Source organism: Coffea eugenioides, chromosome 7, assembly GCF_003713205.1.
Source record: "Coffea eugenioides isolate CCC68of chromosome 7, Ceug_1.0, whole genome shotgun sequence".
In the NCBI taxonomy this organism is placed as follows: Eukaryota; Viridiplantae; Streptophyta; class Magnoliopsida; order Gentianales; family Rubiaceae; genus Coffea; species Coffea eugenioides.
The window spans coordinates 7,757,238-8,021,136 of NC_040041.1; the positions used below are offsets into that span (position 1 = coordinate 7,757,238).

The following is a 263,899-nucleotide window of genomic DNA, read 5'->3' on the forward strand; positions in this document are numbered from 1 at the left end:
TGATAGTTGACTTTCACCAAACTTTGGCCCCAAGTTTTATCAAGCTTCCAAGAGAAGCTTTAGCCATCAGATTTTTCTCTCTCTCTCTTCACTCAAGGCTGGCCGAAACACTTAGCAAGGAAGAAGAAGGAAGCTTCACTCCATTTCACTTCTAATCTTCTCACCGTTTCACTCCAAATTTCTCACACAAACTCACAAACACTTGGAGATTCATCTTGGCTTGGAGGAGGAGGTCTTCTAGCTGAGTTTCTTGGAGCTTTTGGTGACCCAAAATTTCTGGCTTTTCATCATCTAAGAGGTAGTAATCATCCAACCCTTGAAACTTGGTTTTAGTGAGTTAAATTTGGCCTTGGAGCTTGTAGCTTCATGTGGGTGTTGTTATTTGGTTGAAAATGATTGGAGTGGGCTCTATGAAATCACACAATGGATATATTGGACTGATATGGTGATTATGTGTGTTTTTGGTGTTAATTATGTGTTAAACAAGTGGTATAAGTTGGAAAAGTGGAAGGAAAATCAAAGGGAAGTTGCATGGAGAGGGGCCGAATTCTGCCCTGTTTTTCTTGAAGCCATAACTTGAATTTTTTGTGATCAAATGACCTTGAATCTGATGTAAATATGTTATATAGGATGTGTGGAAGGTTTCCACCAAAAATCACTTGATTTGGTTGGGTAAAAGTTAGAATTTCGAAAATCTTCAAATCTGGAAAACGGGTAACAGGGGCTCTCTAGGAGTAAACTTTAAACGATCATAACTCTTTGCTCAGATGTCGAAATCAAGTACCGTTAGTGGAATTTGAAACTAGACATCTGTAGTTTTCTAACGGTATAAAATTCATCCCCTGATTCGAAGTGAGTGAGCCGTAGTAGTTCACCAAATTTACCTGTTCTGTTTTATTGCTTTGCTTGAGGGTCAGTGATGAGCTGAGGCTTGTTGCTTAAATTTGAGCTAGTTATGAATTGAATTTTAAAATGATTTCTTCTGATGAATTGTAGCCTGTTGTATGTAGTTTCCAACACCACCAACCATGCTCAATTTCAAGTTGAATTGAGTGAGATGTAGTCAAATTACCAAACTGCGCCAGTGATGGAAAACCGTAGTTTTGGCTAGCCAAATGGCCTAGCTTGACTTGGGACTTGTTGTTTTGAAAATTTTGACATCAATCACCTACCAAATGTATCTTAGATGTTTATTAGACCATTATTTCATAAATGAGCCAGATTTGAGTCGTTTTCACTGGGCAAAATGTTTGAAAAGGAAGAAGAAAGCAAAAGACAAATTGGTCTTGGGATTTTCTTGAACTTTGGTAGTTTAGTTAACTGCCTTCCCGTGTGAATTTTCAAATGAAATTTGATAGAGGAATATCCCTTATATTTAAGTTGAAGTGTACCAATTTTGGTGTCATTCCAAGACTGTTTTGATATACAAACAAGATACCAAAGTTGTTCTTCCAAATCTGGAAAATGTTCAATCAAACCTCATTTTTAGCTAACTTTGGACTGCTATATCTTGATGCTCGAAACTCCGATTTTAGTTCTGCTTGTTGTATTTTAAACCTTGATTGGAATTATAATTGAGATACAAATTTTATAGGCTAGTTCACTTTCTATGAATTTTTCCAAATTTCCATAATTTATCGAAAACTAAGGCTGAAACTGTCTTGGGAGTCCAAGTCAGTCCCTTTAAGCCAAAATTTGAGTATTTTTCATTTGGAATCTTAGGAAAGTGTCTTCTAGGAACTTTAACCACTTTGAAACTAGTTTCCAACGGTACCAATTTTTCCAATTTTGGACCTATGGAGTGTAAGATATGATTTTCCAAAGATTGCTCCTCGAAACTGAAATTTTTGAACTTGAAAGGGATTGAGTTTTTAGAAACTCTCCATTTTCCATCGATATTAAATGACCGTTTTAGACTTGATTTCTTGAGGGAAAAAAATTTTACCTTGCATGATTAAACCCCACTTTTGAGTCTCGATTTACGAGTAATTTAGGCTCTTTTCACGATATTTTCTTAAGTATTGTACAAGGGTACAATCTTCTCCGATAGTTAAGGGTTTTTAAGTGGTAGCGTGTAATCACCGATTAATTTTGCTCAGGCACTCAAGGGGACCTTCAAGAGGACCTCACAGTGGACGCTTAAATACTTGATTGTGCACCACTCTCTTATTTTGACTAGGTGAGTGTCAAGTGCATGTTTTGTTGAAAATATGTGAATTGCTGCTTCTGGACTGAAAATTTATGTGATCGAAATATTAATTGTACAAGTGTTATACATGATACGTAAACTTGCCGAGGCGAGGGTGTACTTTATCACCCCGTCCTCTCTCTCTCTCTTTTAACTACGTGGTACTTATTACATGAATACATATGATTGGTAATTGTACATGGATATGTTTAACTTGTGAGTTCGGAGCGGATGCATATACCACACCGATTCGGGTGGGAGGTGCCTCTCATACCGTCTCGGTGCTACAATTGGTTCACTGAGCGATAGTAAATACCACACCAATTTGTGTGGGAGGTACCTCTCATGTCATCTCAGAACCACAAACCATTCTAAGTCGATTGGAGCGATGTCTCATCGACCACTGAGCGATAGTAAGTACCACACCAATTTGGGTAGGAGGTACCTCTCATGTCGACTCAGAACCATAAACAAAGTATAAGTCGATTGGAGCGATGTCTCATCGACCACTGAGCGATAGTAAGTACCACACCGATTCGGCTGGGAGGTACCTCTCATGTCGACTCAGAACCACAAACATATAATCGATTCCCTGGGCGACAGCATGTACCACACCGATTCGGGTGGGAGGTACCTCTCATCAGAATCATAAATGGAATAAGTAAAGTTCTACGGACTTAATTACCCACTCGGGTGACGGAGTGTCATCACGAGGAGGTATTAGATTGAATTTTGGCAAAGCAAGTGGAAATGAGCTGTTTTGTGAATATTCATGAATTACTTAAATGTTATAGCTTTATTTCTCACACAAGTTTTATTGCTACTTGAATTACGTGCTTGCATGATTTTCTTGGCCTCACTGAGTGTCAGCTCATCCCATTAGTTTTGTTTTCCTTAACAGGAGCCGAAATGGAAGGAATTTTGGAGAAGCTTACTTGATGACTCATTAGATTAAAATTTTAATGTAATTGATTAGACGACTTTTGAGAGACTGTATTTTGGGGAAAGTGATGTACTTCTGAGAACTTGAGTTGTAACCCTTGAAAGTTTGTTTAAGGAAGTGACTTTCTTACTTTGACTGTCATTTCCTTAGTTGTTTATCTTAAGTTTGAATTGAAATTGTATCGAGTCCTGGCGAGAACTGGGCAGGCATTCCGCGGATACCCTTGGGTTCGCCCTTGGGAGAAATGGAGGTGTCACAGTAGCTTCCTAAAGGCATCATCAAGTCCGCTAGCTTAGAGTTAAAACAAGATAAAATGGGTTTCCTCAAGTCCTCTGCCTATTTCATGCTTTGGGTTGTCAAACCCATGAAATCTAAACTTGATTCTTGAAGAAAAATGGAGAGATTGCAAGAGTTGATGGTTACCTCTTACCACTTGAAGAAACCAGAAATTCTCACCACAAAACCTCCAAGAAATCCCACAAGTTGTTGTCTTTCCTCAAGCTAGAACCGAATTCCAAGTGGTGTGGAAGTTGAGTGAAGATTTTGGGCAAGATTGAAGCAAGATGGAAGCAAAATGAGAGGAGCTTTCTTCCTTCCCCTTTTCTTTCTTGTTTGGCCGACCAAAGAGAGGAAGAGAGAGAGTGTTTGTTGAGTGTGAAGCTTCCCTTGGAAGCTTGAAGAATTTGTGGCCAAAAGTTATGCAAACGTCAACTTCAAATAGTGTCGCGCGCGGGTTTCGTACCACCGCTTTCTCTCTTGTTTGTTGCACTTGTGCACTAAACCCCCAATGTAATTCCTTTAACACTATAATTATTCACTCTTACTAGTCTGATATAAATTTATTGAATCTCCAATTAGTCGCGTGGTACGAATTTCGAGAAGCTATCGACGCGCGCGCGATAAAGCGAAAATTTGAACGACCAAGCTAATTAAAAAAAGCAAAAACTTCGTCTGCCGGGGAGACATTAATAGCAGCGGAAAAGATTGAAATCTTTCCTCAAACACATTTGTCGCCAACCTTGAATTAACAACAAACGACCTTTCGCACAGTGGAAGAAGTTTCCAACGGTACCAAGTTTCCAATTTTCGACTTGTAGAGAGTGAGATACGATTTTTCAAAGATCGCTCGACAAATCTGAAATTTCCAAACTTAAAGAAAATTGAGGGTTTCGAACTCTCCATTTTTCTTCGATTTTGCTAGACCATTTTACACTTGATTTCGGAGATGCAAATCAGATTTCTCTTGTACTTTTAAAACCCCGCTTTTGAACCTCGATTTACGAGTAATCCAGACTCGTACTTGTGAAATTTTCTTAGATTGTACTAATGTGCAATCTTTCTTGATACTTAGGGACTTTAAGTGATATTGAGTGGTAATTCATTATTAATTGCTCAGGCACTCAAGAGGACCTCCAAGAGGATCTCACGGGAGACGCCTAAAAACAAACGCTTGTGCATTGTTACTTGAATCACTTGGTGAGTGTCAAGTGCATGAATAGTTGAAATTATGTGAACTTGATACGTGTTCAATTGTTATTAATGATTGGAGATTTTGAAAATGAAGTCGAGTGTGTACTTTATCGCACTCGTTCTCATTTAAACGAAATGTACTTGAATTACTTGACATGAAATGCTTGAATTGCTTGAAGTGACTTGTTAAGTGAATTAAATGAAGTGTTTAAATGACTAATTATGCTATGGCTGCATAAGTCAATTGGAGTGAATCTCCTCGACTCTTAATGGTAAGCATGGGGGACGCCCAATTCTCACTGGCCAACCTTGGACTCGAGCCGGCATGGGCTTGGTCGGGCTCCTTGGTGAACCATGAGAAAAAAAAATAAGCTTGACCTATTGAGAGGTCTTGCTTGGCATACTCGAGCAGTATCGCCTCAAACAAACGACAGGCGGGCCCGATACAGGGGTATGTAAGGTGAAAGGGGACATGATAAGTGAAGTTTTATGGACTAAACCTACCCGGTTGACGGAGTGTCAACTCGTGGAGGTTCTTGATCGTGTAATGGGAAAATAGCTCCAGAGAGCTCCTATATCCTTGAATTGTTTCTGTTTACTTTTCTAGCTCGAATCATTATTTACTTGAATATTATTGTTTTACTCGTCAATTGGGATTGTTATTTGGAGAACATGCTTGCATGTATGTTTCTTGGCCTCACGAGTAATTGCTCTCCCCGTAGATTTATTTTCCTTTACAGGCATGGACATGGAGTGAAACTCGGAGAAACCCCTTTTGTTGTATTTTTGTATTAGGGTTCCAAATGTAATCGACTAGACTTTTGGCAGTTGTATATTTTGGGAATTGATGTATCTTTTGGGATTCTAATGTAAAACTTGGATAGTCGGTTATGGAAGCGACTTTTCTTAGTAGACCTGTATTAATTGTTATATAATGTTAAGCTTGAAATTTTCTGCACTTTCTTACTTTGTCTTGTCAGAGTGACTAGTATTGCATTAAGATTGAACGGGTTTTGTACCGAGTTCTGGCGAGAGTTGGGCAGGCGTTCCGTGGATACCCTTTGGTTCGCCTTAGGGAGAAGTGGGCGCGTCACACATTTTATTCCCTCCAGGATGTACCGTGTACTTAGATCGGTGTGCTTCTTCCAAAATTTCCTTTTAAAATCCTTTATCCTTTGGCACTACTATCCGATTCTGGAACCTCAATACACCATTCACTCCCAAGTTAAAATCTGACTTTTCTCCCTTTTTGGCTTTTTCCAACCACTTTTGCACTTCAGGGTCCCTTCCCTGAGTCTCCTTGATACGTTCCACCAAAGTAGATTTCACGACGATATTCCCCAGAATTATTTTTCTCGGTTCAAGTCGGGGATTCCATTTACTAATCTCCTCCAACAAGTGCATCTCTTTAATCATCAATCCTGCCACTTGCACTTGACGACTTAAAGCATCGGCCACTACATTGGCTTTCCTTGGATGGTATTTTATCGTGCAATCATAATCTTCCAAGAATTTCATCCACCTTCGTTGTCTCAAGTTCAGCTCCTTTTGAGAAAACAAATACTTAAGGCTTTTGTAGTCTGTAAAAACCTCGAATGTCACTCCGTAAAGGTAATGTTTCCACTTCTTTAATGCAAACACTACAGCCGCTAACTCCAAATCATGAGTCGGGTAATTTTCTCGTACGGCTTTAATTTCCTAGAGGCATTCGCTATCACTTTTCCATTTTGCATTAATACACATCCCAAACCTTCCTTTGAAGCATCTGTGTAGACCACAAAATTATCCTTCCCATTCGGAAGAGCTAATACGGGTGCTCCGTTAAACGCCTCTTTAATTCTTGAAAACTTTCTTAACACTTAGGATTCCATATAAATTTTCCACTTTTCTTAGTTAGCTCAGTCATGGGTCCAACAATCTTAGAAAAATCCTTGATAAATCTCTGGTAATACCCTGCTAACCCTATAAAACTTTGAATTTCAGTAGAGTTTTCCGGTTGCTTCCATTTAGAGACTGCTTCAACTTTGGCTGGATCCACTTTAATCCCGTCCTTAGAAATTATATGACCTAAGAATGTCACTTCCTTCAATCAAAACTCACACTTGCTAAACTTAGCGTACAACTGATGTTTCTTTAAAGTTTGTAAAACAATTTTCAAATGTTTCTCATGATCCTTCAAGGTTTTAGAGTACACCAGTATATCATCGATAAACACCACTATAAACTGATCCAGATAAGGCTTAAAGACTCGATGCATTAAATCTATAAAAGCCGCAGGTGCATTGGTCAATCCAAACGGCATTACTGCGAATTTGAAATGACCATACCTCGAGTTAAAAGTAGTTTTAGGCATATCCTTGTCCAAAATCCTCAACTGGTAGTAACCCTGTTTAAGATCCAACTTCGACAATACTACCGCCCCTTGCAATTGGTCAAACAATTCATCAATGTGGGGCAAAGGGTACTTATTCTTAATGGTGACATCGTTCAAGTCTCAGTAATCTATACATAGCCTTAAAATCCCAACCTTCTTCTTAACAAACAAGACCGGGGCTCCCAATGGTGAATCACTTTCCTTTATAAAACCCCGCTCTAGTAAATCCTGTAACTGCAATTTCAACTCTTTCAATTCAGTTGGAGCCATCCTATACGGCGTTTTAGAGATAGGTGCTACTCCCGGAGTCACATCAATCTTAAAAGCCATCTCCCTTTCCGAGGGTAAAAACTCTAACTCTTCAGGGAAAACATCCGGATACTCCTTCACTATAGGCATATCTTCTAATCTTACTTTATCGCTAGGAGTGTTTATAAGAAAAGCCAAATATCCCTGAACTCCCTTACTTAACATTTTCCTAGCTCGAATTCCTGAGATAAGTGTAGATGAAGCTAATCTACCCCTTACATCCAATTTCAGGGTTGCCTCTCCTGGTATGCACAACTCTACCGTTTTTGTCTTACAGTTTAACTGAGCATTGTAACGGGTTAACCAGTTCATTCCTTAAGATCACATCATACCCCTTAATCGCTAAGTCCATCAGATCGGCCAGTAATTTCCGTTCAGCAACCCAGATCTCACAATCTTTGTATATCAAGTTAGCGATTAAACTTTGATCCCCAGAGGCGTTCTAACCTCTAAATCATAAGGTAATTTAATTTGCTTCAAATCTATTCCATTCATGAAGTTAGGGTTTACAAAAGAATGTGTTGCACCCGGATCAATTAAAACCTTAACTAAACGGTGAAAAATAGGGATCGTACCTTCGACCACCTCAGTAGCATCGAGAATTTATTGATGATCCAGTGCATAAACCCTAGCCGGTACTCTAGGTCAACTTTCCCCAGCACTAGTCTGCTTAGATGCTGATTTCTCTGGCCGTTGAGTACTACCTCCTACTTCTGACATCTTCAGACAACTCGCAAGTTGGTGGTCGGCACTACCACAGAACAAACACTTTCCCAACTTTCTCCAACAATCATTCTTCGAGTGATTTGATTTGCCACAGTAACCACAAGTAACTTGAGGAGTTACAGCCGAACCACTAGAGGGTACTTCTCTCGCTTCAACCGGCCCACGGTCCTGCGGTCCTTACTCCTCCCATTCCTCTTCCCATCTTGGAAGGTGGGGTACTTTTACTAGCCTGACCAGAGATATAACTAGAAATATTCCTTTTCTTAGAGTGAATGTCCCTAACTTGCATCCTTGTACTCTTAACTCTCTGTGCTTTCTCCAAAGCTTCAATAAATGTAGAGATTTGGGCTGCAGCCAAGCCCTCCTGAATCTCCACATTAAGCCCTTGTACAAAACATCTTATCCTTTTCCACTCATTAGTCACCAATTCGGGAGCGTACTTAGAAAACTTAGTGAACTTCCTTTCATACTTGGCTACACTAAGAGTTCCTTGTCTTAACTTGATGAACTCATCCTCCCACTTCTCTTGGATCATAGGCGGAAGAAATTTCTCATTAAACTCCCTCGTGAAGTTTTCCCAATTCCAAGGGGTTTGGGCTCTCTCCCACTTTCCCTTATCATGTCCCACCAGGCACGTGCTACTCCCTCAAATTGGAAATCAGAAAAGTTCACTCGCCTATTTTCACTATATTCTAAGGCAGCGAATATGTTGGTCATTCTCTCCAACTAGTTCTCCGTTACCTCAGGATCAGGTTCTCCAGTGAACTTAGGCGAGTTAAATTTCAGAAACCTCTCCAAGGCTCCATCTTCCCCTCTATCATGGGCCCCAAGTTGGTTAAGTGGCCCTGGACCCTGTCTCTCAGCTAACCGTTCAAGGATATTAGTCATCCTATTAATGGCAGTAACCACTTGGTTACCCTCTAGATTCTTTTGTCCCTGGGTCGGCCCAGTTGCTGATCCCTGATCATCCTCGTAAGGTTGGGTTTGCCTAGTCCCTCACCCACAACCTCGACCACTCTTTCGTCCGTCCATAATTCTGGGTATGCCTAGTGCAAGAAATAAAAGTAATTACGTGAGAAAATACTTAAAATAAGAACCACTCATGAAAACATTTAAAATAACAATAATTTACATATATTAGCACTTTAAAATTCATACAATTAGCAAGTCATGGGGTATTACAAAAATATAGCACACAAGTGCCACAAAAGTACTTTTAGTCATGTAGGACTAAAGTAGAGCCAAGTGCCTCAAAAGTAGGCCACACAGTCAAGCAAAATATAATGGCCTTAGCACTAGCATCACCCCAGCTATTTCTAACTACAAAAGTGAAAAAGTCTATCACTCTAGGTCTAGTCCACATTAGGGCTATCAGGTGGAATCTCCCCCTCATGGTCCTCCTCCGGATCCTCCTCTTGAACCGGACTCAGAACAACGACCATCACCTCGTCAATCAGCATAGTAGTATCTGCTAGGATCCCAGCGGCCTGATCCCGGACCTCCTCGCCTATCCTAATAAGTCGAGCTCTATCTCTCTGAAGCTCATAACGGGCGACCTCAACCCTAGCCACCTCGCCCACTACGATCCCCTCTAACTCATCAATCCTAACACTCTGAGCATTCACCATAATGCTCAACTCCTCCACCTCCTGAAGTAGAGCCATGTTGGTATTCACCAACTGGCGACGCTCATCATCAAGAACAAACACGAGTTTATTCAGATAAGCGTATGTCGCCCTACAGATACATCGAGAAAACCTAGAAGAAGGCGAGTAATGCACACGAGCTCCTCCACCCTGTGCTCTATAGTAAATAGACCAAAGGGGCTCCACGTGGCCATTAGCCTGACCATTACCATTAGCAGCAGGTTCCCCATTTCCATTCTCCATTCCTGCAAAACAACCACAATTTCTGGGTTAGAAACTTAGATTCACTAACTCGCTCAAATATTACTTAGGATATAACTAAGTTATCTCATTCCTATTCTTAGAAGTAAAGTCTCAGTATATCTCCCAAATAGATCTCCAACCTAGTGTTCTGGTACCAACTATGATGCCCCCACTTCTCCCTAAGGCGAACCAAAGGGTATCCGCGGGACGCCTGCCCAACTCTCGCCAGGACTCAGTACAAATCCAGTTCAAGCTTATTACATATATAAATATTCAATCTTACATCACAAGTTCAAAATACATCCACTTTCCAAAATATACGACTTCCCAAAAGATATCTAGACAAAACATTTCAAAATTCTAGCCAAAAGAGCCATCAAGTAGGCTTTTTTATAATCCCCTTCCAGTTCAACTCCTGTTAAGGAAAATAAATCTAACGGGGTGAGCGGATGCTCGTGAGGCCAAGAAAACATGCAAAACACATAGTTCAAGTAGCAACGGCATTTAAACAAGAATTAAAACTATAACATTCAAGCAATTAACAAATTTTCAATTAAACACATTCAATGAGGATACAGGAGCTCTCAGGAGTTAAGTTCCACTTGCTTCACCAAACCTCAATTGAATACCTTCCCGCGATGACACTCGATCAACCGGGTCGGCATTTAAGTCCGTAGAATTCCACTAAACGTCAATTCCGTCCACCATACACCGCACCGTCCCGAAAATCAATAAAAGGCTCTACTACATGAGTAGGCCAAGCAAGATCTCTCAATAGATCAAGCTTACAGTTATCTCACGGTTCACCAAGCTCCTCAACCAAGCCCTTGCTGGCTCGAGTCGCAAGGTCGGCTAATTGAGATTTGGGCGTCCCCACAGTTCAGTTATAAGTCGAGGAGATTCACTCCAACGATATGCAAGCAGTTCAGTTACAATTCAGTTACAAGCAGTTCAATTCAGTTGTTCAATCAGTTAAAAGAGAATAAGTGCGATAAAGTACACACTTGACTCAACAGTCATAAACCATTCAATCCATCAGAAGTAATTCACATAATTGCAACAAATCATGCACTTGACACTCACCAATCAAAATAGGGAGTAAGTGCTCAAACAACTTTTAGGTGTCCGCTTTGAGTTCCTCTTGAAAGTCCCCTTGAGCGTCTAAGCAAATAATAATTGACTATCACAAACTATTACTTATAAACCCCTTGTTAACAAGAAAGATTGTACACCTGTACAATACTAAGAAAATATCATAAAAGAGAGCCTTAATCACTCGTAAATCGAGACTCAAAAGTGGGGTTTAATAACACAAGAAAAATTGATTTCCTTCATGAAATCAAGTTTAAAACGGTCAATCAATCTTAAAGGATAGGGAAGATGTGAGAACCCGTAATTTTTTTCCCATTTTCTAGGTTTTATTCGGGTTACTGGCATGTTTTCTGCATTTTCTGTATTCAAAAAGTTTCTAGATAATTTTTATGAGTAAATATAGTTTTTGGGTGAGTTTTCTAGTATTGGTTAGTTTTTAAGAAATTAAGAGCGTATACCGGACGTGGGACCCCCTAGTGCGGAAAGTTCAGAAAAATTCGGCCAACTAGGTTAAGTTTTGGACACTGGGTTTAAATTATCGGGTGTTAAGAGATAATTAGAGGTTACCCAAGTGGATTGGTGTGAGAGGAAACAAAGAGATAGAGATGCATTAAATAGGGTGACAAGTGTCACCATATGATTCAATCTTGCAATATGACCACTATTCATTCTTTTACCATTTGACCAAATAAACCAACAAAACAAACATTAAATTCACCCTTATTTCCAAGCTCTTGAAGTCGGCTCTCTCCAAGGAAGAAAGAAAGGAAACCTCTCCAAATTCCTAGCTCTACTCTTGCTCAAATCCAACTCAACCATTTAATCTTACTTTTGTTCCATAGAAACTCTTAAGTGAGTGATTGTGAGGTGTTTAGTGGAGTTGTTTGGAAGGTTAAGGTGATTAGTTGCTCTCTCTCTTGTATTACTAAGGTGAGTAGTGAAGGACCCCTCTCCTCCATCTAATGATGTTTAATTCATGATTTGTGGTAGCCTAAGAGGGAATTTTGTGGATTATATATTGATTTTGGTTGAATTTGGTGAAGTTTTGTAATTATTGATGATTTTTCTGTTTTAATATGATTTTTATAGTGTGGCTATGTATGATGATTGGAAATGATCAAGAATGAAGCTGGAAGGTGTATATGGTGGTTAATTGCAAGAAATTTCTGTTTTGAAAAGAAATTTGGAAAGTTAGGGTTTCATGTCTTACATTCTGCCCGGTATAGTATCTCATAGTTAGAGGCCGAATTGGCCTTGGGTTAAAACATGAAAGTTTTAGGAAATGATATTTTAGAGATGCCTACAAAATTTCAGGTCAATCGGGAGCAACGTAGCTTGATAAAAGACTGAATTACCCCTGCTGCCCTGTTTTCACCCGAACTTGGGATTTGCTTCTGTAATGAGTTATTTTGGTTGAGAATGCTTCTGATTTGGTTGTTGAGGTCTTCTGATGAATTTTAGCCTTGTATCTTAGCTTTCGGATGGCTTTGGAATCACTTGATTTGGACTTAGGTAGCCTGACTTATGATGTTTGAACCAGAATGCAGTTTGTGAACCTATTTTTGCGGTTCTGGTTTAGTATCTTGCATTTTTGACCTGGTTACACTCGAAACCGGGCAGAGTAGTCTTCTTCAACATTGTAGCCCTATCTCTTAGCTTCGAAACGGTATATTTTACACCTCCATCCGATAATCGTAGTGCCAATGGTGCCAAAACCGCAAAATGATGTCAAAAACTATTTTTTTTCGGGTTAGAGTTAATTCCATTTCCGGATTTTTCTGGTTTACTCTAGTGCTTCTGTATTCTTATGGAACCCTATTTGGTGGTATTTGGAATTGGTTTATGACCGGTAATCGAGTCTTATTATACTTATTTGAATGTTTTAGGACGTGACGGTGGTCCAAGACGCTCATTGAGCGGAAGTTGATGAAATCTCATTTGCTTGCTTGGTGAGTGTACTACTCACTTGTTGTTTATAATGTGGCTTTGGTATATGTGAACTTGATGCCTTGAAGGCTTATTTGCTCCATTGAAATTGATTGAGTGAGGGTGTACTTGATCGCCCTCACCCATGTGGTATCTTATATGACTTTCCCATGTGGTATCTACTGTTTTACTGTATTGATTGAATGATACATGAAATACTGAATTGGTTCATGAACTTGGTGTTGCTTGGACGAGTATCCAACGACCATTACTGATACGACTGAGCTCAACCCCATTGGTAGTCGATTGGATCGAGCCGGCGAGGGCTTGGTCGTGAAAATTGACGAGCCATGGGGACTGTTATATGGAATCTTGTAGTAGTGAGACTCTTGATTCCTCTTGGCCGAACCTCTTCCTACAAGAAAAGAAAGAAAAGCTTCCAAGTTTCTTGCTCCAATCTTGCCCAATCTCACAAACTAACCGTTTCATCTTGAATTCCTTCCATAAAACCTCTTCAATTAGTGTTAGTGAGTTGATTTGTGGAGTTATTTGGAAAGTTAAGAGGACCTATTGCTCTCTCTCTCTTGTTTCTAAGGTGAGTTGTGAAGAACCACCCTCCTCCCTTAATTGATGCTTAAATCATGATTAGTGGTAGTATGAGATGCAATATTATGGATTATTTCTTGATTTGTGGTTGAAGTGATGAAGTTTTATTATTTTTGGGGATTGTTCTGTTTTAATATAAGCATGATTGTGTGGCTATCTATGATGATTGGAAATGGTATATAATGATTCTAGAAGGTGGAAAAAGTGATTAATTGCAACCAATTTCTGGTTTGGAAGAAATTTCAGAAAATTAGGGTTCTAGTGGGAGCATTTTGCCCGAATTTTTAGCTCCTAGTTAGAGGCCGAATTGGCCTTGTCTTAAAACATGAAAGTTGTAGGGAATGACATTTTAGAGGTACCTACAAAATTTCAGGTCAATCGGAGTAGTGTAGAATGAGAAAAGTCGAAATTACTATTACTGTTCTGGTTTTACCCGAATGTAAGAATTGCGCCTGTAATTGGTTGTTTTGGCTGGAATTGCTTCCGAATTGGTTGTTGAGGCCTTCTGATGAAATGTATCCCTGTTTCTTAGATTTTATCTGGTTTTGGAATTTCTGGATTTGGACTTGGAGAGCCTGAGTTATGATGTTTCCACTAGACTGCGTTCTGTGAATCTGTTTTACGGTTTTGGTGTAGTATCTTGCATTTTTGACCTAGTTGCACTCGAAACTGGGTTGAGTGACCTTCTGTAATGTTGTAGCCCTATTTCTTAGCTTCGAAACGGTGGGTCTTGTACCTTCATCCAATAATTGTAGTGCCTTTGGCATCATTATCGTAAAATGAGGACAAAAACTGTTTTTTTCAGGGCTAAAGCTAAATCATTTCCGGATTTTTCTGGTTTCCTCTATTGTTTGTGTATGCTTAGGGAACCCTGTTTTGGTAGTATGTAGAATTGGTTTATGACTTGTAATCGAGTCTTATTGTGTTTTATTTGAATAGTTTAGGGCTTGACTTTCATATCCGGTTATTTCTGTAACAGCCCCACTTTCCCCTAAGGCGAACCAAAGGGGTTAGCGGACTGCCTGCCCAGCTCTCGCCAGGACTACGGATCAGATTAGAGCTATCTATTGCGATCCGGAACTTACAAACGAGCGTAAACAGGTCAAAATGGTAAAATAACCCAAAATAAAAAAATGAAATCCGGAGTCGGTCATGAATAGTAACCGATCCGTAAAAACCCAACCGAAAGAGCACGCAAACATTCACATCTGAACTTTAGCGTTTACAAATCAAAATGACATATAAAAGTTTTCAAAAGTTAATATATACACACGATTTGCCAAATCAAAAGAGAAAACACCCCAAAAGTACACTTAGGGTTTTAATACATGAGCTATACAAAAGATATGTTCAACTAGCTCAATTTGGCAGCCATTTGTCAAATCCAGACCAAAAGGGTTTATTTTCCTGTAAGGAAAACAAAAGGAACGGAAAGGGGTGAGCTTGCGCTCAATGAGGTACCAAACAGATAGCATTAAAATCATGGCATTTCACATTTAACAAATCAGATACACATGTCAGATGTAAAGCAAAGGAACCAATGATTCAAATCAGAAGGATACGGGTGGCTCTCAGGAGCCAAATTTCCAGCGCAATACTTGATCCAAACCGGTTGACTCTCCGTCAACGTATATAGAACCAACGCGTCCGTAGACCCCTCTTATCACCGAATTCCGTCCACCAAACACCCCTTTACCGGGTCCGCTCACCTCAAACGAACAAAATGGTAATACTCGAGTATACCGGAATCAAGGGTCTCAATACCCAAAATCCCCGAACAGACTACCGTGGTTCGTTATCTAATCGTCCAGGCCCTTGCCGGCCCGACTCGAATAACTTAGCCACAGGATTGAGCTCATAGGTCATAGAAATCCGAACAGATGCAGACACAGATAACAGATTCAGATACAGATACAGAATAGCAGATTCAGATAGCAGATTCAGACGGCAGATTCAGATAGGCACTCAAAATTGGCATATGGACAGACAAGAGATCGAGTGTGATAAAGTACACCCTCGTCTCAAACAAATTAAACAAATTGCAGAGCAGAAATCAAGTTAAACAGCAATGGAGGGGAGTGGTACACTCACCGGCTCAACTTCAAAAGTTTTCACTTCAGATTGGCCTTAATCGCCAAGAAACCCTAAAATAACCAAAATAAACCAATTGAAGGTTTTACTTCCAGAATCGAGTAAACAGAATGCACATGTGAGGCTCGACTACACGTCGTACGCCTTGCCAAATAAATACTAGTGCAAGAATGCAAAAACACGATTCCCATGGAAACGAAAAGGTAGCATGAAGACCTAGGCGCAAACAACCCAAAAGCCCTTTCATTTCTACCAAAAGGCAAATCCAACTTAAAAGAACCAAACGGCCTAGAAAATCGGGCAGCACTTCCCCTAAATTTCTTACTTTTCCAGCCATTAAGGCTTCATTATTTCCTCAAATCAGCCCCAACATTTCACACCAAAGGTCATCTCATTTCCCAAAAGCCGTACAGGGCTCAAAGTGGTACAAGTACAAAAGTTAGCTAGGAAACAACCAAAATGAAAGCAAGCCCTAAGAGAGACTCGACGACGAGTCATAAAACAATGCTGAACACAACCCCAATAGGGTCTCATATGCATAAATAAGCATGATAGCAAACCAGAAATTAGAAATAGCATTAGTCTTGGCCCCAAATAGAAAAACTGTTTTGCCCTTATTTTGCGGTAATGGCGTCAAATTCACTACGATTATCGGATGGGGGTGTAAGACCCACCGTTTCGAAGCCAAAAAACAGAGCTACAACAATGTAGAAGGTCACTCAATCCAGTTCCTAACACAACTAGGTCAAATATGCAAAATACTTTACCAGAATTCCCAAAACAGGTTTGCAAATCACACAAAACTGTAATTACTATGATTCAGTCTATACAAGTCCAAATGCCGAAATTCCGAAGGCATATGATAGCTAAGACATCCAGTAACATTTCATCAGAAGACACCAACTTCAAAATCCAAACCAAATCCAGTCAAAATAGGCAATTACTATCGCAGTTCCGCACATTCTGTTCACCAAAAACAGCAACAGTAAAAACGGCATAACTCTCTCTATAATACTCCAAATGCCCTGAAATTTTTCAGGCACTTCATACTCACCAATACCTACAACTTTCATGTTTTGAGAAAAGTCCAATTCGGCTGCTAGCTATGACCTAAAATTTCGGACAGAATAGGGGTTCAAGAACCCTAACTTTTCACATTTCATTCCAAAGCCAAAATTGATTGCATTTACCAACAATTCACACCTACTAGAGTCATTAGAGTCCATTGCCCATCATCAAAGATGGCTACAACATCCATTTCATGTTAAACCAGAAAATTCATCATAAAATTAAAAACTCCACCAAATCAAGCCAAACCAAGAAATAAATCATATAATCCAACACTTTAGCCACTTCTAAGCATAAAATAACCATCATTAGGTGTAGTAGGGGGGTTCAAGCATCACTTACCAAGTAACAAGAGAAAGAGAGATGTTGACCACCTTAGAGCTTCAAACAAACTTCACTAATACACTTACTATCACTAGAAGAAAGGTTTTTATGGAATGAAATCAAACCTAAACTCTTGTTTGTGGAAGATTGAGTGAAATGGAAGCTTGAAAGTTGGGAAGTTTCCTTCTTCTTTGAGAGAGAGAGGGCCGGCCAACACAAGGAAGAAAAATGGTGAATTTTGTGAATTTTTTGGAGATATTAACTAATTTTGGTCAAAAGTCAAAAATGTGAATAGTAATTCTTAAAGTCCACCCAATGAGAAGGTGACACTTGTCACCTCATTAAATGCATTCCTATCCTTTCTTTTCTCTCTCTCATCAATCAAATCTCACTCTCTACTTATCTCTTAACACCCGATAAATTTTTCACAGTATCCGAAACTTAACCTTATTGGCCGAATTTTTCCGAACTTTTCGCACTAGTGGGTCCCACGTCCAATATATATTCTTAATTTTCTAAAAATTCTCCAATACTAGAAAAATCATCTAAAAACTATAACTGCTCATAAAATCTACCAGAAAAATATTCTAAGCCAGAAAATGCAAAAATTATGCAATTAAGGGGTAATAAACCCTAGGAAAAATATTAGGGTTTTACGGGTTCTCACACTCTCTCCCCCTTAAAGAAAATTTTGCCCTCGAAATTTTCTTATCAGCGGAATCCATCGAATCTAAGGTACCCAACGGATATACAAGCCGGTCAAAATTAGGCCGCACACATACATACAGCCAGTTAAGTCAAGTACAAACATAAACGATCCACCGAGGAATGGCCTTTCTAGTTCACCAAATCCTTTCTAACCTAGGCCCTCATATCTTTCGTATCCGGGCGCAAGAATCCCATCTAAGATAATTCACAACTCGAGCCGGCCGGTCCCAAGAGTAAACCATCCTTATTAAAGATTCCTACCCGACATACATACCTAGCTTCCTCGAGTCCTATGATAATGATTCGTACACTTATCACATGCCCGGTTCATAACTTACGCTCAAACGAGCACTTAGACATATTCATGAAATTAGGACCACAACACCACTTGGCCCAGTCTCACTCCGCGCAGAGACCACGCGAAGTGGCTCTGATACCAATTGTGACAGCCCCACTTTCCCCTAAGGCGAACCAAAGGGGTTAGCGGACTGCCTGCCCAGCTCTCGCCAGGACTACGGATCAGATTAGAGCTATCTATTGCGATCCGGAACTTACAAACGAGCGTAAACAGGTCAAAATGGTAAAATAACCCAAAATAAAAAAATGAAATCCGGAGTCGGTCATGAATAGTAACCGATCCGTAAAAACCCAACCGAAAGAGCACGCAAACATTCACATCTGAACTTTAGCGTTTACAAATCAAAATGACATATAAAAGTTTTCAAAAGTTAATATATACACACGGTTTGCCAAATCAAAAGAGAAAACGCCCCAAAAGTACACTTAGGGTTTTAATACATGAGCTATACAAAAGATATGTTCAACTAGCTCAATTTGGCAGCCATTTGTCAAATCCAGACCAAAAGGGTTTATTTTCCTGTAATGAAAACAAAAGGAACGGAAAGGGGTGAGCTTGCGCTCAATGAGGTACCAAACAGATAGCATTAAAATCATGGCATTTCACATTTAACAAATCAGATACACATGTCAGATGTAAAGCAAAGGAACCAATGATTCAAATTAGAAGGATACGGGTGGCTCTCAGAGTAAAGCAAAGCGAACCAATTGCATTCAAATAGAGAAGGATACATGGTGGGCCCTCTCAGGAGCCAAATTTCAGCGGCAATACTTGATCCAAAAACCTGGTTGACTCTCCGTCAACGTATATAGAACCCAATTGCGTCCGTAGACCCCTCTTATCACGAATTCAGTCCCCAAACCACCCTTTTACCGGGGCCCGCTCACCTCAACGAACAAAAATGGTAATTACTCGGAGGTATACCGGAATCAAGGCCGTCTCAATACCCAAAATACTCGAACAGACTACCGTGGTTCTTATCTAATCGTCCAGGCCCTTGCCGGCCCGACTCGAATTAACTAGCCCACAGATGAGCGTTCATAGGTCATAGAAATCCGAAAACAGATGCGAGACACAGATAACAGCATTTCAGCATACAGATACAGAATAGCAGATTCAGATAGCAGAGTCAGGACCGGCAGATTCAGTAGGCCACTCAAAATTGGGCATATGGACAACAAGAGAATCGCAGTCTGATAAAGTACCACCCCTCGTCTCAAACAAATTAAACAAATTGCCAGAGCAGAAATCAAAGTTAAACAGCAATGGAGGGGAGTGGTACACCTCACCGGCCAACTTCAAAAGTATTTCACTTCAGATTGGCCTTAATCGCCCAAGGAAACCCTAAAATAACCAAAATAAACCAATTGAAGGTTTACTTCCAGAATCGAGTAAAACAGGAATGCACATGTGAGAGCTCGACTAACACGTCGTACTGCCTTGCCAAATAAATACTAGTGCAAGAATGCAAAAACACGATTCCCATTGGAAAACGAAAAAGGTAGCAATTGAAGACCTAGGCGCAAACAACCCAAAAGCCCTTTCATTTCTACCAAAAGGCAAATCCAACTTAAAAAGAACCAAACGGCCTAGAAAAAATCGGGCAGCACTTCCCCTAATTTTTTACTTTCCAGCCATTAAGGCTTCATGATTTCCTTCCCAAATCAGCCCCAAACCATTTCACACCAAAGAGTCATCTCATTCCCAATAAGCCGTTACAGGGCCTCAAGTGTTACAAGCTACAAAAAGTTAGCTTTAGCGGAAACAACAAAATGAAGCAAGCCCTAAGACGAGACTTCGACGACGAGTCATAAAACAATGCTGAACACAACCCCAATAGGGTCTCATATGCATAAATAAGCATGATAGCAAACCAGAAATTAGAAATAGCATTAGTCTTGGCCCCAAATAGAAAAACTGTTTTGCCCTTATTTTGCGGTAATGGCGTCAAATTCACTACGATTATCGGATGGGGGTGTAAGACCCACCGTTTCGAAGCCAAAAAACAGAGCTACAACAATGTAGAAGGTCACTCAATCCAGTTCCTAACACAACTAGGTCAAATATGCAAAATACTTTACCAGAATTCCCAAAACAGGTTTGCAAATCACACAAAACTGTAATTACTATGATTCAGTCTATACAAGTCCAAATGCCGAAATTCCGAAGGCATATGATAGCTAAGACATCCAGTAACATTTCATCAGAAGACACCAACTTCAAAATCCAAACCAAATCCAGTCAAAATAGGCAATTACTATCGCAGTTCCGCACATTCTGTTCACCAAAAACAGCAACAGTAAAAACGGCATAACTCTCTCTATAATACTCCAAATGCCCTGAAATTTTTCAGGCACTTCATACTCACCAATACCTACAACTTTCATGTTTTGAGAAAAGTCCAATTCGGCTGCTAGCTATGACCTAAAATTTCGGACAGAATAGGGGTTCAAGAACCCTAACTTTTCACATTTCATTCCAAAGCCAAAATTGATTGCATTTACCAACAATTCACACCTACTAGAGTCATTAGAGTCCATTGCCCATCATCAAAGATGGCTACAACATCCATTTCATGTTAAACCAGAAAATTCATCATAAAATTAAAAACTCCACCAAATCAAGCCAAACCAAGAAATAAATCATATAATCCAACACTTTAGCCACTTCTAAGCATAAAATAACCATCATTAGGTGTAGTAGGGGGGTTCAAGCATCACTTACCAAGTAACAAGAGAAAGAGAGATGTTGACCACCTTAGAGCTTTAAACAAACTTCACTAATACACTTACTATCACTAGAAGAAAGGTTTTTATGGAATGAAATCAAACCTAAACTCTTGTTTGTGGAAGATTGAGTGAAATGGAAGCTTGAAAGTTGGGAAGTTTCCTTCTTCTTTGAGAGAGAGAGGGCCGGCCAACACAAGGAAGAAAAATGGTGAATTTTGTGAATTTTTTGGAGATATTAACTAATTTTGGTCAAAAGTCAAAAATGTGAATAGTAATTCTTAAAGTCCACCCAATGAGAAGGTGACACTTGTCACCTCATTAAATGCATTCCTATCCTTTCTTTTCTCTCTCTCATCAATCAAATCTCACTCTCTACTTATCTCTTAACACCCGATAAATTTTTCACAGTATCCGAAACTTAACCTTATTGGCCGAATTTTTCCGAACTTTTCGCACTAGTGGGTCCCACGTCCAATATATATTCTTAATTTTCTAAAAATTCTCCAATACTAGAAAAATCATCTAAAAACTATAACTGCTCATAAAATCTACCAGAAAAATATTCTAAGCCAGAAAATGCAAAAATTATGCAATTAAGGGGTAATAAACCCTAGGAAAAATATTAGGGTTTTACGGGTTCTCACACTCTCTCCCCCTTAAAGAAAATTTCGCCCTCGAAATTTTCTTATCAGCGGAATCCATCGAATCTAAGGTACCCAACGGATATACAAGCCGGTCAAAATTAGGCCGCACACATACATACAGCCAGTTAAGTCAAGTACAAACATAAACGATCCACCGAGGAATGGCCTTTCTAGTTCACCAAATCCTTTCTAACCTAGGCCCTCATATCTTTCGTATCCGGGCGCAAGAATCCCATCTAAGATAATTCACAACTTGTTATTCTTGGTTTTGATGATCACAAAGTAATTTGAAATGTTTATACTAACCAAGAAAGTGAACACTTTGATCAGGTCTGATGGAACAAAGAAAGCATATGTTCGTTTATCTCCTGACTACGTTGCTTTGGATGTGGCAAACAAGATTGGAATAAAATGAATGAATTTAGTCATTGTTTTGTTCCAATCAAAGATACTGTCCTTTAAGTATGACAATTTTGCTATTCTTGGTATTTTGAAATGTATCTAACCTTCTTCGATTATAAGTGTCTTTACATATCAAAGAATCAGGTATGAATAGGTCATGAAATGCATTTCAACCAAAAGAAGAAGCAAAAACAGGATACTCACGTCGGACGGCCGAAAGGAATCTGTCGGACGTCCGAAAGGATAAAGAGCATCAAGAAGGAAGCTCTGTCGGACGCTCGTGAGGAAGCATCGGACGTCCGGAAGGATCGGACGCTTGCCATCGGACGCTCATCAACCGCATCGGACGTCCGAAAAATTCCAAGCTGACTTGCCAACTCTCTGCCTACGATCGGACGCTGCGGTGTCGGACGATCAAGACGCATCGGACGTCCGAACGTCAACTTGGATGCCATCGGACGATTGGTTCGGACGATGATTTGATCGTCGGACGTCCGACAGCCCCAACGGCTAGTTGACTCTTCAGCTGCCTTCTATCCGTTGGAAGCATTGATGAAGCCCATTTCTGGTTCCCTTTAAAATCAAACTGGTCTGAACGAAGTAGGAACTTTTGGCACACTTTGTTTACAAGATCTAGTGAGATATTTTAGCCAGAAAATAGTCTCCAAAGCAGATTTGTTTTAAAGTGGTGTGAATTTCTGTTGAGCATTTCTTTTGTGGTTGAAAGGATCTTTAGTGTAGCTTTGTTGAGGGTTTTCTGAGTGATTGTAAAACTTCCTAGCTTGACTAAGTGAGGCTTAGGGCAAGGAGGAAGTGCTCCCTCCATTGTACATCTAGTTGATCTTCGTTCATCAAAGAGAAGTTGCTCTTCCTAGTGTTTGGTCTTCAAGTTTGGGTAAAGCTTGGTAGACACTTGGTTTGTCTCTCAATTTTACATTTCTGTTTAATAAAATATTCATTGCTTATCTATACTTGCTTCTCTGATCAATATTGCTATTGTCTTCTAATCTACTTGGTTGATCATTACTAAAAAGGAAGGTAAATTCTCATTAAAGAAAAAGTGCATAAACTTGGTTAAAATTTCAATCAACCAATTCACCCCCCCCTCTTGGTTGTCTGTGGGACTTACAGAGAGATCTTGCTCGGCATTACTCGTGCAGTATTGCCATGATATACTCGAGTATTATCAAAAAAAAAATTGATGAGCGGGCCCGGTAAAGGGGTGTAACGGTGATGGGATTCGAAGAAAAGTGGTGTATATACGGATTCGATACTTATGTGGTTCACGGAGTGTCAACGTGAGATGTGATCAAGACTTTGACTCGACTACGTGGAATTTAGCTCCTGAGAGCTACAGTATCCTTGAATTGTTTCTGTTTATTTTTCCTATTCGAAATGTGAATTATTCGAACTTTATAGCTTTACTTACTATGTAATTTACGGCTACTTGGATTATGTGTTTGCATGTGTGTTTCTTGGCCTCACTGAGTATTGACTCATCCCATTAGTTTGTTTTCCTTAACAGGAATGGAGGAAGTGAACTTCGGAGGAACCCCTTTTGATGTATTTTGGTATTAGGGTTTCAAATGTTTTGGCTGGACCTGTGATTGTTGTATAGTTTGGGGAACTGATGTATCTTTTGGGAACTTGATTTAAGGATTGGCTAACTGATGTATTTTGAACTCGTGGTGTGAGTCTTGGATGGTTGATTATGGAAGCGACTTTTTTTTTTGGCTCGTATTAATTGTTATGTATCGATAAGCTTGAAACGATTTGTCTTGAGTCCTGGCGAAAGCTGGGCAGGCGTCCCACGGATACCCTTGGGTTCGACCTTGGGAGAAGTGGGGACGTCACAGTTTCTCTCAAGAAGTGGTGCTCTTGCCACACATGTCCCGTCAAATTTATCATGTTTCACTCTCATCTCATGTCAGGTACATGGTACAACTAACTTAGCATTGGCTGACGAGATTACAATGGATTGAATAATTAATGCCATGCTATTTCATGTTTGTCTGAAATCATTACTGCCCACTATTTTTTATTCAAAAAAAAAAAAAGTTTGGCTGACGAGATTACAATGGATTGAATAATTAATGCCATGCTATTTCATGTTTGTCTGTGATAGGATTGTAATCCAAATCATGTTTGCCATGCTATTTCTAGTAGACTGTGATAGGATTGTAATCCAAATCATAACTGTTTCTCTCAAGAAGTGGTGCCTTGCCACACATGTCCCGTCAAATTTATCATGTTTCACTCTCATCTCATGTCAGGTACATGGTACAACTAACTTAGCATTGGCTGACGAGATTACAATGGATTGAATAATTAATGCCATGCTATTTCATGTTTGTCTGAAATCATTAATGCCCACTATTTTTTTTCAAAAAAAAAAAAGTTTGGCTGACGAGATTACAATGGATTGAATAATTAATGCCATGCTATTTCATGTTTGTCTGAAATCATTAATGCCCACCATTTTTTTTCAAAAAAAAAAGTTTATATCTCATGAGTGTTTTTTTTTTTTTTTTTTGAAAATAGTAACAATCTATCTTACTCCGGCGCTGTAAGGAAGGAAAAGTCTAAAGAGGCTTGGATCGAGGTTGAAGAGTGAATCATCAGATCAGACAAGTGCATTGCTACACTCTAGATTTTTTAAAGACAAGGAAGCACAATATATTCTTGTTATGGTTTAGGCGGGAATTAAACTCTGATCTAATGCACGGGAGAGTTTTAAAGTGACGTTCCCTATCATTGAACCAAGTTCCCATGATTTTATATTTCATGAGTACTCACTTGGACGTATTGTGATAGTGACAAAATGTGATAATCCATGTGCTTTGACTTAGTGGTCAACTAACCTTTACACAGTCTCTCTAGACAAAAAAAAAAAAGGACGGAATGTGATGAATGTGAGAAGTCATTATCATCCTCAAAAGATACCCAATTTTATCAACTCTTACTATTCCTTTCAAACATGTACACCTTAAAAAGATCAATTTCAAACGAATTCTGAAGTATTTAGTTATCTAATTTTAGCAAATATGGTTATTTATCTTTTTTCTTTTCACCCAAAAGAATTTCAAAATTAGTATTTCCAAGATTTCAGCGTCTGCTTGTCTTGATGGATATAGGAAAGAAGTGAAAACGAAAGAAAAGCAGGGGGAATCATACCCTCTACAAGGATAAATTTAAGCAGTAAGAATTTAATACATAAAAAAATTAATGTTATTAAGCAAAAACATAAATTGTTAAATATAAGCAACATTTTCCGGCTTATTTTCTCTTCACAACAAGGTTCTTCGTTGGTTTTAAACGATAGTTAACAAGCAATTAATTGGTAAAAAGTACTATCACAATTTGGAATATACCACTTCCACGTAGAGTATTTCAAAGCGTTATTCTTGAACCTGAAGACATGATAGTTCCCTTTTCTGCTTCCGGCCATTATTTGGTCTGCTATAACCAGTATTGGCGTAATAGCCCATCTCTGCAAGAATGTTGCTCATATACTATAATAAATTGTTGATTCTGGAAGCGGATGAAAATGAGTTAAAGGGTACTCAATCTAAACTTAAGCAAAGAAAAGGAATTAGCCAACAAGGGTTTCTTCAACTGGTAAAACAAAAGTTAAAGTTTTACTTCTCACTTTTGTGTTTTTTTAATCCTTTTAAATCTTTCCATTCTTCCCCACACCCTTCCACTCCCAGTTGCAAGACTCGAAATTCAAATCTTAAATTTGACAGGGAAGAGAATTCTAAGGATCTTTTCCTAACTATTGAAGTTGGCACGGTAGTTTCCTATTGTGCATTTGGTTTAGGGATATATTAAGAATTAATTCCATCATTTATGGAATTTTTACAATCTTGTTTGTTGTAATATGTTAGCCTTTTCCTAACTACTGAAGTTGGCCGAGTGATGATTTACTGTTGTGCATTTGGTTTAGGGATATGTTAGAGTTAATTCCATCATTTATGGAATTTTTACAGTCTTGTTTGTTGTAACCTGTTAGCATAGATCCTGCAATTTTAAGGGTATTATAACCTTATTAAAAAAAATAAACACGGGCAAAAGAACCAAACCGGCACTTATTGCGGTACTGTAAAACTTTCCAGTCTGTTGTTGTGGGGTCAATCCAGGTTTTGTCATACAAATGTGTGGCCTTCGCTGTCGAGTGGTTGCTTTCTTGATTTTATGACCATGTACCTTCACCGTACAACTCCTTGAATTGTTGCCGGCTAATTGAGAACTTCCTTATTATTTCGGGGGAGGAAGTAAAACTGTCTCTTTGGGAATTTACCTGAAACAAGAATAAAAAAGAAAACCTCATTTTTGGTCCTTGTTCAAACTTTTGCTATCACTTGAAGAAACCTTCAGTATGGAACTATTATTTGAAATACTGTAAGATGTGGTGTAGGTAAATAAAAAAGTGATTAAAAATAAAAAATTAATTTAAAATTATATTTATGAGATAAGTAAAATATTATTTGAAATAATTTTGCTATCCAAACACACTCCTTTTCTAGTAACCAAATTACAACAAATTAATCATAGAGTAACTCGTGGAGTAATAACATAGCTCAAATTCCAATGCTAGATTTCCATTTGGAATGTAATATTCAGGAAATGCTGGATAAATACCCTTTGCATCATGCATTTTTTTTTAGTATAAGCAGGAGAATTCGAACCCAAAACCTCTCATTTACAGTTTTTTCTCCCGAACCACCCAATCAATTACTCCCCCTTTCTATCATGTATATACACTTGACAATATTGTTTAATTTGGACGTTAAAACTTTAACCTGATTAACCGAGAAAGTTGAGTGATTTGATTTTGGTCTTAAAATTTCTACATATAAATAAATTACATGCTTTTATTGTTTATAATTTCCCTTTCTTTTGAGTTGAATTTCTTTCATTACTGGCATGGAGTTAAAGGTTAGTTCAAGTATTGGTTTTCTAGTTAAAAGGATTTATGATTCAGTAGTTAAATAGGTGCAAACTACAAATTAAATACTTTTTAGTATAGAACTTTGGGCACAAATTTAAGAGTAATTTTAAAATGATTCTGATAGTTTAATGAGAATACATATATATATGTTAGGATCCAAGTGTGTAACAAACAACTATTGTTATATTAAGTACACAATAATTTAATGACAAACAAGTCACAAGTATGAAAGATAAATGATATACAAAATTTAACGTGGTTCGACTCCATCATTGAACTTACGTCCACCGATTGAAATCCGTTTTTTTATTATTAGAGGAAAATACAATACAAGAATACAACTTGAATCCAAACCCAACTCTTGTATACTGTTTCTCATCTTTCAAGAACGCTCTCTCACACCCCATGTATAAGACTACATATCGTCCTTGTATGCTCTTGTGTGTCTTTTGTGATGTGAAACCCCGATCTAGACAACCAAAACACCATGGCTTAGGCAGCGGAAATTTGACCCAACTAATCCCTAGAAGTCACGAACAATTTTGATATTATCTCAACCCGTAACTACTCGAATTAACGAACCAAATTGGAGGTAGTAGAACGTCACAATCAAGGAGATACTCGATTGATAAGTTCGGGTGAATAACTTGAGAAGATTCTCAAGTATTCAAAGGCAACTCTCTTGCCAAAGAGAAAGTGAAAACTCACTAATTGTATTTAATAGCCAAAAACTGATCTCAAAACAAAGAGGAAGTGGGGCTATTTATAGCCCTTACAAGCATTAACCCTAATCCAAAAATTAACCAAACTACCCTACATACTTAACGAAGATTTTGGGCCTTACTTACTAACAAATAGGCCGCAATTAAACTATCTTAATTACCTAGACTTTTTAAAACGAGAAATAACCAAAATCAAATGGAAAATCAAATAATTCTACTAAACTCAAGCATTCGTGCAATCAACTAGTCTTCACTTGAATCTTCCAATTCCTCATGTGCTTGAATGGGCCTTGGTCTTTATATTCTCATCATTCCCCTCCTCTTAAAAGCAATTTGCCCACAAATTGAAGCACGAATGGTGACAAGACGAGTTACATGCCTTCGACTCAATCTTGTTATGATGGCTACAGATGGCATCCAATGCAAAGCCCATGTGCTAAGTTGGAAAATAACCCTCGTCGAACCTTGAATCTCACAAACCATCTTCAATGTATGCTCAACTTTATTGTTTGTGGTCATGAGGTAAGGGTCCTCAAAGTGGTATGAAGTGTATCCCGTGAAATCGAACTCCGGCTCGAACACACTTACAAGGCACCAAGGCGGATTTGGTGATGTTGGAGCTGCATGTGGACTAAGAGCAAGACGAAAATCATAATGGTCATTGAGGTACTTGTTCTTTAAACGAACCCTTGGTACACAACCATCCCTAAAATATGGAGTGTTCCCTTCAAGATGAGCTCGAATCAACTCCCATTTGGTGTGGACTGATTTGAGTTGACATTGTTCCATGAATGGATACCAAGGGGGTTTAACTCTTGGAGTACCAACTCCATGGAGGCTTGCAACGTCTACAATTGATTTGGAATGGAACACACCAAGATCAGCTCAACTTGCCTTTGCTTGATCTGTATAAAAGAAGAAACACTAAACAAAGCAAAGGTAAGTTTGTTAAGAAAATAATAGGCCTTCACCGGGTTGCTCAAGATCAGCCCACTTTCTCTTCTTTCTTCCTTTTTACCACCCATCTCATTAGATTTTTCCATCTCTTTTTCTAGTTCAACAGCTGACCCTTTTATCTCATTACTTTCAACTTCCTCGGGTTTTACCTCTGCAGGCACAATTCCCTCATCTAGCTTTTTCTCCATTCTATAACGCTCAAGCTCACTTTTCATGCATGCTAGATCAATACAAAGTTGGTCATAAGTAAGTGATACAAGTGCAAGACGACGACTATTAAATAAGAAGGAATACTTATTAGTATGTCCATCAATTTTAACTTCTCGCCTCGACATCCATGCTTTGCGCAACAACACATGTGTCACTTGAATTGGGACTACATCACACAACACCTCATCCACATATTTGCCAATTTGAATAGGTACAAGTGTGTGCTTAGTAACCCAAACATCCCCATGAGTGCTCGTCAACTTGTACGGTTGAAGATGATCAATGGTTGGAAGATTTAATTTCTCAACCATGATAGCACTTGCAAGATTGACTTCACAACTACCATCAATGGCCAAGCTACAAATTTTATCTTTGACACCGCAACGAGTATAAAACCAACCAAGCAACTGAGATTTGACGAGATCCAATTGCTCATCTACACCACTTAATGCCACTTCTTTGACTCCCTTAGGATCAGGAAGACAATGTTGTGGGCTAGCTTTTATGCGTCTTATACTCGCCATGACGTATGAGGGAACCTGCAAAAAGTTAGCAACGAAACCGAAGATATTGCCTTTCACGCTCCCTTACGTGTATCCACTCGCACTCGTGTATATGGATGTCACTCTAATGGACTTACCAAATACCTTTACCTGTTGGGTTAGGTAGTTGAGAAATGCTGCTCAAGTCCAACAACCGTTACCAACCTTTCCACAAGTGTAATCACAAGAATGTAGGAGAAAATGTAGGAAAGTGTTCCTAGAATCTAGGAGAAAATATAGGAGCAAATGTAGGAGAAAATGCAGGAAAGTTTCTTAAAATCTAGGAAGAGAATATAGGAGAGTTTCCTAAAGTGGATGAGAGAATATAGGAAAGATCCTAAAAATGGATGAGAGAATTTTAGGAGAGTTTCCTAAAAAATGAATGAGAGAGTTTAGGAAAGTTTCCTAAAAAATGGATGAGAGAGTTTGGGAAAGTTTCCTTAAAAGGTAGGAGAGAGAGTGTCCAAGGGAGTACAAAGAGTTATCCAAGTGCTTTACTTAGTTTCCTAATTGATTTTGGAAACAAGTTAGTTTTTGGAAACCTTTTGAAAATCCTCTTCCTCTTGAACAACTTTTGGTAACCTTCTTGAAACAACTTTTGGTAATCTTCTTCAAACAACTTTTGGTAACCTTCTTGAAACAACCTTTGGTAATCTTCTTGAAACAACTTTTGGTAACTTCCAAATTCTACTCCAAGAAAGATGGCACAAATCAGATTTGGTTCCCTATTCAAAACAATTCGGTTGCCCCTTTCTTTCCTTTCCTTTTTTTTTTCTCTTGCCAACCAATTCCTCTTTTCTTTCTTCTTTTTTTTTGTCTTTTTTTTTACTACAACTATCAATCACGACACAAAACAAGGAAGTCCACAAATAATAACAACCAAGAACTCCAAGATCTTTCAAGAACGTTCAAGGAAGTTGTCAGGAACTTCAGAAATTTCAAGATTGTGGTCAAGAATTCAAGAAGCTCAACATTATTGTAAGTTTTCTTCAAGATTCACAAAATTCCAACAAGTTTTGCCAAAATTCAGATTTGAAAATCAAGTAAACAAGTTGGATAACACAAACAACAAGGCTGGACAGATTTGTATTCGGATGAACAGTAACTATGAACAGTATCGGTGAACAGTATCGGTGAACAGTAATATTTATTTTTTTTTATTTTGTTCTAAACAAACGAACAGATTGGGATAAACATATATGACTCGAAATAAACGAAAGAAAAAAAAAAGATATAACCTGGTGGTTGTCGACTAGCTCTGATACCAACTGATGTGAAACCCCGATCTAGACAACCAAAACATCATGGCTTAGGCAGCGAAAATTTGACCCAACTAATCCCTAGAAGTCACGAACAATTTTGATATTATCTCAACCCGTAACTACTCAAATTAACGAACCAAATTGGAGGTAGTAGAACGCCACAATCAAGGAGATACTCGATTGATAAGTTCAGGTGAATAACTTGAGAAGATTCTCAAGTATTCAAAGGAAGCTCTCTTGCCAAAGAGAAAGTAAAAACTCACTAATCATATTTAATAGCCAAAAACTGATCCCAAACAAAGAGGAAGTGGGGCTATTTATAGCCCTTACAAGCATTAACCCTAATCCAAAGGTTGACCAAACTACCCTACATACTTAAGAAAGATTTGGGCCTTACTTACTAACAAATGGGCCGCAATTAAACTATCTTAATTACCTAGACTTTTTAAAACGAGAAATAACCAAAATCAACGAGGAAAATCAAATAATCCTACTAAACTCAAGCATTCGTGCAATCAACTAGTCTTCACTTGAATCTTCCAATTCCCCATGTGCTTGAATGGGCCTTGGTCTTTATATTCTCATCATTTTGTGTGTCTCTTTGTAGCATGTCAACCCACCTATTTATAGAGAATATTATTTGGTTAAAACCCAAATAACAGTAGGAAACTAGTGCTAATTCCTAGATTTATACAAAATAGGAAATTACTTCTAAATTCTAAGCAAAATAGAAAATTTCTTAACTACTATTTCAAGTAACTAAGGCCTTGTTTGGCAAGTAAGTTTTTGGCCCAATTTGTCTGCTACAAGTTTTTTAACAAGTTTAACTACAGTAATCTCAAAAAATTTCTCAAAATTTTTAAACTATACATTTCAAAATATCCAAAAATTTACACACTTCAAAATTTTTTTCTACAATTTCTATAATAAGTTACAGTAAAATTTTAGACAAACACTCAAAAAACTCACTTACCAAACGGGGCTTAAAACTAATTAGAAAACTAGTTATTTCCATACAAATTAAGAAACCTACATAAAAGAAATTAAAACAATTTTCTAACAAATCTCCACCTTGGTGAATATTTCTTTTAGCAATCATTTGTCTTTAACTACCAAATAATATGATACCGAACTACACATACAAATCAATACAGTTCTAACACCAAATTGATTCAATCAGCAAATGAACATGTGTAGTTATCCCGAGTCCAATCTCTAGTCGACTTGTGAGAAGGTGCCTCAATTTACTATCTCTCTTTACAGGATTTCTATGGCGACCCCACTTCCCCCTGAGGCGAACCAAAGGGTTGGGGGGCCGTCTGCCCAGCTCTCGCCAGGACTCACGCGAGCAATCTAACCCGAATCCTTTCGAAGAATAACCTAATATATTACAAAACAATTTTTCCCGAATAGGATCATCCTTAAAGCCACATTAACTTCAGAGATAGCAGTGATAAAATAACCAGTCGGTGCTCTTAAACGTCCTACGTGCTACGTACCAAAGTATAAAGTCGCACCAATGCGGATAGATACATACATAAATCCCAAATACAAACTTACAAACCAAGTAATCGAATTAGGGTTTACACATTTTCCAGCTTCAAGTGGCAATCCAAAAAGAAAAGTACATTATCCAAAAAAAAAAAACACATTACAGCCCACAGAATAAGTTATAGTAGTCAAATACAATCCATAAGGAAAACATAAGTAAGCATCCAGCTTTCAGTTTCCAGGACCTGTTAAGGAAAACAATAAACGTGGGGTGAGCTAAAGCTCAGTGGTGCCCCAAAACATGCAATCACATAAATCAAACAACGGATAACAATTTAAACAAATTTAATCAATTAAGAAAGCGTATAACCGCACAAGGTAGGATACAGGGCTCTCGGGAGCCATTCTCCTCGCTTGATCAGATACCCTCATAGTTGACCCTCCGTCAACTTTCACTACTTATAGTCCATGTAGATCCACTTATTTTAATCCTAACCCGTCACCGTTCATACCTCTGCTTCGGGCCCGAACTTCGTCTACCGACGCAGTATACTCGAGATATACCCATATAAAATTTGTCGAGGGATTCACCCAATGACGTGATTGCAATCAAACTCATGCGTCGAGGAATTCACCCAATGACGTTATTGCAATCAGATTCATGCGTCGAGGGATTCACCCAATGACTTATTGTAATTAGATTCAAGCGTCGAGGGATTCACCCAACGACGTAACTACATTTAGATTTATGGTAGTTAGATTCATGCGTCGAGGAATTCACCCAACGACGTAACTACATTTAGGTTCATAAAAAAAAATGATTCACACAAGCCACCACTCGAACGGCTAGTGCGATAAAGTACACATTGCTCACTTCGATGGATCAAAAACCATTTAACCCATTTTGACAGTTATCACATAGCAAGTTGATAAAGCACTTAACCACATAGGCATAAAACAAGCAGGGACACTCACCAAGAGTGGAGGTCAGATATCAAGTTGGAATCGAATTCCGCGTCCTCGCAATACCCTAGAAAACCAGGTTTTAAAACTATAAGTGTTGTTATACGGGTTCTTGGTTTATAAATACAAGGTTATCTGGTACATAACTAGTTTATCTACTCCAAATAAATCAACAATTTCCCTAGAGTTAAACTGATGAAAGTGATGAAATACTTCGTAGGATTTCTTTCTTTCTAGAGGTGCAAACCAGAACCAATTTGCTTTGAATAAGATTTCTTGCCAAACAAGTTTTCTGCGCCGTTTATTTAAAATTATTAAAATCAAGTTTGACCTTTAAAGTACAAATATAACACTTTCAATTTCTATTCAAGTTTCAGGTTTATAACTATAAAGGTTTATCGAGTATATAACTAGTTTATCGTTTCGAAGTAAATTCAAAGATTTACTTAGGTTGAAACTTGGCAAAAGTAGTAAAAATGTTTCTTGTAGTTTTCCCTATAAAAGGTAATTAGTATTATTTTCTTGAGATAAATCGACAAACCACTTAATATCAAAACTAGAAAGATACTTCGAATGATTTCTTTTAAGCTATGGTTCTTGTAAAAATTGTCACTAAAAACTATTTTATCTCAAATAAAGTTTCTTGCTGAGCAAGTTTCTACATTTTTAATTAAAGCTATTAAAACTCTTATTTTGGAACTTTTCCTACCGACAACTATCCAAGGCAAATCTTCAAGAAAGAAAAGGAATTAAAATAAGACTTGGGGTTTTCAAAAGCTAGAGAAATTATTTTCTATAACTATTAAGGCTAGTTTAAGCTAAAGGAAAATTTATCGAGTTGGAAAGTTTTAGGCAAAACACTAGATATTGCGTTTTATAATCTAATACTAGCTGGAAAAATATTTTTGATTAATTTGATCACAGTTACTCGAGTTCGCAAGGTCGAAACGACTTTCACAGTTTTGATTCCATTTCACAATCATATTATGGATCAAATATGGCAAAATCACATAGCAAATCACTAGGGCTTCGTCAATCATTAGCCCTAGATTTCAACAATTGCATTTCTGATAAAAATAAAATTGAACGACCAAGGCTTCATCAATCATTAGCACTTGGTTTCAGCAAGCCCATCATAAGCAAATAAAAATAAAAGTAAGGCCTCCAAGACATTCCAGAAATTAACTTTCATCATCCAGTAGTACTTATAAAGTCATTCAAATGGCCAAGGGCGTCATCAATCATTAGCTCTTGACAACCAATACACACTTTCAAATACCAATTCATTCAAAACAAGAACAAAAACTATAACCAACTCGAGATCCAAATGATTCCAAGAATCTAAAATATCCATTAAACTTTCCACTTTTATTTGCTAGAATCACTATACATATAGATTATAATCTGTCCAAACCAAGCTAAAGTAAATAATACACAAATCCAGCAAATAAACTCACCAAAAGTCCCAACCAGTTCGGTCATACTGGAAAAATATTTTCCTTCAAAAATTGCTTTAGTTCATGTTCCACAAATCAAACAGTTATGAAAATTATACTGTTGTAGAATAGATTTTTAATACTATCACATCCCAGAAGACACTTTTCAGAGATGCAAATCACAAATGGGCCAAATATTCTATCCAAGTCAAGAATTCAGTTTCCTGAGGAAACAGGACATTCAAACAGGACAGCCTACTTTGAGGAATCACGGACAGCAGTACACATGGAGGAAAAATATGAAATTTCTACAAAACAAAGGCCCATGACTCTAGTTTCAAATGCCACTGACGGCACCTCAATCGGATTTTCCTACACCAAGATATAAGCATTTTACTGAGACTGGTCAGAGAAATCCGAAAATCTGGAAACTCATTTTTCACTTGTGAAAAACTCCTTTTCCTCTTTTAAAACCATAATACTCTTATTCAAATCATCATACATTTAAGTATGATATTCATACCAGCATATACCAAAGCAAATAACGCTTAATTCCAATAAATTATTCCACCAAAAAGTCCCCATAAATCTGTCATCAGCTAAGATAAAATTTGCCAGCAATTGATAGTTTATTTATATAGCTTTTGTTCCTAGTTTTCTTCAATTCTTACCTCAGCTCAACATGCAACAGGTGATTAGCAAGCCTCAAGCAAATCTTAAACAGCCAATACGAAAATCTGAATTGAAATTCGAAAACAAAACTAATTAAATGCTCACTTCCTTCTCTCGACCAAGCTGGAATATTTTGCAGCAGAAAATTTCCCTCGGTTTCAATCCACAATTCAACTTTTCCTCAGATTTTCCTCCATTAAACTTCACTTAATACTTAAAGCTAATAATCTATATGCAATTTATAACAAAATTTTCCATTTGACAGCAATTACAAATGCAAACAAACATGAAGTCTCTCGGCTATTCCAGAAAATTTCCAGCAGCTAAGTTAGACGCAAATCTGGAGTTTCTTCAGCTAAAACCTTGTATTAGGTACTCAAAACCAACATGCATGACTAATTAGTGGAATTACTATCAGCTCTGGTTTAAATCAAGTTCGGACAGCAACTACTATCATCCACAATTCCAGAATTTTCCAACAAGTCTCGGATGAAACATGCATGTAGCAGATTCGGTTTCTTTTTATTTTATTTCTCTTGCTTAGCCGGTCTGATAATTTCATGCAAAGCTTAACCTTCTGATTTTAATTAGTCAAGCACCTACCCAAGTGAAAGTCAACCATTTTTTAGCAAATTTCCAGAAACAAGCTGCAATTCCAGCTTCAAACTTTCGACAGCTTTAATTCTTTTCCAAATCAGATTTCTTAAGTCACAAATCCTCATCTAACCTCACAAGCACCACATGCAAGTCCATAGCTGACCTCACTTGCCTATAACCAACTAATTTCAGCTCAGAAGTTACCTCAAATGGAGCTCACACACACGGTTAGCAGCAGAAATAATCCTCCTCCCTTCGGCAGCCCAGAAAATGCAGACCACTAGCTCTCTCTCTACCTTGCTCTGGGTGGCGGCTGGAATGGAGAAAGTTCAGCCCTCAGTCCCTTCACCAGCTCAAGGTTAGAAGGCAGAATGGATCGCAAGTTCCTCTCTTCCCTCTCTAGCTTACGGACAGAAAGAAAAGAAACAAGAAGCTCGGCTCTCCCTCACTCTCACTCTCGGCTTGCAGAGTGTAGCTCTCTCTCTCTCTCTCCTGGTCGATGATCACGGGGTGAGGAAGAATGGTGTGGAGTAGTTGTGGTAGAGGCTGGAATAATGAAGTGATTTGCGGTAGTGGAGGTTGAGTATATGTGTAGAGGGAAAAGATTGCACTTCGGCAGAAATGGAAATGTGGTTTGAGATGTGAATTGAAATGGTATTATGAAGTGTTGGAGTTGCCGGAATGAGAAGCTAAGCCGTGGATGAGGAATTGCAGTGGTTTCGGTGGAGTTGTGCAGAGGAAATGAGATTTGGTGAAGAGTGGTATCTCGGTATCAAGAAAGAAATGGTTTGCAGTTTGCTTGTGCCGAGAAGAAATTGGAATTGCGGTTTTAGATTGTGAAATAGCATATGAAATAGAGCAAATGGTATTGTGGTGCCGTGGTTTACGAGAAAGGATTGCGTATAAGAATTGGTTGCGTATCGAATTGGTAATAGCTGCAGTGATTGGACTTGCGGTCAGAAGTCTTGTTTGGTTTGCATGGAATTGTACGGGTATTTTAGTCTTTTCACTTTGCTCCCCAATCTCAACTTAATTTCTCAATTCCGACTTAATTCTAAAAATTATCCCCAAGTGCGATTTGAACGCCTAATAATACCCTAATATACCTAAACCATTTTTTTTATCGAATAATTATCGATTAAACTTGAATATTAAGGTTCCTAGTAATTCTTATATTATTTAGCGATTGAATTAGTTATTAGAATTTCCAATTATTATATCTCAAGCATTAGAGTTAATCTAACTCGAAATTTATCGTTTTAGTAATATAAAGTCAAGTGAAACAATAATTTAATCCAAGGGTGTCAGTTTGCACATAAAAGTATTTTTACGCACTTATTGCGAAAACAAAGAAAGATAAGGATATATTTATCGAATTTTCACGCATTAAGTATGTTTAGTATATTAGAATCATATTTATCTAAAATTCATTGGTTTTCATCTTAACGCGGAAATTCCTATTAACATTTAACATTATTAACGATTAAAACTAGTTATCGGAAATCAAAGAATTTATTTTAAAGTAATAGAATTAATCTAACTCAAGAAATATTAATTTAGTATAGCAAAACCGAATAATTTAATATTGGCACAATTATATTATTTATTACATAGAAATTATCTTTACACTTTTATTTCAAAACAATTAGTTACAATACTAGAATTCAAAGTAATTAATGATTAGATCAATGAAATAGTTTACCATCGAAATATGAAGTTAATGTAACAAAACTAAGAAGTTTAGTAGTTTAGCACAATTCTTTTATTTTGCACATAACGTTTAATTCTACATACTTATTTAAAAACAATTGGACTTCGTGCTAAAATTTATTAAAGAATTAAAATGCAAATAAAATATGCACTGATATTTATATGTCTATTTTCAGGGTTCTCACATCCTCCCCTCCTTAAAATGAATTTTGTCCTCAAAATTCTTACTTTCTCAAGAGATAGGTCGGGGTACTTTTTGCATCTCTTCTTCTAGTTCCCAAGATTAGTTCGGTCGTTTCGTTTTAGATCATTTATTTGCTACAAGGCCATATTCTTATTGTCTCACGCGTTGACTAAAAAATTTCGTTGGTTCTAATTTATGTGTACCTCGAAAAATTTTGCTTATATCAATTTAGTAGGTTTCCACCCGTTTGGCTTTAAGAAGATTTAATTAGTCATGTAATTTATTCAACTATATAATGTATTCAAATTGCTCAAATTACAATATACCTATCGTGTATATTCGATTCATATATATATATATATATATATATATATATATATATTGCACTATTCTAGAATATTTCTAAATTCTCAAATTTTTTTTTTATAATTTCAATTGGTCACTAATTTAACCATTTACTTGTTATAATATTTCTAATAGCAAAGTAACTAAAATAAAGGATATTCATAGTGTACATACAATTCGTAGCGTACATATAATTCATAGCGGAAGATCACAATCTCCAAAAGTGCTATTCTAGTTTAGGGTAACTATAATCTCTATTCCTCGAGTGAGGTCAAACCCTCTTGATTTGTGAAACATTCACTACTAGGACCCCGTTCATGGCCATTAGCACGAATTACTTTCATCTGGCACTTGGTCGATCTGTAGCGGACTTAGTTATCTGCTGAGTACTTCCTCTTTGTAAATACTCTAGGGCATTCCGAAATCTTGTGCTTGGTACTACCGCACCTCAAGCACTTTCCCTGTTTCCTCCAACATCCGTCCTCAGTGTGGCCAGTTCTTCTACAATACCCACAATTTGCATGAGAAGTGGTGGCCTGGCTATTTCGAGAGTTTTCTTTATTTTCTTTCTACAGTTCTACATTTTGGCGTAGTAGCTCAATTTTTTCTGCATATTCTTGTTTCCATCGTCCTTCCCAGTAATCAGCCAATTTCTTTTGAAATTCTACCTCATTTCGGAGAATGTCCATTTCCTTACGTATGTCTTCCAAAGTTGTCATCTTACTAGTTGGCTTAAATCAAATAGCTAGCCTGCCAGACAAATCATAGGATCGAAGTAAGCAACTATTCATATTGGAAGCTTGAGCCGTACTACTCTTTCATCCTTTTACTGATGGTTACTCCAAAATATAATCCTTAACTACTTTCTACTTAATCCAGCGAGTTCTTAAGTGTCACCGAGATTACCATCGTTAATCACTATCACGACAAAATAAGGTAGCCTTATCCCAAAGGAAAATTTCGTGTCTTAGTGCACTATTCAATACTTACCTTCAAAGTTGTTTGAAACCACAGTCATACTTCTTATTCTCACTAGAGCCTTGTTGTATTCCTTCGATTCAATCTTATTATTTTGAAGTCAGATTCCCCATGAAACCTAGATAGACGAATTTCAAGAGTCATTCCATTTTCGCAACTCTTTTGGTTCCTAGGTCAGTTGATTGGCCTAGAGCTTTGGTACTCCACTATCAGTCATATGGTCAATAGGGGTAGCTACGTGGGTGGGTTCCTTCTAAATTCCCATTGATAGCATCTTTGTCGAAGTCTGTCTACCATTAGCTCTTGCAACAATTATAACATCATTAAAGGCTCAACTTTCAAAATTTTACATACCTTTCGTGACTAATAACAGGATATTAAATACACATTTGGAAAAATTGTGGTCTATATACATATATAAATAAAATGGTTATTCGAATGGAGGACAAGAAGAAAAGAAATTGGTTCTGATCTTGATAGTCAAAATTTCACGCTTTTAATCGTAAAGATTTCCGGGTATCCTTTCCGTATTTTATCTTCCATTTCCACATCACTTCGTCTAATCCTTCATGTTTGCCACGAAACCTTAACTAAAGGAATTTGGTCTTAGTGTTTTCCCCGTAATTTAAGTGTCGAATCGACTGCTTCCCAAAGTATATAAAAGTTCAACTACTTGAATTTACAATTTATCTGCGCGTCATACTCAATTAAAAATTTTCACCCAAGATAGCATTATCAATCTGACATTATCGCTCCCTAAGCTCTATATTTCTCACAACGAGTTGATTTAAAATAAGTAATAACCAATTATGCATACATCCGATTGCGGTTAATTTCACTCCATATATATTATTAATACCAAGCAGATTCATGATCAATTTAATTACATCACAGAACAAAGTCAATTACAACATATATCAAGCTCAAGTACACTCTAATCAGAAATCAAACAAATCTCTTTTTAAGTGCATTTAATATCCAAACATGGCAAAGTTCCGACTCCAACATCCCATCCTATTGACTTCTATCCGTAATAGAGTTGGTAAATCCTTGAAATTCGTTCACAAAAGTTCAGTTTATTTCATTCTTTTTTTTATTTTTTTTTATTTTTTTTTATTTTTTTTTTTTCATAGTTCTATACACCACTTTGGTTACCAAAATTTCACTCAGGTTAGTAATTATTTAATTTCCGGGACTAATAATTATTACAGCGTTTACAAAAATTAAACACGTAATCATCAAATTATATACTCACAATATAAGTCACATTGCATACCAAATTCATACAACTTCAAAAGCTAGATAATTCACGAATACATTCAATATTTTCATACATAACTCAAATTTCAATCTTTATAAGCATGAAAGGAAACAATACAATAATACACAAATTATTATAACCACATAGCTAATGGCCTAACCCTTAGTTTAGATTCAACTTACCCTTCATTAGTTTAGTCTTGGACAATCCCACTGGATTCCCTTAGTAACACTAATCAAATTTCCTTAGTGAATTGTAGATCTACTACGTCTAATATCGAATCAAATAGTATGATCATTACTTAAGTACATCAGTGGCTCTTAAGTGTTCTAAATGATCTCAAACATTTCATACTTTGGCTTTTCTAATAACCTAACAACTAGTTTTCTTTATCCTTTCAAACATTTGCCCCAATAATCCTCCAATAAAACTTAAAGACCACAATGTCATCCAGAACTCACCTCTAGTTATTTGCAAATGGTAGCATACTAACCACATGATAAATTCATCAAACTTATCCCTTCCCCAGGTCTAAAGCCACTCACAACTGAATAGCTCTTACTTGAACTGCCATTTCACTCAGATTCTAGATCTAAAGCCACATTTTAGGATAAGGGATGGTAAAAAGTTCATTCACCATCAAAAAGGCTAGTAAGGCCACCAATAAAGCCTTTTCACTTTTAACTTCCAAAAACTAACCTTGGTCTCTTTAATTCCTTTCCAAACTTAATCATGGTTTCTAGTCACATCGTAATGCAGTATACTGGATTCTTTTCAATTGCAAATACTCCATTAAATGTAATATTTCGTACTCGGGTACAAGAATCCGAAAATAAAATGATTCACAACTCAAGCTGGCCAGTCCCAAGCATGAATCACCTACATTTGAGATTCCTACCCAACATACATATCTAATATCCCTAACTATAGACTTTTGTTCCACACTTAACAAGCCAATCCCCACAGTCCGAGAATCTTTTCCCGGTTTGAGCTCGATAAGAGCTCTGATACCACCTGTGGCGACCCCACTTCCCCCTGAGGCGAACCAAAGGGTTGGCGGGCCGTCTGCCCAGCTCTCGCCAGGACTCACGCGAGCAATCTAACCCGAATCCTTTCGAAGAATAACCTAATATATTACAAAACAATTTTTCCCGAATAGGATCATCCTTAAAGCCACATTAACTTCAGAGATAGCAGTGATAAAATAACCAGTCGGTGCTCTTAAACGTCCTACGTGCTACGTACCAAAGTATAAAGTCGCACCAATGCGGATAGATACATACATAAATCCCAAATACAAACTTACAAACCAAGTAATCGAATTAGGGTTTACACATTTTCCAGCTTCAAGTGGCAATCCAAAAAGAAAAGTACATTATCCAAAAAAAAAAAACACATTACAGCCCACAGAATAAGTTATAGTAGTCAAATACAATCCATAAGGAAAACATAAGTAAGCATCCAGCTTTCAGTTTCCAGGACCTGTTAAGGAAAACAATAAACGTGGGGTGAGCTAAAGCTCAGTGGTGCCCCAAAACATGCAATCACATAAATCAAACAACGGATAACAATTTAAACAAATTTAATCAATTAAGAAAGCGTATAACCGCACAAGGTAGGATACAGGGCTCTCGGGAGCCATTCTCCTCGCTTGATCAGATACCCTCATAGTTGACCCTCCGTCAACTTTCACTACTTATAGTCCATGTAGATCCACTTATTTTAATCCTAACCCGTCACCGTTCATACCTCTGCTTCGGGCCCGAACTTCGTCTACCGACGCAGTATACTCGAGATATACCCATATAAAATTTGTCGAGGGATTCACCCAATGACGTGATTGCAATCAAACTCATGCGTCGAGGAATTCACCCAATGACGTTATTGCAATCAGATTCATGCGTCGAGGGATTCACCCAATGACTTATTGTAATTAGATTCAAGCGTCGAGGGATTCACCCAACGACGTAACTACATTTAGATTTATGGTAGTTAGATTCATGCGTCGAGGAATTCACCCAACGACGTAACTACATTTAGGTTCATAAAAAAAAATGATTCACACAAGCCACCACTCGAACGGCTAGTGCGATAAAGTACACATTGCTCACTTCGATGGATCAAAAACCATTTAACCCATTTTGACAGTTATCACATAGCAAGTTGATAAAGCACTTAACCACATAGGCATAAAACAAGCAGGGACACTCACCAAGAGTGGAGGTCAGATATCAAGTTGGAATCGAATTCCGCGTCCTCGCAATACCCTAGAAAACCAGGTTTTAAAACTATAAGTGTTGTTATACGGGTTCTTGGTTTATAAATACAAGGTTATCTGGTACATAACTAGTTTATCTACTCCAAATAAATCAACAATTTCCCTAGAGTTAAATTGATGAAAGTGATGAAATACTTCGTAGGATTTCTTTCTTTCTAGAGGTGCAAACCAGAACCAATTTGCTTTGAATAAGATTTCTTGCCAAACAAGTTTTCTGCGCCGTTTATTTAAAATTATTAAAATCAAGTTTGACCTTTAAAGTACAAATATAACACTTTCAATTTCTATTCAAGTTTCAGGTTTATAACTATAAAGGTTTATCGAGTATATAACTAGTTTATCGTTTCGAAGTAAATTCAAAGATTTACTTAGGTTGAAACTTGGCAAAAGTAGTAAAAATGTTTCTTGTAGTTTTCCCTATAAAAGGTAATTAGTATTATTTTCTTGAGATAAATCGACAAACCACTTAATATCAAAACTAGAAAGATACTTCGAATGATTTCTTTTAAGCTATGGTTCTTGTAAAAATTGTCACTAAAAACTATTTTATCTCAAATAAAGTTTCTTGCTGAGCAAGTTTCTACATTTTTAATTAAAGCTATTAAAACTCTTATTTTGGAACTTTTCCTACCGACAACTATCCAAGGCAAATCTTCAAGAAAGAAAAGGAATTAAAATAAGACTTGGGGTTTTCAAAAGCTAGAGAAATTATTTTCTATAACTATTAAGGCTAGTTTAAGCTAAAGGAAAATTTATCGAGTTGGAAAGTTTTAGGCAAAACACTAGATATTGCGTTTTATAATCTAATACTAGCTGGAAAAATATTTTTGATTAATTTGATCACAGTTACTCGAGTTCGCAAGGTCGAAACGACTTTCACAGTTTTGATTCCATTTCACAATCATATTATGGATCAAATATGGCAAAATCACATAGCAAATCACTAGGGCTTCGTCAATCATTAGCCCTAGATTTCAACAATTGCATTTCTGATAAAAATAAAATTGAACGACCAAGGCTTCATCAATCATTAGCACTTGGTTTCAGCAAGCCCATCATAAGCAAATAAAAATAAAAGTAAGGCCTCCAAGACATTCCAACAATTAACTTTCATCATCCAGTAGTACTTATAAAGTCATTCAAATGGCCAAGGGCGTCATCAATCATTAGCTCTTGACAACCAATACACACTTTCAAATACCAATTCATTCAAAACAAGAACAAAAACTATAACCAACTCGAGATCCAAATGATTCCAAGAATCTAAAATATCCATTAAACTTTCCACTTTTATTTGCTAGAATCACTATACATATAGATTATAATCTGTCCAAACCAAGCTAAAGTAAATAATACACAAATCCAGCAAATAAACTCACCAAAAGTCCCAACCAGTTCGGTCATACTGGAAAAATATTTTCCTTCAAAAATTGCTTTAGTTCATGTTCCACAAATCAAACAGTTATGAAAATTATACTGTTGTAGAATAGATTTTTAATACTATCACATCCCAGAAGACACTTTTCAGAGATGCAAATCACAAATGGGCCAAATATTCTATCCAAGTCAAGAATTCAGTTTCCTGAGGAAACAGGACAGCCTACTTTGAGGAATCACGGACAGCAGTACACATGGAGGAAAAATATGAAATTTCTACAAAACAAAGGCCCATGACTCTAGTTTCAAATGCCACTGACGGCACCTCAATCGGATTTTCCTACACCAAGATATAAGCATTTTACTGAGACTGGTCAGAGAAATCCGAAAATCTGGAAACTCATTTTTCACTTGTGAAAAACTCCTTTTCCTCTTTTAAAACCATAATACTCTTATTCAAATCATCATACATTTAAGTATGATATTCATACCAGCATATACCAAAGCAAATAACGCTTAATTCCAATAAATTATTCCACCAAAAAGTCCCCATAAATCTGTCATCAGCTAAGATAAAATTTGCCAGCAATTGATAGTTTATTTATATAGCTTTTGTTCCTAGTTTTCTTCAATTCTTACCTCAGCTCAACATGCAACAGGTGATTAGCAAGCCTCAAGCAAATCTTAAACAGCCAATACGAAAATCTGAATTGAAATTCGAAAACAAAACTAATTAAATGCTCACCTCCTTCTCTCGACCAAGCTGGAATATTTTGCAGCAGAAAATTTCCCTCGGTTTCAATCCACAATTCAACTTTTCCTCAGATTTTCCTCCATTAAACTTCACTTAATACTTAAAGCTAATAATCTATATGCAATTTATAACAAAATTTTCCATTTGACAGCAATTACAAATGCAAACAAACATGAAGTCTCTCGGCTATTCCAGAAAATTTCCAGCAGCTAAGTTAGACGCAAATCTGGAGTTTCTTCAGCTAAAACCTTGTATTAGGTACTCAAAACCAACATGCATGACTAATTAGTGGAATTACTATCAGCTCTGGTTTAAATCAAGTTCGGACAGCAACTACTATCATCCACAATTCCAGAATTTCCCAACAAGTCTCGGATGAAACATGCATGTAGCAGATTCGGTTTCTTTTTATTTTATTTCTCTTGCTTAGCCGGTCTGATAATTTCATGCAAAGCTTAACCTTCTGATTTTAATTAGTCAAGCACCTACCCAAGTGAAAGTCAACCATTTTTTAGCAAATTTCCAGAAACAAGCTGCAATTCCAGCTTCAAACTTTCGACAGCTTTAATTCTTTTCCAAATCAGATTTCTTAAGTCACAAATCCTCATCTAACCTCACAAGCACCACATGCAAGTCCATAGCTGACCTCACTTGCCTATAACCAACTAATTTCAGCTCAGAAGTTACCTCAAATGGAGCTCACACACACGGTTAGCAGCAGAAATAATCCTCCTCCCTTCGGCAGCCCAGAAAATGCAGACCACTAGCTCTCTCTCTACCTTGCTCTGGGTGGCGGCTGGAATGGAGAAAGTTCAGCCCTCAGTCCCTTCACCAGCTCAAGGTTAGAAGGCAGAATGGATCGCAAGTTCCTCTCTTCCCTCTCTAGCTTACGGACAGAAAGAAAAGAAACAAGAAGCTCGGCTCTCCCTCACTCTCACTCTCGGCTTGCAGAGTGTAGCTCTCTCTCTCTCTCTCCTGGTCGATGATCACGGGGTGAGGAAGAATGGTGTGGAGTAGTTGTGGTAGAGGCTGGAATAATGAAGTGATTTGCGGTAGTGGAGGTTGAGTATATGTGTAGAGGGAAAAGATTGCACTTCGGCAGAAATGGAAATGTGGTTTGAGATGTGAATTGAAATGGTATTATGAAGTGTTGGAGTTGCCGGAATGAGAAGCTAAGCCGTGGATGAGGAATTGCAGTGGTTTCGGTGGAGTTGTGCAGAGGAAATGAGATTTGGTGAAGAGTGGTATCTCGGTATCAAGAAAGAAATGGTTTGCAGTTTGCTTGTGCCGAGAAGAAATTGGAATTGCGGTTTTAGATTGTGAAATAGCATATGAAATAGAGCAAATGGTATTGTGGTGCCGTGGTTTACGAGAAAGGATTGCATATAAGAATTGGTTGCGTATCGAATTGGTAATAGCTGCAGTGATTGGACTTGCGGTCAGAAGTCTTGTTTGGTTTGTATGGAATTGTACGGGTATTTTAGTCTTTTCACTTTGCTCCCCAATCTCAACTTAATTTCTCAATTCCGACTTAATTCTAAAAATTATCCCCAAGTGCGATTTGAACGCCTAATAATACCCTAATATACCTAAACCATTTTTTTATCGAATAATTATCGATTAAACTTGAATATTAAGGTTCCTAGTAATTCTTATATTATTTAGCGATTGAATTAGTTATTAGAATTTCCAATTATTATATCTCAAGCATTAGAGTTAATCTAACTCGAAATTTATCGTTTTAGTAATATAAAGTCAAGTGAAACAATAATTTAATCCAAGGGTGTCAGTTTGCACATAAAAGTATTTTTACGCACTTATTGCGAAAACAAAGAAAGATAAGGATATATTTATCGAATTTTCACGCATTAAGTATGTTTAGTATATTAGAATCATATTTATCTAAAATTCATTGGTTTTCATCTTAACGCGGAAATTCCTATTAACATTTAACATTATTAACGATTAAAACTAGTTATCGGAAATCAAAGAATTTATTTTAAAGTAATAGAATTAATCTAACTCAAGAAATATTAATTTAGTATAGCAAAACCGAATAATTTAATATTGGCACAATTATATTATTTATTACATAGAAATTATCTTTACACTTTTATTTCAAAACAATTAGTTACAATACTAGAATTCAAAGTAATTAATGATTAGATCAATGAAATAGTTTACCATCGAAATATGAAGTTAATGTAACAAAACTAAGAAGTTTAGTAGTTTAGCACAATTCTTTTATTTTGCACATAACGTTTAATTCTACATACTTATTTAAAAACAATTGGACTTCGTGCCAAAATTTATTAAAGAATTAAAATGCAAATAAAATATGCACTGATATTTATATGTCTATTTTCAGGGTTCTCACACCACCACTTGCAACTCAGGATTCGCTTCTGTGAGTTCTATTTCCTAACTATTGAGACAATTAAGCAATAAAATCATCATATTTCTTTCCATTTTCAGAACTGTTTCACCATGTGTGATTTTCAAAACTCCACCTGCAACATAAAACTCGTTGCCATCAGATTTTTCTAGCATTTGAAAATTAGATTCCTTTGTTTCTTTAGGACATATGTCATACCATCTAAAGAATATAATTGGAATCTAAAAATCACCAGAATGACATATCAACCGATGGAATTGCAAGAAAGTCTCCACCAATTCACATCCGAAATCAATATTGGACTCCACATTTCTCCTTAACTCTTGAATCACCTACCTAAATTCACCGTCAAGTATCTCCATACTTTTCGACTTTCCATCATCCACCTTCAATACTTCTTACCAAACTTTTGAAATAAGGATATTACCCATTAAATTGTTTAATTAGTAATAGCCAGCAATCCACTTGATCTCAATAGTTAACCAGGATCAACCATGAACTCCGCCTTGATATTAGTTTGTTGGAATTAAGTGTTTGTGAGTAGTTTAGTCTCGCAATCAAGCTCTGATACCACTTGTTAGGATTCAAGCACAAAACAAACAACTATTGACATATTAAATACACAACAATTTAATGACAAACAAATCATAAGCACGAAAGATAAATGACACACAAAATTTAATGTGGTTCGACTTTATCATTGAACTTATGTTCACTGAGAGAAACTTATTCTTTATTATGAGAAGAAAACCATATACAAGAATACAACTTGAATTTAAACCTAACTCTTGTATACCATCTCTTATCTCCCGAGAACTCTCTCATCTCCCAAGAACGCTCTCTTACACCTCATGTATAAAGCTATATGTCACTATTGTGTGCTCTTGTGTGTCCCTTGTGTGTCTCTTTGTAGTATGTCAACCCACCTATTTATAGGGAATATTATTTGGCCAAAACGTAAATAACAACAAAAAATCAGTGCTAATTCCTAGACTTATATAGAATATGAAATAACTTCTAAATCTTAAACAAAATAGAAGTTTCCTTAGTTGCTATTTCGAGTAACTAAAACTAATTAGAAAACTAGTTATTTCCACACAAATTAAGAAACTCGCCTAAAAGAAATTAAGCCAATTTTCTGACAATATATGTGTGTGTGTGTGTGTGTGTGTGTGAGATGTCCCAGGCAATTGGATAGAATTTTCTAACCTCATGAGAGACAATATATGATTTGACTTGTAAAAGTGTTACTCGAATAGTGTTGGATACTTTGTTGACCACAGTTCACTAAGTGAGATAATTGCCACCTCTAGCAGAAAACAAATCCAACTGTAGCAAAAACAAATCAAAACTACCGTTCAAACCTCCTTCCAATAATGGTGGCAACTTCATAAACATGTGAAGGAAAGCCAAGCCAATCAATCCAGCATAAAATCTTGTTGCTGATTGAATGATGGATTTGTTCTTTTGCTTGGTAAAAAAATATCTAATAATACTATTATTGGAATAAGAGAAAAGGAATAGTATATATGCGGGCCTATGAACTATTAGATAAATTGAATTAATTATTTTGAACTCATGATTTCACTTAAAAGTTATTTGGGCTAGTCTGTAGATTCGAGGAACCAATAGTCATTTGGGCTGTTGGCCACCACTAGAGACTTGCCACAATAAGTCATGGTGGGATGGGAGATCAAAGGTTTAATTCTCAGTATGTGGTTTCGTCAAATTTGCTTCCTAATCCAACTCATGTTTCCTAATCCAACTCTAAAACTAACAAAAACAATTAAAGTCTTCCAAATTCCACCAAAAATATCCATATTTGACTTGAACTAGGAAATCTCCATGCGCGATAAATTCCCGAGTCTTCTGGACTTGAATATAGGTTCCGAACATACCACCACCAAATTAGCAGAAAATTGCCCCCTTGAATCATGTTTTGGTTATTTTCCTACAATTAGCACCATTAACCAAATATAAGTAGAATCCATCAATTAAAACAATATTTGGTAAAGTAAAAGAGGAAAATAATCATAAAATTAATGATAAAAATGCAACCTATTACTATTATTGGAATAAGAGAAAAGGAATAGTACATATGCTTGGGCCTATGAACTATTAGATAATTTGAATTAATTATTTTGAACTCATGATTTCACTTAAAAGTTATTTGGGCTAGTCTATAGATTCGAGGAACCAACAGTCATTTGGGTTGTTGGCCACCACCAGAGACTTGCCACAATAAGTCTTGGTGGGATGGGAGGTCAAGGGTTTAGTTCTCTGTAGACACCAAATTTTTAAATAATTTGTATGTTGCATCTAATTCATGATTTTTGTTTTAGATTGTCTGCATTTTAGTTGTTACCTTTTTTATTTGTCTTTTATTTGCTAATTATTTGTCATATTAATTTTGTTCACGTTTTAGTTTTAGTTTTAGTTTTAAGTTTTAACGTAAAATTTGTGAAAAAAAAAAAAGAAAAAAGAGGAAATTGATGAAAAATGGAAAATTGTGCTTTGTTGATTTTAGTTTATTTAGTTTCTATCCAATGTTAATTAAATTATTTTTTTTTGTTGTTTTTGTTGTTATTATCAGTTTTATTTAATTAATTTCAAAAAAAAATCAAAAAATCAAAAAATCACAATTCCATTTCTGCCGGATCACATTTCCTTTCCCCTCTAAAACACTCAACCTCCTCCATCCGCGATTCATCTTCATTTCAGCCCCCAACTCCACTCACAATACAAAAACATATACATTCCACCAACCACACATTCCACTAGATACCATTTCCAATTCACCACAATATCAGACTTCCATTTTTCATTTTGCTGCCGTGAGCTGTGAGGGAGCGGCTTCCTTGGAGTTAACGACCGAGAGAGAGAGCCGAGCCTTTGGTTTCCTTTCTTTCTGTCCGTAAACTAGAGAGGGAAGAGAGAGACCTGCGGTTCATTCCTCCTTCCATCCGTGAGTTGGTGAAGGCTGAGAACCAAATTTCCTTAATCCAGCCGCAAGCCAGAGCAAGGGAGAGAGAGAGAGCTAGCGGTCTGCAATTTCTGGACAGCCGAGAGTGGAGGTTTGTTGCAGCTGCTAGTCGTGTGTATTAAGCTTCAAGCTGAGGTAATTTCTGGACTTAGATGAGTTGTTTATGGGTTGATGAAGCTGTTTATAAGCATGCATGTGGGGTTGTACGGTTGGATGATGAACTAAGTTACAAGAAAATCTGATTTTGAAGGAATTGGAACTGTCCGATTGCTTGAGCTGGAAATTTCAGCTTTAACTTACTAAGTTGTGATGATCTGAGCTTAATTGTATGTTTAGCTAATTAATAGCTGGATGATTGAGCCTTGCATGAGGTTAATCAACTTTGTTTAAGCAAGAAAATTGAAGGATTATAAAACCTGGTTGCATGCATGTCAACAGAGAGAAGTTTGGATGAATTTCTGGTTAAATGGTGATTTTTGATGACATTTGAACTTGATTTTGGACCCAATCTGATAGATAGCTCTTTATTTGGTGTTGCATGTGATCTTTATGGCTAGGAATTCGGTTGCATGGCTGGAAAATTTTATTGGAAGTTGCTGGATTGCTAAACCAATTTTCCAGCTTAGCCGATGGAGCTGTTTTGAAAATTGTATGGTATTTTAGTACGAAATCTACCGGAAAGCATTTGATCCTCACTTGGTTGTGTGTTTAGCTAACTAAATACTGGATGATTAATTAGCTGTGTGTAAACCAGAGATTTGAATGAAACCAAAAAGCTGCTGCATGCATGTCATCCATAACTAGTTGAACAAATTCTGGAATTTTGGATACATTTTGTTGGTGACCGACCCTGTTTTGAACTGGAATTGATAATGACTTCATTTATTAGTCTTGCATGTTAGTTTGGGTACATATTTTAGTGTTTCAGCCGAGAAAATTCGGTTTAAAGATGGACTAAAGCTGCTGGAATTTTTCCAGTGTAGCCGAGTGAAGAAGAAAAGAATTTTCCAGTTTGCTTTTGCGAATTCTGGGTTCTTATTCATGTTTGGATGTCGAATTCCTGCGTTTTGATTGCTAGAATAGAGTTTGATGCTTGCTTGGAGCTTGGTCCCCCCTGTTTGACATGAAACCCAGAAATCTGTAAAAGGTCATGAATGCTCTTTTGATTTCCTTTGTACATAATCTGGTTTGGAAATCCTGGAGGGGTGCATAAGGATGGTTTTAGATGATGAGATGTATAAAGTTTGTTTTGGCTTGAAAAGACTGCTGTTTGTTTGAATTTTGTTACCTGCTGCTATCTTGAAAATAAGTTGTAAAATTTCCAGCAGAAATCTAATCTTATGGCCCTTCTCTGCCCAGATTTTCCTTCCCCTTGCATGATATCTTGAGAATGAGTTTGAAACACTGAATGAGAGCTTGGAGATCAGACTTTGTTGCTAGCTATTTGTCATATAATGTTGCAGCAAATCATGGAAACAAAAACATAGCAAACTTCTCTTTTAGTTGTAGGAGCTCATTTTCTTTGTAAGCTCGCATGAAACTTTTCTAGCAATTGTATTATTTAGAGGTGTTCAGCCATGTTTTTGTTTGGAGTTGTTTCAAAGCTGTGATATGAATCTTGTGTGCTGAGATCACGTTAAGTTGCAGAGGCTTACGGATGAAAAATTTCAACACAAATGGTAGAAGGAAAATCACTTCAGTTTTGCCGAATCATGTTGTATGTTTTTTTTTTTTCAGATTTTTGCACTAGATCTTGCTAAGTTTCCTGTTTATTCGAATGGTGATAACTATGAAGTGGGTTAGTCTTAATTTGTGATGTTGGGATTAGGTGTTTGGGTCTAGAAACATTTGAGTTACGATTGAATGCTTGCTGGAAAAATAAATGATCAGGTTGTCGAATTGTTTTTGCATGCATTTTCCAGAATCTTGTATGATGTCTTCCCAAGTTTTTCTGGTCATTTGAATTGTGGTCACTAGGTAGTTTGTTGCTGGGTTTAGAGTCGTGATGCTGGGCTAAAAAATATTTGATCAAGGTTGTGCATTTGAATCAAAAATCTGGTTCGCATGAATAGAAAGCTGCGGCTGGAAATTGCAGCAAACTTGGAAAACAAAAGGAAGCATGTTTCGTTTTTTTTGTTGCAGAAGTCTAAGCTTTTACGTGGCTGCATGTTTTTGCATGAAAGTAATTTCTGAATTTAGCATTTTGCTCCCTCTAGTCTCTAGTAATGTTACAAAGGCCCAATTACATTCCATTCTCTTACAATTGAGTCATGGAGTAAGTGCAATTTGAACCATTTCTTGGTTCTTTCTTTACTTTTGGCCCCTTGAAGTTCCTAAAATGTTTAAATTGGGTTTGAGTGCTTTGTTAATATTTGCAATTTGGTCCTTGGAAACTTTATTTTTTCAATTTCATTGCTTGTTTGCTTCAATTAACCTCCATGCTTTGTTTAATTTGCACTTAAATCATGATTTTAAGGTCTTTATGACCAAGTGAGTTGTGTTTGCATATTTTGGTTTTTATGACCAAGTGAGTTTGTGTTTGCATATTTTTAATTTTTAATTATTTCTCAAATAAATTGGTCCCTTGACCTTTTCTTTTATTTTGGAGGATTAATAAGTGATTCCTTTCATTTGGACACCATTCCAAGGGGGCGGTATAATTTCTTTTATCCTCTTGCATCTCCTACGTGATCCAACGTGTTAAGTGAATTGCATGTCTACTTTGCTTTCTTAGCCTTTCCTTGATTCCTTTTATTTATGTCATTTACTTTTGCTTTTTACTTAAGTTATTCTTTATGGGGTATGTGTACACCTCTTGGCTTGTAATAGATAGGGCTTGGAGGAGCATTCAATGAAGACCTATCGAAGACGTGTGCCTAGCTAGCAAATGTAATAGTTAGGGCTTTAATTGTCTTATGTGTCTTGCATGCTTAGTTGTTACGTGTTAATTTGCTTTATTAGGGCCTTGCATCTAGTCGAGCATGCTAAGTGTTATGTGCTATGTGTTTACGAGTGTTTGGCATGTCTACTCGCTTTCCATGGCCATGAAAGAATGTGATGAATGAATGAACGTTTCCACTAGTCCAACGCTAGTCGGAATTCATAGAATGGGCTAGTCCAACGCTAGACTCTTAGGAATTTCCCCTCGTTAGTACATGTTTGCATGTTCATTACATGTCATGCATTTTTCTTAGTTTTATCATTTCGCATGCCCCTCTAATCCCTTCCCTCTCAATTTAGGTTTTGCATTTCATGCTAGTTTATAGGGGTTCATTTGCTTGAGAGTCCCCTTAAATATGGGATATAGACGAGTGTGGCTTTTTATAAGCCTTAGCACGCTTGTATTCCCTCTATAAAAGGGCAAATTGAGTCACGATTTAGGTCTCCCCGTACCCAATGTGCATGAATTCCCTAGGCTCATGCATTTTTAAATCCACTCTACCATTTTATACCCTCATCACACTTTCATTTTTCCTCCCATTTTGCACACGAGCACCTTTGTGTTTCTTCACTTGCACACGAACACTTTTATCATCACTTGCACACATGCACTTCATATTATCATTTCACATACCGTACCTTGCCCACTCACGTGCACATTTTCCTTTGCATTTTTATTGTTTATTATTACTTTTTCAAACTCATGTCCTCACATTGCATACATGCATTCCATTCATTTGCATCCCACTCGCATTATTCGTGACTTCTTCAAAGGATCGTTATTGAGCTTCACAATTAATGTGATTGGTACCACTCAACCTTTGAAGAGAAATTTTCCCCAATACCCCTAGGTCTAGGGTTAGCATTCATGTAGTGCATCCAAATGTAATAAATTCTTTGGTTAAAACAAGAAAATCTTTGATTAAATCATGCAACTAGCCTTGGCTAGGTCAAAGGGGTGCCTTGGATTTTATCCTTGCCTTCCCCTTTGTCAAAATGTGACTCCCGAACCTTTTTCTTTGGTTTACGTAGACTAGGAGTCGTTTAAAAAGGGTTTCTCACTACTTTTTCCTATTTTTTTAAAAAAAAATACATTTTTTAGGTGACTTGGTACACCTTAACTCATTACCAAGTGGCGACTCCGTATTTAGTTTTAAAAACCCTTTTTAAACTATAATTTTGGGTCAAATCGTCGCATTCTCAAACCCCCATTTAGACCCATTTTTCTTTTAAATCACAATTCATTTTCCAATCACAAATTGAATCGAAAAATACATTTTAAACCATTTATTCATTTTATCAAAAAATGGGGCGCGACAGTTGGCGACTCCACTGGGGACATTCGAGAGTCCGAGCAAATTTGATTTAATCAACCTTTTTCTTCTTTTAATCTTTTCATATATCACATTTGGGTGTTTAGGATTGCATTTTTTCTTTTATTAGGATTTTTGCATTTCACGCGTATCCAACTACTCCCTCGCTCGTGAATGTATGATTGGTTGATTGGATGTATGTTTACTTACTTACCTCGCGCTCGCATTGCATTTGGGGGGGGGTGTGTGTCACCTTAGAGCCTCACGTTGGTTCTTGATCCCTCCCCTCCAAACGAGCACTAGCATACGTGCATACGCTTTAATTTTTAACCCCTCATTTATTTTTCTTTTAGTGGCTTGTCACGCCACTCCACCCTATTAGGATTTTAGGCGACTCACTTGGACGTGTGACCGTGACACGACGTGTGCGTAGCACGATCCAAGGGGTCACTTAATCTTCCGCTTTAAGCTTTGGGTTAATAGCCTTTAGCTTTTAGTCGAAGATTAAGGATTTTTGATAGATTCACTCAGACATGTGGCCGTGACACGACGTGTGCGTAGCAATGTCTGGGGAATCGTTCGAGCCACCGACAAGGAACCTTGGGAGTGATGACCTTTGGTTTCCAAGTCTGAAGGCTCGGGGACCTATGACCTATCGAGTCTAGATGCATTAGTGAGCCCCAACCTCATGCATCCATTTTAGAATTGCCTAAGGTAGAGTCAACCTTGCCCTAAATTAGGAGACACTATTCACGAGGGGAGGGGTCCAACCCCTTTCTCCTTTTTATTGCTTTACTTCTTTGTGTTGATTTCGTTGCTACAATGTGTTATGTGTATATATCTGGCTGAACTAATTTTTCTTGGTTTTATGACCTCATTGCATTCACAAACCCTAGCAAATAAGAGGTCTGGCATGACCTTCTTTTAGGGCCTACCCGTGTAAACAGGATATTGCACGTTTAAAAGTTTTGGTATATTATGTTCATAAATTAATAATGTCATGCCATTTTAGGCCCACCCTGGCGAACAAAGGGCTCCTTAGGTCAAGTCTCATTTCAAATTGCATGTTTCCCTGCTTTGATAAGAATGACATCATGCATAAGTCTTAGAAAGGGAATGCCACTTAGGGAATCCCACATTAGGGACAAGCCAACCTAAATCCCATGGGTATTTAACCCAATTTTTTGGGATTTGCACGTTTAAATTCCTGTTAACCAGAGAAATGGGACCTGTAGGTAAGGTATCTGACCCCGGTTTTGGTTTCTAGATGGACAATCCTCGCCGAGTGTAACAGATGTTAGTAGTGCCGCCGGAGGTACAAAGATGGCCCACATTACTTTCACCCAATGAGATTAACCAAATAGCCGATCGATTAGGACGCATCGGGGATTTCAAGGACATTAAGTCCGATGGGTATTTGGTAGAGGCTTTGGTGCATCTCTGGGACCCCACTTGTTCTGCTTTTAGACTTGGGAAAAGGGAGATGACCATAACGATTGAGGAAGTTGCCGGATTTCTCAATTTGCCGATCCAAGGAACTGCCGTGATATTTCCGTTAGTATCTAACAAAGATGAATTTTGCCGTTTCACTGGGTTAAAGGAATCAGTACTGCAAGGGGCAGACCAAAATGTAGAGGCGAAGTTCTTATTTGATCGATTCGCATTAAGAGATGGTTTTGAGAGGCATCGAGGGGATTTTTCGTTTACGTCCGAGGAAATATGGGAACGAAAGAGAGTTTGGGTATATGGATTAGTCATGGCTGGAACCTACTTTTTCCCTAGGAAAGACAAAAAGATAGCCTTCAAGTTCACTAAAATCTTGTACGACTTGTTTCTAGGAATAAAAGATAAACAGTGTTCCATTGTTCCAACTATTTTGGCTGACATCTTCATAGCTTGCACTACCTGTCAGAGAGGGGAAAAGTTCTTTTGTGGGTCAAATTTGATTTTACATGTGTGGGGGATGGAGCACTTCATGAGACGACCGTCTATTCCCGAGAGTCTACCAATGGCCGGATATAATTGGGTAATCACACATCACAAGAGGATCAATAGTAGGAGTTCACCGTGTAATGCATCCGAGTTTGTGAACTTTTTAACGAATGTGACCAATCAAAAGGTAAGATGGGTATTGGATTGGACCAATTGTGTCAAGCCTGTCCTTCGCACCAAGGCATCCGAGTTTGTTCCTTTATTGGGTACTCAGGGTATCATGGCATACAATCCAAGAAGGTTCCTCCGACAATTAGGGCGAGTTCAAGATGTGCCGTCTGCAGTTGATCTGACTACATTTGCCATCATTTTCGACAAAGGGATATGTCCGAGAGAAATTCCGATGAAGATTCTTCTTGATGAGGCCTGGGAGACGTTGTCCGACGATGAACGCGTCAAGTACGTTCCAGAACTCAAACAAAGGGGATTGACCACTCCGCAATACGAAGACTGGGTAGGAGGATCCGTTGCGCAAGAAATTCAAGGTGAGCCATCTGAGGAGGTGAAAAAGTTGAAAGTCATTATCGAAGCAAAGGATAAGGAAATTCTGCAGTTAAGTAAGTCTGTCGAAGCATACAAAGGGATGGCCGAGCAAAGCAAGCAATTGTATGAAAAGGAACGAGGAAGGCATCAAGAGCTGAAAAGGAAATGTGCAGAATTATATGACCAAACTGAATGTGTTAGAATTCCATATGCTAGGGAAACAAAGGACTCTGTATTAGATAGGTTCAGAAGTTTTGGTAATCTTGTACGGAATCGTCTTCGTGATATGATGTAAATATTGGCAAGTTTATCAATGAAAATGATTTTTCTTTTGCCCTCATTAGGAATTATTGTCAAAAACAGGTTTGTGTTACGGGTCCCATTTCGAAGGTGTTTCATCATGCTAGGCCTACCCTTGGCACAAAAAGGGCCCCCAAAATAGGACATGCATCCGAATTGTTTGAATAATTACTAACTCATGTCTTTTTTTTATTTCTCTTTAAATTGCAGAAATTCAGTAATCATTGGTTTATCTAAAGAAGTCTTTTGCATTTTTAGGTAAATTTCAAAACAGCTTTTCGGAAAAGCCCCATTATTACGCGATCCCGAAGTAAAGCCCAAAGGAATCGTGTAGACATGAGTACTCAACCAGAATCATCCGATAAGGCCATTGCAACTACCCAGCCGGAAGCTGCAAGTCCTGGGGTTCAGTTGACAGAGTTACTCACAAAATTTGGGGAAATGGCATCGGAAATGGCCGCTCAGAAGAAGTTGATTGATGAGCTCGTTAGTAGTGGAGTGCAACCTGTGCCTGTGCCCACTACACAACCACAATCCGAACCATTTGTTATTCCTCCATTTCAAACTACATTTGAGGGAACTGTAAACCCGCAATATGCTTTTACTCAAAATCCTCCTTTCTACCCTCCTTATGGTCAAGGATTTCAGCCTCAAGGAGATCCAAATATACATCTGAACCCACCAGTTTTTTATCAGACTACCGCGGAGCCCGTTGTGCCGGAGCACACTTTTCAAAATAAGCTAGAAATGGGAGAGTCGTCTGCCCAGATTGATATGAAGTTACTTAAACGCTTGGATCGTTTTGATGAATTTATCCGGAAAAGCCAAGGTTTAAGTAAACAAGGGGTGTTGGATTATGATGATTTGTGCCTGTTTCCGAACGTGCAACTGCCGGTGGGGTTCAAGACTCCTAAATTCAACAAATATGATGGAACAAGCAACCCTAAAACGCACCTGCGTTTGTTTGCTAACAAGTTGGGCAAGCCAGTGGATGACGAGAATTTGCCGTTGAGATTATTTCCAGAAAGCTTAGAAGGGGATGCTCTCGATTGGTATTCCAACCTAAAGCCAGAGGAAGTGAAGACCTGGCTCGATCTGTCCAATGCCTTCATCAGACAATATGAGTATAACTGTGAGCTGGCACCAACCCGAACTACTCTGGAAGGAACGAAGAGGCGACCATCTGAAGATCATAAGACATATGCCAAGAGATGGAGAAAGATAGCTGCGAAAGTGGAGCCTCCGATGACTGAGGATGAAATTATTCGCACATTTATAAAGGCACATGACCCGCCATATTTCGAAGAAATTTTCCGTATGACTGGTTGTTCTTTTGCTGCAATTGTGAATAAACTGGAAGAATTTGATGACTTTGTGAGAGCCGGAAAAATTGTTAACGTCTCTGCTCTGAAATCCCAGTTGGATGCTTTACAAGGTCAAGGAAGCAATGTGAAAAAGCCGCCGTTCAAAAAGAAAGAGGGGGATGCAACCTTTATTTGGAACCAAAACCCTTCACCCAGACCCCGATATCAACACAATCCAACCTACCAACCGCCTTACTCTTATTATTCAAACTCACATCCTGTATATACTACCAACATCCACCCCCCTCGACCTCGCCCAAGCTATCCTAACCCACCTTCAGCCCCTTTTCAAATTTCCCAACCAAATCCACCCCAAAACCGACCTCACCCTCCATATAACCCAAGATTTCCTCCACCAAATAGACCTAGTTACAACCATCCTCAACCTCCTGAACCTTACAACCGATCACCTAGCCGTACATTCACCAATTTAGGCAGGCCTCTGGACCAATTGTATGACCAGTTGAAGGCCGCCGGGAAAATTGGTACAGTACCCCCTCCTACCTACCCATATGGCATGCCCGCGTGGTATAATCCACAAGCTGTCTGCGCTTATCATTCTGGGGCCCCCGGACATGCCACCTTTGATTGCAGGGCGCTTAAGCATAAAATCCAAGATATGGTTGAAGCCGGGGAGATTGTGATCCGAAAAAGGGAGACACAAGGGCCGAACGTAAATAGGAACCCTTTACCGGAACATGCCAATATCATTGGGGTTATTCTGGATGATACGGAGTATGTGGAACCAGTCAGAGAATTGGCAAGGGAAACTGAAGTGTTTGGGGTCACAGACCAACCCTTTGTCATAGAATTGCCACTTGAAGAGGACAAAAAGCCCTTTATTTTGGATCTCACGCCAGCCGAGAGTGAGGCTTTGGAGCCGGTGGTTATTGAATTCCCGCAGCAAGAGCCTGTTTTAAGCATGCAACAAGTGCCATGGAATTATGATGAACCTGACGTACAGATTGGGGAAAAGTCAATTGCTAAAAAGGAAGAAGTGTCAGCAGTCACCAGATCGGGGAAGGTTGCAAGTCCATTTGAAGCTACCATTCCGATTCAAGCAAATAACTCCGAGCCGCCCGTTAAACCAACAATCACCGAGAGAGAAGCCTTGGATTTCCTTAAGAGACTTCAGAGAAGTGAGTACAATGTAGTTGAAAAGCTGAGCAAGTCGCCTGCCCAGATATCCATGTTAGATTTACTCTTTTCTTCAGATAGGCATAGGGACGCGCTGATCGAGGTGTTGACCAAAGCTCAAATCCCTAAGGACATTTCAGTTGATAATTTCTCACATGTGGTTGGGAACGTATTATTCACCAAACAAATCACTTTCTCTGACGAGGAATTGCCGGCGGAAGGCATTGGACATAACAAGGCCCTGTACATAGTTGTGAGGTGCAACGGAAAAATGCTGCCGAAGGTATTGATTGACAATGGATCCGCTCTTAATATCTGTCCCTGGAGCACCTTGGAAAAGCTAGGATTGCAAGACGTCAAGCTGAGGCCTTCAGGGACCATAGTCCGAGGTTTTGATGGAGCGCAAAGAGAGCCAATAGGAGAAATTGATTTAGTAGTTGAAATGGGGCCCGCCCAGTTTCAAATAACCTGCCAAGTCATGCACTTTCCTAGTGTTTACAACGTTTTGCTTGGCAGGCCATGGATTCACAAGTCTGGGGCGGTGCCTTCTTCATTGCATCAATTGCTGAAATTTGTAGTAAATGACAAGCTGATAACTATATTTGCCGAAGAGGATTGCCTTGTAATCACCGATTCCGAGTCCAAAGAAGAGGGTAGCCGAAGCTCCACAGTGACCCCTCATAGCACATCTGATATTGTCTCCGTCAGTTGGATAACAAAGGAGGAGCAAGCTCTATCAAGGGCCAGTGTCATGATGGCTAAGGAGATGATCCGCGGAGGCTATGAATTTGACAAAGGGCTGGGACGAGATCTGCAAGGAATTTTAAAGCCAGTGGAGATTGTGGAGAAAAATGATTCGTTTGGTTTGGGTTTCCGACCAACTGCTAAGGACATTAGAGAGATGAAGGAGCGCAAGAAAGCGGAGAAGGAAGGAAGGCAAAGGGCTCTTGACATTCCACCCCTGCAATATACTTTCCCACGACCAGCCGAGGTGATCATGTCAGAAATCAACCCAGTTGACGAAATTGAAGCAAGTTTGGCCCAATTGTTCGTTGGGGCAACATTTGAAGATAGTGTTCCGAGCGAAGCTGAATTTCCTGACATCCTCGATGGATCAATTCCCAACTGGACAGCCGAGGCTCTGCCCATTCGAAAGGAGTTTCGGTAAACTGAAAGGGGTTTATCATTCATGTGAATTCATGAAAATACTTTTGCATCTGTAAATAGCCAATGAAAACAATTTTACTTTTGACTAACATTTGCACATGTAAATATGGTTAAGTTTTCATTTCCATTTGCTTTCAATCAAAGGCTTTATAGAAAGTGCACAAGTTTTTCTTGTCATGTTGTGTTGTTTATTCGCTTGTTTATATTTATATTGCTTGTTCATTTGTTTGTTGTATGCTTATCTGCTTATTATCCCACATTCGTTAATTCTTTCAGATGGCCAAAAATAAAATTATTTGACCCTTTGGATATCACAATTCTGGAATTCAATAACGGCAATCTCTATATCACTCATGACTTGGAGGTCTGTGAATCCGAACTCCAAAGCGAGAGTGATAATGAGGAGGTATTCGATTCTTTTGCAAAGGACCTTGAACAATATGAGGAAAAACCAAAACCGAACCTGGAAGAAACAGAAAAGGTTAACATTGGCACTGAGGATGAAGTTAAGGAGGTGCAAATTAGTATTCATTTGAGTGAAAGACAGAAAAATGAGATGCTTGAATTCTTGACCATGTTCCAGGATGTATTTGCGTGGTCCTATGATGATATGACTGGCATTTCAACTGACGTGGTAGTGCATAGGTTACCCACAGACCCTTCTTTTCCACCCGTAAAGCAAAAACCCAGAAAATTCAAACCAGATATGAGCCTCAAAATAAAAGAGCAAATTGAAAAACAACTCAAAACCAACATTATCATTGTTTCCCATTACCCAATTTGGCTTTCGAATCCAGTCCCTGTTCCAAAAAAGAATGGAGAGGTGCGAGTTTGCGTTGATTATAGAGACCTTAATAAAGCCAGTCCTAAAGATGATTTCCCTCTACCAAACATTCACATTCTCTTAGACAATACTGCCGGACATGAGATTGAATCCTTTTGCGATTGTTTTGCTGGCTACCACCAAATTTTGATGGCAGAAGAGGATAGGGAGAAAACTGCTTTCATTACCCCTTGGGGTACCTTTTGCTACCGAGTCATGCCTTTCGGTTTAAAGAATGCTGGAGCAACGTATCAGAGGACCATGACAACCCTATTTCATGATATGATCCACCGGGAGATGGAGGTCTATGTGGATGACATCATAATCAAGTCTAAGAGGGCAGAGGACCATTTGGTTGATTTGAAGAAGTTATTCGAAAGATTGCGGAAGTACAATTTGAAGTTAAATCCTGCGAAATGCGCCTTTGGAGCACCTGCGGGTAAGCTGTTGGGATTCATTGTTAGCAAGAAGGGCATAGAAATAGATCCGGCGAAAATCAAAGCAATTCGAGATATGCCAGTGCCGAAAACTCAGAAGGACGTGAAAAGCTTCTTAGGGAAGATCAATTTCATCGGGAGGTTCATCGGCCAATTAACTGCCACATGCGAGCCATTGTTCAAATTATTAAGAAAGAATGTACCGTTGTATTGGAATGAGGAGTGCCAGCAGGCTTTCGACAAGATTAAAGATTATTTGTTGCATCCACCAGTCTTAGTGCCGCCCAAACCAGGCCGACCTTTGATTATGTATTTATCTGTACTCGATGGAGCAGTAGGGTGTGTTCTAGGTCAGCACGATGACTTTGGAAGGAAAGAACAAGCCATTTACTATCTAAGCAAGAAGTTCACGCAGTATGAGGCTAATTATTCATTCATTGAGAAAAGCTGTTGTGCATTGGCCTGGGCATCCCAAAAATTGAGACACTACCTGTTGAGCCATACCATTTATCTTATTTCCCGATCTGATCCTTTGAAGTATCTTTTGGAGAAACCGATGTTAACCGGACGCCTGGCCAAATGGCAGATAATTCTCTCAGAGTTTGATATTGTTTTCACTTCACAAAAGGCGGTCAAGGGGCAAGCTATAGCGGATCATTTGGCGGAAAATCCAAGGGATGATGATTATCAGCCACTTCATACGTATTTCCCTGATGAGAAAGTTTTATTCGTAGGCGCTACAGATGATATAAGTGAACAAAGCCCTGAATGGAGGCTTTTCTTCGATGGAGCTTCGAATTCCCTCGGAGCTGGAATTGGAGCCGTTCTGGTTTCACCCGAAGGGAAGCACTATCCTGCCGCTGCCAAATTGCAATTTGCTTGCACAAACAACATGGCTGAGTATGAAGCTTGCATTTTTGGTCTCAAAATGGCTTTGGAAATGGAAATCAAAGAGTTGATAGCTTTCAGCGATTCAGATTTGCTTGTGCATCAAACCTTGAAACAGTGGATAACCAAAGATTCAAAAATTCTGCCCTACCATTGTAGTCTGCTCACTCTGGCCAAACAATTTCAAAACTTGGAGTTCAGACATCTCCCGCGAGCCCGAAACGCATTTGCTGACGCTTTGGCCACCTTGGCTTCTATGATCCAGTATCCAGATGAGTTGAAGATCGAACCGATCCAGATTCAATTTCAAGACAAGCCTGCCCACTGTTGGGTTGTAGACAAGTCCTCGGACAATATTCCTTGGTATAATGATATTAAGGAATTTCTTAAAACTGGATCTTACCCCCTGCATGCTAGTACCAAAGACAAGAGCTTTCTGCGTAGAATGGCTTCAAAATTTTTCTTGAGTGGAGAAGTGTTGTACAAAAGAACCTCGGATTTGAACCTTTTAAGGTGCATTGATGAAGATGAAGCTCAATATATGATGAAGGAAGTGCATAGTGGCGTTTGTGGACCTCACATGAATGGCCATTTGCTAGCGAAGAAAATCATGAGAACCGGATACTTCTGGCTTACTATGGAGCATGATTGTATAGACTTTGTCCGGAGATGTATAAAATGCCAAATGCACGGTGACATTATACGCGCTCCACCCACTGAGTTGCATAGCATGACCGCCCCGTGGCCTTGTTCAATGTGGGGTATGGACGTGATTGGTACAATCGATCCTCCCGCTTCAAATGGACATCGATTTATATTGGTGGCAATTGAGTACTTTACCAAATGGGTTGAAGCGGAGTCATTCAAACATGTCACGAAGAAGGTAGTGGCCAATTTCCTGAGAGATCACATCATCTGTCGCTTTGGAGTACCCGAAACGCTTATCACGGACAATGCCAAGAATCTGAACAATGACATGGTAGATGGACTATGTGAGCAGTTCAAAATCAAACACCGCAATTCTGCCATTTATAGGCCTCAGATGAATGGAGCTGTAGAAGCCGCAAATAAGAATCTGAAGAAAATTATCCGCAAAATGACAGAAAAGCATCGCGATTGGCATGAAAAGTTGCCTTATGCATTGATGGCGTACCGGACTTCTATTCGGACATCGACTGGGGCAACGCCATATTCACTTATGTATGGGATGGAAGCTGTATTACCAGCTGAGGTTGAAATTCCGTCGCTACGAATCCTTATGGAAGCTAAATTGGAGGAGGCCGATTGGATCAAGCAGCGCCATGAGCAATTGACTTTGATAGATGAGAAGCGATTCAATGCTATCTGTCATGGGCAATGCTATCAAAAACGTGTGGCCCGAGCTTACAACAAAAAAGTCCATCGGCGGGCATTTGAAGAAGGTGATAAGGTACTGAAGCGAATTTTGTCAATGCAAGATGAAGCTAAAGGCAAGTTCGCTCCAAATTGGCAAGGGCCGTTCATTATCCAAAAGGTATTACCTGGCGGAGCTCTTATTTTGGCGGAAATGGATGGACGGGTTTTCCCTCAACCCATCAACTCAGATATGTGCAAAAAGTTTTTCATTTGATCATGCAAATTTTCTTTAGAAATTCATGCAAATGGCGAAATGCAAGTCAGGCCATCTTCTTTTACACTAAAAAACATTTTATCTCTACTTGTCCCCTTTGAGCCATCAGAATTGACAAATCTCGTTTGATAACCCTTGAGAATTGCAAACCCCACACTGGGGCAAATTTGTTTCGAAAAAAAAAAAACCTACACTGGGGCAAATTTAGTTTTCAAAGAAAAATGCAAAAAGTGAGGAAAATACAATGAAAAATGCAAAGAGAGAAAATCTGATCAAACTGGGGCAAATTTTCCTCAGTTTCGGAGTTGTTCTCAAAAGGGTGCAATCTCAAGTTATTTCACCCCTCGTATCAAATCTGCTTTCAAGCCTCAACCTTTCTTGAAAAACACCCCACCTGACCTCATTACAAAAGCCCAAAGTCCTGGTTTTCGTCACTTGCTGCATTTCTATAAGAAAATTTGTTAATCAACTGGCAGGTGATGTCCGTAATGTCTTCGCCTAATTTTACAAGGGAAGTACATTTTACTGATGCCAGAAATCTTTAATTCATGTTTCTGAGTCGATCATGGTCGAGATATTTCATTCTTCTTTAGGTGAAAACCCGAAGGGGCACCTCGAAAGAAAAAGAAAAAGAAAAAGAAAAGAAAAAAAAGGAAAAAGGAAAAGAAAAAAGAAAGAAAAGAAAAAGGAAAAGAGAAAAGAAAAACAACAAAAGGGGTGGGGGCAACCTTGGTGAAAACCCGAAAGGGCGCCAAGGTAGGTTTTCTCAACAGACAAGCTCAAGAAGGAACAGCCGGTGACCTGGTTCATTTGGGGTTTTCCTCATATTTGTGATACTTCTGCCAATATCGGATTCCGAAAAGAAAATATCCAAAGTTTTGAATATGATATTCGTTGGTTAAATTTGTATTTGTTCTTTACAAATATTCTTTTGCAAAATGTATCTTTATAAACCTCTTGGTTATTCTCAAATTATTTGTGTATGAATGCTTATGATTGTCTACATTCTTTTGCATGCTCATCTTTGCCTAACATAGGAAATCATCTTGCATATACATTGATTTTTATATGACTAATTTTCATGCATCATTCTTTCACCATTAAATTCAAATGAATGATAAACCCTGAGGTTTGTGCAAAGATAAGGGATTCAATCATCAGTTATAGTGAGTGACATGCAACAAAGCTGCCACCTAGATTGGGTGAAGTGTTAAATCCGTATTTTATCAGTCTCAGAATTTGAAAGGTTTCAAGTTCGACTAAGGCAGATGCCGCCGAGCCGAAGTAAAAGCATCACAAGACTCATGTTTACACGACTCTCAAGGCAAATCGGATCAAATAATGGTGGCAAGCCTATTATTTCTTCTTTTCTTGCAGGAATGTTGCATTTACAAACAAAAGCAGCCACTCTCTTTTTGGCACCTAAACCGATGTCAGACAAAGCTTCCCAGTAAACAAGGATCGATGTTATTTGCAAGACTCGATCATAAGAAACAGCATCAGCTATCGTTTCAGTCATAGAAATCCAAATTTCCCTCTTGGTACAAAAGTTGAACTATTCTCAGGTAAAAAAAAAAAAAAAAAAAAAAAAACTTAATTCATTGTTTAAACTTCCCCAGTGAAGTTTCGTTTTTAAATTCCTGTTCGGGTCAGTCCCGTTTTAAATTCCTGTTCGGGCCAGTCCCGTTTTAAATTCCTGTTCGGGTCAGTCCCGTTTTAAATTCCTGTTCGGGCCAGTCCCGTTTTAAATTCCTGTTCGGGTCAGTCCCGTTTTAAATTCCTTGTTCGGGTCAGTCCCGTTTTTAAAATTCCTGTCCGTTCAAATCATTTTGCAGCCGAATAACACAGGTAAGTATTTGGTGTCTACTTCTTTGTCTCAAGTTTTTTCAAAACTCAAACAAAGAGGGGCAAACTGTAGACACCAAATTTTTAAATAATTTGTATGTTGCATCTAATTCATGATTTTTGTTTTAGATTGTCTGCATTTTAGTTGTTACCTTTTTTATTTGTCTTTTATTTGCTAATTATTTGTCATATTAATTTTGTTCACGTTTTAACGTTTGTAGGAAATTGATGAAAAATGGAAAATTGTGCTTTGTTGATTTTAGTTTATTTAGTTTCTATCCAATGTTAATTAAATTATTTTTTTTGTTGTTTTTGTTGTTATTATCAGTTTTATTTAATTAATTTAAAAAAAATCAAAAAATCAAAAAATCAAAAATCACAATTCCATTTCTGCCGGATCACATTTCCTTTCCCCTCTAAAACACTCAACCTCCTCCATCCGCGATTCATCTTCATATCAACCACTAAGCACCCAAACTCCACGACACATTTTTCAGTTTCTGCTTTGGACCGAGAGCAGGAGGGAGTGAGAGCTGTAGCCTCGGTTCCATCGACAAGAGTGAGCAAGAGGGAGCCGAGCTTCTTGTTTCTTTTCTTCCTATCCGTAACTTAGAGAGGGAAGAGAGTGACTTGCGACCCATTCTGCCTTCCATTCGTGAGCTGGTGAAGAGCTTGAGACCAAATTTCTTTCATCCAGCCGCAAGCCAGAGCAAGGGAAAGAGAGAGAGATAGCGGTCTGCAATTTCTGGGCTGTTGAAGGGAGAAAAACCATTTCTGCTGCCAGCCGTGTGTGTAAACTCCAGGTTGAGGTAATATATAGACTTGAACTAGTTGATTTTGGGTAGTTGAGGCTGTTGGAGGCATGCATGTGAGGGTTGTATGTTTGGATAAAGGATTAAGTTACCAGAAATTTGATTGAAAAAAAATTGGTACTGTCCGAGAGCTTGAGATGGTAATCTCAGTTTTAATTTGCTAAGTTGTGATGATCTGAGCTTAGTTGTATGATTAGCTAATTAGTAGATGGATGATTAAACTTGTATGGGATTTATTAGCTGTGTTTAAGCCAGAATTTGAAGGGAAAACAAAATCTGCTGCATGCAAGTTGTCCGAAAATTAGCTGAACAGGTTCTGGATTTTTTTTTATGAACGTTGCTGGTGTTTGACTCTGTTTTGGACTAGAATGGATAACAATTCCATTTATTAGGTATGCATGTTGGTTTTGAGTGCATAATCTAGTGATTTAGCCGAGTGAAAACTTGATGATTTGAAGAAAAAGAAATCTGTTATGCATAAGAATTTGGAACTGCCGAGAGCTTAACTTGAATAATGCAGCTTTAATTTTGTTTCCCTGAGGCAATCTGAGCTTATAAATGTGATTAACTAACTTAAGACAAGATGATTAAGCTTTGCATGCAGCTCATTAGCTCGGTTAAGCAAGAAATAAAAATGAACAAAAAAAAAATCTGCTGCATGCAAGATCATCCGAGAATAGCCGAATGAATTTCTGGATTTGTGGATGTTTATAGTTGCTGTCCGAACTTGATCTGAACTAGAAATGATAGTAATTTCATTAAGTAGCCTTGCATGTTAGTTTTGGGTACTTAACACAATGATTTAACCGAGGTAAATTCGGATTTAAGACCAACCAAGTACCTGCTGGAAAATGCATATTCATTTTGCTGCACCAGAAATTTACGGTTGTGTCTTGCTATTTTCTTCCATTGCGGTTCCAAACTTTGCTGTTTTTGTTAGATAGTAATTCCAGCCTTGACCGAAAGTTGTAGTTTGTATGCATGAGAAGCTTAACAGGATTTTGAGCATGGGTTTGTGATTCGAAATGCTTGAGTGCAGCTTCCATGCGAACTGCCTAAGCTCAAAAGATTTGTTTGCTGAAGTTTCAAACCTTTGATGTTTTGCTAATTTTTCTGTTTGAATGAAGTTGCTATTTTTTCTGTTTGTCTGAATAAAGTTGCTAAGTTTTCTGTTTGTTGGGTCTGAATGAAATTGGTTGGTTTGGAAAATTTGATCACGGTTGTGATTAAGAAGCTTGAGCTTGAGAAGAAAGTGCAGCAATCTTCGGTTGCTAGAGTATGTGAAGTAATTGCAGAAACTTGTTTCATGGCTATTGCATAGAACTTGCATGTTTTTTCCTTCTAAGTTTTCTGCCTGCTTGGATGATGGTAATGATGTGGTTTGTTGCTCAGTTCATACACCATATGCATGCCCAAGCCAAAATTCTGGTATTCAGCCTATGTTGATGAGATGATAAGAGAGTTTTTGTTTTCTCTTTTTCTGCATTCTTTTTCCAGAATTTGCGTATTATATCTTTCCAAGTTTCTGGTCATTTGATTGTGATCATCATGTAGTTTGTTACTCAGTAAAGTTGTGATATTGAAATGAGGAATATCTAATCAAAGCTGTGAGTTTGAATCAAAAATCTGGTTTGCATGGTAAAAATGAAAAGAAATGCCGTGGCTGGAATCTGCTGAATGCATGAGCTTCCTTGTGTCTTTGCATCAGTTTTCTTCTATATTTGGGTTTGTTTGAATTCTGAATTTGTGTGTTATGATGTTTAGATTAGCTTTGAATGTTTGGTTGAAAGATTTTTGATCAAAATTAGTGTTGGAAAGTGGAACAAAGTGCAGCAGTTTTGTTTGTTGGGTTTGTTGCAGAATGTTATCTCACGTGAGTTTGCATTCGTTGCATGCATGGATAATTGCTAAAAATTGCTCTTTAACCCCCCAAGTCCCCTCTTGACTCACTATGGCCCAAGTAATTGGAACACTTAATCAATTCGATCCCTCAAGTTTCTCCATGTTCCACAAAAGCCCAAGCATGTTCTAGTTTCTTGCAAATGGGTTTTAGAATAATTGCAATTTGAATTGTTACTTGCCTTTTCCTTTGCCCTTGGACCTTTGAAGTTCCTAAAAGTGTTTGATTAGGTTTGAGTGCTTGGTTAGTGTTCACAATTGAGTCCTTGGTAGCCTCAACTTTGCAACTCGATTGCTCATTTGCTTTCATTTGTTTAGGTGGTGCTTAATGCAAGAATTTAAGAACTTTGTGTTCGAATGAGCTTGTGTTCGCCTATTTTCTTGAATTTTCTGAAATAAATAGGCTTTGGCCTTTTTCTTGCTCTTTGACTTTCAAAGTTTCTAAAATGTTTCAATTGGCTTTGAATGGTTGATTAATGCTTGCAATTGGGTCTTTGGTGGATCCCTTTATTGGAAACTATGTATTATTTGATTTCATTTAAATTGCAATTAGGAGAGTTTTGGTGACTTTGTTATACTTTACTATTTGAGGTACCGTGACCTTTTTATTGTTTTGAAGCCATTTTTCTTTCATTTGGACACCCTTCAAAGGGGGCGGTATAATTTCTTTTATCCCTTTTGTGTCTCCTATGTGATCCAATGTGCTAAGTGAGATTTGCATGTCTACTTTGCTTTCCTAGCTTTTCTTTAATTCCTTTTCTTATGTCATTTACTTTTTGTTTTCATTAAGTTATTCTTTTAATGGGGTATGTGTACACCTCTTGGCTTGTAATAGATAGGGCTGTGGCGAGCAATTTGGTCTATTTTCCCTTTCCCCTTTTGTTTTAGTTAGTGAATGTAATAGGTTCATTAGCTTGGTTGCATGCCTACGTGTTAAGTGTTAATTTGCGTTGTTAGGGCCTTGCATCTAGTCGAGCATGCTAAATGTTATGTGCTATGTGTTCATGAGTGTTTGGCATGTCTACTCGCTTTTCATAGCCATGAATGAATGTGATGGATGAATGTACGTTTCCGCTAGTCCAACGCTAGTCGGAATTCATAGAATGGGCTAGTCCAACGCTGGACCCTTAGGGATTTCCTCTCGTTAGTACATGTTTGCATGTTTCACTTCATTTCATGCGTTTTTCTTAGTTTTATCATTTTGCATGCCCCTCGAACCCCTTTTCCCCCCATTTTAGGATTTTTGCATTTCATGCTAGTTATAGGGTTCATTTGCTTAAGAGTCCCCTTAAATATGGGATATAGACGAGTGTGGCTTTTTCTAAGCCTTAGCACGCTTGTATCCTCTCTATAAAAGGGCAAATTGAGTCACGATTTAGGTCCCCCCCTACCCAATGTGCATGAATTCCCTAGGCTCATGCATTTTTAAATCCACTCTACCATTTTTTACCCTCATCACACTTTCATTTTTTCCTCCCATTTTGCACACGAGCACCTTTGTGTTTCTTCACTTGCACACGAACACTTTTATCATCACTTGCACACATGCACTTCATATTATCATTTCACATACCGTACCTTGCCCACTCACGTGCACATTTTCCTTTACATTTTTATTGTTTATTATTACTTTTTCAAACTCATGTCCTCACATTGCATACATGCATTCCATTCATTTGCATCCCACTCGCATTATTCGTGACTTCTTCAAAGGATCGTTATTGGGCTTCACAATTAATGTGATTGGTACCACTCAACCTTTGAAGAGAAATTTCCCCCAATACCCCTAGGTCTAGGGTTTGCATTCATGTAGTGCATCCAAATGTAATAAATTCTTTGGTTAAAACAAGAAAATCTTTGATTAAATCATGCAACTAGCCTTGGCTAGGTCAAAGGGGTGCCTTGGATTTTATCCTTGCCTTCCCCTTTGTCAAATGTGACTCCCGAACCTTTTTCTTTGGTTTACGTAGACTAGGAGTCGTTTAAAAAGGGTTTCTCACTACTTTTTCCTATTTTTTTAAAAAAAATACATTTTTTAGGTGACTTGGTACACCTTAACTCATTACCAAGTGGCGACTCCGTATTTAGTTTTAAAAACCCTTTTTAAACTATAATTTTGGGTCAAATCGTCGCATTCTCAAACCCCCATTTAGACCCATTTTTCTTTTAAATCACAATTCATTTTCCAATCACAAATTGAATCGAAAAATACATTTTTTAAATCATTTATTCATTTTATCAAAAATGGGGCGCGACACTTGCCGCACTTATAGCAGACTCTATTCTTCTTCTTGTTCTTAGATGTTCTTGCTTCTGGAGACTTTCTTTTAGAACCAGAAAAATTCTGTGAATTCTTCTCATTTAAAGTATTCACTTTAATATCAGATTCTGTTTGCTTCTTTTGAAGATTTCTGGTATCTTCTTCAATACGCAAATGTTTCAAAATCTGATCTATAGTGAATGTTTCATAGTTTGGAGCAACGTTTTCTTATAGTCATTCCAACTGGTTGGAAGTTTTGCTATTATTGCTCCAACTTGCAAAGATTCAGATACCTCTACTTTCAGATCATGTAATTTAGACACAATCACTTGGAGATCATGAATCTGATCCATAAGAGAAGAATTCTCAGTGATACGAAAATCAAAATATTGCATAATCAGAAATTTGTCCGCACCTTGTTTCATCGTATTATACTTGTACTCCAGCACATTCCAGATTTCCTTTGGCGACTTGACTGTAGTATACATATCATACAAGCGATCAGAAAGAGTATTCATGATGTGTTCTCTGCACAGCAACTCGTCCTCTTCGCGTTTCTTGCATTGCACCTTGACTTCATTAGAATCATCATCTTTAGGCACTGGAATTTCAGGAAGTGAACGATCCAGAACATAAGCAATCTTCAAAGCTGTCAGGAAAAACATCATCTTATCCTTCCAACGGGAGTAGTTAGTGCCGTTGAATTTGTCCAACTTGACGAAGTCCTGATTCATCACTTTGAAAGAGGATTCAGAACTTGACTCCATTGTTGAGAATAACACCTTAAGATTGTTGGAAATATAGTAAATAACTAATCTAAACTAGACAAATGCAAAGACTTTGAGGTGTGAAAACACTTTCCTTAAGGTATTATTTGCCTCTGTATTAGATAATTTACCTCTAGAATATAACAAAGTCTAAGAACTATCAATGAAAAAGTGATTTAATTCTATCAAAGTCCTACTATTTTAAAGAATTGAATCACCTATCCAAGACACTATCAAATGATGCAATTCTTATTGAATAGGTATATAGGTAGTTAACCATTTAACAAGTATGTCTGTTAAATGTAACTGTCATTAACCACCTCTAATTAATTATCTAAAATAAATATTTTAGACAATTAATTAATATTCTACCCAAATAGAAAGCCCCAAGGTCCAAGGTGCCCTCTTTCAATGTGGGACAATGAATTTCAACTTTCTCATTACAAACTATTACCAACATCTGAAAATAAGCAAGAGATCCTCATTTGAGTGAAAAAACTAGTTTACATCAGTAAGACAACTACAAATGCTTCCGTTTGTCTTTGGTTCTAGTATTTTTCATTAAAAATTATTATAAGTAGACAGCAGAAAAGCTCATTCCATCTCCTTGAACAAAAATAATAAACTAAGAGGATAAAGCACACGATACAATAGGCAAATGATAAAACGATTAAGAAAATTTTTTAATGAACTAGAGCTACAACGAACATCGTTCACCTTGATAAACAATAGCCAAATGCCAAAACTGTCGACAATGATCTTACAAAATTAACAGCCGTTACTTGACAATTTGACTAGCTTCAGTTGGAAGAACAACTGGACCCAATGCTCTGGAGACAAAGTCAATATTTTCAGGATATTGCAGGTCACATGATTGTTTATTTCATCAAATGACAATTATCTTCCAAGTGAATATCTTAACCTGCAAACTAGTAATGCCCCTGTCCATAGCAGCAATGGTTGAAGATAAGAGGTCAAAACAGAATGTGTGCTACTCTTTTGCCGACTATTATCACTCTTCTGCAAGATCATGGAATTTATAATTAACAATAGCCTGGCACAAATAGAAGAAAGAATATTGTGAAACCGGAAGTAGAGATGAGTACATACGTCAAGAAATATATTTCTGCTTTGCTGCATAAGTGGCCCAAGACCTCATAATGCAAAAATGGCTAAACCAACTGCAGGAAATAACTTATTCACTAAATGACTACCCTGTAAGTTGTTCCATGATCTGCTTGTCAAGTTCAAACAAAAATAGTTTGTCAAGTTTAACAAAAATGAGAAAAAAAGCAGTAAAAGACGTTGGCAAACTAACAACCATTTATAAGTGTAATGACATTTGTCAAACTTTTTTCCAGTATGCAATATCCAACTTTTCAATTTCATCCAAATATACTTTGAACCAAACTGTAACTTATGAATCTTTGAGAACTTCAAAGCAATTTTTTAAAAACACACAACTATCCAGAGACACTAACCGTAAAAAGCAACAGTTCAAGTCAAAAATCAACACAATGGGATATGAGATAAACTAAGTCTAATAGACTGAAAGGAACATTTCTCTATCAATATTTATTCAATATGTTTCAAGAACAATTGTTGGTCACAGCTAACTATAGATCTGGTACCATAGCTAAAAATTTTACAATTGAGCCTGAAGTACTGCTAGCACTACAAACATACAAAGGAAAGGTGAGAATTTGCATCCGACTCTCTTTCTATTTGAATTTTACAAATTTCTTTGCTCTTTTACCGAACGGATGATGCCATATGGATGCAAAGAGTTATAAATTATCAGATAATTTCCTAAATAGATGATAGCATAAGCATGCCCCCAAGAGAAAAAACTAAACTACAACAAGTGCATAAATTTGGACTTTGAGGCAAAATGAAACAAAGCCCGAAACCAACAATTACATTGCTAGTGTTAAGGAGACATTCCTAACAGTAGAAGGAGTAGCCAGGATTTAGTGAAGAGAACACTCGAACTGATGGTATTTGTAAGGGAGAGAGTTAGTCTACCAACATAAACTAGTCAAAAGTTGAGGAGCCCAAGAATTCTGCTTCTACAAGGCAAAAAAGGTTAACTGTTAGGTTTGCTCATGGCACATAAAACTATCTCAATTTCATAATACAAATAAACAAAACCATGCAAGCCACAAAGATAGAATGCTGTACCAAAAATTAATTATAGCAGATCATAACCCCCAAAATTCAAATTGCATATAGCATAGGTTGCAATGAAATATCGAACAAAACCACCCCTCGAGTTATAAAGAATATATCCCCGCGAGAGGGAGGATACTACAAAGCAGAATTAGGGTTATGCCTCTAGTTGTTGGGCATTTATGACTGCCGATTTGATCGCAACAAAGTATTACTTGAAGAATGGAGGGACCAAAGAATTGGTCCTTCTCTCACGTCAACATTTAGTTGACAAGATGGTGGGTTTTGATCTCCCTTGGGAAGAGGATCACTATGGGGGTAGATCGCTCAGCTATGAAAATGCCTTTAAGTTTGTACAAAAACATGGATTGTAGGTACAATCTGTGTATCGTACAGGTTTAGGAAGGACCAAAATAGAGAGATAGTTGGTGTGGCTTCCGCTGTTTTGAGGGTCAAAACATCAAGATATAGAAGTCTTAACCTTGAGGAAGCATATGACATTGTAGGGCAGGAGCCGGTAGCTAGAGTATTGTGTTATGGGAGTGTTTGCGCACAGTGGGAGGGCGAGGTATTCCTGTCCTTTATAATTGTGCATATTTAAATTGTTAATTCAATTTATTATTTTTTTTGTAGGATATTATGAATGTACCCAGTGGGAAACGTAAGGAGAAATTGAGACATTCAAACATTCATCAAACGAATTATCACACTGTCCTTTTGGTAGCATCTGGGAAGTAAGACAGTATCAGATTTTTTGTGCCAAAGGGTTCCTGTAGGTCTAATGGGAGAGAGTTTCAGGGATTTTATCCAATTTCAGTTGCCTTGTTGGCTGGATTTCACCTAATCCATATGAGTGTAATGAAGTTGCAAAAGAAAAGCTGTGAGATTTTGAATTTGTAACTCTAAGTTAGCTTTTGACCTATCATCAGCTTTAATACTTTTTCCACGTGATTAGTATCTGACTGCGAATTCGTAATTCTTGAGTCATTTGTTCTTTATAGCTTTTTCCCAGGTTAGCTTTCTTTCTATGCCTGATCAATCTTACATCTTAAAGTTGGAGAAGGAATAAGAAAATCAAAGGCAAAGGGTATGCAATATGAAGAAATCTTTAAGTTTTTTCCTACTGCAAGCACCACCATATCAAACCAGTTCTAAAGATTCAGTTATAAAGATTCAGTTTGCATGCATCACCATATCACGTACCCTTTCCTTTGCAACTTCATTACACTCGTACGAACTAACGACAACCCAAAATCCGGCCAACAAGCTAATTGAAATTCGATAAAACCCCTGAAACCCCCATTAGGCCCATAGGAACTCTTTGCCACAAAAATCTGACACCATCTTGCTCCCCGGATGCTATCAAAAAGACAATGTGATAATCCATCTATGAAAGTTCGAACGCCTCAATTTCTTTTTACGCGTCCCAGTAGGAATTTTCATAATATCTTACCGAAAAAATTAACTAATGAATTAAGCTAACAATTTAAAAATGTAAAACTAAAACAAATGAATACCTCGCCCTCCCACCATGCAAAAATGCTCCCGTAACACAATACTCCAGCTACCAGCTCTTGCCCTACAATGTCATATGCTTTCTCGAGATTAAAACTTCTATTTTTTGATATTTTGACCTTCGAAACAACGAAAGCTGCACCACCTATCTCCCTATTCTGATTCTTCTTAAACCCGTACGGATACACAGATTGTGATACAATCCGTGTTTCTGTACAAACTAATGTCTTCATAGTTGAGCGATCTACCCCATAGCGATCCTCTTCTCAAGGGAAATTGGAACCCATTAACTTGTCAACTAAATGTTGATGCGAGAGAGGAATCAATTCTTTGGTCACTCTATTCTTCAAGTAATACTTTGCCGCAACCAAATCAACAATCACGAATACCCAACAACTAGAGGCTTAACCCTGGTTCCCAACCCGAGTAATACAATTTGGGAGGTGCCACAAAATGCCATTAACCATCTCAGTCTGATGATCATTTAAAGAATTATTAGAGGGAAAAAAAAAGTAAAAGGAGGAGAGTTAATATGGCCAACTATGTAGATTTTTTTTAAGTTCTCAGTTAATCAATACTATTGATGAGGCTTCCCAACACTAAAATCATTGACCTAGAAAAAGCTAAGAATCTGCCTAGGAGATTAAATGCAGAATATCAAGTTCCAAGAAGGTCAATAACATTATTTTGAGCTAAAAAATAAAAGAAAACTAAAAAATAACTGATGGTCTCAAAATACACCAATAAAACGAAAATGAAGCTTAGTCTTTACTAGTATAAATGCAAGGTGCCGTTTAATCCTCTCTTTTTCCCCTTTCTTCACCTTACACTTCCTTCAATGGATTGCTATAGAAACATTTGTTCTCCAGTTGCACATCAAAATTATTAGAAGTTTCTTTTTAACGGTTAGCATCTTCTTAATCCCAATACACACCAATCCTCAGTAAACCTTCAAATTAAGACATCCTTAAGTTTATTCAAGAATTACGCTTTAGCGAAGCTCAATTTGGCAAGCACAAACTGAAAAAAATTACATTACATTCAAGAATTTACCATTCAATGAATTTAAAAAAGAAAAGAAAAGGTTTCCATGTTGAAGATGGCTTTAACATAACTTGGAACATAGCTTAACATAAAAGGAGATAAACTAATACATCGTAATACTGAATCCAAAAGAAAGCATGGAGGGCGAGTAAGAGGGCCAAATTCATCCAAACTACGTAAATGTCACTTTATAGAATGATATTTACATAATAGTGATACAGATTCCCTTAAAAAAGATAGTGGATAATTGATTTCATTAAAATATCTAACCTCAAAAAATGGTACTGTGAAGTCTGGGAGTGGTGCACAAAAATCCACAGTTCATTTCCTACCACCTCGGGAGCTGGAGGATTTGCGGAACGCTGAAGCATTTTCAAAGATCATAAGATTCTATTGTTATTTGGATGGAAGCCAAAGAAAAACTTCCTCCCATGAGATAAGAAGAGATTATAAGATTTTGGATGGAAGGCAGGAAAACAAATACTATAAGATGAGAGTAGATGATGAACTGTTGGAATGAGAGGGCAGTAAAGCAACGTTAAGATGAGAGTAGATGACGAACTATCGGCATGGAAACCAAAGGTTGTGAATTAAAACATAGATATGTTGGAAAACCATCACAAGATTCGCAATATCTAAGAATCTCTTCTTTGGAAGAAAGCCAAATGGGTAGAGGAAAACTTGCAGAAGAGAATATTTTGACTCAAAAAAGGAAAAAAAAACAAAAAGAGAGAGGAAAAGAAAAGACGGGATTTATAGGAATGGCAACGGGCCCGCCTCCCCCACCCCGTCCCACTTTCTTCGCAGGAGCATTTGCGAGATTAATAAAAATTTGTCATATAATTTGATTGTAGTCAAATTTTAGCAAATAATTAAGTATTAAAATATCAACACATTATCAAATTATTATTCATTATAATTTCATAATTGAAATCACAAAAATAATCAAATAAAAATCATTTGAATACAATCCAACATGATGAAACAAATACAACTAAAGCAATCAAGTTTTCACTTTTGAAATAAATACAATCACTAAGTTATTATTGTATTTTTTTGAGAAAAAAAGTGTTATTGTGTTAAGTTTAATTAGAAATTTAATATAAATGTATTAGTAAATTTAGTATAACTAATTGAATTAAATATTATATATATACATATAAATATATATAAATATAACTATATACATATTTTAAAGGGTGCCCTAGCTCCGTTTCTTAACGGGAGAAAAAATTCCCCCCTCCCTCACCCCGTCCCAACTCCTACCCCATTAGTAGGCCTGTCAACGGGTCGGGTCCGGGTCGAAATTAATAAATTCGGATCCGGACCCGTCATACTGTATTAATTTCGAACCCGACCCAAATACCCGATAGGTCTCCTAATCTCTCTACCAGACCCGCACCTGACGGGTCCCAGATCCGGGTCGGGTCTACCCGAAAAAAGGCCCGTCAAAAACTTGTTATTACTGCAACTTCAGTACCTGAAAATGCAATCTGATTTTTATCACATTTTGCGGACTGCGCAAGCCTTTGCGAAATCAGGGAAGCTAGTTAATTTTCCGAAGAAGCTAGTTAACTTGCCAAAAATTACAAATGAAAGATGTTTTGAAGTAAATTACAAAGTTATTCAAAGCCAATCACAAACTTAAATCACAAATTACAAATCTAAATCACAAACCACTCACAATAACCATTCTAAAGCCAACCACAAATCAATTTACAAACTACAAAGTCATATATTAGCAACAAAGCCAATATGACATCCAACAAATTACAATTTCTAAAAAGTCCAATCAAACATTAAATATCAAATACATCAACCAACAAATGAAGTCCCACTGCCTTGTAGATTACAATAGTCTTCATGGCTCTCAAGTTTCACAATTTTTGCAACAAAAACAAGGATACAATATATTTGTAAACTAATTACTAAGTAATACAACAAAAAATCAGATAAGAAAAGAAATCAAATTGGCCTTATTCAAATACATCACCCTAACTTGAGAACTTTAGAAGAATCACCCAAATCTTCTCCAAATAACTCTAAGAAAACAAAGAGAAAGAAAGTAGATTAGTCTTACTAGAGTAACTCAACAAAACAAACTTGTAATAACAATGCCTTGGAGTTCATCAGATGAAGCCTGTCCATGAGATCTCTCAGCAGTCACTCTTGATATCGCTAGTCAATCAACCACAACTTATTAGTTGAGCAAGTGTTGCTATAGAAAATTGTTATTTTATTTTTCCAAGAGGATCATACCATAACTGACTCGGTCAGGCTCCTTAACATCTCCTGATACCATTATGCTAAATTTCAAGTCCATCTTCAAGGAGCAAATTACATCTTATAATAACACATTTCCATAGTGAGAGGATAGGAAAGAGGGAAGCTAATCTAAATCAGTTACCACGCAATATTGTTCAATGAAGGTTGTATGTCTTATGTATAATGCATTATGCTCCTTTAACCTTTAGGCAACCTAGCCAGACGACAATATCAAAGTCAAGATCTAGTGCTTAAACAAAGACAAAGTTCATAAAATACACCAGAGGTGAGAAAAAGAGGAGGACATTCAAATGGAGTAATTAAATGGGGAAACTCCGAGACTGTCCTAAACATACACTTGGCAATATGTTCTGCTGAATTTAATAACATACAATATGAATGGAAGAGAGAAAAATCACTCAACATTTATTGCGCCTTAACACTAGAATTGATCAACCGTGACATTTTCCCTCAATTCGTCCATTTGTTCCCAGGAATTTCACAATTCAGAAGGAGAATCAAAACCCATCACTGAAGTTTCAATATTTAGCTCAGTTTAGTAGACACAAATAACAAACTGCTACTCACATTCACGGTCCTTAAATTCACGGTCTTTGACAAAGACAAAATACCAGAATTCCGGCCTTCACCTCACCATGCTTTTTACAAACTCTTACGGTATTCAAAAATTAAAAAAAAATACCTGTGACTGTGAGAAAGAAAGCTGGGCTGCTAGAAGCTTGGAAGAGTTAGGCTTCTCTGGAGCTGCAACCGTCAGGCGTCAGAGATGGAGAGAGCTCGTCGGCTTCACGGCGGACTGGCGGAGGCAGAGTAAAAGAGAAGAGAGTGAGACTGGAACTGGAGGCAGGCAACGGGCTTCTCTGGAGCTGGGCTTCTTTGGAGCTGGAGATGGAGAGATCGTTGCCGGTTTCACGGCGGACTGGCCACTGGCGGAGGTGGGAGGCAGAGCAAAAGAGAAAATAGAGTAAGGGGAAAAAGGGATGTGCGGCGGTGGGTATTAGGGTTGGAAAAATTTGGGAATGAAAAAAGTAGAAATGTAGTATTGATATGAATAATTATGATAGATTGGTATATATTTTTTAAGTATTAATTAATTAAAACGGGTTCGGGTCAAATACGGGTCGGAATGGTATATTCCGTATCCGACTCGTAAATTTATTAAATAAAATGGGTCTAGGTCCGGATCCGGGTCGCGGATCTATATACCTACCCGTACTCAAAAAATATTGATGGGTCAGGTCCGGGTCCGGGTCTGGACCCGGACTATTGACAGCCCTACCCATTAGCCCTCCGCGGGAGTACCCGCCCTAATTGTCATCCCTAGACGGGAAAGCTGTTTACTGTAACGGGTCTAATCCAGGAACAGGATCCAAAAATAGTCGGATTTGGAAATTGTTCGAATTCGGGCTAAATTTGGTAATTGTGGACCTAGATTCGATTCCAGAAACTGACCGGTTCCAGGTTAGGATTGGTAATTGCAGACCCAAACTCGACATGCCATGAAACTGTCTAGATCTGAATCCAGATTTGGTCAGAATCCAAATTTGGTCAAGTCTCAATCAATCGAATCCAGATTTAGACCTAATCGAATTCGGGTACATCGATTTTTTAGAATTAATTAAATATGATAAAATTTTTAAATAGTTTAGAAGTTTTATTTGTACATAAACTTTATCAACACTACAATTAAATTATCTTTTTAAAATTAAAATTAAGTATATTATCAATAAATTTTAATGATATATACATTTTTATTAAAATATTTATGCTAATTAGATCCAAGTCCAAAATGGGTTAGAACATATAAATTCATATCCGACTCGTTTTATCTTATATAAAAAATGGATTCGAGTGAGCAGGTCTACTATTTATCCTAAATCCAGAAATAAAAAAAGAATCGGGTTCGAGTTAGGTTCGAGTCTGAAGCTGGTACATTGACAGTCCTACTGTCCGGAGACACATGGCTCACTTTTACTATGGCACTTGGCCACATATGATAAAATTTTGCGTTATTTTCTCCCTTCTTGCATGTTAGGAATAGGGGTGTGCATTCGGTGCAAATTCGGTAATTCGGTGCACTGAATTCGGTGAATTCGGTTATTCTACCTGTAAAAATTTAAACCGTTTTCAATTCCGAATTGGGCATAACCGAATTCATTCCGCAACCGATTTCAAATTCGAAAACGGTAATGAATTCGGTTAAACCGAATTCATCTATGATTTATAAATTATTACTGATTTGATCCCTAAATTTATTCATAATTGAACACATTACTTATGTTCTAATCATTTTGTGGTTTAATTGGCATTTATTTGATCACTTATACCTAGAATCCTTAGTCTATGATTTAAGAAACACATAAAAAGTGATTAATTTAAACTAAAATAAACCTTAGACTATACAATGATTGGTGATAATTTATGAATTTATAATTTACAATGATTAATTATAAGCAATATTAGTTAGTAGTTACAATGAATTTATAATTTACACTGATTAATAATAAGTAATATTAGTTACAAACTTACAAATTACAATGATTAGTGATAAGTTATATTAGTTACAAACTTATAATTTATTTCAAATCAAAATAAAAACTTATTTACTTACACATGTTATTGTGAAAGTCAATACACTAATACATTGATTTGCAATTCACATACATTCACTTACAGTCTTACACTGATTAGTTGTCTTGTCTATACTTAAAGTCTTAAGATTAGTAAATAGATAATATGAATTTTAACTTATTTGATAACTTATGCGTAAAATCATTAGTCTATGATTTAAGGAACACATAAAAAGTGATTAATTTAAACTAGAATAAACCTTAGACTGTACAACGATTAGTGATAATTTATGAATTTATAATTTACAATGATTACTAATAAGTAATATTAGTTACAAACTTACAAATTACAATGAGTAGTGATAAGTTATATTACTTACAAACTTATAATTTATTTCAAATCAAAATAAAACTTATTTACTTACATATATTATTGTGAAAGTCAATACACTAGTACATTGATTTGCAATTCATATGCATTCACTTACACTGCTAACTACTTAGTTGTCTTATCTATACTTAAAGTCTTAAGAATTAAGATTAGTGAATAGATAATATGAATTTTTATGTTAAATATGTAGAGTACACTAATACTTGCAAGTTAGAGATTATGCATTCAAATATTCAATAATTCAAACATGAATGATGTATCAAATTACCAATATCTAAATTTAATTACTAATTATGTTTATTGTTTAATATTTAGTATTATACATATATGTGTTAATTATTATCTAATTCTAGTCATGTTACTCATGTATAAAATAATAAGTATTATAGTTATCTTATATTGTTATGTATTACTATATATTGGTATTATTATAGTCATATAACAATTAACAAATACTAAAATAATATATTGTACATTATTATATATTATTATTATTATAAGTACATGATATGATGATAAATTGATAATACCATATACTAATTATTATTAATAGCATTTACCTATATAATATAATAAAGTATTAGTAGTATATACTAATACTAAATAGCATTTATCTATATATTATATAATTTTATATACCAATTTGGTAATTCGAATGCGGTAATGCGGTACCCGATTTCAATTACCGAATTTGAATGCGAAATCGGTTATTACCTAATTCATAATCTCATTACCTATTTCATATCATATTAGAATTCGGTGAATTTGGTACGTACCAAATTTGTACCAAATTACCAAATACCCGATTTCAAATTACCAAATTGAATTTGAAATCGGTTATGAATTCGGTAAGAACCGAATTTGCTCACCCCTAGTTAGGAATGAAACACTCATCAGCCAGTAATTAAAGAATTTAGTATAAAATTTCAAAAATTTGGAAATTAATTTTTCAAAACTAATATCTGATTACCGTTCAAACTTTAATTTGGTAAATTAAATATTGGTTTGTTTATTATATAGCTTTCGTGGATTTTAAATATTAAATATTTCGTTTATCAATTTGGATTTGTTGGAAAGCCATTGAATTGCTTGTCCTCAGGGTGCTGCAGTTTTTCATTTGATTTGCGGCTTTTATAAAACGGATCGGATTTGAGTTGGGCTTGGGTCTGAAGTCATACCGTTGACAGCCTGTAATCGGGAGCCTAAAATATTTTTCAAGGGATCCTTCTACCAAGTGGTATACTATATCTGTGGTATCTTATCTCATGAATTTTTTCTTTTTTTCCGACAATGTGATTTACCGCAATGTGGATGTGGTATACCGTGTTGTAGAATTTCCTATATTTTCAAGTGTTTTAGAACCACAAGAAATTTCTTTTCATTACTATTCTTTTTTTGGTGTAAATCAAGATAGCTTATGTAGCTAAGAATCAAAAGCAAATATGTTGATTGGTCATACACACGTAAAATCATATATGACAATGAACCTAGCATCGAGGCCCAGAATGACCGTTTCGAATTCTTTTTAAAAGAAGACAGACGAGTAATTATTACTCAGGAACATGATAAACGACACCGCATTTGTCATTATCTTTGAAGAAACGGCAATTTCCACCTCAGATGGAAATGGAAATCTTTGAATCATGTAAATTGGCCTGAGGTCTTTATTAAATTCTCATAAAAATTCATCTTAACATGATTTTTTTCTTTTTTTGGTTAATTTAGGGGCACAATTGCAATTTCGCTCCCAATCGTTTTTGTAAGCTGATTAATAAATGTACAATTAAGAATAGTAGTAACATAAGATCTTGGTTTACTAGGAAGGGCAAATTGTACATTTTATTTCAATAGTTTACTGGATAAATAAATATCAATATAACAAATATATTGCCATCTGTATACTATGCTGCTCTCCTCCTACTCTCTATCTCTCTTTCTCCTCTTTTTTTTTTTTTTTTTTTTGAAGCTACAAACAAAATGTATTATCCCTTGCCAATTACTATATTGCCCTTCCAAAACTTTTTGTCATCCACATTTGCTATTCTGTAGTAGTTGACAGCTCCTGATTAATTCACAGCTGGTGACTATTCTTTTCATGCTAAAAGGATGAAAGTTGGGACCTTTCTCTTCCCAACTCTTCCCTCATATTCTCTCTCTCTCTCTCTGGTATGGAAATCTTTTTCTTTTTTTTTTTGGGTTTTTTTATAAGACCCCACACACCAAAGCTTCCATTCAACCAAACTGATTGGACTGAAGGGACTTGGATGTGAAGCCAAAATTCACATTTCATGACTTTTTTTTCTTTCACTTTTGAGAGTTGTTGCCAAAAGGAGAAGTTTCTGTGTCCAATTTTATCCTATTAGCATCATCTGGAGTATTATTTGAAGAACTTGGACATGACCCAACTGTTCCTTCATCACTTCTAAAGTTCAAGGAAGCAGCTTCAAGTACCCCATTTGGGCTGTGGGGCACTAATGAAACAGAGGCATTAGCCATATTAATATCTGTAGACCCACTCATCATCATCATCAATGTCAAATCTTTCAGCAGTTTATGGCACTTGAGCACTCTTTCCTGCAAATTTTCACCAGCAAACAAATAATTAATAGTAAATATCAATGATGCAAAAATTTGAACTGAGTTGACAGGTGCAATATTATAAATTTATAAATTATAGCAGATTCTTGTTTTTTTTTTTTCTGGTGGGCACCACAAATAATACCTTCTCTATTAGGATCAAACCAGACATTGCCTTCTCAGTATCTATTGCTTGTATGTTTTCTTCTGCAACAAATATTGCCACTGCTGCAGCAATCTCAGAAGGCTTGAATTCCAAGAAGTCAATGCCTGCATTCAATTCCCCCACCAGAACTGAATCAAACCCTCTAAAGATTTTAGGACCAATGAAGGTACAAGAGAATCAATTCCACAGCAGAACAAAAGATAGACCTTTTATGGTGCTCAAGATGAGTTTGACTGCTTTTCCAATCAAAGCATCAAAGGCAAGCTCTTGATCATTACCATCGCCACCACCAACATTTATCTTCCTAAGAAAATAGTCTATGTATGCATAAGGAGTATAAGAATGCATCCTCCAGTTCAGAGTGGTCAACACAATAAGCTCCATTCTTTCTATAGTATTGGCTTCAAAAACATATTTGGGGTCTCCAACCTATATTTTTAGTTTTAACAAAAATTTTACAAGGTTTGGTTAACATCTAAATGAGAAACAACCAATGATTAACAAATGAATTAACATAACCAGTCTCCCCCCTTCCACCTGTAAATACTCAATTGGAGGGAGTCTGATTTCGGCCATTTTTGCTCCTATTGAGAAGCAAGCTACAGCTAACAACTGCGCTGCCCAAGTAGTGCCTTCCTGCATATCCAATGGCAAAAATGAGATCAGTTACAGAAATGTCATAACAACACTAGAAAAAAAAATGCTGATGCATATGAATATCACTTGGCCCCTGTAGTGGACTTACAGGCAAATCAAACAGGGAAAGGAAGCGATCCAAATAATTCATAGCCAGATAAATTGTAAGTTCTCCAAAACCATAATGGGAATGAGCCTGTTAATGACAAAAACAATGTATCAGAAATCAGCACAGCAGAAAAAGAAAAAAAAATAAAAACGAAGAAAAGAATGAAATTGATTAAGCTTCTATAAACGCATGATCGTTAAGGAATCATCATTAAAAGGGAATGGATGAAGACAAGCCAAAGAAGGAAATAAGATTCCGGTTAACCACTCCAGAAATGAGGCTTTGAATGACCAAAGACACCATCAATGCCTACTGATACCTTCAATTATGGCAACACAGTCGAAGTCATTAAAACTATTCAGACAAGAAAAAAGCTAATTTAAGAAGGTCAAATGAAGGAAAAACATTTAAGGAATTGATTACGACTCGATGCCGAAGACCAACATTTCCCAAAAAAGAGCAGGATAATTAAGAAAAACGATTTAAAATAAGAATGCTGATCAAAACAATATGAAATCTTAAAAGATATTACAATCATAGGAAAATCAGAGCAACTCTTTATCCTTTTTTCTGAAAATGAGGGAAAAAATTCTTTTTCCAACTATTTAAAAAGCAAAAACCCAAAAACACCATTTGAAGAAATTAATTCATAGACCTTCAAAATCCAATCAAGGGCCAGTCTTCTCACACTCATATCCAACTCCCCTGTCCTCAATCTCACGAGATAATCATCTTTTGGCAAATGGGATTTTTCTTCCTCAACCATCAAAACAAAGTTCTCTTCAGTCAGGCAAGGCAAATCAATAGGTACTGATCTGCGATAGCCAAAGCTTAAAGCTTCATCATTCCATGGATGGTCCATTTCCTCTGTAAGTACAGAGGCAATTTCAGGATCATCAATGGACAAGCCATTGCCCTCTGAAGAGTCAAAGCTGTTATCAGCCATTCTCAAAGCAACAAAGAACGTACTTTGGTTGATAAATGAGTCAAGACCTCATAAAGAATGGATTTTTATCTCAAAAAAATGGGATTTTTAGGCAAGAAAGCATTGCTGGTTGTTGATTGTATATAGTACCATCTAGATTTTTATTAAAAACCCTTTGTAGAAAAAGATTGACAGACTGTCTAGGGAGGGAGAGGACGAGGGGTTCTTGTGTTGGAGAAACTGTGCCCGAGAGAGGGGCTTTATGTAGGAAGGCTCCATCAGTGCCTAGGGTAAAAGGGAGAAAGAGGGAGGAGGCTGTGGCTGGCGGCCCTGTGGTCTATTAGCAAAAAAAAATTAAAAATTAAAAAAAAAAGAGACAAACAACAGAAAAAATTAATTCAGACCTTATCCTGGTATGAAACCGATGTGTTAGAGATTTTATTGTAATTTTTGGGAAGGAAATTAGTGATATTCTTCTGAGAAATCGCAAAGGAAGAAGCAAAGTGATGAGTGCACTCTGAATAGATTGGCACAAAATGTGTGGAAAAATAAAGATCATAACGCCAACATTAAACCCTTTCGTAATTTGGGAAGATTTTGGTCAATTTGTGGGACAGTCAAAGGTGATTATATGGAAAGGTATTGCCCACAGCACAGCGAGGACTGAGGACAGAGATGATGCAATAATGATTTAATCGATGGATTCTGTCTTCATATGTTTGCTTAAATTGCAGCCTTACCAAAAAGTTTGTTTGAGAAAATTACTGCACAATCTTATTTACTAAACACTAAAGTCAAGTAACTTTTATGACAATTAAGAGTTATTGTTTTGCAATAAATTTGCAAGTGTCCTAATAAGTTTACATTTGTATTTTGTATTTTCTATTATCAGGATTTATATTGATTATTGGATTGTACATTATAAAAATACTTCTACATTTTTTATTATATATTTTTGTTAATATTTGTTTTTTTAAAAAAAATTTTAGTCACGCTTTGATTGGATTTTAACATTATAGATGAAATTTTTTACATGAATAACAAGTAACTTTAAAGACTGTAAAAAATCTATTAAGAAAATATTTAATTGTTGATTCTCTATACCTGAAAAACCTATATTAGTTTAATTGTGAGTTTATTAAAAAAAATCTTCTTATTACGTGTCAAAATATAAATATAATACCATTATCGTTGAAGCATTAATTGTTGAGAAAACTTAGACTAATTATTGTGACTAATTAGTTATCAATCGTTTTATCCTTAACAATAGTGCGAGCATTTTCAAAAATAGTGAGGGAATATAATAAACTTTTTGTTGATTTATGGTCCAAATAGGGTTCAATAATGATTTTCTCTCAATAATGGTGCGACAATATTGAAAAGTAATCAGGCGAGTAATAAATTTCATGTGTCGATTTATTGGCTGAACAATCATAATTACCGATCACTTTTCCTAATAATAATTGTAGGAAAATTCCATATGAACTAGGAAACAGATTAATTTCATTTTATCAAGTTATGGACTAGACAAACTTAGTTATAAATTTTATTTGGGCGTATCAGGAAGTAATAAGAAAACCAAATGCTTAATTTGGTTAATTTTATATTCTTTTTTGTCGGTTTATAGTCCAATAAGACTTATTTACCCATTTTATTTGGGCATATTAACTACAATAACAAGGAACGGTCAAAATATTTAATTTTGTAAATTTACATTGTAGATACACTTATTAATGATCAATTTTCTTATTTATAGTGTTAGAAATATCTAAAAGCAACGAGAAAGATGAATAAATATTTTGTTGTCGTTTTATTGTCCGAACTACTTAATTGTTGATTACAATTAGACATTGTAGCAAAAATTATTAGGGGACTAATAAATTTAATTTTCTCTATTGATGGTACTCTAGATAGACTTAGTTAGCAATTTTCTTAATTACAACATAGATCATATCAAGAAATGTATCACAAAAAATAAAATAATATCTTCTTGCCGGTTTTTGTTCAAAAAAAGAATTGTATTTGTAGCAAAAAAGAAAGAAAAAAAGAGCAGAAGAACCACAATTATGGTATTTACATTATAGAAGAGATAAATTTTCCATAGAAAATAGTTTATTATCTAGACATCCAAAGACTAAGCTACTTGATTTCTAGACATAAAGCATAGTTTATCATCTAGACATCCAATGTTTAATCTACTTGAATTGAATCTATGTGATTAATGAGATTGTTGCATGTTGATACTAGAGGTGCGTTTGAGTCGAGTTGAGCTCAAGTAGTGAGGTAAAATAACTAAGCTCGAGATCGTCGAGCTTTTAGAATTTGAGCTCGGGTTCGAACTCGACGTCAATTTACGTTACTCGAGCTCAAACTCGAGCTCTAGTTTAATTAAACTAATCAATTCAAATCAAGTTCAATCGAGTTTATTTGAGTTCAATCAAGCCTAATCGACCTCATGTATTAAAAATTAATATTTTACATATAATTTTAAATAAAGGATATTATTGACATTTCACAATAATAAAAATTAAAATATGTATTATAAAAAGCTCGATTAAGCTCGTCGAGCCTTCGAGTGCAAAATATTGAAATCGAGCTCGACTCGCTGCTTCTATCAAGCTGCTCGAACTTGAGCTCGAGCTCGGTCAAAACGATCTCAAGCCAAACTACTTACTGAGTACCTTGCGAGTTCGAGTCAAACTATTCGATCCAGCATCAGCCCTAGTTGATACTACGTTTTCTAAATAAACATACAACTAGAAAAGCAAGCATATAAGCTTCTTTTGATAGATGGAAACCATGTGATGTAACTTTAGTTGCTACGATAAAAAAAAAAAAAAAAAAAAACTTTAGTTGCTCAATGTACTATTCTTTTCGGTAAATAAGCCAAAAACTGGCATTAATTCTAATGTTTCATCTTTAGAGATACTTATCATGTTATTTTGAAAATTTATCTAAAATATATGTAAATATGTCACATGCATATACAATGGTTCGCCCTCGCCAGGTAGCTCGTTCGGTCACGGCATCCTCTTCAGGGGTCGTTGTCCGTCGCCCACCCGGGTTCGAGTCTGCCTGGTGCCTACCGTGTCTGAGGAGTAGGGCCTCCTTCTCGGGCCGGAGTGGGATTAGTCGGGCCGAAGGCCCGGACACCCACTCCGTCAGAAAAAAAAAAAAAAAAATTATACAATGGTTCCATTTTCATAGAGTATGTCAATGTATCAAAATTAATTGTTAAGTTGACCACTATCAGAACGAATACTCACTAAAATAGGTTTTTATAAATATCAATTATTCTCATATTGAATCGCAAAACTAAAGTATCTTATTCTGTTATTCATAGATTCCATATCATTCGTTCCCTTTTAGCTCGTCAGATCTAAAATTAGAGCTGGCAAAATTGAGAAAAGCATACAGATTGAGTTAGAGGAAATTGACATCAATTTCTTACCTCCTAAATTGGGTGACATAACTAGTAAAAGTAAGCCATAAGGTACCTTTAAGCACCTCCAAATCCTAAGATTGAAAGATAAAACCAACCAATCAAAAAAAAAAAAAAGGGACGATGGTACATAGGAGTTCAATCTTCCATGTGGAAGAAAAGTTAAATTTCGTAAACAAGATTTAAAGGACTTATGCTTCTTCCTTCTCATAGATTTTGGCACCACAAATTTCGAACCCTTTTTAGTCTCCCATTGATAGATGCCATCTGCAAGCAGGATTACAACACCACAAGCAAATCTACATTCACCTTTCCACCACCAGCTTTTACATTCCAATTAAGGGTTAGCCCCAAAAATTCTGGTAAGACCAGAAAATAGAATATTAACATGTTTGATCACTTTTGCTACAAACATGGCATTACCAGTTTATCACGTGCAGATCAACCCAAAGAAAAAGGAAAAAAAAAAAAGAGCAAAGAATCAACAGCAGCCTTCTCTCAGCTTTGTGTTGTAGCAAATAAATGGTTTCTTGTCTTGGGTGCATACACAAAAGAAAAAAGCTCTGCATGGACGTGCATGCATTAACCTGAATTGCAGTGGTCCAAACCAACTCTTGCAATTTTTAATCAGAGACCAAACAAGAAGAAAATAAGACCATATTCTTTTATACGCATTTCTGGGTCGAGATTCGAGCTCTTGAAGGAAGCCCCTTTCTCTCCCTATCCGTTCCCAGTTCCCACCCAACAAATCAAATTTATTTTAGTGTCTATAAAACATTTATGTATCTCCATTCAACGCCGTGCCTCGGCATCAAAAGCATCCAGAACATCAGCCACGGTCTCTGCGACTCCACATTAAGCGCTGATATTTTTGCGTGTAGTAAATATATAGTACTTATATAATACTGAAATATGTCTCTTCCTGAGCTTTTCTGGCTCCATTTGTCTCCCTCACAATTCGGCATAGATACTCTTTGAGTCCAAAAATATTTTGTTATGACCATTGGTGTTTGTGCACGGTCAAGTACTCAGAAGTACAGATTTCTAGCAACTTTCCTTCATTCAAACACTCGATCTGTATATATATTTCTATTTCTTGCTAGTTGGGCTGTTGTTCTTTAAAAAAGAAAAGAAATTGGTTAGGAAGAGAAGTAATTTTTCGATGTCATTTAGAAGAAATTAGCTGTGGTACTTGAGCAAATTTAGTAATTAGAACATTAATTGTATTATTTTGATTTTTCGTTTTGTTTTCCTAGTCTCACATTACAAACTAGTTTGTATGGGAAAATATATTATTAATTTGGAGGCAAATGTTGCGATAACAAAAATGATGTAAACTATGAATTACCCAAAAATAAAAAGCGATTAAGAATAGGATTAATCTTTTCTACACTAACAGCGTATACACCATCATCATTGGATGTATGACAACTCATTTGAATTTAAAACTAAAATCTAAATTTTGCTCATATATCATACATTCAATCGTGATAATATATGCACTGTCGTTATATGTGATAATATATGCACTGTCGTTATATGTAAAATTTACTTTTAAAGATTGTACTTCAAAGCGTGCATGGAGGAATTGCACAAGTGTTGTCGGCTTTAGGACTTGGTTGATGGTCCTTGATGGGCAAACCTCAATGGCATCTATAGTCATGAGCTCATGGTCAAAACATGATTGCTTGTTAGTTGCTTGTTAGAGGAAATGTTGGACTTGGACCATGACAGGGCTTTGTAATGTTCAGTTACATTTGCCTTTTTAAGGAGTTTTGGCAATGCCTTTTTTTTTTTCTGAGTATTCATATTTTGTTAATTTCTTGGTACTTGGGCCAACTAAATTTAGGATCCAGATTTAAGGTCGACCTTCGCCATGATAACTTGGCAGAAGATTAGTGTTACAGCCAATTATTCCCCCCATCCCCATTGTTGCCTGAAAAATTCTACAAGCGCCTACTGTCACTTGGAAACATGGATTGGTGATTTTCACTATTTTCTTCATCAAACTGATGATAAAGTAAACAAACTCCATAGTATTCCCGGTTATAATTAGAAAATATGAAGAAGATTAACTCAAAAAGGGTATTAGGGTCTCAATCTTGGAAAACCTTTCTGCTTCTCTCTAATATATGTGTTTTAAGTTTTCAGAACTCTCAGGTTTGCATAAATTTAACTATTCTGCACAACCCGAAAGCTTAAGCATTTCTTTTCTTTTCTTTTTTGGGCTATCAAAAGTTCAACAAGTAACTCTGATCAACTCTACAATCGTATATACAATGTCCAGCAGCAAGATTAACAGAAACTTAATCCTACAAATTGGAATCTCTGCATCTGATATTTTTACATAAGGTAGAAGCCAAAATATCATAATAAAACACTTTGTTTTCTAGAAAGCAAAGTACGCCTGTTTTGTCTATACAGAAGTGTCTGGTATCCAGGCAATGATCACCCAAGAATTTATTTACTTTTTTAATTCTGGGTCCATGAATCAAGGTTGGTATTAGAATGTTAATGTCAGCTGATATTATACATCGGCACCACTGCTTTTTGTCATCGTTCTACCTATCATCACATCCCATTCCCTGTGGAATTCAAGATTCCTGCTTGTCCTCTGCAACAATTTCCCATCCCTAAGGTACAATGTACTCTTAGTTAAGCATTCCGTGACTTCTCAACCTCCTTGCTACGTGGCTGAAGTAAAGCAAATTATATGTACTTTGTAAGGACTCATGCAAAGCTGTAGAGAGAAGACCTTGCTAGGAGAGATCATATCCCATTCCCCTCCCTCCCTCTGTTGAGGCCATCTAATTTGGTAATCACAGACTGGCTACTGCTGATACGGTCGTGCTTTTCCCTCTGTTGAGGCCATCTAATTTAATAATCACAGACTGGCTACTGATACAGTCTGTGCTGCGTGTGGTTCAGTCCGATTATTTTGCGGGTTCAAATTTTTTATATACAATTACATTTTAATCTTGTGTTGAGTATATGTGAAATATTTTACTTATATACATTATTTTTTTTTACGAATGCAATAAAACAATGTAACTATATGTCTATCATGAACAATAATTGAATCGAGCCGCACAGATTCGTGATCGTATCAGCTCCATCCTGTAATCACTTTGATGAGGACCTCTCTAACCTATTGCTGTGCCATTGACTTGAATTCCTGTGATATGTTCGTCGTTAACTCCTTGGATAGTAGGGGTGTGTTAAAAAGCACTTTGAAATTCCCCAACCGCCAAAAGCCTGCATCCATACATAGATCAAATTGTCATATTTTGACAAGTCACTGCCATGAATACTAGGGTGACATTGTTTCAAATATAAAGTGACATTGGCAATTAAGATCTTTTGTCATCAAGATCAAGAGATGCGTCGACCTGAAATGTCATTGCACAGCCATTTTTGTAAAACTAGATCATGGAGCTTCCATCGACCACTCCATGATAGTCAGAATGGTAACCTTCTCTTTTATAGCCCACAATACTTGCTTAAATATTTTCTGTAGATTGCCAAAATCTAGTCTGTGGAATTTGTTCTCTTTGTTGGAGTTTCAAGCTTGTGTTTATCTGCTGCTGGTTTTATTCAATTTCCATCTGTCTATTGTACTTGTTTACTTAGTAGTGCTACAGAAATTGTTGGCGGAAACTTTTTTCATGCAAATATTGTTTGTTGTAACTTGTCATCCCTTCAAATACCAATTTATGCAATCTTGGCACGAAAATCATGCACAACAGAAGCAATTCCAACATATATAAAAATGTATGCAAAGAGAAGGAAAATAAACATACAAATAAATACTCAACAATTTTATTAATACAAAACTGAACGATAATAATATCAAATTGTAACCTTTCACATACGGTAACTCACAGCACTCAACTTAGAGGCTTTTCCTCAACTCAACAAGAATCGACTCAGCTTAACTCTCTAAAACTCGATTCAACTCTTTAAAACTCCACTCAACTCTTTCCAGAAATAATGTACTAGACTAATAGTATTTATAGATTACAAAACTTTCTAAATAGACACAATTGTAAATCGAAACTTTCTTGAAATTGATTTGAAATTTCCTAAACTAATATAGAAACTAAATAAACAAGACCAAAACAAGAAATTAAAAGAATTTGGAAACTAAATATTAAGATAGATTGGTTTAATTTCCTTTTTATCTCCTTTAAATCAAGATCGTTATTATGGTCACTTCCAATATCATATCAAGTTTGAATCTATCACAGTAAACACAATATTCAATATGAACTTATGATTGGTCTTCAACTTCATCTTCACACGTGGCAATAGACGAAACTTATAGTTCTCAAACAATTCTTGGATTGATCACTTCTGTCGAAAAATTCAAACATATCCACCCTTTCTTCATCCAATTCTCTATAATTCAATTGATCCATATCACTAATAAAATCTCCCAAAATCACAAAATCATAATTGCCACCACTAATATTTTTAAAATTCCCAAACTTGTTGACATGAACAATCCTATCACTTAAAGTAGTGTCACAATTTTCAATTGATTTATCCACTCTACAATTAATCTCAACCAACTCCAATGTTTGATTTGTCTTTTCAAACAAATTATCAATTCCAGTCAATATTTTTTTACCTTGCCACGATCTTCTCACAATTTCAATTTCACGAGTAAATTTGTTTCTTCCTCATTTACTTGCAAATTTTTTTTTGAACAAATTTCTCATCTTCATGTGCACCTACAATTTTTTATTTTTTTTCTTTCTTTGACTCATCAAAAAATTCATTTTCTTCTTCCTCATTACAAATTTCTTCCTATCATGACCACAATAATAATTTATCAAAAATTTTCAAGCCTTCTTTGCCGTCTTTGCATGCATGAATTTTTTTCATCATATGCAACTGGACTTGGGTGCTGAGATAGTGAAATGTTTTGTAATCCAACTGTCTATTCCTTTCAAAGTGCTTTCTACAGGTTCCATGAATCCCTTTTTGGATAATATCACAAAGTCCAATAGTTTGAAAAAACATCTTCATCATTCAACCCCAAACATCAAAATCATTTTATTATTAAAGATAAAAACGTCAGAACATTGTAAATAATGCGAACCCATACTTTAATTTCATGAACAAACATTAGGACCAAAGTCTAGAATATTGATATCACTTGTTGGCTCAAAAAAACATGCATAGTGAAAACAATTCTAACACATATAAAAATATGTGAGAAGAGGAGGAGAATAAACACACAAACAAGTACTTAATAATTTTATTAACTCAAAACTCAATAATAATAATATCAAGTCGTTACCTTTCGCTTAAGACAATTTCGTTTAAGACAATTCACAACTCTCAACTTAGAGACTTTTCTCTCAACTCAACTTAACAAGACTCAACTCAATTCTTGGAAACTCCACTCAACTCTTCAAAAAATAATGTACTAGACTCCTAATATTTATAGATTGCAAAACTTCCTAAATAGAAACAATTGTAAATCAAAACTTACTTGAAATTGATTTAAAATTTCTTAAATTAATATGGAAACTAAACAAAGAAGATACCAAAACAAGAAATTAAAAGAATTAGGAAACTAAATACTAAAATAACTTGGTTTAATTTCCTTCATGGCAGCATATACCATTGCTGAGAAATTCGTTACTGCAATTGAACTGCCTTGTCTCAAAAGGAAAAAATAAAGAAAAAAGTGTGAAAATGAAAGAAAAAAAGCTTTGTTGTTAACTCTTCCTATTAAAAAACTGAATAACAATAACTCACAATCCTCAATATCTAAGAAGAAGTTCAAGGCTCCTTCCAAAGATCGAGATTATCTTGGAGTTGTTGCATCATATGTGTGCTTTCCTGGTAGAGTTCTTCAGGCAATGAATTTATGTCTGCAAGAGCATCCCTTAAGGCCTGCATAAAAAGAGCGAACAAATTCAACTAGCTCATGTGAAGAAGCAAGTACGTTCAATATGTATAGAAGCCTAAAAAGAGCAAGTAAATGCATGTCACATTCTCAAAACTCAAGTGTGTATTATTGCATTTAAGAAGACACGGCTTATTTTCTACCAGTTACTTGTGCATATTTGATATTTTGCTATGTATGATTACCTGCAGGTAGAGTTATGATATTAGTTTGTTCAAGAAGAGATCAAATACAGATATCCAGCAATTTCATCGACTGCATATGGTTATAATCAAGACCTCTTGGACGCTTCCATCACAAACACTGAGATTAAACTGACCTTTATTTTTCAGAAATTTTTTTGAGCAACAATTTATAAACAGTAAATTTAAAAGATTGCAATGTTATATGTTTTTGGATCGGATTGCATATTTAGCTCTAAAAACTAAAGCAAACTTTTATCGAAAAAAAGGTCTTAAGTAACTCTTTTATGGTACTTCCAATGGCTGCATATTATTGGAACAGTGGGGAATAAACTTACCACACTGGCCGTGCCAAGAGCAGCTTGCGATGACTCCAGGACATCATAGTAGAAAACCGACAAGTTGATAGCCAGACCCAACCTTACAGGATGCGATGGACGAATGCCAGCCAACGCAGTTCTCTGTTCCAAAGAACGAAAAAAGTGAATAAAGCAATTCATCAACTTGAAAATATTATTATAAACAATAATTAGGCCCATAAAAATGATACATTAAATGCTTAAATCTTTTCATACAATTTGCCCTCTTTTACTACTCTAATTGAAAATAGTGCAGAACATAAACATAAGAAACATCCATATGAGCAACATTGTGCATGTCAGCCTCCACATTGTCTTGATCGATTGGGAGATAATTTACTTGTTTAAAACTTAAGCCCAGTAATTTGGACTCCGGCGAGCAATCAAGTCTGCCATGAAAAGGCATGCAACCCTAATAATCTTTTTTTTTTTTTCTCTAGCGAAAAAAAAATCTATATAGGGAAGGGATGCCAATTCTAATTCTCTTAATAATAAGAAAAAGTTACTAGGGGACACAAGTCAAACCCTAATAATCTCATTCCCTAAACAAAAACATCAAGAAAAAGGGACCTGCACTATTTAGCTTGCCTTTTAATATTACCAAAAAAGATATGTATGTATGAAAAATTAGACAACGTTGCGAGTTCTTAATTAATTCGGATATAAGTAATTTTTGCATGCATAAGTTTGTGAAAACCACCTCTGCAGCATTGTAAGATTCCATGGCTTTTTCAGAAGCCAAGTTAAAATCATCACCATCCTTAATTTCAGCCAAGTACCTCTCGTAATCTCCCTTCTTTGTGAGGTAAAAAACCTGCGACTCACTCGAGGAGGCTGAAGGAATCAAGGATTTATCCAACAACTCCAAAATCCCATCACAAAACTTCGAAATTTCGGCTTCAATGCTGACTCGATACTGTTCAACCAGTTCCTTCTCTTCTACGGAAGCCACAGATCGCCATGCAGAACGAAGGGAGCCAATCACCTTCGTGCAAGCCACGAAAAGTAGCCTTCGCTCCTCCAGGGTTAAATCGGAAGATGGAGAAACCTCTGTACATGCAAGATTTTTCATGTAATTCATCATATCATTGTAACGCTCGGATTCATGGGCTAGTTTTGCCATGTACAGGTTTTGCTTTCGAGTTAAAATTTGGGAATCAGCCATTTTTGTTGCAATTAAAGTAAGCTAAGCTCGTACACAAAAATTGTCTCGAGAGTTTCAGGTATGCAGGGTATAAATTAACAAGGTTTTTGAGGGTTGACAGTTGTCGTATTTGGATTGAAATTTGGAAGTTTGGAATTTGTTACGGAAGGAGGTCTATTGCAAAACTTTTGGGCTTTGAAATTTAGAAAAAGAATTCACAAAGTGATTAATTATTGGTTTTGGGCTTTTAGCCCGTGCATTAGTACATGATTTTTTTTTTTTTTTTTTCAAAATTTGGATTAGTTATAAGCCAGGGGATATATATATTCCAAGAAAGAAATATCAATATGACACTTTTACATATTTATTCATATTTAATTCAAAAAATTGTTGAGAATCCAAGTATCTATTGATCTATTCACTCTCTTCAATTAGAAGCCTCTACACATACACATATATATATATATATATATATATATATATATACACAAGGGGTTGAAGGGAGTTAGTGATTGAAATTTGAGAATCAATGAATTTTCAAAACCACAAAAATAGATATTTTCAATCTTTTTGAAGGACTCCCTTCCATGGTCCCTTTTTCCTTTTTTTTTTGTCCTCAGAATTATGGAAGAAAACATATAGTAATATCTTTCAAATCCAACTCATTTTCGTTTTTGTTTTCCTTTAACGACAAACTTACTTTTTAAAAAAAAAAAAAAAAAAACCCACACCATTTATTATTTTATTCTCCCCTCTTTATTATCTAGTAAACCAACAGTCCACCAATTAGGTAACACGTGTTGATATGTTCTTCCCCGCCGCTAAACCCTAGCGTTTCACATTTTCACTAACATTCCTCCATAAATTCCCTCAGTCTGAAATCCCTAGTCATTTCTAGGGCTTAATCGAGTTAAATTAGCTGAAAAAGGGAAAAAAATGGAGCTTTGCACAGCTCGATCAATCTCGAATCATCCATATTGTAGGCTCTTCACTGCCGGTGCTTCCCCAATAAGTCGATTTCAGAAACTTAATCCCAAATTCCCTGCTTCAAGAATCTCTCCGTCCCATTTCAACCCTTCAGGTAATTGTTTCAATCCCAAGTCTTATTTATTGTTAATCCGTGGATCATTTCTCGATGTTTATTGTGAATTTATCAGGCGTTTTTTGTGAGTGGAACAATGGGATTATTGGGATTAGCTTGGTGCAATGGGTTTCTCAGCAATGAGGAGATTTTGTTTGTTTTGTTGTTGTGCAATGGCATGGGGTTGGATTTAGAATAAGAAATGAGATTATAAACCATGTTATCAGGGGATTTGGGCAGGTTGAGTTCATTGTTTATGGGTTACTGATAATAAAATTATTAAACTTTTTCATAAAAAATACACAACATTGATGATTTAATGGGAATTTGAAAAATCGAGAAATTGAATCCTTAAAAAAAATAGGGAGGCGATTTGCAGCAGCAAAATTCATGGTAGGCCTGAAAGTACTGCCGCCATCACCTTATAAATATTAGTGACCACCTTCTCCCCACTGACTTGTGAGCGTGACCACTACAAGACTGGAGGAGAGAAGGGTACAGTAACTTTCATATGGAAGAACGTAGGAAGAGCAGGAACCTTGACAAGAGGCGAGAAAATAAAGAAGAAGTCAAGAAATTGATTTTCTATGCTTTGAATCCAAATTAAAGTATTAAAATTTATTTAATATCGTGAAAAAAACCTTCAATATTTATGTAAATAACCCCGTTGTTTTTTCTGGTTTGGTCAGTACGGATATGGTTTAGCTGAACTGTGATTGGTTGCTTTAAAGATTCAATAAGTTGATTAGAAATGGTGTTGAAAATAACACCTATGTGATGTCTGTTTACCCTTTTATTATAACGTGAATAGTTAAATGGAATGTGTTTTTGTAAACACTTCCTATAGTAGCATTAGGAAACTTATTTAGAAATTTTTTGTAAGGGTTAAAGAAAGAGAAAGAAAGAAATTCAGGAACAGTTGCGACTGATTTTTATATGTGTTCGCCTCAGGATTGCGATATTGCACCAACTTGTCTCTCAGATCATCACTCTCTGATGAAATTTCAACTGGGGCTAGTAAATATACCAAAGATGGACCAGATGGTGTGGTGACGTTGGAAGAGTCCAGGTCAGTTGAAAAGAATGTGTATGGAGAAAAATTTCCGAACGAAGCACCAAAAGAAGATTCTCCTGAAGAAAAACAAGTGCAGGCATTTGAGTATGGAGAAAAATTTCCAAACGAAGAACCAAAAGAAGATTCTCCTGAAGAAAATCAAGTGCTGGCATTTGAGTTTTTAGAGAAGCTCAACATAAAGGTTTGTGTCTAGTTCTTTGTATTTGCTTATTGTGTTTGAGCTGCTTTTGATCATCCTCATTTTCCTTTTAGGATGTTCTTGTAAACAATAATATTATGTGGTCTTTGTTGCACAAATAACTATCTTTAATGAACTCAATTGAAAGTGAAGAACTCCACTATGACTCCATAGATAGTTTTGCTCCTAGCAGCTTACATTTTTAGTGTTGCCCTCTCTTTTAGTCTTAATTCTTTTTCAGGACAAATTCTGCCAAACTGTTTATCTGTAGTTTAGAGGCTGAAGCCATGTCAGAAGGCTATTTACAAATTTTTTACTTGGTCAGTTTGAAAGATAGGATGCTGATTGCTTGGAGTGTCATCCTATTTTAAGCCATTTCCGTTTGGAGAATAAAGGACCCTTTTTGTTTAAATGAGGATTCACCTAATTTTGTCCATTCTTTTGATCTAATAACTCGTGGTCTGCGTGAATTGGAAATTTCTGTCCAAATGTTGACAAATTTCCACCTTTATTAGTTTGAATTTTTTTACCTTAGCATTTTTTATTCTTCTAGACCTGAATACAGAGGACTGAAACAGGTGGTTTCTTCTTCATGTGACACCAGCTGCAAACTTTTTCCTTTCCTTTATGGATGATCCATCTTCCTTGGTGCTCAGCCAAGTTTTATACGCATCAGCAGTATGAACTTGCTTTTTGTAATTATCTTACATCTTTTATTTTGCAAGAATAACTTGGTTGCTATGATGAAAATCAAAACTTATTGAAAGTTTCTTGATGAGACTTCGACAATTTGTGTCGATCCTGAGCGGTTACCTGAGCAGCCTTTCATCTTTTAAATCAATTTTGTCCAACACCCGTATTTTCCTGTTCTTAGTAAATGTTTTTGTGAATATTCTGTTTTCCAACTCTTCCTAATTTTTTCTGTGCATTTTTCTTTTTCATCAAGGAACAATCAATAACTAAGCAGGTTGCTATGATGACTTTTTTTTGTTATGATATTTGGAAAGTTATAGATGCTTGATGATACGTCGGCAATTACGTCGATCCTGAGCGGTTACCTGAGCAACCTCAATCTTGTAACTTTGATTTGCATTCTTCTACTTTCTCACTGTCTCTATCTTATGAATCCCATGGCATATTTTATGATGCTCCAATTGAAGTTCTCTTTGCTAATTTTCCTTTCTGTGGCCTTTCCGTGCCTTTGGTTTAAGTTTCAAGCTTTAATGTAGTCCAAGGTAGCTGGGTGTATGGGGGTAGTGATGCAGTTTTGAAAGAGGAGAGAGGTAGAATTGTTGTGTCAGTGGTTTTGACCGAGTCAGAAACTTTTGTTATCATGATAAAATAAAGTTTCTGCATTATTTTGGTTCCTTTTCCTTTTGCTCCGTCTTTTTGCTGTATTCGTTTTGAAGAACTTTCTCTGTTTACTTGTTTTTTTTCTCACTGAAGGTTTGTGTGCTGATGGTGATCTAATTTTTGTTCCTGATTTCTTGTTTCATGATTTGTTGACACTGGTAATTAAGTGGGGTGGCCTGTCAAAAAGTTACTTGTGTTCATCTGCGAGGAAGAAGAGTGAACTGATTAATATGTACTCTGTTTCTTTTGAACGTGGCGAGCACTTTTATCAGAAGACTTCTTCGCCCACCTGAAAAAAACAAAAAAGCTTAAATATGCTAAAAGAGGTCAATTCAAAAATAAAAAAGGGAACAAAGTCTCGTGAATGAAAAGTAACAAGAAATTAAGAATGAATTCTCCACATGTAGTTCTTTCTTATTGGAATTGTTTGTTGATTATTTTGCAGTTTGATTCGGACGATAAATACCCAATCCTCTTATCAGGCGGTGGTGCCCTGGTTGCTGTCTATATAGCAACTGCAGTGGTTGGCGCAATTGATTCGATTCCTTTGGTATGTACGAGCGTTAATTTTCTCAAACTCATTTAGTCATGTTTTGAGAATCGTTTGGGGCTTTATTACTGACACAAGGGACTCTCTATCATTTCAGGTTCCAAAGTTGATGCAAGTCGTGGGACTTTCCTACACAGTATGGTTCGGTACCCGCTATCTACTTTTCAAGGTAGTTTCCCTGTCAAATTGGCGCCCCATTCTTCATTACCTTCCTAGTTAGCAATCACAAATTATTTTTGTTTACCTTGGTTTCTGCAGAAAAGCAGGGAGGAGTTGGCTGCTAAAATTGAAGATATTAAGCAACAAGTCCTTGGTTCAGATGATGATTGATGTGGACTCAAGGATATCGCTATGATTTTGTTGCAATTAGATATATAAATTGAGTAAGGTTTGTCAGAAGAGATGGTCAAAGTTTAATGACTCAGTTTTGGTTGTCAATATGTGGATAGTAGGATCTTAGGTCGATGTATAATCTGAAATAGAAGATCAAAATCTTTATTTACTGATAATATTTTCCTACTTGCTAGTTTTTGGACTTTCATTTGTTTAAGCAGATGTGGCCTAGATGAATCTGCCCTTTTGAAACTTAACTAAAGAAAGCAATATAGAAGCTGTTGGCGCTCTTCCAACAGAATATTGAAGATACCCTTTAAGCCTGATTTGGTTTCTCGCACGGTTTTATATTCACAAAAGGATTCATTCCTGAAGAACTGTTTTGTGTCCGAAGACCAGCATGGTGCGTGCTGTTTGGCAGCCGTGTACAGCTGCTCCAGTGAAATGATTCCAATGAGAAAGGAGACTGTTTAACATCTTTTAGCATAATTCCCCCGAGATTTTTTTTGTCCTCTAATTGAAGGATGATGCGCCCAAGTATCTTTTTAACCAATATAGTTTACTATCATAAACTGTTAACCAAATCTTTTTGTAGTCCTCAATTGAATCAATTACCCTCATGATGATCCCTGTCTTTTTTTTTTGGGTTCACGCAAGGGATATCCTGAATTATGTCAGACTAATTTCTCTGCGGCGATGCAAAACTCGCCCCATAGGTGCACACGGTAGACAAGCTAATTGAATCAATTATCCTGTCTTCTTGTTCAAGTGGGAGTGGCCCACATTTGCTAATTGTGTTAAGCATTTGCCTGCTTGGATGGTGATAGATTACTGTTATTTATTATACTAATAATGATCTGTTTCTTGAATTATTTTCACATGCTCCTCTGTTTTGTTGTGTTTGCTTTTGCTTTTGCTTTGCTTCGAGTACCCTTCAACATGTTCATTTGGAAGATGGCGGTGGACAATTTTGTCAGCCAGTGGAAAGAGATGCTAGTTGTAAACAACTACCAGTCTACTACTTAACAGCTAACGCTTTAGAATTCTAGGGGTTCTACTTTAGACCCCCAAAGACAAGAAAATAAACCCTTTTTCAATGTTGTCAAAGTCATATGATATGGTGCACTTTTGGGAACTATCACGGTCAAAAAGTGTTAACTAGCACCTAGGAGACCGGCTGCTGGGCCAAAAGCAAAGCCGATTAGATTTTGACATCGTCATTTGACCAAAAACACTACTAAGTAATTATGAAAATTTTTAAGGAAGGCTTACATTTAATAGAAGTTCATGCACTTCATCAATTGTTTACTTTAAAAAGGCAATTTCATCCCAGGTATCAAAACTTTTACTCGGTATTGTTTAGAAGATTAGATTGTCAAGTGAGAAGAAATTCAAAGAATCTGCTTTGATCATTAACTTAGCCCTCAAGCTATAAATTGCTCATATACAGAAGTAAAATACAAAATCAAAATGAAGCAATTAAAGTACGAATAAATCTTATATATATTATTGTCAGTATATACACTATCATATCACGGTTGAATGAATGACATGCGACTCTGATATCAATATTCTCTGAGAAAGGCTTTTGCACACCAAAATCTTGTTTAACCAAATCAAGGATGGAAGTGAATATATATTATAGTACAATACCAAATCTTTCCATTTCAAGATTAACATATTTTTTGCCCCTTTTTTGCACCTTACACATCACTTTCTCAGTGATTAAGCAGTGCAATTAACAAAGAACACAGCAGGCTCCCACTTAGGTTAGATTTCCAAGATGGCACACAAACAATTTTCTCACTCACATACAAACGTGTCTAGTGTGTGTGTGTGAGAGAGAGAGAGGCTCCCTACAACTACAAGCAACGAAGCAAAGGCAGAAAGGAGGCAACAAAATGAGTGTGCACCAACTGGTAATCCAAAAAGAAACGCCCCAAAGACGCGCCACTAACGACCGGCCGTTATCAAAAGACAGAACATGCGGGTGCCACGTCATCCCCTCGCGTTAATTTACCCCCACGTCTCCGTTAATTTCTGCCATGCGAACATTTGATTTTTAACGTCTCCTTTTTAGTGCTAATCCATCCTTTGCTCATTAAACCTTAAAAAAAAAAAAAAAACCTCCAAACCCGAATTCAAGAACTCCATACTATATTAATTTCCCCAAAATGCTAAACCACATTTGTTAACTAGCATGTTTGGGACTATAATCCAGATTAAGGAAACTAAGGCTAGTTTAAGCCAAGTAACTGTGAAAACCCATTGAGAAGACTGCAGAAAAAGTGCAGCCTCTACAGCTTCTTCTCACACACTGGTAAGTGCATTTTTACATTTGGTAGCGTGTGTCACTACTGTTGCATAGCAAAAGTTGCCAAGAATTCCTTTTCTTTTTCCTTGTTTCATTTGTGGGTTCAATGTATATGGAAAGTGATCTTTTTTTGTTCTCTTTAACGAATTATTGGATCAAAATCGTATCTTTCTGGTTGCATTGAATTGGGATGGAAAAAAAAATGGAAGCTGATTACAATCTTTGATTTCTCAGATTCTTGAAAAAATACAATTTAGGAAAATATTGAAAGAAAATAAAAGTGGAATCCTTCTAATTTGATTTCCAAATTAATCCCAATAAGGAAAAGGGTGTTTCATTTGCTATCTTCCTGCTGCATTGTGTATTAATAGTGGGCCTTCTGCTATATTAATCTCTCACACCATTGAATTCAAGTAAGGTTCTTTTTTTTTTTCCCTTAATTTTTCTTGTTGGTTTTTAGGCAACTGATGTTCTGATTTTTTTTTTTTTTGATGGATTAGGATATTATACTGCAAGGAAGGGGAAGAGTTGATTTCATCAATGCCGACTCAGGCTGATCATGTTGTCGGTTTGAGGAACCAAAGCCGGGGAGGTCGAGGCTTTGGATTGCCTTCTGCAACTAGATTTCAAAGTGGACACCTGCCATCTGGGATTATCCCGGTGTCCAGAGGCATGCCTGTCAAAAATGGCGCTGGAATCGGTTCAGAGTCAGACATGGATACCAGCTCTGACTCGGATAGTGAGGCTTACGGTGGACGTTATTCGGTTGAAACATCGCCCCAAGATGATAAATTTGTGAACGGTGTGTTGTTTTCAAAAGCAGTGAATTCTTTTTACGGAGAAGATAATGTAACTGTTGGTGCTTTCATTCTGAATATTGTACATTTTGCAGGCAAACGTCAGAGTAATTTTCGAAGTTTAGGAGCACAAGGTATCAGAAGTATCGATGCTAGTGTGCCAGACCTCAGGAATGAAACTTCAGAGGTTTACTACTTCAATGGAAATCTACAACCAAATGCTAAGACACCAAGACAGGTTTTTCGTCTGAACTTACCTCTGTATGCTACATTAAAGCCGTTGGATGGCTGCTAAATTAAGTCCTAGCGCAGTCAGCTACCTACGTTGCCTTTTCCTCCTCCATGCTCAAGAGGCACCTGCAATAATTGATGTCTATCTAGTGGTAGTAGTGCACAAAACTGCTTTTAGTGCTGCTATGTGCTGCGATTGTTATTTTCCTTTTATGAATCAAATTTTATATGCTACTATTTTTCTCTTACAGGTTCTTCAAGGTGCAGGAGTCCAGAATTATAAGTTACCGGATGATGTTCCAAGTGCACCACCACTGGCTGGTTCTGTCTCAGAAACAAACCAAGTTTCGGGGCAACCTAGAGCAGATTTTTTCCCTCACTCTACAAAATTGGATGGTTCTGCAACCGCAGATATGCCAAATACTGGCAATGGAACCCCATTAAACTCTACTGCCAAGACAGCTTGTGATGCATCTCTTAGGTATATTATTTTGGCAAGTTTTGTTTTTGGTGAGCTGTTTGTGCAACTGCATGTGTTTTAAATTATCTCTATGTAAATTCATGGGAGAATTTCAAGTGTGATGGTTATATATGTAATTGATGACAGGGCTGCTGGTGTGTCTTTGCATTCCTTACCTGCAAAAATCCCTACTTTCCATGCAAGGTAGCTGAAATCTGCAAGTTTTTACATTTATTTTCCCTGATACATCTATGTTTATAACTCTTGTGGTGACAATAAAAATTGTAACACCATTGAACCTTTTCGGTCTGTTATCTGAAACAATACAGTGGTCTAGGCTCTTGGAATGCTTTCATTTCTTATGATGCATGTATTCGGCTATGCCTTCACGCTTGGGCCAGCGAATGCATGGAAGCTCCCATCTTCCTAGAGAATGAGTGTGCAGTTCTGAGAGATGCTTTTGGGTAAGATATTGTAAAACTCCTTTCCCTTTATGCATGTAGTTGTATCTCTGTTGTGTTAGTTCCATGCATTCTGATACATTTTACATCCAAAATTGAGGACTTTATGTGGACGTGTGTAATTTTTTTCTAATTCGTTGTTCACGAAAAACAAATGTATGAGGAGTAATTTAATTGATGCTAAAAGAGTGTATATTTTGTGGGCAACTACATATTTAGTCTCCACGTGGCGTGGTAATGATCAGAAACAAGTTTTTAATTAGATCAGCAAGCAAGAGAAGTTCATGGCTGTTTTAGTGAACTGAATTGTGTCCTGGTGGTTTTGCAGAAGCATTAACACACAATTCAATCAAAATTAGTGTAATAATGTGATTACTGTCCTTTTATTGTGAGTATGCCCAATGCAGTGACCTGTTGACTAATGATTTTTGTTTATTATGCAACAAACCACGTATGACATGACCACTGTTTTGTTGTAGATTGAAGCATGTGCTGTTACAATCGGAAGAAGAGCTCTTGAGGAAAAGGTCAGCAGAACTAATCAGCGAGGGAGCTTGTGTAAAACCTAAGAAAATTATTGGCAAGATGAAAGTGCAAGGTATTCTTCTTGATCCTTGTCCACAGTAGGTTCTCTATCTCAGAAATATGTTTGAATATTAAATCTACCTAGATTTTTCCAATTACAGTTCGTAAAGTAAAAATGGTTCTGGAGCCACCAACAGGCTGTAGCCTTTCATCTTTGAAACCACCCCTAAAGAAGCTGGAGCCTTTTCGAGTACGGTTGTCCAGCATAAAATCAGCTCTCTCGTCTGAGTGGGAAACTTACAAAAAAGTACGTGTGAGCCCACGTATGCCATCAAATGGATCTCTTTCACGCCAGAGCTTGGCTTATGTTAATGCTGGAACTCAGTATGTAAAAGAATTGCCTGAATTGGTAAAAATTGGCATTACTGCTTTGCGCAACCATTCGACATCCTATGAAATGGTGCAAGGTATGTATGCCCTCACAGTGTTTTAAAAAAAATGTTAAAATCAAAAGTTGTACATTTGGTTTACCTTCTTAATTTTGCATATTCTTTCCCTTAATTTACCAAAATCAGTTCCTCATTATAGTGTCATGCATACTACATGTCACTTATACTGTTCATCAAGATACTTGAACGGACACATATAAGAATGTTAAAGGTTGTTGAACCTTTTATTGTTAATTATTTGCTAGGAATCGTAAAAGAAACATGACACCACATTTACCAAATTGAATCCAGTACCTGAAACTCATTTTTAGCACACTGCAACTTCTTTCTGGTCCTCGTACTTATTTTGTCTTTTGTCACTAACCACATTATTAATCAGGTTGTTTTGTAACCTTTGTGCAAGAGGATACAACTTACCACAGGTGCTTGGCTAGGCATAACTAAGACACCCATAGGAAGCTTCTAGCACCTCAAGGTCTTAAAATGCTAATTGCTTAGTGTGTTCTGTTTTAGACTGTGATCCTATTCAAGGAATAAGTTAGTAGGAAATTCTCTTGGAAGTTTTTCTGAAGATGTTTGGTCTAAACTGAAATAGCAACTTTGATGGTTGTGAAATTCTCGGCTGTAAATACTTTTAGTGATAGCTAAAAAGTGGAGCTCCGAAACTTGAAAAACCACTTATAACTGAAAAGCAACCACATTACCCATCACTAAAATCTTTGAGAGATCTTAATGTTGCTATGTTCTCACTACATTTAGTTTTTCCATTAGATAGTGAAAATTAAGCTAGAAAAGTTGAACTCTAGCAAACATGGTACAATACCCTTTTGGATACTTTAGTTTCAGTGTTTATAAGTGTATTTAGTTTGCTTGCTAAGGTAAACTTTTTGTCAGTGATTGCATCCTCAGACTGCAGTAGATACATTGAAACATTCTGTTCAGACATATTACTGAAATGATTCATTATCCATCTACAGAAACATATTCTTGTTCATTGAGATTGAAAAATTCATCTGAAGAGGACACAGTTAAAATGCAGCCTGGATCTGGAGAGACTCATGTGTTGTAAGTTTTTGTGTTCTTCTTTTCTCAGTCTCCTATCGAATAGAAGAATAAACTGATTCTATTGCTTCTGGAGTATAGCTTGCCGGATGGGTTAGGAGATGATCTAATTATTGAAGTCCATGATTCAAAGGGGAAGTATTGTGGGAGGGCAATGGCTCAGGTGGCTGAAATTGCTGATAATCCGGTAGGATATTCAGATTACTACTTGTTTCTCAAATTCTAGATACAGATTTCTTTGCTAGATACATGAAGTATTGGTTGGATGCAGGCTGACAAGCTTCGCTGGTGGTCTATATATCAAGAGCCAGAGCATGAACTTGTGGGGAGAATACAATTGTATATCAATTATTCAAATCAAGAAGAGAATAGTCATCTTAAGGTCAGTAAGATCCTTGCAATAGATCTTTTCTAAATTTTTGTTATCTCACTGTTGATACACCAACATTCTGGTGCAGTCTTAGTCCGGCAAAAGATTTTTTTTATTTTAATTTTGACTGAAATGGTTGAACTCTGTTGTTTAGTTGTGACATGTCTTTTAATTTTTCATGTCCACAACTTAACTCTAAGTTGCAGGCGTGCATTGTCATAGTGTTAGAAATTACAATCTTAAGGTTCTATGTTCAAATGTGAGAGCAGCCAGTTTGCCATAACTGGTTTTTTGGCTGTTCACTAGCTTTCAATAGATGTTTAAGTGATACTATTTGAATCTTTTAATGTTTTATGATTTGAATTGTTATCGGTTCTTTCTTCTCCATTTTCTTCATTTTTTCCCCACATTAATTGTCCTTTGATGTAGAATCAGAAAAGGGATGAGTAGTTTTAGCTACATATTTAATGTCTCGCTTTCTTTCTAAAGATCATCTGATGGTATTTTCAGCTATCATGTAAGCTTAAGGAAAATGTTGTTCTTTGTGGTTCAGTAGATGTGCAATACAATAATGGTGAACAAAGGAAAAAAAGGGATTTTATATTATTTTGACTATCATATGAACTCTGCTATGCATTGTGAATTCAGACTTCATCGGTTTATTGAATGACTTTAGTTCTACTTTTCATTTCTATGTAACATTTATCCATTTAAATGTTAAAATGAGGTAGTTTCATGGTAAGGTGTATCCTTATTTTGTTCTTTATTTCAGTATGGTTCTGTTGCTGAGACTGTTGCATATGACTTCGTTTTGGAGACTGCAATGAAAGCTCAACAGTTTCAACAGAGAAAGCTTTTGCTGCATGGTTCATGGAAGTGGCTAGTGACTCAATTTGCTTCATACTATGGAGTTTCAGATGCATACACTAAGCTGAGGTATTCAAATTCGTTTAAATGCCTATTTACAGATAAATTGTTTCAAGATGTGGTGTGAAATTACTGTGTAGGTCTATAATGTTTGATTACTTTGCAGATATCTTTCCTATGTTATGGATGTTGCTACACCAACTGCAGATTGTCTAGATTTGGTGCATGATCTGCTCTTTCCTGTTGTGATGAAAGGCAAAAGTAAAGAGGCATTGAGTCACCAAGAGGTAGGAGGGATTTAACTTAAAAAAACGTGAACAGTTATTGTCCTGCTCAATTTTACACAGTATCTTATGCATAAAAATGAGACAGTAAAAGTATCCCACCTTTAACATGGAGAATCTTATTTGATTTATCTGCACTTGTCCTTCAGCAGTTATATTCAATGATACCATGTTTCATGGACTTTTTTTTGACTTTTTCAGTTATGCTGAGGTCGTGTTGTACACATCTTGCGCCTTTTCATCTAGCATCTTCCATTAGCTTCATATGCATTTAGTGCTTTCTTCTGTTACGATTCTTTGAAGTTTTTATACCAAATTTTCAACTAACATAATGTTCTTTCTTATGCATTCCCCACCAGAATCGTATGCTGGGAGATGTTTCTGATCAAATTGAGCAGACCATTGCGGTGGTTTTTGAGAATTACAAGTCACTTGATGAGTCATCTCCATCAGGGGTCGCTGATGTGTTTACACCAGCTACTGGATTTGCTGCTTCTGCTCTGGTACCAGCCCTAAAGCTGTACAAACTTTTGCATGATATTCTCTCTTCTGAGGCACAGTTGAAGCTTTGCAGATATTTTCAGGTATTGAACGCATACATACTTTCTTTCCCTGCTGCACTCCATTTCATTAACCATTTCTTTTTGGCAGACTGCAGTGAAGAAGAGATCCAAGAGGCATATGTCAGAAACAGATGAGATTGTTTCTAACAATAATGGGAACGTACTAATGGACCCAGTAACTATTTCTGCAGCATATCAGAAAATAAAATCTCTTTGTTTGAACATCAGACGAGAAATCTTCACAGACATAGAAATTCACGATCAGCATGTACTCCCCAGGTAAAAAGGAAAGGAAGAAAATGAAAAAAAAAGGACCCATTTTTGCTGAAGTGTAGATAGCTTGATTCTGCCATATTAGATAATTAGAGATGTTTGTAGTTCCTATAATCTGATTTATTCAAGTCTTATTTGCATTCATTTCATGCAATGGCTTCTCTGTTATTTATCTGAGCATGATCTCTTCCAAGGATAGGATTTTTGTTCATAGAAGTCTCTAACTCTGGTTTTTCTCTTATCTGTCTTTGCATAGTTTCATAGACCTTCCAAATCTATCCTCATCCATATATAGCACCGAACTCAACAGTAGATTGCAGACATTTCTTGTTGCTTGTCCACCTCCTAGTCCATTGCCACCTGTGACAGAACTCGTTGTTGCAACAGCTGATTTTCAAAGGGATCTTGCCTCCTGGAATATTAAGTAAGTCTGATATGTGCTTAGTTTACACTTTAGTCTTTTCTAGCATGCCTTAATCATATCATGACCTTTTGCAGAGCTGTTAAAGGTGGAGTTGATTCAAAACAATTGTTCCACTCATATATAACCTTCTGGATCCAGGAAAAGCGTCTTACCTTGCTGGAACTATGCAAACCTGATAAGGTACTCTTTTGTCTACATGGACTCACTGGGTCAAGTTCATGGCCTATGTTATATTTCTTCAATTTCCATCAAGCATTGTTCACTGGAAGTCAACACCATCTTGTGTTGGATATGCACATAAAATTACCTGGTCTGAATTCTTCTGAGCTATTAGGCTGAACTGGTTATGTGCACATGATAACTTATTTGGTAGTTGCCTCAGTTGATCTCTTGAGGAGATCATTCCAATGGGAAGAAAGTTTATTTGACTTCAAAATACAACGTAGGTCGTAGCTTTTCTGCGACTAATATCTGATCTGTCCCAGTTTTACTACCCTTACCTTTGTAGATGAGAAGCCTGATCCTTACTTTTCTAAATAGAAGCTTTAGGTTCAACAAGATTTCACCTTATTTGTCTGCTCAACCGCAGCTTAAACGCTGAGCAAAGCAATAGAAAGAGATACTTTACCTTAAGTTTTTTCTTTGTTTCAATAATATATCTATGGACCATTGAACCTTTTATAATGTGGCACTTGCATCTTAGACATTACTTGATAAGAGTGGGTTGCATTGGAGGCTGATAAAATAACTGGCTCTTAAGGCATCTTATATTGATATAGAAAGGTAAAATTGTTCCTATGGAATTAAAATAGGGAACAAGAAACTCTTATTTCAAAAAACATCAGGTTAGTCATCTGTGTAGGTTTTACTGTTTGTTTGTAGTACATATATACATAATTAATATGATTTGACATATCTGTTCTTCTTGCTTCATTTTATGTTTGGCCAAAAACTGATGCTTTGGATGAATTTGTCAGCATTTGCTGGTGTGTTTATAATTTCCCTATTGCTGATTAGTAGAATTTACATGCCTCCAGGTAAAATGGTCCAGCTTCCAAGCACTGGATCTCACAACCCCTTTCGTGGATGATATATACGATCAACTGAAGGAGACACTAAAGGAATATGATGTCATTATAAGTCATTGGCCAGAGTATACCATCCAGTTGGAAAGTGTAAGTAAAGTCTGAATTTTTTAATTTCTATTGCCTTCATCATTTTAACTCTTATTGGGGTTGGCAGAAACCGGCTAGTATTCTATATGTTACTTTCCAGTTTGAAATTTTCCTTGTATGCATTTGGGAAAGGTTTTAGCTAAGTGGGGTATAGAATCCCAATCTTCTGCTATGATTCGATTAGAAGGTCTTCATTTGGTATTACTGCATCAATGGATAGACATTTAATGATTAGTTTGTGTGATAATGGTACTTCTTGGTGACACAGTAGGACCCAACGGATCATGGTAGCTAGTGTATTTTCTAACTTTATGGAGTAATACACACAATGCTTGACATCTAATTCTTGTTTGGATACAGGCCATAACAGATGTGGAAAAGACAGTTATAGAGACTATGGAAAAACATTATGCAGATGTTTTATATGCACTGAAGGAGAACTCAATTCCAATTAAATTGGGCCTCAAGTATGTTCAGAAATTTGCTAAGGGCACTGTATCTGCCTATTCCGTTTGCAGAGAGGTCAGATTGTTTGCTATCTTTGGATTTTTGTGAACTTGGTATCTCCCTTCTTTTGACCATAAATTAATATTTTTGCTCTAATTTTTCAGTTGGGAATTTTTCTTAATTCCGTGAAAAGGATTCTTGATGTTTTGCGGCCCCCAATAGAAGCACAGATAAAGGTATGGGGTTCTTGCATCCCTGATGGTGGGAGTACCATCCCAGGCGAGCATCTGAGTGAAGTAACGGTTATGCTCAGAGCCAAATTGAGAACTTATTTGCAAGGAGTTACAGAAAAGCTTGTGGAAAATGTAGGTGTACTAACATTTAGGTTATGAATTTGGTCCTTTTAAAAAAAAAAAATTCTTCCTGCATTGTGTTGTGCTGATTATCCAGCAAGATGCATTTGGATGGAAAGCATGCTTTTTTTTTCATCTCTTGGTCATTTATTAATGCAAGGTTACAAGTTGCAGAAAAAGTCATTATGATCACCATTACAACTATACTTTGTGGTGTTCTTAATGACATTTGGATATGCACTATCAAGTATTGATTTCGTTTTTTATACTGCTTTTCTGGATTCAGACAAGATTGCAACCCTCTACAAAGTTGAAGAAAATAATTCAGGATGCAAAGGAAAATGTTGTAGAATCTGATGTTCGAAGTAGGATGCAGCCCTTGAAGGATTTGCTTGAAAAAATGATTGATCAACTTTACAATTTATTGGACCCTCAGGTGTTCATAATCGTATCAAGAGGTATTTGGGATAGGATGGCACAGGTAAGTTTCTTGGTAGAATGTTCAGCAAAATGTCTCATAATTATTTTTTCATTACGTATCTTTTATTTTCTTCTTCTTTTTTTTCCTTATTATTGTTTGATGTTTTGTGACAGGATGTGCTTAGATTTCTGGCAGAGAGGAAGGAAAATCGGTCATGGTACAAAGCTTCACGGGTTGCAGTATCTGTAAGTTGAGCTAATTCTTCCAGGATTCAGATAGTCACTTTAAGCAGCAGCCATTATTTGCAAATGTTGAAAAGATTAAAAGCATGACGTTTTTAACTGAAATTCACCTTATACGAAGTAGAGTGTTAAAGAAGGAAAGAGGGATAATCTGATCATCCTTTGAATCTTCTATGTGATGTAAGTCTTTCATCCTTGAAATAGTTAGAGATGTTTGCAAGGGAGTGAAAAATGCAGGCTGACTTAGTAACTTGGCTCGAGTTAAACTTTGGCTGGCCAAATCGTCAGTCTTTCACATTAGAGTGGTTGTGATGATTTTCTTTGTTGTTTTGAGGAGAAATTTCGCAATTTTTATTCCAGTAATTGAATGGTTTCCGACTGATTTGACCTTGATTTATGGAAGTAAAGATGAGAGTTTAATAAGATCCAGTAATATGATAAATACTACCATGACAACAAAGATTCTGATTTGCAGGTTTTAGATGATATTTTTGCCTCACGGATGCAACAATTGCTCGGGAATGCACTACAACAAAAAGACGTGGAACCTCCCGGATCGATTATGGAAGTGCGGTCGATGCTATCCTAGGATGCTTCTACTAGAATTGTAAAGAAACACACATAGACATAGAGGGAAAACTTCGAGTTCTCATACACCGATAACGATAGAAGAATTGAGGAATGGCTGCTTCGTTGCAGCTATAGGTGGCAAACGAACAAACGCATTTAGCTAAATTTACCCACACCCACCTATGAATAGTTGTATATGGGTATCTTTAAATTTTAACATACGGGTATAAATGGTAATAATATCCATTTATTATCAAATCCAATTAATTCATTTAGAATTATCTTTTTCAAGCCTCCCACCCATTTAGAAGAAATTTGAGCCTGCTTTTGATTATTGAACTTATTGTTGGAGACTTTCATGCATTAATATTGCTGAAACCTTGTATATATTTGAATGTTTTATTTTTCAGCCTTAACAAATATTTGATGCATTTTTGACGTAAATAGATATCCTATATAATTTTTTTTTTTTCAAATTCTTGTTAACTACTAGTTGATGTGCGCCTCGCCCTTCGCTTCAGGTTGCCCAGACATTGTTTCTGCAATGGGTTAGTTTGTTAGTTTTGCTGGAACTTATTTACACTGCAGAAGATACTGCATTGACAAAAGCAAAGAAATGGCAGCAACAGAAGACGCAATTACAGCAAGACTAACTATCAGGAATAATTGTCGTCATTCATCCATACATGCAAACAAGAAACAAATCTCAACTCACCTGGTCCAACACAATAAAAAAAAAAAAAACAAAGCCAAAAAAAAAGACTAACTCACCCTACCCAACACAATCAACAGCTCCTTCTCATATATTCATTGCCAAACTTCTGAGTCAGACATCAAGAGCGTGGATACATGAGCCTTACTTTGATTTGTTGCTCTGCATGAATGGCTATGCAAACCAATAAAATAGAGCATAACTGACATTAAACATCTGCAAAGCACCTATGCTCTGATGCGCAATTATTTGCGGTCTAGTAGAGAACTCAATAGGAAAACGAGGAAAGGACAAAACACTGGGCAGAGAAGCTAAGAAAAGAATATAGAGAAAAAAGATAGGAGAATGAGGAACGGAAAAAACGCTGGGTAGAGAAAGTCAAGAAAAGAACAAGAGAAAGTAACGGAGACAAGGCTAAGAAAACAATAAGAAAAAGTAATGAAGATTGCAAAACTTTGAAGCAGTGCTTGTTGCATCCAGCTCAACTCACCGCTACACTTGTTGCCGTCCGAGAACAACACGTGGGGAACGGTGAATTTCCAGCAAAACCACTCCCACTCGACTCCAAAAGACCATAACACCCATCAGGCTCACAAAAATCACAGCATAACCGGACCATAGGTAAAGATTCCCGTTTTATATATGTAAAGATTTGTTGGTTTTATCTTACCTTTTTTTTTTTTTTATAGATTGTTAATTTGTTCATTTTTTAGCATTACCAATTTATGACAAGTTTTAGTCTCCTTTCCTACCATTCTAAAATGAAATTTTAAATTTACACATGAAAAAATTGTAAGGGGTTCAAAGTTTTTAGATTAAGTTTTTATATTAACTTTCATGGTAGTTAGTTCAAATTTTTATTTTCTTTTAGTAATTAGGCTTATTGATAATGATGGATGCAAAGAGTGGTATCAATTGATAATTTAGTTTGCAAAAATGAATTTAAATGAGTTTACAAAAAGTTAAAATAAATGAGTTATAAATGGTAATTGAATTACCCAATTCATTTTTGACTTATCCATTTATACCTATCTAATTAAATGGGTATAAATGGATTAACTCACTTATACCCATTATCCATTTCAACTCGTCCAAACCCGTCCAAATCAACCATTTTGACGCCTCTAATTTCTTCAAGTAAATATCAGCCGCAAACAAGAGGATCAAATGGGGGATAATTTCAGAAATTTCCCTTGAAGTTTTTTATAGTTTCACTGAGTACCCTTAAAGTTTTAAAAATATCACTTTTCCCCCTTATTTTGAAATTTTTATCACATTCTCAACCCAGTTCTAATTATATCATTAAAATACTATGTTTAGGAAAGAGAAAGTTATTTTATTCTAAAGTTGCTCTTTTATTGTGATCCCTTAGCTGTAATGACAAATCAATTTAAAATCCTTTTATATTTGAAAACTTGATGGATGTGTTTTTTAGTAAAAAAAATTATAAGTTTAGAGTTGAGAAATCTTTAACAAATCTTATCAACAATTTGGAGGCAAAATTTTAAATTGAAAAATCATAAATAATTAACAAAGTATGTAAAAATTATTTGAAATATTGTAAATATGTGAAAAATAACTTTTTTTTATCTTCTAAACAACTCAAATAAATTCTAAATGTAATTTAAAAATTTTTCCCTTTTGTAAATTTTCAAGCCATTGATTCAAATAAAAAAAAATTAAAGATTCTAAATAGTTCATAAAATTTATTAGATTCAATCAAACCATTTTACATAAAAAGAAAGATTTTTCTCATTCGATAACCTAAGAGCATGTGATAAACATATGGATAAATAAGGTTGAACAAGCACTGAAGTTTTAAAATTATAAATAGTCTCCTAAATTACAACACTTTTGTAGAAGAAATCTATATTTTTGTCAAAAAAACAATAACAATAACTCCATTTGGATTCCTCATTTTTTCAAAAACAAGTTTTTCATATACTATGTTATAATAATACACAAACAAAAATAACAATATATCAAAAACAACTTCAAATATATACACACACACACACATATATATATATATATATATATATATATATATATACCACTACCACTACCACTACCACCACCAACAACAACAACAATTAATAAAAACACACCACCACCCGCTGTCCCTTCTCCTTCTCTTATCTCTCTCCTTTTTCCTTATCCTCCCTCTTCCCTTCCCCTTTCTTCCTTCTCCCTCCCCTGCCTTCTTCCTCCTCCTTCCTCCTCCTTCCTCCCCACGTCTCTCTCATTGCCCCCTTCCCCCTTCCAATTGCAACCAAATTTGGTCGCAAGCAGCGTCCATTTTCTAGTCGCAACTCATGACTAGAGAGGGGGGTGGTGGGAGAGGGTGGGGAGGAGGGAGGAGGGGAGGGGTAGAGGAGAAAGAGGAAGGAGAAGGGAGGAGAAAGAAAGAGATGAAAAAGAGGAGGGGAAGAGGGAGAAGGAGGAAGGAGGGAGAAGGAGAAGGAGGATAAGGGAGAAGAGAAGGGGTGGTGGAATAGTGGTGGGTGATTATAAAATTTTATAAATATCCCATTAAAATTTTAAATTTTAAAAATATTTCAAAATATATTTTCAAAAACACCATTAAAAACATCTATAATAAATGTTTTTTCAACTACATTGTTACAGTAAAATATTTCAAAAACACTTCTAAAAATAGCTAATCCAAATGGATCATATTTCTTACCATGTGACTTTAGAATACCAAATAGACAAACATTAAAGGAAAAAAAATTACTTTATAATTTGAAAACATATTAAACAAAATTTTATTATTTGTTTGTACTTTAAAAAAGTATATTTTTTATGGTTGCAATTATTATATGTTGTTCCTTTAAAAAAAAGAACATTTTCATTTTTTGTCCTTAATTTTAACATATGATTATTATACTTACAATTAAAAAAATTAAAAAATGAAAGGGCATTATTGGAAAGAAATTATTTTCTCTTTCCTAAAATGAGTATTTTAATCATATAGTTTGAATTGGTTTGAGAATGCTACAAAATTTGAAAATAAGAGAAGTAAATGATATTTTTAAAATTTTAAGGGTGCTAAGTGAAATTATCAAAAACCTCAAGGGAGGTTTATGAAATTACTCCATTAAATGGATACGCTAAATGTTTTCCAACTAAGAAAGGAATGCCGTAAATGGTGTTTATCAACCTGGAGCAAATGTTTTCTCTAATGAAACTATTGTGTTTGGATCGTAAATTATTTGAGATAATTTTGTGAAAAAAGTATTATAGCATTTTTTGTTTTGTGTCTCTTAACAATCAGTAACCATGATGTTTTGTTTAAAAGAATCAATGCCTGTTGTAGCAACTTCGCTGTTGCTTTTAGGCCACCTCTTGACCTTTGATGATCTCCATGAAGTGCTTTCATGGTTTACAATTTTGTTAAGTGTAACCACAAGATTGTATTACATTAATTGAAATTTTTTATTTTGCTCAAAATCACCTTGGTTTTATTTCCTCATTTCGTATATAAAATTTCCTTTTGAGTTGAAGCATTGGTGTTAAACTAAAATGTTGCAGTTGAATAGTAGCCTATTTTAGGCATTAGACTGCTAGTGGCTTGGTGGCTCCTAGCTAGTTGACAACCTTTCTAAGTGGAATTTGGTTTTCATTCTAGTTTCTGGGTACAAACCAAACATCCGATAACAGCATACAATTTTTTTTCTAGACAGAAAAAGATGATGGGACAATCATTTGACTGGTTGAAATTATAAAAGGAAAAAGACAAAGGAATTCTTTGAATGTTGTTTTCAGGATCCAGGCAGGTACATGCATCTAATATCGTGTATGACATGTATTCTTAGGTGAATGATTGCCCTGGGAATCAAGGCAGCTCCCGGGAGCCATTTCCTCCATGAATTCACGGGGCTGTCTTATGCACAAAAGTTCCATTTCCATAGAATAAATCCTCTGCGCTCCGTCCGCTACAATCCCTACGCTCATTTCATGTTACTTGTCCAAACTACTTTTGAACAGCATAGAATTCCTATTAAAGAACAATTATAAAAAACCAACTCCCTCTAAAAAAAGTTAGCCACCACATTAATTGTGAGGTGGGAGAACCTTATCTCCCATCAATGGGCCTCTATATGAGAATTGCTCTAAATTCATATGAGTGCATGGTGCACCCGTCTGGACTGATGGTGGTTCAGTTCTCATCAGGTTCCCTCGATTCAGTTGGGTCATCTCCTAGAATAGGTTCCCCCCTCCCTCAAAAGTAGGAGTAGGACTATAGGAGTAGGTTAGGTTAGATTCGATGTGCCGTTAAGACAAAGAAAATAACTATAAAAAAAATTTCCCAAAAATAGTAAACTATATATTAAATGTGAAGCTCAAAATTTTTTTTTAATATATAAATGGTCTGTTTGACAAGTGTCTAACGGGTACTAATTAAGAGAGATCAATATCGGTTTTGTAAACAATTAAAGTTAAATAGGAAAATTATTTAAATATAAGGCAACACAATACATATCAGCATGTGCATTGATATGTTAATTTGGTATAACACTTACATTTGAAATTTTTCACTTTCACAAATAGTTTGTATGTATTGTTGCACAGAATGTTACTCATTCGCTCTTATTGTACCCAATTATTTTAAACCTTAATACAAAATGTAATTGTTGAACACCCTTTTCCTAACATGTTTGGATAGTCAATTATTTTTTAAGATTTATTCATTTGCATTATCAACACATTTTCAACCACCCTTTTATCTCACGTGTATCACATCATTCAAAAATTTATTTCAAATAACCAAAAATTATCTCAGAAATTTCCTATGGCACCCCTCGGAATTTCATTGGAATGAAGGTTTGATTCCCGAAGGGCTGGAGCCTAGCAAAATAGGGTCCACAGGCAACAGCTTCTAGCGATTTACGGCAAAAAGAAACCCTCAACGTGCCGCCAAAACTACGAACACTAATCAGTTGAATATAATGAGCTGAGCACTCTATTTTCTTTGTGATTAGCTTGATTTTTGAGACACAATATGATTTGGGTCATGGTGGCACTTCATTGTCCATAGCTATTGAATTTTGAAGAGGCAAAATCGTCTAATTCATTTTATAAGCAATGAGATGATAATTTTCTTTTTTTTTTTTGATAAAAGGGATAATTTTATTTTAATATCTGCAATGAGATAATATGGATTAGCGTAATTTGGATGGTTTCAGTTTGGAGATACTAAATGCACATAATCAAGAAATCTTTAGTCATGCACATGAGAGAGAGAGAGAGAGTTTTTTCTTTTAATTGGTGGCTTGTTCTTAACTGATTTTTTAGATGATGTTAGATGATGTTAATACACTACTATCACTTAACGGAATGGTTGAGATATATATTTGGCATTGCTTTTTCTTTATTTTTTCAAAGTTTAAGTGGGAAGTCTCGAAACTCGAAACCTCTCACTTACACCATCGTCTTCTTCTTCCGTACGATACAACCCATCCTTCCCCTCAAAATTAGTACGTATAACTTTTTTGTGAGCGACAAGTCCAGGAAAACTTAACATCACTACTATTTACCAAATTCTTATATATAAGAATAATACCTTCAATTTAACACCACCCAAAGTGAGAATTGAATTACTTCCAGATTGATCCTCCAACATGGTTTGTCATAGTCACGATTACAGCCAATTCCAAGAGTTGCTGCCCGTTGAAGGTGCTAGGTTCCACATCTCCACTTTCATAAACAATAAAAAGAAATAATTCCATGGTTCATATGATTATCTCATCTTGACAGGTCGGCAGCATTTCGACATTCATCGTTTGGCCTATTGGCCATTCACATTCTCATCTTGACTAGAAATTGCATAACATCCTACATAGTCACATGCCAAAAAAAAAAAAAAACCATGTCCACAACCTTTCATGTTGTCCTACGTAAACGCCAAATTAATATTCATGTCAAAAAAGTTCCATTTAACGTCTCTGTTTGATAATACCTTCATTGCATGTGAAGATCATGTAACCCTTTTTTTTTAATACTTATTTTCTTCTTCATTTATTGAGAAAGAAATTACCTTAAGTTAAATGCATTCGCTTTTCATAAAGTTTGTTTGAAAACTTAAAAGAATAATTATAGATCCTTAAGTAACTTCTTAGCTTGAGAAAATATAGATCCTTAAAGAATTTTTTTCTCTAACAGGAACAGGAAAGAGGTGGGATTCAAAAAATGGAAGAAAAGAAGGAAAATTAAAACTCAGAATGTTTAATTCCTAGGCGTCTCAACTTTAACCATTACTAAAGAGTACATACATACCCTGTAAGAATATACCAGCACTTTTTAGCAACGCATATGAGCTTCGAATATTCCACTTGAGTGCAAAAGTATAACTGAGTTCAACAACACTCTATTGCTAATTTAGAACTGAATTTTGCTTAACAAAGAAACCAAAATCAAGCTTGGGATATAACTTTTTGCTGATATTAAATGTAATTATGCGAGTACAAAAACAAGAACATGAGACTAATACCGCTCATTTAGAAAAAGGAAAAAAAGGGTAAGTAGAAGCTAGAGCCCCTAGCTCATATGAATAAACAATTTGTACTAATTGCAGCCACTCAAATTCACCTTTTGACAAATTGCATCGACTTTGTTCGATATTAGGCCAAAAGTAAAAGTTAATTCGTTCGTCCAAGAAACAAATAAGTTTGCATTGATTTACGTGTTCTCCTGCCACCTTTGAAAATAATAATGAAACATTATAGAATACTTTAATTGCGTTGGTTTCAAGCTTATAATTCAAATTTAAAAAAAATTAACCATTTAATATAAATCAAAGGACCTGAGCATCTGACAGATTTCTTGCTATTCAAACTCCCAGATCTCAGGAACATAAAAGAAGAAACATAATTTTCTTTTTATTCTAATTTCTTCGTCATCATCCTCAAAAATCAAAATTCCTTGAACAATTTCCGGACTTGTTCCAGTGTTACAAAGAGCACCACAGTAAATGGTCCCTGCCTTGAGATTGTGGGAATAAACCCCTTGTAAAGGGCCAGTGGGCCCTCAGCCCTGATAGTTTTCATAGCACAATCCAGGGCTCCACTGTAAGGTGGGGCCATCCCCGGTTCAACCTTCATGTTCATCACCCTAGTCTTGATCACGTCCACCGGATTCGACGCACCGCCGCCACGAACCCCGCGGCGAAGCTGGCAGTCACGTGGGTCCCAAGCCCATCCTTCATCAGACCCGTTTCCAATATCGATTCCTTGATCTGATCATATGATGCCAGCTGTGATGCCGTCACCACCATAGCGCGGTTCACCGTAAGGGATGAACCGCGCCACAGGCTGCCAACTCCCTCGGTTTTAGCCATTTGACCAATCGCGTCAACCACGCTCTTGTAATTGCGCCGCAGATCCACCGGGAGCCGACCATCGGCTTGCATGCGGACCATGGCCACGTCAGCGGGGTTCCCGACGGCCGCTCCAACCGCCCCGGCGATGAGCCCAGCAGCGATTTTTCTTTCCAGAGGCATCTTGTTGGTATGTGGGTCGGTCCATTTTTGCTTCAGAACATCATAAAGTCCCATGCGGGTGGTGGAGTAAAGAGTCTGGCGGAGGACGGTGGCGGAGACGCCGGAAAACAACGCGGCGACCCCTTCTTGCTGGACAATCTTGACTCCCACGGCAATGGGTCCCACGCGGGGCGGCGGAGGAGGAAGAGATGGAGAAGGGACGTGAATGTGATGATGAGAAACCTGACCAGCTGCAGGGTGGAAGGCTAGAGCGGGTCGGAGCGCTTGAGCAGCCGGTTTGGGGACGGGGGATTCTCCCTGAAGTTGCATTCGGACCTTGATGAGGTCCAGCGGGTGGGTGGAGCATCCAGCCACTATTGAAGCTATGCCTCCTTCAAGAAAGCCTTTCAAACCCATATTTTCTTCTTTTGTTGAACTCAGAAAAAATGAGTAGCGTTTTTCTTGATTCCTTTCTTCTCTTTGTTTGTTTGGGTTTAGTGTGTGTGTGTGTTTTTTAATTTTTATTTTGTGGGGTATTTAAGGAAAAAGACTAGGTGGTGGAATAGCTACAAGGTACAAGTAGAAGAAGACCAGTTGGAATTAGAGGACATCTCACTGGAAACCAGGAGATGGGAATGGAGGCCGAAGGCGACGGAGGAGAAGTGTGGGACGTTGGGTCTCTGAGACATATGCTGGTAAAAGGGGAAAGAAAATTGAAGTGATTGATGGTTTGAGGGAGAAGGGAGGAGAAAGGTTTATATATATAGTGGGGGAAATTGGAACTATTTTTAGGAAAAAGGAAACGAAAGGAAAATGAAAATGGGAAATGAAGGAAGTTTCTTACGTAGTGGTAGAATTTAGGTTAAATTTGTTTACGCGGTTATGGGGTCAGAGACTAATTGTCTAATGACCTAGTAGAACGCTACCACATCTTGCGCTTTGCAAATTGGCCAACTGGCGCAGTTCTAAGGTTATTGGTTACTGTTAAAGAAGAATAAGGGGGTCTGTATGAGAATTCATGAATTTGTATTGTTGCGGGCTGTGGCCAACAAAGTTTTTTCTTTAATTTCTTTAATACTTTTGTAACTTTTGCTTTTTGCAATTTTTTAAGGATATATCTAAGGGGTGCTCAATAGACACGTTTTAAAATATAATTCAGGTGCTAAATTTTTTGAAAAATAAAATTAATTAGAAAAAGTATATAAATAGGAGGGAAGGTAATAATTATTAATATATATATACACACACACACACACGATATGTTAGATGAAATTTAGATGTGTTATCGAGTATTCAATGAATGTCGGTTAGAAAACTTCATTTTTGTATTCATTTTTTTTTAAAATTTTTGTTGTTTTATTTTTTTTTATTATTATTGGAACTCATGAATTGTGGATACAACGAGAGCTAGAAAGGTAATTAGCAAATATTTGCACCATTTGCTTTGGCAACTTACCTATTTTGGCTCTTTTTCTTTAAGATAGTTTCCTTGCAAGTTTTGCGAATAATTATGGACATGTACAAGTTTGTCAACTTGAAAAAAGTAGAGAAAAAAAAATAAGTAAACCTCTCGCTTAACAGGTAGAGAAAGTCAGAATAATTTGGATGCTTCATTTCTCTTTCTTATCCTAACTTCCAAGCAAAGTAAATATAATTCTCAATTTCTCTCCTAAACACCAGAATAAAAAAGAATAAAGTGTCGCACATTCTTACCTTTAAATCCCTCTTCTATCCAAATTAATAATTTTGGATAGGAGATTATTTGAAATGTTTTTTTTTTAAAAAATGTTGTAGCACATGTTGTATTATTATGTAAGGCATGTGAAATAAAAAATAATAGTTTGAAAGATAAAAAGGTAATTGAAATATGTATTTTTTATATAATTAAATAATTTTTTATTAATAAGTTAGTATATAAACAAACCCAATGAAACACTTCTTTGCTGAGTTTCAGAGTAGTTTTAAATTAGTTTAGCAAACCAACTTGGGCTCTCCGTATTGTGGAAAGGTTGCTAATGATTACATGATGAATTACGTCCACAAAATAGAAATTGTTGTCCAACAAGTTGCTTTATTACGACTTGGAATAGTTGGAACAATACTGCGTAGTCTACACAGCGCAAATTTGACCAGAGTTCCAGTTGAATGGATGCCTTTGGGAACCAAGTCAGAGCTACGGTGTCCAGCGTGACGCATTCTTCTTATATTTTTCACCTTTTCTTTCCTCCCCAGACCCAAAAAAGCCTGCATACTCGGTTATCATGCATATCATATGATTCTTTGCCAAAAGAAAAGAACAGAGAGTGGAATAATATCGGATTCCCACTTTGGCTCAATCAAAATGGAAAAGCCAAGAGTCAATAGCAGCATGTTCTTCTGACCTGCCCTCAAGATGGCCCTATTACCAAGCATCGCAACTAGAAACGATTTCAAATTGAGAGCCAATCTTTTGCCTTTCAAAAGTTGTAACATATATGTTTGACCAGTTGAGATTATTTGCATGACCAACACGATCGAGTTTCTGACTTTTGAATGTATGTTTTACACGTAATAATTTCTCGGACAATTATTTTTAATGCTGGGCAAGTATCATTTCAATGATTAAAGTTGAGATTTCAGGATTTAGAGTTATTGAATTCAAATTTTTCTTTTTTCTCCGCGCTTTTTAAATTTCACCATTTATAGTGGCTAGCTGATTTTTTTTTTTTTATTTCTTAAGATCAGTTAATTACTAGATAGTGAATTTTCTTTTCATCAAGTAATCGTCTCTACAATATACACCTGAACCTGAAAACAATAACGTCTTAAAAGCATTTCTCTAGTACAAGTTTCGGATGTAAAAGTCCTAGTCCAATTCCTGTTCAATAACTAATTACACTATTTATGATAGCAGGCAATCCATGAAAGACTGCCTAAAATCGCATCATAATTAAATTCAGGCATGTGAATATGTTCGTTATGGATGAAAAATATACTGAGCACCATGAAGAGGACTAAGGCCATTATTTGGCATGATCAAGCATCAAATTTCCATCGGATTTGATGAAAGAATAATATGCTTATGCACTTAATCAATAGGTATCAAGAGAACTTTAATATCTACCCTTCAGTTAACCACTTTATCACAAGGATTGGAAATACTGAATACTGAAAAATAGTTCACGAACATGAAAATGTGTCGACTGAATAGGTTGTTTTATTGAAGTATTCTGAACAATTTGAGGGCATCAAAACATGTGCATATAGAGTAATTCAAATAAGGGTTTTGTAAAATTTCTGCTCATGTAGATAACAGATCGCTTGATGATTGATTATTTGCCATGCTAACTTAATAAGGATAATTTAATAGAGACGATTTATAAATCATGTAAATAAACAAATCTTGGGTTTAAATCTCACTGAATGTGAATTTATTAGTTACCATCCCACATTTTCTAATGTTATTAGTTGTAATGTTGTTGATCAGTTTTAATCTGCGTGTGTTCAGTATTGTTGTCATTATTGTGTGTTAATTTTAATCATATAATTAAAGGAAAAAATTCCAAGTATTGGCCCATGGAAGAAGAAAACGTCACTTGACCACGTTAAAGGACACCAATTCCATCAGGTAGATGAGGCTAATAGCAACTGTCAAAAAGTTTGAGAAAAAATGAGGCTGATAAAATATATTAGTCGTTCACATTATCATTGAAATTAAATATGGTCATAGACTGACGGGGCCGTTAACCCTTTGATTGCAGCCAAATGTTAAGCTTGACTCAACCGTGTTTGGTAACCTAATTCATTACTTAAATTCAGTGTATTCAAATTTTAACTTATTCCGACACGTTTGATAACTAAAAATAAAATATTTGAACTAATTAAATGACACTGAATTTTTTAAGACAAAATTTGTATAAAAAAATAAGTGATAAGCTATTCACTTATCACTTAATGTGGTGGCATACACTCAAATGTACTATTAATTTTGGTACTTAATAATTTAGTAATTTGCTAAATTTAGATTTTAGATTTCAAATCTCAAATTTCAATTTTATTAAATGCACCCTTATTTTCCAATTCCCATAAGTCACTACTCCAGACTGGAAAGGAAATGCAACCTTTTTCATGAACAACAAAGGCTATGTCAACACAAGTTGTTCAATTAATAAGAATGAATCACTTTTTTACAAAAGATTATGTATGCGAATCCCGCCGCCAATGTGAAAACTGTGTTGGTGGGCTATCTGTAAGAATTTCTGTAAGCGATCTATGGTCGCGGAGGTACACACCAGTGTTGATTGGAGCTGAATCTACCCAAACATTTTTCTAGAAAAAAAAAAAAAAGAAAATGCTACGTGTCAAGAGGTGGACCTAATGCATTGGACTTATTGTTTGGTGAGTTGTTGTTGGCTGGATTGCCCAGTTCACCAAACTGGTCGGAGGGACGACCGAGTCACCGCGTTAGGGTCGGTCTTGAGACAATTCAAAAGTCAGAAGAGGCATATATAATATATGGGGGAGGGGGACAGAGGGAGAGGAGGTCATTGACTTTCTCCGGTGAGGTCCCCTTCCAGTTCCCATTTCAGGTTCTCCGATTAATGTGGACGAAAAGTTGTCTAGACTTGAAAGCCGGAGAAAGAACAACTGTTTAACAGTCAAAAGTGAAGAACTACTAGAAAGTAGTAGGTGAGATTGTAAGAGCAAACGGAAGTTCTGTGCCGAAAAGGTAAAAGTCGTCGCCTGAGAGATTCGAACTCTCGCGGGGAAACCCCATGTACTTAGCAGGCACACGCCTTAACCACTCGGCCAAAGCGACGTTGGGGATGGTGAAAGCGAAGCGAATAAAAAATTATAGTTTTCCATAGTATTAGAAAGCAAAAACAATTCCTTGCATTTGTGCTTGATTTACTAGGAAAGTGTGGTATTTTGCTTATTTTTGCTCATCAGTACGTGCAAATCTTTTTTGTGAAAAATTTACTTTTTTCACATAAACTTGAATAGATCATGTTTTTATAACTTATTTCTAGTTCTATGTTTAGTACAAAATGAAGGTTCGAATGAAAAGGCCATCTTAGTTTGTTTATTTGATTTTCATATTTAGTATGAGACTTTTGGATTGAAAAAGGGCATTTTTGAGGAGTGCCAATCCAATTTAATCATGAAAAAACCTTAGTTAGCGAATCACATCTCTTAACATCATATTGATCTTTTACATTTTATTTTGCAGTAACCTTGATAATTTAATATTAAATTTCACAATAACATATTTCTTTGCATGGTGGTCTTCTTATTTTGGCATGGACATCATTTGAATATGTATTTTCATACTTTTGTTGTCCTTCATTAAAAAACCTAAGAATTGCTCGTTGACGGAGGAAATAGTACTACTTGCATAACTTGAGCAAAAGGAGAAGAGAAATGTTATTTGTACTTTTTTTTTTGTTACTTGCACTATCATAATTTATTTTATTATATACTCTAACAATCGAAAAATTATATGATTAAAATAATAGTAGGAGTGTAATTAATAGATATTATGGTGCAAACAACATTTTTCAAGGAAAATATGTTATACTTTTTCTCAAAATGTAGGTATTTAAGCCAAATTATGCAAATGTCATTCATTCTAGGCTAACTTCTTAAAATTACTTTTTAATGGATGGAAATGCATTTTCCAAAATTTGTCTACTGGAGTCATTTTTTGTACCAAATCACAAATGTGGGGTAACTTTTTTTTTTTCCCCCCTTTTCTTTTGTCTTTCTGTTCAGTTGAAAGGCTCCCATCTTTTTGCACCCTCTAAAGCGTGCTATATAATACCCTAGAGTTCCACGCCTCCAATGTTTCTAAAGAATATTTTGTTGCTTGCATATTTTAAAGTGTGCTATATAATCCTAAAGACTATTTTGTTGCTCGCATATTTTTCTGTCCTCAAAATTGAGCATAAAAAACAAAGAACGAAACCTAAATCGAATTCCACCATTCACGACAACGTTTTAGATGGAAGGTTTTTGCTGATGCAGGTGGCTGCTTCTATGCTGATTCTCTCAACCCCTTTGAAAAATCTGAACAAATCCCTTCTTCTCCATCACAATCTCCATAATAAGTATCACCGTTTTCTTCCCTCATTCTCCGTAATTCTGACAAAACCCTGTATTTATCTGACGCCAATGGCCACCATTAGCAGCAATAGCATCACTGCTTCTGATTCTAATCCCAATAATAATCATAAAGGTGGTGCCTTTACCACAATTAAAGAAAGGGTCACATTTCAGAAAGAGATAAAGAAGAGTAAATTTATCGCCATTGCTGGCACCATCTCTAATGAACGCTCTGCTCAGGCCTTCCTCACTGAGGTATTAATAATCACTCCTGTCCCTCTTCTTTCTTGCATTTTGCTTCTGTTTTTTTTTTTTTTTGCCATTAAAGACTGATTTTTTGTTTTGTTTGGAAATAAGGTTCGTGACCCCAAGGCTACACATAATTGTTGGGCATATAAGGTACAAAATTTGATATTTTTCCGGTATGATAGTTATTAGTGATTCTTGGAGTACTTTGAATCAATTATGAGGCTTTTATTTCTTTTTGCCCCATTTTTTTTTTTGGTTGTTTTCGATGCAAATGCAGTTATTTGTGAATTCTAGGTTGGGGATCAGTTTCGGAGTAATGATGACGGTGAACCATCTGGTACTGCTGGCAAGCCAATACTTTCTGCAATTGAATCTTCTGGGATTGATAGAGTTATGGTAGTCGTGATCAGGTAGACAATGTTGCACATTTTTGGGGCCATGCTATTGCTTTTTTCCCTTTGGTTCTGATTCAAATGTTTCTTTTGTGAATGAAATGTAGAGAATGTTGTTTTTTACGTAACCATTTTCATTGTTTGATACATGCATTAAGTTTTTGACATTCATTAATCTGTCATTTGGCTTTTCTATCTAGGGAGAGAAGCTATTCAAGATGTTCATCTTTTTGCATTTCATAATTTAGGTACTTCGGAGGTATTAAACTTGGCACTGGAGGTTTAGTCAGGGCTTATGGAGGGGTTGCCGCTGATTGTTTGAGAAATGCCCCCACTTGTCTTGTCAAGTCCAAAGTAACAACTCATCCTTGCTGGCTTTTACATTCTCTAAAACATGTGCCTATTGAATCAATAGTAGTCTAATTCTATAAGTTTCTTTTCCACTTCGTACTTTGCACACTGAAATCTGCTTCATGAATTAAATATTGTGACAAGGATCTTGATTTGTAGGTTCCAATGGGCTTGGAGATTCCATATGACCTTTTGGGGGTTCTCTACCATCAGGTAAGATTCAGAGGATTTATAAGTTCTCTTCTGGTTGTGTTGCTGGCTAATTAGCTGTCAAATATTATCATGACGAATCAAGTTTCGATTGTCATTTTGACATGTGGAGCATACGTCAGTTTTTCATGTATTACCATTTTGCTAAATGTCATCAATGCATTTACTTGCTTGATGAGGTTGTGATTTGTGCATCTCAACATCGTAAAAGTTGTCTCACAAATACACCATTTGTGTATCTTGCAGTTACAATCATTTCGGGCTGAAGACATTAAGCAAGATTATGACACTGGAAAAGATGGTGTTACCATGGTAACTTTTAAAGTTGATTTTGATCAGATGGAGAGTTTGGAGGAAGCTATCAAAGTTAGCTGCAGCAGAGATATTGTTTTCTTCAAGCGCTAAGACAAGGCTTAAGAACTCTTCTGGTTCTTTAGTATGACCCTTTTTCTGAAGAGACTGCAACCTTATCACCCTTAAGGCTCGTATCATGGGTAATATTCTTTCCTTTGCCTCTTACTATTAAACAATTTTGTTTATCTGATGCTTCTTCTTGTTTAAATTTGACTAAGCTTACTTGCAAGTCCGGTGTATTTCATATCTTGCCGTGTTTCAGTTATTTAAGAACTATTTTTGTGCAACTTGTTCATTGGCGTAGACTTAACTTATAGTATAAATTTCTTTTCTTAAATTCAATTATGGAGTGAGAAAATTTCTGGATGTCTTTCTGCTGACTATTATAGTCGAATAACATTTTATGAACTAATTAAAAGAAAAGCAAATAACTTCAGCAGGAAGATCTATCAAGTTCGTTATGTTTCTCATATTCAATTGTACTTGTAACCACATTTCCATTGGCCATCTTTTCCAAATTTTGTGTTTTCAAACCACTCCTTTTGATTTGATAATCAGCCTTGAGTTGTATCTCATGACTAATTGGGATGGTCAATACGACTGGCTAAGTATATAATGTGCATTTGAATGTGGATTTAACTAATGCAATCTTTGGTTTCTCAAACATATCATCCGGCACCCTTTCTTAAGTCACTTTTGCAGAAATGTAAGCTTACAAGTAGTGTCGTTGAAGTCTGATGTGAAATCTATTTATTTTATGCCTCATTTTAACTATTTTTGGTTGCCTTTGACTGTTGGATTTTACTTAAACAGCTGTGATAATGGTGTTTCTTTGTCTAAGAAGACCACCGTTTGAGTGATGAGTGACTCTCCAGTCTTCAGCGACGTGTCTGAGTTCCATTTTATCTTCTGACAGCATCGGGCATCAAACTTTAGTAGCATTACTCCTGAGACTGTATATATCTTGTTGTAACACATGCTTGTACGGATGTTCACCGACCCAATGCAGCAAAAATGTTTTTGATTTGCGTGTAACTGTTCTAAATGTGAAATACTAAATCTTTGTTTTCAGGTTAGTTTCATATTCTTTGCTTCTGGATTTCTTTTGCTGTTGTATCCTGCTTTAAGTAAATGATGAGTCAAAGCCTGCATTTCCTTGTCAATCTTAGAATGTCAGCGCTACTTGGAAGAAGTGACATTAGCGATTTGATTTGATTTGCTTACTCGAGTTTGGTCCAATGAGATTATAATTGCAGTTCGACGAATTTGTGATTGAAGATGTTGAACCGTTTTGTCATGAATTTCAGCAATCACAAAAGTAATCTCGCTGATCAACTTCAAGGAAAGTGTATTCTGCCACCCACATTGGAGGACATAAAAAGTCCGTTGCACCTTTCTTCATCCATCGCCCATTTTCTATGTAGGTATTAGCTCCCGAGTCCTCCCAACTCCCAAGTCCAAAGATGTGCACTTGCATTTGTCAAACCTGATGATGCTTTAGTTCTCTTGTTTCCACGAACAAGCAGAACATTTACTGTGAGAAATTACTTACAACTCTATATGGTTATAGCCCACAAAGCCCGCAATTCCTGCAACTACATTGCCTCCATCAGTGGCATGAATACGTACCCTGCCAAAGCCCACAGAGCCAGCATTTTCCAGCACATTGCCATCCATGCCTAACGTGCCTGCAACTGTGAAATTGACACTGCCTCCCTTGCTGTCTGCCTAAAGTGCCTAACATCCCGACCGCTATTCTTTCCATTCCTTACCAACCATTCCATGTAATTGCCAAGATTTCTTTCCTTCTCGCTACCCCCATCTAAAAACTAACCCGGATGATGCTGATGCTAGCATATATATCAATTTGGCCTATTTGTAAACAATTTGATTCAGAAGAGGCTGAATTCGTGGCAGCTAGCATATATCAATTTGGCAGGGTTCTTGAGTAATCAACACCTAGAAATAAATTCTGGTAGGCTTGTGTTACGAGGGTTTCCGTGTAATGCATGCATGGGACTTGTGTCAGCTGCTTGGAAGTCAATCCTTGAACGGTACACTCTGTTTTGCATGCTCAACATACTAAATCGAGAAATGTCACCCAAAACAAAACAAAACAAAAAATTCCATTAGATGAAGTAGACTCGTTTGGTTGTTTTTCCTTGGGATGACTTTATGAAGCTTCCTAATAATAGGTTTGGTTTTTGAATGGTTTGCTGTTGTTAATAAAATAATCTTAATGGCCAATTTGTAGTAGTGTTTTGTATTGCATATGAACATGATTTGTCATGCAAATCAAGCCATTTATTTTGTTAACAGAGTCAAAAGAGATTATTCTACACAATGCCCTTCCTATCCCTAACTGACACATAATTGAGATGTTGAGCAATTTAAACTTTAAATTGTGCATGGATTTGTGAAAATGTTTGTCTATAACTAACTGTGTGTTTGGAACTCAAAACATATTCTCTTCTTGATGTGCCTTCTTAAGTTAGTTCTTTTGGCATAATTTTATGAATTGTTTTATTTATTTCGCAAAGTTACTTAAATTTTGATTGGAGCATTCAAGTGCAAAGTGCAAATGTTAAGAGCAAAGACGAACATGACAAGTAGCAGATGTCAAATTAAAAAAAAAGAAAAGAAATCCAGGCATGGGATTGAAGGACACTTGAAATTCACATCATCAAATGATGACTGAAACTTTTTATTCCTTGCATATGTGCTAAGTACAGAAGCACATGTACTAAGTATTTTATTTTTGTCATAAGATCAACATTCAACCATGTAGTTATTCATGCAAACTAAGTTGTACATGGAAGTTTCCTTGATTTATGGCTTGGCTCAGTTCTCATTTTGTACCAAAGCTTGAGCTTCTTCAGGGTTGTAGCAGCACCTGCAATATTTGCCATAGCCACCACAACAGCCGTAGCTGCAGTGCCCACCATATCCACCTCCACCACCATGACCACCTCCCCCACCATGACCACCTCCATAGCCACCACCGCCGCCGCCTCCATAGCCACCTCCATGGCCGCCACCACCACCTCCATAGCCGCCGCCACCACCATGTCCACCGCCTTCATTGCTATTGATGTCAGCGTTTACTTGGGTTGCTTCAGCTTCATTAGCTACATGGAGTGGACAACACAACTTTTTAAGTTACAAGTACTGTTCATGCATTTAAATCCTGTTTCTTTGAATGGTGCAACTATTACCTGTTCTGCAACACCTACTACAACCATAGGGGCCCCGACGACCACAGCAGCCATAACGACACGGACCTCCATATTGTTCGGGTTCCTTAGCCTCGTTCTCCTTCGCGTCGTTCTCTGCAAACAATAGTCGTCAACCACACAAATTTTTGTAATTCATCCCATAATTTACACTAATAACTTACATATATCATATGATAATTCCATTGAAAGACAATAAAATTCAATTTTGTAATTAAAAGTGAATATAAATAATTGAATCGTGGTTCTAAAATAAGAAAATCAAGTAACATTTAATGATTGAAATGATAGTGTAGGCAAAAGTTTAAGGAAATACAGCAGAAGTATATACAGGCATAGCAAGGCCACATGCAATAGCTACTAAATATTGGGATGCACTTACCCCTTTGTTTCATCTTTTGGGTTATCAGCAGACCATAGTAGCAAAAACAACAAGAGATAGAGCACATAGAAGAGCAACTAATATAAACGCTCTGGACTTCATTTTTTTTAAGCTTCTGGTTTACACAAGAGAAACTGTAGACGTTGTGGCAATGCTAGTCCATTTTAAGCTCTATTTATAGTGAATGAAACTAGAGGGATATAATGATACGTGCATGAGAGCAAGACACTTTGATGAGGATATGACGTTGTTCTATATTATCAGTGCGTACAAAATGCAGTACGCTGGGTTCTTGGACTTTTCTCAATCTGGAATGCAGTTTCTAAGTTCTTAGATGAGTTTTCAAGATGTGATCTGGAAGAAATATATAGTTAAAGGGCTTAAATAGCGACGGGTGGCAAGAATAGCGTAGCGTACACCAGGAAACTGATTTCGCAGTGGTAACACTATATTACGAGGTTGTCTTGGCAACTGCACGCATGGAACTTGTCAGCTGCTTCGAAGTCAACTCTCGTTTTCAGCTTTTACTTTTGAAACACACACATACTATAACCGTATAACGGGAAAAGTTGAGACAAAAGTACATCCGTTCGGGTTTATTTGGATGAGTAGTGAAATAGCTAATAATAGTTCAGGCTTTTCAATAGCTCTTTTTTGATGTCAATCAAATGGGAGTGGGTATGATTGTGTTAGCTAGGTGCGATTTTATATCCATTTAAATCCTGTTTCTTTAAATGGTACAACTATTACCTGTTCTGCAACACCTACTACAACCATAGGGGCCCAAACGACCACAGCAGCCAAACCTACACCGACCTCCATATTGTTCGGGTTCCTTTGCCTTGTCCTCTGCAAACAAAAATTGTCAACCAGTCAAACTTTTGTAATTCATCCTATTATCCATACTATTCATTAACGGAGATCGTATGATATTTCTATTGAAAAATAAGAAAATCAAGTTAATGACCGATGGAAATCTTGCAAAAACATAAACATAGCTACTTGGTACTAGTATTTTCTTACCCTTTGTTCCATCCTTGGGTGAATCAACAGCCATAGTGGAAGAAACGAGAAGAAATAGAGCACATAGAAGTGCAACCAAAATAAACGCTCCGGACTTCATTTTTCCTGTGCTTTCTGGCTTACAAAAGAGAAACTGAAGATGTTAGGAAAATACTAGTTCATTCAAGCTCTATTTATAGTGAAGGAAACCAGAAGGATTTCATGATATGTGCTTGAAGAGCTTGATACATTGATTAGAATATGACGTTGGTGTCTAGATTATCAGTAGAAAATTGCAGTGCGGTGGGTTCTTGGCATTTTCTCAATCTGGACTTATGGTTTCTCAGGTTTTAGATGAGTTTTTGACATGTGATCTGGAAAAATTTCATGGTGAAGGGGCTGAAATGGTGACAGGTAGCAAAAGTAGTGTACACCTGGAAACTGATTTCGCAATGGTAACAGTACATCGCATGGAACTCGTCAGCTGCTTCAAAGTCCCCTCCTGTTTTCAGCTTTTACTTTTCAAACACACACATACCATAATGGGAAAGTTAAGACCAAAAATTCAAAGGATGATGTACATCCGTTTGGATTTCTTTGGATGAGTTGCGAAACTTGCTAATAATAGTTTAGCATTTTTTATAGCTCCTTTCTGATGCAGATAAAATGGAAATGAGGCAAGTCCCATTGCGGTAGGTGCAGTTCTATACAATTGTATTTGTTACATATTTTGATGCAAATTTACATCATGTGAGCTTTATTTTATTTTTTCTGTACGTTTTGTTCTTTTGCAGTGCAATAACTTATGTAAATGCATACCATATCATATTATGTAAAAATCGAGTATGATAATATCAAATCACACAATACCATATCCTAATAAATTATATAAAAATCGTTGAAGTGTTCAACATATTTATGTTAATGAGTTGCTTGCACAACTACGACCTAACAGCTCTGGAAGTTACACCAATTAAGAGGATCCAAACTCGTCATTGCTTGAACACGCGGCATGTGTATATTAACTGGTGAACAAAATTCTCATTTAAACCAAAAAACATAAAAAATTTTAATCTATTTTCAATTCACTACTGTGATATAAAGAGCTATCCCGGATACTTATCAAAGATGTGATGACAAGATTTACATCCAGACTATAAAAGTGCACGAAAAGTAAATCCTCTCATGTTTTGCTTGTCTATCTCTCAAAAAAATTTTTTTTTTTTGGGGTTTCCAAGATGAAGTTCCATCAACTTTGACATGAAGCCTGATTTCAATCTAGACAAGTATGTTGCACCGGAATGCTTGGATTGTAAAAGGACTGAATTGCTGCTGGCCCAGTATACAGTTGTCGGTGATATTTCAGTGCTTTTGTCCGGAAACCAATATATATATATATTTTTTCCTGAAAGCAATATCATCTAACAGAATCGCGTTTTGCCAGTAGTCGTTTGTGTTTTCGTTCGCAGCCTTAGATTCGCATTTTATTTTCGTCTTTCAGAAAAAAATCAATTAATTCAAAGAATGTAACCAAAGAACCGCTTTTATGTTGTTGAGATAAGATTTCTGATGGCTGTCGGTCAAATCTTAACCAGATACTCAGACCCCGTGAAAGAAAGGTTCAAATAATACGATCATAGTATGAGTAACAGAGATCCAATAATACAATCATAGTATGAAGAACAAAGATACAGCAACGCAATCATAGTATGAGTAACATACGAATATGGCTGGAGCCACCAAAAAAAAAAAGAAAAGAAATGATCGCTAATCTTCATGGATTTCGAGACTTCCCAGTAAAGAAATGATGATAAATAATCGAAGTGGTTCGTTTTCAATGTCTAGCTTGATGGTGGTGGTGAGGGGAAAGGTAAAGTAGGAATTGTAGTAGGAATAGATGGAATGGAAGGCAAAGTTGGAAGCTGAGTGCTTGGCAATGGCGGAAATGTGGGCTTTGGCAGTGATGGAAGATTTGTGGGTAATGTGGGCAAAGGGGTAGCTGGCAATGGTGGCAATGTGGCTGTAGGGAAGCTTGGCATGGTAGGCAATGGAGGCAACTTGGGCAACGATGGCATTGTAGGTATTCCTGGCGTCGTCTGCAGAAGGTAGCGAGCTGCGTTAGAAACCTTGATGCTTGAAAATGATAGAGCTAGGATCAAGGACAGAACAAAGCAAACTTTGGAAGAAGCAGCCATTGGTAAATGATCTTGTATTGGAATTTAGAAATTAGCAAACACTTTTTTAAGTGTTACGACAAGTACAAGATGGGTATTTTTTCTGGTTTTGAGTTGAGGGACTCGCATATTGTTTCTTGACTCTTATTTATAGATAGCCATAGAGGTGAAAGTGTTTGATCGAATGTAGTTGGATTAGTAGAATTAGGTTTAGTTGGCCTTTCTCAACTAAACTTTGAATTAGTTTGGAATTAGAATGCTGATGAACCACCAACAGTTTATGGTGTGCAAGTGTACACTTGGTCGATTCGATTGCATCAACATTATTAAGAATTCCCTCACAGAATCTGATATGGGGTAAGGTCAATACAGGAGAGGAACTTGAGAGGAAAATCCAATCGAACAGCAGCGATACTGAGGCCAGACCTGGCCAACACTTGACGAGGAGAAGAAAAAAAAAAAAGAGTAGTTCAACTGTATTTGTGATGTGAAGTTGTCCTCTTAAAAAAAAAACAGCTTACTTTTTTATTTATTTTTAATTTTTTTTTTTATAACAAGGGAAGGTTGAAATTTAAAAAGAGGGAGGGGAAAGGGTACATGTCTCGGTTCAATCTGGAACAGAAATTATCTTTTAATGATCATATCAGTCCATCTCTATAATCTTAATTTCAACGAGAAATTTCTAATTTTGTGATGAATTTTAAAAAAATTCTACAAAAGGGGTGATTTTGGCAATGGATTCCGTCCGGGGGTCTTCGCATTCGCGAAATGCGAGCTCTACTCTGTAGTTCTTCTTGAAGTATTCATCATGTCAGGTTCTTGTAGGAGGCATAAGTTCATGCTCTTCAGTCTTCTTCTTGCTTTGATTCTCATCTCATCAGAAGCATCAAGATTTCCAAAGGATATGTGGAAACAGATGCTGCCTAAAAGGCTTCCATCTCCTTCTTCAGCTCCCTCGAGAGGATCAAATTCTGTAGCTACTGCATCTACAGATATTGAAGCCCAGAGAAAGCTTCCTAATTCATCTGATGGAGGCAAGGTGTAGCAGATAGTGAAGAGGGTTATTCACAATTGACATCTCTAATTGTAAAGGCAGGATACTTGCAGATTTTGTACATGATCTGGTACATACATTTTGCTCTCATCACATCGATGAAAGGGCAAAACTGAGTGATCAAGCGATGAGGAGATTGATTGAAGGCCGTCTGATAAGTGGATCTCCTGTAAAGATGCTGAGCCGCTACTCATCAGAGACAGCATAGGGCACGATTGTAGAGATAGAGATTCAATAGAGGAGGCATAATTATTTAGTTTGTATGTAGAAGACAACTTTGATGTGTCCTGTAAACTCAGTGAGCTCGCATTCCGCGAATGCGAGCTCCAATGCGACCTCGCATTTGTGGAATGCGAGCTCAGTGAGCTCGCATTTCCGGAATGCGAGCTCAGCGGAATGCGAGCTCCAATGCGACCTCGCATTTGTGGAATGCGAGCTCAGTGAGCTCGCATTTTCGGAATGCGAAGACTCCCATTTGTAGAAAACACTCCAAGAACCGCCCTCGTTGTAGAATTCTTTTTTTTTTCCATCATAAACTAAGAATTCACCCTAATTTCAACATTTGCTATGAGCAGTCAAAAGCACCAATAATCTCATCATAGATTGTCTTTACAAAACATTCTCATGCTACCACAAGCAGTCTCATACTAGATTGTCCTCATTTGATAAACAAACCAATAAAGCATTAGACCAAATCTTTGAAATGATCGATCCAAGCCTACTTCCAAGGCTTGCATAAATAACCAAAATTGGTACACTAATTAGTGCCAGTGCATTTCTTGGTATCAAAACATAAATATCCCTCTGTATAAAATTCTTGGTATAAATTTCTGGTAGACCTAAAAGTCGTGAAGGAATCAAACAAGCAATTTATATTTCATGTACTAATCTAGTGTTTGCAGGATATTATCCCTCGATCTGTATCTTGAGAGCTTCTCATTTCATACTAATCTCCTATTATTTAGTCGAAGTAAAAATCCTTGTGTTAATACTACTGCAAATAATAAAAATGAAAGGGATTAATGGTCAAATTAAAGCATGAGCGACATTCCATGGAAATATTTTCGAGAACGTACATATATATAACTTGCACGAAATATTCAAATTAAACTACAAACAGACATGAGCAGTCCTTGTACTGCAATGCACTTTGGTTTATTTCCTATTATTTGCATTACAGACTTGGTCACAAGATGCAAAGTACAACATTTGACTTATCAAACATTTATCTGAACTTCGAAATATGTCGAAATTGAGGATTTTATTTAGATTTTTCATGTAGAGAAAGCAGATCTCGCGTTTCGATTCCAAGTTCCAACCATGAATTATCTCGAACAATCACTTCAGGGTTTGAGGCTACACATGCTGGCATGCTTTTTTTTTTTTTTTGAATACTGCATCACAATCATCATCATCTTCGCATATTGGGTTGTCAACAACAAGAGTGATTACTGCATGTTCAATCGTCTTCAGCGGAACTTCGCATTCAGTCTGAAGTAATTTTCTTGAGATAATTGTGGCCATTTTCACGTCCATCCCTTGAACCATTGGCGATGACAATACTGCAATTAAATCCCAAAAAAAATCGTCAGATGAAAAGCCTTTTTACCAGTCCTTTTTTTTTTTTTTTTTGAAAAAATGTGTTGAAAGAAGAAAGGAAGTATAGATTTGAACCCGTCACTTCTAGCTAAGAGCAAAATCATGTTACCCGAACTTACCCCAAAAAAAAAACAAAAAATCTAGTGTTACTAAATATATCTGAAGGGTCATCACGGCTGCAACGCATCTTTTAGTTGTTTTAGAGTTTTTCGTGTGTTTTGTTTTCTTTTTAGGTTAAACTTTTATAGTTTATAAATAGGTTTTTCCAGGACTTTTTAACAAGTCTTTTATCAACTATTAATGAAATTTTAATTGGATATTCTAATTGTTGAAAGTTATCTCACATTTCTTATGAATCACTGATTCATACCTAGATTTCATTCGTGTAATAATTTTCTGATGGAGGGTGTTCGTGTAACCCCTTTATTTTTCACGCTTTTGCTATGGCATCACTTTTTTTTTCCTTTTTTGGAAAAATATGTTATTTATCTCTTTAAAACGAATCTTTTGGGTTGTTCGGATGAATTCAGCTCTTAATGCAAGTGGTTTAGCAGTGTTGTTTCACTACTAAATCAAGATTTTATTGGCAAGAGAGACTTAATAAGGTAATTAATCATCAAAGACTTTTAAGTTTTTTTTTAAAGTTGAAACTTTAGACAGCTGGTGAATCTAATCTTTGTTTTTTTTTTTGTGAAGTGAATGTAGTCTTTATTGGATAGAATTTTCATTCTTTCAAAAAAAAAAAAAAATACACCTATATATGGAACTAGTTCAAATTCCGCAACATTTTCCCAAATGGTTGTACATTAACACATCATGAATTTCCAATTTATTTGTGCAGATGATAGAACTTACATATTGAAACTCTTCATTATGTCCATCCCAAGACTTCCTTTTTTTTTTTTTGGGAGTACACCATTTTAAGCGTAGATGTATTCTGGTATAACGGTTGCTGTAGATCCCAAAACTATTCTGGTATAACGGTTGCTGTACACCATCTTAAACTTTTGTATCCCACATTCGTATCTATGACTTAAAGTAATGTTTAGAGTTGGCAAAAGAAACAAACATAAGTAAAAAAGTTGCTCGTTCATAGTATCAGAGAACTCATCATAATTCATAACATAAACAATCGGAATACAATGTCCAAGGCACAATACGGGGACTACAACCCACCAAAGGAAACAATCACATGAAATCCAAACTCCGCCTACTTCATAAGATCCCTAGCTAGACGGACTAATAAAACTGTAAAAATTTCAAGTACAAGAAATCGTATCAATAAGCAATCTGAAGGAACGACAAATATGCAAATTCAAACACTGAATCGTGTTCATGTCTAACATGGTCTAGTTGGATGGCGGTGGAGAGAAGAATGGAATTGTAGGAATCGAAGTTGGCATATTATTTGGGATAGAAGGAATTGTGAATGGAATGTTTGGCAATGAAGTTGCAGCTGGAATGGGAGGGAGGGCCACCTTAGGAATTGTGGGCATAGTTGGCAATGTGGGCTTTGGCAAAGGTGGAAGATTTGTTGGTAATGTTGGCAAAGGAGTACTTGATAATGGTGGCAATGTGGTAGGCAAATTTGGCAGGGTTGTACCAGGCAATGTTGGTATTGCTGGTATCACTGGTGGGGAAGTTTGCAATAGTTGGCGAGCCGCCTGGCTTTCTTGGATGCTCGAAAATGATAAAGCAATGAGGAAAGCTAGAAAGAAGCAAACATTGGAAGAAGTAGCCATTTTGAGCACTTGTTTGATTAATGTAGAAGGTAGAAGCTTCAAATTGAATCCGTAGGGGATGAGCAGGTAGATGATGCTTTTTATAGGAAGCAATGGTTGGTCAGATGTAGTTGGACAAGTTTGAAGAAGCATTGGTTGGTTTGCCTTCTCAACTAAACTCACTTATTAGAAACTCAGATTCCTCAACAAAAAATCTACCAAGTAAATAATAAGTACATGTGTTCTACCTGGGATGGAATTTAGACCGCAAATTTGAATTGGTAATCCAAGTTTGGAAGAGCGAGTACAAGTTAGGAAAAGTTCATAGAAAGAATGGGTTTCAAAAAATTGGCAATTTGTATTATGGGCTTCTAAGGTTAATTAACAATCTTGTTCGACTGAGAAGTAGCAAATTTCAGCATTTCTGTTTTATTATCTGAAATTTTGCAACCTCGTTTTATTATTTAAAAAAAAAATTTTGGGCCACTAGGGTTGTTTCAGTTTGCTTTTTGGATGATCTTGGATCACAAATAATCTACAATCCATCATTACTCCAGCAGGTCAGTCTCGTATCATGGGTATCGAACTCAATACAACATTTATGTGAACCAAGAAATATAGAAATTACCAAGATTTGGTGTATACTGATTAAATAGAAAGAGAACATCTTCTGGTTCAATCTAGACCAGAAGTAAATCCAAACATTGACAATGAGTAACTAACACACCAACAATCTCATCCTACTATCAAACAAGGAGAACATGGATTACCTAATTTGACTAATTGGAATAAGGCTTTATTGTTTAAACGTATCTGGCACATAACACTTAAAAAGGATTCTCTTTGGATTGCTTGGGTTCACATTGTGAAACTCAAAAATAAATGTTTCTGGTCTATTTCATTGCCTCAATTTTGTTCTTGGGTTTGGCATAAACTCCTTCAAATCAGACCTATTATACAGCCTTTTATTGTCTCAGTGATCAAAAGTGGAGAAAATACTTCTTTGGTATGATAATTGGCACCATAGAGGGCCATTATTCACAGCTTATGGGCCCAATATGGTGCGATAGTTTGGAAGTACGCCACAAGCTAAGGTTTTTTTCTATCATTGAAAATAGAGAGTGGAAGATCCCTGCTGGTAGGAGGAGACCTGTTGAAGTAGATGATTTTGCACAATTTCTTCCTTCTGGATAGTTACTAAGCGAGGGAATGTCAAATATAGTGAAATGGCTGCCCAGTAAATTAGGTTTGTTCTCTGTCAAATCTGCAAATGAAGTGTTGAACCATTTCGCTACTGAGGTCTATTGGCATCATCTTGTGTGCTTCAAAAAATATATCCAAAACATTCATTTATCTTGTAGTTGTTGTGCAAGAACAAATTAAGCACAAAGGACAGGTTGGTTAAGTGGGGCATTATGTCTGAAATGAGATGTGTATTATGCTATACTGGAATTGAATCTTGTAATCATCTCTTTTTTTAATGTGAGTATGCAACTTATATTTGGTCAAGAATACAGCAATGCTGCTTGCAATACGCGGAACTTATGAATGGCATACTGAAGTTAAATGTCTCAGTTGTCATTGGAAGAAAGAATGCTTTATAAACACAGTAAAAAAGTTGGCACTAGAGGCAGTTGTATATTATATATGGAAGGAGATTCGCTATTATGTGGCATAATGGAGGAATGTATCGAGTACAAGAGACAACTGGTTATTTTGCTTTAGTTGGGATTTCCCCAAGGCATTTTTCTTAAATGTTGATAGCATAATCGGAGTTTAGTTCATTGTAGCAGTACTATTGTATAGCTTAATTGGTTTTAGTAGTACTTTTGTGTAGCGAATACCTCTGCACTTGTGTACTTCATGTTCTATTCAATAAAATCCCTTTTTACGTTCGGAAAAAAAAAAAATCTCATCCTACTATCTTTATTACAAACAAACTCTTACTACCAAAGAAACCAATAACCAGTAGACAAAACCTTTAAAATAATTGTATTACACGCCTCTTATCGTTTGCCACAATGCTTGAATTTCGTCCAGGCAACGACTAACTTGAATACAATTACCATTATCGTCACATCCCTCTATGGGAGTCAGAGCACAACTAAAACCTATGCATGTGCAATCCGCATCAGAGCCACAAGGAATTGCACAATCCTGCTGAAGTTTTCTTGAGATGCTTGTTGCCAGTGATTTTCACTTCCATGGCTTTCATCACTGGAAAAGAGAATACTGCAATTAAATCACATTAGGGGAAAAAAGGTTTTGTTAGATGAAAAAGGGTCTTTTTACCTGTGCTTTTTTCTTTAAATGGAAAAGGAACAATGTTTTAGTAGGCGAAATAAAAGTGTGGATTTTGAACCCGTGACTTCAAGTTGAGGTAAGAATCCTAGAGAAACACACAAATTGGAAGAATTAATAAGAGAGCGGGCTTGATTGAAGCCTTCTCCATCTAGTATCCACTGTTGTTGATGAGCAGTAGAAACTAATTTTTGTATGCATGAAACTAGTCTATTTCAGGTGACTTTATAGGGGATAAACTCAAACTGGAAATGGATTCGACAAATGAGGTTTGATCGAGAATATGCCAAATAGGTCTTTCAAATTCGGTACAATATAAAAGTTTCCATAGCGGGCAGAATCTCACGTTAGGAACATAATCCACTAGAAACCATATAATGTTAATATGTGAATAAATTTAATGTAAAGAAAACACACGAAAATTGAACAAACCGCTTCGCTTTTGATTTTTTTTTTTTTCCAATTCATTGGCCAGTTTCAACAAGTCACTGCTTGACCAAAAGTACAACCAGATAAAATCAAAACCAAAGAGTAATACAACCGCTGGAGACCAAATTAATAGAGTAAGATGACGGATGTTCACGAATCACAAGCACAAGTTTCTGATTCAGATTATCTTTTTTGTTTGTTCGGTCTCAGAATATGAGTAATTAAGATTTCCACATTTGATGATACTTTATGATACACAAACATATCAAAAAGTGCTTACCACAAAATATACTCCTGGTCCAGGGACATTTTTTTTTTTTTACTTCTACTACGATCCCACCATTAATTTAATCTTTACTAAAAGGAATTTAGGCTACAGTAACTAAAGTTCCAATAAACCACGTACCTAAACAGACAAACTTAAGGCTCCTAACAAAGCATTAAGCCTTTAACCGTATACCAAAGACAGATAGAGCTTAAAGAAACTCAAACAAAGTGTATGATCATATAAACTTGGAGAAATTGAAACCAAGCGACCTAAATATATATATATACTAGGGTGGGTCCCCGCGCGATGCGTGGGCACCGAGGGATTTTTTTTTTATATTGTTGTGCCAAAGAATTAAGTGAGAAGTATATTTTGCAAAAGGCTGCTACATTTCATTTGCTATATAGACAATTTTCCAGATGTTTTCAAAAGGATAGGTTCATCTGGATTATCGTCTATATTTAGTTTATAGGATCATTCACACATATTTACAGCTACAGCTTCTTAGAGCTTTTTACAATTTCAAAAGCATTAAAGTGTTTTAAGCTTATATTGTATAGGTGTCGGTGCGTTGTTTTTTGATGGGGCTCTCTGTGAGTTTGAGTGCAGTGAGGAGATTGCTGTCTACATTTGCTGAAGATTCCAGTGTATGTGCAACTTCAGTTGTCTCTGGCTGTGGTGGAGAGTCGATGAGCATTTTTGTCCAACAAACAAAAATGCAATAGATAGCAATTCAAAACGAACAAGACATTCAATAAACAGCAGAACAACAAAAAGAAGCATGCACATAAAAACTATATAACGACACTCTTAATAAACGATAAAAGAGCCGTAATATTAAGGAAAAAGCATAGAATCGAACCTGAAATTGCTAAACAAACTCGCAGGGACAAGAAGCAGTAACCGAAGTTGCAGAGATGAGAAGCAGGAAACGAGAAACTTTGCACGGATAAGAAGTACCAAATGAAGTCGCAGGGATAAAAAGCAGCAAACGAACCTAGAAGTAGAGAAAAGAAAGAAAATGCATATTGTTTAAGAGCTGCAAAGAAGAGAATGCAAAATGATGAAGAAATGCAAGATGAAAAACAAAGAAACCACAAACAATGTTTATATTGCTTCAGAAGAACCTCGGGAAACTATAGCTGCAGCAGCAACACACAAATGGAAAGTAGCGGCACAAACTATATATCAAAAGTACAATTATACCCGTGAGTATGATGCATTGGTTGCAAACAAAACAAGCATCTGCAAGGACAATAAAGTCTTATATTCTGTGATTGTTGTATTACTGTTGGCCGGTAAAATAAAGAGTTGAATGGGTTATCTTCTTTGGCACAAATGGAGGCCACACGTCGCAAAACTAAAGCTCCACCTGCAAGGCACAAAAACAATGTGGCGGTACACATGGGATTTTAAAGATATCACATGTACAATTGTACCCATGACTATGATGCTTTAGTTGGACAAAAAGCAAGCATCCGGAAGGGCAACAAAGTGATTATATTGTATTGCTGCATTGTTGGAGTCCCGTAAAACAAGTATTAATGGGTTATGCCATGATAGCACCGTCTGTCTACGTGAATTTCCTTGAGCAAAGAAACAAATGATGCTTCCCTCCGCATAACAAAACAAATGAAACTTATCCCTAGATTTTCAATTTTTTCTCACCAAGAAAGCAGACGAAACCTATCCCTACATTTTCAATTTTTTCTCACCAACAAAGCAAATGAAAGTGCAAGGCGAAAAGTGTGCCAAACAGTAAACTCCAACTACTTCTTATATATGTGTATAGATATATATATATATATATATATATATTGAATCCAAGTGTGTGGGATCATACATTTGGCTAAACGCTGACATTTTAATAATTTGGAGTTTGCAATTATTATATCCATATTAATACTTTTTTGTTTTATTTTTTTGGATGTCTATATCAAATTGCTGAAACCAGCATAGCTTGCTTGTCTGTCGTCTATAACTATTGTAGACATTGACTGAGATGAAAGACCTAAAGCAGCATATTTCCACCATGAATAACTTAAGAAAGAAGTATACCCCTTGGGACTGGAGCTGACTCCATTACTTTTGAGATGTTATTTGAGAGAGGGGAGGGATTGAGGTATATTGGTTGAGGAAACCAAAGTAGCAAAGGATTTGGGCAGATATGCTTGATGGCAGAGAAGGAGCATCTCGTGTGTGTGGTTTTTTTTTTTTTTTTGTTGAGGTTTTTGGGCTGGTAGATTATGGCTTGCGTGGTGTTGCAGCATCTCATTAGAATTTTTTTTTTTTTTTTTTTTGGGCAGGTAATTTGAGAAGCATCTGTTTGCCATGCTTTTGGCAATGATGGTGGTGACGGTGGTAAAAATGGATAAAAGTACCATAGTGCTGACAAGGAGACGGGGAGGGTTGGGGAATTTGGGTGAATAATTTTCTGGTTTTTTATTTTGTAAACAGCCTGTCTCTTAGAAAAGGGTTATGATACTCAATTCAAGTTAGCAATGTAGGTGGGTTTAATTATCCAAATTACAAGAGAGTACTGCCTGAAATCGTTAAAAACTTTAAAGAAGGTTTCTAAAATTGACCTTAAATTAAATTTTTAGATATGATGAATAATAGCTGAGTCGTGAGAATGTAATTTACAAAATAAAAAAGATCGTCTGATTTATGTTATATTCTTATTAGACATACAGTTAGATTGACATGTGTTGCATATAATCATGGATAAGAATCCAAGTTCTTTTGATTAATGTGTTGTGGGGATGCATGTCATTTTAAAAAGTTGAATAATAAAGTGTAACGAGAGGTGTAATATAAGGCCTCAAGCCAACGAAAGATAGATGAATAAATGAAAGTATCAAGAAACAACAAACAAGAAACTCCTACATGGTATCAATTAAGAACTAGTTATAACATAAACAATCGCAATACAATCTCAAAAACAAACCAAACTCCGTCTACTTCATAAGATCCCTAGCTATATAGACGGACTAATGAAACTGTAAAAATTACTAGTACATGAAATCGATCGTCTGATAAGCGATCTGAAGGAACAACAGATATGACAAACTCAAACATTCAAATATCTAAAATGGTCTAGTTGGATGGCGGTGGTGAGAAGAAAGGAATTGAAGGAAATGAAGTTGGGATATTAGTTGGGATTGGAGGAATTGTGGATGGAATATTTGGCAATGAAGTTGCAGCTGGAATGGGAGGGAGGGCCACCTTCGGAACTGCGGGCATAGTTGGCAAAGATGGAAGATTTGTTGGTAATGTTGGCAAAGGAGTACTTGACAATGGTGGCAATGTGGTAGGCAAATTTGGCATGGTAGTACCAGGCAATGCTGGTATTGCTGGTATCACTGGTGGGGAAGTTTGCAATAGTCGGCGAGCGGCCTGGCTTTCTTGGATGCTCGAAAATGATAAAGCAATGAGCAAAGACAGAAAGAAGCAGACATTGGAAGAAGTAGCCATTTTGAGTACTTGGATTGAATACCGCAGAAGGAAGAAGCTCGAAATTGAATTTGTAGGGGAATAATATATATGTGTTAGTATGTTGTTTGAGTTGAAGGGGGAGGTAAAGCTTTTTAGTTTTTATAGGGAGCAATGGTTGGCTAGATGTAGTTGGAAGAATTACTGGTTGGTTTGCTAGCTCAACCAATTTCACTTTTTCGAAGTTCAGAATTCTCATCAACAAAAGTCCACCGAATACATAAATAATGTGTATATATGATATGGAATGACCTGCCAGTTGCCAAGTGCCAAGCTGATCATTTTTGACAACTGAAATAGATGAGAGAATTTTGATGGACAGGACGTGGTTGTGAGAAGCCAGCATAGAAAAATGTCGATGAACTAACTCCAGACTAGGAAGGATAATGATGTGAATCCTTCTATTTACCTTTAGTTTTTAAAAAAACTTCAAAATTTTTAAAATTGGTAAAAAATTATATAGTGTATATTTAAGTGGTACCTAATGGATTGTCATTAAGATAGAATTTAGGAGTTCATATTTTTAAAAAGTAAAAAGTTAATTAAGAAAAACGTATATATGTAAAATATAAAGTAGGATAACAATTGTTAATTAAGTGTATTATCAAGCGTCTATTGGACACTGTTTAATTATATTAAAAAAAAAAAAAACTTTCAGACCAGGGCACTACTGGAGGTTGGTCTAGCCTGGTCTGGTCTGGTCCGGTTTGTTCTGGTCCAGGTTTCTTTTTTCTTTTAAATTTTCTTTGGGTAGGCAAGTAAATGCCATGTCCTCACATCCACGTACATAGGATGATCCTGAAGTGAGGCTAGTAAATCTACTCTCTTAATTAATTAAACTGCGATGTGAATGTCATTTTTTTGGGAATTATAGTCGGAATTAGTTAAAATTTTAATTAAGAGGACAAGACACTTTTGACTTGATATAAAATTTATGTCAACTTAGCAGTATAGAAAGTTCAAGATTTGGTCTATACTGATCTAATAAAATAAGTACATCTTCTGGTTTAATCAAGTCATTTTCGAATGATCAGATTACATTACATACATACAAACACCCTTATTAAGTACACCATTATTGTTGGCCACCTTGGTTAATTAAGATTGCCAAAATTGATTTGAATATAATAACCATTATCATCACATCCGGGAGCACAATAGAAATCAGTGCATTTGCAATCCGCATCAGAGCTACAAGGATTTCCACATTCAAATATCTGAAATTTTCTTGAGATGCTCGTTGCCATTTTCACTTCCATCACTTTCATCGTTGGGAATGATAATACTGCAATCAAATGACATTAGGAAGAAAGAACTGTTAGCTGAAAAGGGCCTGTTTATCTTTCTTTCTTTTTTTTTTTTCCTTTTTTGTGAACAAGAAACAATCTTTTAATAGAAGAAATAAAGTGATGATTTTCAACCGGTGAATTCAAGTTATGAAGCAAGAATCCCATCACCAATACACATTCTAGTCCTGTGCAAGTGTAAATGAGAGATCAAGAGAGAGAGACTAACAAATTGGAAGAATGAAGAGAGCAACTCTGAGAGAGTAGACTTGATTGAAGCCTTCTCCATCATCTGGCAATCCACAGTTTTGAAACTGATCAGGAGAAATTACGTTTTGATTGCATGAAACTGATCTGTATGGGGTGAATTTATAGGGGATGAACTGGAAATGGGAATGACTTGGACAAATAAGGTTTAATCCAGGCTTTGCCAAGTGTTCTCTTCTCCAAAAGTCAGACACGTGGAATATTTATTTGAGCGGACGAAACTCTCAAATATTAGGGAACTTTATCCCCAAGAATCATATTTGTATTATCATGCGAAGGGAATTAAATAAACAGAAAATTCAAGAACATAAACCCCATCAGTATTGATTTCATTCATGCGGTTTTGTTTTGATTTCATGATCATTTGAGAGGCTATTATAACTGTTGTAATTTATGCTGCTTTTATATTATTGGCTGCTATTCATTAATAACTCTTAAAACTGAATCTAAATAGTACGTAGCACCAAAACGTACGTTAGTAACTGAAGGAAACCTTGGTATCAATTAACAAGTATTCCTATTAAAGTAGGGTTGCAAACGTCCAATCCAACCACTCACAAGGTTGTTCAATTAAAGCTTGAATTCGAGTTTGCTTTGATCAAGTTTGAACAACTTCATGAATTCCAAAAAAAAAAAAATGACGAGTCCAAGCGTGAGCATTTGTATGTGATGAAACTTAAGAGTTTGTCAAGTTTGAATTCAAATTTGAACTCAAGTACTTTAGTTCAGATCGATCTCGAGTTGTTCACTAATTGAGTTCGAATTGACTTCATTACACCATATTCTTAAAACTGAAAGTAAATACAAACTGTTGCTTTCCCAATCGCAAGCAACAAAATTGTTCCTTCTTAAAATTACATGGTAGATCTGACTTTTTTTTGTTAAAGTTTCCGTGACATTTTTGCCAAATACCACATGGGGACCAAATCGGCGCGAATGTTGTTCCCATCATTGAAACACTACTCATAATTCAAGAGACATATCATCAAATGGAATGGAATTAGCAGTGTAACAGAGCACTAGAAACTGAGAAGGTAATTCCAGAAAAATCAAATACAAAAAAAAAAAGAGAAAATTTTAAGATGTTGCTCTTATATAGTATAAATATAAAAGGATTCATAACATTAGAAATGGGAATACAACCTGCAGTGTACAATACAGGGACTCACAATATAATCCAAACTCCATCTGTTTCATAGGATCCCTACAAGGACCATTGAAACTGTGAAAATTTCCCAATTATATGGAAATCATTAGGCTATCACAACGAAGCAACAGATACGGCACATTCAATGATTGAAACAAGTTCAGGTAGAAAATGGTCTAGTTGGATGGTGGAGGTGAGAAGAAAGGAATTGAAGGAATTGACGTTGGGAGATTAGTTGGGATTGAAGGGATTGTGAATGGGATGTTTGGCAATGAAGTTGCAGCTGGTATGGGAGGGAGGGCACCCTGAGGAATTGTGGGAACTGTTGGCAATGCGGGGTTTGGCAAGGATGGAACATTTGTGGGTAATGTTGGCAGAGGAGTGGTTGGCAATGGTGGCAATGCTGCTGCTCCGGTGGGCAAGTTTGGCAGGGTGGGCAACGTCGGTATTGTTGGTTGTGAGGTTTGTAAAAGCTGGCGAGCCGCCTCGGTTACATGAATGCTTGGAAATGACAAAGCAATGATCAGAGATAGAAAGATGCAAAGGTTAGAAAAAGAAGAAGAAGCCATGCTGATTGATTGATGCAGAAGATCGAAGCTCCGCTTTGAGTTTCCAAGGTAGTAGGATTTTTTTGTGTATTTTGATCAGCTTAAAGGGGAAGACTAGGCTATTTAAAGGAAGCCCTTCAGCTTCAAGGATAAGTTCAAAAGTAGTTGGACCAGTTTGAAGATGTATAGGTTGGTATGCCTTCTCAACTAGATTTTAGTTGCAAAAATTTTGACTGAGATAATTAAATCCTAAGTTCCTAACAGCATCCACCAACTGAAGAATAGATGTTGCAGTGGAATGAAAATAAACATCAAAGTGGCAACTGGCAAATGAACACAAGGAATTTTGATCAACCACCTCTCGACTTATGATGAGATCACAAAGGTTAACAACTAAATATATATTTCCTTATAATAACCAACTAAATAGTTTTTGTATCCCTTAAAAAACCATGAATTAATTGTAAAGAAAATTAGTCAGGACCCATCATCGTGCAAATTTAATGTGAGATTTTATGATGATTATCATCTATTAAAGAATCTCCAATGATCTCATGCCGATAAATAAGTAGATCGAGAAGCAATAATAAACTTATTCCTAAAAAAGCTACCATTTCTTGGTAGAAATTCAGTGTCAATCTTTTTCTGCTCCTATCATTGCAAATCAAAACGCTTCAGTAGTTGTTCTTAACCAGTTTCAACAGTTTCTTAATCGCAATTATAATGTCAATCTATTTTTGTTCCTATCTTAGCAAATCTTCAGCTATTGTTCTTGTAATCAGACCAAATTGGTCTTGAAAGTGGAAGACAAGATGGAATGGGAAGAACATGCTATAGATCGGCTTTAAAACCTGTTGTTACGAAAGAGAAAATTCGTAGCATTTTGGTTTTGGGCCTCCAAAATTATTAAGGGACCAATTGGAGTTGAACAATTGACGGATTTGGTCCCTTTTTTCCCTCCTTCAATGAAAAATTTTGCAACCTAAAGGTCATCTGAATTTGGATTTCGGTTGACATGCAACCCCACAAAAAAAAAAAGTTAAATTTACTTCACTTTTTTTTTTTTTAAGGTTTTAAAGAACTGTAATCACCGGAAGAAACAAGGTAAGCTCTTTTAAGTTTATAAGAGTGCTATGATGTTTACAAGTATATGCACAGCTGGTCAGCATAGAACAAGCTTAATTATTGTTTATCAAAAAATATATTGATTCATAAATTTGATTTACATTAGAAAATACAAACAACGCTAAAGATAATTCATGTTGAGGGACGTCCATTAACATGAAAATGAGTTTTCAACCTAAGGTTTAGGGTTCAAGACTTTAAATTCTTAAATTCTGTTGGTTTTTTGGGGCATAAACTAAGAAACAACACCTTAGTGTTGCAAAAAAAGCTTATAAGAGACTTGTATTGAAGGTGGAAAATGAGCTTATGTTCTACATTCATCAACTCACTATTTATAGTGATTACATGAAACAAACTAGCAAAATATTCAACTAATAATTATCCTAAAAATCTCAACAAAATATAATCTTCTACTACTAGCAAATCTTATCTAAAATATTTGTTAACAAACCAACATGATCTTTGGTTAACAAATATCCTTATTTTCTAATAACTAAATTATTTTGATATCAAACAAAATCTAGCAAAATAGGTAGAAAAAGTTGCATATTCCAACAAATTCAAATTTCACTATATATGAGTTTATAATAATTCATATGAATTATTGTACAATTATCATGTACTTATTACGCAATAATTCATATGTTTGCATTTTTATTATTATTGAATTGTAATACATTAGGGATTCCGTTTACTGCATGCGGTCATGGTTGCACATGTTTTTGGCAGGTTTTACATGGAATTGTCAAGCACCAAATCCAACGAAGGTACCCAAGTAACGCTTGGCATTTGCCCCATTTTGCATTCAAATTTATTCAACATTCCTTTTTCACCCTATTGTGGAGGCGTTTTCCAACGTATGTTACAACTTACAACCCTCTGATTGATGATTGATGAAGAGTGTCAGGCTAGAATATGCCCTCCAAATTTTATTTAGACTAATTCTTTAATCTACGTTCACAATTCATTTGGAAAAAAAAAAAAAACAGCTTTATAATCACAGAATGAAGATGATATATATAAACGAAGATAAAAGTTATTTTTACTAATACTCACAAATAGATCTACAACACACGAACGCTCCAAGAATACAATGGATGAATACAGAAATGGAAATGGTTTACAAATCGCCAAAGTACAAATACATGTAACCAATGCGTAAAAAAGACAGAAATACTACACCAAACCATGAACATAAGATCAAACCGAACAGCTCTCATGATTCTACCAATATGGCGTAATGAAACCAAATGCAAGAACTCGAGTCTCCAGCACTAGTGAGATGGTGGTGGTGCTTGGACGGGGATTTTTGGAATGGATGGCAGTGGAGGTAGAGTGAACTTGGGAACAGATGGGAAAGATGGTAGGGTGGGTATTGGCAAGGATGGGAGCGGAGGTGTGCTTGGCAAAGTGGGCTTTGGTAGTGGTGCAGCAGCAGCTGGGATTTTAGGCAATGTGATGCTTGGCAAAGGTGGCAATGTTGCCTTAGGAATGCTTGGAATTGAAGGCAATGGAGGCATCCCAGCGGGTTTAGGCAGCGATGGGATCGTAGGCATTGTAGGAATCAATGGTGCCTGCAGCAGGTGGCGGGCTGCGAAACTCATTTGGAAGCTTGAGAAGCAGAATGCTACCATCAAGGAGAAAAGGAGACAATGGTTCAAGGCAGCCATTGTTTGATCAAAAGCACAAAAAGAGTGTGGCTAAAAGGGTTTGTACTTTTGCTTTTTTGCTGCTAATGTTTCTTTTGTTTTGAGTTGAATGAATTGATTGGAACTGCATTGGCTATTTATAGTGAATTATAGATTTTGTGTGTTTGGAAAGTTCAAAGAGTTGGATAAAATGTAGTTGTGAAGAAATGGAGGATTTCTATTGTTAGTTCAACTTCTCAATTGATTGATTTCAAACATAGGACAACATTCTTGATGAAGGTATGTGTAAGGCTTGGTTGAGAAAAAACATGGAGTAGGTCTTACGTAATTTAAGCAAACAAATGAGAGGGAGTGACTGCAGTCGCGTGTCAAATAAGAGTTAGAAATTGGTAATACATTTGCTCCAAAATTGAGAAAAAGATAAGCTAGTGTTTCATATGATTAAACTATTAAAGGCTAAAAACATATGCCTGAAATAGTATAGTCTAGTCTGATAAGAGCAAATGTTAATGATTACCTTGGATTCTAAAGTCGAAAAACAAGAAATCAGTGATTAGGCTCCCCCAACCCCACTTTTCTCTTACTCTAAGTCGAAGTCAAACTTTTGATTAGAAAAAGGAAAATCATTACTAGCTCAACCCTGTTACAATTTTTTTTTCCCTTCAAAAAAAGGAACATGTTAGTAACTCAAGGAATCATTAGAAACAGCCTGCAAAACGAAGAATTCTACCAAAATAATTTAAACTTTTACCCCTTTCATAATTCACTCAGAGCTCGCAATTTTGCTTCTCAATTAAAATTAAAAGGAAACACGAATGAAGATCTCGCAGCGCAGGCAGTACTACTTTTTAGATTCATAGCACCAGCTGGGAGTTTGACATTCATACATAACTAGGATAAATCTTCTACCAAATTGACACTTCAAATTCTCCTACCTCATCCATGATCACCTTAGCTCACTTTTCAATTTCCATGGGGTCATTGGTCCCCATCCCCAACATTAGTATGGACCATTTTAAACAGGGGGCACCGTCAAGATTCAAAAAATACAAAACCCTAAACTCATATATTCAGCAGTGATAGGGACGAGGCCGCTTGTTACCCGGCAAAGCCTGGCCAGGAGTAGACAACATGATAGACCTGTCTACAACCACTTTCAGTGCTCTCCTTATTGTCGCCAGCCCTTCTTCTCCAGCTTCTGAAGCTTGCAGCCAAAGCACAGTTTTTGTTCTTCCCCCAACTGTTGCCATTTCTGCCTTCACCACCTTAGCTTTCACTGCGTTTAATGCCCTCTTTAACTCTATCATCATCTCCGGTCGGTCCTCGCAGCATAATGTTGCCTTTATAGTCCTTGAATCTCCATCATCATAACATAACTTGAGTTCATCAGTTTCACTAGGAAACATGAGTTTCATTGCTGTGTTGGACTGATCATCACCTTCTGTAGCTGAGAGTTCTTCTGTTGACTTCTTTAGCTCTCTTAGGCACCGGACAACCTCAGCTAACAATGATGCCTTGTCTGCCTATATTCATTACATTTCAAACTTATTAACCAAGAAAAGAAGAATGGAGGGTCGTCTTTTGAACATGGAAAAGTTGAATAGGGCAATAAAAAGAGCAACTAGATGAATGAACAAAACTTACTTTGATGGTTTTGGGAAGAAGGTTGCGAAGTGTCGCAAGATGACCATTGATACGCTTTCTTCTTCTCCTTTCAGCTTCACTGTGGCTCTTGTTTGCTGCAACTGCTTTTGCCTCAGCCATTGAAATGGCATTAACGTTTGAATTGTCAAGGTGCAGTTGCTCTCTTGAGTTCAAAATTTCGTGAAGGAAGTTGTAAGACTCTGAACAGCTTCCAACTTCATAGAAACTTGGCAAAGTATGCATTTGCTCCTCTCACTTGATATAAAAGAGTAGACAAAAGCAAGTAGAAGTGAGGCATCAAAAGTAGACAAATGAATAATCCATCTCGGTAAAAACAACAAAGAAGCACAAGAAAAAAGAAGAATCTTGGCGTTTAAGGCATATGTTTCCACGGGAACTAGTAGAAGTGAAAATGATTGAGGAAAATTGCAACGTAATCAAGGTGAAGCATTTATAGTTAGAATCCAACCTGCTTCTTCTGGTACGCCTCTGAGTTTGAAGATTCTGTAAATCTGAAATATCGCACAAAAATCCCAGAGATGATTTCTCCTGTTACCAAGACAAAAGGATTGTTTTCGTAAGAGTTGGATGCCAAGATTGCTCTATCTTCATCAGGACATCAGCCAATTTGAAGTGAAAATGAGTGATGCTTTTAGTATGTCTAGTTGGACTTGTTAGTAAGGATGCGGTGTGACTGTAAGGCAAAGGTTCACTAATAAAATCAGGCTATTTGTACTTTTCACTTTTCGGTATATTCACTTAAGCCCCCAAACTATGATCCCTCTTTGAAAAGATCCCTTGACCTCTTAATGGTTGTAGCTATGCCCTTAATTTGGACAAACAGTCACAGCGCTGTGAATTTCAATTTCACTTACACAACATAAACGAAAAATCATGAGAGTATTCTCTTTTTAGGAGTGAATGTATCTAAAATTTTGGAATAAGAACAGGATTATATTGAGAGATTCATTTATGTTAGAACACCACTAATATTTTATAAATGTCATACAAAAGAAATAATCATTACAACATTCACCCGTCATTGAGTTCTTGACTTCTTGTTAGATCTTATGGCAGACAGGAATACATGCAAAGAAACTTTGAAAATTGTAATAGCAAACTTCTAGACTAGATAGAAAAATTATCAAAAATATATTTCAATTAAAATACGTTTATCAAAATTGACAAATCGAATGGAGGAGATCTGCTTCTGCACGAGTTCTAGCAATAGAGAATCAAAAGGTGCATGTATGATAACCAAGTGATACTAGTACAATTTTTTTTTCCCCTACATGAAGTATAGAATTCATAACGTATAACGCTGCGTTTGACATTATTGGGATATGAACAAAACACAGGAACAAAAAGGTGAGAAGCGCAGGGAGAATATTTATCACAAGATGTGCTTTTGGTTTGGCCAGTGAATTCTAATGGAGAAGTTCAAAAGAGCAATGATTTTCCGGCGCAGTTGATTACGGCATTGGCATGCAGCAGAAGAATTTTATTTTTGGGGTCCCAAGAAAGAAAAGGCAGAGGCAGCCTTGCTGTTTGTCCATTTGTTCCCACACACCTGCAACTTCAGAGCCCCACAGTCCCCTCTTTGACCTCAAACTTGTTCTCCGCAACAAGGACCGCTGGCTTGTTTTTCCTGTAACCGTTAGCCTCTAACACAGACCAATCAGCAAACTGTTCTGTTCTTGATAAAAAAAGTTTCTAATTTCTTTTCTTTTAGTTGTGCTTTAATCAGTTCCCTTTGTGCTAAAAGTATGGAGGTTGGTGGTAGGATGCTTTTGTACCTTGTAACAAAGAACACAATATCAAGTTATCCTATATTAGGATAGAGTAGGTTATACATATGTATCGTTGCAGACAAAAAAATAGTTACCCTTTCTCTTAAAAGATTCCAATCACATTTATATCATTGATGACGTTTGAAGCTTTAAGGCTTAAATTAAGCAAGCATGAAAATCAAGATTGCTCCAGTTTAAACTGCTTTTTCTATGTCAAATAGGTGTCCGTGAAAATCAGCATATGCAAAATAGTCCTAGGATAAACAGGACCAAGAAATACGTGTATTAGCAAAACAATGCAAAATCATTTGGGTTTCAGACAGATTGAAATGGAATGGAAAAAGATCCCATTCACAATGGATGAAAAGTTGAATTCAATCAAATACAGCTGGGACGGTCACCTCACTAAGTTCACGGTATGAAGAAACATAGGGTGTCCTCTTTATCCAGCATCTACAGTTTGGATCTTTGCTTTGCTTTGCCTTTTTCACTTTTCGACTTAAAAGATGCAAAGGTTGGCAACAACTTTGAAACCAAGCCGTTTGTCAAATAAATTTTTTGGGTGTTTGTCTAAAATTTTACTGTAATTTACGATAGGAGTTATTTGTAAAATTTTTGAAATGTATAAATTTTTAGATATTTTGAAATATATAGTTTAAAATTTTTAAGAAATTTCTTGAGATTACTATAGCTAAAGTTGTTAAAAAACTTGTGGCAGACGAACTTGATCAAAAACTTATTTACCAAATAGGCCCGTAAACTCTCAGAGATGGTCGGTTGCCATGGATAAACTTCCAAGGAGGGATTTCTATGCCCAACAACTTAGTGACAAAATGTGAAAAATCCCCTGTATAGGCAACCATCCTTGTGTGTGTGTGTGTGCGTGTGTTTTTTTTTTTTTTTTTTTTTTTTTGGGTTTTGGAAGTTATCCTTGTATGCATATTTGGTGTGAAATTCTTTTGTATTCGTGTGGGATTGGGGGAGGACTGAGGAGAGGCAAGGAATTGAGTGTCTTTGCCCACGTGGGTGTGAAAAGAAAACCCAACTTGAGAGAATTGAAGTTCTTTAGTCCGCAGCTTTGACAAAAATGATCAGTTTGATTCAAAAGTAAGCCAAAGAGCAGAACAAAAGGCAGTAGTGTGATTTTTTTTTCCTGGCACGTTCAAGTTTCTTTTTGTTATCTTGATTTTCCGCTCTCGGCCAAATTTAATGTCTCCTCTATGTTCTATTTTGCATCTTTGCTTCAACGAATTGTGCAAAAAATCAACTTAAATCTTCTTCCCTCCACTTCGCAAGCTTGACTTGATTTGTTAAATAATATGCAACCAGAAAGAAAACCCCACATTTCCCCCACCACAAAAAGAGGGAGATGACTGAATAAACCATTCCACAAGACTAATTCTTTTGCTGTTAAAGATATCCCATGAAGCTGCTTGTAACAAAAAGTTCTGTTTTCTTCCTTATAGCTTAGGAAACAATAAAACATGCACAGGGCAATCGAACATGTGTAAAATTGGCCCATCAGGAATCCCAGATGGATAAAAGTTAGGGGTCTCGACTTTCAAGTTAAAATCTGCTTCCAAAAAGTTGTTAGTATAGCCACTGGATGACACCTTAAAGAAAGAAGCATCTTTCTTCACACTGAAAAACTGTTTTTAGTCGAGCCTGATCGAAGTTAACATCAATCTTTTTCTTAAGCAGTCTTAATTAATCTAATATAGAAACTCAATCAACCTGCAACAAGCTAGTTCCTCATCCATCTCAAAGTATGAACTCGTACGCGGCCTAAAAGAGATCACGCTCTATCTGATCATACATTATCAAATGGAAGAAACATAAGAAAAATCAAAAGCAACTAAGCAAGAGAGAGGGAGAGAGTTGGTGAGGCAAGAAAATGCAGAACCAGAACCTGTGGGAGCGGCTTTAAGCCTATGAAGCTGTTTCTCTGCACCTAGGTAGTTTAGAGATTTTTTTTCTTCTCAGCACAATTTAGGCGAAGAATGACATGACGACTTGAAAGGGAGGAATCTCCATCTACATGCATCAGAAGGTATGCAGTTCAACTGTGATATCTAAGCAGAATAAAGCAGAACATGCAAGACACAAGCAAATCAAGAAGAAGCAAAATCTATTCTCGTTGAAAACACAATTAAAATAAAAAGAAAAAGCATTCGCAGGGAAGCTAAATGCTCAATATGCAAACGCACCCACATGATATAACACAATCTCTCTTCAGACTTGTTAATAGCAGTCAATATAGGTAAAAGACCATCCAGTCACAGGGGGCTAAACTGGAAGATAAAATTAGGTAGACATCCTAGATTAGTCCGGACAGGCCCTTGTAGGGATGTCTGCCCCTGTTCTCCCACTTATATATCATTCCAATTCTCTTATTCTACTTGATGCTAAAGAGACAGAAAAGAAAGAGGGCCACAGGACAGGACTACCGATGCTTGATTACTAGATTTCTGCATACTTTTAGTGGTTCTTATTTTTCAACAAATTAACACAGTCGCTTCTTGATTTATACACACACAACATTTTCAAAGAGGTAATAACTTCTTTATTGCTTCCTAGTACCAGTGTGTCACCCTAATCAAATAAACATAACACATAATTTCCCATTGTTGATCTGAGTCTTTAAAAACTAGCTTCTCAGAGCTGAACTAGTCCATTATATTATCCCAGTATCTCATTAAAAGATAACCCAATATTGCAGGATATCTCTTGATGCAATCCGAACCCAAATTACCAAAAAGTTACAATGGACCTTCCAACAAGAAGTAGAAGAAGATAGATGAGCCACCACCAATTTATTAGAATCAAGGAGAATGCACCAAACCTCAGGACAGAACCAAAATTCAAGTATAATGTAAATACTCGACATGAAGAGTTCATGTCCTCATCAACTTCAGCTTCATTTTCTTTCCCCCCCAAAAAAACCCCCTTTTCTCAACTTGACAAGTCAAATCCCCATCAATTTACCATCCTAGATATACAGCTACACCAACATTCAGACTTGTCCAAGTTAGAGAAATTTAGGCTCAGATTTTTCAGACATTAAAGATCCTCAGCATCAGCACTAAAAGGAAGACCAGAAACATAAACAATGCAATCCAGCAAAGAAAAAGGCAAAGGTAAAGAAAATCTAAAATATTGACAGGAAACGTCAGAAAATTAGACACTAAAGCAGAGCAGATCAAAACCCAGCAATCTAACTAAAGCAGCTAGAATAGTATAAAAATTGACAGGAAATAGAAGAAAAATTGGACTTTAAAACAGAGCAGATTCAGACCCAATTTGATTGCTGAAGAAATATTATTGGCGGGAAATGTTAGAAAAATTGGACGGCAAAGCAGAGCAGATCCAAAACCCAGCAATCAAATTAAAGCACCTAGAATATTTTAATCTTCTTCCTTGCTTATGACTTAATACTCGTATGCCAATAACAAACTATAAACAAAAAGATAACCAATCATATGATCCCTTTCTCTGTTTTTTTTTTCCAACTTACTTTTGGATAAAACCAAGCATACTATTGGCCATATAACTGTTTCAAAACATCAAATACTACCGGCAAAAGAATCCACATGACAGCCACACAAAGATATCAAGAACCATATTCAGGATTACTTCTTCACTTCTACCAGTTCTATGGTCTACAATTCTAATGATTATCAACATGATTCTACCAGTTACAAAACTTTACTGGCCATTTAGTACACCATCATGTCCAAGGCTCCCAGCTAGAAAAACAGTGCACAAAAACAGAGTTCAAAATCCCCAACTCATCTCTCATCAATTCCTAAGCTTTTCACATCCTAAATCAGCACAAGGATTCACAGCAACAAAAATATCATCATCTCCAGCACAAAACTCCAATTCCTCCTCATTACAGCCTTCCGTTATCCCTCCACTTGTATTTGCATTTGCTTCATTCCCTGGACTTGTATTTGCATTTGCTTCATTCCCTAGACTTGTATTTGCATTTGCTTCGTTCCCTCCAGCTTTAAACCCTATTCCTTCACCACCCTCCGCTGATAAACTATTGTTCCCAACAACTCTAATCCCTTTTCCCATCAATTTCTTCTTCCCTATAGCAGCCATTTTTTTCCTCTTCATCACCACCTTCCCATCGTTAACACCGTTTCCCTGTCCCCCTCTTTCAATTTTCTCTTTACCTGCAGTTTCATCATCGGAAATTTCAATAAACCCATTACTCTTTTCACTCCTTGAGTCCACATTAGTCCTCACATCCACCTTTTCCTCATCGGCCCGAACTGGACCCGGATATTGACCCATGGATACAAATGGAGCCCACCAACTTTTCCCTCTCTCTTCACCAGAATCACCACCACTTCCATTGTTAGAACCCAGCGGCGAAAACCCATAACAGGTATACTTTCCTTCCTCCAGCACCTCCGGTGGCGGCGCCGCTGAAGCAGCAACCGCCACCGCCGTGAAAGCCCTCCTGCATTTGGAATTCTGACACCTCAGGACACAATCCACATACATTTTCACGTACTCATACATAAAGTAACAGTACGGACACAAAGTCCAAAAAGTTCCGCCGCCATTTCCAATATTTTTTTGCGTCATTTTCAATCCGTTATCATACTGGGCTTTCGCGTCCGGGTCAGACAAAACAGATTCTGCTTTGACAACCCAATCACGGGCTTCGGCTGCAAATGGGTAAGGGTTTGTGTCAGGGTTTAAGAGGTTGACGAGCGAAGCACAACGGGTCCGAATCAGATTCTGGTCTTGAGTAAAACGAGGGAGGTTGATGATTAAGTACCATTCTGGCTGTTCGGGTCGGGTCGAGGACGGAGTCGCCGAGAGAACAGTGGATATAGCGAGGATTTGGGGCGGACCAGGGTGGTTTGGATTGGATTGCTGGGCTTTGTCCGCGTATTTCAAGCTCTGGGAAAAGTTCCGGTGACAGAGGAAGTATTTGGAGGCGTTCAGTAATGGCTGTATGTCGGGTTCGAGTCCGGGTCCTGGGGGTTTATCCTGGCCGCCCATCTCTCGCGTGGGTCTGGAGAACTGAGGGAAGCCGGATACCTGGAGGGAAAGAAAGGAACTTTACTGCTGCACAGTGAGGAGGAGTCTTTATGAGTCAAAGCCCAAGGGCATTTCCAATCTCTCTCTTTAATTTCCACTCCCAAGTTCCACGCATTTCCTTTCAAACATGTGTTTGTGTTTTTTATTTGTTAAAAAAAAAAGAAAAAAGTTTAGAGGGATTTGGATTCGATTTCTGTTACGCATGCGAGTTAGGGCATACCTCTGAGATCATATATGGACTTATATTCATCAACACAGCAGTTCTGACATCAGTTTAAAACATGGCTTTTGTTTCATTAATTTTTTTTGGTAAAAAAAAAGTTTTAGATGGATTCGGATTCGATTTCAATTACTCTTACGAGTCATACATACCTCTTGGACCATAGGTGGATCTATACAGATTGCTCACCAATGCAATTCTGACATTGGCATCAGTAGTTACAAATTTGTCCAGCGAGGATACAGATCGCTCACCAACACAGTTTTCACATCGGCACCAACAATTACAGATCATTCAGTAAGGACACAAAATCTAACATCAGTAGCAGCGGTTACAAATTGCCCAGCAAGGACATACATCGCTCACCAACATGTTTCTGACATAGGCAACGGTTACAAATCGTCCGTCGGTGACATATGCCTTTTTATAGGAAAGTGGTTCGTCATTACCAAATTGTATTAGCATAAGGTGTTTGTATAGTTCATCACTTAGAGAAAAAAAAATTTATTACAGCATTATAGATGTATGTGATTATGTGAAATAAAAAGATAATTTAAAAATAAAAATATAACTAAGAGTTATATTTATAATGTAAGTAAAATATTTTTTTTCAATGAATTAGGTATCGAAATATCCTTCTAGAGTACATATAAAACTAGTATTCTGACCCGTGTTATGCATGGTTTATATCTAAGATGATGATGATAATAACAATAATAAATGAATTATTTATAGTAGTTACATTTAAAAAGGATTAAAAACTTAAAAGAATACTATTATCTAATTTATATCTTATTTATGTATCTTATCTAAAACCTTAAAGCATATAAAAAATATGAAAAAAGATCACAAAAAAAAGCACACCAAACACAACATTAATATGCCTCTCATGGGCAGGTCGGTTGGTCACGGCAAACCTCCTTAGGAGCCGTTGTCCAGTTCCACCAGAGTTCGAGTCCCACGGTTATCGTGTTCGGGGGAATGGGGCCTCTCCTCCCAGGCTGGTGGGGGATTAGTCGGGTCCGATTTACCTGATGGCCCGTATACCCCCTCCGTCAGGAAAAAAAAAAAAACAACATTAATACCTCTCTCTCCCCCATATTCTCCCTCTTAGCACCATTTGCTCCACCATATCCCTTCACTCTCTACTATCCTTTTCCTCACATTTCTTATTAGCCAACTTTCTCACAAGTCACAACTCTCTAATAACGACGAGCCCAAAGGCTGGTGGCTACCATCAATGCATTAAAGCTTGGTAGGGTAGGAGACAAGGGTTCAAATATTGTTTTCCACCAATTTATCACAATTAAATGTGGCATTGTTTAAAAAATCCAGACAGGTGCGTAGTGCACTCCATCTGGTCCGATGGTGGTTAAATCCCCTCCGAGTTACTCCAAAACCTCTTCAAACCCTCCCCCTCCTCATAGTGTAGGAAGCTATCGTATCAATAATAAAAAAAAAAACAACTCTCTAATCCTTCATATTCCCCAATATTCTATTTTCTCTTTGCTCTATCCCGCTAACCTGTTTACTTGGCTCGCCCATCAACAAATAAACGAGTGACCTAATTAAACCCATTAATTAATGGGTATTAAATTGACATGTTTAGATCACTTATTTTGACATGTTTAGATCATTAATGGGTAAATCTAAATCACTCCAATAATTATATTCTAATTTTTTACAAAGACATATTTTTCATTTTTCCCCTTTTTTAATTTCTATTCTTTTATTTTTTAAAATTTTATCCTACTTCCTCCCTTCATTTCATAGAAGTCTAATAAATTCCCTAAGTGTTAATTGATTATTTACATTAATACCTAAGTTATTTTTACATTCTTGAAAAGTGATAAAATTTGAAATTCACTATGATCACAATTTTAGGTTCCTCTGTGAAATTTTATACATTTTTTCTCTTTCTTTCGGTAAAAATTGATTTACTAATTTAATATGTTGTTTTCTTTTGTTTACAATGATACAGTATTTTGTTGCTAAACAAAATATGGAAGAAAAAGTAAATAAAATTTAGTAGTAGGACGTGAATGGGTAATTAGATAATTCAAACCCGTCTAAAAGTGTTTTCATTGATGATTCGTCCATTTTGAACCATTAACTAAGTAAATATACATATGTTAACTCAATTATAACTCGTCAAAACTCACATGAATCATCCAGTTCTATAGCTCTTCCCCAACCTCTATCCTTTCCAATCCTACGGTCCTATCTTCCCACTCTTTTCACTATTTAGGATTCATTACTTCACTTTTTAAGTGTTTCTGATCTTATAAAAAGTTAGAATTATCTTTCCATTTCTTTCACTATCTAGGGATGCATTGTCCCATTTGTTAGTATTTTTACTCAAATAAAAAGCTAGAACTGCAATCATCGAGAAAAAGTAAGCTTTTGGCAGTTTGGTGAAATACTACCTTTTCATCAAAATTTTGCTAAAATACTGTGCCAAAAACAACCATCTAAATATACCTTTATTGATTTAGAATTTATACATAAAATTTCTTTTATATGCATATTTTGATGCACATATGCTATATGAAAAATCATCTAGATGCTTGCATGATATTAATATTGAGTTTATTCTGAGTGCAAATAAAATGTCATCACTATTAGGTACATACTCCAAATTTAATATTAGAGTATAAATTTCAATGTTAAAAATTTAAAACTTTGAAAAAACAAATCTACTAAATAAAGTCTAACATAAAAAATATAAAACTTAGAAAAGCAAAGCTATCAAAATGCCTTAAACTCACTGAATTAAAAAAAAAAATTAAGATGAGCTTAAGCCCACAAGAAAATTGATTTAGTGAATATGGGGTAAATCATTAAAAAATAGGATTAATTGAATATTTTACTAGAAGATATTGATAAATGATTATAGTACCTAGAATATAATTGGGTGAATAACGAAAAAATAGGAATAATAGGGTGAATAATTTTAGAATGGGACTAATCAATTATCCCTTAGAATTTAGCTTGACAAATGTATTTTCTTTAATTAAGGAATAAAAAGGGTTTAAAGTTTAAATAACAAACTGTAAATGGTTTATGAAACTCTCAATTGATTCATCTAAGAGATAGTAGGAAAGTTTTAGATTTGAAATTTGATTGGTGATAAGATTAGTTATTATCCAATAGTTTAAAGTTTATATCTATATATATGTATATATTGTTTACCTCACTGTAGTAATGCAGTAAAAATGTAATACTCCCTCCGTCCCACTTTGATAGTCCTATTTTCCTTTTTTGTCTGTCCCAAATTGTAGTCCACTTTCCAATTGAAAAATGTAGTTATATTTTAATTTTTCTAAAATACCCTTATTCAATGTAAGTTGTTGTTACTATAAACCTACCTCATTTAATGAGAGTTGATTCTTTTTTTACTATCAATTCAAGTTCCCATAAAGTTGTACTCTAATTAATGTGAGGGTATTTTAGGAAAATAGCTACCTAAATTGATTGTTCCAACAAAGTTAACTACTTTTATTAAACTGTGTGAAAAAAGAACCAGAACTATCAAAGTGGGACGGAGGGAGTATAAAAATATATAATTGTTAGTAACACAGTAAAATTAAGATGCTCGCACATAAATAGTGGAGCATGCATGCATCAAGAGTTACTAGTAATACAACTTTTGTGGCCTTTCCTGTGTCACAATACGAATACAAAATAACTAGTGGGAATACCCGTGCTATGCACGGTGCTGACATTATTGGAAAAAAAATAAAATGGTGAACAAATAAAGGTGAAAAAATTTTACCAATAAAATTAAAATATAATATCTGTTTAACAATAGTTTGAAATATAATAGAATGTATATATCATTCAAGAACCGTCTTTTTTCGGTTGTATGAGAATTTTTTTTATCATTGTATGAGAATTGTTAACAAAAAAATACAATAGTTAATATAAAATAGCATCAATAGAATTTAATACAATTGTGTTGTAATCAAATGAAAAATACGCACCAATTGAATTGTTATTAGCACCCATAGTTAATGAAGTAATCCCTATATAAAAATATTTTGGTACATGTAGTAATTTGTAATCTATAAAATAAAATAAATTGCTAATCTATAAAATTTCTAAATTGTCTATAAACAGCATCAATAGAATGTAATATAATTGTATTGTAATCAAACAATTGTAATACAATTGTATTGTATTGTATCTATAGTTGATTTAGCAAGATAGTGCAACCAAAAAGTGTGTATGTAAGATGAGTATGACGATATAAGAAACTGTATATTTACCATGATCACGCAAAATCATTGGTGATGTGGATGCCTGGCGATCTTGAGGACAGTTAGATTTTTCATTTCTTTGATCTAGAAATAAAATATACATTAAATTAAAAATCAATAGTTTATGTATTTATTTTATGTGTAAATAGTGATACATTGTATGAGAACTGTTAACCAAAAAAATACAATAATTAATATAGAAATAGCATCAATAGAATTGCATTGTAATCAAATGAAAACAATTACAGAGAAATTGTTACCTGAACTAAGGAATGCAGTTTTAAATGCTCAAAAGTGCCTTGAAGATTGCACATATGTCAGGGGTTTGGTGAGTTTTTTACTCCTCTTGAATCATTTTCTTTTTTCTAATTGTAATATATTACTTGCAGGTGTTAAGTAGGACTTGGCTCTAACCTTTCGTTTAAGTACTTTAAGCAATGAACTATTTATTCCATGAGTTGAATTGTGCTGTTGCTAGATAGATGAATCACGTAGTTGTAATTGTCATTGTTGATAAAGAAAAGAAAGGCTAGAATGCAATTTTGCCAAAAGGATTTCTGACGAAATTAAAAATTAATCCAATTTTAATAATGGGCGTATAGTGCCTTAGTTATTAGTAGTATCTGAATTGTTTTTCTCCAATTATAAACCATTTTTAATTATTTTTTTTAATTATCAAAAAATCTTTTTTTTATTTCATGCACGATCATTTTTGGAATAAAATTATGAAAATAACTATCGTAACACCTATTTTATGTGATAAATGTGCAATAAAAAATAATTAAAAAAATTTCAGTAATACAAACAAATAAATTTTTATAATATACAATTTATGTTAGAAATAGTAGAATCCTCAATCATGAACCTATACCATCCGCAATTATATAAGCAAGCAATACCTTTTTATCTTTGCTTTACAGTGTAACAATAAGCAAACAACCGTTCATAAGATTTTGTAAAAAATTTTCAGAAATAATGGATGATCAGAAAATCAATGCAATATCATTCATGACAAAAAACAAAGCAAAAGCAAAACATAATTAAAAGGCAGAGGGGACTGACCTGGAAAATTAAGTCGGCTGCAAGAAGGTTGATTTCTGCTAGAGTCTCTGCACATAATATCTTCCACTACTGCTCACAAAAGAAACAAAATCAATACATTTACAAAATCAATAGAGAACCCAAAACAAATAAGAAACTGAGAGAGAGGGTGAGGGAATTAACTCGATAAGTTAATTAAGTCGATCAGTAAAAGAAGAATTTGTAGGAGTAATTGTAGGATGAGTTAAGATAGTGGGATAGTGGGAGTGAGATAGTGGGAATATTGATTGGTGATAAGGTGATAACAGGATAGTGAGAATATTGATTGGTGATAAGGTGGGTTATAACCCATTACTTTTTTATGTATTAAAATAAATACAAAAATATGAGTTAAAATAGTGGGATAGTGGGAGTGAGATAGTGGGAATATTGATTGGTGATAAAGTGATAGTGGGATAGTGGAAATATTGATTGGTGATAAGGTGGGTTATAACCCACTACTTTTTTATGTATTAAAATAAATATAAAAATTTAGAAAAAAGTATGACAAGTTTAGAAGGCATTGAAAGGGTTTCTGCTAAAAATCCCTTTCTGAATACATATAGATATAGATCTTCGCCTTGTTTGGATTCCCCTGTTTTTCATAAACTAGTTTTTTAAATGCAATGTTACAGTAATAGACAAACAAAAAATAACTCCAAAAACACAATCAATACAATATCTCAAAAATACTCACAAATATATACAAAAAAAAAAAAAAAAAAAATCTACCACATTTTCTCCTTCCACCTAACACCACCACCCACTTCCTCTGCCCCTTCCCTCTTCCCTTTCCTCCTCTCCTCCTCCCTCAACCCAAGGCCGTGTGTGCTAGGGGATCATTTTCTTTTCCCATGGGACAAAGCTTTCTTGCAAGTTTCATAAACGGCAAAATAAACAGCTTGGCGGGCCGGCACTGAGGCTCATAGCTGCAATCCCCCGGCAAAGTCCGGCTGGGGCTTCATATTTGATAATTGACTGAACAGCCTGACTAATACTAGCGTATCTCATGGGGCAATAGCCGATAGCTTGCATTCTGGTCTTAACAGTGTCTGCGGGGAACATGGCCATGTGTTCTAACACGCCATGGGCGGAGCCGGAAACCATGAATTGCCACAAGTGAAGGCCATCATGGGGGTGGCTTGGCCATGGTAACTTTTGAGTGGTAAGTTGAGGATTAATGGTGGGTAAAACACCAAAACATCGAAGTTTTGGAATTGGGCAGTGGCAACAACTTCAGCAGTAGAAATAGCGGTGGCGGCCATGAAAAATATGTCGAGCTAGAGATTGTAACAGCTGAGTGATGTGTGCAAACAGGGACCGTAACTCTGATTCCTTACCAGAAAAAGTTTATCCATGGAGCAGTTTTAGGTGCTTATCTATTCTTAGTGATTATTTACGGGTTGAAAACCAATATCCCCTTCTACTTTGCCAAGAAGACGTGGAATACGAACATAGTTTTCCGCTCCACAACAGTGAAGTAATTTTCTCGAGATGGTTATCGCCTACATGAAGCTAATAATCGCGGATCTGTCATATGACAGTGAATCCGTTCTGGAGGCTGAATCTTTCATCATCATTCCCAATAACAAAATTGGGAATAACAAATTGAAATTATCAATATAGAGCAATTAAGCCTTCATCATGTTAACTTCTACTAGAGTTGCTGATCACTAGAATTATTTGACTGCATGGGATTATTATCGATCGTGACAATTATTTCTGCCCCTTCTCCTGCATATTTCCTCGTACATAAAATGTAGCAGGAATTTGGACGTGAGCAACTTGTGTACGAATATTCAGGCTTGTACAGCATATTCAGGGTAATGGACGAATAACAGTGGAAGAAATAGTAGCTGAAGGCATATTCTGAAACCACTCTGTCGGGTACAGCTGTTCTTGGCTACCTATTTCTCTCGTCGGATTAGGAACAGGAGGATACTAGTCAGTATACAAGAAAGGGACCCTCCAACCTTATTTTAACTTTTTTTTTTTTTTCCAAACGATAACAAATTTTATAACCGAGTAGAAATTACAGAGTTGGAGCAACTGCTCTTACATCATTTTTGGCTAAACTAGTAAGCCAAATTGGAAAGGAATCCTTCCAACTGATTTCATCATGCAAGCTTGTGGCAAATTTTGGCAGCTTATGAGACACACGATTGCCCTACCTATTGACAAAAGAGAAGTGACAAGTATCAAAACCTTGGCTTAAAACCAAAACATCATTTAAAACCAACACCTTATTTTAACTCATTCGTAGGTTTTTCTGCTTTTGTTTGTACACAAATTGAGTTCTGCTGCCATAGCCCAATAAATGTCTGATTTTATTGGGTCTTTCGGTTCAGTCTTTTAGAGTTTAGCCGTGGCTGCTGGATACAGGCAACTAGCAAGAAGGGTCTTTAGGACCAAGACTTTTTTGCTTTGACAATTGCACGAGTCTGTCTAATATGTAAATTACAGACTAATCCACAGTAATCAGCATTTGGCTTAGTTCATCAATTCTCAGACTGAATGAGCAACAATAGGACTTGCAGTTTTAGGTAAACTGCATGGTAGAACCATTTTGGGTCCCTGTCATAAGGGTGAGGGTGTCAATGAGAAAATACCATTATTGTGTAATCATATTTTCTCCACAGGAAAAATCACCGAATTTACTACAATCACTGATGTTCAGAATTTACTAGACTACAGAATCAAATAATGTTTACAAAACTGCCATTTGATCAATCTTTCAAATGAAATGAAGAATTGCATTCTAGATGCACTGCTCTATTTGCTCATAGCACGAGAGCAGTAAGCAAGAAATCTTAACCATCTGATAAAATCTGTTGGCGAACATCCTAAGTTAGATTTACTGCCCGAACACACTCTCTTTCAAGTCAAAATCAGCATGTGTCTTCAACTTCTTCGCAAGGCAAGAACCCCAAAAGAATATACCACTGCTGAGGCCACAATAGATACACCCAGAAAGATACAGATGGTAGTGGCGCAGACATACAGGTACCTGGAGAAGCAAGATGAGTCATTCAATTACAACAGCATGCAAGATAATGAAATGTAGAGTAGTGGACCATAACTAATTTACAAACTCTCTTTCCATCTATCAAATCTAGAGCATTCTAAGATCGCAATTTTTCAGTTATCGTATCCTGCTTTGATGTACTCGTTAAGTTTATGATATCTCAGGAACCAAGAGATTATTAATGGAATACATTAAGACCTTAGCTAGCTAAAACAGTTGGAGAAATTAAGCTCAGAGGATAAGCTCGCTAAAGAAATGACGACTTTCACCCAAAACGGGGGAAAAAGGCATGCGAACAAGAATTCTATCATTCCATGACTAATCAAGAAGTCCACTTGGAAATATTTTAGATGAGCTAGCCTTTTGCCCTTTTTCTCTGTGCATGTGGACCCATTAGATGCTATCAATTTGATTAGTGCGGTGAATGCTTCGAAATTACAATTTGTGCTTATTGAAAGCAATGGACTCCAGCAAGTGGCACAAGACCCTTAGACTTTCTGTGGAAGAACTGTGTGGCGTTCAGATTCTGGAAGAGAATCTGGGATTGAATTGATGAAGACATTTATTTTGCACAAAGAAAGGGATGTTAGGGAACTGGAAAATCATGATTCTGATTTTTTTGGGCAACTATCCATCTGGTTAATCCGCCTATGATTAGAACGAAATTGAGCTTTAGAACAAAATTGAGCTTCTTTCCTTCTGTGCAGATGCATGTTGTCAGATGCCATTCATTCTTTTTTATAAACAGTAAAGAAATCTGAAGCATAACAAGATCATTTGTTTCTTGGGACACAGCAAAATTCTTTCCAACTGCCAGAGCTCAATCTACAGTTAGGGTGGGGAACGTGGTCTAGGTATACTGCATAGGCATTATTGGCTCAGTATGACTTACTTTGGAGAAAAGACGCTCCAAATGAAGAGATGATTTCTCATTAGTAGCAAGACGACGGTGTATGCAATCAGCAACATGGAATTTATACCCAGCGGAACTAGACAAGGAAAGCTGAGATTCCTCTTTAGCAGATCTCCAATATCTACTTCCTTGGCTTCTATGTCACCACCTATGTCCTTCACAGATATATATAGCACCATGCTAAGAAGAGCAAATATCGGGGAAGCATATGTGATCATGAACATTAAGATGCCAGAAAGTAAGGTGGACTGGCTTGAGACACCCTGTCAATATTGAAATCAATGTCACTGAAGATGTAGCCAAAAAAAAAAAGTTAAAAAACCTCAGAGACTAATAGAATAACTTTAGGCATCAGCATGAAATCAAAAAGCTTTTCAGGGGAGAAGAAGTACAGTAAAAGCACCAGCAACATCAATTGTAGCGAGATTGTTGGTGTTACCAAGACCAAAATGGCCCGCCATTCCCAAATAGTATAGTGCAGCCACCTGAATGTTCAAAAAATATTCAATTAATTGCACATCTAACATCAGTTTCATTTAATATCAACAAGGAACCGTTAAGCAGTGCTTCAGCTAAATGTATAGAATTACACGGTGATGTTATTTCAACAAACTACAGAAAACAAACCAAAATTCCTTAGCTGCATTGTTGCAGGTTCATACTTTTCAAGACAATTAACTTTAAACTCATGCTAACTCTTTTACTACTTTCATGATTGTTGATAGGGGGTGGGTAGAAGTAAGAAAATTGGGCAGAAACTTTGGCATCATGACTCACCTCAATAAACTGGGCATCACCATCAGAAGAATACCACATGGTAGCAAGGATTTGAATGAATAGTAACAATAAAGGCATTGAATTCACAGGTTGTTGCAGCAACAGCTGCAGAAGACACCAGCTGAATATGAAACTCCAGCCAGTTATAAAGGTAGAATCTTTCATCCCTTGAAGCAAGAGATTCCTTCTAAATTCAGAAGAGATATCACGGCATAAGGTGAAATCATTTACTGGGCTATTAGAATTCTGTAAAAGCATAAACATTGGTACAGAAACAACAGTCCCAAGTGTAGAAATGCCCAAAATTGCATAGAATCTTTGAACCATTTTGGTGGCACCAAAACCAGTTGTCCCTAATGTGCTACCTTGATGTATAATCATAAGGTACACAATCATCAAAGATGGGCACAAATTGATCATAAGTATCACCACAGCAAAAGTTCTCTTTGATCGTAACGAAAAAAGAAGAGTAAAAATATTTGCACTGATAAGTAAGACACCAGATGTCAGCTGCAGCGCATTTGTATAACCACTTCCTGCCTGCTCAAGCCATTTTGCCATATCAGGAAGATGAGCCCAATTGACACCACCTTGATGCCAGCCTCTTAAAATTCTTCCAGAAACAAGAACTACAATAACAGAAAAAATTTGAAGAAGACCTCTTTCCCTTTGTTCCTTAATTACAGTTGAAGAGTTTTGCAGTACCCCAAATCCTAATGTGATGGACTGCAGAGTTTTTCGGAGTAACACCAAAAAAATTGAAGATGTCAGAAAATGCCATATATATTGTTCTTCTTCTACCATCGAACTAGATCCCATACTTAGCATAAGGATACAAATTATAGCCAGTGTAAAAGTCTTATCCAACTGCCACGCGTGAGAATGAAGCTCCCTTTCCTTGATATAGGTTTCACGGATAAGGAAGAAAAGAAGGCCCATTATTATTGAACAAGATACGAGCATGGCTGCAAATCCACAAGCAAGTAGACTGAGAGGTCTCTGTAAGGATGAAAGACAACATGTTAGTCCTAAAAATCATTGAAGAAGTGAAGGAGAGAACTGAACGTTCAGCAATTTACTATTGCTCTCTCTCTCTCTCTCTCCGCACCCATTTGGCTGCACTGATTGGTATACCTACAATCCTAATTACAACCAAAATGTTTGTTGGAGCATAATGGCTATGACTATTCAACTTTCACCTAGAACATCAACTCAAGTCAACAGGTAAACCATCCTATGGAACAATAGTATTTATTCCTAGACTTACGTCAGTTGCTCTGCGAGATAGCCATTGGCCTGCTGTTTTCAGAAATTCACGGTAAGCCAAAAAGGTACTACCGTATTCATCTCCCCCAGGTGAACTGGAAAAAAGAATTATGTAATTAAGCAGTAGTTCAGCATTTTACAGAGATGTGAAAATCCATCACCTAAAGGCTTACTCAGATCTCATGGATTTGTGGACAGTTGCCGCATGTAAATATAGACAACAAAACATCTCCTCTACAGTGCTATAGTCTTGTCTGATCTCAGATCCATTACCATCTCTATGGACATTGCATTTGGAAATTTCACACTCTAAACCAGGCAATTGAGCCTGAAGTAATTGGAGCAACTGCCAGGCATTTAACTCCATTAGCCTCAGCCGTTCATCATCTGCAATATTACAGAACCATGTTACCAAATGAAATACAGCACACCCAGAACAAGAAAAAGATTAGCTTGAACTTTCAAAGCATGTAAATCCATTTGCATATGCTGTCTATTGAGACGAGGAAATGAAACTTCTCAAATCATCACCACTCTACTTATCCTAGTCAGTCCAGGAAATTCATACAATGTAAAGAAGTACCTAGGCCAGGCAACCGATAGAAGTTCAGAAAATTGGCATCCTACTCGAATAAGAATAAACCAAAACAATGTAAAGATTTTCACACTGACACACAGCACTGCATGCACCAACCCACGTGCTTCTTGTAGAATTTGCAGCTTTCCAGATTATAAAACATACGTTAATGTAACTTGACAAGGCTGTACTCTACATGCTTTTAGCAAACAGTAAGTACTTTCCAACATAAGAGGCAAAAATCCCATTGACAAGGCTGTAGAATTTGCAGAATTTACAAAATCCCACGTGCTTCTTGTAGAATTTGCAGTTTTCCAGATTGTAAAACATATGTTAATGTAACTTGACAAGGCTGTACTCTACATGCTTTTAGCAAACAGTAAGTACTTTCCAACATAAGAGGCAAAAATCCCATTGACTAATTTCATTTGGTGTATTTGGCATAGATTATTTCTACCATAGCACTCTGAACGGCTATGTTAACCATTTGTACATTTTGTGCTACTTGAGTTAATTAGATGTTTATAGAACAGTTAAATTGCAGGCACTTCTTCAAACAGAAACCTGTTGATCTTTCAATCCAATGTCATTATTAGACTTTAAAAGCAAACATCTGATCCAGTAGCTTTCCAACAGAAATGGAAGAAAAATTTGACATGGTTAAACCTGTCAATAACTTGAAAACTTCCACCATAACGATGCCAACATTGTTCTTTGGTATTGGGACTCCATAAAGTAGAGCTAATGTTGGAGCAATGTCAACCTGTCTTACAAGAAAACAAAACAAAGATTGAGGGGCCACAGAAAACAATAATAAGACATACACACGCACATACTTCACTACCCACTGAAATTATATAAAATACAAATATAGCCAAAAGGATGCTCTGACAGAATACAGGCATATGTTCACAAATCTGACAAATTGTTGTCTCTTCAGTTGCTATTCCCTTGTAGGATTACAGTCAATCCACAATCATCCTTGTCCCAGATGAGGAAGATATACACTTCTAAACTGAATTATATTTATCATGTGACAGCTACATATGTTTGCTGTCTTTGATTGCAAGCAAGACATAGGCCACCATGCAACTCTATCTCTTGTTATGTCGTTTCACCAATATGGATCATCATTCCTTTTTGTGTTACAACATTTGTTTGAAAAACTGAGACAGAAAATGGTGCTTCATTTGGCGCTCACCATTTACATTGCTCAATGATGTACTTTATAACTTGGAAATGCCAGGTAGATGGCAGAAACATTTTTCAATTGAACGAAATTGGAGAAAAAGAAAGAAAATAAGAAAGCACAGCCAAGGAATAAACCAATAGATCCTCTAAACTTTCTTCTCAAAATAATTATATAAGTAATTTTGTTCAAGAACTGAAATTTACTTTATATATATATATATATATATAGAATCACTCATTATAATTTGGAAAATAACAGATTTGCTGTCCAAAAACTCCCTAATGTTCTTTCATTTAGACTACTATCTTAGCTCCCATCCTATAGCAGTCATCTAGATTCCAATAGCAAAGATAGCACTAAACTAAACATTAAAATGCATTGTGATGATTACAATGGCAGCCTTCAAAATTCAAAAGTATAACAGTATCAAACTGCTAGGTCAATCAGCCTTGGAGGCAGTTAATGTTGTCAAATGTTGCAGCCAATGCTACCCATATGAACTGTCTTTCCCAAGATGGCAAACATTTTCAAAAGAGCCTAATCTAATGCCCTGAGAGAATAACTAAATCTTGTTTGGGGCCCTTGTGATAGATGATGATAGCAAACAGCACCAAAACAAGACATGCAAACATCTAGGCATGCAGCCTATTCAGTTCAAGAGAAATTTACAACTTCGATTGGCATGATAAAGAAGAACATCAATACTAATTGATTATCCATTATAATGCAAATGGCCTACTTCAAGAAGCTTTCTCAAATATTTTGAGCACGGAATCAGGAAAAACATAAAATGCCTATATCATTTATAAACTATCTTCTCAACATATTTTGAGCATGCAAGCAGAAAAAACATAGAACGCTGTACCAAAATCCATAATGCAATTTTCTGGATGCCAAAAGTATCATTTAGAGAGAGAGATAGAGAATATACGCAATCAAATCATTCCACATAAAGAAACAACAAATCCATGAAGAACACAACAAACAAAAAAACTTCTTATCTGATTAAAATTTTAAAAAATGATAAACTGTCCTCCTTATGATTCAAAAAAACATCTCAGAGGTTGCCCCTGATTGTTTATTGAAACATGCTTGGAATATATGCCAGAATGAAGATATCGATAAAACCAAAACTAAGCCCCTTTATGTAGCAATATTTTGTGAAACATATCCATTCGTTGCTCAACCAAGCAGCTGTAAAAGGAATTTGAAAAAAAGACAAATATGAAAAGGGATAAATGACGCCCATACAGTCCATACAGTGGAAATCTGGATAAACATCAATTGCAAGAAATATTCAGAGCCCAACCTGGTTGGCTATGTTATTGGTTGTTGAGGAATTAGTAAATTCTCCCAGCCCAATAAAGAGTGCCAAAGAGTCAATTTCCTCATAGGATGATCCCCCATGATTGCCATTTTCTGTCATGCCATGATCACTTACAACCACCTGCAATTACAAAAATCAAAAAACAAACTAAATCACAACATATTCCCAAGTACTTTTCTTAATAATGCAAGTCTATTACAAGACAAGTTAGTAGAATCATAGCTATCATCACTGCAGCTATGAAACATATTTGGTATTCCAACAATAGGCATTTTATTGAACACTCAATCTCATTAGAAACCTACTATTACTATGCAATTCTTAAAAAATTGGATAAAATTACAATTTCAATACTTTATTTGATATCATACATAGTGTCATTTCTCACAGTCAAATTGCTGTCAACCTAAAGGCAATCTCTTAAAAGTTGAATACAAGGATTATTGAGATCAAATAACTCCATCCCAGAAACAAACTCAAACACCTTAAAAAGTTAATGAAGTAAATCTTAAACAGAGGAGTCCACTGGATTGTTATAATTCGCAAGCATAACAGCCCATGTATATCCAAATTAAAATAAGATATTAAAAGTAAAAGTCAAATAATGTCTAAGCAACAGGAATTAGACTAGAAACCCACTTCCCAAGAAACTCTATCAGAGGAATGAGCGCGGTAACAACAATAGGATACCAGCACTACCATTAGAATGAAGCAGCACCAACCAGAAGTGTCCTTCCTTGATTGTATTTTTGACTTTTTAGAGTAGTCAAATCAATCATTTTAATAACTTCATCCATCTCCTTGAGTTTTGGTCCCATCAACAAACTGAAATCATCAGGTGATTGACATCAATGGATAAGGCTAGATCTTCTTCACTGAAATAACAGCAAAAGAAGCACAAACCTACCTATTGCGACCTCCAATGTGTCCAACATGATCCAAACCAAGAAAATGAAGAATCTGCATAGTAAGCGCCAAAAAAGGGGATCCAAGCACATAGTTTAGACCTAATTGTAAAGAAAAGGGGATCCCAGCACATAGTTTAGACCTAAATAAGAATCATAAAATTGTAAAGAAAAAGGGGCAGGGAACAAAGGAGTAAAAGCCAAACTGCTTCACCAAGGTAGGCATTCAGCCAGAAAGTAAAGGCTCAACCTTTCCGCAAACATTCACAGACACTGAATCATCATATAGGCTATGGATGCATACAAACTCTAGCTAGTACCGTAATAAACATCCAAATATGAACTATTAAGCAAATACCAGAAGATTCCAGTCTGTCCTGTTGAGCTCAACATTCAGATGGCGAGAAACATTGTGATCCACTTGCACAGTGTCTTTAACCTGCATCAAGAATATCAGAACCAAATAAAATAGTGCTCAGAGAGGAGCATGCTAAAGGAACTATCATACACCCTGCTTCCAAAAAATGGAGTTTTCCTATTGAAGAAGATTGTTACTGCAAACCATGCAAAAAAAAGTTTACTGTCTTCTAGGCGTGTCAAAATCTTGTTGGCTCCCCTATTAATTTTCTGATTTCATGCTGCAGACAAAAATTATATACGTTTGAGTTTTACAAGCATTTATTTTCAGCTTCTCTTTCCCCTCTGTTTTTCTGACTTCTGAATTTTATTGTATCAATATCAGATGCAGATCTGCTTCAAAATATTAAGTTGTTTCTTCACTTCCTTTTTCTATTCTAATAGGAAATGATTTTATCCAACTAGCTCAGAGGGTAGAAAAGTTCCCATCTATAGACCAAAGAAAATAAAGATGCCTCTTATGAGGAGGCAGAAGCACTCAATGTGTATTTTGCACACATTCCTTTGAAGCAAAGCAACTATTTTCTAAGTTCACGTAACTGAAACTAAGTAAGAAACTAGCAAGAAATAGCTGACAGTTTTGCACACTCAATGCCTTTGTAGTTTTTGACTAGAAGCCAAAGCTTAAGCTAGTAATTTTCTTGATTTTTTGTTTTTTCTAGTTTTGTTTGAATTAATGCATGCAGTATAATGTTTACAAGTTTGAACAACACAGGAATCAAGCAACAGATCAGAGACATTATACAGAGAGTACTCTATTCACAAGAAAAAAGCTTACAAATGACAGATATTAGCCTATAGAATATTTTCTCAGAGTAATTGTTACAAGGATGTTTATGTTTCTCAGTAATATCTGCTATGATTGCATAAAAAAACAAGATAAACAAAACTTTCCCTCAGCATTGCACATTAACAAAAAGTATTTCTTGCAGAGTTCCTACTTTAGTGGAACAGCTCTTGCAAAATATGTAATTCCATTGCCACTTCACTTGTTATTCCTCTGATACAAGGAATAGCACAAAACAGAATTTCCAATATGTTCAGTAATTAAAATGCATTTAGACAAAGTGTTAAATCTATAAAATCTTCACCTCATTGTTCTGGTGAATACAAGTTGAACATTCTAGAAAGGTACTATATTAAAGGCAGTCAACCAAAAGTGCATGTGTAAATCAAAATACAGCTACCAGAAAGGCAGAAAAACTAAAACATAATGAAGTAAAATGCTTTAAATTGTGAAAGCAAAAGAGGCTCACAAAGAAACTGCTAACACCGTCATGCCTTGTGAACATCCCAGGAAACAGCTTAAGCCATGTGTCATCACCCAGCATTACCATTTTCCAGCCAATTCTAGAAAATTGTTCTGAAAAAGAGATGGACGAAAATTGCAAAAGTTGCTAAAACACTCATATAATTAGTGAGTTCACTTTAGCAAGGATAACCACTGACCAATAAGATTATCATCTAGAAAGGCTTGTGTGTTGAAATTGAGAGCAACATCCAGATATCCTCCAATTGCACCAGAAACCATGGCCTACTATACACAAAAGCAGGACTAAGAACAGTCAGACCACACAAATAGCAGCTTCAAATTTCACCAAAATAACCAGTTTACAAACCTTCAAGCGAGGCATTGTCACGGTAGGAGGAGCAGCCCTAGCATGGTATCCAATTGCCTTTCCCTTAGCCAATAATGATTGTGTATATGGCATAGCTTCCATATAAACCTTAGGAGGAGGCTTGCCATCCTTCCCAAGCACAAACTCAGCTGGCAGACCATCAATGACCTAGAACAAACATCACAACAAACAGGGTTCTCCCTTACGAAACTAATTCAGCAGAAGCAATTTTTACACAAATTGAGCAGCGTACCATTAGTATTAGCCGGTCAAACAAAGGCGGTACACCAGATAGTTGCTGTAAAGGAAGACAAAAATAACCCACTTTGCATGAAGACATAAACTTTAATAGCTAAAATGAGAAGAAAATATATAGCAAAAATTAAGTGAGTATTTTCTTTTCCATATTCCAGTGTGCTGTAAATGATGAATAGACTTAATAACAATTAGTTTCTCTTTTCACCAGGGTCCCAAAAAAGCTTTCAACAATTATCATCCTAACCAACAATGAAGCACATTACCAGTCTTAAGCTACTAAATATCCCAATTGCAACAAATTTGAAAATCCAAATTTAAAAGAAAAAAAAAGAGAGTAAAGAACAGGGTAAACAGTGGTAGTCACCTGATATAGAGATTTAAGCTGACGAGGAGGTAAAGTTGTACTAGCATTTCTATCATCACTTGAATCGAACCCAGGTGGATAAAAACTCTCCAAACCACTGAAATTTTCGTTAAAAGAAAAGATGTAAACAAACAAGAATAAAAATGAAAAGGGACAATCCTTGATACAGGATGAAGAACAGAACTAAAATGAATCAAGCGGGAAAACTGGAAGGTTACCTGGCCCCTGAGAGAGTGGTTTTTACTGGGAAGAAGCCTATAACGAAGAGAAATAATCCAGTAATTTGCATTACAACTGCTAATATTGTCAATATTGTTAATCTTTTACATGTTAAGGAAGAAGAAGATGAAGAAGAGCCCATCATTTTACTTGACGAGAGAGAATCTAATCCAGCTTGTTTCAAGATTTTTCGCAAAGAATCGGAGTGGGAATAAAGGGAAGGAATGTATAGGCAAGGTAAAACCCCAGAAGCAAGGAGCACAAGATCAAGGAAGGGGTTTATGGAATTTAATTCAAAACGAGAACAATAAAGAAGAAAATTTTTTTTTAAAAGGCACTGCAATGTATTTAGGAAAAGAATTTTAAAAAGGTAAATATGTATGAATTTCCCTTATCGGATTTTTTTAAAGAAAAATAGGAACTTTAAGCTATTATTGGCAAAAAAAAATGGTGGATATGTCATTGAAACTTGGGCTACTTGCAACTTGGAGTTAAATTAGCAATTGTTGATAATTGAGGTTTAAAAAATACATTGTTTTATTCTTAGAAACTATATAATAGCTCATAGACAGGAAAAATACTACTTCATTGCAAAGTTATTAATAATATTTTTTCTCCTTAGCAAATTACTAAAGCTTCTTGCCAATTAAAAGGCTAGATCAATTTCTAAGTTACTAATTTTCTTCCTTTAAAGTCAATCTTCATTTTTTTTTAATCTTGTAAACTGTGATATGTCTATAATCAAATTTTTTTTAAAAAAAAAAAAATCTTCTACACTTTTAATTTTGTAAATCAAAATTCATTTCTATCTGAATATTGCCATTCTAGTTCATAGCACTCTTTGCAATAAAGAAAATAACAATTAGAGAGAGCCTTTGAATTAATACTTCAACTTAGAATACCTTAAAGTCTGAAAATAGCCTACTTTTTTTTTATTTTTCTTAAACGGTGAAACTAACCTACTTATTAAATTACAAAACTTATTATTAGGGTTAAGAGACGTACATTTTTGTGGCCATATGCCTAGTAAAGCACCAAAAGCTGAATAGTCTAGGAAATAAAGTGTACTTGTTTTGTTTGGACAGAACATTTTTAATTAGGCATGTAGTCGAAAATTTTAATCACTCAATTGCTAAGTTTCGGAAATACTTAAACATTATGGTTGTAATCAAATAGCTGTTGACCATTAGATTTTAGGGTTTTGTGAGTTTGTTTAGGTAATTGCGTGAACTAAAAATCAATTCCATCTATGTGACAAGAAGTACTTAACTTGATTAAATATCTTTAAAATGTGGAAGATCATGTCTATAAATGTTCTTAAATTTATGAATTTTGCGGTTTATTGGTTTTAATAATTTTGAAACTATTTAATTATATCATCAGATGAGGAAGGACTACTTATGCTTGAAGAGCAGGAAACCCCTAAGCCTGTGTTATTTAGAACAAAGCCTTTGATCAGCAAAGCATTTTTGTGCCTTCTTAGTATTGTCCCCAAAATCAATGAGATGACTGAGAATCATTTAAGATAATAGTCTCCAAGCATATTTTTCACCATAATAACTCTCTCTCTTTTTTTTTTATTACCAAAATTTATTTCAAGATGTTACCCAAATCACACCTTTTAAAATATTTTTTCTACTACGACAATCCATCCTGACCTTTTTTTCATTACTACTGTTAAGTGTTTGCAAAAGTTTCATATTTTCATTACTACCATAAGCTCTGACGCTCTTGAATGATTTCGCGTGTGCTATGGTAAAGATGGCCAGCCTCAGCCCCACTCACGGGGGAAGGCGGGCAGATTAGGCTCAACTGCGGGGTAATCAAATTAGTCATTAGAAGTATTGGTTCATAACCTTGTGAATTATCATTTTGTTTCTTGAAAAATGTTCTTGCTTATGCTGCTTCCTCGACAGCAGGCTAAAGGAAACATATTATTGTCTGGATCCAGGAGACGTAGAAGACATTTTTGTTAGAGGGAGTGGCAAACACGGGCAGGATTATCAACTAACTATTAAGTGATTCGCACGACATAGGGAACCAAAAAATGAGGAAAATAACTTGAAAATGTAGCAGATAAAATACTTATTTACAATAATGTAAATCACAAAATTGGCTTAACATCCATCAACTTACCATCAATGCAAATAAGCCGCACACCATAGACCAAAAACACCGGCTTAAATGACGTCATCCAATAAATACCACTCAAAATTCAAACTTCAGAATCATTTTACAGTAGTGAAAGACAGCAGCACAAAGATAATCAGGACTTTACATCCTTCAGCACTCCCCCTTTCTCCAGTTCGTTTACTAGGTCCCTCAAAGCTGGAACCTTCATAGCTAAAGTCCTGTACAATCTAGAATACCGAGCTCGAGTACCATCCGCTGTCCTAGCAAGAGCAAGCAAGCTCAGAGACTCGGGAAGTTGAGCGAATAACTCTTTCATTTCCTCCAAGCTCATGTTCTCTAAAACAGTTGGTCTTGGAACAACTCTAACTATCTCGCTGCCCTTGGGTTCTTGAACCCGGGAATCAGCTTTAACCACCAATTCAGAACTCGAGTTAGCTCCACACTTTATGATGAATGGGGTTGTTGAGCCTGTGTTGAACTGCAAAACATTCCACTGTCCCACATCTGTTTCAACAGCAGACCCCATGTCTGCTGAAAGTTTTGAAGCATTTGCCGCATGATGAAGCTGGTCATCCTCCTCAGCAACGCACTGTCGATGAAACAAAAGAAACATATAGACAAAAATCGCATGACAAAAAGCATTTACCCCAAACTTCAACTTCTGATCAAGGATGAAATCCCAACAAAACTTGAAAACGAGTGCTATCAAGTTAATTCGGCACTCTCAGACAAATGTAACAAGCGGTTTTTCTAACCAAATATCAACATCAAAAGAAAAACCAAACCAAAAGAAATCTTCAGTCCCAAATAAAACAGAAAAACATGCATACACATGCATGTATGGAAGCAGCAGACAGATTTTTTCTTTTTTCTTTTTTTTTTTTTTTTTTGTGTGGTAGAGGTTTGGGGGGTTTGAGAGAGACTTTAATCTAACATCAAAATCAGGTTGACAAGAAGTAATTATTGTAGCTGAGTAACTGCAGACCAACTGAGGTTTGAATTTGAACAGAAATACTCGCAAAGACATCTTCCAAACTACTTAAAGCTACACATCAAAAATTCACATGTTCCCTCACGGCATGATTTACAAACCACAGAATTCAAAGGCTGGGCTTCCAGAAGTAACTAGAAAGATATAATTTTACCGCACCTCTACAGCTTTACGAGCCTCTGTAATGTGTTTTCGCGCACAAGGATGATCAATATCAAGTAGAGAAGGCATTCGATCTGCAAGTTCATCCAAAGATGAAAGCATCGATCTCTTCTTACTCTTACTCAGTTTTCCTGCTGAAGACTGCCTCATTATATCCTGTGAAAACACAGCCTGTTAGTCTTGCAACCTCATTCATTCACTGCAACCTCGCCTTTCATCACTAAATACTGGAGGCACATGCCTGTCTGAATCTGTTACACGTGTGTGTGTGTGTGAGAGAGAGAGAGAGAGGCAGAAAGAATTTAAGAACCTTCACTTGCTTCAGTATGCCATCAAGGGAAACTAAAGAAGCTAGTCGTGCATCCTCAGCTGCAGTTGAAGGATTCCTGATGGGTGAACCACTGTCCCCTAGAGTCACCAATGCTATGTCACTTCTCATTTGTTGCAAAATCTAGCAAATGAAACAAGTCACTTAGATTTTAGATGACAAAGGAAGTTTCTCTGGGAACCAAATTTATAAATCAAAAGGCTGATATGATCATGTAAAAAAGAATCTTCAATCAATAGCTTGATATGTAGAAACTACCCATCAGAAAGCAAGATGGATAATCTTCTGGTCAACAGGAATGTCCTCTAATTTCAATGTTGATTTTGTACATCAAGAAACATCCAAATACTCCATGTTATAGATGAACACAATAGAAAGACAAACCTAGCATGACTAAATGCTGACAAGTAATTTGACGGACACGGGCAGCGAGAATTAAGTTGGGGCACCATGAATTTCTATATTCTCTTCAACAAAACATTGCACTCTGAAATGGGCCTAACACTTCCACATTTCCTCAACAGGTGGTGCTTGGGACATAAAAGCTATCAATTTTTCAATTTAAATTTCCCTCTTTTCCAACAATGTTCACGTAATTTGGAAATGAAATAACATTATACTAGCACAATTTATATCAGAACCAGAGACTGTAAAACCTCAATATCCTACAAATTCAAAACATTGCATTAGATGGGCCTAACTCTTTTAGTGCAGTAAACAATCTGCAGGATAAAATCTATGGCTAACTGATTATATGCGGGAAAAAACAAGAATATGAAATGAAGATACCATAAACAATAATGAAATGACTATACTACCCATGATATGAACAAGAAAAATAAGTTTCAGAAACATCACTTTTGAGCAATTAGGTTCTTAGGAACTGAAAATTAAGCACTGTAACACAGGACAATTACATATAGCTTGTAAATTCAGCCAAAATTGTGATTGGGAAGATTATTAGCATCCTTTACAACTACGAGCCAGTTAAGATTTGTATAAACTTGACAATGAACTGCAGTCTGCAGAGGTGCCATAGATTTTAGAAATTGACTTTAGAGTTTATCTACTTATTTGCAATAGGAGAAAAAATAAGGAAAAAAAAACCTCAGAATTTTTAATTTTCTATAAGATTTTCCCCAGAAATTGTCATTTTTAAATACAGACCCACCTTCTGTTAACTCACCTTCGAAATTGCCATAAAATAGTCAAAATTGGTATAGATCTAGCCGAAAATTCATGGGATAAGTACAACTTTTACTCTCAAAATTTATTGATAAACAAATGCTTCTAATCACTGAACACTAGCTAAGTAGTTCAGTAAGGTTTTATATATATATATATATATATATATATATATATATATATTACAGAACTTGAATTTCTGCTACCTTTCTTCTCTTGTGATCAACGGACTCTAGGGCTGATCGCAATTTAGCTACTTGAGCAGAGTCCTCTGCTATTTCAGTTGCCAAGGTACCAGCAATATCCTGGCAAGGATCAAAGTTACATAAGCAAGTACCAAGAATATTTTAGAAGAGATGCAACATGGTCTTATTCTGCTCTACTGGAATTTATTAACAAAAAAAAAAAAACAACAACAACACTCTTAGCTGCCAATCAACAGCAGCAACCCCATTAAAAGGTGCATCCACAAGAGAAAACAGGAAATTTCTCATCATAGACTATGATGGAAAAATTTTACAAGCCAAGGAATGGAACTGACACAGCTGAGCTGACCAAGAGATTGGTTGGCTACCATAGGCAGAATAGTGGTAAAAACATAATCCAGCTTTGTCCATGGCACAGAACTGGTAACTTTGAAAAGAGCATTTGCTCATGCAAGTCACAAACTTATATGGCGAGAAGAACTAATGGAAATGGAAAATTACTCATGCAGTTAGGTCATCGCTTTTAGTCCATTAATTTGTCATTGGGATTCTGAAAAGTACTTCAGAAATGGGGAGGAAAACCAAAAGAAAGTGCAGGGATTATACAAATTAGCAGTGGATCATAAGAGTAATCATAACTCTCAAAAACCAAAAGAAAGTGCAGGGATGATACTAATTAGCGGTGAATCATAAGAGTAACCATAACTCTCATGAGTTCGAATGCAAGCAACTAGTGGTAATAGACTTGACACAAAGAAAATTGCTCAATACACACCTTCAAATGCTGCAGTTGAGAATTATAAACTCGTTTTGCATACTCAGATAAGAGCTGCCCCAGAGCATCAGTACTAGGAGGTTGAGCAGCACCAAGTCCAGCCATCCAACCATCCATTATTGCAGTAGAAAGAAGCTCTAGCTGACCAGTTGCTCCTCCAACCGTATCATCAGTCACAGAGAGAAAATCAAAGTTTTCAGCTAGCCAATTCCGGATCTGACGCTGTAACTCACCAGCTGGAGTATGAACAAAAAGCGCTGCAAGAGCCCTATTTCCAACAGCAAAACTTTTGGCTTCTTCAGTTATTTCTCTCAGCTTTCCACCAGTTACATGTTGTCTCCATGTTTCCTGCACAATTATGTCAATCAAGCCCATGGATCATAAGCAAATAGCTGAATCTGAAATGTGTTCATAAGCAAAAACATAACAATTAAATAGCATAAAGAATGCATAGCCTATGTAAAAGGTGCACCGGGAGAACAACCTTTAGAGCCCCCATTTGATGGAAATCAGGATTATATTTATCTTTGTAAGAGAGGTTAGCTCTATGATGTCTTGTTATCAGTTGCAGCACCAAATTTCTATTTATTAGCAATTTATGGACAGTAGCAAAGACAGTATAACCTTTTGATGAGGCCTTTAATGTCTACAAAGTATAATAAATGATGGCAAAATTAATCATGTGGGTCCTACTTGATGGCAGATTTGGCCACCAATGGTCAGGAAGCATATCACCTATTCCACGAGAAGAGATATCGACACACCATGTCCCAAGGGATGTGCAATTGGTATCTGTAGGTGTTTATGCATCATTTCACCAAGCCAACAGGTTAATTGGCAATGACAGTTCCAATTAGAAAAGAAAAGCAAGACAGACTTGACAAGATTGCCAAGCACCATTACCAAAATCAAAAGAAGAGGATGTATAACAGTGCCAGATGGAATTCTGATTTGAACTTACACCAACTAAAATTGTCAGATCTAGTGGAAACATAAACCAAGTATACATCATGTTAACAAAGCATTCACACTGGATCCGTTTGGTTAGCATAATTTGCCAAAAAAAAATAATAATCATTCAAGTGTTATGCAGCTTGCATCATAAACACAATTTACAAACACCTTTTTACCTCACATAAAAGTATACCATCAGTGGGAACTTTGCTTTCTGGTTGGGAAGTGTCTCTGTCCCTTTTACTTCTTATTACTCTTTTCATTCACTTTTTCTAACATTTCTAGTACCAACTAATTCATTCAGGCGAGACATCTTATGATGTCATGATGCGCCCATTCCTATGGCCATTCCTTTAATACTTCTGGCTCTTGGGAGTCTCTTTGTAGGATACTTGGCCAAAGTGTGACCTGTTAGCCCATAAGTAAGTACTGTAACGAAGCGGCTGTTGCTCACCCGACACCATCGTGCAAGGTCACAATTCACCCAACACAATCATCCGTTTGGCTAGCATAATTTGCCAAAAAAAAAAATAATTCAAGTGTTATGTAGCTTGCATCATAAACACAATTTCCAAACACCTTTTTACCTCACATACATCACATCACAAAAAGTGCTACACTGTTATTCCAAATAATTTTTTCAAAATAATCTCCTACCCAAACACAGGCATAGGTTTTATGCATAATGGCACCATTATGCTGTATAACTTACAGGCCAAACCCGACATCCTACTACCCCTTCTGGACAAGGAAAACTAAAAGTTGGAATCAAAATTGATCATAATTAAGAACAAAGTAAAAAGCAGAAACACCCAAAAAAAAAACAGATAGTATTCACCTGATCAATACCGCGTATCTTCAAAACTACTGATGACAATTTTGACTTCTTTTCTGGCTTAATATTTACTTTAAACCCTTGAATTTGATCCTCTACAAGAGCATTCCTCGAACCAGAATCATATCGGACGGGAGATCTTCCAGGGCTGCTACCACGACTAGAACTTCTGCTTCTTCCACTATTTGCTTTCTCCAGAAATCGCTCAACTGGTGGAACCTAACACCAGTTTGGTACAATTAGACAGGAAAAACCTTCAAAAAAAATGCAGATTCTAGCACATTTGTGTAAGAATTCTGAAAGGTGAAGGCAAAATTCTTGAATACCTTGATAGACTGCAGCTCAGGTGACCTAGCAAGCAGAGATCTGATATACAGAATTCTAACCCGAGAAACCAGCATGGTGTCCATCACCCTTTTTGGCTCCATTTTACGAATAAAACCAAAAACAGCATCTCGTATTTCTGCCAGTATTTCATGCTCCCTAGAAGCGCCAGCTTTAATGACAGCAGCCAAAACCTGCAATGTTGAACGTATAGTCATTAGCGCAGATAAAGAAAAATACTGGAAACAAACAACAATTCAGCAAATTATAACTAACCCGAGGAAAGTTTTCAACATCATGGGAGAGTTAAACCACAGTACAATAATTACAATAACTGAGTTGCATCATCAAGATTGGGTTCAGAAAGGAAAACATGCAATAAGATATCCAAAAAGAGAATCAAGGAGCAATCAATGCATCAAAAAGCTTCTCAATGCACTCAGTTCTAATTCACGCTCAAAGAATGCATATAAAGTCGCAACAATATCAGCTTCAGCATCTGCATGGTTAATATTATACTTCTCAATTCAGCTAACAGATAAAAACTTTTAACTTGATAGCTTATCATAGCCAATCCAAAGCTAAGGCACACTACTAAATGTTGACGACCAGCATCAAGCGCCTCAGATGTGCAAAGACACAGAAATAGTGAAGTGTCTAAACACTAAACCTAACGAAGCAGGGGAATACACACATCTTTCAAGTCACAGGCATGCTCATAGAAAAATAATTTGTATTCATGACCACAAAGCAAAACAATGTTATACTCCTTTCATAAGCATTCAACAAAAGCTACAGAGACAGACAAGAGTGTATGAAGATGAACACAGCAAGAGACCAGATACAGGACACCCTTCCAGCAACTTCCCATTTTTTCTGCATCGTCCCAACAATCTCGAACAAGGCTTCTCTTAACACAACTCATTCCAAGCCAGCAGAACCAAAGAATTTAAACAAAATTCATGATTTGCCTCCTCTCCTATTATAACTTAATAGTAATGCATTCTCTGAGGCATCCTTCTGTATTTAGACCCAATAGGCCCAGGAATGATTGGTTGAGTATTTAGTAAGATACTTGATTTAAAACTTATTATAGTCACATATCAACAACACTGCATATCAAATACTTTCTTCTTTTTACTAAAAATGCTTGCCCAGGTTTTAGCATTTTTGTTAGGATTAATAACACATTTTACAACACCCAAAAGATAGCTGCCGGAACAATACAATTGCCTGACTGGTTTTGAATCAATAGAAAGTAATCACAACAATGACAATTAAGTAATCATCTTGAATGTAAAAGATCCTCCAACTCCATAGTCCACTTCAGACAGCAGTCATGGCAAAATGATTTGTATCTTACCAGCATCAAAAGTTTATTTGCGCCATCTGAAATTGCAGCTAGACTGTCATACTGTTCAGGATCAAAATCGTTCAAAGCAGAAGTAAGATATTCACCAGCTGGCGTGGTCTTTACTTTCTCAACACCTGATTTAACCAAAGCAACTGTGCCTTCAGTCTTATCTGAGGCCAAAGGTGAAGGAACAGCTACAGATCGCCCTTTAACATTATTATTATCATTTCTGCAGGAAAATTTAGGAAAAGTTAAAATTTTTAAAATGACAAGAATCAACAAGCTTAGTTACAAAAAATGCTTAGTCAATTACATAATAACTCTGAAAACCAGTTTCAGACAAGTACCTTGCCATGTCACGAGATGTAACCTCTTGTCCTCCAGGGGATGGGCTTGAAACCTAACAAAGATGGACAATGAGGTGAGGTAAGATTTTCTGGCGTCAAGAGTAGCAAACACTAGATGTCCAGAGGTCCAAATATTTTTCAGTGAATAGGATATAGCATGTCAGGCAGCTAAGATTACTTCCATTTCTGAAAGGGGCAGCATTCAGCCATTCAAAATAGCTGTCCCATTTAAAGCTCAAAACTAACATAAATTAATAACAGCTAGTTTGATGATCAGCCAATGACTACAAAAATCCATCTCGGTATCAAGAAGCAGGAATTCAAGCTAAAAAAATTCAGTCATAGAAGTCCACCCCCAAAATAACAAATTAAAGGATGGAAAATTCAACTTAAATTGCAAGATGAATCAGTACCTGCAGTGAACCAGCTGAAGTCGATTTTTCAGTCAATCTGTCAAAAAGTCTCTCATTTTCTTCATGCAACCTCTGCAAAACCAGAGAATTTAACCAATATGCAGGTGACGTGATTTCAACAAGAAAGAGGATCACTCATTCGAAACAAGAAATAAGTATAAACCAAATTGTGTCAAATGTCCAGAGGCAATAAATAAATCGTGTCAATAACAGCACAAGGAGACAAAATTCAAACTTCCAGAATACATTCTATGACACTCAAACTCAATTTCTCATATTTATTCTTTTGCATCTCAGTATTAACCTAGACTTCTGTAGCTTTCTATTAACCATGCATCTCACTATTACCTATTTCTGTATTTTTCTTTTCACCATCACTCAACATTCAGCATACTTCCACTTTTCCCCGTTTTGGAGGCATCTCTTTCCTAAGAGCTAGAGCAGCAGACAGGTCCTACATTGATGGCTATCTGTTAGCCAATATAAAGTTTCAATATGCTAGACCATTTTGGACATTTTGACTAGCACACAGCTCAGAAGTATTTAGCCATGGAACTACATTTTGTATTTAACTTCCCTATGTTCGCACACAAAGTTCATATTGAAACAAATTTAAGTTCCCAATCTCGACCCCATTTCGTGTGACTTGATAAAAATAAGCCTTAAAATGATTACCATGCCAAAGCAAATGGAACAAACTACATCAGCTCTACAGATTTGAAAAGTATGAAATACCTCAATAAGTGCATCCCGTTTCAGAAGTTCCTCTTCAAGTCTTTTAGTAACAGCTGCAGAATCCATATTCTCTCCAGTCATTTGGGGACTTGTTTGCATGTTGGACTTTGATTCTGCACCATTTGTTGGCCTAGCCTCACGGTTATGGAGTGCTTCATTCAGCTGTGACTCAATGCTCTTTATTTTGGCCTAAAACAATCAATTACAAGAAAGACAGAGCAAAATCAGCAGCATCCAATATTTGTATAGCTTCTGTATGCATGAAATCAGATGATTAACCAGTCTATGCATAACTGGAGTCAGAATATCAGAAATAAGCAGACTTGGCTATGAGGCAAAAACATATCATTGACACAGAGTTACTGAAAAATTAAGAAACCGTAGAGCCCCTGTTTCAACTAAGATGCCAAATCATAAAGAACTAGGCAAAAAACAAAGCATTCTGGTCGGCCATAATCCATGTAAATTGAAGGCAAATTCCAGGTGAAAAGCAACTGCCTTGAGGGAAAGAGGAAATTTAAACGGGACTAATCCATCGACCTGTAAATTTTGAATGGTAGAATCCCGTTCCTCTATCTGTAACTTCTGATCTTGCTCCAACTCTAACAAGTGAGAAACTTGATTCCTAAGCTGGGTATTTTGCTCTTTCTCTATTCTGTGCTTATCAGCAAGCATAATATTCTCTGACTGCAAGAAATAGGAAAAATGAAGCAGTTCAGTGAAAGAATTTTTTGGCATGGAACAAAAAAAAAAAAGCTAGTAAGAATAGTTCATAATGGAACTTAAAAAGTACATAATTAAGAAAGATACTTCCCACACCACTAAATGAACTCATATCGGTCATTTCAACAGAATTAACAGGCTGAAAACATCACATTGGAAAAGGAAATCATAAACTTCTAAGAAGTCATTGTATTTAGAACAAAAGAAGAAGAGCACCATCGCATGGCCAACCTTAACCACTTTCCTAGCGGGTGTTAAATTATTGTAACAGATACAAATCTCCCATGGCCAACCCTAACCACTTTCCGACCAGATGTTAAATTATTGTAACAGATACAAATCTCCTATGCCCATAAATGTAAACTCTATATGAATATGAGTTAACATAATGCAACAGATTACATGACTACCTTTCCTGTTTTATTAGGATAAACATAAGTGAATCAAGATCATTCTTTTATATTGCAAGATCAATTAGGACGTGTTGCATAAACATTTCAGAAAGCTAGAACAGCAGCTGATTTTCTTGAAGAACTGGTTCACAGTTTTGAGCAAACAGTAGTTTTTAAAGATATCTGCAGCTCCCAAAGGAGTTCAACGGACCAATTAGGCGAAGGCAATGGTTGTTACTATGTTAAAATTGGAGCATATTTTAGGAGGTTAGGCCCTTCGTCCCCACCTTGTAACTTCTCATTCGATTTGTTAAGAACAGGTAAGGCTCCCTGCCAGAACCCCCACCCCCCTGGGGAGTAACAGGTGGCATTTTTCTGTTTGTCATATTCTTTGAAAAAAGCAAAGTATTAACTTGGACTGATTCCTCTGCAATTTTGTTGCACTGGCCATAAATCCTGATTCATAACAACATATCACCAGCATATATCATATCCACTTTGATCAAGCGGGACAAATCATTCAAAATGAACCAAAAAACTGAACAAGAGTCTTGAACTTAGTCATTTTACCATTGCATATTTCACATCTAAGTCTCCCCAGAATGAGTTATACAATCAGGTGTAGCAATTTTATCCAAATACAAGAAATCTTATGAATCGGGTCAACTTGGAACCTAGTATAATTCGAGAGGCAAATAGCAGCAATTAGGGCGCTAAGTTTTAAAAGTGGCATAAGTATTGACACAAAGCAGGACTAATTCCTACTTAAACAGTACATCTTATTTGTGACATGACATTGAAGAAGAAAGTTATTATCTTCAATAAGGAATATGAAATAAGACAGCCATGGACATCTGACGACTAACCACCCATTTGGTTGGGGGGTTTAGCACCTTTCAATGGGAATGAGAGGGTAATGATTGGCATTGATGGTGTTTGGTACACCGCTATGGGTTTTTTCATTACCCACTTTAGGTCTTTCATTACCCAATACTCATTATCCACTTATTTGGGCACTTTCACTCCCATTAACAATCAAGATAAAAACAAAAACAAACTAAAAAATAGGGAAGGAAGAGGACGAACAGCAGCATCTAATCTCCAACTTCTCCTATCTTGCCTCCCCCCTTTTGTTTCATCCTAATCTCTCTCTCCTGCCTTCTTTCTCCCTCTCTATACCATACAATTTCTCCCCCTTTTCTCTCTCAGAAGAAGTTTTGGTCTGATGAGATTTTTTTATTTTTTAGTAACAATTTTGAATTTAAAGTTTGTTGGATTGTTGTGTAATACCAGAGATCATTGTATCTAGCAGTGTTGAAGACAATGAGAGGTCGGAGAGGCGGAGGTGGCAAGGGCAAAGGGATGAAGAGGACCACAAAAAACAAGGAAAGAAGAAGACAGAAAAGGAACAAGAACAGGAAAATGAACAACAAAGATTGGGAGATCGGTCAGCAGCATGCAAGAAGCAAAAACAGAGAAAAAAAATGGTGGTGGTCAAATGGGCTGGAGATGAAGAAAAAGAAAGAAAAGGACAATAATTTCCTTTTCTTATGCAAAAAATCATTGCCACCAAACACAAGATTCCATCAAAAGGAATCTTCACAAACCCATTGTAATTGAGGGTGTCTTCCATAATGATTGTCATTGTCATTCCTTAGTAGTGACCAAATGAGTGGTAAATCTCCATCTTGTTTAAAAAGCTCTGGCGATATGCAACTGACAGGAATAATAGCCGTCCATATGAGCAAAAAAATTTCCAAAAAAGAAAAAAAAACTCTTGATCCTCTTGGTCCTGCTGTCCCTTGGTTTAGTTTGGTGTGGGGGAAAAGCATGTGCCTAGGCTCTCCTTTATTCTATGGTTGACATGTAAAAGAAGAATAAACATAAAGGATAGACTTCTCTCTTGGGGTATTGAAGTGGATGTTAGGTGTGTTTTGTGTGGGTCTGCTCCTGAAAATACAGATCATTTATTTTTCTATGTCGATATTTATGCAGTATGGGAATGTGTTCAAAAAAGCTGTTTGCTTTATAGGATTGCAGCTCATTGGAGAGAAGAGTTAGCATAGTTCATGCAGCATTGCTCAGCAAACTCTTTTTGTTTTGTGTTACTGCACTTGCAGCAACAGTCTATCATTTGTTGACGTGGAGGAATAAAAAGGTATTCAGGGATGTGCTTGTTCTTACTGAGCATGTGTTTCATGAGGTGCTTGCTGATATTAGAGGTATAGCAGCCAGATGGAATCGTGTAGCAAGGATACAGCCAAATGTGGACTTGTGTACTGCACTTGGGATTCACTTTAATGTTTTCCAGTTAGCTAGGTAGGTACTGTATATGTTTGGGTTTGTTATTGTATTCCCGGTAAGAACTAGATGTATTGATTGGGGTACTCCCCCTTCTGGGTATACTCTTTATTGCTGATCAATGGAAAAAAAGGAAGCTTACCAAAAAAAAGACAAAAAACTGAATATAGGTGGCACTGTTTTTTTTGGGTCCTATTCTTTGGAAAAAAAAGAAGAAAAGATTAACTTGGACTAATTCCTCTGCATCTTTGTTGCACTGACCATGAATCCTGATCAGTGACAGCATAACACCAGCACATACGATATCCACTTAGATCAAGTGGGACAAATCATTCAAAATGAACCAAAAAACTGTACAAAAATATCAAATTTAGTCCATCACACTTTCCACATATAAGTCTCTCCCTAGAATGAGTTCTACAATCAAGTGTAGCAATTAATCCAAATACAAGAAATCTTATGAATCAGGTCAACTTGGAAGCAAGTACACTTTAAGAGGCAAATAGCAAGAAATTGGTTTAGTTTTAAAAGTGACACAGTATTGATGCAAAGCAGGCTTAATCCCTAATGAAATGGTACATCTCAGTTGTGTGATGATATTGAAAAAGAAAATGATTATCTTCAGTAAGGAATATGAAATAAGAGAGCTATGGACATCTGACAACTAAATCTCCATATTGTTTAAAAAAGCTCTAGCAATATGCTACTGGCAGGAATAAAAGCCTTCTATGTGAGCCAAAATTTTCCAAAAACCAAATATTCCACCAACTATACAAGTAAAAAACACTTGAGTTCCTCAAAGATCAGGTTGATGAGAAGCTCTATAAGACATGCTAACAGCAATGATGCTAACATTTGAAGAGATAAACTGCACATTTTAGCATTTGACATTTTTTATGATTTCTCAACAGGTTGAATACTCTTCCAAATACGGTTTCTGAGAGTGTGTACAGGATTGAGGACTTTTGGCAAGAAAAAGATTTCATGTTGTATTTTGGTGTTTGAGTTACACGAGCTTTTGCTAAGGACAAAAAACCAAAAACACCTTGCCATGGAAATGCAATTTCCGCCTACCAAGTTATTTAGCTCTTCCTAATAAGTTTGATTGCATCAAAACAAACCACAAACTTCCAACCAGTCCCTTTATGTGCTTTCACTTTTACAGATAGTAGTCACCAAAAGGAGAAAGTTATAAATAGCTCATTTTGTACAATAAGCCAAAGTTATTGCTAAATGGCAATGAGAAGTCTTAAATAGAGAATGGAGAAATGTGGGGAAGCATGAGAACGAACCTTTAAATCAGATTGAAGTGTAAAAGAAACTTTCCAAGCTTTCTGAACTTCATTAAAAAGAAGGACGCACTGATCATTTGCATGTTTTAGAGCTTGTTTAAGTCCCAAAACATCTTGCTTCAAGTAGCTGATCTCCGTCTCTTTTTCATACAATTCTTTACGTGCATCATTTGCCTGCATGCACATTGATCAGAAGAAGAAACTGTATAAATATGGATTATCGTGATCCTGATACCAGTTCTTGTACAAACCACAACTATTAGATCATGGTATGGTCATGCTTGTGTTTAGGCATGGAGTGATCAAACTTGTCTTTGTATCATGAAAGGTTTTCCCTTTTCCCTTTCTCCCCTCCCCCGTTGGGTTACCAGATGAAAATCTAACTACAGGCCTTCCCATTCTCTACCTCTCCCATCTTCAAAGATGACTAACAAACGGTTAAAGCAATGTTAAAAAGCAACACTTTGTCAGTTCAGAAAACAAAAGAATATTTGAAGATGTCTTACAATATCCCTCCATTTCTTAATCGTATCTCGATTTCCCAGGCTGAGAATAGAGTTTCGGGCTCTGGCAGCAAAGTTAAGGGATGATAGTGTCTCAGTCAAATTTGCAGCATTTGGAGAGACGTTAACAATTACCAAGCTTTTCGAGCTTCCACCTAGATTGTCAGCATAACATAAGTTAGAGCTGGTCTAACATTGATATTTCATGGGCAGACAGATAAAAACTCATTGTTGCAGCCCAGTAAACAAAAGTGCTAACTATAATGTACAATTGTGCAAAGTATCTAAATTATTATTAATTACCAATAAAAAAAGTCACAAACAAAATGTTGGATATACATATTGTCGAGTAACTCAGAAGGTTATCAAATATTAGCAGAATAATTAAGATGTGCAAGACACATCGGTGGAAAAAAGTTAAAGAAACAAAAAGGTGTCTTTATAGTGATGTTGGTTCTCTTGTGGACAACCAGGAAGAACCATCATGAGAAAGAGAAAGTAGAAAATATTGATAATATATATTCAAATCCATCAGGCAATTTTGTCATGCAGTGAGAATTCTTCACCAAATTAGTTCCACAACAATGATTAAAAGATACTCTCCAGATTATTTTATCCGCTATGATGTGGTACAAACTTAGGCAATTTTGTGCAATTTTTGCTCAAAAGGCTCTACTTGACTCTGAAACAATCACTGGAGTGACACTTAAATGCTTGTCATGGTAGAAGTCCCAAAAGCACTTGGATCAAATCTTCCATTCATTCTGAAATGTTTTTCCATATACACACTTCAGATATACCTTTAGATGTCATTTTCTGCTTCATGAGCTCTTCCTGTTTCCTGCCTATATTTGTACTTCTGATAAGTGTCCTACAACCTCTACACCTAAGATGAGCCTCTTAATACTATTCCTTTTTGAAGGCTCCAGAATGGCAAGCGGTTTGGTGTGCTACTCATTCATGTATATATATGTGATAATTACCAGCCCCATGGTAGTGAAAAAACACGTCTACAACATTCATGCCTTTTACAAATCGTCATCATCATATCTTATTCAACAGTTTGACAGCAGACAATAATCCTTGACCTCAATACTGTGTCCCAGGAGTATCCAAGTGTTATATCACAGTATACCATGTTAATTCCCGTCCAAGTTTATGTTTCCTGTATGATTCAAGATAAAGGAATATCTTTCAAGATCAAGGAATATCTTTCAAGATCCTCCCTTTCTCCCTCCATCTCTCTGATTGACTTGTATGAATACTATTGGTTTACCCATCTCTTCCACCTAGGCAATGCTTCTGAATAACTTTCAGAAATTTAGACAGTCCAGCAAAGTGTTTGATGAGATTTCAAAAAGTTATGCAATTTGGGGGGCAGTTATGTTCTCCAAGTATGCTTAGGCAGGTTGTGTGGCATTTATGAGGTTGTCATTAAACAGTTCTCAGAATTGGTGTCTTCTAGTCTCCAGCAGGAACCCTATATGCCTGTAAAGAATTCTAATTGAATGATATGAATTATGAAGAGAATGCTTGCTTTCGGATACGCCTTTTGGAGTAAGTTTCTCCTCATGGACCTTTTCTGGAGTGGAAATCAAAATTAGGGGTTGGTGGCAGAGGTCAATGGAGATGGCAGAAGTGGGCAACAGAGATTACCATTTGCCATTGGTAAAGTCAGAAGCTAGTTGTTTTGAATTGGCATGGAGGTTATCCAAATACAACATTCATTTTGCTCATAAGTGAATAGATTGTATTCTGCTTACTTTTTCTGAGATGCAATCTATACCCTGCCAAATTCAACTAGAACAGCTGTTTACCAGCCCAGGCTTATCAGTTGTGCCAAATAAGGACTTTGCTACAAGCAAATGTATTATACAAAAGAGAAAAAATACCTAGTGAATCTGCAAGTAATTTTGTGAGCACTGAATTTCCATAAGGAACTGTTTCCTTATTGGATGTTAAAGAAGCCAAAACATCTCCCAAACTGCACAAACAAGGACAAGCATAAGAAAAGCTGAAATGCGTCAGTTTTCCTAGAAAAAATAAGTTTATGGTAACAACCAATAAACCCTCTGCTCTGTAAGAAATAATACATACGCTAACTAACAACAGTCTTTGTTATCTCAAGCACCAAACAGAACAATCACCAGTTATCAAGAGTCCTGCCTAACCCAGTGACCAACAATACATGCAGACACAGAAAAGAACTCAACCTAAGAATTAAGTTACCATGAAATGTGTACTTGTTCACCAGACAACATACAAACAACAAGAAGGAGAGAAGGAGCTAGTTACAACTAAAGATAGTGAATGCAGGAATTAGTTTAGGACATCAAAATTTTGAAAGTATAATGTAAAACATTGATTTTAGTTTGATCCATACATGGCAGAGTTGATAAGCAGCAAGGTTGCACGTTAGATGTTCTTTCACAAGGGAGAATTGAAACAATGAGGTTATGCTGAAAACAAGGCAACTAAATATACGAAGTACATACGCGGAGAGTGATTTCATGGCATGCAGCAGGTCTGTCACACGTTCTCCACTATCATCTTCAACATTGGAACTTGCACTTCCAGCCAAATCAACAAGAGAAAGCTTGCTATATAAGTTCTCACCCGTAATCAAGTTGTCATAATATATATGCACAGTGATGACCCTGAGGAAGGAAATGAGAATTCTCAAGAGAAAGCTAGACAGTAGAATACAACTGAACATAGATGTTTCCTGAAGCCCCACGTAATTCATACATCAAATACAGCAACAAAATTGCATAAGGATCGAAAGACAGCTTTTTGTAAGTCCAAGAAGTTTCTTCAGGCCAGTCGAAGAGTGCTACACTTAATCATTACTTAAGAAGCAAAAAGGGAATGATTTAGTCAACACATCAAAAAAAATGTTCAAAATACCTCAGGATTATCAGTAGAAGGAAATTGGACCCTAACATACCATATTCCAAAAGTACTGTCTAAGTGGAGAAATAAACAAATCCTGGTTGAGTAACACGTTATTGCTGCTGACCAATTACTCATCAGAAGGGATGATAATGGGCAGGGGGCCTTCTTGAATCCCTTTCCCTACTAGTAAAGTGCGTGACACCACCTAGACAACCCCCCCCCCCCCCCCAAAGGGAAAAAAAAAAGCACTCAGAGTTGACAACGACCCCTGAGTTTTGGTTGCTGGATACCATCACAGTTTTGAATATTGGATATGATTATTTAATATTTCCAAATGTGAGTCAAATATAAAAAAAAATTTCTGAAGATCTAATGCCAAATTTGCACTGAAAAACTTTTAACTCAAAATGAAAAACAACATAAAATAACGAGCAAGCATATATTAACACAAACATGCAACAAATAGAGTGAAACCGTTACTTGTACAACTTAAATGTTAAATATTTCTACATACAGATAAAATGAGGAAAATCAGCCCTGATGCAGAGACCAACAACCACCCCCATACCCCTAGCCACTTACAAGTGGAGAGTTTTGGCTCCTAGACCTGCCCTAACTACCAGATGTCAAGAATTACATAGAAATCAAGCAACAATACCCAATGTATCAATTTTGTGCTGTTCCTTCAATAGCAAAAGCGTCTTAAAGTGCAAATTTAATCATTGGTCACTAATCGTTCCAGGATTTCCATAATTTATGCCAAAAGAGAATTGATGGCTTTTAACAAATCATTCAAGAGGATCTTTGATTTTTTTTTCTTTTTCCAAAAAAAGGGTAGCAAGGGGAAGACCATGGTGAGTAAAAAAATCAAGCCATAAAAGGAGCATGCATTGGTAGGGAAATAGAACTATCACAAATTTGAAGCTAGACCATACAGATGAGAGACGTTAAACTTTAATACATCGGTTCCTCGGTTCTGCAATGCCACTTTGAGGACTCGGGTGAAATCAATTGGATTCTCAACTTTTTCCTGCACAAGTTCAGCAACATAATCTGTGGAGCCCATCTGGATCTTTGGAAGACCACTCCGAGATTCCAAAAGCAAATCTCTAATCTACAGAATAATGGTTGCTGAATGTCAAGTATTGCTAAATAGAAGTCAATATTTAAAATAAGCAATCCAGAATGGTCAAGGAACCTGTTCATTGAAAAGCCCAAAAGCCGTGAGAGAGAAATTAAATTTTGAGGTAGAAGTTGTATCGGAGTTGGATAAATCAAACAGCTCCTCAAAGCATCGAGCATATAGGCCACGATCATGGCTAGATCCTTCCTGCGGACAAGACCTTGCAATCAGAAAGCAGTTCATCATAGTATTAACCCCCCAGGTAGTGCTTTTCAGCACAAAAACATCAGGTTACAAACATCTTTATGCGGTCATGTTTGGTCAACATAAGCATACAACAGTATGCTTAATCAAGAAAGTGTCCTTATAGAATTATTTACAAGTCAAAGCAATTTAATGATGATGTGTACCATGTATGGATGAAGAACCCGTTAACCCGAGATTAAAAAAAAAAAAAAAAAACACAGGGTGAGACATAACTGCAATACCCTACACAGAGAGAGAGAGAGAGAGAGAGACCATAGTATGTGTCTTTCCTGACTGCGTTTGTCCGTAAGCAAATATAGAAACATTATACCCATCAAATGCTGACTGCACAAATGGCTGAACATCAGCGAAAAGTTCAGCTGCAGAAAGGAACATCACAGTGACTTAACATTCCAGAGAGTGTTAGACGAAAACAAATAAAAGCTAGTAATAAGGTCCACTACCTTGTGCAACATGAGGACCATAAACCCTGTCAAACTCAAAATCCTTCTTTGGATTGGAGACGTTATCATCACCAGTATTGACACGAATAGTACAGTCATCCGGAAACTCAACAACTGATGGACCTTCATCTTCAAAAAGTGGTCTTGCACGACAAAATACCTTAATGCTTCCTGAAACAGTACATCCAGCCTAAATCTCACATCAATTTAGTAAAATATTCGTCCTATTATATTTCTTGTTCCCATTTTTTGTGCATGTGTGCCCACAGGGAATGAATTGTTTGTGAATAATGACATCTCTCTCTCTCTCTCTCTCTCTCTCTCTCTCTGTTTGCCTGTCTATCTCTATCTCAAAAAGGAGTCTTGCACGACAAAATACCTTAATGCTTCCTGAAACAGTACATCCAGCCCAAATCTCACATCAATTTAGTAAAACACTTCTCTCATTTTCTGTCTTTTTCCCATTTTTCGCTTTTTTTGTTGTTCATATGTACCCACAGGGGACGAAATTGTTTGTGCACGCGTGTGCATGTTTGTGCCACTCTCTCTGTATTTATCATTTTCTCCCATCTTCCCCTGATTTTGTGCATAGGCGTCAGTGACAAAAGGAGTCCAGAGGCCACTCAAAATCCTACCTTTAGCAGTCAATAAGTCATTAAACAATTTTTTCTTCTCATATATCAGCGGAGACATTCTAGCTTCCATTTCAACCGCAGCCTGATCTGAAAATAATTCATGATTAAGAAACCAAATCACCCACGAAGATATGCAGGCAAACAAGAATGGATAAGCTACAGCTCTGATGTAGAAAATATGCAATCAGATGAAACAAGAGCTGCCAAAGCCTATGAATAACCATTTACCTAGTTTACGAGTTTTATCAGCAAGTACACCTAGATATCGCATCAAGCGATCCATTTTTGCATTTGAGTACTCTTGAAGATCAACGGCTTCTTGTCTAAGCTCCATGTAATCCTCTCTCACATGCTGCTCAAAAATGTTTATGTAGATTGCCAACAGAAAGTACTAGAATATTAGCAGAAGCCAACAACATATTCAAGCTGAAACAACACAATCAGAAATGCAAGATTTTAGAACATCACAGATAGGCCAATAATTGTTTCAAACATGCACTTCATTAACTAAATTCCAAGCCTGACAGAAGGTATATTACTTCCTCAACTGCAGTAACAGACACTAGCATTAGCTTAGAGTCTTTAATGCTGTTTTGAATGCCAACAAAGAGAAAAAACCAGAATTCCAAAATATTACAAACTAGAATGTCTGTACTAGTCCACATCAATGCATGCCATAAATTACTGGCTTAATATTAACAGGTCTTGCCAAGTCGAACTCCAGCTGAATGCATACTAAAACTCCAATTGGTAAAGTTGATATTGCAAAGGAGAGAGCTAATTATATTTTTCCTTCTGCCAAGCTCCAAATATGGTCTACATTGTAAAGCAGATCTAAACTATTTTATTCTTTTGCAACCACAGAAAAAGTAAAATTCTTTGCTGAAAGGAAAATAAGCAAAGATTGCAAGAAATAGATATTTCCATTATAGCCTAAATTTCCAATTATAGAGAACTAGATAAGGCAAATTGACAGAAAAAAAATCATATAACTCATGCCTACCTGGCAATGTGTTATAATTTGTTCTGAATTTCTCTGTTATAATTTGCTACAGTTTTTCTATGAACAAAAACAAAGTATGATTTTCCTACTTTGAATTTCCTTTCTCACCAGTCATAAAAATTCTCCATTTGTTGTTTCTGCAAACAAGTCATCAAAAGCTTATAGCAGGTTAGATGATTTGACTTCCAACACAACCATTACTGCCCAACAACTTATATTCAACTTCCTCAACAGGAAGTTGATTTTCTCTAGTATGTACAGACTTAGTTGATTTTCTCGACAGCTACTAGGGTTGGACAAAAATGATTAAAAACTATTGTTCCAGGTCAATAACCTCTTCTCTCATCTTTGTGTGTGACACAGTAAAATAGAGATGATATGTATGACCTTATAGATTTTAAGCATTAAAAGTAAATGAAATGTCACAAACTCATCTATTCCACCATGGGCAAACTCCTTCACCACACCCTTCTATTCTTTTTTACAAGTCTTTTCATGGTGTAAGGTATAGTTTAGCCTCATTCAAGTTCAAGAAGAAGAAAGGGAAAAAAAATCTGTTGATGAGACATAATAATCAAAAAGGCTAACAACAATTGTCTAAAGTTATTAGGCTGAGAACATCTATATCTCTCAATAATGCATCAGTGGAGTGTGTATCGTATCAACTGCAAAATTACGCAATAATAACCAATGTTTACTGGTTCATTATCAGTGGTATGGACTTGTCTGTGATCTTGGCTTTCCATTCTTTAAGAATATTAGACTGAATGTATTATGGAATCACTTAGCTGAAACTACAGTAGTGCAAAGGTATTCCTATTTCTTCTTGTTGGAGTTTTCTGATATTTGCAATCCTTGCTTGAGCTATCACTCCAGCAAATCAATTAGAACAGAAATTTCTATTGTGAAAGGACCCATGCATGCTTTTCACCATATTGACCATGCCAAGCTTTGAATGTTCAACTATATCTAAAAAAAAATTGAAGAGAATGTCAATCCTGCAACACAGCATTGCCCTTTAAGAAGTTCAGAATTTAGTACCAAATTCTATTATTAATAAAGTATTTTTCTTATAGGAACTGCAGTACATTTTAGTAATTTCTTCCCTCTCCCTTTCTTTGGTTAGATTCTTTACATATATGATATATCCAACACCCGCCAGAAATCTAAAAGAGAGGGAATACCCATATAGTTGTAATCTTCCTAATGAGTGGGCCATTCAATTTAATTTGGAGTGCAGATTCTCTATAGTATAAGAGATGGGCTGTGTTATGTCACCCAGCAAGGAAATAGATTAAAGATTGCTGCTGGAACAAATACCACAATGAAGATCAATTACATTTCAAGTAGAACTTTGCCAGATCTGACTCATGTCCAGATTGAAAAATAATGCCTTCTGACCATACAGCAACTTTTACCAAATTTTTTCTTGAAATGGTTATTAAAAACATTGCAGCCCTTTCAACTAACCGAAAAAGTATATGCCACCGCCAAGATCATCTCATGGCTTAACCATGAACAATCGCATATTGAAGTGAGGTGGCAACCATCCAATCCTGCAAAATTCAGCAGCAACTATCTACAAATGGGATACCCCCAGCTCACAACAACCTTTAAGCTTTAAATGAAAGCCAAAAGAGATAAGGCAAAAAAAGAATTACAACTCCCCAGTGACTGCTATTCCCAAGTATACAATCTCCAGCCAGTTTTGATAATGCAATATCGCTATACAAGGTTGCTGGTACTATAATTCTTTACTAAGACTACCAGGGCTACAGCCATTGCTATGAAAATTACATGAAACAAAAACAGTAAAAGTATTTCACAAGCAGTTGCCTCAGTCCCTTTGCATCTAAACTATCTCCAGCTGCCTACCGCAGCCATGCTGAAACTAAAATTCACAACTAAAATCAGGTAAAGTTTGTCATTTTGGCGCCTTAAAGAGAACTCTAAAATCTTCCCCAGTTGCCCCATCACTGTTTGGGATAATCGTCACCCTACACTTCATCTCAATAAGAAAGAATTCTAATAACGTTGTCAAATCCTATAGGCCCACACACTGTTCAGTATCAAACCACCACTAACAAGTTTTATTTTCCTCACTGTTATCAAAAAGATAATCAATTTCTTGCTACAAACTGAAAACCTCTACTCTCAACGACTTCTCCTCCAAATTAGCCCAAAAAAAAAAAACGCATCTTTGGTACAAGAACTCCTAGAAATAACTACTAGCATAACGGAGTTAACTACTAATTTGTCAACACAACAACTCACTAGATGGACAAAAACAGCAACAAAATCACAAATTTCCAAGTACATTGCCGCAAATCGTCATAAAAGCATTAAAACTGGCATAATCTTCATCCATTATTGAACGTGAAAAACAACCGAAAACAAAAAAAGTTGAACTAAAAAAGTGAGACCTCGACTTTATCCTTCAGTTTGAAAAGCTTGGAGCTGAGAGCATGCTTGGAGAGCTCAGAATGCGTCGAAAATGAAGACGTAGAAATCGAGTACCTCCGAGCCAACAGCGGAGGTCTCTGATAATGATCCTCCCGCTCCGGTGACTTCCTCGGCGGCTCAAACCCCGTCACCTCCCAGTTCCACCTTCCTTTCTGCTCCGCCATCCAATCCAGTTCTAATTTACACCAATAATTTACAAATGCGAATCAAAAATTCACAAATGAAGTTAAATAAAAGAAACAATAATGAGAGATTGAGAATGTGGAATTCTCTCTCCCTCTCTCTCTTTGTTGCTCTCCCCCCCTCAGCACTGCTCAGTTTCTCTCTCTAGCTTTTGTGGAGTATTACTGGTCACTCAAATGAATTCCCTCTTTGTGAATTTCGATTGCTTTTAACTCTTTTTCATTTCATTTTATTTTTTTTTCCCCTTTAGTTTTGGAAGACGTTGAAAACGACGACGTAAGAAGTTCAAGGAATTTGCATTTTTGTTGGGCTGGGCGTGAAAAAACGACCACGTAAGAGGAGGTCGAGTGATTTGTTTAGTGGACACTTTTAAGCTTTGGTAGTCACAAAAAATTTAGCGCTTCGGATAATTTGAGGACTCGCTCTCAATCTTTCATCACGGGGATGGTACCTTTTGCTGCATGTGGTGTACCTTTGTGCTTTGCTTTAATTCATTGTTCCGAGGGGGAGTTAAATTGGAGTACTTGATTCAGAGTTGATGAACAGCAAGCAAATTTCCTCTCAAGCAAGTTTGATTAGCCTCCTGAAGTATTTGAGTTTTGGTCTTGTTTGGATTGCTATCTTTTAGAATTTTTGTAGAAAAAAATATTGTAGCGAGTTGATGTATGTGAGGTAAAGAAAATAATTAAAAAATGTATTCACGGAAAATGCAAAAGAATTTTAAAAAAAAATGTTTTTCCAAGCAAATATGATTGGATGTTGCAATGTGTCATAGCAACCATAACGTTGCTTAACTATCTTTCTGCCACCTGCTTTTATGCAGATATCAATAATGTGCCTTGAACTGTCTCCGTTGATGTTATCATTTCTTGACCAAATTGCTACAATTTGAAACGCTAATTGGAGGTTAAAAACATGTTAATCTTATCCGGGATCAGATTTGAGGAAAAATTTTGTATTTGTCAAAGTCTTCGATTTCTTTTAATCTCTGAATGAAAACATAATAAGGGGTTGTCACCGAGAACAGATTTGAGTTGCTAAACCATAGACTTTCTGAACTTGCTTGAGAGAGCCACTCCATTTTACAATTCATATTCCGCATCATGGAAATAGAGTTGCAGATTTGATGCCTTTCACCATTACAAGGCCTTAATGGACCGACAAAATGATACATCTGTTCCTGTACTCAACCCGTTTAGATGCCATAATTTTTTCCTGCTTAGCTCTTTGTCATGGCGAACTCCTAAGGATGTAATTAAAGCAAACATGTTATTATAACTCCTGATACGTTGTCTAAATTCCCTAGATTTAAGAGTGTTTGCTTTATAGAGCTGCAAGAGTTTATCTGGCATCTTTTTTTTTCCTGCCAAACGGACTTTTCTGACTGCACAACAAAATCTTGACGGTTTCATATAAAAACGTTTAGCATGACTTGATTCATATAATAGGCACAATCTGGAATGGACAGCAAGATACTTGGTTGTGCTGACAATGTGGCCACTGCAACTTCAGCTACAATACTGATGGTGGAATAAATGAAACTGGAAACATCCATTACAATAGTTGAGTGTCTGATGGCTATGGAAAACCTACCAATATGAATAGGAGAAGACAGATACTGAATATTGATGTCAAATGATGGTGAAAGTGAAAATGTTTTCTATGACTGCATCATTTCTTGCAGGAAGGCAGATTATATGCCTAACAGAGTCAAGATTTTGCTATTCACTGTCTGAATAATAAACGTAGGGAAAAAGATACGTGAAAGGGTGAAGGATAGCAGCACTACATCTGTTGTATTAGAAATTGGCATGACAGGGCAAATGGAAACAGGAGCAAGCAGACTCTTTTTTTTATTAATCAATACTAGTAGTATTTTGAGCTTCATCGATCGAAACAGACTCTTTTTTGTGTCTGGCTACCTCTGCAGCATATCTTTCTCGTCGTCGTTGACGATTTCTTTCTATACAGCATTCATCCTGGGAGCAAAACTTGCGCTTTCGAGACGTATCAAATAAGACTAGCTCATATGGGATAATGCATGTTATAATCAATGCTATTGATAGTTGCATATGATACTCAAGCAATAATTAGGTGAACAGAAATGGTGGTTACGATAATACAAAGGGTTAAAAGCAAAAAAGCCTCCTGTGGTATACCTAATACATAAAAAAGTCGTCCGTGGTTTCAAAACATACAAAACGACACCTCATGTTTTGAACTAAATTGTAAACTAACACAATTCGTTAAAGTTAACGGAATCCAGTAAATTTAACGGAAAACTTAACGGAATCCGATAAACTTAACGGTAAACTTAATGGAATCCAGTGAGTTTAACGAATTCTTTTAGTTTACAATTTAGTTCAAAACATGAGGTGTCATTTTGTATATTTTGAAACCATGAGGGATTTTTCTGTGTATTAGGTATACCACATGGAGTTTTTTTGTTTTTAATCATTATAAAGCCACAAAGCAATGAAAGGAATCTTGCATTAGTAGCAATAAAGGAACCTTATATCAAGTAATAATTGTGACATAAAAAAAAATGATATGGAGTTTCTTTTACGTGATACATACAAGGTATAAAGCATTGAAGGTAGCAGTAGAGGGCACAGGAACTTCAATAAAAATGTACAAGCATTCATAATAAATCCAGAAGAGAGAAATAGGTAGGGAAAAAAAACAAGAATAACAACAATGCCCACTATTGCTAGAAAATAAACTACGATAAGGTGATATGTTTTTACATATAAAGTAGGCATACATGCAAGCCAAAAAAGAATAGAAAGGACAAAGCAATCACATGCATCAGTGATCTACGATAAACAGATGGTAGACATTTTCATTAGGTAACAGGGCAACTCCAATCCTGAAGGTAAATAAGTAAGTATTTTATGGTGATCAAGTGGATTTTAAGAACTGAAATGAATAGCCACCTATACAATCCCAAAAGAAAAAAAAAAGGAAAAAATTTAGGCTGCAAAACTAAAATGGTAACATAGTGAAAAGGCTTAAATGCTACTGGAAACATGTTTGAAATTTAAAAACAAAAATGGGAAACAAAGCAAGGTGTTCATGAAAATGCGAGCATTCATAAAAGTTAAAGGAAGAGGTGGGGAATATGCATACTCAATATTTTTGTTTCCTTATGTAAAGCAGGACACATGAAAGACTAGCAAAGGTTGTCAGATATGATGGTCGAACTCTATTTGGCAGTCAAACAAGAAAATGCAGTTAGGAAGAAAGGCGCGGGAAAGCGACGGTTATATCGAATACAAAGCAAGGGAGTACTGTAAACAAATAGATAGACGAAGGAATTAAGGCAAAAATTGCGATACAACATTGCAACATGAAGTAAAAGGTGAGAATTTTGTCAGGAGAAAAAGACTGAGAAAGGAGACATAAATGCATGATCATAAACAGAAGAAATAAATAAGGGCGGATAATCATAGGCTATATATGCATCTCTGATCAGGTAATAGCAGTCAAAAAGAAAGAAGAAGAAATAAGTCACTAATGCAACAAAAGCAGCGGCAGATTTAAGTTGGGGGCACGGGCCTCCACTGCTCCCCTTAAATTTCTATAATATCCATAGAATTTTGATATAATTTTAAGTGTGTTTTCAGAGTTTTTTTATGAAATAAGTGAAAGAATTATGTGATTTTTTAAATTGATTCATGAACTAATATTCTAAAAGAATATGTGAGTCACAAAATTTCATTTGAAGTAAGTTCAAATAAGTCTTTTTCATTTTAACTTGTTGGTGAATATTTTTTTACTTAAAAAACTAAAAAAGAGTAAGTAAAAAATTTTAGTATTGCTTTTGTCCCTACTGAAAATTTTTTCTGGCTCCGCCACTGAACAAAAGTATAAATTTTAGTAGTATACTAATCATGAAACTAAATATAAAACAAGTATAAAGCAAAACAAAAAGATTCTTACAGATAAAAGTAAGAATCAGAAAACAGCAGCTTACCAACCGGGAGATACAGAATAACGAAAGAGAAGATGAAAAGTGAGCAGCAGTGAAATAAAGTACAAGAAAGTTAGGTCAAAATATATAGATACTGTAATAAGCAATAAGAAACGTAATTATGACCAATGAGCTTTGAAGTCTGTCTCTAGCAGAGACCCAACAAATGAGAAAGCAGATGGAGCGTATTTAACTATGATCAATGGCCATAAGATAATTTGAGTGCCAAATAAGCAAATGGGCACATTTGATGCAGATTATAAATTAAAAAGAGTTGATGTAAGAAAAGTTTTAAAAGAAACGGTGCACAACATTTATTTTTTGTAAGTGGAAAGTTTTAAATTTTGAAAACCTCCTATTTATAATTTCTCTAATCTTACCGTTCAAGACTCAATCCTTCTTCCAAGGTACACAATGTAATTGCATGGGAAAGACAAACAAAGCAATAATACTCGGTCAATAAACCAAACATAAACATAGGGAAACTACTACAAAAATAGTCTTTAATGACACATCTTGACACTTTTAGAAAAATGTCATAATACAATCTTAATATGACATGCAATAGGAATGGTCATTAAAAAGAAAAAGAAGACACCATAACGACATCGTAATGATTGGAAACATATTGAAAAAAAAAAACAGAAAATGCTGAAACTCTCCACTAAGGCGCCTTTTTTTCAAAAAATTTGTAAGCCCTTCTCCAGAACCTATCTGATCTCAAGCTCTACTCTTTCATCCCCAATTTTGGAGCTTGTTTCTGCTCATTTTGCTGGGATTTCAGGATAGAGTCCCTTGTAGAATAGTAGAGCTCATGAGAATACATGGTACTTCTAACAGATGTTATAAGGTACATGTTAGTATGGGATAAGCCTACTGCATCTGAGATTGTTTGACTCTAATTAGGGGCTTGTCTTCCTAGAAAACTATGTGAATGTGTTATGCATTTCTGGTCTCCATGTTTTATTGTAACTTTACTTCAGGGTTAATTCGCATTTCCATATTGTATTACTATTCGTGCTCCTTATCTTGTGGAATTTCTGGTTTTGTAATAAATCAGCCTGCTATTTATTGTTGCCTCTTGAATTTCACTAGAAACCTAAAGATCATGAAGTGAAGTATGGTAGTTGCCTTTTTGCATTTCAACCTGCATTAGATAGATGATTATTAATGAACTTCGGTAGCTGACAAACTAGTGGTTATGTTGACTTTCTAAACATAGTAGCTCTGTACCATTAGTAGACAAACATGTAGAGATCGTAAGCTGATGTGAAGAAACTTGATTTTGTTGCAAAGATGAAGGTAGTAAGTAAAATTATGAAACTATAATTACGAGAAACTGTCTCAAATGCCATTGTAAAGGGCATGTATTAAGTTAGAGGATCCAAGGGTCTTGGGTAGGCCTGACTTCCTCAATGCCCAGATTCTGCTACCCAATTGGCAAGCTCAATGTCAATGTCAGTGCCCAGATATGTTGTTCCTTATATTAAAGTACCTAATACTTTCCAGTTTCTTTGTATTTTAATATTTGTTTCATGAACCTACTTTTCAATGTAGTTGTGTTAAAAAATAAAAAAGAAGAACAAGAAGAAAGAAAGAAAGAGAGACTTGAATCTCTGATGCTTTACATAACTTATAATATTCCTTATCATAAAATACTTATGGCGGGTAAACATGCAAAAAAGAAAAGTAAGTGTTGTGAGGTTACTTTGAAGGACTACTCTTTAGTGATTGTGTCCTTCTATTGCTTGTTTCAACTGATAAACTTCTTGCTCTACTTATTACAACCTGTCAGTCACCTTTGGGTTGTAATTAGTAAAATGGTTTCCCACTCTTAGCATAGTCTTTAAACTTAGAACAGAAAAGCTTTTAGTTTGATTTTTGTTCATTTATGATTTATGATGAATCTCCTGGGCTCAGCAGTTATCATGCTGTTATGCACCATTAGTGATTTTCTGTATCTAACGTTACTTATTTTATGTCCACTATCAAGTGTGCTTCAGAATTTTTATGTTACTACTGCAGAGCAAATGCACAACAGCCAAAGCTTTTTTGTTGGGATTATCCTTTCTTCCCGAGCAGGCCAATCCAGAGCTGATTGAGAATTTTTATTCCAGTTTAACTTATAAGCTGGAATATTTTTGCTTGTCCACGTGTGGGGATTGGAGTTATGCTAGTCACGGAGTGGATTCTTTTTCTCTTATATTTGCTTGTGTTTCTTATTCATCATCTCATTTGCCTGTGTGAATTGTAATTTGTCTTGTTTGGTTTACGACACTTGTAGGTGAGTATTGAAGAAAACTAAAGCAACATTGGGTCAAGTGGCAGTTTTTTGAAGACGTCTTCCTTGCTTTGTAGTTGAGTTGCTATTAAAGGTGTCCTTCATATGTACACGACTAATTTAAAATCATCTAAATTAGTATGTAATTTGTAGACGCTTTTGGTGTGGATTTTTTGGTTGATGTACTTTTGCTCAAGTTTGGATGATTGTATTGCTTCTTTTATATTATTGTACTAGCTACGTTACAATCCTTCAAAATTTAGGATCTGAGATGCTTGTGCAGCAGGATGAAATGTGATTTCTGACGTTAGATAATATGCAATAGGAAGTTGGAACACTTTAATTTGGATGCTATACTAACAAGTAGAAAATGTCATAAAGGCCTGATCTAGTTACTCTTCAAAAGTGTCATAATATTTCTATCTACTTATATTAAAAAAGTGTTGTGATATGTTATTGTACTCAAGCATTTCTTGTCATTATAAAGTGTCATAATAGGCATAAATAATGACATTTAATAATGTCATAATAATGATAAATTGGGACACTTAAAACTGTCATAAACCTATCGTGACGCGAGAATGGATGACGCTTTCAGTAGAGCGTCATTATAGCCTAAACGTCATGACATAGATCTATAATGACGCTTTTGAATGTCATAAAAGGACACTTTTGTAGTAGTGGGAAGAAATGTGAAAATCAAACAGCAGGAAAAGACTGTGCCATAGAAAACGAAAGTACAAAAATATATAATTAGGGTCAGAGAATATTTATCTATATACCAAAAAAATCCATACAAATAACAGAAGGGGACATAGAGGCCCTTGGAAAATAGATTAATGCCATACAGTATTTTTTTTTTTTGAAATGTTCGTATAATTTGTTGGTGATTTCAGAGCATAAATTAATAATTTGTGAAAATTGTATATTATAGTTTCATAAATATGGATCTATTAATATAAAGAACAAAAAAGAACACCAAGACACTTGGAAAATAGATTAATGCTATATAATTTTTTTATGAAACTTCGAGAAAATTTGTTTGCCGTTGTATAGCATAACTTAATAATTAGTGTGGATTTTATATTATAGTTTCCTAAAATATGAATTTATTAAGTAGCCATTTTTTAAATTAATAGATACTATATTAACTCATTGATTAAGGAATGTTATTGAAACTAATAGAATCTATATTATATTTTAAAATTAATAGAATTGTACACTTGAGATACTATATTAATTTTTAGAGATTTTACTTTTTGATTTGAAGCTCAAACAATTCGTACGTTTGGAAGATTATTGATTTGTAGACAATCTTATTTCAAAATTAGGAGATTTGATTATTAATTTGTTGATTAATGGATGTTATTCAAACTCAGGGATGAAAATTTTTTAAAATTAATAGAAACAGTACAGTTGAAAGAGTATTAATTTATAGGGATTTTAATTTTTGATCCGAAACTCATACCATTCATAAGCTTGGAAGGCTATTGATTTATAGAAAATCCCATCTCTATTTTTGTTACTGCACCTAAAAACTATAGAGCACAATTGCAATATTTGCAATAAGAAATTGTGAATATTAATTGGTTTATATGCCTGTGACGCTTTATATTCTTTAGATCTGCACTCTATTTTTATTAGGTTAGACCTATTTTAACCTAATTTAGGAGAGGTCCAATTAGCTCTATAAGAAAGTCGTCCAGAATTGAACCAGACAATTCACTGTTACCAATAGTTGGCTAATGCTTCTGTGCTTTAAGATAAGATTAGGTCAAGATAAGATAACTAGATAAGGAGAGCGAGACCCGAGAGAACAGCTTTTGTGGACCTCATTAGTTCGTTGCTGGATCATTCATTGGCTGGTTGTGCACGGGCTGGGATCATGTGACTGGTCGGAGTAGGTCCTGTTGGTGGAGGTCTGGAATTATATGGTTAATTTCAGTTTGGTCATTCAAAGTAATCCAAATTCTCAGTTTAATCACTCAAACTTAGGAATATGATTGTTTTGTACATCAAAAAAATCATGCCAACCAAATGGACCCAACATTTTGTTTAGTGACTTCATATTTGGTCTTAAGCTTGAGTTTGCCTCTCTTCTTTTTTATAAAAGAATTACCATGCACACAAAATCAGTTACAAATTTACTAGTAGAATAAAGTTAATTAGACTATAGAAGAAACCTTGACATTATTTGTGTGGTTAAAATTTGAAAGTGGCAAAAAAAGAAAACCGGGGACTAAAATGTCTCAAACTCTAATTTGGGGAGTATGCTTGCTCAAGATAGATCTGCTGTTACTTTCCCAATTTTGTCTGTACGTTTCAGAGCATATCCTATGCATTAATTCCTACCATTATGGAACCAAATTTTGCGTTTCTCATAGGGAATAAAGTATCCAAAATAATGTTTTATGCATTGAATTCATTATTTTCCTATCTTTTCTCACTTTAGTCTGCATATTTTACACCTCTTCTTATACAAAACCATCAAAAGGAAAGAATCCATGGGTAGTAGACATACTCTTCAATCCCTTGTGTTGATACCATTATTTGTCTTGGTAACCTGTAATGCATTTGAAGATTTTCTTCATTGCATATCCGCCAGTTCCAAAGAAAACATTGGAAAATATGTTCACAAGCCTAATTCTCCAGAGTACTCATCACTCCTGAAATATGCCCAAAAGATTTCAAGATGGTCAAATTCAACATCTGCGTTCCCTCTTTTTATTGTCACACCATATCATGAGACCCAAATGAGAGCCATTATTCTTTGCAGCAAAAAGCTTGGTTTACAAGTCAGAGTCAAGAGTGGGGGACATGACTATGAAGGCCTCTCATACCGTTGTCGATCCCCGTTCATCATGATTGATCTATGCAATCTCAAATCCATTAATATTGATATGGTAAGTGAAACTGCCTGGATTCAGACTGGGGCAACTCTAGGCCAACTTTACTACGCAATTGCTCAAAAAAGTAAAACCCATGCATTTGCTGGTGGGCTATGTCCTACAGTTGGATCAGGTGGGCACATAAGTGGTGGAGGCGTGGGGACTTTGTTAAGAAAGTATGGTCTTGCTGCTGATAACGTTGTAGATGCAAGAGTTATGGATGCCAATGGACAAATTTTTGACAGGAGAAAAATGGGTGAAGATTTGTTTTGGGCTATAAGGGGAGGTGGAGGAGCAAGTTTTGGGGTAATCCTTGCATGGAAACTCAAGCTATCTCGTGTTCCTGAGCAGGTTACAGCTTTCACAGTTCGTAGAAAGCTCGATCGTGGCAATATAAAATTGATCCAAAGATGGCAAAATATTGCCCATCAATTTCCTGAAGATCTTTTCGTGAGAATGATCCTTCAAAATCCAGCACCAGTTGTAAAAGGAGGAGAAAAGATTGTTCAGATTTCCTTTCAAGGTTTGTATCTTGGGACGGCTGATAATCTTGTTGCTTTATCAAGCCGATACTTGCCGGAATTTCGGATAAAGGTTAGAGATTGCTTTCAAGATCCCACTGAAATTAAAAATTGCAAAAGGAAACCTTGCATCAAGAAAGAATGCTATCAAGTTCCATGGATCAAATCAGCACTTTATTTTGCGTCAAAAACACCTAAAAGTTCGTTGCAGTATTTGGTGAGCAAAAGTAGCATGCCTGCTTATTACAAAGCAAAATCTGATTTTGTTACACGACCAATACCAGATAAGGCATGGGTATTGATAAAGAAAATGTTTCTTGAAGAAGATAGTCCCATGATGATAGTAGATCCTTTTGGTGGAAGAATGAGTCAAATTTGCAAGTCTGAACTTCCATTCCCACATAGGAATGGGACATTGTTTAACATACAATACTTGGTAAATTGGAAACAAAATAACCAAAGTGAGAGCAACAAGCATATTAAATGGATAAGAAGGCTCCATAAGAAAATGGAGCCATTTGTTTCTCAATCTCCCAGAACTGCATATATCAATTACAGGGATCTTGATTTAGGAGTCAATGGAGAGGGGTACAAGTATGAAGAAGCAAAGACATGGGGAGAAATGTACTTCAAAGACAATTTTGAAAAGTTGGCAAGGATAAAGAGCAAGGTTGATCCTAGTAACTTCTTCAGGAATGAACAAAGTATTCCACTTTTATTTTGAGGCTAAAACAGCACAAATATGCATTTGCGTAGTTTGCCAACCATGTTGTACTTCTTTATCAAAATACAACAAATCTTGCAGGATATATATCAAATGCATGTTGAATTGATCATGACTCTGTATGGTTGTATAAGCATTCATTATCTTAATAATAAACAATGCATGCATGTTGAATTGATCATGACTCTATATGGTTGCGCAAGCATTCATTATCTCAATAAACAACGCTTAGAAAGCATGTAATGTAATATATGACTGCTCATGGCAAATCCGGCATTATAGGTAGTTTTTGGTAATAGGGGAAAAGAGAAAGTTATGCTTTTTAGGGGCAAAAAAAGGGCGTGATGGAAATTATTGTGGTTTTGAAGACGGTGAATGAATCCATTGTCACATTTTACTTTGAGCTTGAAGGCCGAAGTTTATCTGGGCTTACTTGTTGACATTTTCCCATTATGGACTATGGCTAGGGTTCAGCAACATTTCCTGGTCCAAACACACACGGCCAGGCAGTCGTTTGGTATTAGGCCATAGGCCGAGATTGGATAGCCCAAATTGAGAGCCTGTTTGGCTTTCTGCAGTTCTTGTAAAAAATATACTGTAACGATTTGAGATTAAAAAAAATAATGATTGAAAAATATATTCACAGAAAATCTAAAAATTTTTTAGGAAAAAATGCAATCCAAATATGACTTAAATGTTTCATGTTTGTTAATCTTCTGTCTCCTTCTGACTCAAAAATAAACAAATAAAAAGTTTAGTATTAAAACCAAACAAATCAGGATTTTGCATTAACCTAAGAACACCATGCATAAAAGGTCCATCACAAACTCTTCATTTGATACAGCTTTATTCGCTGAAATTATGATATTAATATTTAATACTACTGAATTACGGAGTTCATTTTGTGTAGAAAAACAAGGGTAAGGCCTTAATCCAGCTGAATTTATACATACAATTTACTTTCTCAAATTAATCATAACTGGAGGGGGAAAAAAGTGCACAAATCCAAACCATTCCACATGTTTTGCTGGCTCTATAATGAAGTGAGGGTTTTAGACCTTTCAGGGACTAGCGGGCGAAATGTGTCATATGACATTAACAAATCAAGCAGAAAACCGGGAATTCCAATGCAATGGTGATGAGCGAGTTTGAAGACGTGAATTGTTGAAGTCATAAAAGCCTGAGAAAGAAGGACTGAGAACTGAGAAGAAGACGTGACTAAAGCTGAGTCAGATCTACTGTACATCATGCTCAACTGGGATTAATCCGTACTAAGTACTTCAACTTGTCCACTAAAATTCAACTATTTAGGGTACTGTACTATGTTGATCGTAATCAAAGGTTGAGCAGGCAACGTGCAGTTGATTAATGAGCCCTCATGCTGACCGGATAATAACCACCGGAGAAAACTCCCCAAGCTAGGGATTCCATTTGTCCATTTCCCTATTCCTTTCTCTCTGGCTTGAATCTTGGACAACTTGCATTAATTTAGCAATTAGTGCTAAGTACAGGGCTTGAATAAGCGTGCCACTTGGTTGTGATGGACTCTTCATTTATTGTCCTTTTAAGCTTTCTGCCCCCTTTAAAAAGTACACGTTGATTTGATTTAATGAGGGTATAAAATTGAAAAAAAAAAAGATAAAATAGTTCAAAACGTTCGTCATTTTTTAAGAATTGAATTTTTTCATCTTTTACTTTTAAGATATTAAATTTGTGTTAGTTACAAATTTAAGTTAATAAAATTTGATTCTAACTTAAGTTTTCAATTACTTTTTAACCCGAAATCATCACGTAACTCGTATGTAATCATTTTTTATGCACAAAAAGATTACATGCCACTTTTTTAATAACAAAAATGAATGTGAATTGGATCATATCCTACCTTTTTAAGAAAAAGAATAAGGTTCAGATCAAATCATACTTTGTTAGAAACAAAAATGAATATGAATCGGGTCAACTGATTAATTACAAATGGGATCTAATTTTTTTCGTCTCTTAAAAAGTAACTATCTATGAGTCACGTTATGGACTTGGAGTCAAAGTGGTCAAAATCTACATTTGGACCAAACTTTACTGACTTGTTTTTATAAAAGACATCAAGTTACCATTTTAAAAATAAAAAATTAAAATTTTCATTTAACAAAATATGTGGGACATTTGAATGATTTTTCCCAAAAAAAGGGTATATATGGCATTAAGTTACATCAGTTTCAAAAGTAAAAGAGTATATTTAACAGTTTCTCACGTCATTTAATTGCATTTAAGTGCGAAAATAAATGCTTTGCTTTGTAAAAAGAAGCACATAGGGCAAAACACAGCCACTTGGAGTATGTACTAAGATAGTGTAGCTGGTAATGACACATTCAAAGAAATGTAATTATTAATCAGTAAATATTCATGTCCTGTATTCATACTGATACATGAGGGGTGAAATCAACTTTCTTGATTTTGAAACATACCTGGTTCATTAATAATTACATTGCGTTTGATCTACTTATACGTGTATATCAACATTTGAAAATGATAAATAAGTGCAGTTGCTTGGATTTGAGTGGTTCTTTAGCATGCTAAGTACTCATTTAGGGTTGCAGTGATTTTACCAAAATGTTGAGTAAATGGTAAATGCAGCAGTTTGAGGGGTGTTCGGCGACAAGCCAAGGCACTCCAAACTTTACCCCAAGTTTGTTCGACATGTGATATTATCTGAACTAAAAGGGAGTAGAACTGTAGAAGATGAAGATAATGAACAAATTAATATACTTCTTGTCCTTAATCCTTGTACATTTTTTTTTTTAATTTTTGTACTCCTCTCTTTGCTCAATTATTATACTTACAAATAACACTAACCTTCACTAACGTTTATCATAATCAACAGATAGCTTCTAGAGGTTGTTAGAGTAGCCTTCTGGTAACATTTTTCAGTTACTTAATATTTTTTTCGTACTATCTAAGTATAAGATTGAATTCCTATTCATGAAAGTAATATATATTTTTGCTCCCCCTCTATTTGGTATATAAGTGGCACAAATACTAGTATTTGACTGGTTACCTATTGAGACTCTATAATCATGCTGCAATATCCATGCACTAGAATAGTCTAGCTAATGTAGTGTGGGTGGTCCAAGAATGTACATGTATTACTTGACAAATACTCCTGTCAAAGCTAAGATCATCATTGATTGGAAAAAAATATCATATATAACTAAATAAAAGTTCAAAGAAAATTCAATCAAATTTCAAAAACTGCGAGGAGGTCTTCATAATCACCATAAATTTAGGGGAAGCCAACATAATTTGGCCTTTTTCATAAGCTGCAAATCCCTCGGGACCTAAATTCCCTTTGATTTAACACTTTTGGGCAACTGTAGCAAAAGAAGAGCCAAAGGAGAGGAAACTTGTTTCACCTTAAATAGCTCTCAGTGTATCTCTTTTGGTTTTCCTCCCTTGAATTCCAAAGCCCCTTTCTTTTCTTTTCTTTTCACAAACAAACCACTCATGTCTCTGTCTGTGTCTTTTATTCTCTCTCCTTCTCTGCACCTCTTTTTTTTTTTTTTTTTTTGTCAAAATGTCCTAGCTTTAGTATTAATTAATTTTGGGCCTATACAGCATTGTACAAAAGGGAGCAACTGCTCCATCTCTGCACCTCTTATTGGTTGCGTATTTTCCAACAGTCCCTCTTAGTTGCTCAAATAGGTGGGGACTAGTGCCAGTAGTCCAGTACTACTTGCACTAACACTTAATCACTCGTGTCACCAAATCCAACCCAAAACAATTACACACAGTAATAGTGAATGACAGACACAGACAAATGTACAAATCCGAAGTCCAAATCAACCAACCAAGACAATCAAGGCAGCAATAAATTCTTTTTCAACCAATCCAAAAACATTTGTCTATCCTTTTACTCTAAAACCTGATTGGTGGGTCTTTCTCAGACAAGTCTTCTTTCTACTCATTTTCTCTCTCTGCCTGCTGCTTCTCTCTGGATCTAAAACTAAACCAATAACAATGGCCGCATGAACAAGTGTCTGTTTTTCCTTTTTCTCTCTCATTAGGGTTTGTTCCCTTATTCCCCCCCTAAATTTGGCAAAATGCCGCCATTTATTTTCTAACCTTGTCTCCTCCACCTTTACTTCTATCCCTCTATTTTTAGAAACCCTTCTTGTCCTTTTTAAACTTTGCATTGTATGCTGGTTTATTCCTGGATTGCTCGAGGGGTTTTGGATACCTTGACTCTTGGTGACTTTCTGATCCCATAATATCCTTTTCTACCATGGCTAGAGAGAAGATTCAGATCAGGAAAATCGATAACGCAACGGCCAGGCAGGTGACTTTCTCAAAGAGAAGAAGAGGACTTTTCAAGAAAGCTGAAGAACTTTCAGTTCTCTGCGATGCTGATGTTGCTCTCATCCTCTTCTCCTCCACTGGCAAGCTTTTTGAGTATTCCAGCTCCAGGTAATTGATCGCTTAATCTCCGTCAGCTAGCTCCTGTATGTATTTCTGGTCACGAATAGTTTAGTTAGCATATCTAGGCTCTTGTTGAATTTTGTGTTAAAGAAATGTAGAAGGTGGTGGAGCATTCATTGGAGAGAGTGAGGAAAAGAACATATAGTACTATTTATATTGATGTTGGTATTCTGAAAGGGTTATAATGATTGATAAATTTTGTTGGGGAATCATTCCTCTAGTGAATCCGTGGTTACTGGTTTCAGCTAACATGGGCTTTTGATCTTATGGTGCCAAGTGCCAGCATGGTCATTTCAGGTTTTCTCATTGTCTAGGTTATTTTCTGCATATCTAGTTCTTTACGTTTTTCACTTTTATGCTATAGCAAGAATCAAGATTGCTTTTTGGCTCGTTTCATGAAAATATTGTTGTATCTGTTTTGATTCTCTAAGTGCAGATGATGGTGTGTAACGAGAAAAAAGCTACTTTACTTTTTTTGTGTCGTTGATATATTATTGTTGTTTTTGTTAGAAGATGTGGAGAGAAAATAAGACAGAGAGACACTGAAGACATTTGCTTAGTTAAATATTGGTTATGGAAGAAAATAAATATATTAAATTATTCCTTTTTTTTTTCCCTTTTTTGCTTTTATATACTGATCCAACTGAGGAAGATTAGGCAATAATTGGACCGATGTCTGCGTTACATGACGCTAGAGATGACAAATTTGCAGAATTCTGATAATTATCGCTCGTGCCCCAAAAAGATAAGGATGGTTTCTGCCAACTTTAAAGATAAGGGAAAAATTACTTCAAAATGTCTTTTTTATTTGATTGTCAGGTACGTTTTTTACTTCAAAATGGTTTCAAGTACGTTTGTTTTTTATTTGATTGTTGTTCATTGCAATGTAACGAGGGAGTTCAGCTCTCTATAAGGATGCTAGATCTGATAGATGTGAATTGTTGGATGCTAAATTATTGGACACTAACTCGGGAAGGAAAGTAGGTATAATTGATTAAACAATAAGACAAAAATTTCCTATCAGCTAATCTAGTATAATGTTTGTTGTCTCGTTAAACTTTTAATTTTCTTTTCTTCAAAAATAGTTAGGAATAATTCCTTTTTTCTGTGTATAATGTCTTCAAAAATAGTTGGGAGTTTTCACATGTGATATGCTAGTACTTCTTATCGAACACATTTGAAACCAAGTGATTTTGGGGAATCAATTGAACTCGTTGTTGAAGATCAATTTCTACGGATAAACTACTGTTTCAAATAAACACATTTCTGCAGATGTACATTTATGAGCAGTGGTATGCTTTAGTGTCTATCAAGCACGAAGGCAAATGTCACTAGCTGTTTTTGCTGGTTTCATGCACCTACGTTTTAACTGATTCATCTACAATCAATTTGCAACTTTTCCATTGGTTGATTCTGAATTAGATGTGGTTTATAGTATGAAGGAAATACTCGAAAGGCACAACTTACACTCGAAGAATCTTGAAAAAATGGAGCAGCCATCGCTTGAGCTGCAGGTGAGTTTCAAGTGGCCAAGCAGCGGATGCTGTATTTGTCATTCCACGATGATTCTGCACCGTTAGAAGTTCTGTATGATTAACATGAATGATCCTCGCTGTTTATGTGAAAAGTCCTTGTAGATCAGTCTAAAATGGTTCTTTTGAAGGGTTGATACTACACTTGGCAATTTGGTTCCTTTTCGCATAGATTTGATTTGTAAAGGAACGGAAATCTTATTTGATGCAGCTGGTGGAGAATAGCAATTGCTCTCGATTAAGCAAGGAAGTTGCTGAGAAAAGCCATCAACTGAGGTCTGTTCTTCTATGTGTTCAACTATGTTTTCTCTTTTTGATGTTCACTGGCATCTATGAAAATTTAACATTGCCAATTCAGGCAAATGAGAGGAGAGGAGCTCCAAGGATTGACTGTTGATGATCTGCAGCAATTAGAGAGGTCGCTTGAAGCTGGATTGAACCGTGTGATAGAGAAAAAGGTTCCAACTTCTTTCCATATGCATTAATGTCGAAGGTATTATAATTTTGATCCTTCATTTCTTAGGTTGGAAACATATGCCTTACAGAATTTTGTTCATTTGTTCAGGGCGAAAAGATAATGAAGGAAATTAATCACCTTCAGCGAAAGGTGAGAAAATTTTTGTGCTTCCACTATTAGCTTTGACCAGCATTTGCTTTTGGTACATTTCCTTTACTCCCATATTTGGTGTCTCTGCTTCTTAAATTGCCCTTAAAAGTGAAACTATCATTCGTACAGGGAATGCAACTAATGGAAGAGAATGAGCGTTTGAAGCAACAGGTAAGTACAGCCATGGACCTCTGGGATCTTATCTTGTGGATTTCTTCCTACCCCATTACCTCGTTTGTTTCTCTGGTGCACGCCCATTATGGCAGCTTCGATTGTTTGCCTGAAGGTGATGGGGGTATCCAATGGAAGCGGGCAAATGGCAGCAGATGATTCAGAGAACGTTCTGTACGAGGAAGGCCAATCATCTGAATCGGTTACTAACGTCTGCAGCTCTACTGGCGGTCCACAAGACTATGAAAGTTCTGATACCTCTCTCAAATTGGGGTAAGTCCATGATTCCTACAAGCTATTGACAACACAAATATCTTAAAAAGGATTCGGGGACATGTTACTGTCATATTAGTCTTTTTTTTTTTGAGGGGGGATTCAGAATGACTTTATTTGCATCACAGATTCATGCAGATCAATGATTAAATGATAACAGCAACAGATATCTTTCCTAACCTTCTCAGTCCAAATTCTTGGAATTTGTTTTTTGCAGGCTGCCATACTCAGGTCGATTGGAAAAGTAAAGTAGTATGTAACACCAAAACGGGCAAATGTGTTGTTGGTGGTCACATTGCATGAAATAAGATGTAAAAGCTAACCAGCAACTTGAGATTCTTGATTCAAAACCAAGCATATTTAAAGAGAGGGAGGGAGTTGATGAGACTGCAGATGATGAAACCATAAGTATCATTGACAGTAAAAATGGGATACGTTGCTAACCAGTATTTCGAGACTTTCTCATTCATCCCTACTGCTACTATTCAATAACTTTAATAGCTATTGCATTTAATAAATTGAGGCCTCTGCCATGGCTATTCTGTGCTAGCTACTTCTTTCATTTGGTTTTATTGATCTCACTTTTGATAAACACTTGTACGTTGCATTATATGAATTTTCAGGGTAAATTGCTTAAATAGAGTTCATAGAGGTTAAGGCTTATCTTCTTCATTTTTTATTTTTTTTGGCTCCTTTTAAGGAAGCGTTGCTTGATTAGGGCTTTATTAACCTATATTAAAAAATACATTGTAGATGCCTTTCATCTTAACCAAGTTTTAAATCTTAAAAACCTAACAGGGATGCTTCTTAAAGATACTTAAAGCATGTCTAGATATTTTTTTTAAAATTTACTTGGAGTATATGTTTTTTTTTTATTATTGTAATTTTTGGAATTTAAGAGCGCGAATGGGAATGCCTTTCATGAAAATGAGACCACAATATAGAGCATGAATTTAATAGGAGATTATTGGGAATAATAATATTTTGAAAAAAATTGTAACACTTTTTATGATATAATGTGTGTCAGATAAAAAATAATTAAAAAATTTTGTTTATAATGCATTCAAATAAAATTTTTTTTTTTTTGCAAGTAAAATCATATCGAAACAGTTACTTTTCTAGGAATTGGTTTCCACATGTTAGCCATGCCTTGCTAGTTGCCACATCTCCATGCAGTGAAAACTGCAGAGTTCAGTGCTTGCTACAAATATTAATAAACCCTTCTGATTTCTGAAATTTGTTGAAAACTGCAGAGTTCAGTGCTTGCTACAAATATTAATAAACCCTTCTGATTTCTGAAATTTGTTGCTTCTGTGGTCAAGAAGAAACCTTGCATCAACCTATTTCATTCCCTGATAATGCAAGTACCAGAGGTAACTACCAAATCTGTAAAACTTATGAAGTAACCATTGCCATCCTTTTGTGACCCCAAAAAAAAAAAATTTATTGCCATCTTTTAATTCGTTGCTGTGTGACTGAACCTGCACTTGCTGAATTATTAGGTAGTTTTTAGCCTTTGCCTTTGGGGAAGCGTCAACTGTGTTGGAAATAAATTCGGGTGCAATAAGTGTAACCTGTTGTCCGCATCGCTGAACCCGTACCGACGTTATCCACTTGTCTTGGGGACCAAGAAAATAAACAGCAATGAATAACGTACAGTTATAGTGGGGTACAAGGCTCACTAAATTGTTTAGATTTCATTTGGAAGGAAGAATAAAAGGGCAAAAAGTTGTGCACTAGGGGGTATAGAAATTAGAAAATTTTGGACTTTTGCCTCCATATAAGCAAATCCATCATAGCGAAACTCTTCAGGAATTTAGTGATTCCGAATGGAACACAATGAATCTAGAATGAAAGAACCGTGCGTTGGGATAAAAAGAAAAAGGATAATTTGAGGGAGTGAGGTTTCTGACAATTGCAGCCACCTTCCATAAGATTTGAAAACTGATAGAAACTTTTCCTAAAAGTATATGTTTTGGTAACAATTGATGATGTAAGTAAAAAAAAAAAAATCCAATATCATCCCTATTTGATATGTAAAACAAATTAAATGCTAAAAAGTCAACTATTACTATTATTCGTTAGATGAAAATATTCAAGTTAATTTTTTGCAGGAAAATTTAAGTCATGTTCTGAAATCTTTCTTTTTTGGTACTTTATACATTCTTTTTTGGTTAAGTAATTTTTTAAGATACTTATTTTAACAAATGCCTCCCTAATTGGTTAGTCGATTTTTTTGTAAATTGATTAATAAATCCAATCAGAAAAATTAGGAATGAAGTATAATATACTAGATTAGATGAGGTTAGAGTTTTAGAATACAAAAGTATTACCAAAAAAGAATTTTCATTCTTCTCTTTTACACTCATTTTCACTTAAAATTTACTCCATAAAGTTTGTGAAGGCTATCATAGTCTTTTCATAACATTAGGAAAAGTAAGTGTAATTTTTCAAACTTCAGGGAAGGTGGCCACAATTGTCAGAAATCTCAACAAAGGTTTCTAAAATTATCCTAAAGAAATAAATGTTTAGGGTTGAAAAAATAAAATTCAACATTTGCGATATGGCGCACAGTTCAACTGTTCAATTGAGCTCAAGCTATGTACCAGTACAAGCAGAACCATTCATTTTGTTGCAGGAAGCGTGGGGGATGTAAGCTAGTCCCAATAGCACTACAACCGCATGAAGAAGAAAAGGAAGGAGAAGCCTTTTAGAACCGTTTAAGCGCTTGCTCTGGCTAGATCGATCGGTCTTCTTCGTTTCGTAATTTATTGCGTTTGTCCCCAACTGTGCAAACATACTTGTAAGAGGTGGAACCAATATGAGATTCGTTACTCACACTGCAAATCAATTAGTAATCACCCCAATACTAATAAAAGTGTCGATCACAACTCATTTGTGTTAATCGGCTCAAATTTATCAGAATCACCTATTTTGATACCTCTACTCCCGGCCATGAAAAATTTAATCAACTTGGCTCTATGTCACAATTTTTTGTTTTTACAAGGGCTCTAATTCAGACGAATCCATCATCAGTATATATCAAATTTACGTACTGTAAAAAAAAAAAAAAAAAGATGTGCTATTCCCTTTGTACCAAAAGGTTCCTGCCTACGATTTAATTAAACCATTGACTTTCAAAGGATTCTGAAACGTCAAGGACTATGAAGGTGACTTCCCCTCTGTTCTTCGTGCTTTTGTTGTACATGCTTCATATATAGATTTGACTCCATTGGCTGTGCTGTGCATGTCTTTGTTTGTTTTTGTTGTTTGCTCACGTGCATATATATATATATATATATATATATATATATCTAACTACAATATAAGTTCGAGTTCGGCTTCCAGTAGCAGCTTCCCGTGGTGCCACGTGGCAGCTCCAAAGCTCAAGTTTAGCTTCTTTCTTTTTGCCTGCCGTTGCTTGTTTCATTGGAGCCTGTTTAGTGAGGTGCTAAGGTTTAGCACTTTTGGTCAAATGCAAGGTACCTTAGGGTGGTTGAATGTATATCATTATTTTACTTCATCTGTGAACTCACTGCCAGTGGTTGTTCACTTACTGCAAGTAGTTGTTGGCTACTAACTTTAAAAGTAGGTTGCTTTTTGTCAAAAATTTAACCATTAGATTGTAGTGCTTTGTACTTTTATGATCTATTGACCGTTAGATTTGTATGATTATCTATGAAGTTGTTGACTTACTTTTTATGTGTGATCTTTTATCCTTAACACTTTCGGTGTTTTTGCCAGACAAAGCTTAACTTTCCAAGACCTGCTTCTGTTTCTTTCATCTTATTCGGTTGTCGTTGGTCTTCATTCTGGGGAAACAAAACGAAAGGAGCGTTCGGCTGGTTCTTTACTTATTTCTTGGTGAGTTTTTATCTGCATTAAATCTCTTGACATTTAATGTCCTTCTTTTTGCATGGCTGTTTACTACTTGTGCTTCATAGTTTTTACGATATTATCATGCAGCTTACTTTCTTCTTCCTCTATATTTATTATGCAACTTTCCTTCTGTTTCTTTAGTATTTGAGTCATTGTTTAAATCACTGCTTATTTGGCTGCAAATGATATTAGTGAACCATATGCGACAGTATACATTGTTTGAGCTGCTGTAAAGTTGGTAGCCATTGTGTGTCATATACTTTCGGTGTTCATCTTCACCTAACCTTTTATTGCTTGAACTTTCAATATAAGGCTGTTATACCTGAGCACAGCATTTGCTTTTCACTCTACGGCTTCGCAATTGATGGATCAGGCACGTGAAGTTATTGAGCCACATTCATGTGGCTATCCAGTACAAATACCTGATGTTAGCTATGTTAGCAATCATCACTGTGCTGTTACGGACATTATGAACAGTTGTTCTGCTTCTACATCAGAACACCTGACTTCCTTGCCTACTAAATATGTAGTTTCTTGTGTGGACAAAAAAACCTATAGGCGACAAGCTTATCTGAGATGGAAATAAAAAAAACTGCTTACGTAACCTGCGGTCCAGAAAACCAAAAAAATGGCTGAATTTGAGCTGTTCTTTATCACAAAATCATGAACAATCTGCTTTGTTGGCTGATGGAATTGCTAGATAGTACACTGTTGGACATAGACAGTCTTCTCATCTAGCATCTACTACAAATTTCAGTAGAGACGCACATATTATGCAGTCACATGCTTCATGTAGCAATGCTTCTATCCTTCTAGATACACATTTAGGTAGATTCTTGTATTCTTAACAAAATTTTGTTTCAGTTTCCATGCATTGTGATGCTAGCAATATCTGAACTTCTGCATTTGACTTTTAGTCATCAATAGCCAACCTGTTCAACAGTCAGCTAATGAAAGAAATCTTGCACAAAATAAAAGAAAACGTCCAGGTTAGCTTTGACCTTTATTCTTGATTTGCATTCGTATTGTTTATAGCTATTTAAATTATTGGTTACTTCAGATATCATTCTGTTCCTGTTAGAAAGAAGACCTAGAAAAGGAAGAGAGTTGTTGGATTTAATAGCGAATACTGCTGACATTCTGCCAAAGCAGAGAGTTCTCGACACTGTGGTGCTAAAAAGTTTTTCTCAGAAACAGCAAATTTTTGCTGTTCTGATGGTGATATTATGCTGGCAAAGAACAGACTTCCTGATATTTTGAGAGAATTACTGACGTCATCTTCGGAGGAAGCAAAAGCATTCAGGGAGCTCATTAGGACTTACAACAATCAATATGGAGTCACATCTTTTGGTGTTAAGTGTAATAGGGATCTGTGTAGATGAAACAATGAAGTCTATACATTTAGGATTCAAGGACAGGTGTATCATATTCTAAATAATTTGATACCAAATAATGGTTCAGGCAGAAACATGCAGCTTTACTTTCATGATATTGAAAATGAAGTATCTAATCGTCTAGCTGCCTGTCCTAGATTATCTGAGAGTGTGATAAAGAAATTAATCACTGTTTTTCAGCATAATCCATATGCTCGCTTCTTTAGGAATTTATGTCACATTCCTAACTTAGACAGCTACAAAATAGTGTTGCATACTCTTCCTGGTCTAGATCAGAGAGTATATAACAAACCAACAGAGTCACAAGTTGCAGCATTATGGGTAGAAGGAGAAGAAAATGGTGAAAATAGCCGCCGTAATAGACAAGTTTACACTTGTGGTGGTTCTCCACGTAACATTCAGTATTATTATGGCTGCTATGATCCATTACAATACCCTTTAATGTTTCCATTTGGAGAGCTGGGTTGGCATCAAGGAATTGCTAAGAAAGGCATAAAAACAAGAAACAGAAAGCAAAAAACAAAAAATGCATCAGCTGAAATGATTGCCCCAGCAACTGCTTTAAGTGCTGATCAGCTGCTGTACAATGAAGAAATTGGTCAGTCAAAACTTAAAGTTAGATAGTCCATTATTATGAATAGAGATTTTTTAGTCATACTGAATAGTTATATGGTGTCGTCTTACAGCAATGCATGGACTGGAAGAGGATCCAACTTTTGTTTCACTGAGGGAATATTACGCGTACAAACTTCAGATTAGAGATTCAAATGAATCTCTGCTTCTGCATTTTTGCAGATTGTTTCAACAGTATGTTGTTGATGGATATGTGAAGATTGAGAAACAAAAACTAGACTTTTTCAGGTCACAGCAGGAAGAAATCAGGAGAGAATTTTTGAATGGCATAATGGATGCAGTGGCTGCTAGAGAAACTCATGGGTCAAATATTGGCCAACGAATTATACTGCCACCAGGTTTCATAGGAGGTCCTAAAAATATGCGTCGCAGATACATGGATGCAATGACTTTAGTGCAGAAATTTGAAAAACCTGATCTGTTTTTGACAATGACTTGCAATCCTAATTGGCCAGAAATCAAGGAACATTTGATTGCTGCAGATGAAACACAGAACCGCCCAGATTTGATTTCAAGAGTCTTTCATGCTAAGTTAGAAAAGTTAAAAGATGAACTTTTTAAGAAGCACATTTTTGGTGAGATAGCTGCTTATACATATGTAATTGAGAATCAAAAACGAGGTATGCGTCACGCACATTTCCTTTTGATTCTCAAATCCAAGTATAAGTTGTATACTGCAGATGAATATGACAAAATAGTTTGTGCTGAGATACCTGACAAAAAGAAATTTCCTCATCTATATAAAATGGTAGTTAAGCATATACATCATGGTCCTTGTGGTTCAGCAAATCCACAGAATGTCTGCATGAAAAAAAATGGATTCTGTAAAAACTCTTATCCAAAAGAATTCTGCAATGCAACTATTCAAGTAGCTGATGCATATCCAAAGTATAGGCGCAGAGATAATGGCATCAAAGTTAAAGTGAGAAATGTATGGCTCAATAATCGCTGGGTTGTCCCTTATAGCGCCTATCTACTTGCAAAAATTGACTGCCACATTAACATTGATATATGTTCGACAGTAAAGGCAATCAAATATATATACAAGTACATTTGTAAGGGACATGACAGAACCAGCTTTCGAGTTGTAGCTGATAGTCCACATTGTGAGATTGATAAAATCAAACAGTATGTGTCAGCAAGATGGATATCCCCTCCAGAGGCTACTTGGAGAATTTACAGGTTTCCAACTAGCGAGATAAAGCCAGCTGTTATTCACTTACAGTTGCATCTGGAAAACCAGCAACCGATGAGCTTCAAGAAGAACACTGATCTGCCTAATGTTGTCAATAATGGTCAACTAAGAAAAACAATGTTAACTGAATTCTTTTACGTGAACAGAATGAACAAGGAAGTTGAGGATCTGAATTACACCTATGTGGAATTTTCAGAACATTTTGTTTGGAGTCCGAGCCAAAGAATGTGGAAAATTTGTGAGCAGAGAGATTCTATAGGTAGAATAGTTGTTGCACATCCTGGTAAAGGTGAAAGATATTATCTAAGATTGTTATTGACAAAAGTCAGATGTCCAACATCATTTGCAGATCTCAGAACTTTTGCTGAAGTTCAGGTGCAGACTTTCCGTGAAGCAGCATTGTTAAGGGGATTACTGGAGGATGATAACAGCCAGGAACTTTGTTTGCAAGAAGCTTCTCACTTTCATATACCATATGAAATGAGAAGATTGTTTGCAACACTCCTGGTTTATTCAAGTCCCAATAATCTGCCATCATTGTGGTCTAAATTTGAAGATGTTATGTCTGAAGACTTTCTTAGATGCAAAACTTTAACAGCAAGTCAAGTTAGAACAAAGGTGCTTGATCAAATAAATGGCTTCTTACAGTCTATGGGGAAAAATATTTCTTCATTCAACTTGTACCCACTTGATTTCTCAATGGATGATATGGAAAGTCAGACAAGGGAGTTAAATGCAGAAAGAAATATAAGTGTTGCAGCAGCTGATTTGGATACTTGTGCTTTGCTGAATCAAAAGCAAAAAGAAGCATTTAATGTCATCTGTGAAAAAGTTTACACCAACAAAAGTGGTGCTTTCTTCGTTGATGGTCCGGGAGGTACCGGAAAAACCTTTTTATATCATGCATTACTCGCTGATATAAGATCAAAAGGTCATGTTGCACTTGCTACCGCAACATCTGGAATAGCTGCTTCAATTCTTCCAGGAGGGAGAACAGCTCACTCGCGATTCAAAATTTCAATAGATATTTCTGATGGAGGAACTTGTCGGATTAGTAAGCAGAGCTCTCTAGTAACTTTGATCAAAGAATCAAAGCTAATCATTTGGGATGAGACTCCAATGTCTAAACGAGCAGCTATTGAAGCATTGGATGATATGCTTAGAGACATCATGAACTCAAACAAAATTTTTGGAGAAAAGGTAGTAGTTTTTGGAGGTGATTTCAGGCAAACATTACTGATTGTTCGTAGTGGAACAAAGGCTGAAACAATTAATGCTTGCTTCATTAATTCGTCTTTGTGGCCTCACTTGCAAAAGTTACAATTAACTGAAAACATGAGAGCAAAATCAAATCCATTGTTTACACAGTTTATATTGAAAGTAGGAAATGGTTTAGAACAGCTGCACAATACTGATTTGGTTGTTATACCGTCTTCAATTATGATCAAATACACCAATGAAGTTGATTCACTTGAAAGACTGAAGGATGCTGTCTATCCTGATATTAACACTATATCAGAAAATGCAGCTTTGTCGTTGAACAGAGCAATATTGACAACAAAAAACCACTTTGTTGATGAAATCAATGATTTGATGTTAGAAAAGTTTCCTGGACAAAGAATTGAATACATCAGTTTTGATTGAACAGTTGATCCGAATCATCAGGCTGAGTATGGTGATTTCCTTAACACATTAAGTCCGAGTGGTTTGCCTCCTCACAAGCTTGTGCTTAAGCCACATGCACCAATAATTTTGTTACGAAATCTTGATCCAACTGAAGGGCTATGCAATGGAACAAGACTGATCTGCAAGTCCTTGACTAAAAATGTCATTCATGCAGAAATAGCAGTTGGTCACTTTGCTGGCAAGAAGGTCTTCATACATAGGATTCCTTTGCAACCTACAAATGATGACCAATACCCTGTTCCTTACAAAAGGACTCAATTTCCTGTTCGTTTATGTTTTACTATGACTATTAACAAATCTCAAGAACAGACACTTGATTTTGTTGGTCTCTATCTGAAGGAACATGTCTTTTCACAAGGACAATTATATGTTGCATTGTCCCGTGCCAAAACATCAAATGCTATTCGGGTTTTGATTAAACCAGAGTACTTTAGCTTAGATGATATTGATTGCATAAAAAATATAGCTTATAGAGAAATATTGGATCATTCTTGTTACGTTTCTAAAAGTAAATATTCAATTTTGCTTCCTTCATTTTTTCTGTTATGAAATCTATAAGTGTCAACTCAACATTCACATGTAGCCTGACTCTTTTTCGTTGTTATTATTTTAGGACAGAATGAGCAGGCGTTTATTCGACATACTTGATATCAATAAACAAACTGGACCATGGACCGTCCTTGTTCAGGTTGTTGAAAGAGGAAATGTACATGTAGCACGTACTGCACCATACAAAAAATTCCGTCGATTCTTGTTGACTGATTCTCAGGTATAACATACTAGGGCTACTATCGAGCCAAGTCGAACTCGAGTAACACCATACTCGAGCTCGAACTCGATCTCAAACAATATTACTCGAACTCGAACTCGAGGTCGAACGAGTATATAAATTTGAGCTCGAGCTCGACTCGATAAAATGAAAACTAAACTCAAGTTTGACTCGTTTGGACTCGAGTAAATATCAAGCCTAAGCTACTCGAGATCGAGCTCGAGCTCGAGTTCCTATTTTCTCAAAATTCAAATTCCAGATTCATGTTAACAGGTTTGCCTTTCCAATATAAACCAGATTTCCAGATTTTTAGACTTCGAATATAAACCATGACTAACAAGTGTATATGATGAAACAGGTTTGCCTTTTCAAATTCATCTCAAAGTACAGATAATATCAGTTAACATCCTCACAAATAAAAGTTAACAAGATATCGAAATAGACTTGAACCACCACTGATCATTTAACATCCCAAATTAGTGTCAAAAGTTTCGAGCATTACAAAATACAAAAGTAACAAGTCAGCTTGAACTACCACTGATCAGTCCATTAAGATATTAAAAAATGAACAACACCGCAAGACAAGCACACAAGATTCCAATATGCATCAAGATTCAAAAGGACAAGTGCAACCACAGCTAGTTTAACAAAAGAAAGGTGCTAGTCTGCTTGGCATCCCAGTACGCATCAGAGGCCAACCCAAGATTCAAAAATTGCAGTCCTATCAAGAATGCAGTTGTATCAATTTAAAGAACAAAAGTAAGAAAAAAACAATTAAGAACTACAAGATTCCATAAGGACCATACTACTAAACCTGGCTATTTGAGAGACATCTTCATACTTTCGGCAACTCAACTTCTTTAATTATCTTAACTTACTGCATATTAGAAGAATGAGAAAGAAAACAAAACATTAAAAGTTAGAAATAATTTAGAAAATAATAAATTGAGTAACTTATGCACAAATAGTGGTCTCGAATACTAAAATATTGAATATTACCTTCATTTTCTTTTTGATTCCATGGAGATTTCTACACCAGTCTCCGGCACACAGCAATACTTGAACAGTTCTCGGGTGAAGTGAAGCTCGATAGGAGTCTATTACTCGAGTCCCGGCACTAAACGTTGCCTCAGATGCCACTGTACTTACTGGAATGACCAAGATATCACAAGCCATTTGAGACAACACTGGATAGGAAATTCGGTTTATTTTTCACCATTCCAAGCAATCAAATGCTTTCAGGTCTGCTCCAGTCTTTTGGCGAGGCTTATCTAAATAATCAACCAGTTTCGACTTAAGGGGTTCGTTAGTCTCAACTTCATCACAGTAGACATCGAAATCATCCCAAGAAGAAGAAGCTGGTGCATTTTTTCGCCGCCCTTCTAAAGAACAATCTTCCATTGCTCTTCCTTCTATACTTGCCATTAAAGCAACATATTTCTCATAAAGATCAAATAGGACTTTTCGAACATTTGAAATATGCTCTTGAGTTTGGAAAGGAAGATACATTTGAGGGTATGCGAACTCTACAACTCGCATTTTCTGTCTCGGATCTAAAATGGCAGCAATTGCCATTAGCAAATTACAGTCACCCCAATATTTATCAAACTTGGATTTCATCTTTGTTACCATGGTCCGGATGAAGTCGTCTTCATTGTTGACTTGAGCATCTAAAATTTTCTTAATTTTTGCCACCTCTTGAAGGAACAAGTTGCTTGTAGGATAATCAATCCCAGACATAATATGTGTGGCTGTCCAAAATTTCTCCAAGTTAGAGCAAACCTTTTCTACTTAATCCCAATCATCAGGAGATGGGCAAAAATCATAAAGTGGCTCTCTATCTTGAAAGCGGGGAAAAATATCTCTAAATTTGATGGCACAATTCAGCATCTCGAAAATGGCATTCCATCTAGTCCGACAATCATAAAGCAATTTTTTTCCAGGTATTCGGAGCTGTTGGGCAATTTCAGCAAACAGCAAAGCTCTTCCCTCGGAGCGATTGACAAATTTCACACTTTCCCTAATATTGTTGGTGATGTCCACTATCTTGGAAAGGTCATCTTGAACCACAAGGTTCAAGATGTGTGCACAACATCGAACATGAAAAGGTTTGCCTCCACATAGCAGCTTTTTTGATCTAGAGAAGTCATCCTTCAAAAGTCGGATAGCAACATCGTTATTGGAGGCATTATCGACTGATATAGTATGTATCTTGTGATCAATTTCCTATTCCTTCACGCACTTAAAAATTGCAGCAGTAATCTCCACCCCACGTCGAGGTGGTGGTATGTGAACAAAATTGAGAATTATCTTCTGAAGCTTCCAATTTGAATCAATCCAATGTCCAGTGATGACCATATACTCTATTTTCTGATTTTTAGATTTTCAAAGGTCAGTTGTGATGCTCACTTTTTTGCACATGCTTCAACTTATTTTTTAACTTCTTCTTTTCAACTTCATAGACTGTCACGCAATCATTTTTTGCTGTTCCCCGGGAGATCTTTTGCCACTCTGGCATACCCCGTCTCATCATGATGTTAAAACTTTCTTCCTCCAAGATAGTGAATGGATGCTCATGCATTAACACCCAATGTGCAGCAGCCTCTCTCATTGCCTCCATATCAAACTTACCAGTATGTAATGCCAGCAAAGTCGAAAATATCTCATCAGCTGGCTGGAAATTTAGTTTTGTTTGCTGTGCTACCATTCTAAGATGTACTTTTCTAGCTGAACACGAAATCCTATGCCTTAACATGCTTGAAGTTTGCTTAGATTTGCCCCTTGAAAGTTTTTTCCTACAATGGACGCACGTGGCATAGAAAGTGCCATTTTCTTCAATTTCTTCAAAGTCATCCCAAACTTGTGATGTTTTACTTCTTTTTGGAATATGAAATTCATCATCACCTTTATCTTGCTCTCCTTCTGTTACATTTTTCTCCATAGCATTCACTTGTGTTCCTTCATTCTCAACTGGAGTTTTTTCAGTTCCTTGATCAGTCACATGTATTTTTGGATTTGGAGTTGTGTTGTTGCTAACAAAAACAGGACTATCGAGCAATATTGGAGAGGATGAACCAACATTTGATAGCTGAGGGATAGAAGAAATCTCAGGCGGACTACATCCATCTTCAATATGCCAAAAAAAAAACCATAAACTTGATTAAGTCTTAAACTATTAGTACATTAATCTCACAGGAATCATTAAGTCTTAAACTACAAGGATTACATGTTGGTTTTTCATCAACCAAGAACATGCCAAATTACATTACATGTCGGTTTAGCCAATTGCATAGGGGCAAGGTCCATTCAAAACCAAACAATGAGCCAATATCTAAGCAGTCAACCTAGTCTTTTGCACAAATCTTTTGTTGGGGGCCACTAATTCAATGCCAAGAACAGCAAAATGCTTTCAGCAATTCATACGGGATATAGCAAAATGCTTTTAGGTGAAGTGTGGTCCCTCTGTTAGTAGTGCACAATCCACTATCACTAGTAAAGTAAAGCAAAATGCCAAGGACAGCAAAATGCTTTCAAGAATTGATACGGGATATAGCAAAATGCTTTTAGGTGAAGTGTGGTCCCTCTGCTAATAGTGCACAATCCACTATCACTAGTAAAGTAAAGCACACTATATAATGCTTGACAATGAAAAACAAAGATTATATCCACGGGGGAAATGAAATCAGTTTCAAGAAAGCTTCTTTCCTATCTCTTCTTTTTACTCTTAGTCCCTGAGACTCGTGGAGAAAGAACAGAGACAAAGTGCAGAATGAATCAGTAGGTTACCTAGTCCCTGAGGTACAACAGCTAATCTTGAACCACCAGTAGAAGGGCCAGTGTCACTTTCCATTTTTTCTCCAAAAATTTACTCCAATAGCTTTTACTCCCTTTTGATTCCACCTTAAATTTAAGCTGCAAATTGCTTATTTAATAGCTTCTATTCACTGTTAACAAAACCCACAATTTTTACCAAAGACCCAAAATTAGGTTTTCATATTCTGAAGCAGAATGGGAACTTAGACTCAAAAATTCACACTCAAATACCAAGGTCAGTCGTTTATTACCTCAAATGAGCTGCATTAACTGCCGGCTGCAAGGTGCTTTACAATCGAGTGACATTTTGCCGCTAGTCATGCTACAAGTGCAGAGGAGAAAATCAGCGGTTCAGCGGGACCATGTTGTGATTTGTGAAGTTGAAACCAAAAGGAGAAGCAAAGCACGACGGCGATGTTGGTTTTTGCTCACTTGCGAGCTACGATGAAGTACTAAAGGTTTGAACTTTGAAAGTGAGATTGCGAGAGTGCATTCTTGTTTAGGGTTCAGACAATAAGGTAAACGAGAGTGATTTTTTTTCTTGTTTTTAATTTTTTACATTTTAGATTTATCACATTACCATTTTGCTATCCATCATTTTTTTAACTAAACATTATTTCATATAAATTTATTAAAACACAAACCCATAATAGTCATTCCATACTTAAAATATATATAATATATATATTATACGAAAACTCGATTAGGCTCGTCGAGCACTCGAGTAGTTATTTTAGGAGTTCGAACTCGACTCGTTAAATGTAACGAATAGCTCGAACTCGTATCGAGTTCGAGTCAAGCTTTTTACCAAGCTCGCGAACGACTTGACTTGACAGAACCCCTATAACATACTATATAATATGTACCTGTTTTTTGTCACCGTAATTACTAAATAACAATTTCTCACATATATGAATACATAGGGAACAAGAGTATCTGCTGTGCTTTACGATGCTTCCACCAGGCAGTTTTACTACATGCTTTGGCCATTCAGGAGATATTATATTTCAAATGCTATACTTATGGATACTTCTGTCAACTTCAAACTTGATAATTATCTCTTTTCATGGGCTATTAACAATGACACTTTGATTGAGCCTTATGAAGAACCAGTTGTACCAGCACTGCCATGTCCATTTGAGCTGACTCAGTTTGATGATCTGCATAGATATGCAGACACAGAAAATCTGCAAAGTAAGTTAATAATACAAATACACATTTCATACCTTATCAGTTATAAAAACACAGTTTCTATGTTGAAGAAAATTATTATCAGCTTATTATTTCTCTTTGTTAACACAGATGTGAAGGCAGTTGTTTTGCATGCTTTTCCTCAGAAACAGCAGAGCAACAACACAACAAGAGATTTTGTCATTGTGAATGAACAGTTAACTACTATTATTATGAACTTCAATGTAACTTCAGAGAATTTTTATATGATATACTGTAATTTATTTTCCTTTTTTTTGAAGAAAAAAGCTGATGCTCCTCACTCTTTGGAATGAATTTGAAAAAGATGATGGAACAAAGATTATGAACAACATTGGTTCAGCACCTTTGATCATAGCAATGAGGGTTAAAGTCACAACCTTTAACTGTAAGCGTATACTTTACATACAGATTGACTGCTTATAAATAATTGTCATATATTTATATATTATCTTTTAACTTCGTTCTTCTTTTTTCAGCTCTTTCCTTGACCTCTCGATTGTCATCTTGTTTCCTTCACAATCCTCCTTTACCTCCACAAATGCAGCTGAATCAATGGTGAACAAATCCATTTATTTGGATCAATGTAACTATTCCTATATAGGTCCCTGTAACTCATTTCTTTTTGTGCAGGTATTTTGATCATAAAGAAGAACTAAAAGAACTACTTGAGGAAAAAACATACAAAGATCCTTCCATCTTACTTCCTCCTCCAAAAGAAGAAGATGTTAAAGAGATACGTGATGTTTTGGCTTCATCTGACACTGTAAGTTCCATTCATACAACTCCAAATACACATTTATCAGTTACAATAATCATTTTACTAACATTTAATAAATTAATACTGATAATTTTGGTAGTATTCTTCACAATTTATAACATCGAATGTTTTGCTATAACAAAAAACTGCTTGGATACGAGGTGCTACAAATTACATTCCTGGACAAGGAAAGTGTTGGTTCACTGCTTGCATGAATTGTCACAAGAATGTTAATGCTCAAACAGAATGGATTATAACCTGCCCGTAATGCAATGAATCTACTCATGTTGAACTAAGGTGACATAATATCAATCAAAATTACAACTTAGTAAATAATGTTACATATTGTCTTTTTCAGCTTTTCTGCTAAACAAACTTCAAGATGCTTCAGGTGTCGCATTGGAATTAGCCTGACTAACCAGACTGGAAGCATGAACTGCATTGTCTATACTCCAGATGCTGAAAACTGATTCATTATACTGCTATTCAGCTTCAACATGCATATGAACACGCAAGTTTCAGAAAACTTATTTTCTTAACTATATAGACTCCATAACCAATTTTTCCACTGTAACAGCTATTTTTGCTTCAAAACACGCATTCCCAACTATGTAAGCAGATTTTACATTAATTTATTTGTAAAACACACATTATTCTCTGTTAACATCATACTTCTAAAAAATCACTGATTATGAAAACTATTGCTATGCTATAAATCTTCTATCATGCTAGCTAGCAAATTACAGTATCGTTTAGGTAATGTACTCTGTTTTGATTCTATCGTATAAATGTTGTAACATATTGTGAATCAAATATAAAAATTTTGATAAAATTTCTATCCTCAACAAATTATACAGAGGCTATCTTTAGATATGGAACTTGCAGAATCTATCAGCAAGCATGCACTTGTTTGCTTTGTTCGCTCCTATGATATACAATACCATGGCCAGTCACAGAAAAAGAACACCGTTGTGAAAGCTTACAGTGTTTAAGAATTACCTCAAATATTGCTGGCTGTCGACAATGACAGGGGTATAGAAACGCGAGCCAGCCTTCTTGCACCACCAGTTCTAGAGGGAAAGCACAAAGCTGAGGAACAATTATTCTCTCCAACAACCAAATTGATACTTGAAGAAATTACTGCAGGCGTCTCTGCTACCCATGCCAGTTCAAACTTGAAGATTCCAACAAAAAGAAGTCTATCCTTTGAACAACAGAGCATACCCAATGCAACTCCCTCTGGACAGGAAACATCAGCAGAACTTCTACAAGTCGATCTTGACGTGAATGCTTCTACTCTCCTGCCCACAGGCACCCCTCCAGAAAAAAATGCAGAACCAAGTCCATCAAAAAAGTTGAAGAATATCATTGAATCTGAGTAATCATCATGTCTAAATCAGGAAAGATCTTTTGTTAAACACTGCTTTTGTTCCATTGTCTAAACTCTCTCTTTTGTTAACATATTACGATCCATTATCTTTGCTTGACAGACATAAAGGATAGTAATATATCTTTTGTATCCTTTGGGAAAAAAACCCTTATGGAATAGCAATGTGAAACTATCTGATGCATATCTCCTTAAAGCCTGTTTTGGAATGTTATGCATGCTATACAGTAGCATGAGCAATCGCAAAAAAATACAATCAATTGTCAAAGTCAATGCCATGCGACAATTCCATCAAATATTACTAGCTGTGAACAACAGCAGTGTTATAGAAATAAGAACCAACCTTCTTGTACCACCAATCCTGGAACACCACAAACCAAAAAAAAAAAAATTTTCCAACAACCAAATTCATATTTGAACAAATTACTGGAACCTTTTCTCCTATCTATGACAAATGAACCTTGAAAATTTCAACAAAAACAGGCCTATCCTTTAAGCAACTATTCAAACCTCATTGCAGCTTCCTCTGCCCACCAAACATCAGCAGAACTTCCGTGAGTCAATCTTGACATACATACTTCAACATTCCCATCAGCAACCAGCTATCCTCACAAAAATGTACAATCAAATTGATCAAAGAGGATGAAGAACATCAATGAATCTAACTGATTATCCTATTTAAACCAGAAAATATCTTTTGCTAAACACAAATTCTACAACATTCTGTAAAATCTTTCTTTTGTTGACATATTATCATCTCTGACGCATTAAGAACAATCTTCACGATAAACTACATAGATTATGTTAATTGAACATTCTAAGTGGATCGATAGACCTAACAGTTAATTTTTTCCTCCGAAACCTCTAGATCCTGCAAATTTTATTGCAGAACTCATCATTCAACTCTGCTTAATTTTACTGCAACACGTCAGCTTAGGCAAAAGAATTGAACAAAAGATCTTTGAAAGACAATTAAACTTCAAAAAATCATTACAAACAAACTACCACTCACTGACTTTGAAATTCAACAGATAACAAAACTTACACCACATTGAATTTGGTCACCTACTCATATCAGTAAACTAACAATTGTCAAGAAACATTACAAACAAACTACCATTCACTGACCCTGACATACATCACATAACATAACTTATACTATGATGAATTCAGCCTCGTAATCATAACACTAACAAGTTATCTACTCTATGTTTTTACGTGACTTACAAGTTACTATTGCATGCTACTCAGTGAGTTTTTACCTGCTGCACTAACTTCCTGCTATCTACATTTCTTTTTATATATACCCAAAAGTTTCCTTTCCACAAACGGTCAGTTATTATTCACAAGTATATTCCGCAAAACAGCCTTCAGGTGTGCACTCACTCTCAATCTACACATCTCTTTCAGTTTTCATTTTTCTACAACTTTATAATTTACAACTTAAAAAAACTACAAATTCTTCTATTCTTCTTGCATACCGTTACATATAGAACCAATTTTTCTATTCTTATTTTACATTCATGGCAATATGTTGACAGAAAACAATGGCCATGACAACTTGCAATTTAGCTGAGATCAACTCCTATAGTACCAATTGGACCACCATCATACAGGTAATTGAAGCAACCCTTACTCGAACCACCAACAGATTCTCACCGGCCAAAGGATACCGCCAATTTCTACTCTCAAATTCACAGGTACATATATTTCCATTTAACATGATTTATATACAGAATTAACTCTATTACAAATAACTAACCACCTTCAAATTCTTCAGGGAATCACAGTTCAGGCAATAATATTTGATAATGACATTCCACTTGTTAATGGCTTACTGATTCCAATCAGAAAATACTATATATCCAATGCAACAATACGCCTCAATCAACAATCATCCTCAACACAACAATATCCCTTCTACTGGATCCTGACAACTGCAACTCTCATTCAACCAATCAATGAACTGGAAACTGCAACCATTCCGCCATTTTTGCATTTGGACAGCATGTCCAACCTCCATGTCTACGCCCACACTGATAGATATATAAGTATTCTAATATTTTATCTATCTTTTCTCTTCAACATTATTCTTTATATTCATATTACATAATTAACCAAAAAATTACTTCAGATATACTTGCCATTGTGATTTATGCTTTATCCCCAAAGGAAGTTCAATTCCAGGAACGGACAATTCCAGCCAGAGATTATATCATCATCAATCAACAGTACAGTATCATTCACTATAAAAACGTTTACAGTTTACATAAACTATATTAATCATGTACTAACCATAGAAATTTCTGCTTCTCAGAAAAGGCCACTGCTCATGACACTTTATAACGATTTCCAGACCAATGAAGGTGCTTCTATCATAGCAAGAAAAGAGCCTCCTGTTGTCCTAGCATTGAGGCTTAAAGTGACTACAAAAAACTGTAAGTTCTACTGAGTTCCAAACTTTGCTATGCATTGTTTAATTTAACAGTAAAATCCTTCATTTGTTCTATACATTCCCTAGATCTGTCATTGGCAACACAACCAACATCTGTCATAATGGTAGCACCTGATGTTCAACAATCAATGAAACTCAATCACTGGTAACTATATAGTCTTACTATTGTGTTTCATTAACAAATTCACACTACAGCTCTTATTACTTATACCGACACTATTTCAGGTTCCATAACAACCTGTCGTATTTAGCCTTGGTCATTCAAGAAAAAATCTTTGCAAATCCAAGAACTATTATTCCTCCAGTCCAGAGCAATCAAATCCAACAGATCTAGACAGTCCTTCATGCAAAAGGAATCGTAATTCCCTATTCTTCTCAAACATTTCATTTCGCGTTTACAATTTTTCCACCACAATGACGTAAACATTTCCTATACAAATAACAGCAGAAACCAACAGCCTGGATTAAAGGTAGAGTTGAGATTAGTTGCATAGAAGGACCATTTTAGTACTCAGCCTGCCCGTTATGTCTTCGCTCTAATGATTTCATAAACACGTGGGGATTGAAATGTCAATCATGTGATATCGAAATCAGCCCTATTCCCAGGCAAGTGACAAATACATCAAATAAACACAAGATATTTGTTACCTTAATAACTAACAAACAAGTTGATCATATAGAGCTTGCATCTCCCTCTTCATAACTGACTCAACTGCTAAGATACACGCTGTCACATTAGGAGAAGCAGCTGAAGCCCTGATGTGCATCAACGCCAGTCACCTACAACAAATTGACAATAAGGTACAACATTTATCTAAACTTACATTCCTTACTAATATTTTTAATTACAACATACATACTATTTTCTATGCCCAGAACATGAATCTGCTACATCAAATCACTCAAGCAATCCAAGGCAAAATATTGCTTTGTTACATCAAACCATCCAATCCACATGAAAAAGCAATCAAAGGGACCAATCATGTTATAATTACAAGCTACAATGAAGAAGAAGTCACAGCTGCTGAATACGCTTGACAAAGACCAAAAATACTGCCTAGAATCAAGCTTCTACATAAGTAGTATAGTTTATGTGTATTTCTACGTTCACTACAGTAGTTGCATTGCTCTACTGTAATTTTGATGTGTAGCCTCGGCAAGTTAATGCAAAAAAGAATTTGCTTATCTAAATATCTCTTCTGTCAAACTAGAATTAAATAAATATAACCAATGCAGCACAACAAATTTTCCTTGACACTTTCTGCACTCCTAACATTTTCCTGCTATCTGTCATATGGCTCCAATACACCTTTCATACTTTGTAACACAGACAAAATACAACTTCCATACTTTGTAACACAACTAATACTATACCAAATTGTAAGTTTAACTTCTTCGCCATTCTCCTTCCCCTGATAACATACTGTATCAAGTTCCTCTTACATCAAAAGCAATGAATGTAAATTTTATTGCCACTCTTCTTCTATTCTTACGTGCCTTTCTCCTATGTCTATTTTTGAGATCCAAACTACCAACTTAAAGATAAATTACTACCTCTACATTCTTTAAAAATATCATCTTCGCTAGAAAAAGCAATATAAAAAAATTTTATTTTCGAAATTTCAAACAATTACACAATTGGTGCAACTCAAATTTACAAAAAATAATTAAAAACAAATTTATCTCAACATGTATTCTCTAAATAATATATTTAATAATATTTAGTAAAATGAAAACCCTAATAAATTTAATAAATATATGAATTTGTCATTATCAAAATTTGTAACATACTTTTCCGCCCCTAATTTTTGTAATCTATAAAAAAAAATTAACATTACATTTTAAATATTAACCTATTATCAATAGGTAAACTTATTACAACGTACAATTAATATTTTTTATATCTCTTTTTGTTGATTTGAATGTAAAACCTCATACATATTTCAATTAAACTATTATTATTGTCATTCTGCACATACTTCAATCCAATTCTCTTTCAACAAAGCTATATAGCACACAATATGCACTGCTACTCTTTCATAACTTTCTCACTCTGCATATTATCCACGTGCATTTCTTCAGTTCTGTACTATATATCAGCAACAACTTCTTTCACTTTGAATTACAATCCAATCGATACACCCGATAACCGCAATAAGCTTCCTCTTAAATATATTCATCAACTCTCAAGAACACCTTAACCATCTCTCTCCCTTTCTGTATCGTTTTTCTTCAGACTACATAAAAATCTATGGCAGTAAACATTGACACGAGCAATTCCTCCAATCACGGGCGCAGTCGTTCCAACTTCACCGAAGGATATTTTTTGTTCAAATGCAACCAAAATAAAAAGGTAATTATCTTTTATTCGTATATACATATATAGAATACAACAAAAAGTTTTCTATTACACAGCTTCACCGTCTGCACTTTCAATTTTCAGATTCTGGCATCAAGCTTTCACTGCATGCTGAAACTCCATAACAAACACAACATAACAATCATCCAAGGAAATTAGAGTTGGACTATTCAAATTACAGGAGAAAAATTTGGAGCTGGATGGACAGAATTTCAAAAGTTTAATTTGCTTAACAAAGATAATTATATACTGCTTCGTCAAATCGGCAACCTAAACTTTGATGTTATCCAGTTTACAGAACTTAAAATGCACAGTTTCTCTTTCTAATATTCTGCAATTGCAATATTCTGCAAATATTCATGGTGAGTCAAGGTACGATACTTTTTTCTACCCAATCTGCCTACAAATATCTTTTCACTTTTTTACTGCCTTTTTTTCCTCTCAGGTGATATCAAGCCAATATATATTCTGTATCAGCATATATGCTCTTCCATCAAACCAGATATAACTCATGATATTATGAATTCCATATCTTTTTACCAAATTTTCGATGAAAAGAACAAAAATAAATTTGTAAGTATAATTCTTACTATATAAATATTATCACTTCTACTGAAATAAGAAAATCCAAGAACATTTGCTCACACGTTACCAGTATTTTTTTTTTCTATTTCAGAAAATACCAAAGTTCGTTACGGTATTCCTAAACGAAACAAGAACACCCCTCATCACTCTAAGAGCTGGATATAAAGTTTTTCAAGTCAAGATAGACGGCCGACAATTCACCAACAATTGGCAAACATTTGCTCAGCAACATGATCTGCAGTTGAAAGAAAAATTTTAGTCTTCATACCAGAAACAATTAGCTCATTTACCGTGCAGATCTACAAGAAAGACGACACCGAAAAAATTTTTCCATGGTACAACAACTACTATGTACATTCTTATCTGTAATGAACAATCTGTAAAATGTATTCAGATATCAGTACAACGTTATTTATAATGTCTTCCTACTACTTCAATGACAGATTATATCCCAAATAATTCTACCTTACATATAAAACAAAAAACTATTTAATTTTACATAACTTATGGACTAATTTAACAATACTCCAATAAACACACACTTTTTTTTTTATTAAACTTGTTTCTTTTTGGCTGCCGTTACTTGTTTCATTGGAGCCTGTTTAGTGAGGTGCTAAGGTTTAGCACTTTTGGTCAAATGCAAGGTACCTTAGGGTGGTTGAATGTATATCATTATTTTACTTCATCTGTGAACTCACTGCCAGTGGTTGTTCACTTACTGCAAGTAGGTTGCTTTTTGTCAAAAATTTAACCATTAGATTGTAGTGCTTTATATTTTTGTCATCTATTGACCGTTAGATTTGTATGATTATCTATGAAGTTGTTGACTTACTTTTTATGTGTGATCTTTTATCCTGAACAATGTCGGTGTTTTTGCCAGACAAAGCTTAACTTTCCAAGACCTGCTTTTGTTTCTTTCATCTTATTGGGTTGTCGTTGGTCTTCATTCTCTTTGATCAATTTGATTGTGCATTTTTGTTAGGATAGCTTAAACGAATTCCAAAATAAATTGAAGCTCTCCCCAAAACGCCCATCATGTCAATTCCACCAAACACATTTAGTTTTTATTCCTGCTACCTGCTTCCATCGCTTCCAATTCTTCTTCAACCCACTGCACTATTTTCTTTCTTGCTTTTCAACAGCCACGCAGACGCAGTCAAACATATATCAATGCAATATACCACAAAATCAATTCCCTTACTAAAAAAAATTAAATTCCCCTATTTAATGGTTCAAAATAAATACTACCAATCAATTCATTTAATGCTCCACCGAATACTCAACCGACCCACTTTGTTTGCTTACCTGTTCAAATTAAATACCCATTAAAGCCCTCGACCGACCCCCACTTGTTCAAACATATACAGCCTTCTTCCACCAGAACATTCACTGTCATTTTCCTCTAAAATCTATCACCAGTAAAAAATCCTCAACAGTGAAAACACAGCTAAATTTCCTACTTCGCTTGCACATCAGGTACGCTTGCATCAATTTCCAGTATATTTTGCAGCTGATAGCTGAACAATTTACTTTCAACATATAACTCCCAATTGTCCACAGCTTTTTGCTTCTTCCACATATTCAATGTTCTACAAACATAAAACAAACCTAACTCATAAGTAATATGATTCACTGTTTGGTAGATTATTTTGCTTCATTTTACATTCCGTTTAGTTAAACATTTCATTTTTCATTGATTGATTCCATATACAATTTAATAACCAACAGTTTCATAAACTCTCTACAGTTACATGGACAATGATATCTTTGTTTCTTGGACACTAACCGTCCACATTACACCCCAAAGACAAAAATTATAAAAATACTATTTAGTTACACCCACTGGCCATAAAACCCTTGCTGCTACAGCTTTGCACAAAGATCCCAAACACTATACCTATAAATACGATGAAGCCATCATTGAACAGCATTCTGCCCTCGTTGAAGACGTTGGCTTCTTGAGCTTAAAAATGCTATTTCCATTGCTAAGTGGTTGGAACGTGTCCTCATGTTTGTTTCTCCACACCTACCAGGTAATTGTAAATTGTTATCGTTTACTTCCTATCTTACAAAAATCCTTTATTTCTGAGTATTTGCTAAATCAATTCCTGTTTTTCCAGATGCTCCTCTTCCTCACTTCATACCTGATATATATGGCCCCCTACCATGCTGTTTCACAATTCGTTTTACAAAAAATAAAACACTGGTACTTCTCTGATAATAATACTAATTCCTTTTTTCGCTGCACAAAATTCTAACAACCATAACCTAACATATTCTTAACTGAATAGCGATTGCCGCATGACCTTATTCCAATGATACAACACTGCAGACAGCCATTCCTAACCATCAAAGCAAAAAATGCACATTGGTTGATTGCCTTGACAAATTTGCAATTTGCTGAAGGCTGGAATCACTTTGCAGCAGACCATAAACTTGCCACAGGTGACATCATTCTGTTTAAATATTTAGCAAACATGGAGTTCAACGTAGCCATCTTTAAAAAAAACTACCAGCAGCAAACATTTCCAGATCCATTCTCGCAAATGCATTTTGATAGGACTAACTGTGTTTACCAGCAAGTTATCACGGGCTTATCAAATGATTTCACACAAGATTTAACTTTTCCGGCATTTTTCCATCGTGTCATTGATGATGACACTTTTCGCCTGGTACCTTTTATCTTTATATAATTACTATGATAAATTATTACTCAAACACCCTAACTTATAATATATTTTCACAGAAACTACCATTTAATATCATCGCTCCAAATTGGCAAAAGAACCGTCCTTTCCTCATTCATCTCCATCGGCAACAAATTCATGCTCGCCTGCAATGCACAGACATCAATGTTACTCAGCATTGGATTCAATTTCTGGACCAAATTCATGCAAAGCCAAATGAACTCCTATTCTTCCTGCCAACAGAAATGCTCACCTATCAGGTCATCGTGTGTGCTCAAAACGGCATCAAAAAATATGTTGCAGAAGACACGAGGAGAGTACTTCAATCATATCGATTTGAGACAGCACACCCAATTTGATCCGCAAACTGTTTTATCTTCCAGTTTGATGCACACGCTTCCAGAAACTGTTTTATCTTTCTTTTGTATCCACCTATATATGTTCTATATTTCTATCCATTATGTAAGGCACTACCAACAAACAATATTTTTGGCTACAGTCCGGACAAACTTTTTAATTTCCTATGTTTAATTTCCTAAACACCCAATCAACTATTTCCCCCACGTCATTCTATTGTCTTCGTCAAAGATATGCTATACTAACAACAATTAACACTTCCACAAAATACGTATTTACCCAAAAAAAAACACATGATCAAATCCAACACAAAACACAACACCACTACTCTACTATTTATCCCTACCCAATTCATGACTGTCTTACTATAAAGCCTGACACCACCCAAAATATCTTGGCTATCACCTACACCACTCTCCATCTCTATCAAACACTATAATATCTAATTTATAAATTCCTGCTCTTTCCACCTTTTAAACAGCCTCATTTCACACTCATCATTTCCCAAACCAAACTTCCTTCCTACCACCAGACCGCCATTGCTCCTAAGGTAATCCTCGTTCTCCTCTTCTTTCTTCTTTTCCATTTTCCAATCCTTCTGCACTTTTTCATACCATATGTCTTAAATTTTTTGCTTCACGTTATTTTTCTTCTACTATTCCTATATGTTTTTTTATCACCTTTCTATGCTTTCATATGCACTAACGATTTATAAATTACCGCTCCTTATTTATAGTTTCAATTTCACATCTACTCCAGTTTCAATTAATGCTCCTTATTCATAGTTTCCATTTTCCCTTCATAAATTTACATCCTGTTACTGAAGTTTTTACCGCGATGGAAAATACTATCATTCCACTTTCAAATATTCATCCAGATCTACTGAATTGGACAACAATTGTCCAAGTTATTGAAATAACACATATCAAGCGTTTTGGCGGACCTCAAACCCATTATCAACAATATGCACTAGCTGAACCACAGGTTTGCTAGTTTTACTTTACCAAATTATTCTTTTGTTGTTCATTTACCTTTCAACACCAACTGACAAAGCTAAAATATAGGGACTAAGAGTCCATATGCATGTACCTGCACCCTATCTTCAACAATTTGCCAGGCTTCTTTTTCCTTTTAAAAAATACTACATATCTAATGCTTTTGTTCATCCATCACTGAATGATCTCTCTGCCGGTCAATATCCATACTATTGGGTTGCTGCACAAAACACCCACATTCAACAGATACAAGAACTACAACGACCTTGTCTTCCAGTTTCTTTCCAACTGCAACCCTTCACCATGTTGGACACACTTGCTAATACAAATCATTTGATAAGTATACACACCACCTGCTTTTTATTCATTTGATTTTTTCCGTACAAAATAATACTTACTTTATCAAATTTTTTTAATATATTTTTTTTATATAACTACACTAGATATCATGGGAAAAATCCTCCATATCCTGCCTATAAAAGAAATAGATGTTCGAGGAAAAAGGTCCATCAGTAGAGATTACCTAATTGCTGATCACAGGTAACAATCCATTTTTCACTATTAACACTTACCTGACCCTTCAAACGATACAATAAAATAACAATTACCATTCTCTTTCTGATCCCTCTACAGTTTCCGGCCATTACTTCTTACTCTCTCTGATCAAATTGAAGAATCCCATGGACCTATTATTGCTTCCCACCATGAAGCCTGCCCAGTTATCATTGCCATTAGGATCAAAGTCACAACAAAAAAATGTAAGCAAACATATTGCTTTTTCTCAGAAATATTTTTACAACTTTACATTTTACACAAAAATTTCTTTCCATCGCACCAGATCTTAGCTTCTCAACTCAACCATCATCCGTGATCCTCATAAATCCAGACGTTCAAGAAGCAATTGACCTACAAAACTGGTACCAATTCCAACATTCAATCATGCATTTTCATTACTGATATTACTACCTAATCTTTCTACATATGCCTCAGGTTTTATACTAATTCTAACCAATCAACACAACTACCAGCCACCACAAGTTATATAGATCCCAATATTCTTCTTCCACCTCCCAATAATAATCAAATCATCGATATTTCTGCTGCAAAAGAAATTGTAAGCCTCCATAGACCCTTTCATTCAATCCTACTGTCTCTAGATCCAATTTAACAATATTTATATTTATTCACAATTCCTATGTTTCCTTCATAGGAAGTTGGCACAGCATGGATTAGAGGTTCTGCTGAGATAAACTACACGAATAGTAAAATGTACCGTATGACATGTCCTAATTGTGAAGAACCACATTACTCTCCACAAATGACCCGAACATTCTGTCAGCATTGTGAACACACTGTTCAGCTCTTGCCCATGTTCTTAACAATCTCATACATTATTCATAAATCATACAATTCATTCTCCAAGCAATTTCATCTTTCACTAAATATTATCACTTCTCCTTTCCCAGACCATATATTTCAATTTCGCTTTCTGATAGAACCGGTTCCCTACATGCAACCGCAATAGACATTGAAGCTGAAAAATTGGTTGGATATTCAACAGCCGAACTCTATCATGCAAACCAACAAGTAATTATTTATTCCCTTTATTTACACACAAAATTTTTACCCTTCCTTTTCCATCCTATACATTAACCTTATTCATTATTTTTTTACTGTCTAACAGAATGTTAATATTGTCGCCCTCGTTGCACAAAAATTGCACGGAAGAACGCTTATTTGCTGCATTCAACCTTCTCCTTCCACATTCAGGCTGCCTCAACCCACTGCGTTCAACATTTTAACTTCATACTTCCCGGATAATCTTCAAGGCGCAAATCTATACTCAGCTTCCACAACCTAAACATTCAACATAAAAATTAAACTGTCAGAATGTCTCATTTTCACTTATATGCCTGTAAAATATACTTCAGTTTTATAATGCATGCTTCTGTCCGCATTCAGCAAATGCCAATATCTAGAGTTTATACCAATATATATTCTAGAATTTAACAAACTCATACTATATTGAAAAAAAAATTTCTACTATCATTACAACTTGAAATACATAGCTTACATACAACTCTATCACAAATGTAATCTAAAAATAACTATCACAACTTTTATAAATTTTCCACATTTCTTAACCAATCAATTAACCTCAATGGGCATTTGTATATATACACGTTTCACATGTTACATTTGGTTTAAATTATTGTTTTGTTTAATTCACATGTTCCAATTAAAAGTTTAGTGTTTTTTTAAAAAAAAATAGAAAAAAGAAAACTAAAATATGGGGTAGTAGTTTACTTCATAACCAGTTTTCTTATTCCTTTTTCTTTAATCAAGAAAACTCTAGACCTTGCAAATAAATAAAGGAGAAAGAGGGGTTTTGATACACATTTACTCATTCATGTTACGTACCATACCAATTCATGTTTGGTTCTTCAATTCCAGTAATAGACTAATATCAACACTAAAAAAAATTAGATGTTAATTTGGGCCAGATTGAACCCAGCTCGATACGAATATCTTCTTATATGCTGATTGATTCAATTGAATCTCAACTATGGGAGTTTTAGTGGGCTAAGCTTTAGGCTGTTGGACGAATGTCGTTGAGGTGAAAATTCTTTTCTCTTCTTGTAGCACATGGCTTGATTTTACATTCCTGTTTAGAATGGACGTTGTCTGAGTCTGTTGAACTCACAAAGCCCATTTGACATCCCAGAAATTTGAACATTAACAACATAACTAAGCAAGGGAAGAACTTCAAAGCTTCAGGACCTGCTGGGATTGGCTGCCGGAAAACTGCTGTTAGAATTTAGAAATGGCGGTTGATTTGGTTCAGGAATGGCACAATTAGGAACTGTAAGCATTTGAACGACTTCAACCATAGATGGTCTTGAAGTTGCAGAAGCTTGACCGCACAAAAGCCCAATTTTAAGCACATTCCCTGCCTCTAGCGCTGGAAAATTTCCTTTCAAACAAGGATCAACTAATTCCTCAAGTTTATCCGCTTGGTAAAAAGTCCAAACCTGGGCCAACAGTAAAGAACAAGTTTTGTTCATCTTGTCTCAGTGAATCTGAACCCTTTTAGGCTTTAGCAAGTTGAAATGAAATGTGGGAACAAGAGAATTTGATCTTTACCGTTTGCAGAAGTGAGCCAGAGTCTTCCTTGGAAGCATAATTATGCTTTCTACCACAGACGATCTCAAGGACCAAGATGCCGAAACTGAATACATCAGCCTTCTCCGTGAGCTGTCCTTTGACAAGGTATTCAGGAGCCATGTATCCTCTGTAAACAAAGCCAAAATCAAACGTTCATTTCAGCAAATGATTAAAATTTCAAACATGCAATCTGGAGATACGATGATGTTTCCTTGTTCATCTTGATTGCATTTGTTGACATTGGAGTAAAATGCTAATCGCAGTAACATTTTCTCTTACAAAGTCCCTGCAAGTTCAGTGCTAAGGTGAGTTTTGTCCTCGGCAAAATGCCGAGCCAATCCAAAATCTGCAACTTTAGGAGAAAAATCCTCATCAAGAAGCACGTTGCTGCTTTTTATGTCCCTGTGGACAATTCTGATCCCGGCTCCTCCATGAAGAAAAGCTATCCCTTCAGCTGTTCCAATTATAATTTGGAATCGCTCCTTCCAACTTAGAATCTTAATTCTGTTTTTATCTGCAGAGTGATTTGTAAGTCTACCATGTTAAGGTCAATCTACACAAACTTGTTAACCAGAATATATGGTCTAATTAATGTTACCAACCAAAGAGGTAGTGATCGAGGCTCTTGTTGGGCACAAACTCGTAAACCAGCAAGCTCTCAGGACCTTCAATGCTACAACCCAAAAACTTGACGAGGTTTTTGTGCTGAATTCCATTGATCAGATCCACCTCATTGAAGAACTCTTCAACCCATCGACTGGTACTAAAGAACAACCTCTTAACAGCAATTACTTTTCCATCCGGAAGAGTTCCTATATATACGGAACCAGCTCCTCCTTGGCCTATTTTCATTCTGGGATCGAAATAGTTTGTTGCCTTCTCTAAGATTTCATATTTGAAGTACAAATATGACTTCTTGTATGCATGTGAAATTCGGGCTAATTTTCTCTGTTCTGCATCACCACAAAATGAAACAATTTGTTACGTTTAGTTGAAAAAAAACACTGCATTAGAAATCATCTTTACTTGCGCCTTGGTTATCGATCATCTTATCATACCTTGAATGGATTTTTTGAATCTTGCGTAGAATGCATAGGCAGCGAAAAGAGAGAGCATAGAGAAGGCCACAACAGACGAGCCTATAGCCACTCTTTTTCCCCATGTTGAGGGTCCTGAAAATAACCAGAATGTCAACAGGAACAAAACAAGCGAAGCTGCGAAAGAAATTGCTGAAAGTAGCATAATTCTAACAAAGTTCTAATTCTGAAATTTGATAGCTCATAAGACTATTGGTTAACACAAAAATGTAGGTTAAGGCAAAAACATTGGATAACCTTGGCAAGAAACAGAATCGATAGAACACTTCTAACTGCAAAGATAACACCTTTAATCGAATTGAATATATTTGAGCAACTCTAAACTCAATTTGGGATCAATTCTCTCTTCACCACAAACTTTTTGTACTGCATACAACAGGTGCGATAATTCGTAGTACTTACCGGTAATAGTCTTAGGCGGGTCATTATAGAATTTCACAGTCGAATACCTCAAATAACAACCAGCGTCCATCCCACGGCCTTCCCGGCTAGGCAAACACCCTATAGCATTTTGACTTGCCTTCGTTAAACATTCTTTACACCCTTGATCGCTTAAAGTCTTCCAACACTGCGCCAAGCCAAACACTCCATTCAACCCCTTTACAGCAAACCCTCCATTCTTCAAAGCAACTGAAGTTACTTTATCAATCAACTTTACCACATTCTTTCCAAAATTCCCGACATCTTCGACACTCAAAACACCAGCTGATCGGCTGCTACAATTTGATATACCTTTTGTCGTATCAACGCTTTCATTAAAGAAGTTGTAGTTGTCAAAACGCAGGAAACATCCGTCCATATAAACTCGACCTGATGCTGCACGGCCGCAAGCATCATTTCTAATATCTTGACTCGTTAGGTAGCAAAAATAGCAATCAACCGGAGCAATATCTTGGTAACATTGGGCTAAGGCATAGAAGGATATGTTTGTCTTGTTCCCTGCATAAAGGCCCCAACCATTATTAATCACAAGAGATTCTATCTCGTCCCCCACTTCAGATTCTATCTCTTCCACCACTTCAGAAGAACGGGGAATGTTGTAGCTGGTGTTTATCGGTGCTATATTCTGGCCACAAATCAGGCCAGCTTCGTGAAAATGAGGATTAGCAAATGAGAGGAATGGGAAAAAATTCAGGACGAAGATCAGCCCTGAAGCCAAATAAACAGAATTTGCGCTTGAGAACTGCATGTAGTTGATGAACTTGGATAGCTTGATGATTATGGCGTCGAGAAAGAGTTTGGTTTGCAGTTAAAAGATGTTTAATTAATTGCACTAGTACACAATTAATCTAATCACGAGGTCTCATAACATTTGCTGCATACTCCTACGGCATTCAAAATGAAGAACGAAGAGCAAAGCAAAGCAAAGTGGAAAATAATCCTACAGCATTTAAATGAAGAAGGAAAGCAAAGCAGGTAAGTCAAGTCAATAAAAGCAAGTCAGGACTCAGCCTAGTAAACAAAATTTTCCTTCTTTCGAAGATTATTAAATTTCTGCTCTTAAGTCTTACCTAGTTGAATTTTCAACGTATATGAAGTATTTCTCCGTTCATCCTTCCAGCTTAAAGCAGGAAACTGAAACTGCCTTTTGTCTTTATCCCTGCATTCTACTGATGAACCTATATTGGTATTCATGATTGGAATACCTACTAGTTAAATTAGGAAGGTGCCCATTCAATTCAAAACCATGAGTGGAATGAAATTCAGTCCGTAGAACATTTCTAGGCGAAGTAGGCAGGGTAGTATTCTGCTAAAAGATGAACACTAGAGGTTTATCAAACTGCTTATAAAAACACAGCTAAACGGGTAGCTATATTTTTTGACCGAACTTCAAAGTGACTGAACAGCGTTTTGAGATCTTTAGACTAAACTAAAACAGATAAATATTAAATAGCGGGTCAAGCTAGAAAGTCTTCTTTTCTTTTTTGTGTGTGCAAGGCAAAGTCCAGCCGACTATGACTTGTTGACGCAATACACCATAAAAATACAGCAGATATGTCTCTCATCTCCCCGTGTGTGACTCGCAAAGATGGCGAATTTAGCTCACAATTCGGGGTGCCGATTGCTGTGTGTCGGCGAGGAATTGAATCCCCAAATCTTTAGCACCTATTTATAGCTTTGGACAAGTATCTCAAACATCTGAAAGAGAGAAGGCGAGCAAGTGCAATTTGGAGCCAAAAGGACGAACTTTTTCTGATTGAGGAGCCAAATTTCTAGTTATGAAAACTAAACTGAAAGAAACAACACCAGAGTGTTAGAAAAGACCATGCGAACTATGTCAATTGCCAAGGCTATTGTAGGACGACTAAAGTTAAAAAAAGTGTTCTGAAATATGAGAAAGACAATTATCAGGCCCAAAGGGCTCATATGGTTATTAGTCTTGCGTCAGGGAAAACTAATAGTATGATTTAGGTAATGGGAAAACGAGGTAATATATTGTCTCAAACTTCCACGTGACAATTTAATAGGCAAACTACATTCAGTAAGTTGAATAGATGTCAAAAAAAATACATAGATAATTCTTGTAAAATCATAATTTAAAGCATATATCAATTCCAGGAATCTACTCCTTTTTTGATTTGGAGAGAGCTTTCTTCCTTTGCCCAAGCATATAGGTATACATGTGAGGACTGCCTGCATGGGACAGCAGCGGTTGTTGATTAATAACAGCAAAGAGAATACAAATTGATCTTTTGTTTTTTAACTTTGATGGACAAGTATTTGGCGCTAATAGAACAAAATAAACAATCTTTAAGGAAGGAAAGTCATGCCTGGCACATAAACACCAAGAACAACAAATGCAGCATAATAGTAATCAAATGAGAAGTTCCACTTGTTGGGCATCAATACAGAATATTTTGCGGATTCCTGCAAAAGAGTTCATGAGGTCAAGAAAGTCGATTTCTTTTAAGAAAGCTCTCACAAACTTCTACAAACTATTTCAGCAGTACATGGCCATGCGTGAAGCATCGTAGAAATACCCAGAAGCATGGAATACAGCACATGCTGATTACAGTAAATAACAAGACGAACTTGCAAAAGGAAGTATTTCAATAGTGAGAGACTCCTTTACAGGGATTTCGACTACCAGGAAATTATGTCTTATTCTATTAAAACAGATGCGCACCCAGGAGACATGTACAACTGATTAGGATATCTGTTTATTGTGTTCAATGACAGAGATTTGATAATGAGTTTGAAGCTATAAAAGGGAGTTCAAACAAACTGTCAAATTACTGCTGGATGACAAAAGAAATTTAGATTTGGGCAATTATTTTAAAGTGCAATACAATTCAACGGCTTAAAAAGTTTCTAGGTCTGCTGTCGTCCAAATTTTTAACCACTAGGCTAAGTGAGCTCAAATGTTCTGCAAGAGACTTCACCTTAACCACTTAACGATATTGCAATCCATGTCTAGATTAGGAAAATGTTCTGCTGAATGCTAAAACTCTCAAAAAAGTCCATCACTAGATGAGCAAACTGAGAACACAGATGATTCTACAGAACTGCATCATCAACCTTATGACAATCACACAAACTAAAATGTACAAGTCATTCATTCTATGACAATCGAGAAGTTCTTTCCATTGGCAAAAATGTAATTCTGTAGTATGGTTATATGTAATAAGAGTGCTAGGGGCATTCAACTCCTGGTGCACTGGATATCTCCAATATTAACTAGCCAAAAAAGAGACATTAAGGGCAATGATAGACAGTAGATTAGCGTAATTTGTTACAGGATTTAGTTCATTACCTTGATAAAAGGTAAGGCATTGTATATTAAACCGACCTCACTCGTGATGCCCGTTGGGTACAGCAAGAGGAAGGTGCTATACCTGAAGCACACAGTTGAATAATTAATGAGACAGCTTTCACTGATAAACACCATGGCTTCCATATCACAGTTGCATGGTTCATACCTAAGCCACAAAAGCCATGAAGGTGCAGAGCCAAAGGCTTCCTTTGTCCCAAAAAATGAATATCGGATAATCTGAAGTGTAAGAAAGTAAATCATCCTCAAGTGAGATTGATTTTCCAACAATAAATAAAATAAAGTGAGGCAAGAGATTCTAGAGTAAATGCAAACTAAACGCACATGAATATGAAAGGCTTACCTCAGTGATAGACCAGCTAATGACCAAACTGCTAACAAGTACATGAGTCCTAACCTGTGAGGTGAAAGATAGATTTTTGCAATATAAAATTCTCTCACCATTTAAGGGAAAAAAAAAAGAGGAGAAAACCTATTAGCATCAATGGCTCAAACCTCAGGAAAGCTCCACAAAATTCCCCAAGCTACATATAACCTTGAACCAATCTGTGGCAGCGTCGCAGAAACTGGAGATCTAACCAAGCCTTTTGAAGGAAAAACCATCAGTTTGTTTTGATACAAAAATCTACAGTGCTATTAATAGCTCGTCAGTGAGTCCACTTACCAACTAGACCATGAATTATCTGCTCCATATAAAGCATACAGGATGAAAAGGACAGAAAACAAAAGTTAGGTACATATTAGATTTGACAGGTAAGAAATGGAATCCCCATTTGTAAACTAAATTTCATCAAAATTGTAAAGTTACAATAGACAAAAGGATGGGAGAACTGCATACTATGTACCGGGGCGTACATTTATCATGTCATCCACAGAAAACAGGTTGAGCATTTGTATGAAATTGCTTATCTCATAATTCTAGGATCAAACAATATTCTTTCTCATATGTACAAACCCACTATGAAGCCCCAGAGAGTCTCACATCAACAAGAAGATTTTTATCCAAATACTTCTGAGTAATAATATATTTTCTCTAGTGGCATAATAACTCTTTGATCAAATTTTTATGATTTCAACTCCTCTAGTTACTGAAAATCCTAATAGTCTACTAAGCACAAACACTTCCAAGACAATACCACCTCTGACTAAAATGCATTTGACAGCATTGACAGTATACAGCAAACCAAAGTAATTTGCTCTCAGCCTCCATTACTCACTTTCTCAGTACACAACCACCACACATGGAGCAAGTGCCTCATCCTTAAATCCCAGAAGCCTATCTGATATCAATCAGCTCAAGTATTTCACTAGTACACGAAACAAACTGCTCAAGAGGGCTGCGTAACGTTCTGCCCGACCAATACAAAGACTTAGCTCTGTCCACTAGATGGCATTTTATTTATAAGCATTATTCCACTAAGTTTCAAAGATCATACACTGCCATGCCTCAAGAAAATACTGGGTACTAGACGTGGGCAGCCAAACTCATTCAATTTTACATAAAGGTCAAAACTTGTAGGTATCCTAGTAAAATCTTACACCAGTAATGTCTCCCCATGCCCATTTAAATATAAAACAAGACCACAAGTTTCAGAAAAGAAAATAAAATTAAGAAACCAAAGGAATCACCTCTAAGATGGCAGCAGATTGAGCTAGAAGCAGAGGCTTCTCAACGGCATCGTAGACGTGTTGGTGCCCCGACTCCTTGAGAGTCTTCACAGCTAGAAAAAACACCTGCAGCCTGGTAAAAAAAAATCAAATTGAAACCAAGATTTAATTGCAGAAAGAAAATTCAATAACCGAAGGAAATAAGATCAACTCCGAAGAAGCGAGTAAAAGAAGAATTACCATCCGACGAAGACGGTCCAATTGTAAATGGTGAGGTATAGGCGTTTCAGACCTGATAAAACCCCTGCCATCGGACAATATACAGCCTGCTTCCTCCTCCTCCTCAATCTCGAGAGCTATAGATACAGAAGAAGTTCGGAGATTCCAATGTAGGACGGCGGCGAAACTGAGGGAACCTTATCAACTTCTCGAGGTAGAGAAATGAAGAATTCTACTAGTAATAAATAGCAATAGTAATGGAGGACCGCCGGGGGGGGGGGGGACCGCCGGGGGGGGGGGGGTGAATACACAGAATTGGTGAGTAGTTCAACTGCCAACTGAACATATAGAGACAGTTGAGGGCTGGGATCTGCTGCAGCCTCCTTGCTTCGTAGTCGTAAGCTTCAACTGCCAACTGAATCTGTTTGATGATTTGAAGCTCGTACTAAAATAGTACTAGTATCGCCACTAGGAAGTTGGATCAAAAGACGACGTCGTTTGCAAGTGTTTCTTTCTTTCTTTTTTTGAATAAAAAACTATTTTATTACTCAAAATGCTAAAAATTGTCAAAAATATTTTTGACAATCTCATACTAAATACAATTTTTTTTTTTCCAAACGGCAACATCTACTAAATACGATTTACTTGACAGAAAATTTTATTACTGAAAATGCTGAAAATAGTCCATGATTTACTTGACATGACAAATTTGAGTGAGAGGTTTTCGCATAATATGCAAATTCATGTTCAATTTTATTCGCTTCCCTGGAATCTAATTTATACGGCATTTGAATTTTAGGACAATATGGGCTGTGACCCAATTAGGGATGGATGGGTTGTTATCTCGATTTTTGCTTTCAATTTTCAGTATACTTAGTTTGAGGCCCAAGCGATTGTGGGTGAATTTGGGAAAACCTAACCAGGAAGTGAGGAAGAATGCAGAAGTGTACAAATTATATTCCTCCAACGCTCCAAAAATACTTTTCAGGCCTGGTCTAAAAGTAATCCATACATCCGATTTTAGTTTTTGATTAGAAAATAGCTTTTCTTTTTCTCGTATTTTTAGTATTCTGAATTAGTGTAAGCTGCTTTTAGCATTTTTGGGAGATTAAAAAAACCAGGATCTTTTCTCCTTCAAGAGCCTCCCCCCATCCACCCCTTTGGGACGTGACGGAATAGGAATTAGCACACCTAGACGACTGCAATTGTAATGGGCCTAAAGCCTTCCGAAGGACCCCAAAAAAAAGGTCCGAAGCAGAAAAATAAGCCTTTTTTTTTTTTGGATTATGATTCTACTCTAAAAATCAGTAATAAAACAGCTATTTGGTTTAGATGAGACAGTCTTCCTTTTAACCCCTTATACAACTCAGGGCGTGTTTAATAAAACTGAAATCTGAATCTAGTAAGTTATTGAATTGTTAAATATTTAAATCTAATACATTCAGTGATAAATGAATAACTTATCACTTAATTTTGGGAACAAATTTTATCTAAGAAATTCAGTGCTACTTAATTAATTTAGATGTTCAATTTTTTGTTATCAAAGGGTCTAAATATGTTAAGATTTAAATTTATTAAATTTAAGTGCTGAATTAAGTTATCAAAATTAGATCTCAATTGAATTTTTCCTTCTATATAAAATATGATAGTATAGATGTTGCCAACTAATTAAAAAAATTTAAGTATATTAGCCATATAACCATAAAACCGGATAGTGTAGATGGAAGCTAACTAGGTTGCTTTAGTTTCTTTTAAAAATATATTTAAAAAATAGTATAGATGTAAACTAAATCGGTTGCTTTAGTTTTTCTTAATTATTTTTTTTTTTAGTAAAGGATGGTTGAATTTAAAAAGTGAAGAAGGTAAAAGGAGAATTTGAACCTAAAACATCTTATTTCTCATATCTTAATCTTAACGAGTAGACCAAAGGCTCTTTGGTTATGTTGTTTTAGTTTATTATTGTGCCACAATCATTAAATGAATAAGTAAATTGTGTAAACTTTTTGTCACAAAGAATCTGCATTGGAACACACTCTTTCTTCCTTTTTGTGACACAATCCTTCCATAGCATAATTTTGTAATATTCAAAATAGCATATAGGATTCGGTTGTGTTTGGATTGCATTTTCCATTATTTTTCATGGAAAAATTACTGTAACGATTTGATGTATACGAGGGAAAAAGGTAATAGGAAAATGTGATCACGGAAAATAACGTAATTTTCCGACGGAAAACCGCAATCCAAACAAGGCTGTTTAACATTCTTTTTTCTTTTGACACCAATCTTGTTAAAGATCCATGATAAATTGCTGTGCGCTCTATGCAACTCATGGGACATTTAAGGGAAATGAATCTAGACCAATATAGAACAAGCCAAAATCTACAGCGATATGATGTAGGCAATAAAATATTAACTCAAAAAAGTAAGAAAATGTCCTTTTCATGATTGCATATTGATGATAAAAATATATGTACAATTGAGAGAAATCAGCAGGCGTATCATATTTTTAAGAGATTTTGTGATCCAATGCTTTACGCTAATGTCCTTGTTTTGCCCCCTCATCAAGCTTTTAATACGATTTCCTTTCGTTTTCCAGCTTGTTGCAACGTGGGTTGAAACGGAGACCTTTTCTTGATGCATTGTACGTGCATCTTTTCTGAAGGGTGAAAATCACAGGGAGGGATAACTTAGTTTAATTAAAAAATCACAACAATTAATGCATTTTATTCTTTTCATTAACTTTTAATCTTTCTTCAATGCGCAGAGGACAACTGTCCCGTTCTACGTCAATTTCCATCATTTCACATCTGGCCAATAATAATATAGAAGAAAAGGGCAAGAATGACAGCATCCAATTGTGAATTATTTATTGGTCATCGTTATCTCCTACGTGAAAGGGGCATCCACCTATAAGCTTATTGCATCAAGAACTAAAAAATTTGTTTTAAAAACGTAAACCCTGCTGCAATATTCTATGTGCATTATTAGTACAAACTGTCTAGTTAATTCACATTTTGTTAGTAATTTGTCAGCTTATTCTTGCTTGAGTATGTCACTTGTCACATTCCACAATTAGTCATCGGTGGAACATATTGAGGAGCATCATTAATACTAGTACTTAGTAGGACGATAATACGTACGTGTAAGGCTGTACATTAGCTTGTAATCCTTGCGATTACAAACGGTAGAGGATGAAGCTTTCTTTTATTTACCTTACTTGTGTTTGTGGGGTTGGCTTGATAGTTGTTAAACAATGATATCACGTATTATTGTACCACCATAAAGAACACCAAATATACGATATATGACTTCTTTTTTTTTAAGAAAAAAGTTTAAGTTGATTCCATTTCGATCGTCACTACGAGTCAGGTATGCTTTCGGAACGATGAGTCATTTAAAGAGATTTTACAAATTGTCCATTAATATAACCTTCACGATAGTGAGATTCGAATACACGATTTTTATAAAAAAGTGACATGTCCTCGTTAACTGAGTCAACTTGTATTGACAGGATTAGTTTATTCTTTGATGTCAAAATATTTTGAAGAAAAAAATGTGCCACGGAATATTATATGAATAAAAGACACATCTCATTATTGCAAGACCAAGACACACACTGTCAATGTATCAAGCGGATCATAATGGTTCTTTATATTGCTTACCTTGGCGTTTTAGCTGGCATAAAAGAACTTAAATCATCCTTTTGTGATCGATGAAATGCTAAAAATTGTTAAATCATTAACTTTGTGTAACTTTGATTTTTTGGTGTATGAAATGGGATTTATAGGTAAGTAGTATTCTATGTTTGTTGACAGTCAAGCATCTTTTTTTTTGTTGCATTTTTTTTCTGGTAACGATAACAATTGTATAATTTAATCTATCCTATTCTACAGGACGAAGGAAGCTAAAGAAACTATGTAAGAACTAGCAGGTATACAGACCTAATTAGATCAAAGAGATACTCTGATACCTTCTTTTAAGTTTTATTCATGATAAATAGGGTTCAAATCCTGACCGACACTTCAAAAAGGGATTTAATCCCTTTTTTTTCACTGATTAGTTCCTCCTTTGGATTTTTGTTGCATATTTTGTCGTAATGTTTGTTTGTGGCTCTGAGGCCGACTAAACCCGCCAGAATTCTTATACAGCAATTATAACCCTGTCCAATCAATGGTTGTTGGATCTTCTAAAAAAATCCAAACACCACCTTAGGTAGTTTTTGGGGAGGAAGACGCAGAACCATTAATGGAGGATGATAGCTGCCCGCCTGCACTAACTAGGGTCAACAGGGTCTGGAGAGAGTCTTGACTCTTGAGTGACAAAACTGTCTTTCCACGTTAGTTCATGGATTGGCTTAATTGCCCTTTCAGTACGGCAAGTCAAAAAGTTTCACATTTCTCAGGAAAAATACAGAAAAAGTACTTTCATAAATTCTGCCCCCACAAACCGGGTATCTTAAATTCATCTCAGCTCTCAAACCCATAGATACAAGTGGATGGCTGGTGAAGTCACATCCCCATTAGTGCCATTAACACAGTTTTACAACCCCATTTATGGTTGTTGAAAGAGAGATTAAGTGGGGAATCACTTGCTGCATTTGCAATTACTCCCTCCGTCCCACTTTAATAGTTCTGTTTTCCTTTTTCATCTATTCCAAATTATAATCCAGTTTCCAATCGAATAATATAGTTGTATTTTAATTTTCTTAAAAATACCCTTATTCAATATAAGTTGTTGTTACTATAAACCTACCTCATTTAATGAGAGTTGATTCTTTTTTTATCATCAATTCAAGTTCCCATAAAGTTAT

General features: G+C 36.2%; 19 protein-coding genes, 1 long non-coding RNA gene and 3 other non-coding genes across 24 annotated transcripts; 10 read left to right on the forward strand and 13 right to left on the reverse strand.

The window, feature by feature from the left end:
- Positions 1-71,375: 71,375 nt before the first annotated feature.
- On the reverse strand, positions 71,376-71,951 carry LOC113776786. The gene has a single exon (XM_027321846.1). The coding sequence runs from the start codon at positions 71,949-71,951 to the stop codon at positions 71,376-71,378; it is 576 nt and encodes a 191-aa protein (XP_027177647.1).
- Positions 71,952-84,092: 12,141 nt separating this feature from the next.
- LOC113776787 (cyclin-D2-1) lies at positions 84,093-86,360 on the reverse strand. Its single transcript, XM_027321847.1, has 6 exons — positions 86,070-86,360; positions 85,415-85,501; positions 85,207-85,305; positions 84,876-85,098; positions 84,649-84,773; positions 84,093-84,500 (listed from the first exon to the last, which is right to left on the reverse strand). The coding sequence occupies exons 1-6, from the start codon at positions 86,358-86,360 to the stop codon at positions 84,231-84,233; spliced, it is 1,095 nt and encodes a 364-aa protein (XP_027177648.1). The 3' UTR covers positions 84,093-84,230.
- Positions 86,361-95,574: 9,214 nt separating this feature from the next.
- On the reverse strand, positions 95,575-97,407 carry LOC113776788 (14-3-3-like protein GF14 kappa). Its single transcript, XM_027321848.1, has 3 exons — positions 96,943-97,407; positions 96,222-96,344; positions 95,575-95,688 (listed from the first exon to the last, which is right to left on the reverse strand). The coding sequence occupies exons 1-3, from the start codon at positions 97,405-97,407 to the stop codon at positions 95,575-95,577; spliced, it is 702 nt and encodes a 233-aa protein (XP_027177649.1).
- Positions 97,408-98,168: 761 nt separating this feature from the next.
- Positions 98,169-102,268, forward strand: LOC113777809 (protein CURVATURE THYLAKOID 1D, chloroplastic). The gene is made up of 5 exons (XM_027323012.1): positions 98,169-98,467; positions 99,419-99,723; positions 101,519-101,623; positions 101,721-101,792; positions 101,882-102,268. Exons 1-5 carry the CDS (start codon positions 98,323-98,325, stop codon positions 101,951-101,953), a joined length of 699 nt encoding a protein of 232 aa, XP_027178813.1. The 5' UTR covers positions 98,169-98,322; the 3' UTR covers positions 101,954-102,268.
- On the forward strand, positions 100,456-100,541 carry LOC113778912. The gene has a single exon (XR_003469377.1). It is a non-coding gene; the product is annotated as a small nucleolar RNA snoR128 (small nucleolar RNA).
- Positions 100,689-100,786, forward strand: LOC113778913. Its single transcript, XR_003469378.1, has one exon. It is a non-coding gene; the product is annotated as a small nucleolar RNA snoR128 (small nucleolar RNA).
- A 1,869-nt stretch (positions 102,269-104,137) lies between the features above and the next one.
- Positions 104,138-114,556, forward strand: LOC113778164. Its single transcript, XM_027323461.1, has 23 exons — positions 104,138-104,276; positions 104,771-105,072; positions 105,163-105,305; positions 105,550-105,779; positions 105,906-105,962; positions 106,088-106,222; positions 106,699-106,817; positions 106,906-107,211; positions 108,171-108,258; positions 108,337-108,442; positions 108,527-108,637; positions 109,398-109,561; positions 109,659-109,779; positions 110,136-110,360; positions 110,428-110,618; positions 110,869-111,036; positions 111,111-111,216; positions 112,074-112,211; positions 112,572-112,733; positions 112,823-113,023; positions 113,298-113,492; positions 113,606-113,677; positions 114,150-114,556. The coding sequence occupies exons 2-23, from the start codon at positions 104,811-104,813 to the stop codon at positions 114,261-114,263; spliced, it is 3,414 nt and encodes a 1,137-aa protein (XP_027179262.1). The 5' UTR covers positions 104,138-104,276; positions 104,771-104,810; the 3' UTR covers positions 114,264-114,556.
- A 7,165-nt stretch (positions 114,557-121,721) lies between these two features.
- On the reverse strand, positions 121,722-123,186 carry LOC113777795 (mitochondrial uncoupling protein 5). Its single transcript, XM_027322995.1, is given in 2 exon segments — positions 121,722-122,103; positions 122,106-123,186. Coding segments are annotated over 2 exon segments (981 nt in total). The 5' UTR covers positions 122,854-123,186; the 3' UTR covers positions 121,722-121,870.
- Positions 123,187-127,152: 3,966 nt separating this feature from the next.
- On the reverse strand, positions 127,153-127,234 carry TRNAS-GCU. Its single transcript has one exon. It is a non-coding gene; the product is annotated as a tRNA-Ser (tRNA).
- A 1,133-nt stretch (positions 127,235-128,367) lies between these two features.
- LOC113778220 (IMPACT family member in pol 5'region) lies at positions 128,368-131,233 on the forward strand. The gene is made up of 7 exons (XM_027323543.1): positions 128,368-128,772; positions 128,875-128,916; positions 129,061-129,176; positions 129,407-129,512; positions 129,669-129,722; positions 129,966-130,213; positions 130,887-131,233. Exons 1-6 carry the CDS (start codon positions 128,434-128,436, stop codon positions 130,122-130,124), a joined length of 816 nt encoding a protein of 271 aa, XP_027179344.1. The 5' UTR covers positions 128,368-128,433; the 3' UTR covers positions 130,125-130,213; positions 130,887-131,233.
- Positions 131,234-132,730: 1,497 nt separating this feature from the next.
- Positions 132,731-134,865, reverse strand: LOC113778491 (glycine-rich cell wall structural protein-like). Of its 2 annotated transcripts, XM_027323921.1 has the most exons (4): positions 134,712-134,864; positions 134,439-134,537; positions 133,289-133,402; positions 132,731-133,201 (listed from the first exon to the last, which is right to left on the reverse strand). In XM_027323921.1, exons 1-4 carry the CDS (start codon positions 134,809-134,811, stop codon positions 132,915-132,917), a joined length of 600 nt encoding a protein of 199 aa, XP_027179722.1. In that variant the 5' UTR covers positions 134,812-134,864; the 3' UTR covers positions 132,731-132,914. The 2 variants fall into 2 exon arrangements, with proteins under 2 accessions (XP_027179722.1, XP_027179723.1); XM_027323922.1 differs by lacking the exon at positions 133,289-133,402 and having other exon boundaries at positions 134,712-134,865.
- Positions 134,866-136,531: 1,666 nt separating this feature from the next.
- LOC113776790 (protein PELPK1-like) lies at positions 136,532-136,885 on the reverse strand. The gene has a single exon (XM_027321849.1). The coding sequence runs from the start codon at positions 136,883-136,885 to the stop codon at positions 136,532-136,534; it is 354 nt and encodes a 117-aa protein (XP_027177650.1).
- A 17,689-nt stretch (positions 136,886-154,574) lies between these two features.
- On the reverse strand, positions 154,575-156,064 carry LOC113778803 (transcription factor bHLH30-like). The gene is made up of 3 exons (XM_027324300.1): positions 155,864-156,064; positions 155,395-155,649; positions 154,575-155,273 (listed from the first exon to the last, which is right to left on the reverse strand). Exons 2-3 carry the CDS (start codon positions 155,635-155,637, stop codon positions 154,821-154,823), a joined length of 696 nt encoding a protein of 231 aa, XP_027180101.1. The 5' UTR covers positions 155,638-155,649; positions 155,864-156,064; the 3' UTR covers positions 154,575-154,820.
- Positions 156,065-160,608: 4,544 nt separating this feature from the next.
- On the reverse strand, positions 160,609-162,293 carry LOC113778347. Its single transcript, XM_027323733.1, has 2 exons — positions 161,174-162,293; positions 160,609-161,143 (listed from the first exon to the last, which is right to left on the reverse strand). Exons 1-2 carry the CDS (start codon positions 162,204-162,206, stop codon positions 160,983-160,985), a joined length of 1,194 nt encoding a protein of 397 aa, XP_027179534.1. The 5' UTR covers positions 162,207-162,293; the 3' UTR covers positions 160,609-160,982.
- An 8,105-nt stretch (positions 162,294-170,398) lies between these two features.
- LOC113777550 (GPI ethanolamine phosphate transferase 2) lies at positions 170,399-180,922 on the reverse strand. Its single transcript, XM_027322667.1, has 17 exons — positions 180,663-180,922; positions 180,445-180,541; positions 180,076-180,120; positions 179,823-179,990; positions 179,653-179,737; positions 179,460-179,566; positions 178,145-178,225; positions 177,789-177,841; positions 177,604-177,706; positions 176,864-177,001; positions 175,029-175,125; positions 173,959-174,172; positions 173,787-173,880; positions 172,520-173,518; positions 172,135-172,227; positions 171,722-172,005; positions 170,399-170,811 (listed from the first exon to the last, which is right to left on the reverse strand). Exons 1-17 carry the CDS (start codon positions 180,806-180,808, stop codon positions 170,706-170,708), a joined length of 2,910 nt encoding a protein of 969 aa, XP_027178468.1. The 5' UTR covers positions 180,809-180,922; the 3' UTR covers positions 170,399-170,705.
- Positions 180,923-182,720: 1,798 nt separating this feature from the next.
- LOC113778024 (kinesin-like protein KIN-14B) lies at positions 182,721-205,787 on the reverse strand. Its single transcript, XM_027323272.1, has 23 exons — positions 205,406-205,787; positions 202,208-202,331; positions 201,980-202,066; positions 201,345-201,515; positions 201,154-201,260; positions 200,710-200,841; positions 200,447-200,625; positions 199,112-199,273; positions 198,509-198,600; positions 196,620-196,771; positions 196,114-196,287; positions 191,946-192,092; positions 191,406-191,594; positions 190,671-190,742; positions 190,258-190,310; positions 189,920-190,139; positions 188,559-188,750; positions 188,236-188,451; positions 186,444-186,791; positions 185,669-185,767; positions 184,260-184,400; positions 183,947-184,105; positions 182,721-183,385 (listed from the first exon to the last, which is right to left on the reverse strand). Exons 1-23 carry the CDS (start codon positions 205,607-205,609, stop codon positions 182,930-182,932), a joined length of 3,876 nt encoding a protein of 1,291 aa, XP_027179073.1. The 5' UTR covers positions 205,610-205,787; the 3' UTR covers positions 182,721-182,929.
- An 8,562-nt stretch (positions 205,788-214,349) lies between these two features.
- LOC113778311 (berberine bridge enzyme-like 22) lies at positions 214,350-216,166 on the forward strand. The gene has a single exon (XM_027323674.1). It carries the CDS (start codon positions 214,387-214,389, stop codon positions 216,013-216,015), a length of 1,629 nt encoding a protein of 542 aa, XP_027179475.1. The 5' UTR covers positions 214,350-214,386; the 3' UTR covers positions 216,016-216,166.
- Positions 216,167-219,914: 3,748 nt separating this feature from the next.
- Positions 219,915-223,614, forward strand: LOC113778837 (MADS-box protein SVP). Its single transcript, XM_027324339.1, has 8 exons — positions 219,915-220,470; positions 221,918-221,996; positions 222,226-222,290; positions 222,373-222,472; positions 222,580-222,621; positions 222,751-222,792; positions 222,908-223,065; positions 223,283-223,614. The coding sequence occupies exons 1-8, from the start codon at positions 220,289-220,291 to the stop codon at positions 223,311-223,313; spliced, it is 699 nt and encodes a 232-aa protein (XP_027180140.1). The 5' UTR covers positions 219,915-220,288; the 3' UTR covers positions 223,314-223,614.
- Positions 223,615-227,308: 3,694 nt separating this feature from the next.
- LOC113776791 lies at positions 227,309-233,704 on the forward strand. Its single transcript, XM_027321850.1, has 9 exons — positions 227,309-227,470; positions 227,862-227,933; positions 227,980-228,114; positions 228,183-228,318; positions 228,406-228,936; positions 229,025-231,738; positions 231,832-232,350; positions 232,466-232,621; positions 233,648-233,704. Exons 1-9 carry the CDS (start codon positions 227,309-227,311, stop codon positions 233,702-233,704), a joined length of 4,482 nt encoding a protein of 1,493 aa, XP_027177651.1.
- A 13,434-nt stretch (positions 233,705-247,138) lies between these two features.
- LOC113778442 lies at positions 247,139-248,454 on the forward strand. The gene is made up of 4 exons (XM_027323856.1): positions 247,139-247,222; positions 247,310-247,395; positions 247,481-247,861; positions 247,936-248,454. Exons 1-4 carry the CDS (start codon positions 247,198-247,200, stop codon positions 248,233-248,235), a joined length of 792 nt encoding a protein of 263 aa, XP_027179657.1. The 5' UTR covers positions 247,139-247,197; the 3' UTR covers positions 248,236-248,454.
- Positions 248,455-250,681: 2,227 nt separating this feature from the next.
- Positions 250,682-251,194, forward strand: LOC113778443. The gene is made up of 2 exons (XR_003469266.1): positions 250,682-250,815; positions 250,913-251,194. It is a non-coding gene; the product is annotated as an uncharacterized LOC113778443 (long non-coding RNA).
- A 649-nt stretch (positions 251,195-251,843) lies between these two features.
- On the reverse strand, positions 251,844-254,768 carry LOC113778613 (cysteine-rich receptor-like protein kinase 42). The gene is made up of 6 exons (XM_027324071.1): positions 253,893-254,768; positions 253,452-253,565; positions 252,996-253,346; positions 252,673-252,907; positions 252,373-252,520; positions 251,844-252,260 (listed from the first exon to the last, which is right to left on the reverse strand). Exons 1-6 carry the CDS (start codon positions 254,677-254,679, stop codon positions 252,003-252,005), a joined length of 1,893 nt encoding a protein of 630 aa, XP_027179872.1. The 5' UTR covers positions 254,680-254,768; the 3' UTR covers positions 251,844-252,002.
- A 1,102-nt stretch (positions 254,769-255,870) lies between these two features.
- Positions 255,871-259,366, reverse strand: LOC113778604 (very-long-chain (3R)-3-hydroxyacyl-CoA dehydratase PASTICCINO 2). The gene is made up of 9 exons (XM_027324059.1): positions 259,111-259,366; positions 258,892-259,003; positions 257,927-257,945; positions 257,758-257,846; positions 257,606-257,659; positions 257,411-257,481; positions 257,245-257,326; positions 256,262-256,358; positions 255,871-256,124 (listed from the first exon to the last, which is right to left on the reverse strand). Exons 1-9 carry the CDS (start codon positions 259,179-259,181, stop codon positions 256,054-256,056), a joined length of 666 nt encoding a protein of 221 aa, XP_027179860.1. The 5' UTR covers positions 259,182-259,366; the 3' UTR covers positions 255,871-256,053.
- Positions 259,367-263,899: the final 4,533 nt, after the last annotated feature.

What these genes read in the sequence shown, in the direction of transcription:
- LOC113776786 (XM_027321846.1), bottom strand. Translation starts at nt 71,951, where the DNA reads ATGGAGTCAAGTTCTGAATCCTCTTTCAAAGTGATGAATCAGGACTTC.
- LOC113776787 (XM_027321847.1), bottom strand. Translation starts at nt 86,360, where the DNA reads ATGGCTGATAACAGCTTTGACTCTTCAGAGGGCAATGGCTTGTCCATT. An exon ending in CCCTTGATTGGATTTTGAAG is followed by an intron (nt 85,502 to 86,069) that starts GTCTATGAATTA and finishes TGTCATTAACAG; the next exon opens with GCTCATTCCCATTATGGTTT. An exon ending in CATCTTGAGCACCATAAAAG is followed by an intron (nt 84,774 to 84,875) that starts GTCTATCTTTTG and finishes AATTGAATGCAG; the next exon opens with GCATTGACTTCTTGGAATTC.
- LOC113776788 (XM_027321848.1), bottom strand. Translation starts at nt 97,407, where the DNA reads ATGGCTGATTCCCAAATTTTAACTCGAAAGCAAAACCTGTACATGGCA. An exon ending in AATCTTACAATGCTGCAGAG is followed by an intron (nt 96,345 to 96,942) that starts GTGGTTTTCACA and finishes TCTTTGGAACAG; the next exon opens with AGAACTGCGTTGGCTGGCAT. An exon ending in CTCTTGGCACGGCCAGTGTG is followed by an intron (nt 95,689 to 96,221) that starts GTAAGTTTATTC and finishes CTTTTTATGCAG; the next exon opens with GCCTTAAGGGATGCTCTTGC.
- LOC113777809 (XM_027323012.1), top strand. Translation starts at nt 98,323, where the DNA reads ATGGAGCTTTGCACAGCTCGATCAATCTCGAATCATCCATATTGTAGG. An exon ending in TAGAGAAGCTCAACATAAAG is followed by an intron (nt 99,724 to 101,518) that starts GTTTGTGTCTAG and finishes ATTATTTTGCAG; the next exon opens with TTTGATTCGGACGATAAATA. An exon ending in CAATTGATTCGATTCCTTTG is followed by an intron (nt 101,624 to 101,720) that starts GTATGTACGAGC and finishes CTATCATTTCAG; the next exon opens with GTTCCAAAGTTGATGCAAGT.
- LOC113778164 (XM_027323461.1), top strand. Translation starts at nt 104,811, where the DNA reads ATGCCGACTCAGGCTGATCATGTTGTCGGTTTGAGGAACCAAAGCCGG. An exon ending in GCTTGTGATGCATCTCTTAG is followed by an intron (nt 105,780 to 105,905) that starts GTATATTATTTT and finishes AATTGATGACAG; the next exon opens with GGCTGCTGGTGTGTCTTTGC. An exon ending in ATACCATCCAGTTGGAAAGT is followed by an intron (nt 112,212 to 112,571) that starts GTAAGTAAAGTC and finishes GTTTGGATACAG; the next exon opens with GCCATAACAGATGTGGAAAA.
- LOC113778220 (XM_027323543.1), top strand. Translation starts at nt 128,434, where the DNA reads ATGCAGGTGGCTGCTTCTATGCTGATTCTCTCAACCCCTTTGAAAAAT. An exon ending in CTCAGGCCTTCCTCACTGAG is followed by an intron (nt 128,773 to 128,874) that starts GTATTAATAATC and finishes TTTGGAAATAAG; the next exon opens with GTTCGTGACCCCAAGGCTAC. An exon ending in CTTGTCTTGTCAAGTCCAAA is followed by an intron (nt 129,513 to 129,668) that starts GTAACAACTCAT and finishes CTTGATTTGTAG; the next exon opens with GTTCCAATGGGCTTGGAGAT.
- LOC113778491 (XM_027323921.1), bottom strand. Translation starts at nt 134,811, where the DNA reads ATGAAGTCCGGAGCGTTTATTTTGGTTGCACTTCTATGTGCTCTATTT. An exon ending in ACCCAAGGATGGAACAAAGG is followed by an intron (nt 134,538 to 134,711) that starts GTAAGAAAATAC and finishes TTTTGTTTGCAG; the next exon opens with AGGACAAGGCAAAGGAACCC. An exon ending in TAGTAGGTGTTGCAGAACAG is followed by an intron (nt 133,202 to 133,288) that starts GTAATAGTTGCA and finishes CACTCCATGTAG; the next exon opens with CTAATGAAGCTGAAGCAACC.
- LOC113776790 (XM_027321849.1), bottom strand. Translation starts at nt 136,885, where the DNA reads ATGGCTGCTTCTTCCAAAGTTTGCTTTGTTCTGTCCTTGATCCTAGCT.
- LOC113778803 (XM_027324300.1), bottom strand. Translation starts at nt 155,637, where the DNA reads ATGCATACTTTGCCAAGTTTCTATGAAGTTGGAAGCTGTTCAGAGTCT. An exon ending in TTCTTCCCAAAACCATCAAA is followed by an intron (nt 155,274 to 155,394) that starts GTAAGTTTTGTT and finishes TAATGAATATAG; the next exon opens with GCAGACAAGGCATCATTGTT.
- LOC113778347 (XM_027323733.1), bottom strand. Translation starts at nt 162,206, where the DNA reads ATGGGCGGCCAGGATAAACCCCCAGGACCCGGACTCGAACCCGACATA. An exon ending in AGCTGGAGGGAACGAAGCAA is followed by an intron (nt 161,144 to 161,173) that starts ATGCAAATACAA and finishes GGAATGAAGCAA; the next exon opens with ATGCAAATACAAGTCCAGGG.
- LOC113777550 (XM_027322667.1), bottom strand. Translation starts at nt 180,808, where the DNA reads ATGATGGGCTCTTCTTCATCTTCTTCTTCCTTAACATGTAAAAGATTA. An exon ending in ACGGTGTTAGCAGTTTCTTT is followed by an intron (nt 178,226 to 179,459) that starts GTGAGCCTCTTT and finishes TTCTTGATGCAG; the next exon opens with GTTAAAGACACTGTGCAAGT. An exon ending in TATCTCGCAGAGCAACTGAC is followed by an intron (nt 173,519 to 173,786) that starts GTAAGTCTAGGA and finishes TCATCCTTACAG; the next exon opens with AGACCTCTCAGTCTACTTGC.
- LOC113778024 (XM_027323272.1), bottom strand. Translation starts at nt 205,609, where the DNA reads ATGGCGGAGCAGAAAGGAAGGTGGAACTGGGAGGTGACGGGGTTTGAG. An exon ending in TGATAAAACTCGTAAACTAG is followed by an intron (nt 202,067 to 202,207) that starts GTAAATGGTTAT and finishes AATTATTTTCAG; the next exon opens with ATCAGGCTGCGGTTGAAATG. An exon ending in TTAAGAAATGGAGGGATATT is followed by an intron (nt 196,288 to 196,619) that starts GTAAGACATCTT and finishes ATGTGCATGCAG; the next exon opens with GCAAATGATGCACGTAAAGA.
- LOC113778311 (XM_027323674.1), top strand. Translation starts at nt 214,387, where the DNA reads ATGGGTAGTAGACATACTCTTCAATCCCTTGTGTTGATACCATTATTT.
- LOC113778837 (XM_027324339.1), top strand. Translation starts at nt 220,289, where the DNA reads ATGGCTAGAGAGAAGATTCAGATCAGGAAAATCGATAACGCAACGGCC. An exon ending in TTTGAGTATTCCAGCTCCAG is followed by an intron (nt 220,471 to 221,917) that starts GTAATTGATCGC and finishes TGTGGTTTATAG; the next exon opens with TATGAAGGAAATACTCGAAA. An exon ending in TTAATCACCTTCAGCGAAAG is followed by an intron (nt 222,622 to 222,750) that starts GTGAGAAAATTT and finishes TCATTCGTACAG; the next exon opens with GGAATGCAACTAATGGAAGA.
- LOC113776791 (XM_027321850.1), top strand. Translation starts at nt 227,309, where the DNA reads ATGGATCAGGCACGTGAAGTTATTGAGCCACATTCATGTGGCTATCCA. An exon ending in AAATAAAAGAAAACGTCCAG is followed by an intron (nt 227,934 to 227,979) that starts GTTAGCTTTGAC and finishes TATTGTTTATAG; the next exon opens with CTATTTAAATTATTGGTTAC. An exon ending in GCTGTACAATGAAGAAATTG is followed by an intron (nt 228,937 to 229,024) that starts GTCAGTCAAAAC and finishes GTCGTCTTACAG; the next exon opens with CAATGCATGGACTGGAAGAG.
- LOC113778442 (XM_027323856.1), top strand. Translation starts at nt 247,198, where the DNA reads ATGTTTGTTTCTCCACACCTACCAG. An exon ending in TGTTTCTCCACACCTACCAG is followed by an intron (nt 247,223 to 247,309) that starts GTAATTGTAAAT and finishes CTGTTTTTCCAG; the next exon opens with ATGCTCCTCTTCCTCACTTC. An exon ending in ATGATGACACTTTTCGCCTG is followed by an intron (nt 247,862 to 247,935) that starts GTACCTTTTATC and finishes ATATTTTCACAG; the next exon opens with AAACTACCATTTAATATCAT.
- LOC113778613 (XM_027324071.1), bottom strand. Translation starts at nt 254,679, where the DNA reads ATGCAGTTCTCAAGCGCAAATTCTGTTTATTTGGCTTCAGGGCTGATC. An exon ending in ATTCAAAAAATCCATTCAAG is followed by an intron (nt 253,347 to 253,451) that starts GTATGATAAGAT and finishes GTGGTGATGCAG; the next exon opens with AACAGAGAAAATTAGCCCGA. An exon ending in ACTGAACTTGCAGGGACTTT is followed by an intron (nt 252,521 to 252,672) that starts GTAAGAGAAAAT and finishes CTTTGTTTACAG; the next exon opens with AGGATACATGGCTCCTGAAT.
- LOC113778604 (XM_027324059.1), bottom strand. Translation starts at nt 259,181, where the DNA reads ATGGCAGGGGTTTTATCAGGTCTGAAACGCCTATACCTCACCATTTAC. An exon ending in TTTTGTGGAGCTTTCCTGAG is followed by an intron (nt 257,660 to 257,757) that starts GTTTGAGCCATT and finishes TTCACCTCACAG; the next exon opens with GTTAGGACTCATGTACTTGT. An exon ending in TCATGGCTTTTGTGGCTTAG is followed by an intron (nt 257,327 to 257,410) that starts GTATGAACCATG and finishes TGTGTGCTTCAG; the next exon opens with GTATAGCACCTTCCTCTTGC.